The following is a 243793-nucleotide window of genomic DNA, read 5'->3' as shown; positions in this document are numbered from 1 at the left end:
CGCTCCCCCCCCCCCGCCCTCCCGGGATCCTGGAATGTCGATGGGGAGGCGGGCCAGCCCCCCAGCCCCGCCCCCTTCCCGCGAGTGACGTCCTCCCGCTCCAATCCGCGGGAGGCGGGGGCGGGCTCTCCGGACTTTCCTCCCGTCCTTTGGGCCGCTCCCTTGGCGGGGGCGGGGGCGGGAGGAGCCTGGGAAAGGGGGTGACGTGGGTCGCTCCCTGGATCACTTCTCCGGCTGGGATCCTGCGGGGCGCGAGGCGGAAGGAGCTTGGCGAGAAGGAGAGAGAGAGGGGGGGGGGGATGGTTTTGTAAAGTTGGAGAGAGGGGCGAGGCCTTTTCTTTGCTGGAAGTCCCGGTCCGCTTCCGACCCGGGTAAGTCCGTGGGTCTCCTCGTGTGCAGGAGGAGCTCGCCTGCTCTGCGGCTGCTTTTCCTGGCTTGCAAGCGCGGCCGCTCTCTGGGCATGCTGCTTTGGGGATGCGGCTTGATTTCCCCCTTTCTCTCTCTCTCTCTCAGCCTGGACCACTCTATCCCCCCCCCCTCCGGGTTCTGGCTTTTGAAGCACCCGGCTGCCAGGCGCCCCCGCCCCACTTGTTGGCCATCGGCAGGAAGCGCCGAGTTGGGTCCTTAATGGGGGCTGATCTTCTGAAGGCGGGGGAAGGAGCGAGTCCTTCGAAGGTGGAGAAATGTAAACTTGAAGACTGGGGTGGGATCGGTAAGGCGGGCGAGGGGGAATCCTTCCTGGGCTGCCTGGAAGGGGGGGCGGGGGGGGGAGCCAGTCTGCAGGTTAGAATCCAAACAGGTTGATCACACGCCAAAGAAATTGGAGTCTTTTCTCAAACCAGTGACGATTGGGCAATGAATGTAGTGTGTGTGTTTGTGGAAAATCATGTAGATGAAAGCATGGGGAAATATATTAAAAATGAATATGGATGAGATTTGGTAAAAGGGGGGGGGGAGATTTTAAGGAAGGTATATGCTCAAGACCTCCTCCTAAGGTCAGATGCAGCTTGGGAAGAACGGCCTACTTTTATGTTCACACTGGTGCTAAATGGAAAAGGTGATCTTGCAGTGGTGGGGATCTAGCAGGATATTGTGAAAACCTTGTCATGCTTGAGAGAATATTTTTGGCTGCTGGCTTAATGTCTCCCAGGCTAAGGTTCTATGTTTCACTAGACTAGAGGGAAGAGGTTTATTAGTCCGGTCTGTTGGTGCCAATAAAAATTTGCTTGAGGTTTAATTTAAGTTGGTAGCTTTTTAAAAACCAACATGCCTAATCAAACCCCATACTTGTAGTGCAGTTTCAAGGCTAGTGGAAGTGAACTTTCCAGATTCCTTCTGGATCAGCCTCATTGATTTTTGTTTTGGCTACAGCAGTGTGTGAATGGCTCGAGAACTGCAGTTTAATTGAATTAAAAAGTCATGGTTTTATTAATTTGGGATAAGGGTTATTTTGGGAGAGGTTGTTCTGTACAATAGGTACTTACATTGTGTTTTTAATAGTGTTATGTTTTCTGCTGCTTTTAAAGCCTGTCAGATTTCTGCTGTCTCTGCCCAGTGGGGAGCAAGGCTCCTGCGAACACAGAGTTCTTTATTTCTCTTCCTGCCTGTGAAACTGGAAGCTGCCATATATTCCAGCTAGACATCTGCCGTTTGCTTATTCACGGGAGCAAAACAAACCCACCTTCTTTTGACCAGTAAAATGTTGGGCGGCACCATCTGAGGAAAGTTGGGAGAGAGTAAAATAAAGACTGACTGAAGCTTCTCTTTGAAGCTTCTGCTTGTTGGGTTGTTGGTTCAGTTTGGTGTCTTTAACCTCTGCTCTGGGATGTATGCAGCATATGTCTTTGTGTGTGTAAACTGTGGTGAAATCCTATAACACTTGCACGCTTTTACACTTGTGCAAAATACAGTTTTGGGAAGCTGTTTATTCCCAGTGACTTGGATCCCAGCAGGGTGGATTTGATTTAAATCAAATCAATTTAAATCACGATTTGAATTACTAGTCAGTAAGACTTGATTTAAATCATTTTTTGACAGAAAGACTCTCCGTCACTGATAGGCTGCCCTTCTCCCTCCTCAGGGAAAAGCCCCCAAGAGCCGCACACACGCTCCACGCGGCTTGTGGGATGCTCACAGGCTCTGCTCAGCGTTCCCTTTAAAGAATATTATTTTCCTTGCATTCCCCCTCTAAAAACTAGGTGAGTCTTATGGTCAGGCGCGCGTCTTATGGAGCGAAAAATACGGTGATCCGTCTTCTGAATTGTACCCTCCCTCTCCCCAAACCAGGCCTGTATTAACCATCTGTTTCGTTGGGGGTTGTGTGTAGGTTGTTGCCCATAGAAGTGTTGATGCATATGAATTCTGTGGAGTTGGAAAATAGAGACTCCTGTCACTGTCCTCTCTTTCCTGGCAACAGGGTCTGCTTGTTTGCTCCAGATTGACCCAAAAGACAGGAACTGAGCAGTTCCTTCCGTTGTCGGCTGCATTTGGAGTGCCTCACCCCGGCTTCAAAGAGAGAAAGGACACTGGTCTTCAGTAGCAGCAGATCCCTTTTGCAGGCCCAACATTTGTCTGTCCCACCTACAAGTGACTTGCAACTTCCATTTGAGAATCTTGGCTCTAAGAAAGAGCAGGGAAGCCCAGAGAACTGAAAAATAAAGCTTTGTTGTGATGGATAGAGGCAATCCTGTGTAGCTGTAGTAGGGATACAGAGTGGTTTGCAGTGAAATAAGCACGGTGGTATCCTGTGCAAGGCAGATTCATCTTTCTGTTGAGACTCCAGGCTAACAAGTTTATTAATACAAATAATAGTTCATTCATTTACAGTGGTGCCTCGCAAGACGAAATTAATCCGTTCCGCGAGTCTCTTCGTCTTGCGGTTTTTTCGTCTTGCGAAGCACGGCTGTTAGCGCCTTAGCGGCTATTAACAGCTTAGCAGCTTTAAGAAAAAGGAAACAAACTTGCAAGACGTTTCGTCTTGCGAAGCAAGCCCATAGGGAAATTCGTCTTGCGGAACGACTCAAAAAACGGAAAACTCTTTCGTCTTGCGTGTTTTTCGTCTTGCGAGGTATTCATCTTGCGAGGTACGACTGTATTTAATAGACTTTGTTTCAGAATGCAGCATGTTCAGCATGCAACCTGATAAAATCAACCAGATAACATGTACAACGTTAAAATGGTAAAAGGCCTAATACAGTAACAACAAGCCAAAGCAATAAAATCACACTGTTCTGTTTCAGACAGTCACTCTACACAGGGCAACTAAGAATAGCATCCTTAGACACGGAGGACTCCCAAATGTGTGAATGCCCCTCGCATGTAGAGTGGTAGCTCATAAGGAGTAGTAATAGACCAGAGAGGTTGTTAAAGCTGGGCCCTGTCAAGTTCCTGATAACATGAAAGCCTGTTATGTACCAGCTTGAGAGGAGATGAGCTGCTGTGTGGATAAGCAGAGGAGGAGGTGGTCAGGCAGTATCTCGCCATGGAGTAGGAGGAGGGATTGGAAGAATTTAGAATGGCTTTGGGGTTGGCCTCCAGGGTGGTTTGATCAAATTCTTATTCTCATCATGGTTTGACTTGTGACTAATACGTTGCATATTAACGTAACACCTGCTGATGGCGTAGTGGCATTTTCACTGAGCACTACATCTGGGGCTGTTGTCTTGTGGCTAAAAGTGTGAGCTGTGGGGTTCCTATTTCAAGTTTCATCACGGCCATTAGGACATCATGACCCCTTCAATATAGAAGTACAGTGGTACCTCGGGTTAAGTACTTAATTCGTTCCGGAGGTCCGTTCTTAACCTGAAACTGTTCTTAACTTGAAGCACCACTTTAGCTAATGGGGCCTCCCGCTGCCGCCGCGCCGCTGAAGCACGATTTCTGTTCTCATCCTGAAGCAAAGTTCTTAACCCGAGGTAATATTTCTGGGTTAGTGGAGTCTGTAACCTGAAGCGTCTGTAACCCGAGGTACCACTGTAGCGGTAGCCTACCTCCTATTATAAAGATAATGGGGGTAATATATATAAAGTGTCTTGGTGTGTTTGAAAGTATAGCTCCATCAGTAAAGCAGGAGACTCTTAATCTCAGGGCTGTGGGCTTGAGCCCCTTGTTGGGAGAAAGATTCCTCCATTGCCGGGGGGCTGGACTAGATGGCCCTCATGGTCCCTTCCAACTGGCAGTGTTATGATTCTAAGGTTCTTCTCCTGTGTCTTGATGCTGAAGTTGACAAGAACTGGAAGTACTTTTAAGAAAAACAATCCATAAATACTAAGTATAAAGTAAGCCCGCAACTTAGGCAGATGCTATGTTCTGGGGATTGTACCTGCCCCCTTTTATTTTATTATTTTTTGCCAAGCACGTGAAGCTGAATGCGCACAAGTTAAATGCTTAGCGCAACCCATTCGTGGGTCCTGTCTTGCCAGCTGAAGAGTCACATCTTTCTTCCCTATTCTCTTGGTACTACAGTGGACTCTTGGATGGCATTTTAGGAGATTACCTGTTTTCAGTAATGTGTGCAGAAGAGATGGGGGCCAAAACAGGCTGGGAACCCCAAGCTGTTTTTGAAGAGCTGAATAAATGGCAGAATGCCTGTGTGGTGTACAGTGTTCTTCATAAGTAGCTTTTCTGATTCTAAAGGATAGCTTAAAGCAGTTTTCTAAACCATATTTATGGGGAGTGATTCAAATTTACCTCATGTTTTTAATCTGTAGATAATTTTTAAGGATTTATGGCACAGTCAGCATTGCTAGTTCTTTTTCCTTTAGCCTCGTTTAAGGTTTTGACAGTAAAATATGCAATGTGAACTGTTGGTTGTAGAACATGCAGAAGGGCATAAGTGATCAGCAAAATAAATATCTCTATTCCTGAAACTTCAGTGCAACAACAAAGGTGCTCATAAGTGCAGATATTCTGAACAGTCAAATATATCTGAAGTCAAAAAGCCTTGATGTACTGTAACATTCTCACACTTTTAAATATAGAGTGTATAGTTACTAACATTCTGTTACACTCTAGTGTGAGCAAGGATAGAGCTGTGCAAATAGAACTGCTTTTCAGAAACACACTGAACTGCCATGTGAATTGTGGTCTCCTTTTCTTTGCACATGTAAGTGAATGTTTCTCTCCATATATAGGGAAAAACTAAAGAATTTAGGGTGCTGTTACTGTGGGAGATAAACTGACCCTGGATGTGTAAAGATGGGCATTTGTCTGTGCGTGGTGCAAGTGTTTATTTGGACACAAATGAATGCTCCCCGCACCCCAGCGCCCCCCTTGCACTCTGCAAGCATTCCTTATACCCTGCGCCCAAAAGCACCAGGAAAAGTAGTGAGTGTTTGGGAGACCCTAGAGACTGTAGTCTAGCACTTCTCAGGCAGGGTGGTCAAGGTGGGACTGCTGATTCTGAAGCCCACAGGAAGTTTGGTGAGTAGGGCAGATGGTCAATGAAAGTGGGAAGTGCCAGGGAGGTGGAAAAGATGGGATTTTACTTCAGTAGCTCAAAACAGAACAGTTGGCTCAAGTCTGCTGACTGGCTGGTTAGTCTCTCACCTGGAGAGCTTGGGCTTTTTAAGAAGAAAGTTATTTAAGTAGGAAAATTATTTTGAGAGGTGTAGGCTCTCTTTGGGCGCCTTCTGCTTCTACTTCATCCATACTGGTTTCAGTATTGCTGTCAGCAGCTGTTCCATAGTCCATGACAATGGAACAAGCCCACACCTGGAGATGTGGGAAAACGGGGGGTGTGAAAGTGAAGATTTTATGAAATGTAGGCCCTGTTTAAAGAAGTGTGAAGTTGCCAAATTCCGTTAACAATTTAAACAAAAAAAGTGTGCCTATTTGTTTATAAAAACATTTCTAGACTGCCCCAAGGTGGTGAACCGCAAAAATTTCTCAGTTTGTACACTTCTTGCAAGCCAGGAGCAGTTTTCTTTGTTACTGGAGGCTTGGGAGTGAAATACTGGCAGCACCCCTCCTCCCCTTTATATTGGTAAACAAAAGCTGCAATTTTGGGTAAGATACATTTTGGTAAGATACATTTGAGGGAACAAAGGTGTCACCCCCCCCCCCTTCCCATGACGGGCGCCTGCTTGGATGGCTCGTTTCCTTCCCAGGGGAGTGGGAGTCACTTCTTCCAAAACCCCAACATTTTCTCACTCTTACTGGATGAGAAGGGGCACAGTAAGAGTCGTAAGTGACTGCCAGCTCTGGAAGAGGATTTTTATACTTGTGGAAGGTTTAGTTTTCGTATGTTTCAGGTTTCCTATGTTGCTTTTCAGGTTTTTTGTTTGGGAGATATGGTTGTAACACCCTCCTCAAACGACTGAGGGCAAATAAATTACTGGTGAAGGCTGAATGTCAACTTTGCACTTGGTCGCATATTTGAGAACTAGTTCTTACTAAGGCAGTCTTAAGACTTGCATCTTGGGGTTTGTATCCTAATACCCCAACTTTTCCACATGTCGGGCATGTTTTGCTTGGCAGAGCATCCCATTATGTGAATCCCCATCTGCAGTCTTCTTAAGTGATACAGTCCAGACCTTATTGAGTGATTGAATTTATATACTGCCCTATTCCTGGAGGTCTCAGGGTGGTTCACAGAATAAAATCAAAATATAAAACCATAAAATAACAACAACCCAATACCCCCCCCCCCACATTTACTGCCTTATTGACAACATGACATTGGTAAACATGGCAGCCAACTAGAATATTGGCTTCCTTGCATTACAGCTGGGTCCAAGTGTATATTGAGTTTTGCTTTAATACACAGTTTTGGGGTTCTGAAAAATTACAGAATTTATGTGACATTTAAAATTATTTTCTCATGTAGAAAATAACTGCTTTGGGCCAATAAGGAAATGGCACATGTTGAAATTAAGGTTTTCCTAATTTGTTTAACTGTACAGTCATACCTCGGGTTACAGACGCTTCAGGTTGCGTTTTTTCGGGTTTACGGACTGCCGAAACCCAGAAGTACCAGAACGGGTTACTTCCAAGTTTCGGAGGTTGCACATGCGCAGAAGCGCCGAATCTCAACCCGCAGACACACAGACGTGGGTTGCAAACGTGCATCCCGCACGGATCACGTTCGCAACCCGAGCGTCCACTGTAGTATGTTAGTTCCCAAGTTATTTCATAAGCGGCTGGGGTTATGCTGCTTGCTTTCCACCTTATTGTACAAGGACAACTATATTTTTTCTGTCTCTGTGACAAATACTGAAATATATTATACAGTCATTTAGTGCATGGTCTGATGCATATGTAGGAGATGGTGTTGGTGGCTTTGCTAAAGGTTATCCAGTTTGATTGTGGTAGAACTGATATTTGAACCAAATACTTCCCTCCTTACATAGTTCATGAGATTAACTTAATATGCTCCACCAGTATTTATCCTTCACTGAAATATGCCACACTTTCAGGTCAGTGTGTATGTGTTGCACATCCTTAGTATGGTTTTAGTGTCATTCTCCATTTCAGCGTCTAAGTCCTAGAACACATTCTGTTATGTATTTAACTCCTGTTAAACCTGAAGAAGGAGCCTAGAGGTTAGTCTATGGCATTTCCTTCCTCATTAAACATATTTGCAGTTCAAAGTTTTGCTTGATTTCTTCTACAGAAGCTAACTTTCAACACTGGTTGGTTGAAATGACTGATTCCTACATGTTGGCACATTTGAGAACTGATGCTCATCTATTTTGGTCTAATTGTTCCACAGCTATTAAGTATGCATTTAAAATCCTAGCAGTTTTCTATGTCTTACAGTCCTATAAACTATATGAAATAAGTCTGATTTCAGAGATTGTGTTGCATCTGCAGTTTTAGGTATACACATGGCCAAAATTGTCCCATATACCAGCTAAACAGAGGGAACAATCTAATTTCTGGTTTCAGAACTACACTTCATTGAAAAACTGCCAGTGAATTCTTAACCCTGAAAATTTGCTATCCCGTCATATCACTCTTCAGCAATTTCTGTTTTGTTCTTGGAATCTGCCGATGGAACTGCCCATTAAGCATCCAGGACTTACAACTTCAAAAGATTGTCACCTAAGCCGTCAACACAAATGCCACTGGATTTCACTCATAATGCTCTAAGTTCCTGATGAAACCAAAAGAGAGTGAGGCAGCTGCTGCCTTCAGAAATGTTATCTGAGACACTACAATTTTTTAGGTGCAGTGGTTCTCAAAACTTCTTTTAGGAAACCCTTGCCTACTGAGGAATCTCTACGGATTGGGCTTGCATGTTGCAATGGATCCAGGGACACGTACAGAGCACAATGCGAGTCGCTTCATGCCGGGCACCAGTTGTAGGCCTCACCGTTGCCCTATATCACCTGAGAGCGCATCCTTGAAGGTCCCAATGTACTCCTGGGGCGGACACTGCAGGAGAAAGCTGGCAGTGGGGGGCAAGTTGTCTGCCTGATCTTACTGAGGAAACCCTGAATGTATTTTCAAGGACCGGCCAGAAGTTGAACACAATTTGAAAACTTGTGTGTGTTCTCCCCATCTCTACCAGCCGGGAGGCACTGGTTATGCAGAAGGAGATGTTAAAGAAAATAGCCTAATGCATGTCTGGGCAGCACCTTGGGGGGAAAACCAGAGCCCTATGTGAAATGCTCACAATGTTCAGACTCGATCCGTAAAGCTCCCAGCTATGTACAGTCTCTGTGTTTATTTATAAATCGTTCAGGAATGAGGGCCACAGCATGAGGTTCTCATATGGATGGTATGCATGTCAAAAGAGGAGATGTCCCCTCAAGACTGCCTTTTCTTCCCCACCCCTCACCCCTTCCTGTGAGGTTGACCTCATTTTCAGACTTCAAAGTGAAATCCAAACTCGGCTGCCCCTTTAAGGCTACACAATTACTGGGTGACCTAGTTCTGTCCTACAGTTTTATGAAATTGGAATGTGATCATTCCCGCACCCCCTGTGGGAAAGCGAGGATTACTTTCAAGGTGTCAAAGGGATATCTCCTGGGGCCTCTTTGTTTATGAGGCAAATGAGGGATGCAAAACAAATGGCTTCTCACTAAGTTACTTGCGCTATGATTGGCCTTGAGTGAAATGTGAGCAGAGGGAAAGAGTATCATTTACTAGCATAACCATGGCAGCTGGAATGTATGTGGGGTGGGAGGGCCTGTATATCACAAGGATTTGCAGACAGCAGTGGTTCCCCTTCTGCTCTCTGCCCCTGATTCCGCTCTTTTTTAACTGCATTGTAGGTTACACATCGTAGTTTGAGACTTTCTGCATTTGAGCAGCTAGAATGTAATGGTATGCCCTCTATATATAGGGCCTACTTAAGGTTGACTTGCTTATTATCCAGTTGTTTGGGGTTTTTTGGTGTTCTTTGCCATCCCCTCCCCGAATCTTCTGGCTTGGCAGAGTTTTCACTGGAGTATGGCCAAAAAAGAGTCTCTCTCCTGCTACTTGAAAGTGCTCCTGCTGTTTCTTATCTTCACCAAATTACAACCCAGATGAGAGTTCCTGGGAAAGGGGGTCTCAGTGTTGCTGGGAGTGTCCAGAAGATCTTGGGTGTGTGTAATCCCCTGTAGCAATATTCTGGAAGCAGTGAATATTAAGAAGCCTTCTGAAAGGGAAACAGCCCTGACCAAAACTGCTGGTTTGAAAATGTTTATGGATCTTCAACACAAGAAGTTCTCATTATTTACTTTGGCTGGCCTGTGTACTTGGGCCCAGTGCAAAAGTTTGTTGAGCTTGTGGGGAAATGGAATTGGTGACTTTTGTGGGACCATGAGGCATGTAGTGGTGGAAGCTGTGTTTTGCGTTGCCGTGATGGTGCAGATTGCAGTACTAGTGTGCTTCCCCCACAAGTTGTACCAGTCGTGCCTCTGTATGGATCAGCCATAGGTGTATCGGAATGCGTCAATATATTCAATTTCTTTAAAAACGTCAAATATAAAAGATTATGTTCGATTTTGCGGGCTTTGCCTTTATGATGTGTACTTTAGCTTTACATGTAACTGCACAACAGTTTGTCAATCTTATTTTAAAGTATTCATTATGTTTTACCTTTTAGCTGACATTATGAATTTTTCTAACATGTTGAGGGGGTTTACAGGGTTGTGTTGGCCCTACTGTGAGCGTGAGAAGGAGCACCATGCATGTGTTGGAAGAACACATGTAAAATTCCATATGTGTGCGTGTGGCGATCCAGATTGGCCCAGGATTCTCTCCCCGCAATCCTGTTGGAGGCACTCCGTCCATACGCTCCCTTCTCATGGTTGGTGAGGCATTGTTGGTGGGCAAGTCAGTGTTGAGGGGGAGGCTAGCCCATACAGTCCCACAATTCCTCCATGTTGGGTTTAAATGTGTGAGGGCTTTTGTATGACCAATGGCTTGCCCAACGCCAAACCACAAAGAGGATAGCTGTGGATTTGAACTTGGGGTTCCTACATCAAACTACACTTAGTAGCAGATGGTGAGGTGGGGTGGCAGTGCTCTTCTTGCCTCCTGAGAGCTGACTCACTGCTGCTTCCCAAGAAGAAAGAGGGGAATGGGTGATGCAGCAGGGAGGTTAGTGTGGTGCAGGCACACCGACGGGAAACTCATTTGGCTTTGCCCATGTGTTTGCACCACACTGGCTTTCCCATCACTGCAGCCCTCTGCTTCCTAGCCAAGTACAGCCCTCCCGGCCTCTCTGTTTGGCTGTTGGGACTTTCTGGGGGCACACCTTTCTCCAGCCTTGCTTTCTACCCTCCTTGAGTGTTTTTGCCTGGTTACAATGTGATCTTGAACTCTGATAATCCCCTTTGCTTGCCTGGATGGAGGATAGAGAGGGAAGTGTTGGCGTTTGCAGACGCTAGCCTGCTGTACAATGGTAAAATTCACTGTGAACACTTTTACCTAGAATCATAATGAATAGAATGATCTGAAACTATTTGAATATATATAAGCAACTGGAAAAAAACACCACTTTGTGAACTAGAGGCCTCATTTGTCAACACTCATCTTCACAGTCCTTCATAAACAATACCTGCTTCCTAAGGTAATGAGCAGAATAAGTATTAACCCATATTAATGGGTGCTTAAACGGAGGATTACTGTCCAGCCAATTAGCCTTGTGAGAAGCCTGTGGCTAGATTAGAAGTGGAGCTGAAAGTGGAGTCCCCCCCCCCATTTTTATTAAGTTAATTGGACTTTATAAATTAGAGCCATGCATGTTTCCTTGGAAGTGCCAGTGTTATTGAGTGGGCATTTCTTCCACACAAGTGTAGGATTGCAGCCCTAAACACTTAATTGATATGGAAACAGTGCTTGAATGGTGCACCAGAATTCACATCATGTTTATGACATCCGCATGATGCATTCAGAGAGTGTTGGAGTTGAGCTAGGGTTCAAAATTCCTCCCCCCCCCCCGGACTGTCTTCCACCAGCCTCTCTTTCAGCCCGACCTGCCACACGGGTTTTGTGAGAATAAAATGAAAACAAACAAATATCCATTTATGTCGTTGAGAGTGAAAATCTACAGTAGTATGATGGCTTTTGTTTGTGTGTACCGTATTTTTCGCTCTATAAGACGCACCAGACCACAAGACGCACCTAATTTTTGGAGGAGGAAAACAAGAAAAAAAAATTCTGAATCTCAGAAGCCAGAACAGCAAGAGGGATCGCTGCGCAGTGAAAGCAGCAATCCCCCTTGCTGTTCTGGCTTCTGGGATAGCTGCACAGCCTGCATTCACTCCATAAGACGCACACACATTTCCCCTTACTTTTTAGGAGGGAAAAAGTGAGTCTTATAGAGCAAAAAATACGGTAATTAGAATTGTTTGAAATTACTGATTTCACCCAGTTGCCTTACCATGTTGAACTGTGTTCTCCAGCAGGTTACCTCTAATTTGAAGATTGGATGGTGGTGGACGTGTGTGTGTTTTCCCATCTACACTGCTGATAATGTTCACAGTCCTCTTGCTTCCGATACTTTTCCAGTGCAGGCCCATTTGACTAGTTTAATGACATACCCTGCAAAGGGAATGCAGCTGTGAAAACTCCTTGTGATGTTGTGAAGTTGCCTCTTCTCTCTTACCCAGATGAGCAAGCTGACTGGTATTTTTTGGTTTTGTCTCAGTCGAGGGAGGGTGGCTGTCTAAATTATATTTCTTTTTCCAAATTGTAAGGGAAAAAGTGATCATAGCTGCTGTCATGTTCTATTTTGTGTCTCTGTGTTGGAATTTTCCATAAATGAGTCTTGCCATCCAGATGAATTTTGTGGTTGTCTCCTTGTGCTATGCATTGTTCCTCTGTGGGCATATAGTCTTTTTCTCACACTTGTAGCTTCCCAGATGTTCCATTTGTTTCTTTGGCTGTTGATTGAAAAGAATGGATGCCAAAGTGCTTCAAATTGCAAGTAACATTTCTGATAATTGTCCAAGGGAAACAGGAGCTATGAGGTTAACTGTCCTGAAAAGACATGCTTCATGTAAAACAGATCACAGCTATATGCCTTATCTCTTCCCTCTTCATGCAAAAGGTTTGTCTGTATTTAATAAAATCCTGTAATACTTGGCAAATCATCCTGTGAAGTGGAATATGTGATCTGATTGCCCAGAAAGCCAGGGGCATGCTCCATGCTTTATGGAGCAGTTGTGTTAGTCAGGGCTACAACTGGTGTTAACAGTGTGCAAAGTCCAAATGTTATGGACATGTGCCACAAAGTTATGGCTCCTTGGCATCTGTCCTTGAGAATTTGGAAACGCAGCTCATGGTTTCATAATGTATATGTTAATACAGTGGTACCTCAGGTTAAGTACTTAATTCGTTCCGGAGGTCCCTACTTAACCTGAAACTGTTCTTAACCTGAAGCACCACTTTAGCTAATGGGGCCTCCAGCTGCCGCCACGCCGCCGGAACACGATTTCTGTTCTCATCCTGAAGCAACGTTCTTAACCTGAAGCACTATTTCTGTGTTAGCAGAGTCTGTAACCTGAAACATATGTAACCTGAAGCGTATGTAACCTGAAGCGTATGTAACCTAAGGTACCACTGTACTTTGTAAAGTGTTTAGGAGGGCTAGTGCTAGTTAAATACCACTGTGTTTTGGCCTCTTGATACTGGTTTACAGTACATAAGCTGAATGAGGTTAAATCTCTCACTGTTGTGATTCCCAGCTAAGTAGAACAGGGTACTGAACTGCAGCACTATGAAGATGTCTCAGATTTTTAACAGGAGAATGTTTATAAGGTTTTGTGTAGAAAGAAATTAAAGTTAAATATGTTGGTTTGAAGTGCAGATAGTTGTATGGTTCTGCCTCTACAATACTTACTTCAAGGAGGCCCCCCTTTCCTCCAAGGAAATCAGGCATCCCCAACCTTCAGCCCTCCAGATGTTTTGGACTACACTGGTCCTGTTAGCTAGGGATCATGGGAGTTGTAGACCAAAACATCTGAAGGGCTGCAGGTTGGGGATGCCTGGTGTACATGGTTCTTGCCTCTGCATTTTATCCTCGAAACAGCCTTGTGAAATATGATGAACTGAGACAGTGGCTGGCCCAAGGTCACCCAGTGAACTTGGCTCAGTGGGCATTTGACACACTGACCATTATACCACACTGGCGGTGGGGGAATGCTTAGCTTTTGTACACAGAAGGCCTGGGGATCTATCCCTGGCCTTTTTACAGTTGCAAAGATGTCTGATAGCATGACTGGGAAATATCTTTGCTTATGGTTGTGGAGAGCTGCTCCCAGTTATAGCTGACATTAATAGCTTGAATGAACTAATCTTCCAACTTGGTAAAAGGCAGCTTCAAATGTTAATATGGAGGGGACCACTTAGGATCAGCTGGTTTACAGGAACAGGTCAAAATGTACACCCAAGTGCTGTGATGTGAAAGACCAGCAGTGGAACACCTCAGTCATCATTGGCAGGATTCTTCCAGTCTTGTATATTCAGAGGTATATGCTGGGCCTGAAACATTCTGATGAGACTATTTGAGAAGGTGGCTTACAGTTGAATTACCGTATTTTTCGCTCTATAGCACGCACCCGACCATAACATGCACATAGTTTTTAGAGGAGGAAAATCCGTAGGCATGCCACCCGTAGGCATTCCTCCATAACACACACAGACATTTCCCCTTACTTTTTAGGAGGAAAAAACTGAGTGTTATGGTGCAAAAAATACGGTACTTTGCTGTTAGGCTCCACTGAAAACTAAAGGTGATTCAAGAAAATATCTTCAGGATGGGTATTCATAGGCATCCTTTGTTTTGTGATGCGGCCTGTCCTATTGTAATGCTGGGATGGGAGAATCTCCATGACTGTATTCATGACTGCATTGGAAGCTGTTGAAGAACAGGACCCATTTTTTGGAGCAGACAATGGCAGCCTAGCTCTGACCAACTCCAGTCAAGCCTTATGAGGAGAATAGGCATGAAAAGGTGTGCTGATGCTCACAACATTTCTTCTTCTCTTAATGTATTTCTGTCTACCTCTCACACATTTTCATGTGTGAATGCTTTGCATTAAAACAAACTACTAAATTTTTCTTTCTTTTTTTGGGTCCTGTAAGTACAAAGATGTTAAAAAGTGCTGCAATTTTTGCAGTTTAGATATTGCTGTAATAACAAATAGCAGGCATGTGTTCTCTGTCTCATTGCCAGTAGCATAAATGGATTTTGCCCTAGTTGTCTTGCAATGTGATTTTGCCCTGGGCTTATCCTCAAGATAAGAGATAATACAATTGGCTTCTATTTCCAAGAATGGTTTTGTAAACCCCTTACTTTAAGTAGCTTCATTCAACGGAGATAACTCAATTGCCTTTTGCTCTTCTGTGGGGATTGTTGTGACACGAATGCTTAAAAAATATTTTTATTCGGAAAAGCAAACCTGCCTCATGATTTTATTAAAGGGTCGAGAGGAACAACAGAAATGTGGTGCTGGGTCAGGAACAAACCTCTGCACTTTCAAGGGGCTTGGGTCCAGGGCCGGCCCTTCCATGAGGCAAGGTGAGGTGACTGCCTTGGGTGGCAGTATACAGAGGGGCAGCAAGTCCGGCCTCCAAGGCACGGTTCAAAATTAGTTGGCACCAGTTGCATTTTGTGATTTTGCATGATGAATATAGCAAGAGACATTTTGAACCCCAGAAAATGGATATGCAATAAATTAAGAATCTTGTCCTATGTACTTTAGCTCCATATTTTCAGCTCTGTTTATTTGTTATGCAGACCATAAATACTTGATGCAGCATAGTTCTCAAGATGACCACAGCAGAACGTAGTGGGTGGTATTCAACTAAGTTTTACTCAGAGGAGACTTATTGAAATTAATGGGCCTAGCTTAGTCATGTTGTTTAATTTCACTGGGGCTGCTCTGAGTAAAACTTAGTTGAATACCACCCAATATATATGGACATGTATTGTGTCTTTTAAAATAGTCTATAATTGTAGTTTAGAAATACAACCATATTTGAAACAGCTTCATTTGTACAGACTTACATATGATTTACTGTTTTTTCCCAGTTCTGAAAACATTCACTTTTGCAAACAATTTTATTTTTATTTTTCTGTAAGAAAAAGTGTGTTTGAATAGTCAAAGAATGACTGTTGGTCACTTACCCCGATAAACTGCTGTTCTGAGCAAAGCTGGACCTTCAAACTCTCCTTTGTGCCTTGGAGTGCGTATAGAATCCTGCCAGTTTTGCTTCGGGCTGATTGTATTATTCCTGTCCAAACAGTTCCCAGCATGCGAGTAGTGTTTAATTTGTACAACAGATCTAATTCTGAGTTATTCCTTTAAAGCTGAGATGGTTGAAATGAAAGGCAATTATGGTTAGCTTGAAACTGCTTGCCCGGTGTAGAAATAAGAAAGATTCTTGCAATTACTTTTATAGTGATGAGATCCCCTTGAGAGCAAACCACTCACGCCTGTGTCGCAAAACAACTCTGACTGAGTGCTGCTAATATAAAAAGCAGATTTAAACATTTCAGCTGTTGGGCATTACAACAGCTGTGAAATAGACCATAACTGGAGGAAAATCCACTTGAGCGACAGTTTGCCTTCATTTACTCACAGGAAATTCCAGTCCTTCGTTTGGGTAGCACAGTTCTACTTGAGGGCAGTATTTGTTCAGTTGTTTTTTGTTTTTTAAAAAAATGATTTAATGGGGGGGGAGGTTGTTAATGAACAGTGCAAATGCAATGCAATACTAAATGAAAGTTCAACAGCATGAATCAGTATCCCAAAGCATGGTATTTACAGTAGCTTTGCCTGCAAGTTCGCCAAAGCACCTATGCCTGATTTGCCAGTCTGCACACACACCTTTGTCTTTTGGACATGTTTACAGCTTGAAAAGCAGGGCAGAAGATTTTGCATCTTTATCATATAGCCTTGCAAATAGCCTGGGAAAAGCCCTAGCTAACCAAGTTACCATGTTACCTATGCTATTAAGAGTGAAGGGCAGAGAAAGAACCGCACTCTTACTATATATTGTAACTTCTTTGCCTAAGTCAGTGTTTCCCAAACTTGGGTCTCCAGCTGTTTTTGGAATACAGTCCCCATCATTCCTGACCACTGGTTCTGCTAGCTAGGGATGATGGGAGTTGTAGTTCAAAAACAGCTGGAGACCCAAGTTTGGGAAACACTGGCCTAAGTGGTTGGAAGCTATTCATCTTGGGTAATGTCAGTCTTGATTTACTGTAATAGGTAGTTGGAACCTGTGCTGAACTTAAGTTATGTAAAGAAATAAAGAGGTGTATATCTTGTTAATCTTTTAGTGGATTGACACTTTAGGTGGGATTGGGGAACCTGTGGCTCTCCAGATGTTGTTGGACTACAGCTACCATTCTCCCTGAGCACTGGCTAAACTAGCTTGGGCTAAGGGAGTCCAGCAACTTCTGGAGCACCACCATGGGTCCCTCATCCCTGCTTCAATGTGTTTCAGAAGTTTGAAACCTGTCCTTTTTACCCAGAGCGTTTTGTGCTCCATTGTCTTGGGTATCCTTGTGTTTAGGACCCATGGGCAAAAATTGCATGTGCAACTGAATGATTTCTAAATGCAGGTGCTGTCCTTTGCTTTTCGTAGCACATGCGTTTTCAAACATCTGACATTGTCCATCTGGCCACTAATAAATCTTTTTGTCTGCATCAAAGTCAGTTTGGTTTGGGATAATTGACTGAGGCAATGGAGCTACAATATCTGTGCTATTAATTGAATCTGCACCATTGTTGGTCATCAGTACCTTATTTCAGTTATCTTCACAACAACTCTGCAAGGTAGGTCAATGTTAATCCCCATAGTACAGATGTGAAGTTGAGAGAAGGGGGTTTCCTCCTAAGTGTGATCATTGTAGAGATGAGATCTGAAAGAGACTAGTCTCTTACGTACTGGATGAGTTTGCACATCACATTAAACCATAGCTAAAAGCAAACTTTGGTTTAACTCATTGCACAGACTGCTGCTGCAATGCTGTCTTGCTCAGCAGCTCCATCTGTCCTGCTGTTGCCAGGAAACAAGCCATATTCTGGTTGGTCATAATGTCTGAACCTGGGCTCGTGTCTCTCCAAACAAGCCATTAGCTGTAAGCCAAGAACAAACCTTAGTTACCACTCATGGTTTGTCATAAGCTTGGTTCTTGGAGTGGGGGAGGAGCAGAGAACATTTGAGCAGCTTGCACATTCACATTAAACTGTTGTTTGGCTTGCATTGACTTGTAAGAAAAGCCTGCAGATATATGCTATGAGCTGTGTGAATAAAAACATCAAGCAAGTTTCGTGTAGTAAGTTACAAGGGCACACAGAAATTGGAAAAAGCAAACCATCTATAATGATTCTGTCAAGGGGCATCAGCCTTAAGAGAGGATTTGACAGATCTTTCCCCCCTACCACTGGAAACTGGCTTGTAAATATAACTAGTGACACTGTTTAATTGACAGCGTGATGCTGGAGAAGTTTTGGGGGCCATCTGCTAGCAGCCAGGATCACGAGGCCAAGCTTATACAACAAGAAGCAGCCTAGAGACACTGGGATGCTTCACAGGAATCCTTCAGTTAATTTAGCCTTTTAGGCTTTAGGGAATTGCTCTGGCTGGTTGCTTGCAATTACTTCACAGTGCGTCAGCTATGCTTTTAAAGCTCACTGAGCAATAGTTCATAGAGATCAGTTGCTGAATAAAATTCTGTGGCTCTTGAGCCCTGACTTACCATGTTTGCTTGCAGTTTAACAGGAAAAGGGTGGGAAGAGAACCTGTGACCTTGTGGAGCTGAATCATGTGGTCTTGTCACTGAGCACATGATTTTTTAAAAACAAGGGCGCAGTGGAATTCTCACCACACATGTATCCATTAAATTTCTTTTCATCTAACCTATCTCCAAAAACCATTTTCAAAATAATGTCAAAACTCAAAGCAACCGCATTGTTAATGCTTGGCATAGCATTCCACGTGATGGGCGTACAAAACGGTATCTGTATTCACCCATAATAATCTTGGGCTAATATAACCACGCTCCTCTTCGTCCAGCTATCTGTTTCTTTGTGTGCAAATAGGATAGGAGCGAAATAGTCCTAAGTAAAGCCTGTCGCCTGCATAGATGTCTGTTTTTCTCACTGCAAACATTTCCTTTGTGTACTGTATGGTAGTAGTGAGAGCGGAGAGACAGCTCTGTTTGATGATCATAAACTTTCTGTTTGAATTAACATGAATCATGATAAAATGTGAAAGGATAATGTAGTCCAAACAAGATGTCTTTTATAGGGAATCCCTGATGGTGTAGACAGATGTTACTTGGCATGCGATGCAATGTTACACAGTGATTCCATTTTGTTCTTCTGGTAGTTAAACAATGTCAGCCGCTTTCGGCAACTCCATAGAAAACTAGCAGCTACTTTGTGGATGGACAGAGGTTGTGTCCTGAGCAACTTAGGTTTTGAATAGTTATTGCCCTTCATTCCTGTTTAAGGTATTTATTTTTAGTAAGTGTTTACCTTTTAGAACAAATAAAAATGGGCTTAACCCACATAGCTTGCCTCACAGTGTAGGGTAAATATTCCAAAATAACTGCAGTAGCGTTGTTTTCGGCTGCCATCCACTAACTGCTTTCTCCAAAGCAGTCTATTTGAAGTCTGTGGGATTATTGCAAGACGAGTGAGTAGGTTGTAGCCAGCAACCAAAGCAATGCAGGCTTTCTCTTCTTCTCTCATATATATTGAGAGAAACGGCCCTTGGGAACATTTCAGGTTTTGATTCTGGAGTTAAATTTGCATTGTTTCTCCTGTAATTTAAAATTCTGACTCCAATTATTTTCTCTTTTGCCCGTGTCCCCATTTTCACTGTTTAAATGGCCATTGGAGGGCCGTTTCACACATTACACAGCAGGAAATGCTGGCGCCCTTGACAGGGAACCACAGCCAATCCCACAAATGATTTGTTAAACGTCATTTGCACTTTTTATTTTTTATTTTGTGTGAGTGTGTGTGGGGGATATAAACACAAAACATTTTAAAGATATGCGTGAATTATAGTGTTTGAAGACTCCCTGTGAAATTTTGATTCTCATTTTAGATTTTCATATATGTAGGCTTTGTTTGTCTTGTTATGAGACCTGTTTAATTCATATGAATGTGAGTGTATATTAATCCTGATAAATGCATCAAGAACTTGATTCCTCTGTCCTTTCCATGTTAACTATTGTATGTATGTTGCTATGAGACCTTCTGGTATTCAACAAATACATACCACATTTCCTTAAAGCAAATTGATTTAATTTACTTGGTATAAATGTTTATGCAAAATATTTTTTGTTAATGTAATCTTTTTAAGAGGACTTCAGCTAAGTGGAGAAGTTAATGAAAAATGTAGCTTGTGACATTGAACTCATTATTTCTAGAATATGTTTTTCTTTTGTGTGTATGTGTGGAGATTAATGTATGCTTAGAGCGGCAATCTTGGCTATATTTATTTTTACTGCTTTTGAATTTCTTCTGTGCAGCTTATGAAAGCTTTCGTAGTGTTTTCTAGTGTGAGCAAAACTTGCTTAGTAAGCTTCTTGGCTATATGGTTTTTTGAACCTATTTCTTTCTGGTCCCAGTTCAACACTCTGCCCACTATATAAACCTACAGTTTGAAGACGAAAGAGGCTTGTACTTCTTTGTAGTGGTAGTACTGCTGCTCATGGGTGCAGCCAGGATTTTTGTTGGGGGGGGGGAAAGAACCTCAGTTAGCTATGTATTTTTATTGATGGGGGGCAGCTGCCCCTCCCTTCCCCACTTTGGCTATGCTCATGCTGCTGCTATTTGTTTCTCATTAAAAAAAGCAAAGAGAAGGAGAAAGGAGAAAAGGGTGACTGGATTTCAAAAGGGACAATATGGATGGGATGAGGACCAATAAACTGAATCCTGATAAGAAGGAGGCCTTCCGGGTAGATAGTATTTTCTGGATGGCATAGCATTTCCCCTAAAGAGGTCTCCTGGATTCCATACTGTCCATGTGGCTTCAGTGGCTAGGAGTGCCGAAAGCCTGCTTTTCCCTGGCTTGCCAATTACAGCTGGAAATGCGGATAATGTCTGCATCTGGAAGTGCATGTAAATATGCATGTGTGGCTCTGTGTGTGTATGGCTTACGACCCAAGTACTTGAAGGAAGAATGCCTTCCTCAGTACCAGGAAACCAGTGATTTAAGATCTACAGGACAAGGCCCTTTGTGTGTTACTGCCACACAGGATGGGGCCTCCTAAATGGTGGTGTCCTATTGGAACTTCCTCCTTATTAAGTGTGTCAATTATTTTTATTGATTTTCCAAGTTTCAACCTGGTTATGCAGAGTGGGATGGCGGTTTCACTTAGCAATACAGTGGTGCCTCGCAAGACGAAATTAATCCATTCCGCGAGTCTCTTCATCTTGCGGTTTTTTCGTCTTGTGAAGCACGGCTATTAACGGCTTAGCGGCTATTAACGGCTTAGCGGCTTTAAGAAAAAGGAAACAAACTCGCAAGAACTCGCAAGACGTTTCGTCTTGCGAAGCAAGCCCATAGGGAAATTCTTCTTGCGGAACAACTCAAAAAACGGAAAACTCTTTCGTCTAGCAAGTTTTTCGTCTTGCGGGGCACCACTGTAGATCGCTGGTGAAACCACCACTGCTTTTGAGTCCCTTTGCTAGCAGCACCTTTGGCCAATGTCATTCCTATTAACAAGAGGTTGAGATACAACTTAAGTTCAAGTCCATTGTCTCTTTTTTTTAAGGAGGGGGAGGAATAAGCTCTAGTCTCCAACGACATCCATCGAAACAGCCAGGCTCCCCACCCACACTCCTTTAAGTCTTCTTTTAAATATCAAAGTTACAAGTGAGGATGGTTTGGTTTACTATGTATCTCTTTAAATCTTGTATTTGGAGGGGGTTGCAAAATCATAAACTTAAGAACTTCCATAATATAAAACATAGCGGAGAGCCCCCCTCTCCTCCATCCACCACTACCAACACAGAATAAAATCTTCTCCTGATTTCAAACCTCACTTCAATGCAGCTGGATAGTCTATCTACGGTTCTAGTGTCCACATCTCCTTTACTTAATGTCGATTACCAGCCAATCATTAGAAGAACCTCTGCTTTTGATGGCAGTCAGGAGGGTTTGCATCATGGCGAAGCTGCTAGAGACTCAACACCGTCCACCCCCGTGCTGACCCATGTGGGAGCGAGTCATTGAGGTGACCACAGGTCAGCCTGCTCCCCTGTACCCTCAGAGGTTTCAGGGAACGATTTAACGTTCCCTTCCCCTTTGTCTGAGCCTCTCTCCGACGTGAGAGAGCCACCGCCATTGCACAGAACTGGAAACCGGAACTCCCTCCTTATTAAGATCAGTGTGTCCCCCCCCCCTTACGTGTCTTCAAACAGCAGCTGAAGACCTATTTGTCCCATCAGCTCTTCAGTATACCTGAAGGAGCATCTCCACCCCCATCATTCTACCCGGACCCTGAGGTCCAGCACCGAGGGCCTTCTGGCAGTTCCCTCACTGCGAGAAGTGAACCAAGCAGGGAACAAAGCAAGGGCCTTCTTGGTAGTGGTACCCACCCTGTGGAACGCCCTCCCACCAGATGTCAAAGAGAACAACAACTACCAGACCTTTAGAAGACATCTGAAGGCAACCCTGTTTAGGGAAGCTTTTAATGTTTGATGGACTACTGTTGGAAGCCGCCCAGAGTGGCTGGGGAAACCCAGCCAGATGGGTGGGGTATAAATAATAAATTATTATTATTATTATTATTATTATTATTGAAACATAATAAGAGTAACATAATATGTATTTGTATTTCTGATTGTATTTCATAGAAAATAATTTCATATTGACCTGTCAGCTTTGCTTTTCTGTTGGCCACCCTGTTCACTTGAAAGTTGAAGGGTTGGATATAAAATGTAGTTGTTGTTGTTGCCAGATTATTTAATTAAGAACAAAAGTAAATGTAGTGGTAAAATATCATAGAACGGTCAGGCAGCAATTTACAAAGCTTCTCAATGGTTTTAGATCTGGAGTATTGAAGCCGTCATTCTGAACTTCATGCCGTATTTTCTCCCGTTGTGTTTCTCTCATATTGATGACTTAGCCAGTGGTAGTAATCTGCTAAGTATGGATCCTACAGTTAAATTGTCAGTAGAAACATAGCAGGCATTTTTGGCAGGTAAGACGGCAAAGCCAGTGAAGGCCAGTGTGGCGGTCAGGGAGGTGAATTTGTCAGCTTGGGCCAGTCACAATCTTTCAGCCTAACCCATTGTATCTCACAAGGTTGTGGGGAGGATAAAGTGGGGAGGGGAGAGCCACATACACCCCTTTGAAGGAAAGGAGGCATATAAATGTAATAAAAAATGACGCGGGAATTTGTCTTGGCACTGCTGTACTGCCTGCGTTCAGAGTAGCTGCTGCCCACAGGCTTGAAAAATTCCCCCGCCCCCCTCACCACAGATGATGAAACATTCTGGTCTGCAAACACAGCAAGCTGTCACCTGCTTGCATTTTTGTCATAGTTTTTGGGTTGTTAATTGCACAGACTGTTTGCTGGGAGAGATGTATGGGCTTGCTACTTAACTGATATTTGTTCCTCTTTCAGTGCAGTTTGGACAAGAGTCAGTGGGTCTTCCTTGCTTTTGCCGTCAGCGTCAACACCTATCTACGGTAGAGGAACTATTTTTATGATGGGAGCACAGGAAGCTGCCAGAATTGTCTTATGTCAGGCAATGGCTCTCCAGAGTCTTAAGCCGGTCATATATAGAGATGAGCAAGGCTGAACCTGGAATTAGAAGCAGCATGGGCCTTGCTGCAGAGCTGCTGCCCTTTTGCTAAGAGGCTCCTGGGCTCTGCTTCATGGCAGAGGCTTCTTGGGCAGAGATTATTGTGTGCATGGTCAACGCACACAAAATGCTGGCTGGCTTATTAGTCTGCTTCATTTCCCTGTGTGAATGGAGTGGGCACCCTAGAAAACACGGAATCTTTTGGCTACATGTTGCAGAGCAAGACTGGTATTTGTGCAGCCCTCTCGGGAAATCCATTTAGGTGATCCCCCCCCCCCGAGGAACTCTCTTTGAGCATCTTTACGATTTATTGGAACTATCAAACTAGTCAAAAGTTCAAGCAGTAAGTCATTATAAATTGTCTAAAAGTAATGGGATTCATGTGGCTTTCCTTTAATATCCACATTGGACCACAGTAAATAGAAACTACAGTCCTTGATGTTTCCTTTATTACTTGAAAATATTTCCTTTATAACTTAGAATATAATCCTCCCTCCCAATATTCTGCTATTTGTAGTCTTCCTGTTTTTTGTTTGTTTTTCCTTGCCTTTGAGAGTACAGACTTGGTTAAGGGAACAATTTGCTTACTACGTTAAAAGCTTGTTACTTAAGAAGAAAAACATACCTTGAATTGAAATAGCCATCTTCTGCTGCAACCACAAAATAATGAATTAAATGTGGCTTGACCTCAGCTAGACTGGAAGATGAAGTGATGTGATCTAATGGCTATTCAAAGGAGCTAAAGAGACATACAGAGCTAATTTAGGCCCTTTTATCTGACAGCGCTGTTGCATCTCTCCTGACCTTTGGTGTTTAAAAATAATGCATCATGCCACTCCCATAGTTCCTGTCTGCAAAATATATTTGTGTGTTTGCTCATCCTCTTTCCATGTCCTGCTTTGCTATGTTCACACTTGGTGCCTAATGGCTGATATGGTGGGGTAGCTCCACAGTCCTAGATTTTTGTGGTCAGCTGGTGTCTCCTTGGCGATTCCCTTAAGAGCATAAGTGCTGCTGGCTCAGACCAAGGACGTCTTGTTCATTGTTGTGTTGGTCACCATAATTCCTCTTAAGAATGCAACAGATCCCCCTTGTTCTTTGCCACATATGGCCTCTAAATGCCAAGGACCCACTTAGCTACCATGGCTTGATTTTCCTGAATTCACACCAAGCATGTAACTGTGTTCATGTTGGGATATGATTCATGTTGAGATGTCTTTGGGATGTTCACCAAATACTTGCTTTATTCTTGGGCTTGCACGACATGTAAGAATCTGTGTTTGAAGCTCCTGTTTATTTCCAAAGGAGTTTAAGTACAAAGAGCTAGCCTTAATGATTCTTTGGCTCATAACCTTAGACTTCTTTCACACTGTACCCCAAGGATAGGCAAGCTGTAGCCATGGGGCCGCAGGAAGCTTCTTCAGAATTTCAAAGCCTTGTACAAGCAGTGAAACCTCATGGCAAGGAAAATGTTTAGTGCATTTATCTCCCACCTTTTTCTCCAAGGAGTGCACGGTTCATGTGACTTCTCAGTTAATCCCTACAACGACCCTGTGAGGGAGGTTAAGAGGCTGTGACTGACTCCAAGGTTCACCCAGTGAACTTCATGTTCTCCCAGGTCCTAGTCTGACACTCTAAGCACTACACCCCACTGGCTTCCTAGAGTACTTCTGCTATGGGGCAGTGTCAGGGAACTGCCATCGGAAGGAAGGGAAGTGAAAGGGCTCACACAGGTTGGGAGAGACTCAGCAGCTGAAGAGGGAACCAGTAGGGGGAGAGGAGCTGGGCTGAGGGAAAGGGAGCTGGAGGGATGGCTCAGAGACACTTCCAGCGAAAACAGTGGGGAGGTTTCAGGACCTCCTGTAGGGACACCCACTCCTCGCCGGAAACTGTCACGCAGAGAGTCCAGAAGACGTGTTTCCGTTAAGGAGCTTTTATGTTGGAAGCGATTCCGAAAGCAACCACTGTCGGAATCTGCCAGCGACTGACGGAGCCATGTTTAAGGGGCTCCGTTACAGACAGAGGTTTGCAAACTTGACCAAACTCTGAGGGACTAGGATTTTACACACAAGCAGCTCATCGTCCCATCACAGCATTCCGACAGTCTTCGTGAGCAGCTTGTGCAGGAGAAGGCATCATGAGCAACCCAGCCGGAACCGGAGAAGCAGGAGCTGGAGCGGGTCCAAGCCTGGAAGAAAGGTACCGGGTGTTGGAGGTCCAGCTAGCGCTGCAGACGGCGAGGCTTGAGGAGAGGAGGGCTCAGGATGCAGACAAAAAGGGGAAAGACACCCAGCTCGTCAGAAAGGTACCAGGATTGGTGCAGAAGTTTGGGGGGGAGCCCAAAGACTATCATGGCTTTCGGACAGAGATGCAATATGCCCTCAATCTGCAGTTTGATGAATTCCCTGACGAGGAATCACGAGTGGCTTTCGTGATTGGGCATCTTGAAAAGGGGGCGAGAGACTGGGTTAGACCCCTGATGGCAGCGAATAGTGACGTCCTAAAGGACACGATGAAGTTCTTTCGCGCCATGGATCTGATGTTTTCCAGCGATATTGAACAGGGAGTGGTCCGCAGACAGTTAATGGCTTGCAAACAGGGGAGCCGATCTGTCCGTGAGTACTGGACTGACTTCACCATGTTGATCCATAAATTGGGGTGGGATCTATCGGCGGAACCCATTCAAATGCTCTTTGAAGAAGGGCTTTCTTCGGCTGTGAAAGACGAACTTTCCCGGGCGCCCAGGGCGGAGTCTATGGACCAGCTGACCAAATCAGCGCTGACCATAGGAGCGCGCCAGGAGGCGAGAGCATTGGAGAGGCGGGAAGGGAAGGGGGAACGTTGGAAGGAGTTCCGCATTCCAGACATTCCAGAGCCAACTTTCCCGCCGGCAGAGCCGATGGAAATCGGAACAGCGCGCGCGCGCGCAGTTTCAAAGCCCAGTGAGGGGGGAAAGAAGGAGGGAAAAGGCGCCCGGAAATGCTATCTCTGCCAACAGCCAGGTCACTTTGCCAGAGTCTGCCCCCAGAGGAAGGAATGGCAAGGGATGGTAGGAGCTGTGGAGGGAAGAGAGGAAGAAATACCGAAGCAAGTAAAAGCCAACGCCTGGCTGCCACCGTCGGGGCACAGCAGCCAGGCCAAAGAGCAGTGAAAGTGCCCACGCCAGAACCTCCTAAACCCGCCCTAGTGATAGAAGTGGCGCTAGAGCTGCCAAACGGACACCCTCTAAAGATAAAGGCGCTGTTGGACTCAGGCAGCTCCTGCAATTTCATGAGCAAAGAGTTTGCAGCTGAACACCAGATACAGACGATCCCTTTAAGCAACCCCCTGCAGGTGACCACGATCGATGGCAGGGAGCTGTTGGGAGGAGAAGTCAGCTTGCAGACCGTCCCAATGATAATGAAGGTGGCAAGGCACACCGAACTGATAGCGTTTAATGTGGCCACCTTGGGAGGAGCTCCCATTATATTGGGGATGAGCTGGCTAGCGTTACATGATCCGCTGGTGGGCTGGCATCAGAGAGTGGTTTCTTTTGGTTCAGCACATTGCTTAGAACACTGCAAAGAGGGAAAGGGTTTGGCAGGGGCCCAAGCCACCCTAGCAGGGACTGAAGTAACGGAGAACGTGAAGGTACCACGACAATACGCAGATCTCCGCGACGTCTTCAGCGAAAGGGAAGCTGACCAATTACCCCCGCATAGACCCTTTGACCGTCAAATCAATTTACTCCCTGGGGCACAGCTCCCTGTAGGCAAGCTGTACGCCATGTCAGACAGAGAGATGCAGGAGCTAAGAGAGTTCATTGACAAGAACCTGAAGAGAGGGTTCATCAGAGAGTCCAGGGCGGTGGGGGGCAGCCCAGTGTTTTTTGTGGATAAAAAAAAACACGAACAAGCCGAGGCTTGTGTGTGACTTCAGGGCCTTAAATGCAGTGTCAGAACCAGTGGCTTTCCCTATGCCCAGGATTGACGACATTTTGACAAGGGTCAGGAAGGGAAAGATTTTTACTAAACTGGACCTAAGGGGGGCGTACAACCTGATACGAATAAGGAAGGGGGATGAATGGAAAACCACCATGTTCACCCCTTTGGGGGCATTTGAATATTTAGTTATGCCCTTCGGCCTACAAGGAGGCTCCGCGTGCTTTCAATCGTTTATGAACCACGTCCTGGGGCCTTTGCTTTACAAGAATTGTGTGGCCTTCTTAGACGACGTGTTGGTGTATTCTGAGAATGAGGAGCAGCATGTGAGAGACGTCAGAGAAGTGTTGAGCAGGCTGCAAGCCAACCAGCTGTGGGTGAAACTGGAGAAGTGTCAGTTTCATACCAAGGAGGTGGAATTCCTGGGGTATTGCCTGTCAGACAAGGGATTGGCCATGGATCCCGGCAAGGTCCAGGCGGTGCTGGAATGGAAAACACCCAAAACAAGGAAGGATGTGCAGAGGTTCCTAGGATTTGGGAACTTCTATCGTAAGTTCATCCGAAACTTTGCCCACCTGACGGCGCCCATTACGGACTGTCTCAGCAGTAAGAAGAAGTTCGTTTGGACTGAGGAGGCGGAGCGAGCATTTGAGGAACTAAAAAGGGCCTTCGCCTCGGAACAACAACTCCTGCATGTGGATTTACAAAAACCGATGAGAGTGGAAACTGACGCATCAGACAGAGCTATTGGGGCGGTGCTTCTGCAGCCAGGGAAGGAGGAGTCAGAGTGGAGACCGTGTGCCTTTTTTTCGCGAAAGCTGAACAAATCCGAGAGGAACTACACGGTGTATGACCGAGAACTACTAGCCATTCATGAGGCGTTCCGGAGATGGAGGCACCTGCTAATTGGCGCACAACATAAGGTGCAAGTGTGCACTGACCACAAGAACCTAGAGTATTGGAGGACGGCACGAGTGCTCAACCAACGGCAAGTGAGATGGGCCCAGGAGTTCTCCAAATTTAACTTTGAGATTTGTTACGTGCCAGGCCCAGAGAACATTAGGGCGGACGCTCTCTCACGCAAACCTGAATATTTGGAGGGGGAGGGAGCACCCGAAGAGAGACATGTCATTCCAGAGGACCGCTGGGTGTGTGGGGCGGCATTGGTGGGACAAAGAGAACTGGTAGAGGAAACAGAGAATGATGAATACGCCCAGAATAAGCTCAGAGGTCTTAGGGGTGAGGGAGAGGAACCAGGGGGTTTCGAGGAAAGAAATGGAGCTTTGTATTACAAAGGGGCACTGTATATCCCTGAAGGAGACTTAAGGGGGAGGGTACTCAAGCAGTTGCACGACAGCCCCACGGCGGGGCATTTTGGACAACACAAAACCATGTGGTTGGTCACCAGGGAATTTTGGTGGCCTAAGGTGAGGGAAGATGTACGGGAGTATGTAAGAGGGTGTGAGCAATGCCAGCGAGCCAAAGGGGAGAGGCGGGCACCGGCGGGGCTATTAGAACCCTTACCAACCCCAGAACGACCTTGGGAGGCAGTGTCGATAGATTTTATGACTGATCTGCCGAAGTCCAAGGGGAAAACAGCCATCATGGTGGTGGTAGACCTACTAACAAAGATGTGCCACTTTGTAGCCTGCTCGCATGCAGTCACGGCGGAAGAGACAGCGAAGTTATTTGTAGAACACATTTTTAGGTTGCACGGGGTGCCATTGAGGGTGGTCTCAGACCGAGGAAAACAATTTACTTCCAGGTTCTGGAGGAAGCTCATGAGCTTACTGCAGGTGGAGGTCAACTTTTCGACTGCCCGGCACCCTGAAACCAACGGGCAGGCGGAAAGAGCAAACGGGGTCCTCCAGCAATACCTGAGGTGTTATGTCAATGACAGAGAGAATGACTGGGTAGAAAAGTTGGCGCTGGCGGAATTTGCCTACAACAATGCCGAGAATGTGTCCACAGGGATGAGCCCCTTCTTGGCTAATTATGGGTGTCATCCCAGGGCTTTCCCAGGGGGAGAAGGGGAGAGATGGGGTGTCCCGGCAGCCGAGCATTTTGTAGAAGAAATGGAAGCAATCCATCGTCAGCTCCAACTCAACTTAGAAAGGGCGAAGGAAGAATACAAGAGGCAGGCAGACAAGAACCGAAGGGAAGGTGAAACCATAAGGGTGGGAGATAGGGTGTGGCTGTCAACCCAAGGGTTGCCGTTCAAAGGAGGTTGTAAGAAATTAAGACCCAGGAGATTGGGTCCCTTTGAGGTCATTCAACAGGTCAACCCAGTGGCTTTCAGGCTCCGGTTACCCAACCACATGAAACTGCACCCAGTATTTCACAGGTCGTTACTGTCACCGTATGAGGGGGGACGAGAAGGGATGGCCACTCGGGGACCGGTCATAGAAGAAAGGGAATGCAGCAGCCATGTGGCAGAAATCCTCGACGCCAGATGGAAGGGGGATCAGGTGGAGTATTTGGTAGCGTGGGAAGGAGAACCGGAGTCAGAAAACACTTGGGTAATGGCAGAAGATATCAATGACGAGGTATTGATAGAAACGTTCCATCAAAGGTTCCCAAGGAAACCTCAGCCTGTGGAGAGGTTCCGGAGGGAATACTTTGGGACCACCGATGAGGAGGAGGAGTTGGAAGGATTCTCGGAATCGGAAGGGGAAGGGGAGATGGACTCTGAGGAGGAGGAGTACTTCGAGACCAGGAACCGCAACAGGTGGAGAGAAGTGTTCGGGACATCGGAAGATGAAGGAAGTTCATTCCGGGGTTTTGCCTCCTCACCGCCCGTAGAGGAGGGGGCGAGAGGGGATGAAGGGGGCCCTGGAGGGGAGGTGGATGTCAGGGAACTGCCATCGGAAGGAAGGGAAGTGAAAGGGCTCACACAGGTTGGGAGAGACTCAGCAGCTGAAGAGGGAACCAGTAGGGGGAGAGGAGCTGGGCTGAGGGAAAGGGAGCTGGAGGGATGGCTCAGAGACACTTCCAGCGAAAACAGTGGGGAGGTTTCAGGACCTCCTGTAGGGACACCCACTCCTCGCCGGAAACTGTCACGCAGAGAGTCCAGAAGACGTGTTTCCGTTAAGGAGCTTTTATGTTGGAAGCGATTCCGAAAGCAACCACTGTCGGAATCTGCCAGCGACTGACGGAGCCATGTTTAAGGGGCTCCGTTACAGACAGAGGTTTGCAAACTTGACCAAACTCTGAGGGACTAGGATTTTACACACAAGCAGCTCATCGTCCCATCACAGGCAGCTATATAAATTAAGTAGGTAAATAAATATGGGAAAGCAAAATGTCACTTAGAGAAGTATTTGAAATATGTTTCTTAAAGCTTGAATTTATAATGTATTGTTTTATTTGATGATTTAATGTGTTGTAAACTACTTTGAAATTTTTTTCTTTAAAATATAATGTGGAATAGAAATGAAACGACCAACAACAACAACAACTTCCCTTGCGGGGTGGGGGGGATTGGTGCCTAGACATTCTGTTGTGGCGACTGCAATCCAGGTTTAAGGTGCTATTTGACAATTACAGTAGCTTATATATCTGCGTTTCTAACAATGCCCTGCTCTAACCTGAGTGTTCCATTGTATCATTGTTCCATTATGCTCACGAAAGCTTGTGAGAGGTTTTTCTCGTAGGCAGTGATGTGCCCAGTGTTTCCTGTTTGCTTCACAATGGAGCGAGAATTCTGAACCTCCATCTTTCCCATCCAAATCCCGTTGCATCTAGTCCTTGTTTCTCTAGACTCGGTGGATTGTGAGGTGAATGGGAATTGTAGGAACTAGGGTTGTAGCCTGCTTCTGTCATCTTTATGTGCCAAAACTCTGGCCTCCTACAGCTACCATTACTGGATAGAGCCTGCAAATCTAGGAATGTGCAAGCTTGACCTCATGCCTTTCTGAAGAGAATGATAGCAGCAGATTATTACCCATTTAAATGGATTCTGGAAAAAGGTTATATTCAGACAGTCTTTAAAAATGTATTTCTAGCCTTTTTCATGTGCATCCTTTTACAAGCAGCCACACACAACTGTGTGCTTGGAATAGCTTTATTTGAAGGGAAGGAAGGCAAATCTAACTTGAGTTGTCTGTCAGATACTCTCACCACTCAGATCCTTGTGCCAATGAGGACTGAAGCACAGCTTTGGCCACCCATATCTTTTAGCAGACATAGAGGGTTGTGTTCAGGCTAGCAGCACAATTCTATACATGCCTACTCAGAGGTAAGTCTATTGAGCTGGTTGTATTTTTATGTCATTGGAATGTCCTATAATTTAGATAATGAAGAATAGCACTTAAACAAAAATTTACCCCCCACCCCTTGTTTTTGTTTTAGCTTTTCAAGCAGCAGTGGAAGCCCTGGATTGCTCTGTTACTCACAGTTCCCCTTGATAAATACTCAGGATGTGAAAGCTCATGCTTTGACAATCCCACAGCAGCCACAGGTAAAGGCCCAGCTTGTGTGGAAACAGGAGATAGGTGCACACAAGTTTGTTATGACAATTCTTTGCGTCTATACAGCACTTCATGTATGTTCAGCATATACCCATTTATCTCTGTCATCTGTACAACTCTGTAATGTGGATCAACACCATCTGCATTGGGGCCCAGAGAACATTGGCTTGCCTTCCTAAGGCTCCCTAGTGATTGCAGTTCTGAAGCAGAGGTTTGATCTGGATCTTTCCCACTTCATACTCTTAGGCATTGCATGTATGTAGGCAGCCACAGGATACAACCACAGTCCTGCTGTTTGCTTATCAGAAAAAATGTAGTTGTTGATTTAGGTTCTAAAAGCTGGCGTATTTCTACCATGAGATTACTATGCATAGGAAGGGGTGGGAGTGTTTGTTTTTATTGTGGAAGAACCTTATCCAGCAACTGAGAATTTTCGAAGCCACTTTTCCTTAACCAACCGTTCCTTCATAACTTTGTTGTGCTTAAATTTAAAACATATTCCTTTTAACTTGGGTTCTGCAGAGATTTCAGTTTGGCTGTAAGTGGGAGTGATTCATGGCCTTTCTATACAGAAATGAGAAAATAAAGCTCCAGACCAGGGGTAGGCAACCCAAGGCCCGGGGGCCGGATGCGGCCCAATCGCCTTCTCAATCTGGCCCGCGGATGGTGCGGGAATCAGCTTGTTTTTACATGAGTAGAATGTGTATTTTTATTTAAAATGCATCTCTGGGCTATTTGTGGGGCATAGGAATTTGTTCATCCCCCCCTAATATAGTCCGGCCCACCACATGGTCTGAGGGACGGTGGACTGGCCCATGGCTGAAAAAGGTTGCTGACCCCTGCTCTAGACACTGGACAAAACCCCAAAGCCTTATTTCCAAATAATTCTGAACTGTGGCAAAAAGTCAGTAAGGTACTCCTAATTAGTAGGAAGGAAGTTTGGCATAGTTCCAGCATGCAGCTCTTACAAAATACTCTACAAAGCAGCATGCAACTATAAGCAGAATGCTGTGGTCTGATGCAACCCTACTGTTCATATGTCACTCTTGGATTAGTTACTTGTGTTTATCATTCTGAAAGGAGTGCCTCTGTGTCATGAAATAGTAACACGGGAAGCTTCCCTTAGGGCATACTCTAATGCAGGCACAGGCAAACTCGGCCCTCCAGATGTTTTGGGACTATAATTCCCACCACCCCTGACCACTGGTCCTGTTAGCTAGGGATGATGGGAGTTGTAGTTCCAAAACATCTGGAGGGCTGAGTTTGCCTATGCCTGCTCTTATGCTTGATGTGGGCCTGATGAAGCCATCTTTATAGGATGTTTTGGATTCATGGTCCAGTTTAATTTATGGTCCAATTGGATTCACTGCCAGCTTGGCTCAATCCACATCTATTAAGTAAGATGTGGTTTTGCTCACTCTGTATAAACAAGATTGGTCAGTTGCAACTGCTGCATCATGTCAACAGCTATTTTTATAAAGGTCATGAGAATGGTGCCTTGGTCATGTGTAGGGCTGGACAATGTTGGGTTTTCAACGTGTATCATCAGCCAAACATCGCCGTTTGGGGATATACTGCAATGTTGAAAAAAGTTGCATTGGCCCCAGCCGGCAAGATGCTGGCTGAAACTGCCACTGCTCTCATTGTGGGAGCTGAGGTGCTTTCACTCAGCACCTTGCGAGCTGCGGCCATTACAGCTGGCCCCAGCCTGCTGTTCAGCCGGGGGGCGGAAAGGCTCCTACCCCCAGCAGAGCCAGCCCTGAGTCCCCTGCCGCTCGCGTGGAGCAGCAAGGACCTTGGGGCTCCTTGGCCAAGCTCCCTTTGCCTTCACTGGCGTGGGGCGGGCGGGCAAGCAACCTTGCCCACTTGCCCCTCACTCCCCAAAGATGGACGAAGTGGCAGTAGCCAAGCGCATGGAACCTGTCAGGCTCCGTGAATTTGACTGCCTTTGCCTTTGCCTGTGTGGGTGCACTGTCTCTTTCCTCTGGTGGGGGGCTGTTCACCCCAGGAAGAATGACGCCGTCCACCCTTCTGGGTGAAGTTCGCAAGGTGCAGGGTGCAAACGCCTTGCGGAGAGGGGCTGCTGGCGAGCGCTGGGCCCGTCAGCACCATCAAATAGCCCCTACACCGCCTGGCTGCCTTCCACTGGGAGGGTGGGCTCCGTTTTTCTGGGAGGAAAGGCACAGCTCACCCTCCTGGAGAAGGCAGCCAGGTAGGGTCAGGGCTCTCTCAGCTGGGAAGGGCGCACTTTGCGCTCCCCAGCTGAGCAACCCCGATTCTGCTCCTACTCTCGTGTGCAAGCGGAGTTGGGAATCTCTCAGCTGGGAAGTGGAGGCTTTGTGCTCCCCAGCTGAGCAGCCCTGATCCTACTTGCGTGCAAGCAGGAGCAGAGGCAGGGCTCTCTCAGCTGGGGAGGGGGAGCCCTTTAACAGAGCCCCCATCCTGCCACTGGCTCGTGGAAGCAGGTGGCGGGTTTGGGGCTCCATAAAACTGCTTGGCTGAGGCGAGGGCAGCAGCAGGCTCCTCAGCCAAGCAGTTTAAAGAAGCGGAGGGAAGAACAAGCTCTTCGATTCAGCTTGATTCTCCCTCTGCTGGGGCAGAGTGCGATGGCCGTAACACTCAGCAGTATATTGCTGGTGAAACCACTGCCACTGGGTCCCTTTGCCTCCAGCTCCTGGCTAGTTGGTTTCTCCCTCAACGCACTGGGCACTAGAGGCAGAGGGACTCAAGAGTGCTGACAGTTTCACTAGAGATATACTACGAAGTGAAGCTGTCATGGCAGTCTGCCCAGACCGAGTCACATGTGAAGTTGGAACATAGAAGCTCCCTGGGATACTTCAAGTGAAATTCTTGCAAATTCAGTCAAAAAGTTACTATCTAAAAATTCAGTTGAATGCTAGACTAGGTACTCACTGATGCAGCAAGGAAAATATAAGTGTACTGTACTGCTTTAAAGAATTACAGCCCTGTTACTGAAGCCTTCTCTCTCAGTTTACCACCTGAATATAGATTTGCTTGCTCTGTTCCTGTTCATTCCTTTGAAACAACAACAGCAACAATTTTATTATCTATAATTTGACCGGGTTTCCCCAGCTATTTGAGTTCTTTCACTGGAAACAGACACTGAGATCCTTTGCCTTTTCTACCTTTTGCAGGTAATGCAGCTATAATACAAAGTTCGGTTCAAGTCGATATCCATTACAGTTCATTTCCTCTTGTTAAATTCACACCCTGAAACCACAAATTGAGTGCTGCTGTCTGTAGGATGATGGTACTCGATAGACTTATCCCTAAGGAATGACAAGATATGGTGGTTGCTTCAGCAGGTAGCACACTTCATTCTGACTCACAATTAATCAGCCTGTGTTGTTAACAAGGCTGGAGCGCTGGGCACTGCCTTTTTTTGCCTGCCTACCTGTGGCAAACGGCGTGGACCTTCTATACATGACTAGTTTAGGGTTGTGAATGAGAGCTAGGTTGCATTCAAACAACATTTTTCTGATATTTTCTTACCTGATAATTTCCATTGTTTATACTTTGCAAATCTAGAGGAAGTTTAGCACTCATTTCCATGTTAATTGGATTTTACTCCATTGTATTATTTCTTCTAGGATATGTACCATATTGGTCTGAATATAAGTGGCACCTGCAAATAAGCCGCACCTTTAAAATTCAAGGGGGGGAAAGAAAAATGACAATACCTGACTACAGGTACTATTCCCCCGCGCTCCCGGGGGGCAGAGAGCTGTGCTGCTTTGCCAGTGGCATCAGGTCGCAAATATAAGCTGCACTTTAACTTTTCACGGTCGGAATTTGGGGGGAAAAGTGGCTTATATTCGGGCCAATACGGTAACAATTCTTACTTTCGCTTCTAGCATGACCCTGTTTACTTTAAACAGTCTATGTAAGAAAATGTGCTTACTCTCATTCCCCTCCCCCTTTACAGATAAAGGAATAGTACTGTTTTTATGTGTGCATGCCTTATCATAGAAGGGGCATCTACTGTAGTGTGATTTTGCTGTTGGAATCAGTATTTCTTTTCCATGAGCAAATGTTGCTCCGGTAAAAGTTGGTATCATTCCCTATATTATTTGGGACCAGCAGAATTGGTTGGAAGCAACACCTTTCATGAGAAACATGTGCATTTGTTCCAGATGGCTAATGGCACAGCCAGAGCTTCCAGATTCATTAATTTCCATCCCATGCTATTTAAAACATTTTTCCTGCAAGTATGCTTCATGGCCCAATTACAGGCTGTTCTACTCCTCCTCAATCAGACACGAAAATTAAATGGTGCCGCATCTGAGTTTGTAGACTAAATCTTTGGCCATTTTACTCTCCACCCCCGGGTCAGAAACCTCTGTTGCTGCTATATAGTGCCTTCTTGTTCTTGCTGTAAGTTGGTGGGTGGCATTGATACTACTTTAATATCATGTCCTGCTTTGAGTGACCTCTTCAAATTCTAGGATATATACAATAATGCCATAATTCTGTCACGGCTAAAATGGCCGCTGTTTCTTTAATGCAAATAAAGTTGGGTCAGCATGACTCAGCGGCCTGCAGCAGGTTGTATATATAAGTGAGAAATGTTAGTTTGTGCTGAGGCTGGTTTTTGGGTTGGCTGGTTGGTGCTGGTGTGTATAGTTATTCAGTCGTGTTTTGCACAAAGACTTTTAAGAATAAAACTCTGCAAGGATATTCTCGTGGACTCTTTTATGCCGACAAGGGTCCGAGGACCAGGCTGAGGAGACAAAGGGAGGTCAGAACCCTTTCCTCCTTTTTGCTTTTTACAAACACTGACAAATTCACCTTTTGATGCTAGACTATTTCTAAGATCATGCCAAAGATACACAGTTTTAAGAGTCTGCTTGCTTTCCCTGAATGAGTTAAATATGCTTAAATCTCTCTTGCTAAAACCAGTAGGATTGTTGAAATATTTCCTCATGTTTAGATCATTTGTGCCCAGTCTATATGCCAGCATTCTGACAAAGGTCATCCAAAGGAGAGAACAACTTGGAGCACTATCCTGTTGCTACATAGCAAATAAGACTAAAGAGGTTTAAAAACAATAAATGTAGTGGTTGCTCATTTTTCACTCCTTGCTTTGGTCTGTTTGACTGCATTTGATCTTTGTATGGCTAGAAGGATAGAATTTGTAAACTTAAAGAAGGGGCATATTCCATTCCAGTCCATCAAGTTTCTGTTCTGCCCACTAGATCTTTGTGTTCCTGTTAAAACCAAGCTGACCAACTCTCACCGCTTTGCCTTGAATACCTTTAGCATTGGTATATTAACACTTAGAATAATAGAATTGTAGAGTTGGAAGGGACCACAAGGGTAATGCAAAGCAGAAATCTTCTGCGCAGTGTGAAATTAAGAGTCTTAGTGTCCCTGTCCGAATGTCTCTGGCGCTTGCCTTTATCTGAAGCCATTTGGCCCCTCTTACTGGCTATCATGTCTTACTGTACACTCATTGCATAGTTCTACCCTGTTCTCATTTGGATGAGCAGAAAACATTTTCACTTTTGTTTCCTAGGGATGGTTCATTCTGAACTGGATGCTGCCCAGCTCCTGTCGGCTTTCCCTGGGGGGTCCGTTTAAAAGCTGCTTGGCAACTTTTTGATTAGTATGAAAGACGCCAGCAGTCTGCTTCCATTTCTGTCCAAGTAAACCCTGCCCGCCACTTTTAAAAACATGTCTGGCATGTCCCAAAACATTCTCCAGTGCCTACCAAATCTAAACTGCAAGTTACCATTATCTTCTTATTTAGTCTAGTACAAAACAGGCAAATCCAGGAATGCAAGGTAGTATGAAGAAGGTCAAGGACTGGTTGCAAAGTATTTAATTTTTGCCTTGTGGTATAATTACTTTCTAAACCAAATAGTATGGTTGGCTGGTGCAGATGATTCATTCATAATTACTTACTGTCTTCTCTGTACATACTTGCATTTCATCTCTCTCTCTTATTCCTTCCCTCCGCCTACAAACAAAAACAACCAAAAAAGCGAGATAAATGAGCAGAGAAACGTTTCAGTAGGTCTTGCCCCTCTGAGGCAGTTGTGGAGACCGAAGGTCCCTGCATCCCCACACTGCCTAAGTCTCCTCTCCTCAGGGTCCCCCCCCCCCCAAGCAATCTGAGACTACGCCGGCACGCCTGACTTTGCTCTCTCTGCTTCATACCACTCCTAGTCCTGGGAGACCAGACGGGTGGGGAACTTGTCACAGGATTGGGGGGGGGGGGCACCCTGGCTTCTTCACCAGCCTGATTCCTCTCTTCCTCTTCTGCTTCCGGACATCTCTCTGCCACAGATTCTCTGTGCTCACTAAACCCTGTTACCTCTTCAGCTTCCAACACCTCCTCCTCCTCCTCCTCCAAGTCTTCTCTCTCTTCTCCCTGTGACCACTCATTGTTGTCCCACCACTTCTCTCTGGGCTCTGAGCCTTCTTCCTTTGGGCCTTCTGGTGCCTCCTGCCATTCTTCTGCGTCCAGCCAGTAAGCATTTAGAAATAGGAACCACGTGATGCAGATAAATAATGTGACTTCTTCAAAAAGCATGCTTCATATTGCCACACAATTTGCCAATCCACATTTTCATTGTGCGCAGATATTACTGGTGTGGCTTAGAACTTGAACACCTAGCAGTGGTCCCCACACTCCAGTGATAATATATGAATCAGCCCCAAATGGTTTCAACATTTCTGTCCTTCATGCTTCCTCCCACCACTGGGCATGGTATCAAACTATATATGTGGATCAGCTTGCCCTGAACAGCTGCATAGTTACAGTTCAGGTGAACATCAGCATTGTCTTGCCCTTCCACCTTGAGTAGTCTGTTCTATTATCTCCACCTCTCCTTTGTATTTCTCTGCTCATCATCAGCTGTGATGAATGGTCAGCATCCCTATTTCATTAAGCATAATCTCCTCAATAGGGTATTCTGTGTTCCCAGAGAGATGCTGCCCCTGAGCAAGAGTTGCAAATTGATACATGTTTCTGTTTTGTTTGCCTTTTTGTTTAATTGAGTAGCTCCCGCAGGGGGATGACTTCTGGTGGTAAATGAGCAAACAAGACACATAGCCCACTCCTCAGATTGATGTAGGACAAAAGAGCTTAATGTGCACATATTGTGCACGCTGGCCACGTGACCCGGAAGTGTCTGCGGACAGTGCTGGCTCCCGGCCTATAGAGTGAGATGAGCGCACAACCCTAGAGTCTGGCAAGACTGGCCCGTACGGGCAGGGGTACCTTTACTCTGCTATTATAGCACATAACTTTAAAAGCTCTGTACAGGCAACAGCCGTTTTGTGCAAGGGTTGTGTGTATTCCTGAGCCCCCGTGTGTGTAAACCATGACAGCCCCACCCCCTTTCCAGTTATTTCCAGGTTATGGTAATGCGTGTGTGCACAGTCGCACATTCTTTGAACGTGTGCAAACGGGAGTTGCCTGTATACGTATTCTCAGGCAATGGCTTACAAAACAGCACAATTTTAGACTGAATTAAAACAAATAACACTTTTCCCACCATGCACCCATCTATTCATGGTTTACACCAGTGGTGTAGCCCTTCAGATGTTGCCAAATTACAGCTCTAATTATCCCTGGCGGCTGGTCATGCTGGCTGGGGCAGTTGGGGGATTGTGCTTGGCAACATCTGGAGGCTGCATGCTGCCTGCCCTTCACTTTCACAGATGGATTATGCCTGAATGCAATCCCATCCACTAGTCAGCTAATCTTGATTGGCTGATGTAAAGTATGCCCTTGAAAGCTGAGATAAAGCAGGTGGCACCTCACTTCTGGAGTGTCCTTCCTAGAGAGGCTCACCTTGCAGCTACTTTAATGTTGTTTCAGTGTCAGACAATAATCTCTTGTCATTTTGGACTCACAGCTGTCCATGGAGGCGCAGGTTAATTCTGTGTCCAGGGCAGCTGTTTATCAGCTCCATCTGGTACACAGGCTGAAACCCTCCCTGCCCGCAGACTGTCTCACCAGAGTGGTGCATGCTCTAGTTATCTCCCGCTTGGACTACTGCAACACGCTCTACGTGGGGCTACCTTTGAAGGTGACCCGGAAATTGCAATTAATCCAGAATGTGGCAGCTAGACTGGTGACTGGGAGTGGCCGCCGGGACCACATAACACCGGTTCTGAGAGATCTGCATTGGCTCCCAGTACGTTTCTGAGCACAATTCAAAGTGTTGGTGCTACCCTTTAAAGCCCTAAACGGCCTCGGTCCTGTATACCTGAAGGAGCGTCTCCACCCCCATCGTTCAGCCCAGACACTGAGATCCAGCGCCGAGGGCCTTCTGGCGGTTCCCTCATGGCGAGAAGTAAGGTTATAGGGAACCAGACAGAGGGCCTTCTTGGTAGTGGCGCCCACCCTGTGGAACACCCTCCCTTCAGATGTGAAGGAAACAAGTAGCTATCCTATCTTTAAAAGACATCTGAAGGCAGCCCTGTTCAGGGAAGTTTTTAACATTTAACACTGTATTGTTTTTAATACTTGATTGGGAGCCGCCCAGAGTGGCTGGGGAACATGGGTTGATATTCAGCAGTGTTTTATTCAGAGTAGACCTATTGAAATTAATAGGCCTGTCTTAAACATGTTCTTTAATTTTCATCTGTCTACTCTGAGTAAACATTGGTTGAATACCACCCTTGTTTTCCTCTGAGAATTTGTAATGTGTGATGCAAGGAAGACATGTTCCTTTATATCTAGTGTGTGTGTGCTAAATTGTTGGTTGTAATATTTATGGTGGTATCTCTGCCTCACTTTATCTAGAGTATTGCATGCTAAGTGGCTTATTGTGTGGTGAAATGTCCCTGGTTTGTATCATTTCAGATTATAGGAAGGCAATTGCATGATTAGACACATCCCCGTCCTTTAAAAATAAAAATAAAACCTCTGCATATAGAAAAATAGGTAACAGTAAGGAGAGTTCTAGCGTAAGCTTCTCCCTTACATTCCAGTTTTATATATTTGTAGGGAGACCTTAACAGTGGAGAAGCCCAACTAGCCTCAGCCTCACTGGACTCAATAGGCAGTACTTCCATGCATGTGATGGCGCTCAGTGAGAGAGAGAGAGAGAGAGAGAGAGAGAGAGAGAAAGAAAGAAAGAAAGAAAGAAAGAATCAGAAGAAGTCAATCCATGGAACACCCGATTGTCATTTGCTCTGAGAGTGGTAGAGAGAAGGTTTTCCCAGGAGAATGTGGTAGGACAAGTGTGGATGAGCCCTTAGTCCCAGTAGGTGAGCACAGAGAGTCAATGCTAACCCAGTTTACATAATACTGACCTAGATGGGCAGATAGTTAGACAATATTGTATAAAGCAGTTTCATGTGCACAAACAAGAAGTTTATTGTGTGTCTTCTTGCATGTCCATTTTGGAAATAAAAGTGGTCATTGTAAGTCTTTGCTTATGAGTGATGAGGAGGGAGCACACACATGACTTTGTTTTTAACCCCCCACCCCCCAAAACCACACCATTAAGAGCCCTTCTAGATCAGGCTAAGGGTTTGTTTCATCTTGCATTTTGTGTGCCCAGCCGGCTACCTTTGGGAGGCTCACAGGTTTTATCCCCAGTTTCTGGTACTGCACATTTTTACTGCCTTTGGTCATGGAGGTTCAATTTACTAATAGCTATGTTGATGGAGCTGTCCTCTGTGCATTTCTTTTATCTTCTGAAAAATAATATCCATTTGTTTCATTCAGTAGCTGCTTCATTTACAGTGATGGAAGTCATGTCTCTTCATTGCTGTGTAAAACGACATGAGCGCCGCACCTCATAGTCGCCTTTGACTGGACTTAACTGTCCAGGGATCCTTTACCTTTTAACCTTTTTTTGTAAGATAGCAGTTTGTTCTCTGGCCGTGACAAATCCATTTCTGTGTGTTTACACAAGATTATGCTGGCAAGCAGAAACCCATGTGGGTAATGCGAGGATTTTTATTCCCTTGGATGCTTAATCCCATAAATTTCATATGGCCATGACCAGCACCATCTTCCTCAGCAAGGCAATTATTGTGTGCTCTGTTGCTAAATCTCCCACTTCTTTTTCTGCAGAAGAAGGGGAGGGGACATCTCTTGGTTTATGATTCCTCCCTTCCATGTGGGGGAGAGAAGGCATCTCATTTCACCATTGACTAATGGTATTTGCCAGCTGCCTGGCACACTGTATCTTTAAAATGCTCAGCCACCATTAAGTAATTAATCACTACAGCTAAATTGCATAGTAGTTTGTAAGTTCTCTGACTGAGCAGCAGTTGTTAACTGGCTTGTCTAGGAGGGATTCGTCAAAACAGGGTTAGACTATGGTGATAATTCATGACTGTGATTCCTGCTTTTGTAGCGCCATATCCTTTTCATTTGTAACCTTTCTCTGCTACTTTAATCTACATTTTGTATAATGGAAGTCAGGTTTAAATTCACAGTGGCCTGGTTCACATAGTGCTAAGGGCTGGTGCAACCAAGCACACATGATGGTGCACAGTTAGAAGATCGTGGCCGCTTTGCTTCTCCTCCCACTCTTGCTGCTGCCATCCTACTGGGAGCTAAGCCATGGTTTAGAACAGGCGTAGGCAAACTCGGCCCTGCAGATGTTTTTAGACTACAATTCCCATCATCCCTGACCACTGGTCCTGTTGGCTAGAGATGATGGGAGTTGTAGTCCCAAAACATCTGGAGGGCCGAGTTTGCCTATGCCTGGTTCAGAACCCCAGGCTCACGGGCTCCCAACAAACCAGGAGCTGTAGCTATGAGTTGGTTCAGTGTTAAGAGTCAGCAACAGTACAAAGAGGGAAAACCAAATACTCTCTCATGCCTTCCCATGGGGTTCTGGTTGGCTGCTGTGACAACAGAGTGCTGGATTAGCTGGGCCTTTGGCCTGATCCAGCAGGGTGCTTTTTGTGCACTTTCTTGCTTTAACAAGGCTAAGATTTTTTTAATGATTTGTTTTGATTGTGCTGCTGCTTTAGGGGTGTCATTGTGAATCCTAGAGAATAAAAGACAAACATGTTGAGAATTTGATCATCATGTTTCCTTGCAGAATGTAGATTCTTCTTTGCTTTTCCTGCAGGTCTGGATTGCATGAATATTTGCATTGAATTTGGAGGCAGGTTTCATTGTGAAGGCCAAATGACCCCTGTAATTTGTAAGGTTTCAAGAGCCAGTGTCCATAATGGGTCAGATTATTGTCAGCCCTCATTTCTACAGTGGATAGTTATTTGCAGCATTTACATGCTGCACTAGACAAGCTGAGTCTTATAACCTGTATGTGTCTTACAAATTCAGCACAGTTGTGTATTTTTTCTTCTTTGTAATTTGCTTTTTGCTGTTCTGACTGGTCTGTTGTTGAGAGGGGCAGTGTGCTATGCGGTGCACATGGTTCCATTCCCAGCTCCATTCATCCTTCTCTTTCGGTGCTGAGATTTCAGCGTGTCTTGGACATAAACTTCCCAGCTGGTCTTCAGCCACAAGGTTTAGAAAATGGTGTTTAAAAAAGCAAAATTGATATTCTTTGGAATCTGTGGTGCGTGTTGTGTATTCCCACAGAAATTCACATGGCTTGTTATGGATCCTCTGTGTAGTTTAATTGTGAGACTAGGCTTGAATATGAACCAGTTTAGGGTGCAGCTTTCACAGGCCCAGTTTCTGTTGGTAAGATATACCAGAGTGTTTCAGCTCTGGTGAATGCTCAGAGTGAATGCTTGAGTTTGAAGAAACAAGCAGCCCTGTAAAAATGCATGTCAAGGAAAATTAGCTCTTCACACATAACAAGTGTGCGTGCATACAATCTGTTTGTGCAAGGGGGATCCTGGATGATCTGGGATAACCCCTCACATGGAAGAACTCTGTATGTGCATGATGCTCCTCCCCATGGCTGTTGAAAGTGTGCAGGGTGGCAGTGGGGATGACTGCTCTGCAGTACAACCTCCCTTGTGTATTAGAAGTGCAGATAGGTGGTGGCGGCTGATAAAAAGTAGTACAAAGCTTCCCACGGGACGTTGGCCAGTCCTTACATGGGGCAACAGATTAAATGAGTTGTGGTGTCTGATGCTATGCAAGCAAGTCCTACTTTTGTTCAGGGGTCTTTCACTCCCATGTAAGTGTAGATAAGGACTGCAGCCTAAATACTTCAGCCCAGAACCTGAAAACGGGCTGTTACGGTTTACATTTCTAAACCATTCATCTATATGCAAACAATCCTCCCTCTCCACCACGCTTGGAACTGGGCATGCCCAGAAATAGCAAGTTAATCATACAACATATTTTGACAGAAATGTGACAGCTTGAGAAAGACATAATGAAGATGTGCTATTTGGAGAGCACTATGGGAAGGAGCCCAAACAGATTTTTAGAAGCAAGAAGCAGTTTCCACTCCTACACCCTCATTCCACATTTGCTAAACAGATTACGTTTCACAAAGGGAGTTTCATCACTCCAGCAGCAATTTCATTCTCAGATGGTAATCTTTACCCATTCTGAAACGATTCCTCTAGCAACACCCCCCACCCCTGCCCCCACAAAAGGACTAAACACAGCGGTGTTTTCTCTGTACATAGGCTTTCTACAAATTCAACTGTAATTGAATTTTGAAATAATAGTTAATTGCAATTGTGTTTATGTTTTAATAAATCAGTTTTTGCCTGCTATGAAGTAGACAGATGTTATTCACACTTTTAAAAGGGTGGGAGTACAATCAGCTACGGAAACTCGTTCTACATTATCTTAGGCATTTATCCAGTAATGGGAATTGGGATAGAACAGTAATAGTCCCTGTTTTGTTCTCCAAATACCCACATGTAGTGGGTGGAGATGGAGTGAGTAAGACTAGAGTATCTCAAAGTTAATGAATTACATAGTCAAATGTTACCAGAAAATATTTTGAAAGTTTATCATTTTATTAATATTTTGAAAGTGTTTATTTACTGCTTTTTGTCACGATTTACATAAGAAATAAGCCACAACAGTATAAATCACAGAATACTGTTAAAGTAATAGTAAAATATCAGCAACATAACTAATGAAACCACCAAGTCCTCAGAAACTAGTCTTGCCATAGCCACCAAGAGTTGGGGTTGGGGAGGGAGGGGCAAATTTCTATTAAACCAGAGCTTTCCAGGCTTTTCATGTTTAGACATGCATCATTTTGTGACATAGTAATTCAGTAATTTGCTAGTTTTACTAGCAAACCAGAGGTTTAACTAACCCCTTTCCAGCACCGTAAGGAGCACGGGGAGTGTTCACACAACATATCTACACACTGCACCTGACACACTAATGTTTGGAAAGTTCAGCATTAAACAGTGAACTCTGAACAGTCACATGGCCATCCATGCTTCCAGAAGGACTGTATCCAGAACTGGAGCATCACTACCATACATGTTTTGTAGTTTAAATAAGCAGCCCTTGTTTGCATAGAATCCTATCTATGCAAGCTACTTGCTATTTTAGATCACTGTTCCTTGCAACACAACTGTGTTCCTCTTGCATCTGTAGCCTCAAGAATTATGCTGATGGCTAATTGCTCCTATACCAAGATAAAAGTTTTTGATAAGCAAAGGCTCGTGGATCAGCTGGGCAATACGTTTTGGTGCCCCAAGCAGAAAATGCAAATAGTAAAAACCGAAATTATATTTCACAGCTTCAGATACAGCTCTGGAATTCATCAAGCTTTTCAAACATGTTTGCCTGGTCCTAAGCCTTCTGCCTACTGTAATCACAAAGGTAAAGGCCATTTGTTTTTGTTCAGTAGCGTAGCCAGCTCAACCCAGCGCCAGCCTCCAGCATTTGCTGAGCCGGCCTGCCTGGAACTCTTGGAAATCCCTTTTGCCCGCCCTTTTGCTTCTCACCAAGAGTCTTATCACATCCCCAGCTAGTTTGCACAGGCCGCATTATGGACTTCTTTTGTCTCTCCTCTGATCCCGTGACATTTTCTTGGATGACTTTATTGGCATCGTTCCCCTTTTCTCTTATTCACCACCTCTTCTGGGCCTTTTGGCAATTATTTTTTATTGCTTTTCAAAAATTTTAACAAATTATCATCAAATTAATTCAAATTTAATACAAATTTAAAAGCTGACTTCCCACTCTGCTTCCTTGATGTTTCTCTTCCCTCACTTACTTGCTACTCAGTGTGACGTTGTTGTTGTTTAGTCGTTTAGTTGTGTCCGACTCTTTGTGACCCCCTGGACCAGAGCAGGCCAGGCACTCCTGTCTTCCACTGCTTTCTGCAGTTGGGTCAAACTCATGCTGGTTGCTTCGAGAACACTGTCCACCCATCTCATCCTCTGTCGTCCCCTTCTCCTTGTGCCCTCCATCTTTCCCAACATCAGGGTCATTTCCAGGGAGTCTTCTCGCCTCATGAGGTGCCCAAAGTATTGGAGCCTTAGCTTCAGGATCTGTCCTTCCAGTGAGCACTCAGGGCTGATTTCCTTCAGAATGGATACATTTGATCTTCTTGCAGTCCATGGGACTCCTCAAGAGTCTCCTCCAGCACCATAATGTGACATATATTTCCTAATTCCATTTCAATACTTGGAATATTTTAGCATTTTATCACTATTATTATTATTTTTTTCCCCTTCTTCATTTGCCATCAGCTGTACATATTTTAATTCCTGCTTAGACATTTATTTACAGTAACTATAACATATTCCCAAATGTCAAACAGAATTACTCTTCACTTTGTCAGCCCACAAAAATCATTACAGTAGAACCTCGGAAGCCAAACGCCTTTGAACTCAAATGTTTCGGCTCCTGAACGATCAAAAACCAGAAGTGCAGCTTCCGCGGCTTCTGATTGGCTGCAGGAGCGTCTTGTTTTTTTAACTGTTCCGGGAGTTGAACGGACTCCTGAAATGGATTAAATTTGAAAACCAAGGTATGACTGTAGTAATAAATCAGTATTCCACAAATGCATCTTATTCCTCCTGCCATTTTACGTGCACAAAAGTCTGACGTGATGATGGTAAACGATACATCTTCAACCGCAGTATTGCATTCCTGCTCCCCACACACCAGCAACCCATAGGATCTCCAGATCCTCATTGTTACGCAGCAAAACAATCCTTGGTGATATCAGGTTCCCAGGCTTTGGTGTCTGGTTTGTGCTCTGTCCATGCTTACTCTATCCTTATACCAGGTGTGGGGAGTGAACATTATTCCCATGAGAATTGGAAGTGTGTTTTTTTTTTTGGCGATTTCCCTAAAAAATAGCTTAAAAACTTCATGGGGGGGACTTTTGTGTCTGGATTTATTTAAATAACCCTTTCCTCCCCGCTTAGCCAGGCAGATTTGCCCACCCAACACCCAACAATTCATTTGCCCACACTACAGGATCCATCAATTTTTAGCTAGCAAAGTTAACTTATATTTAAGTCCACTCTTCTTGAATTCTTACAGTTACGTTCCTTGGAGAAGGGTAGTTGCAGAGAACCCTTGCGAATAAAATGATATGTATAAACCGTCTATCCTCTCCCTCTTCCACAGCCCCATTGTAGCAGAAATTAACATCTTTCCAAGCCTGCAATTTACAGTCAAATAGTCTCCAGCAGCTTTTGACTACATCAAGTTGGCTGGGTTCCCTTTTCACTTGTCCAAATTGTCCGAAATCAAAGGAGATCTGTAGCAAACTCGGTTATTGACTGAGACATTCTCAAGAATGGAGTCATGGTGAAACTCAGCCCCCTGCCCCTCTTTTCTTCTAACTCCGTCTAAGACCAAAGCAGGCATTAACAGGTGTCTGCGGGTTCACTTTGGCCCCCGACTTAATTGGAGAGATTAAGTGGAATGCTCGCCCCACTGTCCCCAAATATCCCCAGCAGAGCCCCCCAGACTATGGAGAGCTCAAGGGAGCGACTTTCCATGCTCGTTACTGGAACCGGAAGTCCTCTTCCAAGTCTTTGGGGTTCACCAGAGCCCTCTCCTTGCTTCCACCTTGTTAATTTGTTCCACCTGGCTTGCTTTCCAGAGTGTTGAGCTTGTTGCCCATTTGGGCAGAAGTAGAACTGCAGATTTATGATCCCCCTTCTTTCCCCTCTGAGCATCAAACCCTTTGGAAAAACAAATGTTCCCTAGGGGCCAGTCTCCTTCTGGATATTTTTGGGTCAGATCAGGAAAGGGCAATATCTGTGAGTGTATAGATACTAGACAAGCCTTTGAGGATATATAGAGCAAGAAAAACACTTATTGAAGCAAACGTCGATTCAACGTAATCACAGAAAGACGAATAGGCTTCTTCTAGGTAGCATCTCTTTTAAAGTATTTCTATGTGATATTTCTAATGCTGGGACTTAAACCCCAAACTGACAGAAAACCAATGGAAGTGCCCTAGGCACAGCAGACATGTTGTCTGTATCCACAGCAACAGTGCTGAAGGTTTCTCATTCAAACCCAACTTCAGACTGATGTTTCTTGACTTGGTGAGATCTGAGAGACTCACAGCAAGGTGGAATGGCTTCAGGCCAGCAAACTTGTGTGTGACCTTTTATTTCACAGAACATTTACAGATTCCAAAGGACCATGTGTGAATGCACAGTGACAGTAGCAAGGCACATGCATGCAGAAACAGCAGGAGTTCCGGCAAAGGCTACAAGTGTGAAGTAACTAATATTATCTCTGCATTGTATGAACGAGTCTATCCTAATACATTATGGCAGTTAAATTCTACTTTTGGAATATTCTGGTTACTACCAGCAATAATTATACATTTAAACACATGACAGCTTTAACCCCCCCCCCGATCTGCAACATAGGATCCATATTAATGTTTCTTTAGACTCTGTCCCTGTCTTCCCATTTCTGTTTATATATATTGTCTTTCTCTCACTTCTTCTGTATCCAAACTGTGGCTTGTGGAGCCTGTCTCTGTCTTCTCCTCTTTAATATTTGGTGGTAACTGTGCTGAGCTCTTCAATGTGTGCATCATTGTGTTTGCTAACTAGCTCCTGTCTGCAATTTTGCAACTGGAGATAGAAGTGGGTTTGCAAACTGTTTTTACGTTTTGCTTGGATTGCAAAACATGGCACCTCTTATTTTGGTAAGCTCCAAAAAAAGAAAAGGGAGACAGCCTTTCAGGCTCTTGATGTCAGCCCCTTTTATTCAAAGCAACGGTTACCTGGCAAATGTCTGTGTCATTGTGTTTGTGGTAGGCATGAGTCTCTGTTGAGTTAAGGCCAGTCCACTCTTGACTACCGTATTTTTCGCCCTATAGGACGCACTTTTTCCCCTCCAAAAATGAAGGGGATATGTGTGTGCATCCTATGGGGTGAATGCAGGCTTTCGCTGAAGCCTGGAGAGCGAGAGGCGTCGGTGCGCACTGACCCCTCACTCTCCAGGCTTCAGGAAGCTATCCGCAAGCCTTGCGTGCCCGGCGGGAGGTCCCGCCGGGCGCGCAAGGCTTGCGGGCAGCAGCCTGCAGCCTGAAGCACGGGGCGCGCTACGTAGCACGCCCCGTGCATCGGACAGATGTGGGCAAGCCTCGTGCGCCCGGCGGGAGGTCCCGCCGGGCGCGCAAGGCTTGGGGCGGCAGCCTGCAGCCCAAAGCAGGGGGCGAGCTGCGGAGCCCGCCCCCTGCTTCGGGCAGATGTCCGCAAGCCTCGCGCGCCCGGCGGGAGGTCCTGCCGGGCGCGCAAGGCTTGGGGCGGCAGCCTGTTCTGGGGTCTGAGATCGGGGAAACTCAGGCTTCCCCCGCACCAGCCCCCGTGCCTGGGGGGTAAATAAATTTTTTTCCTTTATTCCCCCCCCCCAAAAAAAACTAGGTGCGTCCTATGGGGCGGTGCGTCCTACGGGGCGAAAAATACGGTAATTGTTAGGGGAGAAAAGTCAGTATTTCGGATGTAGTGTGCGACAATGTAGGTCATTTAATTTTATTTAAGCAGCTTTTTATTTAGCTGGCATCAAAAATGACATTTTAGAAGCTTTTGCATATCAGTATAAATGTCAGAATGCCATTGAATATCTGCTCAGCACTCCATTTCAGTAGAAACTGATCCTCTAGGTTTATAGGGAGGAGGCTAAACTGATTTTAGTTTGAATTATTTTTGTTAGCATTTTAATGAATGCCATCTTTAACATTCTGGTTTTACAAAAAGTGCCCCCCACCTTCCCACTGGGTGCCTTTACCCATCTTTGAGTCCACCCAATGGTCTTCAAAAAGTAAAGTTAAAGTAGGGAGGTAGGGCACAAAGACAAATGTGAAGAATGCTAAGCTATGTTCTTTCATCAAAAGCTGCTTAAGATTATCTCATTAGAGAAGGCTAATTTTGCCTTTAAGCCAAATAATGTAGTGATATTTCATTAAAATGCACCATGGAAACAGTGGGTGTGCTTGACTTTTGAAACCGTAGCAAGAAAGTTTGCTGATTAGGACCGCAGAAAAGGCATTATTAAAGAAACAGTTCTCCGTTTATGAATAAACTTTTCATAAGGTTCAGTAGACTGACACGTAACATTCCTTTTGGTTACAACAGTGGTTCTCAAAAGGTGTGGCATGCCATGCTGTGTGGCAGGAGAGGATGGCAAGCGTGGCTAGATGCAAGGACAATGAAAGAAACATTTAAACAGTTCAGAGTGTCTAGTATAGTATAGTATAGCATCAAAATATATTTTTTTTATTTGCAGAATATGGATAGAAATCTTTTCAAAAGAGAGGAAATAGCATCAAATGATACTGAGGACAATTCTAGTTGTCGTTTATAATTATATTTTGGGAATGTTCCATATTCATAGCTGCATTGTTTTATACTTTTTGGATGTCCCATGATCATATTATAAAGTAGTTGTGTTTTGTGTTATAAATCAATCACTGCTAGGAGTTGTTATTCCACCTCCACCCCCCATCCCAGTGTATTTCTTGTCACTGCCTTCACTAGTTCTGATTTAAAAGAGAGGTAGAGCTGGGTACCATCCGCATACTGATGAACACTCAGCCCAAACCCCCTGATGATCTCTCCCAGCGGCTTCATATAGATGTTAAAAAGCATGGGGCAGAGGACGGAACCCCGAGGCACCCCACAAGTGAGAGCCCAGGGGGCTGAACACTCATCCCCCCCCCCCCCACTTTCTGGACATGGCCCTTTAACTGCAAAAAAACTTTGCAAAATCATTGAAGGAGATCCTGGAGTCCTTACCAGGCTCCGATGATGGTGGTTTTGTTGTTAAATTGTGAACCACCTGAAAGAGTCTCCTGCTGCTGTTTTCTGCAGATGCAATAGAGGCGGTGAAGAAGGTCCTATTCGCCATCGCAACTTGGTAGGCTCGACATTGAGCTCTAACCTGTGTCTGGTCCAGTTCAGAATGAGTTTTCCGCCACCGGTGCTCTAGCAGTCTCTGCAATTGAGCAACTCACTGCAATAGATGACGACTAATGAGGCCCACATCCCTCTCGGTTCACCATGCAGACACTTACATTACCCGAGTTCTTTGGTGCCATGGTAGTGTGCAAATGTGATGACTGATGTTTTTGCACAGAAGTCTTTATGGTACGCAGGACGTGTTGAGTTTTTCAACTTCCATATTCCAAGAAATGAGGGGTGCTAATAAAAAGTTGTAATATGACTTGGGAATTCAAAATATATTTTGATTAAATGAATATTTAGATTGCTTGGTAAGTAAAATGTGTGTAAAATTGCACAGAAGTCATTAAAAGTGAGTGCCAAGTACTTGTAGTTGCTTTATATTGATATTTTATTATTACTATTATTATTATTATTAAGCATTAACTGACATTCTCAGAAGGTAATATTGAAATTCTTTGGTTTTCTGAAAGCAGTTTATGTGCTTCTTAATCACATATAGACTTACCCAGCTAAATGTTGTCCAGTCACAAAAATAATTGCAGATTTGAATTCTTCACAGCCAAAAACATATTTTTAAGACGCCTCACTGAAGAAATTTGTGAAAATTAAGTTTTACCCCCTGAAATGGCACGCTCTATAATGCGGCAGGTATCTGGAGCTGCTCCTCTTCCTCCCTGCTGTTCTGTCTCTCACAGCTTCTGTGTCCTGTGCATCCTGCAAATGAGGAACCTCAGGCCACAATCAATTCTTGCCCTCATTCCCAGTTCAGCTGCCACCACTGACACTTACCTTTTGCCCTACTCTTTCCAGGCACAGGTCCACACTTAAAGCTCTGTGTCCGAGTGCTGGTTTTTGTTTTTGTTTTGCCCTGGAGCTTTCTCCTTGAAAACCCTCGCTTTAGCCCTCAGGTGGAGCAAACATCAGGTCAGGTTGTCCGTGGATTGCCATTTGCTCCGATTGAGCTTTAAAGAGCGGGTTTTCGTGGGTTTTCCATTGCAAAATAGGCTGCTCGGACTTGGCGTTTTAAAGCACATACTGTGCCTGGAAAGAGCAAAGGAAATGGAAGTGTGAATAAGCTCTGAATGTATAGACCAGGGATAAGAGACCCAAGTGCCTCAAGCTCCCTCCATCCCTGAGAATTGGACATGCTGGTTGTGACTGAGGAGAGGTGTAATTCCAACAACATCTAGAGGCTATATTTAGTCATTACTAAATTTTGCTTCTGACTTCTGTCCCAGCTGACTTTCTTCCTCAGTTTTTTTTGGGGGGGGTTAGGGGTGTTGTTTGTTTGTTTGTTGCAAAATGAATAACATCAATTTTTATATTTTACAAACAGCAAGAATAAACTACAAAAGAAAATACCCCCCCACCTTTTCCCTCAGTAATTTATGTCTTTTATGTGTAGCTTTGAAAATGGCCTCTTTTCCTCCTTTCCTGACATGAGTTTTACAACTGGGGGTGTGTGTGGTGTGATCAACTGCTCACGTATGGCTGAGATGTGAATCACTTGCTCAATGAGGAACCCCCCCCCCCATGCTTGGCTAGGCCAGGGAAAATGTCGCTGTGGCGATCACACAGGGCCCCGGACGTTTCACGGTCTTTTGACCCTGTGCCACCACTGCGGTTGCTTTTTTCGCTGCCACCCCCCCGCTTCTCACGGGGACACACGGAGTCCAGACAGTTGTTAACGTAAACAAATAATCAAGTTTATTTTTAAGTGCAGGAATAAGCGTATGGTGTCGGTTTATTTTTCTCTTGCCAGTTTCTTAAATCTTAGTTCCTACAACTTCAGACTGAATTATTCCCAACTTTCTATCTAACTCCCTAACAATTCCTCTCCCTCTCTCACCATACAACTCAACCAACCCACTGCGTATTCCACCCTCTTCCTTCTCCAACACCCAAGCCTCAACTCCCAACTGACAAACCTCAACTGTCAACCCCCAGACCTCAACTGATTTTCAAAACCCCCCACTCGATCTTTTACTCCCCCCTCGCATTCTCACTGGCCAATCACACCACACCCATTTTAACCCTTTCATTGACACATCCTAGGGGCAAACGCCACAGTCGCCATGGAAAGAAATCTGTTATTCTCTGAAGGGAGAGGTGAGATATCTGGAAATACCCTATTATACTTTTGGCGTGTCAATACTCTTATGAGTAGCATTTTCACTTCATTCTGTAAACCTAAGAATAGAATAGTTAGAGGCTGCCTCCTGTCCCGTCCCCCCGCCTCTTCGTCACCAAGATGTCTGAGTAGGGGAGAGTTGAAAGCTCACATCAATGTTGTAATGTTATCCATGGAAACTAAGTACAGAGCATTTAAGAACTAAATATAAGCACCACTAAAAAACAATTCTATTTCTGAGTCTTAAATAATATTGACTCTAAAGATAGAATTCCAGTGTGAAATATTTGTGAAGCAGAAAAGGTATAAAGGAGAGAGAAAATTGCTATCCTGACTTTTGTGTGAGCTTCTCAGGAGTGTCTTGCAAGACTTCTGAACTGATCCATCAAGGCAATTCTCAAGCTCCTAAGTTCTTATGTACTGTGTAGATGAGTATTTTGTTATGAGTTCACCCGGCAGTGAGCCCAATGATTATGATGGTGTTATTCCAGTAACTTGGGAGACGTTCTGTTACGGTCGCATGACTTTTTGTCTCAAAAGAGAGGCAATCCTCATAAAATTATTTTAACTAAAAGACATGTGAATGTAGTGATCCAGTGTGTGACAGAAATGCAAATCTATGGTGACACCAGACTTGGAATACGGTGTAAAGTTCTGCTCGTTGCACCTCAAAGTTGCTTTTGTCTGCTCTGAAGCTTCCAACTGTCACCTTCATTGGGGGGCAGTGGGGGGGCAGGTTCCTATTTTACCTCAAGAGGCAAAACGGTATATGCCACCCCAGCACAATCTTAAACACCACTATCATATCCCCCTTGACCTTTTCCCTAAACCAGAAAGCCCAAGCTGGAGTAATCTTTCCTCATAAGGAAGTTATTCCAGCCCCTCAGTCGCTTAGGTTTCCCATTTCTGAATTTTCTCTCTACAGTATCCTTCTTTGAGGTGTAACGACCAGAACTTTACACCGTATTCCATGCTCACACATAGTTAACCTGTAAAATTTCCTTTCACATGATGTAATGATGATCACCAACTTGAGTGGCTTGAAAACAGAATGTTCAGATTCATAGAGGGTCAGGTTATCAGTGGCTACTAGCCATGGGGGCTGCTGGAGGCACTGTGCCTCTGAATACCAGTTACAGGTGGGTTCTGCTTGTGGACTTCCCAGGGGTATCTGGTTGGCCACTGAAATGATGTTTTCAGAGGATGCTGTGAAAACAGGCCTTGGCCTGATCCAGCATGGCTCTTAGGATAGGTGTGGCATAATACAAAGGAGCTGCCACACCTAAAAGAGCAGAGAAAGAGGGAGATCCATAAATAGCTTAGGCATCTCTTTCCTCCTTCCCGCCCAACCAGGTGCCTCCACTAATGTGAAAAAGTCACCTATACCAGTTGCCACTTTGCTTGCTCCCAGAGAGCACTTTTCCTGTGCTCAGAATAAAATGGAGGAGGATATCAGGACAGCCGCTCCTGATATCCAGCGAAATGTGGGAATGTTTACAATGTAGGAGAGGGTGAGCCAGTTCATATAGGAACTGAGCAGGAAGAGCAAACTGGATTTTTTATAAAGGGAATATTTATTGAGACTTTTCACGGGCAGCATAGGAGGTACTGGAGAGCATACTGGTGTAGTCCAGTTGAGGGTTTCTTCTGCTGAAGAGAAACAAAGCTGTTTCTGTTCAAAAGAAGTGAACCCATATCTCAGTTTGATGAGGAATTTCAGTTGCATTTGCAAATAAAGCTACTTCCTTGTTTTGGTCAGATAAAACAAATCACATCTTGTTTCACGCCTGTCATGGACTGTTGAACATACTCCTTTTTCTTTTCCTTTTTTACATTGTTGAGGTTCTTCTGGTATCTTAACTGTTTCTCCCGCCACATACTTAACCTTGTTACTTTGAAAAACATAGTTCTAGTTTTCAGCATAGTTGATGAAATAAATAGTGACCCAGATGCCATTGTTTGCACCAGGGTACAAATTCTTACTTGAGTAACTGCCTGCACGGTGTAGAATCAAATGTATATAGTTTCTGAAAATTAAGCAGTCTCTGTGTCTTAAATAGCTCGGTTGGTTAGAGTGTGGTGCTGAAAACTCCAAAGTTGCAGGTTTATTCCCTTATGGGATACCTGCAGGGTCCTTTCCAACTTCTATGATTCTAATGAGCATCTAATAAGAGATGTAGAAGCACCAGCTGCTAGAATAAATTTCAATCAGAAATTCTGCAGCCGCTGCTAATTTATAGAAAGAGTTGTATCGCCCTTCCCTGTGGAGCATAGTTTTGACATTCAGACTTAAACTGGAGATTTTAGTTTTTGTTGCATCTATGTGAAGCAGGTATTAACAGAGTGGTGATGATTCTCAGCTAGGTAGACTTGGGTTGAAATCTCTGCTTAGCTGTGAAGCATACTGGGTCACAGTCCCTTAGCGGGGAACTACAACTCCCATTATCCCATTGGTTGCACTGGGTAATGGGGATTGGAGTCCAACAACACCTAGAGGGCCACAGGTGCCGATCTCTGCTTTACCTGAAGAAACCTCATAGAATTGCTGTGAGGGCAAAATGGGGTAACTTTCACGCGAGACTGGCTTCATTATTATCAAATAATGGAGGTATTTAAATTGGACAGGAAAATTGGCTTCCAGGTGGAAAGATCCAAATTAGAAACAGAATTGTTAGAACCCAAGACTAAGAACTTGTCAAGAATGTATAACTTGCTGCTGAAATGGAATACTCAAGATGAAACGGTAAAATCGGCTATGATTAAATGGGCACAGGACGTTGGTCATAACATTATGTTTGCTGACTGGGAACAGTTATGGACCACAGGTATGAAATTTACGGCATGTAATGCCTTAAGAGAGAATATTACGAAAATGATATACAGGTGGTACATAACCCCAGTTAAGCTTGCGAAAATCTATCACTTGCCCGATAACAAATGTTGGAAATGTAAAGAAATTGAAGGTACTTTTTTTCACCTTTGGTGGACGTGCCCAAAGATTAAGGCGTTCTGGGAAATGATATATAATGAATTAAAAAAGGTATTTAAGTATACCTTCCCCAAGAAACCAGAGGCCTTTCTCCTGGGCATAGTGGGCCAAATGGTGCTAAAAAAGGATAGAACTTTCTTTATGTATGCAACAACAGCAGCAAGAATACTCATCGCAAAGTATTGGAAGACACAAGAACTTCCCACGCTGGAGGAATGGCAGATGAAACTTATGGACTATATGGAATTGGCGGAAATGACTGGTAGAATCCGTGACCAGGGAGAAGAGTCGATGGAGGAAGACTGGAAGAAATTCAAAGACTATCTTCAGAAACGCTGCAAAATTAAGGAATGTTAGAGTGATGTTGGACTGAAAACAAGTGGTTTCCAGCTGTACAGGTTAAAGTTAAGGATAGATTAAGATTAAAGATCAAGATTAAAGATGTTTAAAGAAATGGAAATTTGATAATAAAAGGGAAAAATTTAAAGCTATATGACATTAAGATCAAGGATTAGGTTTAAAAAAGTTGAAGTTATATATTTTAACGTTTTATTAAATTAAAGATTGGGATTAAAAAAGTGGAAAAGAAACTGCTGGACAAATAATGTGGATTGGAATACAAAAGAGGGAGGTATGAGGAAGTCCAGAAAATAAGTAATTTAAAATTGGAAATGGAAAAGAGAGTTTGTTTTTAATTGTTATGTTTTGTGTTTTTATTGTTAAGTTTTGTATTGTTTTTTGTGTGTGTTGTTTTTCTTTTTTGTTTGTTTAAAACCTTAATAAAAAATTATTTTAAAAAAAAAATGGGGTAACTTTCACATCTGGCTCCTTCAGCTCCTTGGAGAGACAGAACGAAGAGATAAAAATGTGTGTGAGAGGAGAAGCTGTGTATATTTCAGATGAAGGTGACAATCTGAAATCCTTGCCAGCGTTACGGCTTTGGGGCGTGATCCTTGGTGTGTGTATCTCTTGCAACAGTGGGCTTGCTCCATTTGACAGAAGCCCATTGGAATAAAGGGGCACTGGAGATTTGCAGCAGCATTCTGCTGGCACAAATCTCTGTGAAGCCCAGAAGATTGGGTGTAAATCTTCCCTCTGGTGCCAGAGGACAAGAAGATTGATTGCGGGTAGAGCTGGCAAAACAAGAAGATCTGCCTCTTACAAAAACTGAGGAGCAAGAAAAACTGCTCCAACACCATGTTTTGAAGTTGGCTGTAGGCAGCTTTGGGCACAAGTTGGTATTTTGGAAAAGCACCTAGGTCGTTGAGGTGCCAAACAAACAGTATATATATTTAAACAAAACAGAATTTCTCCTTGTCTAGTGAAAATGCCGCAAGCTGCTGTGTGTAATTTTTCTGTCAAGATGAGTGAAAAGTGGCAAATACCCTGTGCTTCCAGTGTTACAGGCCTGGCAGGTATATTTGGGAAGACTTTGCCTTGCTCCATGCGTTACTTCCGAGCAACAGGATGGGGAAGGTTGACAAACACCAAACAGACTTTTCAGTTTTCTTTCAAGCCACAGCTGTTAGCTTTTGTGTTTTCTAGTTGTTGTTCTAAAATTCTGTACAGTGTAATGGCGGGGTTTAATGGTCAGCTTCTGAGATTATTTTCTTCCTGCCTCGCCCTGCTTTCCTCCAGCAGTGAGGCAGCATTCTGTGCCCACTGAGCATGATCAGTTCACATTGCAGTGCTTTTTTTAGGGAAGGGGGGAAATCTCCCCTGGGTTCCCCCCCTCCCCAAAAATACTGCTGCAAGCCTTGTCTTCTCCTGAAGCCTCCCTCTTTTGTGTGAATGGTCCTGTATGGACTGTCCCTCAGATAATTGAGATCATTGTTAGTATATGCAACTGGGACCCTGCAAGAAAAGTTGGAGTGCTTTCCTTTAGGGCTCAACCCATTTTGTCTCATCCACAAACACAGTGTTTTCCTGTCCTGGCAGTCACCATTTTGTGCCTACTGTACATGCTCAGTCATCATTGGACTGTATTTGAGTTTGGCTTCTCTTTGTGTTTGTTTCTTTGTTTTTGCAGGGGTTCAACACACGTGTGCCTAGCTCTAGCCTAGGGCCACCCAGCATTTCATACCAAGGCGGGGAGGGGGGCACACACTGCCTTGTCACATGGCTGGGGAAATCCAGCCAGATGGGTGGGGTAATAATAATAATAATAATAATAGGGGTGGGAGGGGGGCCAAAATTTGACCCCACCCCCACCCCCTTGTGCCGCCTTTTCAAAGCTAGCAGAGCAAGGCATCAGGCTTTGGGAAGGGGGTACGCAGCTCTGGCAGGATCCTGGAGCCCCCTTGCCTCCTCCCCAAATCTGGGAAAGCGCTAACTAGGTTTTGGGAAGGAGTCTGGAGGACCCAAAGTTGAGCACCTCCTCACCCGGCTTTGGGAAGGCAGTGTGGGGGCTGCGAGGACGACGGCAACATCACATGTTGCTGAGGGCTGCGAAAAAAGGCATGTTGGACCGTGCTGATCCAGCTATACTTCATAGAATTGTGCCATCTCAAATGTACAGTTAATGAAGTAGAATCATAGAATTGGAAGGGAACATGAGGGTCATCTAGTCCACCCCCCCCATGGAGGAATCCTTTGCCCAGTGCGGGGCTCAAGCCCATGACTGTGAGATTAAGACTCTCATGCTCTACCAACTGAGCTATCAACCAGCGGTTAATTTCTTTATGTGTGTGGACAGCTCTCCTTTTTTAAATGAGATGGTTCTTTCTACATTTATCACCATTCATGGTTAACCCCAAGTCTGCTGGTACTTTTTTCTTTGGGGTGTGTGGCTGTGAAGCACAAGCCCAGAAAGACTTTAAAATTTAATGATGATATAAATCTGGTCACAGATACATTCCATCCCGAGTAAAGGTTAAAAAAAGAAAAGGTAAAGAACCCCTGGACAGTGAAGTCCAGCCAAAGGCGACTGTGGAGTGCGGTGCTCATCTTGCTTGTCCACAGACTGCTTTCTGGGTCACGTGGCCAGCATGACTAAACCACTTCTGGCACAACAGGACACCGTGACAAGTGCCAGAGTGCACAGAAATGCTGTTTACCTTCCCACCGGAGCGGTACCTATTTAGCTACTTGCACTGGTGTGCTTTTGAACTGCTACGTTGGCAAAAGCTGGGACAGAGCAACGGGAGCTCACCCCATTGCACAGATTTGAACCGCTGACCTTCCGATCAGCAAGCCCAAGGCTCAGTGGTTTAGATCACAGCGCCACCTGCGTCCCCAGTTACTTTCTATGGTTCTATGGTAGCCTTTGTCTTAAGTTTTGTCAAAGTGTATAGTAAAAGATGTTGGTGTTTTGCTAATACGTTGGAGAGGCAATTGATTCTTTTCCTTTTGGAAGAGCTCTCTGAAAGATGCTCACATAATCTGCTCATTTGTTTCATAGCCTCATGACTGTGTCAATACCATGCTAGGGGAATGTGCGGCATTTCCTTGCTTACATTAGCAGCTGGAGATCCATAAATGAATGGTTTGATTGTTTCCCCCTCCCTCTAGATCTGCTGATCCAAGTGGAATGTCTCAGAAAAATGGGTTTATTGATTTTCAATGCATAAATAATATAAGCAGTAGGAATGTTTTGCTGCATAATTAATAAAGTATATTTACCCAAAGGGTGAGGTTTGTGTGGAGGTGACCAGATTAAGTTCAAAAGAACTTAAATGAGTAAACACCAGGGTTTTTTTGTAGCTGTTGGAGAATCTTCATAGAGTTATCTTAAATCCGTTTGAGATATGCTATCTTTCAGATGATACTCATTTTTCTTTGGGAAAGGAGAAACAGTAAACTTAAAAGTTAAATAAAATAACATTCTCAACCAAACTTAAGTATTCCATTTCTAATTACAGCAGACGCAATTTATAGTTTTAACTGAGGGTAATTTTAACTTCTGTAAGTATTTTACCGGCTTGCTGACACCGTGGCCAAGAAGTGATAAAAGGTTATACTTTCCCTCCCTTTCCTTGTTCACTAAATACGGATCACAGAGAGATCAGTATGTAGGATCCAGCACAGTCCCTCTGGCTAGAAAGAGGGCTGCATCTCACCTACAGGTGGTACTTAACACCGCGGAAACTGGCACCGCTACGCCCAGAAACCTCACCAAGATATTGTAGAGGCTGCGCTTCCACACGCACATACCTCCACATGTGGTGGGAATGCCCTAAAATCCAACCGTTCTGGACAGCAGTCCTGCAAGAGATATGCAAAATAGCTAAACAGGTATTAGAATTCACCTAAGAATGTTAAGAATGTCTTGCTATATTTTCATGCGCGTGCGCTTTCTATAATATAAAATGTTCACTCTCTCCTTAAAAGATTGGTTGAATTGCTTGGCATCTGTGGTTTGGTTTTGCTGCAGGATTGAAAAAAGGGCACAAACTGCTTACAGTATCTTCCTTTCTTCTTTGACATTTGAAAGCTGGAATATCATTTTGATTAGTTGCTCAAAGACCCCAACAGTTTGCTTCCATCCGTATAGCCAAAATCAAGAGTGCTTCAGAACCAGGGCTGGCCTCACCATTAGGTGAAGTCAGGTGATTAATCTCAAGTGGCAGATGTTGGGGGGCAGCTGTGACAGCCCCCTGGCTATCCCTCCTAAGCCTCAGGACCTCTCCCCCCTGTCGGATGGCAGACCTGTGTACGTTACGCAGTCTGTCTTGGCGCCCCCCCCCCACTAGCTTGCTGCCTCAGGTGCAGTGGAGGACACTATCCTGTCACCAGTGTTGAGATAAGAGTCAGCAGTCAGGCCAGCAGCCAGGTTTCTGTATGTGACACTGGGGTGTGTATCTGTGCCACCCTTTCCTTTATCTTAGGCAGCAAAGTGTATTGGGGGAGCCTTGTCCAGAATTATCTCCTATCTGGCACAATTCTCCCTTCTTTCCACCCTTAACTAGAATGCAGGGGCTGTGTAGCAAAGAAGAACGAGTGGTGACTGCGTGGATGGCACAGATGTGGTGGGACAGGGCAGACTATTGTTGGCATCCATCTGTATTGAGAGACAGTGGAGTGTGCCTCTGGGGGTGAAGTCTAATCACTGTGTTAGCAGCAGTTCCTGGGGCACAAGTCTGGGCTGTGTGCCTGGAGGTCCTGGGCTGCCCAGATGACAAGACTCCCCTCTCAGCCTTGCTGATGTGGTCCAACGGAAAGCAGACTTTTGGCACCTGCTTGGCTGCAGGAGTTGCTGGAAGGAGGTGTACAAGGTTCCATCCAACAGTCTTTGGGATTGCACTCCAGATTTATGTCTAGAAACAGAGTTTTCCTTCTCCTGGATGGGCTCTTCTGCCCCACACTTCCCTCTACAGCACAGCAACAAACTATACAATTTGTTTAAACCTTTCTGATTGCGTTCTAAAGCCCATATTTGAGGTACGGCTCTTAGCAGACTGCTGTAATCTTTGTGTAGGGAAATATTTCCATCCTATGTGTGTAAAGCAAGGTTGTTTGTTGCAGGAATTTTTGTTCTTTTTCTTCATAAATATTTGTTTCAGAGTACATCCATACAGCTCATTTAGCCAAGAAGGGTTTTGATTTATCATGTAGAAATGAAGCTTCTCTAAGAAGTGGCCACATGTATAGGTACGCAACACAACTGGAATGTCAATAGCTGATAAAGTAGTTCTTGACTGATAATGGAAATTTACTTTGGCTTGAAATTGCCTTTTGCTGTCTAGCCTTGATGAATTGTTAAGCTGAACAAGGTGTTCAGTGGTGAGTGCAGGAATTGGCATGGATTATTTGTCTGTGTTGTTTTGGGAAAGTAAGAGTGAATGTCTGTTTGAAATGGTCCTTCAAAGCAATTTGAAAAATGCATATGAACTGTGGCAATTTGAAAAATGCATATGAACTGTGGCATATGAACTTATTGATGCTCTTTACTGATGTTGGGACATTTTTTGTGCTGAAGGATTTCTTTCATGTTTATGTGTGTACTTGTACCTATGTCTCCCCCCCTTTAAATCTTCTCTACTACTGATAAAAATAGCATAAGCCTACTAAAAATCTGACTCCCCACAACCTGCTCACTTTATTTGCCCTATTAGTACAATAACATGTCTGTTCACAGTGTGCGCATATTAAATGGATTTGAGGGATACTATCATTACATCATTTTCACTGAACTGGTTTCCACTTGTTAAAAAGCATCTGTTCTTGGTTCTTGCAAATGTGTTTCCCCCTTTTGAAACTGTTTTATAGCATCTTGTACCATAGGGTGCATTTGAGTCGCATGTGAACCCCGCCCCCCCATTAGTAGTCTGTTGTTTCTTATTGTGTTGTGTCAAAGCACTGACTAATGTGGGAGAAATGTTTTTCCCAGGACTCTGTACCTGGCTGTTCCAGCCCCTACTCTAATCTGCCTGTTTAAAAAATGCATTGAGGGTGTTGCATTCTTTCCCTGTTTGCTGTGCAGAGCATGGAACTCCTGGATGCAAGCTGGTACTAAAGCATACGCTAATTCTTTTCTTATACTCTGCTCATTCCAGATTGCTAGTGTTCTGTGATGAACAAATGAATTAAATGATGAAAGGCTCCCATGTCTGGCTGTTCTGCCTCTGCTTGATATACTGCTCTGGCTGTGCCTTTTCCCAGTTAGACTCAGTGTCTGAATTGTGCTTTTGGCTGAATCATCCAGTAGCTCCCAATACCAACATATTTATCCTCCTCACTCTGAGGAGGATGCCCCTTGCATCTCAGCATGAATCACAATTTGGACATATCTGGAACACGAACCATGCCAGAACAAAAGAAGAAGGCTTTTCTTAGCATCAGTAGTTCTTGTGCCAATGAGAGGTAAAGTTTTTTTGGGGCTGCTCATCTGAAATGGCCTGAAAATATTTTAATTGAAGAGCAGCATAAAGATTCTTTAAATTCTGAATAAAGTTTACAGAAAAACTGAAATAGATGACAGTAGATGGCTGCTTATACACCTCACTAGGAGGAAGGATTACGAACCAAACCATAATCATGGTATCCTTCTGGACCATCATGGGGGGTTGGGAGCTGGGGGCATTGTTATACAGTGGTTCTGCTCCTTCCTCCTGGGCCATGTCCAGAAAGTGGTGTTGGGGGATGAGTGTGCTCACTTGTGGGGTGCCTCAGGGCTCCATCCTCTCTCCCATGCTTTTTAACATCTATATGAAGCCACTGGGAGAGATCATCAGGGGGTTTGGGCTGGGTGTTCACCAGTATGCGGATGATACCCAGCTCTACCTCTCTTTTAAACCGGATCCAGTGAAGGTCCTGTGTGAGTGTCTGGAGGCGGTTGGAGGATGGGTGGTGGCTAACGGATTGAAGTTGAATTCGACAAGACAGAAGTATTGTTGCTGGGGGACAGGGAACGGGCAGGTGTGGGGGACTGAATAGGGTAACTGTGCCCCTGAAGGACCAGGTACGCAGCCTAGGAGTCTTTTTGGACTTTTTGGTATAAATAATAAATTATTATTTTTATCAGTTGAACTTCTTATTGGATGTGAGTCCTGTGGTCTGTGTTGAACTCCAATTAAATAAAGAAGGAAATTATTAGTGGTGGCCTATAAACCCTAAGTGTCTAAGACTTTTACTCCTTTGTTCCACCGCACCCTTTAATGTAGACTAGGAATAATTTCTTTCCCTGCAGATTAGCCAAAACTTGAGCCTGGTGGAGTGGTCTTTTGGAAGTGATAGAAGACATTTTAATTCAAGCTACTGGTGGCCAATAGTCCAGGAGAGACCAGAACCATTAGTATATTGTTACCTTTTCTGAAGTTTTGCAATGGGATGTGCTGCAACCCAATTAAATAATGGAAACCCCGCATAGTACATGTCTACTTTTATGTAAGCATCAGCAAGCAATTCCTGGTGTGTTTTGAACCTTACTGGTTCCTCTTGTAGGGATAGACAGATTTTGAAATCAAACTGTTAACAGCTGTATTGAATGAATGAGACTGTATCTAACATCTGTCTATTTTTGGTCCCTGAAATGATGGCTCTTTATTGTTCACATGGGATCAGAGAGCGAAGGGGTCTATTATGCCAGTTTCAGGGAGATTGCAAATGTGGCCTTCATGCCCCAAGAAGCTGCTGCTTGTGGAATTTTACAACTCTTTGATCTGGCTGCTCTTTTTTTAGCCTGTGCAGTTCATTCATGTAGATTACTGTTTGCTTTTCAAGATTTAGCTTCCCTAACTTCAGAAAGTAGGTTACTCAAAGAGGCGTATGTCATTGCTTTTAAGTGCAAGGAACTTTCTCCTCTGTCAATCAGAGGTTACTGTTCATGCTCAAGCCTGCTTTCCTTTAGACAGATTGATGGGGCATCTTTCAACGAACTAGTTTTTAAAGCTTGTGACTGCATACTCTCTGCACATGTAGCTGCCTAGCTGCCTGAAATAAAATAACAATAACCCATAATGTTAAGATTTTACCTGTGTATTCACAAATGCAAAGGACTTCAGTTTAGACCATCATTTTGCTTCCAAATGGCCAAGTTCTCTTGCTTTTTGGATCAGAAGTGAATCATGCAGAATTTGATACTAAATTCCCAGTACCACCTTCTACACAAGGAACACATTTCATTTGGAAATGCCTGGAGGGGACTTATCTGATGTGGGTTCTTTCCCAATTGCTGCTGAGAGGAGAGTTGGGGAGAGAGCAAGTGCGAGAAGGCTATGTTCCAAGGCCCATATTTCAGTTTCTCTCTAGAGATGAGCCTACCAGCAGGGCTCTCCAAACAGTACTTTGTAGAGCAGGTGTGGCTAAGCGGTCTCTGTCCAGATGTTGTTGGATGACCACTCCTGCTAGTCTTAGCCCAGCATGGCCATGCTCAGGGATGGAAGACGTTATAGTCCAACAACGTGGGGATGGGAACAAGACACACATGTCAGTCATCTCTGGTATACAGCATTGAACCAAAACATGGCAGATCCGAGTAAAATTTTTGGACTTTATTGGGCAGCTTAAGCTAAATTGATTTGTAGCTAAGAGTTCTGAGACACGAACCTGCCAGATTGTAACAGGAAAATGGGTGACTCTTAAGACACCAATGCTTTTTTATTTTTTTAAATTAAATTTTATTTAACATAATTATTACAAAATACAAGCAAAATACATACAGATACATACATACATACATACATACATACATACATACATACATTTTTCAGATAAGCACACATATATAAAAAAGAACAAAAAGAGAAAAGGGGGGGGGGGGAGACACCAATGTTGAAAATACCTTTTGGAAGCAACTATCTAGATGCCGTTTTCTCCATCCCCGAGAAGAAGCTCCCGTATGCTGTGATTCTTTCTTACGGAGCATCTGGTGATATGAATTTCTCTCACCTTGTATCTTTGGCAAACTACCTGGCCTCTCATAGATTTCTGTGTCTGTGATTTACCTGCAAAAGCCTCACTATCATCTATAGAACTAAAGCAGGGGTCAGCAACCTTTTTCAGCTGTGGGCCGATCCACTGTCCCTCAGACCATGTGGTGGGCCGGACTATATTTTGGAAAAAAATAATGAACGAATTCCTATGCCCCACAATTAATCCAGAGATACATTTTAAATAAAAGCACACATTCTACTCATGTAAAAACACCACGCAAGCCCCACAAATAACCCAGAGAGGCATTTTAAATAAAGGGCACATTCTACTCATGTAAAAACACGCTGATTCCCAGACCGTCCGCAGGCTGGATTGAGAAGGTGATTGGGCCACATCCGGCCCCAGGGTCTTAGGTTGCCTACCCCTGATCTAAAGCATATAAAGGTGTTGTGGAATATTTAAGATCACCAGGCAACTACACAATTTCTGGCATTTTTCTTGGAGGCTGTTCAAGTGGCTTGTGTGCTGCTGCCTCCGTGATACATCAAGTAGACCAAGATAATGACAGCTTCATTCAATGTTTTATCCGCTGCATTGGCCAAAGCTTCAATCTAAACTTCAGGATGAAGATTTATTGTCCATTAAGTCTCCTGTGCTATTTGTGTTTGGAGATACAGATGAGATGTGTGATAAACAACTGTTAAATTGCATTACAGACTAAATGCAAGTGCCCAAGAAAATCCCTTGGGTTGAAAAGGCAAACCACAGCATGGCAGCAAGAGGACAAAATGCAGAAGACATCTCATTGGAAATAAGCAGAGAAAAGATCAGGAAAAAAATGAATTGGACCAAGCTTCAGTGCTGTGAAAAGTCCCTTGATATTACTCTGCTTGTATGGTGTTCCCCCTTCTCCGTTAGAAGATTCCAGTTCAACCTTTCTAGAAGAAGCAGTGGATGTTGCCTACTCGTAGTGTTTATAGAAGCTCACCCGCACAAGCACTCTGTCATTTTTGAGGTTCCAGAGTACAGAAATATGACAGCCACAGGCACTCTCAGCCTCAGGGCTGCTACTGATTTATTCCAGTACAGTGGTACCTCAGGTTAAGTACTTAATTCGTTCTGGAGGTCCGTTCTTAACCTGAAACTGTTCTTAACCTGAAGCACCACTTTAGCTAATGGGGCCTCCCGCTGCTGCCGCGCAATTTCTGTTCTCATCCTGAAGCAAAGTTCTTAACCCAAGGTACTATTTCTGGGTTAGCGGAGTCTGTAACCTGAAGCGTCTGTAACCCGAGGTACCACTGTATTGGTAACAGAAGACATGCCAGTTCCCAGTCCATAAAAGTGAGAAACAGCCCTGGGAATAAGCTGCAGTATCTATCTATCTGCCTGGGTGCTGGAAGGAAGACCGCTCTCTGCTGCAAGGCCCATTTCCATCTGGCTTAGAGGCAGAGCGCAGACTCACCCTGAACAGCTAAAAGGCTCCTGGGAGGCTGGAGGGATATTGCTGGAACCACTCTTGACTTCGGGCAATGGGCTAAAATGTTTTTAACAGTTCTAATTTTGGTTGCTCTGTTTTGTTTTTGTCAGGTTGGTGTTGGTTAAATGTTTAGTTGGGGTTTATAGTTATACCCAAATTAAAATAACTGCTAACTGTTTATTGTTATTGTTACTATTGTTGTTGTTTGTTTCTATTGATTTATTGGTTTGTTTGTTTCTATTGATTTATTGGTTTGTTTGTTTCTTGTATAGGATATTTTGTTTTTTAATGTTTGATGTTTTGCTGTGTTTTTATATATGCTGTAAGCCACCCAGAGTGGCTGGGGAAACCCAGCTAGATGGGCGGGGTATAATTAAAAAAATATATTATTAAAATTGCTACCTCCTGTTGCCTGTCTGTAAAGCAGAAAAAAGGATGACCTTTCTTGCAGAGTTATGGTGAGGATAAATGTAAAGCACTTTGACAGGGAGAGGACACTGTTTTTGCCGATGCAACTGGAGTGGATCTATAGGCTCAGGCAACCTGGGCTGCAGATGACACATAACACTTTGATGGCTGGCTTCCGTTAGTTTTATGTGGTTGACCTTCATTAAGGAAGTGGAATCGAGGATGTGCCAGATATTTCTCCCAGCCTGAACCTTCTGCTTTAGCTTTATGCTGTATCTGTATTTACAGTAAATGTTCTGTCACCAAGGCTAATATGTGCCAGGCATAATCCTTAGTAATTTACGGTATCTCAGCTATATAAGTTTTCCAGTGGCCTGTACAGCAAAGTATAGAATTGTATCTCCTGTTCCATAAAAAAATGAAGCTACCAAAATTCTGTACCTGGAACATTTCACAGGGAGTGGAGAAGACACTTTTCTCTCTCTCCAACCCCCAGTATTTCAGACCCCAGATAACTAATCTTCAGACGCATCTATATCTTGCTGGCCCAGTATTCCATTCACTAAGTGTTACAAACGATGACAGTTGCAACCAAAATTAGACAAGCTCCATTGCAAATCAGGTTTATATTCAAAATTTACAGACTTTCAGCTGTTTGCAGTGAGAAAATCAAACAAAAGCAATTGAAATAGCCCAAAACAATATCATCAGTTAAATGATATTTTTAGGCTGGATAAAGGAACTGTTTTTGGTAAAGAACTTTCAAGATTGCAGAGAGAACTGCTGTAAAATAATGAAAAAATTCTGTCAAAAATATATAAATTGGTGCTGGAGTGGGAAACAAAAGATGAAGAAGTAAATCTGTAATAATTCATTGGGCAAAAGATGTGGGACATAACATACAAATTACCTCATGGGAAAAGTTAAGGAATAAAGATCAAAATTTACTGCTTGCTGTCCATTAAAAGAAAACATTATGAAAATGATGTATAGATGGTATCTGACTCCTACAAGACTTGCAAAAATGTATAAGAACAGAACAAACATATGTTGGAAGTGTAAAGTTAAGGAGGATACATTCTACCATATGTGGTGGACATGTAAAATAGCTGAGCCCTTCTGGGAAATGATTTACAACGAACTGACAAAAATGGTATAACTTTATTGAATACATTAAAGAATACTATGAGGGTTTAAAAACATTAGCAGGATTCACATAATGCTTGTAATTTAAATTAACAAAGGATAACAATAGAGTATAACAAAGTTAGGTAAAGTAATTAGAGGCAGTTAAAAGGGGAAGAATTCTGGAAGCCGGGAGGGGTGGGAGGAAGTCCTGGGTTTCAGGGAACCTCATAAAGGTATTGATATGAATATGGTTTTTCTAAAATAAGTGTATATGTCTGTGTATACAATGGTACCTCGGGTTACATACGCTTCAGGTTACAGACTCCGCTAACCCAGAAATAGTACCTCGGGTTAAGAACTTTGCTTCAGGATGAGAACAGAAATTGCGGCGCAGCAGCAGCAGGAGGCCCCATTAGCTAAAGTGGTGCTTCAGGTTAAGAACAGTTTCAGGTTAAGAATGGACCTCCAGAACTAATTAAGTTCTTAACCCGAGGTACCACTGTATGCGTGTGTGTTTTTAAAAAAGATTATTTTTTTTGACATTTTGAAAAGAATTAGAATAATAATAATGAAATAGCTCAACACAACAGGTGCTTCAAGTGGTTTCCCCAAATTCAGCTGAAACTGCAACTTATACTGGCTTGTCCAGTCTCACTATTATTCAGCCTCTCCATGGCAAACATCTTTAGTATTTAGTAGAGCAGCCTTTGGCTGCTATGAGGTGCTGTAAACGAGATCCATAGCCAGATAGTAGCTTCCAGCAGCATTCCTGAGGAATCTGAGCCCATTCCTCGCACCAGAGATTTTCTGTGGAGTTCAAGTCAGGTGACTGTGATGGCCACTGTAGAACCTTCCAGGACTATTTCTGCAACCAGACCTTGGTGGAATTTGAGGTATGCTTAGGATCATTATCCAGTGACACCGAAGCGTCAGCTTCTTCACAATCCTCCTAGGATTTCCTGATACTTCAATGAATCCAGCCTGCCTTCCACACGCTGCAAGTTTCCAGTGCCGGAGGATGCAAAGCAGCCCCAGAGCATCACCAAGCCACCACCATGCTTCACTGTAGGCAGAGTGTTCTCTTCAGAGAACGCAGCATTCTTCTTCCTGCAGACATAGCACTGATCCAAGGAGCCGAAAAGTTCCGATTTTGTTTCGTTGCTCCGCAGAACAGAATCCCAAAACTCTGCAGATTATTTATATGATTTTGAGTATATTGGAGTTGACTTTTCTTGTGCTTTTGGGTCACTACTGGTGTGCATCTTGGAGTTCTGGCATGGAAAGCATATGTGTTTTAGTCTGTGCTTTACTGTGTTCACTGAAACCTCAGTGCCCACTGCCACCATGTCTTGCTGCAGCTCTTTTGCAGTCACTTGAGGGTTTCCCCCCAGCCTGCCCTCTCAGAAATCTGGTTGCTGCCTCAGATAGCTTCTTTTTTCTGCCCCGTCCAGGTAGTGTAGCTTTGAACTTGCAAAGTATGCTTCCAACAGTGTGTCTAGGAACATTCAGTGCCTTTGCTATCTTTTTGTATCCTTCACCTTGTTTGTGAAGGGCGATAATCTCTTCTCTTACCTTCTTGGACCATTCTCTTGACCTACCTATATTTCTACCATGCAGCCAAATTTGACACTCAGCAAACCCCTAGTCAGTTCAGGTATTTCGTGTGTTGCAGCTGAAGCACACATGGTGCAACTAATTAAGCCCTTGATTGGTTACATCAGGTGTGTTTGAGAAAAAACCTGTTGTATTTGTGCTGTTGTTACAGATTCTATTCAGGGGGTTGAATAATAGTGAGACAGGAGAAGCCAGTATAAGTTGTATTTTCAGCTGAATTTGTGGAAATGAAGCATCTGTTGTGTTGAGCAATTTCAATTGCTTTTGTTTGATTTGCTCATTGCAAACAGCTGAAAGTCTGTAAATTTTGAATAATTTCGATTGTGACTGTCTACCATATGAATTTACAGCTGGCTAAACTCCCAAAATCAATCCTAAATTATTAAATCGATGCCCCATCAAGGCATCAATTTTGTTTAGAGGTGCCAGCTAACACAGTTTGTGAAATGGCATTGTCATTTGCACAGATGCTAGCTTGATCCCGCCCCTGTCTCCTTGGTAACTGAGATGTCCGCTTCTTGCTGCACTTCACAAGGTGTTAGAATAAATTCTAAAAAGTGAGAATGTAAACTGAGGGATTAAGCAACGTTCAGCAGCTGCAAATACAAGGGGGAGGGTTAATCCTCCATTTAAGCTTTATGAATGAAGCTGCAAGAGAGTTGAACTTTAGCATGGCACTTTCTGATTGCTGCCTCTGGTCTGTTAGGCTTCTGTGTGTTTGAGTGGCCTTGCAAGCAACGGTGGAGCTGCTGCTTAAATCTTCTTTTGTGTCTTTGTCTGTGCCAGCACTGATGTAGTCTATTGAACATGGTACCCATTCAGGACCAGATTTTCTGCCACTCAGAATACGTAGGTGCCTGGAGTCTGGCACATGGCAGATGAGAAGCGGGGAAGGATGAGGGTGTGAATGGAAGAGGCTGGATTGTGATGTGTTCTTGGGGACGTGGAAAATAAGGATGTGCAGGGGGCATATAGAATAGAAGAATGTTGAAGCGCCAAAATACATTACATGAAATTGCTTGTGCATCTGTTGTTGGATGCTAGTATTTCACTTAGGTGGGAGATTTGATTGATTTCTTATGTTATGGGGGTGCAATTTAAAGTAAACCTTCAAAGAAAAAAATGACGCCAACCCCCTCCGCCAAACCTGTGCTAGCCCTTTCCATAACATGCTAGTTTTGTTTGATTTGCAGGAGGACATTTCAATGTTTGATTCTCATTTGAAGTGGCCACAAGCAAAAAGCTGTACCACTTGCCTTTCTAATAATGTATGTTTCAGCTCATATATGGAGGCCAGCGACAAGACCCTGATTGGTCGGCAAACAGCAGGCTCCAAACTCTCTTGTTTTATTTATTAAATTTATATCTTTCTCTTCTTCTCAAAGGAGCCTCGAATGGCTAACAACAAGTAATAAAACAATAAAAGCATCTTTTTTTAAAAAAAAGTGTTTATCACATCATGTTGTGGTAGTTTGTGGCAACCTATGTATTTTTAAAGAAGAAAAATGGTTCTGCATGATTAGCAAAAGCCACTAACAGAAATAAACTGCTTACATTTTATAACCTGTCAGCTCCAAGCTTGTGGCTGGCAAATGTGTGGTATCTTGCATAAAACCCTAAAACATAATGAGAACAGCTCTTGGGGAGAGCACTGGGGGCCTCTGTTGTGTAGAGCCTGTGCAGCTGGTGACCAGCAGTCCACATGAAGCCACCCAGCCATTTTCTTTGGTTTACCAAGTATTTAACAGTTTCTCTGATTTTGCAGTCCCAGGGAGGCAGCACTTGGTGGCCCACCACATGCCCCTGGTGTGCTGCCTGAATCACAACTTGTGTGTGCTGGTTCAGTTTTACAACATTTTTCTTGCAATTTTTGCAGCTGGTTATGAGCTGAAGCTATAAACCTTGTTGTTCTCTTTATAAATCCCATTGTAGCTAGCAGGACACAACTGCAAAATATGTGGTTTTTGAGGGTTTGTTAAGACCTCAGTTCTCCTGTGAGCTAACTTTTCATCTGCCAGCTTTAGAAGGGAACAGATGTTCTCCAAACCAGACAGGCTATAACTGTGCATGCTGTTGGAACTAGGCATTCTGCAGGAATGCAATCTCTCTCCCCACACAAACGCTAGGTTCCCAAGCAACCCAGCCTTGCCTAAAGCAGGCCTGGGTGACGTGCACCTGTGGACATGGTTGGGAACAAAATCCTGTTCTGCAAATGCTGAAGTGAAGTAAGGAGTTGGACTAGATGACCCTTGGGGTCCCTTCCAACTCTGATTCTATGATCGTTTGCAGATTGCTTAATTTAGTTGTGGCTTCTGAAGGGTTGAAAAACATGTTTAACATTGTCGCTTCATTACTTCAGGTATTTGCAGAATCCAGAAAATGATGAGTGATGCAAGTGAGATGCTGGCTGCCGCTTTGGAACAGATGGATGGCATTATTGCAGGTAGAACATTAACCCAATGTTTTCTTTTGATCTGCTTGATTGCCCTTTTGCTCCTGGAGGGGATGTGTTCTGGAGTAGGAAGACACTGAGCATGGTGAATTTCTGTCTTCAAAAAATCAAACCGAAACTTCTCTTCACTAATTCATTCAAACCAAACCATTAACTTGCTTGAAGCTCTCTGCTTCGCCCTCACCATCTGCTTTTCAAAGCTGTCAGGTGATGTGGCTCCTACTGTTCATTTGAGGGAGGAATGTTTTTTCCAAATATAGGTTAAAGCGTTGTGCGTGTTGGAGGTTATCAAAAGGAGAAGGGCCACGAGGAGCAACCTGGATTATGTTAGCACAAAAAAGGGGATGAGGTGGTAAAATTGTGCCTGGACAATGGCAGAGATGGCAGGTGGGGGAATTACACTGTTGAACAGCTTTTTCATGGAGATAAACATTACCTACTCATAACAAATCAGCATATAAGAAGGGCAGGCCTGCATTACCTTTATGTACCAGGGTTTTGGGCATGTTCCCATCGATGGTCCACATTCCCCCCCCCCCATCTAAAGTAGCACAGCCCAATAACAGTTGGATCACATCATCAGCTATTTGTGAGAACTAGGTCTCAACTGCACTGTCTCTCTTACTCAGTTCTGAAATATATCCCCAGGGGAAGGGATCTTCCGGCCAGGCACACTAGCATTTTGGTTTGATTTCATGCCAAGCCAAGCTGTGCAAACAGCTGTTTAAACTACAAAAGTATTCTGAGTGGGTGCAGAAGACATGAAGGTGCTGAGTTTCCAGATTAGTGATGTTATTTCCCTTGCAAAATACTTTCTGAAATGGATAATAGCATATTATTTCCTCCCATCCATCTCACTTCAGTCATATAGATTTTCTAAGGATTTGCATCATAAATACATGTGTCCAACAGATGTGAATATAGCATATTTCTACTTACAATTGCATTTGCGTTTCCTTAAAGGTTATTGTCTCCAGACTGACCTTGATAAGGCAATCAAAGGAATACGAATAAAATATCCAAATTATCAACACTATGGTGTAGAAAAAGGACTACATTTTGTCAGTGAAGTACTTGAAAAATATTAACTTATATCAATACTCAAACTTATGTGGCTTTATTACTGTATTTTTCCATCTATAAGACGCACCCATGTATAAGACACCCCCTATTTTTGGGGACTCAGATTTAAGAAAATGGGGGAGATGGCCCAGAGTATAAGACACCTCCTAATTTTTGAGATTATTTTTTAAGGAAAAAAACATAGTCTTATACATGGGAAAATAATGGTGTGTTTTTTTTTTTTTTTTGGGAGGGAGGCTTAGCTCCTGTGAATTTGTCTAATCCTATCAGCCTTGATAGTAAAACAGAGCTTCTGTGTTCAGGAGCAGATTATTATTATTTACTATTATTACCCCTGAACTGCAGATGTGAGAGAGAACAGGGAAGGTATGTTGCTATCATGCGAGCTTCCAGAGGCCCCTGACTCTTGTTTTTCTGGACCCCGTTGGACCGAGGCCTGAACCAGCAAGGTGGATTCACCTTGCATAATATAGCACCTCATGAGATGTTGCAATAAATAAAATCCACAAAATGAGAAAGAATAACCTGTGCTCTTCCTCTAAATACCGTATTTTGCCATGTATAAGACAACCATTTTCCTTTATAAAAATTTAGTGATAAATTGGGGGTCATTTTATACACGGGTTAATATGGTGAGGAGCCAGAGCAGAGGATCGTCGAAAGACAGCTCAGTGAACTTAACAAAAGAAGTTCAACACCTCCTTTAGCTGGTCACCTGAATTATGCTAGTGCATATATGCTAGTGAAGTAGATGGCCTGAACTTGGACAGAAGAGACCTTGGTCCAGATTCCCACTCAGTCATGGAAGTCATTGTGTGACCTTGGATCTTCATTATATCTGTCAGGGGTTCAGGAGCAGAGGCAAGGGCAAGGGAGGAAACAGAGAGCGAGGGAGAGGAGGCAGAAGAAAAGATGAGTGATGACGACGACCCGAGATCTCCGAGTCTTTCCAGTGAATCAGAAGATTCACAGAAAGGAGCACCAGTGGCCAGGGCAAGGGGGGAGCCTAGGGGGACACCCCAGGAAGATAGAGCCAGAGGGGACTCAGAGGGGAGCAGTTGGAAATCAGGACCAGCGTCACCGCCAGAGAGCAGGGAAGAGGAAGGGCGCCAGGGATCAAGCGCTGGCAGCTCACAACAGGGGGGAGGGCACGAGTCAGGAGTGGCCACACCTCCATCGGGGAGCGAAGAAACGGTCAGACGGAAGGTGGAAGGTTGGGCGCGCGTGCCAAGTTCAAATGCACAGGAAGGTGGCGCAGTAGGCAGCCCGGAAAGGGAGCCAGGTCCTAAAGCCCGCCGAAAGGAGGGAGAAGAGTCAGGGGGGTCAGCGTCAGCGTCAGAGGAATCCCGGAAGGAAGAGACCCCGGGGGGCAGAGGGACCCAGAGAAGAACAGTCAGGCGGAAAAGGTGGAGCAAGGCTAGGATATTAAGTTGGTGTACAAGGGGCGGAGACTCAGATGGAGCTTCGCCGATCTAACCATGAGACGTAGAGTTGCACGCAGCAGCTTGAGAATGGAAACTGTAACTCAATAAAGACTTTTATTTAATGATCGCTGGCTAGCGTGATCCTCTGTGAGCTAGGATCTGGAAGCAGCTCTGACAGTAAGCTCCATCTCCCTTGATTGTGGGCATCTACGTCCTCGCGGAGAGGAGAGAAAGCGGGTGCCTACTAGCGAGCTCACGAACGGCAGACAACATGACGGCCGAACAGCAGATAGTGGAACTCAGAGAAGCAGTGACACGACTGAATGCCGAGGCTCTTGCATCCAGGAAGAGAGAGGAGGACGCAGCTGCCGCCTACAGGGATCTCCAGGTCAGGTTGGAAGTGCTTACGAAGCAAGGGCAACTGACACCCAAACCGGAGGGGATTGGGTTGGGGAGACGAACAGGCGGTCTGGTCTCTCACTTCGATGGGAATTTGCAACAGTACCCCAACTTTAGAGCAGATGTAATGTGTGCACTGCAACTGCTGAACAAAGACTTTAGAGATGAGCAAGAGAAGGTGGGATTCATCATGTCCCATTTGCATGGAGATGCTAAAGCATGGCTGCGCAATTTGTGGAGAGATAATGATCCGGCGCTCCAAAATGCGGATGCCTTTATTAAAGCGATGGATGGGTGCTTTTTATCAAGCATTGACGTGGATCTTGCTCGGCAGGAGATACATGGACTGAAGCAAGGGAGGGCCAGCGTAAGGCAGTACCATGCCCGCTTTTTCGCTTTGGTCAGTGCCCTGGAATGGGACAGAGATTCGGCTCCTGTAAGAGACCTGTTTTGGGAGGGATTGCACGGCTCGGTTAAAGATGAAATTGCGAGGGGGGAGAGACCCCGGACCACGCAGGAGATCGTTCAGAGGGCGCTGGCGGTGGGGGTGCGGCTGGAAGGACGTCCGTGGAGCAGGGACGAAGGGCGTGGAGGGCGCGAACCAGCCAGGGGCTCCTCCTTCCTTCCCAGAGAAGCAGCGCGTGCGCAATCCACGCCTCCGCCAGGAGGAGGAGCGGAACCTATGGAGGTTGGAGGTGCAAGGGCTCAGTCAGCAGCCAGAGCCCTAGCACCGGCAGCAGTGAAAGCGAAGCCTCCTAGAGGGAACAGGAAGTGTTACATCTGCGATGATCCACAGCATATGGCGAAAGAGTGTCCCCAGAGGCTCCACAAGCACACTGCAGCCTCAGCAATGGTAACTGCAGCAACGCAGCAAGGACAACCACAGCAGGGAAACGAAGGAGTCTGGTTGGAGGAAGAGGCACTGGGGCCCAACCAGACGTGTCAGTGAAGCAGTCCCCAGAGATTTTACAGCCCATGGACCCCCTCCCGCCCAAACCGGTAGTGAAGCTCACCGCGTCGCTCCAGCTGCCCAATGGAATCACCATGGACGTGCCAATCACCATTGACTCCGGAAGCAATGCGGACTTTATAGGGCAGGACTTTGTCGACCGGCACGCTATACAGTTGCTGCCTGCCACGCTGCCCCTGCAGGTTGTCACGGTGGATGGCAGGGAGCTGCTAGGGGGGCAAGTGGTGAAGCAGACGCCACCAATGGTGATGCGACTTGGGAATCACAGGGAAATCATCAGCTTCAATGTCACTCAACTATCGGACACGCCCATTGTATTGGGCATGAGTTGGCTGGACAAGCACAGCCCGACGCTGGCTTGGTACCAGAGGCAGCTGACCTTCGGCTCTTCCTTTTGCGCTGAACACTGCATCGTGCCCAGGCAGGAAGGAGGGGAAGAGGAGTCACAGCTGCAGCTAGGCACGCTGCAAGCGGTCCCCCACAAGTACGCAGAATTTTTGGAGGTTTTCTGCGAGAAAGAGGCAGACAGGCTACCCCCCCACAGACCATATGACTGCAAAATTGACCTGCTGCCGGGGGCGGCGCTACCCAAAGGGAAGCTGTATTCCATGTCTGAGGACGAACTGCAGGAACTCAAAGAGTTCATAGATCATAATTTGGAGCGCGGTTTCATCCGAGAGTCCAAGGCAGCGGGGGGCAGTCCGGTATTCTTTGTTAAGAAGCGGGACACGCCCCAAAAAAGACTTGTAGTGGACTTTCGCATCTTGAACAGTGTGACCAAGCCATCGGACTTCCCCATGCCCCGAATCGACGACCTCCTCGCAAAGGTACGGAAGGGCAGAGTGTTCACCAAGTTGGACCTGCGAGGGGCATACAACCTCATTCGCATGCGGGAGGGAGATGAGTGGAAGACAGCCATGTTCACGCCCCTGGGCACCTACGAATATAGAGTTATGCCTTTTGGATTGCAAAATGGCTCCCACGTTTTTCAAGCTTTCATGCATCACGTGTTGGCGGGGCTCCTCTACAAGACGTGCGTCTGTTTCTTGGATGACATCCTGATCTTTTCGGAATCGCAGCAGGAGCATGACAGACACGTCAAGGAAGTGCTGAGCAGGCTACAGCAACATAGGCTTTACGCCAAGCTGGAGAAGTGCCAATTCGACGTGACCGAGGTGGATTTCCTGGGCTACAAGTTGTCTGATAAAGGGCTCGCCATGGACAGCGCCAAGGTCCGAGCAGTGTTGGATTGGAAAAGCCCACGCAACCGGAAGGAGGTCCAACGGTTTGTCGGCTTCGCGAACTTCTATCGCAAGTTTATCAAAGGCTTTGCGATGCAGACAGCGGCCATCACGGACACGCTCAGCTCCAAGAAAAAGAAGTTCATCTGGACAGAGCAGGCGGAGCAGTCCTTTCAGGCACTCAAGCGTCTCTTCGCGTCGGAAGAGCAGCTGCTTCATGTCAACCCCAGCAGGCCGATGAGGGTGGAGACAGACGCTTCGGACAGAGCCGTGGGAGCAGTCCTGCTGCAGAAAGACCCGCAGGGGGTTTGGAGGCCGGGAGCGTTTTACTCAAGGAAGCTCAGCAAGTCCGAACAGAACTACACCATCTGGGACAGGGAGTTGCTGGCCATTCATGCAGCGTTCAAAGCGTGGAGGCACTTCCTGATCGGCGCCAAGCACACGGTGCAGGTCTGCACGGACCACAAGAATCTAGAGCACTGGCGCACGGCACAGTTCCTGAACCAGAGGCAGATACGTTGGGCTGAGTTCTTTGCGAATTTCGACTTCCGAATAGAGTATGTCCCGGGGGACACCAACATCATGGCGGATGCTCTCTCCCGTAAGCCACAGTATCTGGAGGAGGCAACGCCAGCGGCCGCCATGCACATCTTCGCACCGACAGTGTGGGCGTGCGCGGCGGCAACAGTTGACCTGGATGCGGTGCGACGAGCGTTGCAGGATGACTCCTTCGCGCAAGCAAAGATGGCAGAGGTGCACAGGGGCACGGCAGCGACCGACGAGTTCCAGCTGCGAGATGGTTTGCTCATCCGTAAAGGGGCCATCTACGTGCCGGGAGACGAACTTCGCGCCAAGGTACTGCAGCAGCTGCACGACGCGCCCACTGCCGGGCACTTTGGCAAGGAGAAGACGGTGGAATTAGTAGCCAGAGACTTCTGGTGGCCCGGAATGAGAGGGGAAGTCGCGGACTACGTGGCGAGGTGTGACACCTGCCAGAGGTCCAAACCAGTGCACAGACCGCCGGCCGGACTGCTGGAACCGCTGCAAACTCCGTTCGAGCCATGGGAGAGAGTGGCCCTGGACTTTGTCACGGATCTGCCCAGCTCGAGGGGCAAGACGGCTGTGCTGGTGGTGGTGGATTTGTTCTCCAAGATGGCACATTTCATTCCGTGTGCGAAGGTGGCCACGGCGGAACAAACCGCCAAACTGTTCATAGACCACGTGTTCAAGGTTCACGGTCTGCCGCGGTCTATTCTGTCCGACCGAGGGCGACAGTTCATCTCAAACTTCTGGCAGAGGCTGATGGGCTTCCTGAACGTCAAGATCAACCTGGCGTCGGCTAGACACCCGCAGACCAACGGGCAAGCGGAGCGGGTCAATGCCATCATGCAGCAGTACCTGAGATGTTACGCGAATCAACAGCCTGCGACGTGGGTGGATTACCTGCCTCTCGCCGAGTTCGCCTACAACAACACGAAGCACGTGTCCACGGGGGTCACGCCGTTCTTCGCCAACAACGGGAGGCACCCTAGAACCTTCCCGGGACTGGAAAGAATGGGGGAGGGGGAGCCGCAGACAGCAGATGCGTTCGCGTCGGAGTTGCAGGAGGTCCACGATCAGCTGCGGCGGCACCTGGAGCTGGCTAAACACGCATACAAGGTACAAGCGGACAAACACAGAAGGGTTGGCGAAGAGATCCATGTGGGAGACTGGGTCTGGTTAGCAGCCCACGCAGTGCCGGCCAGGTCGTTGGCGAAGAAGAAACTAGGGCATAAACAACTGGGGCCCTACCAAGTCGACGAACAGGTCAACCCGGTGGCTTTCAGGCTGGCTCTTCCGGAGGGTTCCAGAATGCATCCGGTGTTCCACAGATCGGTGCTCACTCCCTACAAGGCACCTCACAGGTTTCAGGAACCAGGAACGGCACCGGGTCCGCTCCGAGAGAGAACCGGGCAAGGGGGAGTGGCACAGGAGGAGCGCATCAACGAAGTCACGGAGATTTTGGACTCCAGATGGGGGGAAGAGGGGGTAGAATACCTTCTCGCCAAGGAGGGCACCCCGGCCAGTGCCAACAGCTGGGTGCCGGGCTACGCTTTAGACGAACCTCTGCTCAAAGAAGAGATTCATGCCCTCTTCCCACATAGGCCAATGCCAGCAGACTTTTTCGACGACTGGCTTTTCACGCCCACGCTTTCAGCCAGCACGTTCCGGGGGTTCGACTCGGACGAGGAACCGACACGAGACGCCCGTTCCCCAGAGGGGTCACCCTCGGGATCTGCTTCAGAACCCTCGTATTGGTGGGATGATCGACCAGAGGAGCAGTTCCGCAGAAGGTGGCTGGAGGGTCCAGGACGAGCAACGTCTCCAGAAGGCAACGAGGGAGAGACGGACATGGACGTTTTCGGGGACGACCCGGGTTTCGAGCACGGCGGCACAGAGATGGAAGCGGAGGTGACCGTCGTCAACGAGAGCAGGGAGGAAGAACCGGAAGACTTCGGATGGCGGCCCGCCACGGGAAGCGAACTGTATCCGACATTCGTCCCCCTGACACGGCAGCACCCAGATCCCGCACCGGAAGGAGGGGAGGGGGGAAGAGGGGGCTTCGAGGGGGGGATGGATGTCAGGGGTTCAGGAGCAGAGGCAAGGGCAAGGGAGGAAACAGAGAGCGAGGGAGAGGAGGCAGAAGAAAAGATGAGTGATGACGACGACCCGAGATCTCCGAGTCTTTCCAGTGAATCAGAAGATTCACAGAAAGGAGCACCAGTGGCCAGGGCAAGGGGGGAGCCTAGGGGGACACCCCAGGAAGATAGAGCCAGAGGGGACTCAGAGGGGAGCAGTTGGAAATCAGGACCAGCGTCACCGCCAGAGAGCAGGGAAGAGGAAGGGCGCCAGGGATCAAGCGCTGGCAGCTCACAACAGGGGGGAGGGCACGAGTCAGGAGTGGCCACACCTCCATCGGGGAGCGAAGAAACGGTCAGACGGAAGGTGGAAGGTTGGGCGCGCGTGCCAAGTTCAAATGCACAGGAAGGTGGCGCAGTAGGCAGCCCGGAAAGGGAGCCAGGTCCTAAAGCCCGCCGAAAGGAGGGAGAAGAGTCAGGGGGGTCAGCGTCAGCGTCAGAGGAATCCCGGAAGGAAGAGACCCCGGGGGGCAGAGGGACCCAGAGAAGAACAGTCAGGTGGAAAAGGTGGAGCAAGGCTAGGATATTAAGTTGGTGTACAAGGGGCGGAGACTCAGATGGAGCTTCGCCGATCTAACCATGAGACGTAGAGTTGCACGCAGCAGCTTGAGAATGGAAACTGTAACTCAATAAAGACTTTTATTTAATGATCGCTGGCTAGCGTGATCCTCTGTGAGCTAGGATCTGGAAGCAGCTCTGACAATATCTTTCAGCCTCACTTTCCGAACAGATGCCCCATGAGAGTTACTCAGGGCAGGATATAAAGATGATAGAAAGATAAATACTCTATTTGTAAGATTTATATCTTCCCTTTCATTGTAAGCAATTATGGATTAGGGCACATTCAAATGAAAAACTAGGCAAAACCAGTCAATTAAAGAGTAAATTCATTTCAAATTTGAAATGCTTAACCCGTTTTACTGTGTTAATCCTGGCTGGAGAGAAGAGATGGGTTTTCAACTGGCACCAAAAAATGAGTGCAGAAGCCTGTGCTTTTGGAGGTCTGTGGTCCACACAAACAGATTGCTGCAAAGAGGCCTGTGGCAATTTAAAGCTGGCCTTCATGAAGAAATGGTTCCATGTGTAGTCACCTGGGCTTGCTCTCTTCTCTTGCTTCCTGGGCATCAGACTTCGGAGCACAGATGCTCAAACTTCGCTCCCTGCAAAAGCTGTAGCCTTTGCTGCCTAAAGCACAGTTCACAGCTTTCCATTGTCTTCTCTCCCCTAGCACTAATAGTTAAAGGATTCCCTTGCATCCACGCAACATACTGTGATGCCTCAAAAATTCTGTTCTTCAGAATTGTTGAGGTCACAGCTGATGTCTTCTGTGTGACTGTAGTGTTAAAGCTCAGTTAATGGCTGCTATTGAGGCATTAATTAAACCATATATGTTGCAAAGGCTGCCCTCCAAGCAGCAAGACCAGAGGCCTGGATTGGATATATAGCATAAGAGCAATTTTCATAACACTTTACAAGGTGACTTCAGGTTTAGGCAGACCTGTCTACACCACTATGCAGTAAACTAACTGTCATAATTCATTTGTATACTGTAAATTAGTCACCCACATAATCTGGTTTGTAGAGTTTAATGTGCAATTATTTAAAACTGCAAGCTTGTATAAATCAACGGTAGTACACAGGACACAGAACTCATGTATTGCAGCAGAGATACCTGAAAAACCTGGGTTTGAATCCCGACAAAGCCTTGAAGTGCTCAAGGTAACTTTTGAGCGAGTTACATTCCCTCAACCCTGCTCATAAAGGGTGAAGAGGGGAAAAATGGGATAACCTATATTCTTCCTTAAGACCTTGGAAGAAACATAGTATACAAAGTTCAGAAATACATAAATAAACAGCTGAATATTTTCTTCATGTCACTACAACATTGGTCACACCTTTCATCAGGCAATATGCTCGCCAATTTGGGTTGATTTTTAACCTCCATTTTTGTAGCAGCTATTTCATTATTTTGACTCTGTTTCCCTCTCCTCTGCCCCACACATGCACATGTGCTGTAGTCAAGTGTTTAAATATTTGTGCTGTCTAGGTTCCAAGGCTCTGGAATATTCGAATGGCATATTTGACTGCCAGTCCCCGACTTCTCCATTCATGGGGAGCCTGCGAGCGCTGCATCTTGTGGAGGATTTGCGTGGCTTACTAGAGATGATGGAAGCGGATGAAAAAGAAGGATTGCGGTGTCAAATCCCAGATTCGACAGCAGAAATTTTGATGGAATGGTTGCAGAGCCAAATGGTAAGGCATTTGCATGGATTATTGGCAAATACAATGTATGTAGTCATACAGTGTGGGTATGTATGTGCACCGCTTCTGTGTTTGATCTTAATGTGCACTGCTTAATGATTGTCAAATACTGCAGTGCTGCTAAATGCATATCAAAGCCCCACATTGCCACGCTGCATTTTTGCTTGATTCCCTTAGGCTGTTTCGTCAGGTTGCTTCCTTTCTGTGTTCCTTTCACAATGATACAGAATACATTATATGTACTTTATTTTTGTCTTCATCCCTGTTTTGAAAAACAGTGCCGCATGCTTTTTCCCAATTTTTCTGATTTGAAGGTGTGAAGCTAGGGTTGCCTAATGTCCAGATTTTCCCAAACTTGTCCTCTTTTGCAAAGGTAAAATCACCATCCAGGCTGATTTTTAATATTTCGCAGAATGTCCGGCTTTTCATTTTCTCTACCCTTATTACCAGGGCTGCTCTAGGACTTGCAGTGGTGAGGCCTCATGCAGCCTTCCAGGGCTGCTCCAGGCTTTGTGGTGGTTCCAGTTGCTGCCAGGCCTGCCGTGGCCTTTTGGGGGCTGCGCTGGGCCTGGAGACACAGCGTCTCGAGAGCAGGAGGCCAAGTCTGTTGTAGAGAGGCATATATCTGTTAGAACATCCAGATTTCTTGACCAGGCTTTACAAATTCATGTAATAAAGGGGGTAGAAATAGAGTAGAAATGTAAACCACAATTATTAGCAGTATGATTGTTGTTGTTTTTATGTGTGTAATGGCTGCTCGCTAAACAAAGTAAAATGTAAGTTAAGAGAGGGGAGGCGCTGGCGGAGGAAGAGGAGTGTGGGGGGAGCGTCCCGCAGCGCAATCCCGGCAGGGTTCCATCGCGGCTGCCCCCCCACTCATGCTGGGTGCCCGCCCCCAGGACGTGTGCTACCCCCCCGCCTGCTCTCCGCCCCCCCCCGGTGCCAGAGCATGAAGCTTTGCCACTGAGGGCAGGGCAGGAGGGGGTGAGCGATGGAGATACGGGATGGGGAGGTGCCTTGAATTTCTCTCTCAAAATGCTAGAGGGTATGTCATTCTCATTTTAATTTTCAATATGTCATTTAAATATTTCAATACACCTGCACAGAAACTATTACTACTGTTTTTCTTCCTCCCCCCTCTTTCCTGGCCCACCTACAAATGTGTCCTCTTATTGCTCTTTGGAATATGGCAACCCTAGCAAAGCCCAGACTCCTGGTAAAACTGTTGGATATTTTTAAGAATTCATGCGCCAGTCTTGGTTCAATTGATTCAATCTGCCTTGTGGCTGTTCTTATTACTCTAAATTTTATATTGTACCTTAAGATCCCAGCTCACGTTGAGCATGACAGTGTTTTTACATAGCAGTGCTGTACTGAATCTTTGTGGGTTTTAATTTGTAAGAAACTTGACATTTTGGGTTGGGAGGATCTTCTTCTGGAAGAGGTTGGTCTTTGTGAAATATGGTGAATAACTCACAGCGTAAGTTACTCATGTGATAACTTGATGGGGGAACGGCATCTTTTCAGTGTAAAAAAAGAAGACTTTTTTCAGTGTATGGAAGAAGGGCAGGGGGATCGATGGAACCCTGTAGGTACCAGGGAAAGCCACAGGGTGCAAGTGTGCCTACGTGCAACACATTGGCAATCCATGCACAACATATTCTTCGGACAGGTCCAAAAATGGTAGAATACTGGAATGCAGTCTTGACAGAAATAATAAAAAAGTCATTGGATATAACAGTAATAACAAAATTGGGTGTTAACTACCAGAAGGTCCTTTAATTGCATTATTTGGCTATCTTAAAAGACTGGTATCCCAAGATCTAGAAATGGCAATGAATCTGCCAACAGATACTTGAATGGCCATTTGCCAAAAATGGAAAAAAGCTAGAACCTCCTACAATAGTAGCTTGTTTAAAAAGAATCTGGGAAATAGCTTATATTAAGTTAACTGAAGAAGAAGAGCAGCTGGAAAATAAATTTGTTGAGAAGAGGAGCCTGTTTGTTTCATAATGGAGCAACAGTGTGCAAGATACAATGAGACCATTCCTAGTACTAGTGACATAGTTAGTGTTAAATGAGGGCAAAGAAACAATGTGAATGTAATTCAACAACAAAAAAATACCGTATTTTTCCATGTATAAGAGGAGGGTTTTTTTGTTTGTTTGTTTTTTAAAAGGGTTTAAAATTGGGGCTCGTCTTATACATGGGTAGTGCTGAGGGGTGTTTTCTTAATTTGGAGTCCCCCAAAATAGGGGGCGTCTTATACATGGGGGCGTCTTATACACAGAAAAATACGGTATATATGATTAGGCAGTTCAAAGCATTTAGCACAATTATGAAAGGTAGTTAATTATTTGGTGCCTATTTGAACATAGTGGTGGTCATTTAATGATTGAGCAATAAACTGATGCAACTAGGATCAATAAAAACAGTGGGGTTTTTTTTTGTTTTGTTTTGTTGAAGGGCTGGTTTGATGTTCCAATATTTATGAGAAATAAGCTAGGTTAGAAGTTACGTTGCATCATTTAAAGTCAATAAAAGCCAAAAGTGAGTAGTGTGTGTTACCTAGTGAATAGAGATATTCCTCCCCAAGCCCTTGATGACAGAGTGTGGAAATTCTCTGAAACACTTAAAAAATGCACCGTCCATAAATGTTAGATACACCACATTCTAGTTTGAAAGGGAAGTCGCTATTGTTTCTCTGCCCCAGTATGCCTTGCTGGGACTGGAGATTGTTGCAGCAGGCATGGTCTAATCTGACTATATCTGCAAAACTCCTCCTCCCTCCTCCCTTCCACTTTAAGACTATCACAAACAACAGACTTGGACATTTGGGCAGGCCAAGTAAGGTATTTTACTCTTCCTTCCCTTTGCTTTTCAAGTTATTTAACATCCAGACTGAAGACAACTTCCAGAGATTGCAAAAAAGCTTGCTCCCTACTTTGTGACTCTTCTGTTTGGCCCTAATAAAGGGCATTTCCCCAGATGACCTTTTATTGAGCATTCATCCCGACTGGTTTGCAGCGTTATCCAAAACTTTCCGCCGCCATTTCCCCATCACTTTCCTCACGGCAAAATGCAGTCTTTGGGGGAAGTGAGTTTGTTGCGCATGACCCATCTCCTATAGCCCTGAATGTGCCAGCATGTGATTGAATCCCACTTGAAATTAACAAGAGTCTGGAAGCACCCAAATATAATGCGCTGCTGTTGCTGCTTGGATCCCGCCCCCCCCCCCCGGACTAAGACAGCTTGCTGCACGATTTGTGAGACCTGTAACTATTTTTACAGCTCATGCTCCTCTGAGGGCAAACCAAGTCCTTTGCAGAGCATGTCAGTCTCCTCTTCCCCTTGGTAAGGACAACTTGTTATTGAGAATCGTCTTCCTTTCCCAGCCTCGGCTTTAGCTCAGTTCCAAAATTATTGCAGGCACCAAAAACAGTAGAGCCAAGGTGCCTGCCTAATGCCAGTGGACAGGGAGTTCTGGGTTCTGCTACACTGAAATATGGATTCCTTGCAAATGTGGAACAAATCCTGAGTGGCAATAAACATGAAGGGTGCTTTTTCGAAGTGCAATCTTGCAAATACTTAATAGATTTGCTTTTCATTAGCCTTAAGATGCCATCTGCTGGAAGACAGGTGTCTGTGCAACCGCAGCTCAGAATCTCCTCAAACTTATAGGATGTGAAGCTTATAGGATGCAAACATGCATGCAATTATGTCGAGTGCATTGATATACCATGGTTGATACAGATAAACCATTTAAAAGGAAGGGCCCATGGGAGAGGGGAGATCACACACTGGTTATTTTTTTTCTTTCACAGGTTTCCTTTATTGTAAAAATGGGAGAAATAAAATTTGAGGAGTTTAGCAGGCTTGTAGGGGCCGTTCAGCCTGGACTTAAATTTGCTTTTAATCCAATTTAGCGTGAATTTAAGTGTGGTTTAGCAATAAAATACCTAGATTGAACTTCACACGTTTTCAACAAGAGATGTAGAGCATTGAGCTGCAGAGCAAAAAACACAGTATGATGATTATCAATTTAACAATATTTCCCCCTGTCATGCCTTCGGGCAGCCTTTGTTTGTTTGTATCAATTTGATTTGCTTCAGAAGTTTTTAAATTATTATTATTTTATTTTGTCTTGCTGCTCAGCTGCATTTCTTTGCCTTGCAGCCATTTTTGGAAATGCTGAATGTGCAAGAAATGAATTTGGGTCATAGGAGGCGAGTTTCTCACTTCTCATTTTCAAGATCCCCTCCAACCTTCTGGTGCTGAATTATATATTTATTGCTTCAGGCCTCCCCAGTCTCGCTCATTATATTTCAGCGTTTCATAGACTAGGAAATGACCTCACTTGCACTTAGATGTTGCTTCACGGTGAATAAAATTCCATTCCCGTTCAACAAAGAAAATGTATTATTTAACCACAAATGGTTACATTTCTTAAGATTCAGGCTGAAATTTCTAATTTTCAGAATCATATGTAGGATCCTGCTCTTGTGTGAGCAGACTATCTTCATAACACACTTCTCAGGCAAGGGTTCCAACTGATCCAAGCCTGTGCATAAGATGGGGATGTAACCTTTGCAGTACAGTATCTTTTATCGGTCTTCCATGAATCAAGACTCCCATCTCCTAGTAACTCATTACGAGCTGGACAGATTCAGGTACCAACCCAACTAATTGTGAATTTTGGCAATGTTTCTTCACCAGACTAGGGAGACCCAGTCTGGAACCTGCTCAACTACAAATCTCAATTCACACACTCTGGATAGATGGAAATAAAACTGGGGGGAGAATCGTGTATTCTTAGCTCAATGGAAGAATAAATTTGAATAGGTAACATACAAAAACTCTACTGTCTAGGGCTATTCTCACACTAATTATTTCTAGTTCGTTGGGAAGCATGTGATAGCATTGGCCTATGTTTTGTTTTTTGTTTTTTTAAAATGTGTCATCCAGCATTTAGCTTCCTCTTAGTTTTTGATTTAGGGGCATGACATAATCACCCTGTTCCTTTTTAGATCATTGAAATGTTTGTGGGTATGGCATTATCAGCCTTTGGATGCTCCTTTTCACATAGGATAATGCAGTGTGTGTGTGTGTGTGTGTGTGTGTGTAGCATTGGTGCTGCATCCTGAAGCATTTGTTGCACTCATCTGGAATTTTACTTAGTTCTATAATTTGAGTCATTCTGATGGAACAGTCTTAACAGCAGACCAGTGTGTCCCTTATTTTGTTTTCCAGACCAACGGACATATCTCCACAAATGGAGACGTGTATCAAGAGCGGCTTGCACGTTTGGAAAATGACAAGGAATCTCTTGTACTTCAAGTAAGTTCTTTTCCAAGTTTGTTCCTTCTTTGTTTCTATGACGAATAGAGCATTTGATGTCCATTTGATCACTCTTGACTGTGGGTTCACAGTCAAGTTTATATCCTCCCCTCCTTAAAATTGTATCAGATGTGCAGGGATCAAGGCATAGAGAAAATGTTCTTGAAAGGAAGAAGAAAGGGAATTTTCCTTGAGGAAAAAATCCCACATTTCTCAGCTGCCATCAGCTTTGGCTGGTGGCTCAGCTGCACCCTGGTTTGCCAAGGAAAGCTTCCCTTCTGTTGTTTATGCTTCGATAATCTCTAGGTTAGATCACTGCAACATGTTATACATAGGGCTGCCTCTGAAGATGGTTCAGAAACTTCAGCTGGTACATAAATTGGTGGCCAGGTTGCTCACAGGCAAGACGGCTTGAGCATATAACACTGATCCTGGCCCAACTGCGCTGGTTGCCAGTTAGTTTGCAGTCCCAGTTCAAAGTGATGGTTTTGAGCTAAAAAGCTTTAAACCACAATACCTAGAGGATCACCGCTCCTCATATCATCATCTGAGGGCCTTCATCGTGTGCCTCGTCCACGAGAGGTCAAGAGAGTGACAACACAGAAACAGGTCTTTTCTGTGGTGGCTCTTTGCTTGTGGAGCCACTCCAGGGAAGCTTGTCTGATGCCTTCATTACTTATCTTTAGGCACCTGTCAAAAACTTTCCTCTACAACCAGGCCTTTGGCCTCTAACTGTAGCCTTTTAAAAGTGGGTGTGATGTTTTTAATGTACAGTCATACCTTGGAAGTCAAATGGGATCCATTCCACTTCCAAAACGTTCGGAAACCAAAGCACGGCTTCTGATTGGCTGCAGGAAGCCCCGTCAGATGTTTGGCTTCCAAAAATAGTTCGCAAACTGGAACAGTCACTTCCGGTTTTGCAGTGTTTGGGAGCCAAAATGTTAGTGAACTAAGCTGTTAGAAAACCAAGGTACAACTGTATTTCTTTTCCCGCTTGTTTGAATGTATCTGTATAGGGCTTTTGTCTGCCTGTCTGTTTCTTTGTAAGCTGCTTTGGCTTTCTCTGGGCAAGATAAAGTGAAATAATGATGATGATGATGATGATGATGATGATGATGCAGTTCATCATGACACATTTTCCATGTGTCAGTATGACTGCGCATGCTGTTCCCATGTCCATTTAATGTTTACAAACTGTATTCTTAGTGGAGCCTCCAGTGGCAGGGTATATTTGTTTGTGAATTAAGTATTGTCTCCCCCTTAACCCTCATGGAGAAATTTGCTGGAAGGGTGAATATAATCGTTCTTAGTTATATGGTAAGAATTGCTGTGGTAACTTTTGTGCCCCTGTTCTGTCTTTAGTAAATGAAACCTGCTTTATTAGGGGAAAGTACTATTGGTGGAAAGGACTCTTCAAGTTAAAAATATTAACTACATAGAAGAAAAAGCCTTGCTGAGGAAGAATCAGCATAGCTTCTGCAAAAGGAAGTCCAAACGTTGGCCTGCTTGAACATTTCTGTCTCATTCAACTTTGATCTCTTTCAGTGATCTGGAGATTCTCTTTCGTGTGTGTGTGTGTGTGTGTGTGTGTGAGTGTGTGTGTGTCTATGTGCCACTGGGTGTGCACACATGGTCACACGTGTGTGTGTGTATTCACTAAAGTTGGCCTTCCTTTTGCAGAACTTCGAGAGTCTCAACAAGCATCTGAAAAGAGATAGTCCAGCAGATGTTGCATATTTGGGCTTCCACGTAGCCTTTGACAACATTCCTCGCCAAAACCTCCTAAATAAACTTTGCAGTAATGCAAACAAGGATAGGTTATTTTTGCAGATTAGCTACTGGCTAAACAACAGAAAGCACAGAACAAGAATAAATAGGTGGTTCTCATAGAGGAAAGTAAAAAGTTAAAAGAACTCCCATATTAGACTTAAGTTTATCAGAACAAGTTAACTCAAGTCTGTAGGAAAATTATGTCTCCTAAGGGAACTGGTTATGTATGTGGATGGAAAGTTTAGTCCTGATGTGCTCTGATTGTCCTTTGCCATTCCTATAGATTTGTCTTATCAATAGTGGTTTGTAGGTCTGCCCTGATCGTAGTTGGTAGTTGTTCGGATAATCAGAAATATAAAACATACCCATCATCTTTTTGTTTGTTTGTTAGTTATGTAACTCCAGATGGAAATGTCCTACCTAGAAATGAGGTGCATTGATAGATCTGTGTATCCTGTTTTTGTGCAGGTGAGTGTCCTTACTGACCAGGTGGATGCTCAAGGAGAAAAGATAAGAGATCTGGAGCTCTGCCTAGAAGAACACAGAGAGAAGCTGAATGCCACAGAAGAAATGCTGCAGCAGGTATTGATGGAAATAGGAATTTTTTAAACAGTTCATTTTTCTATCAGTCTTTGTTGCTTTTTTGCAGCTATTTTAGTATTAATTATTATGTTGCTTTTGTTAATGGGTCTATTTAAAATGTAAAAGGAAGTGAAAATGGGGCTTTCCTGCCCTAAAACTATTCAAATTGTGAACCGGTTTGAATAAAATGGCAAGTGTACTGATGGTATAAAATATACCAGTGGTCCACATTAGAAGAAGAAGAGAAGAGGAGGAGTTTGGATTTGATATCCTGCTTTATCACTACCCTAAGGAGTCTCAAAGCGGCTAACAATCTCCTTTCCCTTCCTCCCCCACAACAAACACTCTGTGAGGTGAGTGAGGCTGAGAGACTTCAGAGAAGTGTGACTGGCCCAAGGTCACCCAGCAGCTGGAGGTGGAGGAGCGGGGAAGCGAACCTGGTTCACCAGATTACGAGTCCACCACTCTTAACCTCTACACCACACTGGCTCTGCATTCACTCACACATTAGACCTGCATTGTGACTAGATGCAAACTGGGATGTTGGGTCTTTAGAAGTTCTGAAGAAGGATTTTTACCAGAGCACTTTTTATTCCTACAGGCTATGATTTTATTTATTTGTCTATTTAAAACACTACTGCCCTTCAAAATTCTAAATATTATCAATAAAATAAATGTGTTAAAATGCAAGAAATCCATCAACACCCACAGTTAACCAGTTGCACCTGCTGAAATCCCCATAGGATTAGCATAGGAGCAATGTCCCATTTGCTTACTGGCCAGTAAACTATAAACTCCTAATCTCATCGTAGGAATAGTTGTCACTGACTAAATTTCCTTTCAGGAAGCTATTTTGGTTTGCTTGGTCTGCAGTCCTAATGCCACACAACTGACAGTAAGCCCATTAAATTCAGTAGGGCTGACTTCTGAGTAGATATACTTAGGAGTGTGCTGTTGCCATAGGTTTTTTCTTGTTTTGAACTTGGAGGTCTACGTTTATGGTGATATGAAAATCCAACGAATAGCTCTCAAATGAATCAACTCTTCTTATCAGGAGCTCTTAAGCAGAACATCCCTTGAAACTCAAAAGCTGGACCTTATGGCAGAAGTTTCCAACTTGAAGCTCAAGCTGACAGCTGTGGAAAAGGATCGACTTGATTATGAAGACAGATACAGAGACACAGAGGTAAGGTAGATTACTCATGGCTGAAACTTTTGTATCTTGTAATTCCTCAAACAAAAGTTTGTTTTGATATTTGTGGTGGAGGAGTGATATTTTTATATCCCTTTTACTGTTACAAATGAAATTAGTCATTTAGGATTTGCCTAGACCAGAGGTTTTCAACCTTTTTGAGTCCATGGCTCCCTTAACCAACTACATTTTCTCTTGTGTCACCCCTGTGGGACTCAGGAGCCCAGTTAGGTCACCCCTTGCCTGCCTGGGAGCCTCTCACCCTTTTCCAAACACCCTCCCTTGTGGAGTGTTTCCTCAGCCTCCTTGCCCCTCCCCTCTCCTTGGGAGTCCTCCAGGCAGATGCTGCTGCTGTCCCTGGTGTCTGAGCTGCCCTCCTCCCAAAGAGAGGTGCCTTCTAGAGGCACCCTTCGCCTGCGGAGCTTATAGCCAGGGCTGCTGCAATAAACAGCTATGTAAACCTTTGGGAGGCAGAGATGTGAGGGGGCATCAGAGGAGGGAGGGAGGAAAGAGAGACAGAAGCCGGTGTTGCCAATGGTACCCCTGACCAACATTCAGGGCACCCCAGCGTGGCATGGCACACTGGTTGAAGACCACTGGCGTTGGCCACCACAAAAATACATGCACAACTTGTGACCTGCCAGAGCAACTGTTGTCCACCAGTTCCGCCCAGTTCCGCATTGTGAGCTGCTGGTCCCATGCAAATCACAAAAAACGGAGGTTCAGTTGAAGCATTTGGGGCCAGGATTCAGCCTGATCAGTCATTTCAGTTAAAGTACTGGAATTTTTCATGCAGTCCCTCTTATGTTGGATGCGGTCCAGAATAACAGAGTGTAATAAATAAGTATCAAGAAAAGAAATTGGAATAATCAGAAATAGTAAAAGGTACAACAGCAGTTTGCTTGGAAGCTTCTACAAAGGAATTCATGTATCTTGTAATAGACAAGATTGTTCAGATTCTCTTACAAAAGTACTTTTATCCATTACAAGATGGAGGATTTTTTCATGCCCTTCTCTGCTCTCTAGAAGTATCTGGTTGCTCACTATGGGAAACAGAAAGCTGCAAGTGCGCGAATCCTAGGTCTGCTCTAGCAAGCCTGCTTTTTACAGCGGCTAACCAGATGCTTCTAGGGAGGGCATGAAGAATGTTTCTCCCTCTTCCTGGAAATTGGTACCCAGAGGGATCCTGCCTCTGAACAGTTAGTCATCATAGCCAATAGCAGCCATAGACCTCTCCTGACCGAATTTGTCTTTTAGATTCAAAGTTATATAAAGTTATGGCCGTTGGCACATCAGGTGTCCATGAACTTCATAGATTAAGTACTTCTGTGAATAATTTCTGTCTGCCAGGAGTTCCCACACTCCCACACCCACAGGTCTCTGAAATAATGAGGTTTAGGTTCATAGATTCATAGAAGTGTAAAGTTGGAAGGGTCATTTAGTTAAACCCCCTGCAATGCAGCAATATTTTGCCCAATGTGGGGCTCAAACCCAAGATTAAGAGTCTCATGACTGAGCTATCCCAGGCAAGCAAATGCTCCGGAAGAGGTTTAGTCATGCTGGCCACATGAACCAGAAAACTGTCTGTGGACAAACGCCGGCTCCCTTGGCCTGAAGCGAGATGAGTGCCGCACCCCATAGTCACCTTTGACTAGACTTAACCACTCCAGGGTCCTGTACCTTTATTTTTTTTTTACCTAGTAACTTACTACATTTGGAAAACAAGGCTCTCGAGTAGGCTGAGGGGTGTGTGTGTGTGTGTGTGTGTGTGTGTGTGTGTGTATTCACTAAAGTTGGCCTGCTTGAACATTTCCGTCTCATTCAACTTTGATCTCTTTCAGTGCCAGTAAGAACAGTTAGAAAGAGGATTCCAACTGCTTTGCTTTACTCTCCCATGAATTTTCAGTTTAAAATAACAATTACTTTTCCTGCCTTATACTTTTTAAATAGGGCTTGATGCAAGAAATTAATGAATTGCGGCTAAAAGCAGGAGAAATGGACAGCGAGAGACTTCAGTATGAGAAAAAGCTTAAATCTACCAAAGTAAGTAATGTGAGCTGTGTGTGAGAGGTTGAAAGGCTGTTTTGAAAACCCGAACCTATAAAAAGAGGGTTGTCTGCTCTTGAAAGAAGAATCACGGGGGCACCAGTACCGCTTGACATCATACTTTATTATACTTTGATATTTGTAGGCATTTTGTAAAGGGGTGGTTCACTGATGTGGCAGTCCACAAACTGTAGCCTTAGAGGTGTGCAGGGTCGTAAATCCAGGCAGAATCTGCTTGTCAGGCAGGGCGGAGTCGCTGTGGCGTCGTCCTGGAAGAGGGACTGCTGTTTCTTGCTGGCAGGGAGAGCAGCCAAGGTCGGATGAGATGAGGTGAGGTGGCAGGAAGGCTGGAGTAGTGCAGATGAACCAGCAGAGCCAACTCAGGCGCTCCTGAATTGCATTTTCGCCATGTGGACCTTCCTGCTACTTTGCTCCTCCTGGATAGCAACAACAGCCCACTGCCAGGAAGTTACTTCTGCATCTGGGATCACATACAGGTGATGTTCATATGAGCATCCAGATAGGAAGTAGCATCATGGCAGCCCCAACATGCATGATTGTAGTGTATTTTTGAGCCACGCCAGCAGTCCCAAAGGTGATCCCGCTGTATTTATGGGCCAGCTCATAGAGAACCCATTGCACAGAACGTTGCACAGCTTATGTAAGAATCCTTTCACAAACTGGAAGAAAGTTTCATGAAATCTACTCTGGTTTATTTGGACTTAAATGGCAGGGGGATCATTTTTAGCCTTGTTTCTTTTCTGTCTTTACTTCTCTTTCACTCCTCTGTCTCTATTACCAGTCTTTAATGGCAAAACTTTCTAGCATGAAAATCAAAGTGGGCCAGATGCAGTATGAAAAGCAGCGGATGGAACAAAAATGCCAAATGTTAAAGGTGTGGTAGATTGGTTGGGCCTGGTTTTCAAATCATTTCTTGACCACAGCGTTTTGTGACCCCGTGTTCCATTTTGTGTTTCCGCCTTGTTGTTGGAGTTTGTGTGTGCTCTTCAAAATATAACTGTTTTTCCTGCACATTTGCTTTTTAAAAAACAGTTTTCATTTGGGTCTGTAATGAGGGCAGTGCCCAGGGTGAATTTTTAACCACGGCTTCAATAACATGAATGTGTTGACTAAAGACTTAAAGAGGTTTAGCACTTTTGTCTTCTCAGAAAACCCTTGGAATTGCTTTTACTCCCCTGCTCCCAGAGTGTTTTGGGGAAGCAGTACTGGGTGAAAGTGGTATAATACTAATATAAGACAGTATTGTAGATATGGATATGAATACACACACCCATAGCCATATACACACGCACACATGTGGAGTTTCCTGTTCAGCACTTGGTGGGAAGGAGAATGGTCTTAGCTCAGTGGTAAAGTATATGCTTTGTTCGTAGGAGGCCCACAGTTCCATCTCTGGTGCCTCCAAGTAGGGCTTCAAAAGTCTTTGGCTTGAAGCCCCAGAGAGCAGCTGCCAGCCAGTGTCAGCAGAACTGGTCTGACCCAATATAAGACTGCTTCCTATGTTACAATTGCCAGTTGTGTGTGTGTGGATAAAACTGTTTATGGCCTGAGCAATACATGGAGTTTGTTCTTACAAGAAATCTCCATATCTTTCCATAGTACATCGCAGTTTCATATGTATTCTTCCCTCTTCCATCTACCCAAAATATCATACATACATTATTTCACTGCACTGTTAAATTAGATTTTATGCTATGAGCATGCCTTGAGTTGTTTTTTGGTTTACCGCATTAAGGCTGAAATCCAGTGCACACTTACCTGGGAGTAAGTGGCTCTCATTTCAGAGGTATACATGCTTAGGACTGCTTAATGCAACACTTGGCGAAAGTGTTTCATGCATGTCTAAAAGGTGAATAAAATCCTTTTAGTGTCACTTTTCAAATTCAAATGAAGACATTATTAAACATTTAAATTGGAGATGGGATTGCTATGATTGGGAGGCAGGCAGCCCATGCATTTTGTGATGCAGGGAGAAATTGTTTGTTGTAAAGACTGTAAAAGGTTTGATGAGGGCCCTGTGGAATGCCCTCCCACCAGATGTCAAGGAAATAAACAACTATCTGACTTTTAGAAGACATCTGAAGGCAGCCCTGTTTAGGGAAGTTTTAAATGTTTGAAGTTTTATCACTTTTTATTATTATTATTATTAATAATCTGTTGGAAGCTACCCAGAGTGGAAGGGGAAACCCAGCCAGATGGGAGGGGTATAAAAATTATTATTATTATTATTATTATTATTATTATTATTGATTTCTAAAATGAATTTTAATCTGAAGACCATCTCTAACTTAAATGATTAACTTCAGTTTAGGACCGCCTTTTAAAACACAAAGCTAGTTTTTAAACAGTTGTGTTGATTTTCTGTTTGCGCAGGAAGAACTGTCATCATTAAAAGATAAATTAGAACAGAAGGAAACTGAGATAAAACAGTTGCAAGAGAGACTGGCTCACCAGGTGAAAGGAGATGGGGTGGACATAAATGACAGAGGTAAGGAAACCGGCATTGAGGCTACCTAAAGCCATGGTGTATCTACTGTGGTCTGTGGTTTATGACTTGTCTGTTCTAGAAAAAGGCTCAGTTAAACCTACAGACATAGGCCAGTGTATTAGGGTCACTGTATTTCAAAAGTGAAAAACACAAAAGTTGTTGATTGAACTTTTTTTGGGAAATCGAACACACACTTCCTTGTTCTGTTGGCAAAAACCCAGACATTTTGCTGATTTTTTTGAAATTACCCTTGGACGTATGGCAACCCTAGATGTATGCATCTTGAGACCATTTTCTGCTGTTTTAGTTGCAGGAAGAATTAGAATTGTCGTGTTGGAAGGGACCAGGGGTTGGTCATCTAGTCCAGCCGCCTGCAATGCAGGAATCTTTTGCCCAACGTGGGGCTCAGACCCACAACCCTGAGATTGAGAGTCTCATGCTCTACCAACTGAGCTATCCCAGAAGCTGCCACTTCTCAAATCTCAACCCATAGGCGTTTTAAAAGACACCCTTCATAGAAAAAGTAATACCATCTTCATTTGCACATGGCATCTCCCTGGCACCTGATTTTTTCCCATGGATGGGTCAGGTTCTCAGGGAATACTAGTCTCCAATAAACATGGTAAACTATAGGTGGCCTGATCATTGCTTTCTGTTTGTAGTAAAGGGGAGAGGTTATGTAGAATCATAGAATCATAGAGTTGGAAGAGACCACAAGGGCCATCGAGTCCAACCCCCTGCCAAGCAGGAAACACCATCAGAGCACTCCTGACATATGGTTGTCAAGCCTCTGCTTAAAGACCTCCAAAGAAGGAGACTCCACCACACTCCTTGGCAGCAAATTCCACTGTCGAACAGCTCTTACTGTCAGGAAGTTCTTCCTAATGTTTAGGTGGAATCTTCTTTCTTGTAGTTTGGATCCATTGCTCCGTGTCCGCTTCTCTGGAGCAGCAGAAAACAACCTTTCTCCCTCCTCTATGTGACATCCTTTTATATATTTGAACATGGCTATCATATCACCCCTTAACCTCCTCTTCTCCAGGCTAAACATGCCCAGCTCCCTTAGCCGTTTCTTAAAAGGCATCGTTTCCAGGCCTTTGAGGTGCATAAGACTCAAACTAGGTTAAAATTTATTTCTGGAAAGTAATGAGTGTACAAACCTGGAGAATGTTGACTTCTGCATGGCTAAGATAGTAGCATATTTAAGATTTAAATTGGCTGAATGCTGACAATGTATAACTGCTTCTCTTTGTAGGATGACGCTGCTATCCTGTTGCTTAGCAACATAACAAAGCATAACAAAGCAACAATTAACATATATTTAAATTCATTTCTCCATGGTCTGCGTTTTATTTCCACATAGGACTGCTTTATTTGTCATGAGTGGTTATGTTTAAATGATCATAGATCTGCAAAATTACTCTAGGAAATTACTATCCTCTAGGATGTATTACTAGTAATAAAAGATATGTTCACATGTTCAGATTGGGATGAATTCCTTGATAGAGTAAAATACAATCAAGAGAGAAAATAGAGCTTATTTATTTATTTTAAATACTGATGACTGTCCTATAATCATTGCTCTCAAAGTGATTTAAAGCAAAATAAAATACAGAATAACATATATCATAGACAGAACAGCAGAGTTTTAAGAACGAGGGGATAAAAATTAACATTCCTAAAATGCTCGCTGAAATAAAAATGTCTCAAAGGGACACTGAAATCCATACAGCTTTGCCATCTGAGGATAAGTTATTACGTAAACAAATCCCAAGTTGAGCAGTTTTGAGAGATCCTGGGTATTATCGTGTGTCAGTGACAGATTCTAAAACAATATATTTCAAAAATTAATTAATGGTGAGGCTATGGCAGCATGGATCTCATAAGTACGTGGATGGGAGACCACTTGAATATAAGCATTCGAAAGGAAAGATGATTTGCAAATATCAAAAATAAATAAATAAAAAGATTACCATAGTAATTATTATAAATAGTTGTATCTTGGCAAGTTCAAAATAGGGATGGGGATGTATGTAAAAATGTGCTGAATTCTTCCCTCTGTGAAGAGATTTGTGCAATAAGATACAGAACCTAGAGTCACTTTTATGAAAATTGTAAGGGGATGCAGCTCAAACACTACTTTATTATATGAATCATGAATAAGAACTGTACTGTGTATGACTTTATTTTCATTACTGTTGAAATTGCTTTAATGCTTATAAACTCCATCTAACTTCAAATTCAATGGGTTTTCCTGCACAGATGAAAATTGTAAAAAGAAGCTCAAAGACAAAAGTAAGGTTTTTTGGTGTCTTTCCACAAGAACTTACATTTGACACACTTTTCCAGTACAGCTTTCTGCATGTGTCATATAAAACAATTTTAACAAAATGCTGTTAGACTGCTTCATCTTCCATCCTCATTTTCAATGGAAATCCAAATGGAAAGAGTAAAATGAAATCTTGCATTTTAAATCTTCCATTTTTTTGTTTCGAATTAGAAAGCATTTGATCCATTGATTTCTTGCCTAAGAAATAAACTAAATATTTAATAAACAACCTTCTATTTTAATCTATTTGCCAGGATTAATCTCAGCATAGGCTATATCTATATATTCTATTCTCACAAGAACAATCTACTTTATTTCTGGTTTATTTTATATCTTTCTATTTTTGGTACCCTCTAAGAGGAAAAGCAATTGGGCCATAAGGCCACTCAGAATGAAGGATGCTTTCAAGAGACACTGGTTTCATCAGGCTAACTTTGTGGGTTAGTTTCACACCTAATCCAGAACCATGATCTGGCATTGCATGAATGAACCCTGTGCTTGCGTGTTCCAGTGCTTTCTCTCACTACTTATTTAATGAAAAAACATCCAAACAGGGCAAACTATTCTTTGTGCAAACCATAGTTTGAATGTCATTTGTGCACAAACTATAGCTTTTCTACTTTGCATGTAACTACAACCTAGAGTTGGAAAGTACACCTCTTACACATGAGGTGGGAGGGAGAAGGAAGCACAGAACTTCTTCATGTAATACCAGACCATGGTTTGGTGTTGTGCCTGAGCCAAGTTGCAGTTGGATTGTGACCATGGAATACAATGATATTCAGCTTTGCTCCACTGATACGTGAGTGTTTTTGGAGAGAACATAGGAAATTCTGAATGAATTGCAACTGACATAAGGGAAATAAGTTTTAACCCAGCTGATATTTAGTAGGAAATTAAAAGATTGTAAGGTTTTAATCAGGGAGTGATATGTAATACATTTTTCTAATTTATAACTCTGAATGGTATGAATGTTCATTAATGAGGATAAAGGATGAAGCAGAGTTTATAATGAACTCAAGTTTTAACCTCTTTTTATATTTGTGCTGCAACTATACATTTTAGCATGACTTTTCATCACAGCAGATATATATATATATACCATCCCATCATGATTCTCTCATTTTTACAACCATTCTTAGTTACGGCTAAGCATCACTATGCCATCAGTTTCTTTTATCATTACCATCAATGGCCTAATTCCATTGCTCTTGTTGAACTTGTTGGTATCTCAAAGGAATGCTTGGCTGCTGGCACAATGAAATATTGTTGCATTTCATGTTATTAAAATTGGTTTAATCTCTAAGAACTTGTTTATAACATTTAATAATTTAAGAGAGAGATCTAGGGCAAGTGTTGCATTGCATTTTTATAGAATTTTAGCATTGTAGTGCCTAAGAATAAGAAAGTATTTAGTCAGATCAGCCATGGTCATGTTGGGTGGCAGGCTAGTGTCTGTCACCTGAGGTGCTTGAATATGGAGGGGGAAATGATTCGCTTTTCAAGGTTATGTTGCAAAGAGTGCGGAAACAATGTTTGTGTGCTTTAGACACTCATAAAACATCGTAGGTGTGTGAGATATGATGTTTACTGATCTTTGTGAAAAGTTATGAAGGTAAGTCACTTATAACTTGCTCCATAAGAACTGTGTTTGATTTGCTTTCTTCTTTTTGAAATGTTCAGATTGTTCTAAAATGAAAAGGAAGTGATTGTTTCTGACACATTATAAACTTTAGAGTTTGCTTTTTAAAAATGGTTCTTTTTAGCTTTCTGCTTGCACTTCAGTTGACTTTTGGTTGTTTCTGTGTTTTAGATATTGAGGTGCAGAAAATGAAGAAAGCTGTAGAATCTCTAATGGCAGCAAATGAAGAAAAGGTACCGGAATGTTCTTTAGATTCATATTTGTTTATGCAGTTGAACTTGTGGCTTCTGCAGAGAATCAATAAGATGGGAGCACAAATTATGGCCCTTATTAAGGGGTAAGAATCAATATCAATTCCCCAAAATGAAAATGGCAAAGTTTAAGAGTGTAATACAAGAAGTGGGACTTTGCTTGATTAGTGCGAGTGATTCTGAAGTATTCTTTGTCTAACACCTTGGATTTCTTAACTCACAATTCTCCATTGTTTGCCACCACCATTTTTATTTTTTGAAATTGTGTTATCCAGTGTTCCCTAGAAGTGCAGGGAAGCAAAAGACCAGTCTTAATTACAACAGATAAGAGTCTCTCTTTCTCCAGGATCGGAAGATTGAGGAGCTTCGACAGTCTCTCAATCGATATAAGAAAGTGCAGGACATGGTGATACTGGCTCAGGTCAAAAAAGGTACCTCAAGAGTTTTAACATGGGTCGTTTTACAATGTTTTACCATATGTTTGTTCTCCTTAACTGAGTAACACCATTCTGTTTTCAATGAAATGGCCAAGTTACCTCTCAAGTTTAGCTTCTGTTTACATGCAGAAGACATAAATCATTCCTAAAAAGAACCGGTAGATCTGGATACTCAAGGATTCTTCAGTTGCCTGTTAGCATCTCAGGATAGTCATTCATTTGGGGCTAATGTTTTAATCTGAAAACACTAATGGCACATTTCATTGAAAATTAATTGGTCAAGTTCTGTTAATTGTAATGGGAAGACTAAGAACAGTGCTTAATTGCCTCTCCCATTTAAATACAATGACACTTTAACATGCTTAACTTTTGTGTATGGTGCCTAAAGTGTTCTGTGGGTCTGGATGCCCTTCCCAGTCACAGCCACTTGTACTCAAAGCAATCACCTACTGTTTATTACAGCTGGAGCAATCCACAACCTTTCAGTTTTGTAATCTGTATGACAAATGCTGATTGGCAGAGTGGGGTTTACAAACTTCAATTTGGAAGTGAAGCAGCAGGGATGAGATGCAGTTGGTTTTTGTGGGATTGAATGAGTTAGTTGAATGTCTTTTTTTCTTATTCAACTTCTTCAGTAATTGATTGCCATTCTCCATTTCCAATTAATTATTGCCCTCGTCCATTTTCTGCAATGGGGATAGCTCAAATAGAGAAAGATGATGAGACCATGGTGTCTGACAGATGATTCAGCTGAAATGTTCAAACAAGGTTTTGAATTTGTGCTTTGACAAACGAACCCTCAACTTTTTAGGGAATCTCGTTAGGTAAAAGCAACTTAGGATATTACCAAAATGCAAAAATGTACATATAAAAGTTTTCAAATGTAAAATGTAAAACTTTACATGATGAAACCATGGCCATTCCCCAAAGAATCATCACTTTCACTGTTTGCAGGCATTTTGTAGGGGATCATTAAGGCTGAACTGTAGATAAATTTATCCTTTGAGGTCTGAAATGGTTTGCAGCATTCCATACAGCCTTTTTCTGTCTGCTGCTTGCTTCATCATATCTTGGTCTCTGCTGTAGAATAGCAATCTCCTGCCTTTATTTCTTCCCTTGTCGTACGTGTTTCTTCCCCTAGTTCTTTCTGTTTGATATGGAATTAACTTGGTTGTGCTTTACAGTAGAAGCTTCTAGCAATCCCTTCCCATAGGCTTCTAGACCAGGGTCCATTATCACTTGCATGTGGTCTGGCACATTCTTGGAAATGGCAAATACATTCACATATGAAAGGCCTTCCAGGCTGAAATAATGTCATCTATATCAAAACAGGGAGTCTGTTGTTGATTTCTTCCCTTGAGCTAGTCTACCCAAGTGCAGTTAGGAAGACCACTGGCATGACCGTTTCCCCTGATTGCCTCTATTTTTATCACACTTAGGCTGCACTCCTGTACCTGCTCACCTGGAAGGTGAGCCCCATTCAACTCAAGCTGGAATTAGTTTTGAGTAGATATGTTTGCAATTGCCTGTTAGGATCACAGCCTTTGTGTGTCAGCAGCTGCACAATTGTATTGTGTGCGCGGGTGCCCAAAGGAAGAAATCAATATATCATGCATCCTTTGGAACTGGATTTAGCTTTTAAGCACCGATGTATGTTCAGCAGTTGTTTTAGTTACAAAACCATAATCCCTAGACTAGAATGTCAGCCTGAGTATTGCTATGCCTGTGTTCAGAGTGAGAATATTCATATAGAATTTCTCTTCTGTGGTGTTAGGAAAGGATGATGAATGTGAGGAGTCTACAAACTCAGGATCTCTTTCAATGACTTTGTCAGATGAACAGATTCTAAACGAATCTGAGAAAAGTCCATCCCCTACACCAGGAGAAGGCTCTCCAAACTACGAAGAGTTTGGAACACAAACTCCTGAAAAGGTATTTCTTTAATATTTCTCTCCCTGCTTCTAGATTTGCTTTCTTGTAAACTTAATTGGTATCCCAGCTGTTGTTAGAAATTAAACTTTGTACTTGTAAAAGACTTAAATGTAAGGCTTAACTTAGTACAGTTTTCCTTGTTACATAGATATATTTCCTTTCTGGGTCTTGTGATTTTGAGGTGAAATAGCTACATGATGATTTGTGGATTAAATTATTTTTATTGCTACGTTTAGTGACAGTGTAAGGTAAAGGGACCCCTGACCGTTAGGTCCAGTTGTGACTGACTCTGGGGTTGCTGCGCTCATCCAGCTTTACTGGCCGAGGGAGCCAGCGTACAGCTTCCGGGTCATGTGGCCAGCATGACTAAGCCGCTTCTGGCAAAACCAGAGCAGCACATGGAAACACCGTTTACCTTCCCACTGGAGTGGTACCTATTTATCTACTTGCACTTTGACGTGCTTTCGAACTGCTAGGTTGGCAGGAGCAGGGACCAAGCAACGGGAGCTCACCCCGTCGCGGGGATTCGAACCGCCAACCTTCTGATCGGCAAGTCCTAGGCTCTGTGGTTTAACCCACAGCGCCACCCGCATCCCGAACAAAGAGTAAACTGTGGATCAAATGTTCAGATTCCCCATCCCCCGCCATCTCCATTAACCACAATGAGGAAACTTGGGAAGGAAACTGGAGTGTGAGTGGGGATGGGGAAAGAGAGCCAATGATTCCACAGCCCTCTCCTGGTTTAGGAAGCCATGATTTATATTACAAAAGTGTCACATGACTTAAGGCTGCAATTCTCTGTGCACTTGACTAGGAGTAAGCGCCTTTGAACACAGTAGTGCAAAAATTGCATAGGATTGAATCTCATGAACCAATTTAGAGGAGGACTGCAATATTAAGTTGATGAATAACATTGATTAAAAAAGGTACCTGGTTTATCACAAGGCAGATCTTTTTTAAGTGGTTGGTTAATTTTTAATACAAGTAGTTATTAAAATGGAAGTATCTGGGGCTGTCATAGTCATTCCTCCATCGCAGAAAAGGATACCATTGCTAAGACAGAGGCTGCTGCAACATATGCATTCATCACCTAAAAACAAAAAAAGTGTATCAGTGGATTTTAAAAATTCATGTGCCAATTGATTTTTAAGAGGCTGCCTGCCTTACCTTAGCTATATTTGTTGTTGCTCATAAATAAAAGTTCATGTGTCACTTTTTGGGTCTAGAAGCACCTCCTCCCCACCACACCCCACTGCTGTGGCTCACATTAAAAAGAAAAGAGAAGGGACTTCGGACTTTGGTTTCTTAAATAGTAGCATTCTGTGTCTCAGGGCAAGCGCTCTTAAAAAGGTTTTCCCCCCTCAAAAGCAGTTTGTAGCATAACTTGGGGAAATTTCTTTAAATGGAGGATTTAAAATCTACCTTTTTGCTTTGTCTAATAGGACATGGCAAATGTTACAATAGAGTTAAGGAGGATTTGATCCTACCAAGTTTAAAGCATTTGCCTTGTAGACTGATGGGTGTTATGTTAGAATTATGTGCAAAGTGAAAAGGGGAGTGAGTTACCAGAAGGCCCTTTGTTAAGATGAGTGCTCAGGTGATCTCAGAGTGCGTTCTGGATGATGCAAAAGTGTTGTATGCCTTGTTTGTGCAATAGGTAACATTTCATGTTGGAGGTCTTGCTCCAGTTGTGTTTTCCAAAGGATCTACGACTGTATAGATAAATTGGATATGAGGATCTATGACTATCAAGTGTAGGCTGTATGATGAACCGGAATGATAAAATGTGAAGGCTTCAAGCTGTTGAGCCTTGAGGGTATTGTGTGCCTGTTGTCAGTTAATTAATGTGTATCTCTGCTGTCTTCTCACGGAAGTGCTGATGTGCTTTTCCCCCTTGTAGAATTCACCACAGATCCATACTAGTGTCTTGCAAGTTCCCATTCCTTCTTTTTCACCAGCATCCAGACGTTCAACAGAATCAACTGATAAAGTTATTGCAAGTGATGCCAGGTATGGATACTTTACCCGAAAAAGAAAGAAAGAAAGCCACTTGTGGTGATAAAAATGTGCTGAATAATGACATGTCTGTTTGATAAAGCAGATTAAGGTCTACAGCTTCAGCAACAGTGTGGTGGTGGTGGTACGTTTTCCAAAAATGCAAGGTTGTTAAGACAATGAAATGGCAAAATGGAGTAAATTACGAACACATCTTACATGGGGATTTTGGTTCCAAGTGTTCTGCGTATACATGAAAATCACATATACACAAACCCTTGGAGCTGTTCTGCAGCTAGCAGCGGGGGGGTGGGGGTGGGGGAGGGAGAGAGAATCCCCAGCACTCCCAGAGCCTGCGCTCTGCACCAGCAAGCAAGAGGGGGAGCTTGAAAGCTATTTTTGTGCCCAGTAACCCAAGCAGACCCTTATTAGAGGGCATATTTTTATTAGATGCCTTAAATTCACCATGTTCTAACTTGTTGCTTTTTACAGTGAAAAACACACACCGATGGCGTCTATGGAAACACAGCTAGGCGACACAAAATTGTAAGTATTTTGTAATTGTGATATTGCACAGGGATATTTTAAAAGCTGAGAACAATATAATGTGATGCCTTGTTTATATTGTTTCTTGCTTCCTTCCCTCACCCTGATGCTTGCTGTTTTAATCTACTTCAGTTTTCCATTTCTATTGCAGTATGAAGCGCCTTCAAACAAGCTATATAGCACCAGGAATTTACAGAATTTTGTAATATATTCCTAAAGTATATGTGGTTGCCTTTTGCACTAAGACAGAGGAGAGATTGGCTGGCATAGTGGACTGCTAGTATGCCCAAATTCTTAATCATTATCACCCATGCGTAATTTAATGACTTAGTTAAATGCTTTGCTGAATTGGAGTGTACTTTTTTATAACAGAATTTCTAACACAAAAGTTCTGCACTGACTACTTCAGTATAATATTCTTACTAGACTCTCTTAGTAAAGAATCGGAGCAGAAATGGACAGTATGAGAAGAATATTGTACTGAACAATGTGTGCCTTTTGGCAGTTTGCGGTTAGTAAGTGGTACTTCAGTGGCATTTGGTGGACTTTTATTTCCTTCAGAATGCATTTGACAGAGGCTGAAATCATAATAACTTGCTCTGGAGGGAAGTCTTAATGGTTACTAAATGCAGCACTAGGGAGATGCGAAAGAGAGGGCTATGTTACTTGAAGGCCCCATCCCATGGAGGAGCATGAGGCCTTCTTGCTGTACCTGCACATTCAAGGAGGAATGGTGTGTCTACATTGTGGCCTGTGCAATTAGGCCTGAATTCTGCCACCAATTCCTCTGATATGGAAATCAGCTGTGGAATTGGGTCTGCTTGTTCCCACACAAACAAGCACATTCATTCACCCCCTTTGTGTGATGAGCCAAATATAAGACTCTCTAACTACCATTTGAACCAGCCCTGGGTAATACAACATTCCATTAACTGAAAGCAAACAGTGGTGAAAGGAGATTTTACTACAGCTTTAGTGTGATATCTGAATTGACAAATTGTAGTTACATCTCTGGAGGTCACTACCCCTACAGGCTGGAGTGCAGAACAGATGGAAACTAAAACCAGATGAGCAGTTCTGATTTTGAGCTGGCCGATATATTTGGAGACCTGGTTATCACAAATCATGTTTGAATTGAGCTGGTGCTCTTGCAGAAAAGTTAAAATGGCCCACATCAACATTAATCCAATTCTGCTGCTACATAATTAAGAGTGCACAATTACTCGGAAGTAAGTTGCACTATGTTCAGCAGGACTTGCTCCTAAATAGGTATGTGTAGGATTGTAGGTCTAAGTTACTTGGAAAGTGCACAAATGTCATAGCAGTGGCGAGAAGAGAGGCTGAATAAAGCAATTACATTAGCTAAGTACACAATTTTCTGGGTTTCAAGCATGTGTATTATACTTAGGTTGCAATTCTGAATACATTTCTTCAGCCTCTGTAATCAGTGAAATGGTGGTTTACTTTTTGAATGACGCTATGGCTTCTAAAGTACATGAAATGCAGAACAGAAAAGCATGCTCATTGACCGCATGTCTGAAACATTGAACAGCTACAGTTTTGGATGCATTCATACCCTCAATCTGAAAAATAGCATGCAATTTGATGTTTTGGGTGTATAAATTATCAGCATGTAGCTTGAAAAATGGGAAATTTGTGTTGAATGCTGTGTGTGTGTGCATATCACTGCAAGTTAGTGTTGGGAAAGAAATTTGGTTCAGTGTGCATTTTAATGTATACCTGCCTACAAGAAAGAAGATTCCACCTAAACATCAGGAAGAACTTCCTGACAGTAAGAGCTGTTCGACAGTGGAATTTGCTGCCAAGGAGTGTGGTGGAGTCTCCTTCTTTGGAGGTCTTTAAGCAGAGGCTTGACAACCATATGTCAGGAGTGCTCTGATGGTGTTTCCTGCTTGGCAGGGGGTTGGAATCGATGGCCCTTGTGGTCTCTTCCAACTCTATGATTCTATGATTCTACCTAATTCACCCCACAGTCTTCAACAATATGTGAATCAAAACCCAGCAATCCTTTGGAATTCACACTTCCCTGAATTTTGCAACGCAGTTCTCAAACTGAAAATATTTTTACAAAAATGCATATATTAAGGGGGAATGTGTATATTAGTCAGAATTGCTTGCCAAAATGTGCACTGTATATTGGGCACAATTACATACAAAGTTATTAGGAAAGATGTTGATGAATTTTCATGTGAATTTCTTTATTGTGAACTGGAACTGAGGGTTTCTTAACCCTTCCCATGCCTATTATCACCTTCAAAGGCTGTTCCCAGCCAGGTTTATTTCAGTTTTGGGGGAAATGATTAAAATTGTCTTGGAGGGGTGCAGCGTGCATCTTCAATAAATAATACGTTGGAGTAGAAAACCACATGTTTTCCTTTTCATGTATAGTTCAGCCCTTAATATCCTCATTTTTGCAAATGGATGGTAAGAAAGATAATAGGTCTATAGCTATCTACTCAGTTCGTGCAAAAAATAAGATTTGAACCATGGTGTTTCTTGGTCTAGAAGTCATTTTCTGGTCATTTTCTGGTGTAATCTACTGGTAGTGGTCAATGAAATGGTATTACAGTCATTCCTTAGATCCCGAACATTCTGGAACTCTGACGTTTTGGATCCTGGACGCTGCAAACCCGGAAGTGAGTGTTTCGGTTTTTGAACATTCTTTTGGAACCCAAACATCCAATGGAGCTTCCACAGCTTCTGATTGGCTGCAGGAGCTTTCTGCAGCCAATCAGAAGCCGCAATTTGGTTTTTGAACATTTTGGAAGTCCAATGGACTTCCAGAACGGATTCCATTCGACTTCCAAGGTACGACTGTACAACCATTCAGATTCATATAGGTGTCACTATAGTTGAGAGGGAGACAAAATTTGCTTTAACTTGCCCTTTCTTCCCCCTTTCCTCTGTTTAAATAAAGTTGCATCTTGCTTTAACCTTTATTGTTATTAAAAGATTGTGTTCAGGATGCAAGATCAGTTACTTATTTTTCTTTTCTTCTTTTTCTGTGATTCTAGAACTTCAGCTCTGCAAAAATCCAGCAGTCTTGGAAACTTGAAGAAAGAAGTCTCTGATGTGCGTAGGCCTATGTCATTGTTTAAATTAACCGTTAGCTGTTTCTTAAAAATGCTGACCCAACTTGTAGGTTGTATTCAGCATAGCAGTAAGCAAAATGTTCCATCAGTTCAAGAGTTTCTTTTTGTGCAGCTAATACTTCCCCCTTTTCCCACATATACTTCCCCCTATATCTGTTCTGACTCCACCCCCCAACCTTTGGAGCAGATTTGGCCATGAGGTGGGGCACACAGGAAGGAGAAAGGGAAAACCTAATTGCACTGGTGCTAATCCTTGGACTAGCACAACTATTGAGTTGAATATCATTTGTCTTTCCCTCTCCTTCAGTTCTTTCCTCTGAGGTGTAGCTCACACATGATGATTGCAGTATATCAACTGATGACTTGCATATGTAAAATAAGCTCTTTTTGTCTGATCTCAAATCATGGGGAAAGAAACGGGGCTGTATGTTCCTTTGGATGTATATATCCATTTGTTCAATAAATCCTTATGACTTAGACTCTGTTCAAAGCTCTCTCAAAGAAAATATTATCTTACCCTTTTCTAATAATTGCAGTTCAGTTTTGTTCAAATAAGGAGTTTCTGAAACCGCTAAAATGCTTTTTATAGGCTGCCCTGTATGCAGCCAAATTAATACACTCTGGTAAATGTTGTAAGTAGACTAACATGTTTTAGTTGAAATTAATTGGATGTATTGAATCGAAGTTTATTTAAAGTGTTTAATGCTTCAAACTTTTCCCTAGCAGGACAAAGAGTCTGTGCAGAAGCAGGAAGAGGTAATGTTTCTCTGTGCTGTGTGTTAAAGAAGAAATTGCAGGTGCAATCCAGAGAAAATTGCACTCACCTAAGTCCCGATGAAGCAGATGGAATTAGATGCTCCTTAGATTATATCCTTGCTCATTTTCTTGGCTTGTTCATCAATATTAAGCCAGAGTTTCCCAGTTCTGGTGCAGTGGTCAATTTTGGCCTAATGTGAACCAGGATCTTCACACCAAAACTGTTGTTCTTTCACTGTTTCATATAGTTTATGAAGCCTTGGGTGATGGAAAACAGTCATTGACTCCAAATTACTGTAGCATCCTAGTAGCACCTCCTCCCCTTTACCACAGTACCAGCATGCTGGTAAAAAGCACATGCTGAACCACCAGAGTATACAGCGCCTTCTTTCTTCGAGTTGTGTGTTTGTGCCTTCTGAACATACATAGAGCGAGGGTGGGGGAGTGGAGATCTTAAGCCTAGTAGACCTATCTCTTACTCCTGTTTACTAATTTTTTTAAAAGCAGGGACAGCTAACCTGTGGCCCTCGGATATTGCTAAACTACAGCTCCCATCACCCCTGAGCGTTGACCATTTTAGCTGGGGCTGATGGAAGTTGGAATCCAACAACAACTGCGGATTAGCAACCCTCTTCTAAAGACTTACATTTTTATGAATCAATTTGCCTTTTAAAATTATTCAAAATAGTTTTTAACAGAATATATCACTCCGTAATTTGCAAGTACAACCTATTCCAGGGCTGTAGCTCAGTGGTACAGCATCTGCTTTGCATGTAGAAAGTTGCATGTTTAATCCCAGGCATCTCCAGGTAGGGAGAAGCCGCTGCCTGAAATCCTGGAGAGCTGCTGACAATCAGGGTAGACAATATTGAACTAGATGGACCAATGGTCTGATTCAGTATAAGGCTACTTCGCATGCTACCCAGCTGCAAACACTAATTTATCACATGTGTTGCTGAACGCTTGAGTACAATGGCAGATTTTTAACTTTTCTTTTCCTGAACAAACAGAGCAAAGCATCGATGGAGAGTAGCAAATATGGAACCCTCCCTCCCAAATCCCCAGGTGAAGAAGATGCCTTTGGGACTCGGAAAGGCCGGTCTTCTTTTGGGCGAGGCTTTTTCAAGATCAAAAGTAGCAAAAGGACAGCAAGTGCACCTAACTTGGGTAGGTTCAGTAAAGGCGGAGTTTTTTCACTATGTATATTTCAGCTAGGGGAAGATATTCTCCGCTGGCATATTTCGTGGGGAGATGCAGACGTATGAACAAGAACCACTTTCATCAGTAGATGAAACAAAATTTTAAATGCTATGGATTCCAGTTCTTTCGCAGAACAATGGGCAAGTAAAGCATGTATTCTCCTGCACTCTTGTAAATTCTCTGTGGTAATTTGGCGCCAAACCTATTGTACATGTTTCAAATTGGGTATGTTGTGTGGTAACAACAACAACAATTTGTTTGTACCATGCCAATCTGACTGGGTTGTCCCAGCCACTCTGGGCTGCTTCCAGCATATATAAAAATATAATAAAGTATTAAACATTAAAAACCTCTCTATACAGGGTTGCTTTCAGATGTCTTCTAAAGGTTGTACTTATCTCCTTGATGTCTGATGAGAGGGTGCCCCACAGGGTGGGTGCCACTACCGATAAGGCCCTCTTCCTGGTTCCCTGTTGCTTTACTTTTTGCAGTGAGGAAACCGCCAATGGATCTCAGTGTCCAAGCTGAAGGAGATGCTCCTTCAGGTATACTGGGCCGAGGCCATTTAGGGCTTTAATGGTCAGCATCAACACATTGAATTGTGCTCAGAAACATACTGGGAGCCAATGTAGGTCTTTTAAGGCCAGCATTATACGTCCTGATGCCTCTCTCAGTTATCAGTCTAGCTGTCACCTTCAAAGGTAGCCCCGTGTAGAGCACATTGCAGTAGTTCAAGCAGGAGATAACCAGAGCATGTACCACCCTAGCGAGACAGTGTGCAGGCAGGTAGGGTCTCAGCCTGCGTACCAGGTGGAGCTTGTAGACAGCCACCCTGGATATAGAATTAACCTGTCCCTCTTTGAACAGCTGTGAATCCAAAATGTCTCCCAGGCTGCGCACCTGGTCCTTCAGGAGCACAGTTACTCCATTCAGGACCTGGGTGCCATTCCTCTGTCCCCCAGAAACAGTACTTTTGTCTTGTCAGGATTCAGCCTCAATCCATTGACTGCCTTCCATCCTCCAAATGCCTCCAGACACTCACACAGGACATTCACCTCTCTCACTGGTTCTGATTTAAAAGAGAGGAAGAGCTGGGTATCATCCACATACTGGTGAACACCCAGCCCAAGCCCCCTGATGATCTCTCCCAGCGGCTTCATATGGATGTTAAAAAGCATGGGGGAGAGGATGGAGCCCTGGGCACCCCCCAAGTGAGAGCCTAGGGGTCTGAACACTCATTCCACCCCCCCCCCCCACTTTCTGAACACGGCCCATGAGGAAGGAGCGGAACCACTGTATAACAGTGCCCCCAGCTCCCAGCCCCTCTAGACGGTCCAGAAGGATGTCATGGTTGATGGTATTAAAAGCCGCTGAGAGATCCAGCAGAACCAGGAAACAGCTCTCACCTTTGTTCCTAGCCTGCCAGAGGCAAATGCCAGTATGTGCTAGTCATGCAGCCTTTCCACTGCAAATAGCGGCAAACAAATCATATTGGAAAGAGATATTTAAGAACCCTGCAAGGAAATATTTAAATGTGAAGTAGTGGGAAAGTAATTGTTGCACATTGTTCTGTTTTTGTAGATCTCAAAACTCTTCCTGAATTGTTTGGTTTGAGCAATGGAATAAGTGCTAATTCTCATTTGGCCTATTTGTGTGTTAGCTCTCTGTGTTATGCATGCATCGTTTTGGGGGGGAATTCTTCTTCCCTTGTCTTGCCATTGTCATGTTTTGATTTGTCTTATCTTGTTGCCCCGGGTGTGTTCCTCCCCCTTGTGCTGCGTGTGGTTATGTGCGTTATTTGGATGTCTGAAGATCGCAGTCGAAGTGCAAGTGCACCCACCTTAGGTATAGTAGACCTGCATGCATGATTGGCGCCATGTTCTGAGAGCTGCTATTGCTCAGCCACGGCCATGCAGACCTCTGTACTGGAACATTCATCCATGTCTTTGCCGCTCATGCACACTACTAAAATCTGGCTGCATTGTTTAGTTGTAATGGCCTATACTAACAAGAACTGCCATAGAAAAGTGCTTGAGAAAATCTAAACCAAGTGAATTGCAGCATCTTTCTGACATAAGAGGCACTAAATGTGTTTTTGCCTAGAGGCAACCTTGGCATGAAGGAGATGAGATGCTTCAGGCACCATGCCCCAAGAAGAGCAAGTCCAAGTATTCCTTGAGACCAGTTTATTTGTTCCTTTCTTCCCACGGGGATGGTTGCAGACTCTTGTGCAGCTTACCCCAGCTGATGCCCTCCAGATGTTGTCAGATTCCAGTTCTCATCAACCCTCACTGTTGGCCGTGTTGGGTGGGGCTGTGGGGAGTTTCAGCCCACAGCATCTGGAGGACACCATGTTGCTGTAGTATAACAAATGAGAAGGCAACATGGGGCAAAGAAATCAATGGAACTTGCTTCCTACCAGTATATTTAGGACCCACTGTAAGAATTCCAGGTTTTAAAGAATCAAAACAGTGAAGTATATTCACAATGTAACATGGCCTCCATTCACATAATCCAAGCAGCCTGCTTGACCTATCTGTATAGCTTATCTCGGGTATCAATGACTTTTTCTTTCAAACAATCACACTGTTTCCATAGCTTCTCTGGCTAACTTGCAAATAAATGCATTATAATTCATTTTTGGCCATTACTGTTTACTACTTTGAATAATTTTATATGGTAGCGTTCTTGTCATTGCTTTTGAGCATTCTTTTTAAGCTTCTTGTAGAGAGAGTTCACACATATATGTTTAGCTATGCAGCTAATAGTCCCATGTAAAATGGTAAACTATGAGCTTGAGGTGAGGACAAATGTGTTTGCAAACACACATATCATACATGTGTGGTCATTTGGGAGTTAGTGCTGGGCTCTCTGTTGAGTGCCCTTCTACTCGCAAACCCGGGTTTGCTATTGTGTAATGTGAAAAGAGGCACTTGGCATTTTGTTGGTTTGTTGTTTTCTATCCCTACTTGTATGGCATTTGCTGGCACATCTCTGCTGAAGCATTGCATTGCTGATATATCCTTAGCTTTTTTAAAAAAATAAACAAATGTATGTAAATAAGCTGTTCGCCCAATCCTAAATGTTATTATCTTTTGTAAATTATTTGCTCAGTAGTAGGGGGGTTGTCAGCAACTTCCGAAATAGTTCCAGTCCTGGAGGACTTTATTGGCTTCGCTGATGCTAGAGCAACATAAATGTCAATGAGGAGTTATTAGAGTTAATGTTTTTAAACCCTTTTTCTGTTCATAGAGCATCCAGAGTGGCTTAAAGCAAAGAAACAAAAATGTAATCACTACAGTTAAAAATGATCAAGATCAATGCAGAATACAAGTTAGAACTATGTAGTCTTAAAGCAGCAGACACATTTTATAAAATCAAAATAGCAACAGAAATTAGACATTTCAAAGCCTATAAAAACAAAAATGTTTCCAGCTTCTTCCTAAAGTGGGTTTTCACCTAAGGTAGGTGTGGGGAAGTTTTCATCCTCCAGATGCTGCTGAAGTACAACTCCCGTGAGCCCCAGCAAGGATGGTCCATGGCCAGGGATGACAGCGAGTTGTTCAGCAACATCTGGAGGGCCATGAATTCCCCACATCAGGTCTAAAAGGCGGTATGCTTTTTTGTTTTGTTTTTTACAAGTGCACTGTATCAATCTCTTGCACATCTAGTGTTACATTATTAATTGCTGATGATCACCTAACCGTATTCACTATATCTCCTTATTCCTGGACTTTTATCAGATACATGAAGGGCTGTCAGCACAGTTGCTGAAAGCCTTTGCCTTCCAGACAGTCACAGAAAGCTATACACATTTTTACCATGTGTTTGCCTTAGGGCTATAGTTGGTGTATTGTATACTTTTGTAATAAAGGGCGATGGGATAAAGATCAGTCATAGCAGAGATAATAATCAGTATTAGTTTATTAAGGAGATCTTTAACTGAATGATACTTTAAATGCCAAGTAAAGGAGCACACAATTAAATTACCTTTCTTTCCATTCATGTGACTTTTTAGCCAAGGTTGTTTCACAAATTAGAAATGGAAACTTAAAGTAATCCAGTTGAAGAACTACAGACTGACATACTATTAATTGAGATTTGCTTTTATTTAATAGCTGAGACAGAAAAAGGATTTGCAGACCACCTCGATTTGGCTGGCTTGCCGCCTCGACCAAAAGGTACAGCAGATGGGCCTCTGACTCCACCATCTCCTGACTCCAAAAAGAAAGCAAGAGGAATCAAGAAGTTGTTTGGAAGGTAACTGGGATATGACTCAATTCATTATGCTGTTAAGTAGAGCATGCTAGTCCAGAGTTCCTCTCTGAGGCTGAGGTGAATATGATGTTGGGGCTTTTCTTAACTATGCTTAGGGATGGATTGCCTGCCCCCTTCCATGCGCTCTGGCTTCCGTCACAGTGTTCCATTGCGTCAGAAGTGGTTTAGTCATGACCCGGAAAGCTGTCTGTGGACAAGCTCTTTTGGCTTGAAGCAAGATGAGCACCACAACCCCATAGTTTCCTTTGACTGGACTTAACCGTCCAGGGGTCCTTTACCTTTTACCTTTACAGTGCTTTAAGTGCTGCAGGTGAGCTTTTCACCCTCTCTGGTTGGTGTCTGTGGCAGACAGGAAGCTGCCCTAGATGGCTCTTCTTACACTCTTCATACTGCAAATTGTATACTTCTTTTAATGGCTTTCCCTTATCTTGGCCTTTGCTTAGACTCAGGAGAAGCCAGTCTACCACGTTTAATCCAGATGACATGACAGAGACTGAGTTCAAAAGAGGAGGAATAAGAGCAACAGCTGGACCAAGATTAGGCTGGTCGAGAGATCTTGGACAAACCAATAAGTAAGACACAAATACTTTTAAATTTTTAGATTATGTTTATGCATGCACTTGGAGTAAAATGCTTTAAATGTGTCAATTCTCTAACATGTCAATTCTCAACTTAATTTTAGTGAATTGGACATGCCATTTGCGAAATGGACAAAGGAGCAAGTTTGCAACTGGCTTCATGAACAGGGCTTGGGTTCTTACATAGGTCATGGCAAACACTGGATACTTTCTGGTCAGACTCTGTTGCAAGCTTCTCAGACTGATTTAGAAAAGGTAAGGATCTGGTATGTTTCTTGCATATGCATTTTGAGTGACAATTACAACATTGTGTCAAATCACCCAATTGTGTATGTTAAATGGTGGCTAAAGTATTTGTTTAACAGAAGGAAACTACCCTGGATAGGTATACTGGTGTACTATCAGCCAGTGACAGCAGCCTGGGCTATGAGAAAATACAGTGCAATGGATGTGGGCTGCTTTTTCCAAGCTGCATTTTGTTGAAAAACAAAAAATGGATCCATCACTTTTCTATAGAAATGCTCAAGGTTTTGTACAAGAGTGATTGGAATGCAATTTTAAAAAACCATTAAAATGTAAGAATAGCAGCAATATGCAGATTGTTCCAATGCACCCTCCTCACCCTTTTAAAATGCCTGGAACAAACAATTACCACTAGCCATACGAAACTGAGCAGTAGCACGGCCACCTGCAAGCTTCCTTGAAGAGAGTTTTCTGTCATTGCAACACTGCTACTGAAAAACCCTAGCCTGAGTATTGCAGCCCCAGTCCATTTGGGTTCTGTGGAAAGGCACTGTGAAATTGGTGACAAATTGGTTGCAAAGCACGTATGCCTCTCACTTTTTGTCCCCACCATGAGTGTGTGCTTTCCCCCCAGCTTCACTTGGTTTCACTGGACCAGACCTTATGGAGGAGCCATTCCTGGTCTCCCTGCTCCATTTGCTTTTCAATAAATCTTTTTGGTCCATGCTTGCATCTTTAAAAGAACCAATATGACCAATTGCTCCAATCAAATGTGAGTGGGAGGTACTCAGTGTTCAGAATTCCCCAGGCATCAGGCACATTTTGCGCTGGGCTGTTAGCCACTTGCGACCAAGTGAAGATTCCTGGGTACCAGGATGGCGCCTCACATCACCTCCACCTGGAGCTGCATGCCTGTGGATCCTTGGCTCTGGACTGTGTTCACACACTAAGACCACATCCTGTAGAATTCTATCCATTATATTTTACCTGCACAATCAGAAAGAATTTCAGGAACTAAAATGCTGCTTCTGTGCAGCCTGAGCAGGAACAGTGGAAAATGTTATAGCTAATTGTTATCACTTGTCTTCACTTACCCCATCCCACTACTCTGCTCACAGTTGTGAAGAATATTCCTACGTTATGAGTGGTCCGTGTCCCCATTAAGAAAAAGAGGTCGGAATAGGCCAATATATATGTGGACTGTCCCTGGATCAAGGGACTTTGCTTCTTCAAGTTCAAGGTGGTCATCTCAACCAGCCAGATGTTTAACTGAGAATTAATCACAATCAGTCCGTCATTTGAAAAATAAGACTTGAGAGCCGTCTTGCCCCCAAATGGCAACTGACATTCTGGTTTGGTGACGGCCACCTTGGTTTAAGAAGCCACTTGGCGCCTCCCTTATGTAGCCGAGTTTCTAACACTGGAGCTACAAGGCGTTCAGGCTCCTTTTCAGTGGAAACAAAATACATTTTTATTATAGAAAAAAAATAGTCAAACAAGACTGGGTAGAGAAATTAGCAGGGCAGTCCTGTGGTGTTGGAGAGGAAGATTCCTTGGCTGTAGTGGTTGCCCCACTAAGGGCCATTTGCTGTGGCCAGGATGGGAGGTGGCAGTTAACCCCCACTTTGGGGTGAGGGAAGTTTTCTTTTCCCTCCATTGTGGTCTGCAGGAAGGATAGAAGTAAATGGGCAACTGTCACGTAAAGTTCATTTTTATAGAGATACTCAACAAGGTTTCCCATTATCTCCACTGAGGTTTTAGCAGCAAATACAAGTATCTTTTAAACGCAAGCTGGTTTTTGTCCCACATGTAGGAACTTGGAATAAAGCATCCATTGCACCGGAAAAAACTTCAGCTCGCTCTTCAGGCATTAGGATCAGAAGAAGAGAACAACCATGGAAAACTGGATTACAACTGGGTTACAAGTAATGTCTTCTTATTTCTTTTGCCATTTCACCCTCATGCAGTGAGGAGTTTGCCTGGGTACGTCCCCCAGCCACTTGCAAGGAAGCCTTGTGTGCACTTTGCAGCTCACAGGGTAGCATTGTGCATGCTTTGTTTTAAGTTTCCTTCTAGGCAGGTTTGTGGGTAGTTTCTGTTACAAACAAAAGGTAGATTGTACTTGTGCACCCAAGTAACACACATTCTGTCTGAGAAAAAGCTGAAATACTTAGTTAAGCAAATTTGCAATTTACAAGTGGAAAATCAATTATTAAATTCTTGCATGTTTAAAATACACCATAAAACAATTGCATTGAGCAAGTGTGTCTTCAAGAGCCGCTGGGATGCCAGTACAGATGGGGGTCTCTCATATTCCAATAGGGAGGGCATTCCGCAGCACTGGGGCCACCACTGAAAAAGCCTGCCTTCAGATTGCCACAAATCATTGCATAGTGACTGTATCTTTTTATTTTCAGGGTGGTTGGATGATATTGGTCTGCCCCAGTATAAGACCCAGTTCGATGAAGGAAAGGTTGATGGCCGAATGCTTCATTATATGACTATCGTAAGCAAGTGTCCTTTTCTTCCTGCCATTTTTATCATTCACAGTACCATAATTTTGACTTCCTTCTCCATTGAAACACGTGTATCCTAATCCTCCGCTCCATATGCCTCCCCAAAACATTTACTCTTCCAACTCCACTCCTTCAGGAATCAAAAGTTCTCCTGTTCTCATAAAGTAATTCCACACATTCTTCCATGTTTCCTGTCATTTGTGGAAATGTGCCCTGTTGGTACCTGTTCTATCCATCCCCTCTCTTCAAAGCCCACCTTTTCCATAAGTCCCTTGCCGAATCCTGCAATCATCATTCTCACCTGCAGTGACCTCCAAGCACAAGTAGCTGCATTTGCTCACATTCATCTCTCATAACTCTTATTTCTTCCCTCCCTCCATTCTCTCTCCACTGTCAAAGTTTGAATTATATGCTGCATGGACAGGTATCTGTCCAAATTTTTTTCTGCATATATAGTTCCACGAATATCATTGTCTTTGTATAAATAGTCATAATCAGTACTGGGAGTGTACAGTATCATCTTTTAATTGTAGTGGTAACACCGTCTTTTAATGACACAGCTCAACTGCTGTATATAATCTACTGTTGGAATAAACTGACTGCAAGCAGCATGTTATGCCTCTGTCCATACACGCATGGCAGAGCACCAGTCTGAACAGCGGGCTCCATGCACAAGAACAGAAGTGACCGGCATTAGGTGTGTTTTCAATAGGAGTTTTTCAGGGGTTGTTCACAAATGTTTTCAAAACGAGAGCATACAACACTGGCTTTTCACCAGGGTATGCTCTGAAGGTACAAAAGCCCCACCACATGAGCGAGGCTAGAGCAAGCCTGGGTCCTGGTCATTTCTGGATGGGCAGTCAATGGTACCACATGCATGCCACCTTTGGTTTCATATGGAAGAAAGGCAAGATGTACATATTAGAAAATGAAATAAGTAAAAAATAAATATGACCATATCCTAGGATTTTTTTCTTAACTGGACTGTCTATAGTGAAAGAATTCCTACTCTTTGAACAGAAGAGGTGCACAAGGAAGGTTTATATGGGGGGAATTTGCTTAATCCATACATGTTTCCTGGTTCTGCTGGATCTCTCAGTGGCTTTTGATACCACTGGCCATGGTATCCTCCTGAATCATCTAGGTAGGTTGGGAGCTGGGGGCATTGTTAGGCAGTGGTTCCGCTCCTTCCTCAAGTGCCGTGTCCAAAAAGAGGTATTGGGGGAAGAGTGTGCTCACTTGTGGGGTGCCCCAGGGCTCCATCCTCTCTCCCATGCTTTTTAACATATATATGAAGCTGGTGGGAAAGATAATCAGGGGGCTTGGGCTGGGTGTTCATCAGTATGCGGATGATACCCAGCTCTACCTCTCTCTTAAATTGAAACCAGTGAAGGTGGTGAATGTCCTGTGTGAGTGTCTGGAGGCAGTTGGAGGATGGAAGGCAGTCAACGGATTGAGGTTGAATCTTGACAAGACAGAAGTATTGTTTCTGGGGGACAGGGTGGACGGTTTGAGGGACATCCTGGTCCTGAATGGGGTAACTGTGCCCCTGAAGGTCTAGGTGCGCAGCCTGGGAGTCATTTTGGACTCACCGCTGTCTATGGAGGTGCAGGTCAATTCTGAGTCCAGGGCAGCTGTCTACCAGCTCCATCAGTTATGCAGGCTGAGACCCTAACTGCCTGCAAACTGTCTCACCAGAGTGGTGCATGCCCTACTTATCTTCTGCTTGGACTACTGCAGTGCGCTGTATGTGGGGCTACTACAACTAATCCAGAGTGCAGCAGCTAGACTGGTGACTGGGAGCAGCTGCTGAGACCACATAACACTGGTCTTGAAAGACCTACATTGGCTCAGTACGTTTCTGAGCACAATTTAAAGTGTTGATGCTGACCTTTAAAGCCCTAAATGGCCTCGGCCCTGTATACCTGAAAGAGCATCTCCACCCTGTCATTCAGCTCAGACACTGAGGTCCAGCTCCAAAGGCCTTCTGGTGGTTTCCTCACTGTGAACCAGGCAGAGGGCCTTCCCAGTAGTGGCGCCCACTCTGTGGAATGCCCTCCCATCAGATGTTAAAGAGACCAGTAATTATACAACCTTTAGAAGACATCTGAACACAGCCCTCTATATTATGCTTTTATATTTGTGGGAAGCTGCCAATTGGCTGGGGCAGCCCAGTCCGATGGACGAGGTACAGATTATTATTATTATTAGTAGTAGTAGTAGTAGTATAGTGTAATCTTACTTGTTTGAGTTTTTAAAAAGGCCAGTAAGAGGATGACATGATTAGGCATCATGTGGAGAAAATGGATAGTGAGCCGTTTCCCCTCCTAACCCAGTGCCAGGCATTGAAGCTGAATATTGCCTCTGCAGTTGCAGGCACCAATTCCAGGTGGTGGGATATCAAGTGAGAAAAGTTCTGTTGCTTTCAGTCCTGCTTGCAGGCTTCTGCTGGGCTTCTGGTAGGCCACTGTGAGAACAGGATGCTGGTCTAAAGAGGCCCTTTGCCTAAACAACAGAAGTGTTTTAATGTTCTTATACAGGGGGTTCCTAAGCACAGCATTCATGTTGGTATCTGACTCTTCCAGTCTTCTTCATCTCATTTATTGATCTTGATCTCGTTTATGTGTCCTGTCCCGTTCCCAGGATGACTTACTGTCTTTGAAAGTTGTGAGTGTCCTCCACCACCTTAGCATCAAACGTGCCATTCAAGTTCTAAGAATAAATAACTTTGAGCCCAACTGTCTGCGCAGGAGACCATCGGATGAGGTGATCACTTCTACTTACTTACTTACTTACTTACTTACCTACTTACACATCTCATTGATTCATTGCAATGTTTGTTCTGACAGTCAGTGCTTGTGTGTTTCCTTCGTTTTCTTGCCTAGAATACTTTGTCCTACTTTGACTCTTGATCCCTTCCTTTGTTTAGCAGGCCATACGTTGATCACTGACTGTCAGCTTCATTGTATGGATTAATATCCTTATTCCTTATTATGTTTTAAACCTCTAGAACTGAGATCAACATTTAGTTTGCCTCCTTTGGTGTTTCTTTCTGCAAAGTATTTGCTCACTAGTATTTCTTTGAAAATATGAATGTGATATTAGCGCTTTGGTTGCTGCTGCTGCTGCTGTTAATATCCCATGATAAGCCCTCTATGGACTGCCAGGCGTGAAAGTGAAGGTGGGGAACTAGACCACTGCATGAGGAATTCCTGGTTTCTCCATGTTGTTCTAATTGTCTTTGTGCCTGGAGATTTGTTTTCTTTACAGTTTATTTAGTGCAGGAGAGTCCATTTGAAAGATGTGGAAAGTGGGTGAATTTTAAAAGCCCCAAGCCCTTATTTTCCATACACACACACACACACACACACACACACACACACGCGTGTGTGTGTGTGTGTGTGTGTGTGTGTAGTCATATGATCAGGGCTTTTTTAGCTGGAACTCACTGGAACTCAGTTCCAGCATCTCTTTGATGGGTGCCATTGTCATTATAAGAAAACAAGGGAGGCGTTCATGGTGAGTTCCAGCAAAAAAAATAGTGCTGCATATGATCAACATGAGTCATAAATACAGGATTGTTCAAAATTTTAAAAAGAATGAGAAATGTTTATTATATATTTACAAAAGTATTGCAAACATCTTAAATACCTTGGCAGGAATTTAAAAACACTTGTAGTTTTAGAGATGGTACAAGAAAATTGATGTTAAAATAGAAATTTGGAATAGAAATGATATGTAGTTTAAAAAGAATTTTAAGGAACCAGGGGAGAAGGGAAGTCATGGGATTCAGATAATCCCATTTTATGGATTTTATTGTTTTGATGCAAACTTTTTTCTTCTCCCCCCCCCCTTTATTTTTAGTTTGTTGTTGTAGTATTTGTTAGTGTTTGCTTTCTTGTTTTGTTGTGATTTTGTTACCTTTGCAGAAAACCCAATAAAAATATTATTAAAAAATAAAATTAAATAAATAAATACAAGATTGTTCGGTTTGGAGGCGGAAGAATGGCTCAGCGCAGATATGAATTGCAGTTTCACATTAATCCCATCTCTTATATGAAGGTGTTCCATAGTAACTTTATTAGGTACATCATTTATGTCAGTCCAGCACAACATATGTAACGCTACATCGGCATCTTTCAGGCCACCAGGGGCTTTTAAAAACCTATTTCTGTACCCTAGGACTGCAGAAACAGGGTTGTTACACCATATCGCCGCGCACAGAGGCTTGGGTGAATAGGTCCTCAATTGGCACCAGAAGATGAACAACGTAGACACCAGTCGTACCCCAGGAGGGAGGGAGCTGGCAGCTCAAGCACCACCTCTACTAAGGCCCTGTTCTCGGCCACTGCTGACTGAATCAACAGGATTCCCACAAGGAGGGCTTCTCCTCCTGATCTTAATAGACAGGCTGGGGGTGCTCCTTCAGGAATCTGGGTCCCAAATTATTTAAGGCATAGTATGTTAGTCAACACCTTGACTTGGGGTTTGTAGCCTATAAGCAGCCAGTACAACACCTTTAACTCATAACCTGGGGTGGGGGACACATTTTGCAGATCATCTGATCTTGATCTAGCTTGGCTCTGAGCATTTTGGGGCAGAAAGGTCAATTGAAATAAAAAAAATGGAGGCTGGATTAACTGCAGAACTAAAAGAAAAAGAACTAAAAGCAGTGCATTGTTTCTAAATTAAATGTTGTTCTTATTGGTAGAATAACATCACACCATCAGAGGTTTCACAGTGGACCAATCATCGGGTGATGGAGTGGTTGCGGTCAGTTGACCTTGCAGAATATGCTCCTAATTTGAGAGGGAGTGGCGTTCATGGAGGGCTAATGGTAAGAGTGTGTGGCATTTTATATTTCGTTTTGAGACACAGGCAGTAAATAAATAATCTAATCGTGCTATAAGAGAAATGTCATGCCTGGTTTTGTTTCCAGTTTTGTTTGTTTGTTCCTAGGTAGGGTTTTCTAAAAGTCATGGCAATTGTGTCATAGGTATTTTGTAAATATTTAGGCCTTGTCATCGTCGTTCCCCCAACCCCCCTCCCAAAAAAACACCCACCAGCTCATGCCTTTCATACCTTTCTTAGTGGTTCAGATCTTTAGATCTGGGGAAATTGCTTAATCAAAATGTAATATAAATCTTGGTTCTGAAATGCTGGTTTTGCTCTGCAGGTTTTGGAACCTCGTTTCAATGTAGAGACCATGGCTCAGCTGCTGAACATCCCACCCAACAAGACTCTCCTGAGGCGGCACTTGGCAACCCATTTTAATTTGCTGATTGGTCAAGAGGCCCAGCAGCAAAAGCGTGAAGCCATGGAATCTCCAGATTATGTCCTTTTAACAGCTACAGCCAAAGTGAAGGTACGGCCAGAGCCTTGGAAGTACTACTATCACATGGAACAGACTTCCATGTTAATCAAGAGTGTTGCTTCCTATTGTTGTGGTTTTTAAGGGGCTAATAGAAAATGAGTTGAGTGATAAAGAACTTGGCTTGGCTTGATTTAATCTCTGAACAGAGGGTAGCTCAACTGGTAGAGAATAAGACTCTCAATCTCAGGGGGTTGGACTAGGTGACCCTTGTGGTCCCTTCCAGTGCTACAGTTTTATGACTCTATGATGGTAGTTTTCCTGGTTTCGTAGAGAGGTGCTGCATGGTAAAGCATAGATAGTAATTCTTATATATGTCATTGCCACATACCCTCTCTACAAAACTATGTTAACAGTTATTTTATTTTTTATACTTTTCTTTCTTTCTTTCTTTCTTTCTTTCTTTCTTTCTTTCTTTCTTTCTTTCTATAGCAGGTTATTCATTCCACTTAAGAGTGTGTTTTATAGGCCTTTGATAACAGCTTACATTAGTCGCTATAAAAATTGCTGATATGAATTATGTCGGCCTCTTGCAATGCATTTTTTAAAAAATGTCTCAATGGTGCTTGCAAGGTTTGTCAGGTAGTTCAAATTTCACTGAAAACTGAAAGATAAAAACAAGTTTACAGAAGTAAGTAACCTATTTAACAAAATCTTTAGTAGCCCATCTGCTGCGTTAGTCATTGTCCATGAAAGAAAAACAGCAACCACCTCTTTAAGTAGCTTCTCCTGGGGGGCCAGAGGCAGATATGACCCCATGCAGAAAACTGTCAGTAGGCATTTTACAAGCCTCATTTTACAAATACAGATTTTTAAATTAGTTTTCATCAAATGTTTTTTGTAACCTCCTTTGGGGAAAAAAACTCTTTTTTTGAAGTCTCATAAGCTCAGATATTTGAGCTTAAGTACAAATAAAACTAAACATACAAACCGTGAATTACACACACACACACACACACACACACACAACCAAAATTGTCAAATATGGATCTTCTTAATTAACATGATAGATTAATTTTTTTATCCTATATTCTGTTTTATGCGGAAATTTTGCTCCAATTTTTCCAACCAGCTTTCTGTGAGAATATATGTTTGAGGAATTCTTGATTGTTTTGCTGCCTTTATTATAGATTTTTAAAGATTTTAGATATGTCATCAGGAAAATAAATTATCTGGTTGTTGACTTCATAGCAGTTTTTTTGGTCTGTATTTTTCAGCCAAAGAAACTTGCTTTTAGTAATTTTGCAAATTTAAGGAAGAAGAAGCAGGAAGATGGGGAAGAGTATGTTTGTTCGATGGATTTGGGACAGGCATCTGGACTGGGATCAAAGAAAGGGATGAAGCCAGCTTTAGATATCAGAGTGTATGATGAGGACGATCTGGACAGACTGGAGCAGGTAATGGTTGTTGCAGTAAGTTGAAACAATTGTTTTTTTCCGTATGCATGTGCTCCCCCCCCCCCCTGATATTTTCATATTCTGCAGTTTGTAATGTACTAGTACTTAAAAACTGTTATCTAACCCTTGATAAATCTGTTCAGGGCTTCTTTAGGGGCATCTAGATTTTAGCTATCAACCAACAAGAGAAACCTGAATTTCAGTTTTCTCCACAGTCAGATTTTTTGGCGTAATTGAGAGTTCTTTCTTTACATTAATGGTCTCTCTTTTTGCTAAGGACCACAGGGGTGTGTGCATTTTTTGTGGGGGAAGTGTTCCATTTTACCCTCATGACAGCTGTGACAGAGACTGAGTGGTTTGAGGCTACCCAGAGAACTTTATGACTGAGCAGCAATTTGAAGCCAGGTCTTTCCAGTCCTAGTCCTATATTCTGTCCACATCACCATACTTCCTCTCATGTCGGCTCATCCTCTAGTTGAACTTGCATGCCCTTTTCCCCCTATGCAGTTCCTCAAGCTCCACCTTCAACCTTTGTGGCATTTTCCTGCTCACCTCTTGCTCATGACATTCTGACACTTAGCCTTCCTCCCCTTGCAGCAGTCATCTCTTTTCTTCAGCTCCCCGTCTCTCCCTCAAAGCTTATAAAAGGTACTGTGGTGCAGATGGTTTCTTTTCCCTTATCAGTGCTTGCTTCTGCATAAGTTTTTTTGTGGGGTGCCCTTAATGTGAAATTATTAAACAACTAGGTACAGTATTTTCTTGGTCTCTGTCTTCCTTGTTGGCCTGCACTGCTGCTGCTGCTGCTGCTGCATCTGTTGAGTTCTTTGTTTGTTTAACATCTGAGCGGTCAAAGGCAAGGCCATAAACTTGTGTTCAACTATCTGGTTTCTCCAATAGGAGCAGAGACTGTGGAGTTGGCTGATGCAGCTGAGCTACCAACTAGGCTGATGCTAGTACTCTGCACACGCTCCCAGAGTCTTCTCTTAGCCTCACCTCCTTATCCAAACATTGCCTGGCATTACAATAAAGTGTTCAACTGACTAGTTCTTTTCTAGGGTGCTGCTATAGCCTAATGTTATATTTGTATGTGTTAATACACTTGTATGAAAAGGGAAGAATTTACATGAATTATTACATTAACTATTTCTTTCTTGTAGATGGAAGATTCAGAAGGTACCGTGAGGCAAATAGGGGCATTTTCTGAAGGCATCAACAATTTGACTGTAAGCCCTTATTAATATAATGGACACACCCTAAAATGTTACTAGTCTTACTTTAGAACCAATACAGAGATTCTCAGTAGTAGGGTACACGGCAAAGGTGTTCAGTTGGTGGCTTGGAGATTGCATCTTAATGATAGACTGATTTTTTAACAATCTCCTTTGAACAATCCATTTAGCATAGAGTCTAATGGTGCCCAGCAAAGTTGGAAAAACTGCATCTAAGTCAGGAGTACACACCAGAATGCTTTGCAATGATGCATGCTGGAGTATGCTGTCAGATGGACATGTAGACGCACAGTCCATCCACAGTAAAGAGACTTTCCTGAGTTTGGTTCCAGAATATGAGAAATAAGGAGTGTATAAGCAGACAACTTCAAAGCCGCCTTCATTCGTGTCATTATTAATGTATCTATTACAAAAGCATATGCCCAGTGAAAATGATTTATTTCCATTTTATGTATCTGTCCCACCCGGACCCCAAAGCTCAGTGCATGCTAACACACACACACACACACACACACACACACACACACACATTTCAAAAATAGATTGTAAACTGGTTACTGCATAACACTAGGATAAACAACTGCCTAGTGCAAACGCATGAAGACTCCTGGGGAGGAGATCACTGCTGCTTTGCTCTTCCTCTGGTTCTGCAGCTGCTGTGGCACTGCTGCAAGCCAAGTCATAGTTTGGCTTAGCTTGTTGTCCAGACCTGTGTTTGTAGTTTGCCCCTCTCTAGACAAACCATGACCTGTAACCAAGGTTTGTTCTTGGATTTACAGCGCATGGTTTGTCTGGAATGGAATGGAACAGACATTGAGCCTGAGTTTAGGCTCAAGGAGCAGTGCAATGGCCACCACTTCTCTGGAAATCCACATGTTTGTGCTATGAGTTTCTCTCAGACCAGTTCATAATCTAAAATATTTAAGAATAAAATGCACCAAGATGATAATCCCCAAATGAAGCCCCATGAGTACCAGCTTAGTGCTGGCTAATAACCATACTTACTCAGATATATCGCAGACATCCTTTACCCTTAAGGTGCTGATTATCCATTTCTGTATCTTAAGTCATTCCACTAGTTCTTTGAGGTACAGAAGTGTCCTTTTTAGGAAAGGGAGAGCCAAGGCTGTTGGAGAACTCATATACTTCTCAGTGTTCTCTTCTTTGTGCTTCTGTGTAGCATCTGTACTTGTCATCAAAAACCACATCCTGCCAAGTTCCATCACTGAATCCACACACACACACACACACACACACACACACACACTATATAATGCACTGGTGAGGCAAATATTCACTGCAAATTTAAACTGGTGTGAGTCATAGCTTTCCCCAGTGAAACCTTCAGAATGGTTATTCTTTGAGGCTGCTTAAGCTTTGTGACACACTTCTCAGCACCTTCATGATTTTGTCTTCTATACAAATATTTGATCCATTTACAGTGGTACCTCAGGTTACAAATGCTTCGGGCTACAAACTCCGCTAAACCGGAAGTTTGGGGTTGCGAACTTTGCCCCAGGATGAGAACGGAAATTGCATGCCAGCGGCACAGCAGCAGCAGGAGGCCCCATTAGCGAAAGAGCACCTCAGGCTAAGAACAGTTTGGGGTTAAGAACAGACCTCCAGAATGAATTAAGTTCGTAACCTGAGGTACCACTGTAGTCCACAATTGTCCACTATACTTTGTCTGGCAGTGGCTATTCCAATACTTCAGGCATCTTTCCCATCTTTCAGTTGGAATTGCTGTGGATTGAACCTTCTGCCTGAAAAACCTGTGCTCTGCCACTGAGATATGGTTGAAGAAATGAAGCTATCTTAAACTGCACCAAACCATTGTTATCTCTTCAATCCTAAAAAAGCTTAACAACATCAATCCTAAAAAAAGAAAAGAAAGGAAAAAAAGCTTTGGTTGGCCCTTTGGTCGGCCCTCGTGGCCCTCCACGTCATCAAATCTGGCCCTCTTTGAAAAAAGTTTGGACACCACTGATCTAGGTTGTTTGTCTCTTTGGCAGCACCCCTTTTGTCTGGGCCCTTCTCCCTGCTGTTGCCTGAGACTGTCCACGCAGAGCATGTGCTTTCAGTGTGTCATGTAACCCAGGTCTCCCTCATTGCCCTAAGAGAACGGTGCCCTCTTGTCTGCCTGCTGCTAGATGTGCAGTTCATTGATGTTTTTTGGCTCTTGAGTTTCAGTCAGTGTTCCCCAATTCTTGCTTTTCTTCTCTTTCCAGTACATGTTAAAAGAAGATGAAATGTTCAAAGACTTTGCTACTTGCTCCCCTAGTGCCAGCATAACTGATGAGGATTCAAATGTGTGACAGTGTCGGCGCTGGATGCTTCTGCTTTCTGATAGTCCTCAGAGTGCCACTGTTAGATGCAATGGAGACACCACATCATGTAACTGAAGGTCGCTTTTGCTTCTGTTTGTTAGAAGTGATATTTTCCTGGGAGACAATAAGAAGAGTTGCCAATTCTAAAGTTGCCATAAGATCCACACCAGTGGGGGAAATATGTATATTTTCCTCCTGTGTATATTTTTTCTCTTGTGTTGAAACTTGTGACATGTTTCAAGTATCATATTTAATACGACTCTGCTGCTGTAATGTTCCTTCACAGAGCTGTGCCATATCATATATCTGTATTTCTCTTACTCAGTGTTTTTTTAAAAAAAGAAATATAGGTGCCGGTACGTCCCATGCCCCCTCTCCCCCGCCACTTGCCCCCCCCCTCTCTCCCTTCCTCCTCGGCCAAGGCCTCTTCCCAAGGCTGGAGCCAGAGTGCCTTCTAGGAAGGTGCTTCCCAATTGTAAAAAGGTTGTGCCAAAGCACCTCTACTCTGGGGCGACCTTTTTATGTTCGTCAGGCACCTTCCTGGAAGGCACTTTGGCGGTTGTAAGCATTGTGCCAAAGCACCTCTAGGAGCCCATGCCGGCCGCCTCTGGAGGAGGTGGTGGAGAAGGAAGCGGCAAAGGTGTGTGTGTGGGAGCAAGCGGATGGGGGGGCAAGCGGCGATGGCGAGGTGGTGGCAGGGGGAAAGAGGAGGCTGTGCAGCAGATGGGCACGTGCCGCCTTAAAGAAAGCTCTGTTCATACTTTTCTTCAAGTAGTACAAGAAGAAAAGAAAACCATTCAACTAGAGACCTCTGGAATTGGCATCCATTGTATATATTTCAGCAGGGCAAAAAACTAATCCTGGAAATCCTGGTTTCCCGTTTGAACAAATTGCTCAAAAGTAAATAACTAGAGTATTCACTGGTGGCTAAACCAATGCTCATATAATCCACAAAATCAGAATCATCTTGTCTTATTTTTATACAATTTTTATTAAAAGAAAAAAAAATGTATTGAGTACATACAAATCAGAATTTTATATTGTAGTGTAAGTTGATTACTTTTTTTTTTAAAGAGAGGAATTCCAGTTTGAAAACCAGCTGGTTACTGGAGAAGTCAGACTGATCTTATAAATGACTTGTGCCTCCCCACCCCCCAAGTGATGCCTGCATTCTTACATTAGGAATGAGTTATAAAAATTGAGATTTTTTTCATCATTAAGAAAAATCTCTGAGCTGTCCCTTTTCCAGCATTAAAATAGGATTTTAATAACATTTTAAAATTTTGAGACTGAGGAACAGCCTTTGGAAAGATCCATTTTCTCTCTCTCACTTGATGCAATGGAAGTGTTCTTTAAATTTATACCAAAAGGAGCATTAGCGAATTCACTTTATTTTACAGTATTGAATTCAGATATGGAATCTTGCCTTTTAAGTATATTTGACCATAATATAACATATTGACAGATATTTATATAGTACTTGGTTTTTTGTAAAGCACAACTTGTATTGACTTTTTAAAAACTTGTAAAATTCAGATTAGCCAGTCAAAAAATGGTTGCTGATGCTTTCAGCAGAATACACCTGACTCTTGTGTTGTGTGTGTGAGTGTCTCTCTCTTTCCAGTTCACCATCACCCTGAAATACCAGTTACGACTAATTTAGTAACTGCATAAAATGATGATGTGGCAAACATTCGGAGATGTTGTCTGACATCTACAATGTAAGCAATTCTTTTCAAATTTAGTACTTCAAAAGTTTGCAGGAGTTTTAAAGTTGGGTGTTTGGTGTGTGCTCAGCTATTATGAGCTGTTGTTGAAAACTGTACAACTATATATAGCTGAATGTGCAGATTGGCCTTGCCTGCTTCCTGACATGCTAGCTTTCTGCTTGCAAGGAATCTTTTAAAAAACAACCACCATGGGGGGCATTCAAGCAAGTGATTGTATCATAAAATAGAACCCTCTATCATGTAATTTATTTGCATGTATAGACTGGCCCTCAGTTTGATTTCATAAACCAGTGCTGATCCTTGGAAGTATGCACTTTTTCACACACATTTATTTACAGTTGTCAAAAATTTTATCAGATTGTAGTATCTGTTTAATCCAAAGAGATTTGCCAATACAGTATATACAGGTGTGGACTGCTTGTCCTTAATAACATGGACTCCACAAATTAGTTCATGGCCACCTTGGTGTCTGGGCTCTTTTGAATAAATGCAGATAGCATGCCTGGTAGAACAATTACTTTGTCATTAATTGTGAATAAATGTATTTATGAATTAAGGAGATCACCTGCCAGCAGCCTCACATTTGTATAAAAAACACTGCAAACCTTGTATAATGGCACACACTGGTTGCAATAAAATACAAGGGGTAAAATTGTGACTAGAGAATCAAAGAAGGGCGAGTGCAAATGCACAAACATTAAGTGAATTAAACACTAACTTGCACATATGAGCAACATCAACTTCTCATTTCTTAATGCTGATGTAAATGGAAGTTGGATGAACATCATCATCATCATCATTTTGCTGGTTAGAAGAATATTCTTTTATTATTTCTATGGGATTGAGGGAGGGAAGAATAATATAAAACACTCATGATTCAGCCAAGCAGTTAGCATAAATGGGTGCTATAAATGATATTTTATTTGGATGTGTGTGTACAAAGTAGTCAGCATAAACATATGTATTGCCATGCTAGATAAATAAATACCTGTTGAGAGAAGTAAAAAAGATTCTGGAATATAATCTTTTCTTTGCAAAAGTTATATACAAGGTTTTCAATAATCCCTTTTTGCCCTTAACTGTAAAGATCAGCCTTTTGACGTTTTTATGCCGCACAAAGCTTCCTCAAGCTTTCTCTTGTCGAGACCACCAAGAAGTTATGTGCAACTGACCCTTTCTGATAATTTCATTGACGGTGCAAATCAGCAAACATTCAGTGGAATGCTCACATTGAACACTAACTAGAGAAATATTTGCTAACAGAGACCTCTGTGCCTGTGAAAGTTGTGTAGATCTGGGCCAGGAAATCAATATGTGGGGTGCAGAAGCCCTCTTTGAAATCTTATATATTGCTTAGACAGGAGCCTCAATTTAAAAAAGCTTAGGTTGTGGAAGAGCAATGGCAAATCACTTGTGGATGGTCCAGTGCTATCTTAACCCATTCATTCAGTGTATTTGTCCACTGGTTATCATTGGCTGGTGTTTATAACATGCTCTAGCAAGCTGCTTTAACTAGCTGGTGATGTCTCAGTTGCTTCCTTTTAAGCTTCCTCATTTCCATTTTATTTCAATGGGTTTGTTTGAATAAAAAAAGTCCAGTTTTCCATAGCATGGGTTGTTTGGCCCACGCGGCAGGAGGGGTGCATTTCCACGATTATGTAAACAAGGCCTGTGTAGCCATGGTGTGTTGTGAGTTACACCACAGGAAAGGACACTTACTGTGGGGAAATGACTAGAACATGGATGGGTGACAAGTGCACTAGTCCTGCATCATGCATCACATAGCTATTGTGCTGTTGTTGGTTTGTTACTAACAGGAATAGGTATAGTGAAGCTAAGTAATGAATTTATCTGATGCAAGTACCTCTTTAGATAATGGCTTTTGTTCATCCTGCCCCTGTACATGCCACCAGATCAGTTCTGAGGGTCCCCCCCCCCCAACCCTCTGGACCAGATCATGGGGGAGGGGAGAGTAGAGGGAGGGGAAATTCCTGTTGCACAAGTGGAAGTCTTCGCCTGTACAGGGCAAATTTGTTGGATACAACACTTAAATAGTCATTAACACTTTTTACACCCTTAGGCTTCTTCTTGTTGTTAGGCTAAATATGTTTGTTCATTTTGTATCTTCCTTTTCGTAAAAGTTTTTAAAAATAGATGTGCACACACAGAAACATGTAATAAGTTGTTGTGGTAAGGGAGCAGTGGGGATTCAGCTGCATATTTTGTGTCATCTGTTTTTGCTAGCATAAAATAAGCAACATCACAGGTGTGGATAGTTCAGCCATATTGGATTTATTGTGTATACTGTGTGTTGCATAGCCGGGACATTAGTTTCTGATTCATCTTATGGTAGCCCAATCATTCTCAGAATTGCTATGGACTGAAGCAAAGGTCATGGAATTGTTTGTCTGAAACAGTAGAAATTGGCAGATGTCAGTGTAGTAGTTTTTAACTCAGATGTTTCTTGCCACCCTAGTTTTGAAATCTTCCAAAAGGAAGTCCAACTGATTTCTCGTGGTTTACACCCAAGTAACTGTGTAAAATTGCAAGCAATAAACCTTTAAATAACTTATGGTGATCTTAAGCGTTCTGGTTTGAATAAAGCATTGTGTGTCTGACGGGCCAGCCCAATGAAATGGAACTACCCTCACAACAGAAAAGTGGGTGGCTGCTTTGAAACATTCATATTCTTCCACCCTCCCTAGTTTGGACTTTTAAACACTAGGGTATGGTAAATTTGCCACTGCCAATGTTAGCAGCAAAGGGAATGGAAAATGCATAAAGCACAAAGGAAGTATTGGCACTTCAGAAATGAAAATGACCCAGCCCATTCAACTGCTTTCTGTTAGCTGAGGTGGAACAGGGGACACCCAGTTTTGTGCTGGCACTCAGGAAGTTGTGACTAATTTGCATGGCAAGGTTTTGTGTCTAGTGAATTTTCTGCTGTAAAACAATGGGGAAATACCACTTATATGTTAGCCTGGAAAAATATACTACTTTGAGGGCATCTTGAATGAAAGTTCCACCCTTGACAAGAAGATGGGCCAAAAAGTATCACAGGAAAGAAACCAAGAGAATAAGGCTGATGTCCTGGTTATATGAGATGTTTTTAGCCAAGAAGGGGTCTATGCGTCTCAAAAGCTAAAAGAGTATCTTGGCTTTGAAGATCCACAAAGCAAATCCCACCTAGCCACAGATACCCTAAATGAAATTTTTCTGGTAAACTTGTGTGTGCACTCTACTAACATCTTTCAGTGATAATTAACAGAGCCTGCTTGTTAAGATGGAACAGAGTAGCCATGGTGTATGTCTTAAGTGAAGGGAGGGGCCTTGGTGTGGAGCTGGTGTTGTTAAAAACTGTTGTTGTTTAGTTGTGTCCGACTCTTTGTGACCCCCTGGACCAGAGCACGCCAGGCACTCCTGTTTTCCACTGCCTCCCGCAGTTTAGACAAACTCATGCTGGTAGCTTCGAGAACACTGTCCAGCCATCTCATCCTCTGTCGTCCCCTTCTCCTTGTGCCCTCAATCTTTCCCAACATCAGGGTCTTTTCCAGGGAGTCTTCTCTTCTCATGAGGTGGCCAAAGTATTGGAGCCTCAGCTTCAGGATCTGTCCTTCCAGTGAGCACTCAGGGCTGATTTCCTTCAGAATGGATAGGTTTGATCATCTTGTGGGATCCCTAATTCCCCTTTTGCTCTGCGATGCCTCTTCCCCAGTTCAGCTCCAGATGTAAAGGAGAGGTATCCATTTAATGATATGTCATCCCTGGTCCAGGTTTCCTGTATCAGTAAGATATGATACTGTGATAGAAAATCAGTGGAACAGGTGTTCCTGGTAAATGCAGCCCATCTGGCTACAGTCCAGGTTAGGGGGTAACTTTATGGTGGCCTGTTGGATGTCCACCCCTTTCGCTCATGAGGTGGTTGGGGGGCTGTTAATTCCACCAAGGCCACAGGACAGTTCTTGGATATTCTTTGCATATGGCAAACCTCTGATAGCCTCTTTTTAAATACTCCAGGTGTCTGATTTACCATGGGCATGCAGGACTAATGAAATGGTTTAATCCCCTCATTCGTTTTCTTCGTTGTCTTCATGGTTGACACTTGTGAAGCATGAGGGTTTAAAAAAGCACACCTCAAAACTACTTTTGTTTATGTTCCTTTTTTACATAACAAACCTTGTGTGATGTGTGTTTTATAACTGCTCTGTGGCTTCTTATATGCTTTTTTATTTGTATACAAGGAACTGGGACTGAGAAAATGATGATCTGCTACCTGCAAATTTTGATTTTGATTTCATCATCCTATTGCACGTAAGGCATGCTGCAACAGGCAAGAGTTTCAATCCTGTTGTCAGATTTCTTCTCTGGTTAAGCCAAATCATGGTGCAAGTCAGCAGCTGCACACAGTAATAGGCCAAATTAATATATAAATGGCAGCTGTTAAGCTGTACTGCTTACCTAGAAATGTCAGATGACCAGGAAGAGCCATTTTTAGTTAGCCTGGTGCACACTGGCAAAACATTTCCTCTGCTCTAAAGGCTATAAAAAGGGGGAGGTGGGAGTAGGAAATGGCTCTTGCTTGACTCAGCTGATCCTGCCATTATCCCTGCAGGCAGACGGAGGAGTGAATGTAGGAGCTGTTAATATTGTTGCGAATGGAATTTGTGTCCCCTTGTTGGGAACTTCTTAGTCATGTACACGTGGTCTAAAGGGTATTGTAGCTATTTGCAAGATGGGGCAAGGACCACAGGCAAGAGGCTGCCAGACCAGACATTTTCCAATTTATAAATACACCCAGTCCCCATTGCGTGGAAGAGCATGTTTTTTAAGGTAGGATTTTTGGTACCTCAACTCCCATTCATCATATATCTATCAAAGGGAGGGTGTGTGAATCAGAACCCCCTGGAACAGAAATAATGTGTGCAGATGGACTGACTGCTTATAGTTGGACAGACTGGACAGACTTCAGTAACTTGTTCTCACACCCCCCCCCCAAATGATCTAGCTAGTAGTAATACAGAGGTAATCACATTGGCGTACTTTGGAGTAGTTAAGGATTATTAAGAAAATGTGCTTGAAAGAGCTTTAAATAATTGAAATAGAATAATTGCCTTCTGAGTAGCTCCATTTGGTCTCCAATGCCTGCTGTTAATTATACTGCAGAAAGGTTCATCTGACTTGCTGTTTATTAGGTCAACCAAGGTCTGTGCTAGCTTTGAATTCTCTAGAGCTTTTCAATAGTGTGGTTCACGTGCAAGCAACCTTGGTCTCTCCTGCTGTTGCTGAATTAATCTCCCATCATTACAGTATTAATATGTTTGACTTCTTGACTTAGCTTGGTTGGTAGAGCATGGGACTCTTAAATCTCAGGGACATGAACTCGATGCCTTGCCAGGGATTGGACTAGATGACCCCCATGGTCCCTTCCAACTCTTCTATTATTTTATCTTGCTGGATACAGTGCCATTTCAACGGTTTCCCCAGAAATAGGAAACCCAGGAGGAAACCCAGCCAGATGGGCGGGGTAGAAATAATAAATTATTATTATTGTTTTGTGTTCTCTTTTGTGAGCCATGTCAGAGAACATTTATTTCACCTTTGGTGTTTTTTTTTTTTTTAAAAACATTTAGTCCAACATTAAGGTAAGACGACATCCATGAAATAAGTAAATGTTAAGCAAAAAAAGTTTTATTTCTACCATGTCGCAGTTGGAAAATTTAATAGCTGAACAGGTAGGATGTGTCCTACAGAACAGTTTGTGTGAGGCGAGCCAGAGCTGTTCAACACCTCAAATAATACATTTATTAAAAAGTTAAGGTTCCTTTTGCCCACAGTGATATACAAAAATATTAAGCAAAAAGATAGTTACATGGACTTTGCTTATTTTTTGCCGCAAGAGTTGTTTCAGTCAAGGAATTTAGCACACACAGAAGTAAAACCATTCTAGTGTTTTGTTCTATCTTCTTCAGCCTCTTGCTCTTCCACTAGCAGGTCCTAAGTTGTGCACACCTGACTAGCATTCCATCAGGCTGCAACCCCTCCCACTCCCTTCTCAAAAGACTTCAGCAAATATATGTAGTGGCTTACTTTTGTTCCTCAAAACACTCCCAATAAGGGCAAGTATGGTACTGCCTCGCAGGAGTCCTGGAATTGATCAACTGAACCCACAGGATGCTTCAGGGCATGATATAGAAGAGCCTTAGAATCAGCATACAGGACAGGAGAGAAGCATGCTCAGACTCCGGAGCCTGCTCTCTCTAGGTGGAAGGAGAAACCACTCATTACACAGGCACAGGGAGGGGTGCTAGGCTGCAGTTCTATTTTTAATGAGTCTGCCAAAAGAGTTTTCCCTTCATTTCAATGTGGCTTTTTATCCCAATGTCCCAGTGGGATAGTACCCCATGCAGATCAAAAAAAGGAAGTCTGGAAGAGACTAGAACTTACTCATTCGGGAATGCAAGACCTCATCACACACACATGTTCATACACAGTGGAATTAATTTTGGGGGGAATCTGGCCACAGAATTTTAATTTATTTAACAACGCTATTTAGCAACTTATAAAAAGATCTATATAAAAAGATTAGTTAAAATGCACACGATACCTCTGCAGTTAATAGGTATTACCCACATCTCTCAGGAATTTGTAGAAGTCTTCTTCTGGCAGTTGTAAAGCTTACAGTTTAAGAAGATATATACGACACACACTTAGAGCTTTAAGTAATTGTTCGATGTCCCACAGCATTCCAAAGGTGACCGACATCCCAAAAACAATTACAACTGAAATACCATTTAAAAAAAAAATCAGTGGGACTTATTTCCACGGAAATGTGTTTAGCCCTGGGCTGTTTTACACACTTCACTACTAAAGAAGGTTGGAAGCATTTTAAGGAACACTTGTGTACAAAGCTTTACTTGGGAATGATTAGCAAGAGAAACTTAAGGAAGACGTTGCTCTGTAGTGAGACAATAAATCAGTTGTGTGTTCTCAATATACAGAGGTTTCTAATGTATTTTCATTAACTAAGCAACACTCCCCCCACCCGCCCCCAAACTGGCTAAACCACCAATCTTCAAATAAAGGCAATAATGAAATTTCAATTATTGATCAGTGTGTATTTAATACAGCTATGCTTAAACTGCTCATTGTATAGCTTCGTGACAAGAAAACTCTTCCTTCACATAATAAGCGTGCTTGACAGTTGCATATCACGCACGCATGCTGTATCAGTAAGAAACTCTTTGGTGATGCAAGAGGCCGGCTACATTTTGCCTATCTATTGTGAAAGAGTTAATCCAGTGGCCTTACAACAGATTTGTTAAGCATAGCGAAGCTAAAGATACCATATACAACACAGATATCCATTACAGAATTTTCAGCGTGTCACTAATAAGAAGACACCAAACTTGTATAGAGAGTTTGGCAGTCTCTCTGAACGCAGCTTCACACCTCTAGGCCCCAGGCACTTTTTCTGCCTTGTTCCCTGCTGTTCCCTGCACTTCCATCCATTGTTTCCCCCACTTACACATTCTGATTTTATCGTGCCTCCATTCCCCTTTAGTACGCAAATCTCATCTCTTTGGAATATCCCAATTTATCCAGATTGGGAATGCAAGCATACTGAATCATTGGAGGGGGACCACACATCAGGATGAGAACGTCGTCTTGCGGCGGGGGCATGTGGTCCCTGATCATGTCTTCGTTCACAAATCCTTGGCTGTAATCCCAACCTAATTAGGAAAGACCACAATCCAAGTTATCTGTTAAAAATGAGACACTGTAGTATCTACAGACACCAAAGAAAATAAATGCATATATACATTTTGTATTCATGGATTTTTATTCTGCTGTCAAAAAAAGAAGAATCTTCAAGGTGATTAAAAATCAAATACACTAAAACAACAAGAATTAGACGGTAAGAACAAATACAATGCTTAAATGCCATTAAAAGCCTAAAAGGGCAAACTTTGTCTAGTCCCTAAAATAACGAATAAGGAATCAGGTGAGCACACAGACGGAGGAAATCCTGTGCCCCAGTGAAGAGGCCCTTTCTGTTGTTACTACCAACCTAATCTACCAAGGGAGGGCACACCAGAGAAGGGCTTCTGATGAAGATTTTAATTCCCAGACAAAGTCAATGCGGAGAAAATCCTATGCTGGTGCTGAAGAACAGAATGGCTGATTCACACACGACACTGAGTTAAGCCAAGGTTTAACTGTTGTCTGAACCAGGAGTCATGAGTAAGCTCTCTCCTCACTAGTCAATATTTGTTCTTGTCTCAGTAGGAGCAAAGTAGTGAGCCATAGTTTGGGCTCACTGTATTTTGTGAACCAGTTGATAGTGAGCAAGTGTGAATGAGTCCAACACTGCAGACAGAAATTTCATTTTACCCAAAACCCATTTCTAATGAGCCTCTTCACATATTCAGGAGTCATTGTGCTAATGCATGAAGTTATTGTCAACTAACTTTAAAAAGGTCGTTAGTCACAAACATTGACTCATCTCTATTACATCATGAATTTCCAATCGTCTTCAAGTGGTGCAATGGATCAGTGCAATGGGTCTGTTAACCAGAAGGTTGGTGGTTCAAGTCCACCCAGGGACAGCTGTGGGCAGGATTCCTGCATTGCAGAGGCTTGGACTAGATGACCCTCTGGGTCCCTGCCAGCTTACAATTCTGTGATTACAGTTGGAAGACATTTTCCACAAAAGTCTCTTTCCCCCCCGGCATTTGTTGCAGCAAACTGGAGTTTTCTTGCATGCACTCAACACGGAGCCACCACCAATCCTGGCTCACTTAACAGGTGTACTGCAAACATAAATTTGCAAAGATACAAACATATTTTTAGATGGACAACTAAGATGATAATAACCATAATGGAATAAGGGACTTACTTTCAGGTGCTCTGTCCAACGTGTACCACAGTTTAAAACGGTTTGAATGTTGAGCCTGCACTTCCTCAAGTTCTGGGCGTAGCAGGATGTCATTCTCAGTCTGTCCAAGAAAAAAAAGGAGCAACGGGTGTGTTTTTTTGTAGCTCTGTGCTGTCCACTGTACAAACTTTTTTAAAAGACTAGGTAAAAGCCACTCCCAAACCAGTAAATGAAGAGGGAAGTACAGTAACAGGCGTAAATTAGAAAGCTGTCATCTCACCGCACTTTTCCATGAGGCTATGGTTTGAGGTCTGACTGGACTCTTGGTAGCAAGGGATAACAAAACAGGTCTAGCTGTGATGCATGCCATCAACTTTGATATCATGGTTTGATAATGCCAGAAGTCGGAAGAAATTATATAGTGATGTTCCACCCTGCCCATAACCCTCTACTTTCTCAAAGCACCATAAGGGACACTTCTTCAGGTTTCATCTGTTAAGACTCTTGACACACCAGACACAACGCAGCTCCAGGCAGGCCTTGGCTTCTGCCTGGTGGGCTCCCTTCAGCTTGGGGCGTTGTGACTTGGACAGGCCTCATCTAGCCAGCCAGAAGGAATTCAGGGAAGGCTAATGATGACAAGTCATTCTGAGGGGACAGGAACTCCTTACAGAAAAGAAGCATAAATATCACATGGCTTCTTCCCATCCCAGCATCAGTATCTTTTGCAGCTAGGCAACACTGAAGAAACCACATCAGCTGCTTATCAATATTATATAGATGTGCACATCTGTATACAGTACGTGTGTATTTTGTAGAGCTGGAAAAAGAGCAACCCAAATGATCAAGTGACTAGAGCAACTGCCTTATGAAAGGGAGCAATATTACCCATCTAAAGGAATTTGGCACAAAACAAAAGGCTATATTTAGGGTTGCAAGGAAAGATTCATCTGCACCTGTTGTTGCTGGGAGAAGACACCTATTTCTGGATGGGATTATCTCAAGGCAGATGCCACAATGGAGGGTAAATAATGCAGAAGGAATCTTGGAGGTACAGAAGCATGTTACTAAAAATCAATGAAGGTTACGTTACAGGATTAAAATTGGTAAATCACCCTGTGGAGAAAACTAAATTCAGATAAATTTATTGGGGGTAGGTTGCAATTTAAGGGCACACTTACTTAGTGTTGGGGCTACTTTTATTTTGGTGTAAAAAAGATTTAAGATGGACTAACAACACATGTAGCTTGATATATCATCCCAATACAGACATCAAGCACAACTGAGTATGAAAACACCACAAATCACAACTAGATTCAGTCTCTTCACATCAGCAAGGATACAAAAGATTCCAGGATCTAAGGCAGGGGTAGAAAATCATTTTCAGTCCAAGGGCAACATTGTCTTGTGGGCAGCCTTCTGTGGGCAAAAGCACTAAAAGCACTAAAGACGTGAAATGGTGCCACTAGCAAATGATGTGGCCTATGGAGAGAATGCAGCCTGGGCACAGTCCCAGGGCCAACAGAGAGGCCTGGAGGGGCACGCTTAGCACCTGGGCTTGAGGTTCTCCACCCTGGTCTAGAGCAGGCTTCCCCAACTTTGTGTTCCCAGATGTTGCTGCACTTCAACTACCATCATCTCATCTACTGGCCAAGAGTTGTAAGGCCAACAACGTCTGGAAACTCAATGTTGATCTAAGACCTTTGGACCTCCAGATATTACTGAAGTACCGCTCCCGTTGTCACTGGTTGTGCTTACAGTTTGGCAATATCCTGAGGGCCAAAGATTCCCACTCCTAGCCCATGGCATGGTCTGAAGGAACATGACCTAGTTCTACTGCTGAAGCCATGGAGGAGTCCAGAAACCTTCTGAGATGGAACACTGTGGGAACCCAATGCAAGCTGCTCTGAGCAGTACAAAAAGGGGGAATATAAGGCTGCAAGTTTATGCATACTTATGTGGGAGTAAAGTCCTTTGTAAATTATAGAATATATTCTCAAGTAAACGTGTAGGATTGCACTGAACATCAATGAATATGTCCCTTTAAAAAAACACCACCACTTTGCTTTTCTTAGCCCTGCCAAAATCCTGCCTTTCCTTCAGATTAACATCCACAAAAAATAAAAATAGGGACGTCTATTTACCTGGTTAGCAAAGAGTAAATGGCAAATGGTGGGATCCTCTTCATCCTTCATGATAGCCCGAATGAGCTGCAACATGGGGGTAATTCCTTTAGAGAAGGGGGGAGGGGAGGAAAACCAGCCAGAGCAGAGTCAAACAAAGAAAGCCACCTCTTAGAGAACACAAACTCAATACACAAAAGACAGCAAACAATCTATTTTGTACCTGTTCCACCTGCTATCATCCCCACATATTTGACATGTTTAAGAACCGGTTCAGATTTCTTTTCAGGACGAATAGCAAATACGCCTGTGGAAACATCAAGAAAGGACATAAACAGTGGTTTTATGGCTAGAAATAGAAGTTGATAAGAGCCACAATTTCCCCACCCTTAACTAGGAGACTGGAGGAAGAAAACCTTGTCCTAGAGATGTGCAACCTGTGCCCCCCCAATGCTGTTACACAGAAACTCCCATCAGCACCAGTGAGCACGGTCAATGGCCAGGGATAATGAGAGCGGGAGTCTAACAACATCTAGAGACCCCGTTGCCTCAGCAGAATAGGGAGAGACCCTCTGCTACCCTCTATGAGAAAATAAACATAAGCTAGGGAAAATACTAATCTTGAGAGCTGCCAACCGATTCATTAGCTAAGCCCCATCCAGTGCAAGAAAAGGCAGAGTGATAGGAAGAGTGAAGGCAGCTGCGAGAATTCCCATTAGAATCCACAATTCTTGTGGTGGTTTACTTACTACTGAAATCCCTGCACCTTTCTACTAGAGAGGCTGCATGAAGGCACAGCACTACCAGGGTTTAGCACTGAGAGAACGTGCTGTAGCAGGAACTGGTCCCATGTGCTCTCTCCCCCTCCATGTGCAAGAATATGAAAGATGCCTCCTTGTGCGCCTCCTTCTGGCCACTCCTGTTGACACGTTGGTGCCAAACATATTGCTGCTTTCCTTTGGACCACATCAGCAAGGCCAAGAGGGAGGCAGCCCAGGACCCCCAGACACAATGCCCAGGCTTGGTCCCCGAAGAGGTCACTTCAGGGCTGCTAATGGAACAGTTTGACTTTGCCCACGGAGGCGCACTCCATTGTCTCCCGAGACAGAGAGATGCCAACAACATCATGGCTTGTAATAATACCAGCCTTACTTCTGAACCAGGAAACTGATTACATAGCTTCTGCTACGGCTGACAAGTTCTTTCCTTGCAAGCAAGCAAGGGGAGGAGACACATTTGAGCTCAAGACACCACAGCACATGAGCACTAAATTGTGCTTCAGTTATCTGAAAGCGACCAGAGTTTCTGTGGTATCTCTTGCTTTGATTTAGGAAGTATATGTTCTTAATCCCTGCTCAGAATGACTAAAGTAATGGCTGAAGTATTGCTGTGTGCCATTATATGCACATTGGCCCCATTCGGAGTATCAAATGGGCTCCAGTGCGCACAAGGAACTCCCTGCAGGGGAGTTAGAAGTCTGTAACAAACGGCACCTGCAGCACACACCCCACACGACCCTATTCTGCATGTCTTCCATCGTGTAGGAAACCCTCTAACTTTCTTTCCATCTGACCAAATTATCCAGTTTACTCTGCTGCTAGTACAAAGTGTTTGGTTTTTCCTTTTCTTTTAAAAGCATGTTTATTGTTTTGCCGGCTTTCCTTAAGAAAGCAACTGGTGTCTTACTCCACTTAAGAGAAAGCTAGGAACAGGATAGAGCCGGGCCAGCCAGCAAGATACTGCATGACTCTTAGCTTTCATCCGTCTCAGCCAGCTTTGTCAATGGTCAGGGATAATGGGAGTTGGAGTTCCAACAACATCTGAAGTGCAACATGTGGGTAACCCATGGAATATAAGGAACGAGATGTTTCCTATGAGCCCATGCTATTTATAAAAACCAGTCTTGCCTTTCCCCTTGTAGACAAGCAATCCACTGGGTCCACGAAACTCAATCGTGTCATTTATTTTTAGGTTTTCCAAGTACTGAGACATCTTCCCTCCATCAGGGAATTTTGGGTGAACTCCTTTGAAATATATCTATTTAAAAGAGAGAGAATAGAAAAATGATAGCTTTAAAACAAAAAACAATAGTAGTGTATATATCAGATTAGTTTCAGATTTTCTATGTGGGCAATGCAAGGATAAGAAACATGTCTCACTTCACACCCTTTCCAAATCTAGACTAATTATCAACAGAGTTTCACCACCACACTGCAAGCATATGGCTGTACAGGGGCCCAACGTGAGGGTTTCAAATGAGACTGAATACTTCACGGAGTGTCACAAGATACTTCAAATTTTGTTGCTTTATTGCCCTGAAGCGATCATTCTCAACAGCCATTACCTTCACAACAAGATCCACATAACCTTTGTCATCATCGCTGGTGACTGGTGTGTAGGGCCTGATCACCAGATTCCCATCGATTCTTGCAGAGAGGTAGATGTGCTGCCCTAGAGGTAAATTAGTAAGTTTAAAAAATACATCATATTTTGAAGAGACTGAAGAACATGCTTACATTTTCCTTGATATTGGCATCCCTTTAGCATACTTGGTACCACTCTAGGCTCTCCCAAAATACTATGTTAAGTTATGGCCGTTCTAGATCAAATCAGCAAATGCATATGAGAGCTTCATTTTTCTTAAAAAATGATCCAAAACTAAAGATTTCCCAACTCACCCTCTCCACATTTGCAATTTAACATTTACAGTATAAAGCCAGCTCAATAATTTATTGTACTTCTTTCCTACACATAGAATTCAGGAACTCCGGCTGCAATCCTACACTTGCTTACCTGGGAGTTAAGTCCCACTGAATGCAATGGGTCTTACTTCTCAGTAGACATGTATAGGTTTGTGCTACCAGAGTGGCCCACATCTGCACTGAGCCCCAAGGGGGTCTCCTACCCAGGTGTGCACAAGGCACAAGAACTAAACTATGTACCTTGAGACTATTCTCTGGCTCTTCTAACACTTTCCCAAGGTTATCAGGAGTATCAACTAAACAGAATGTGACCTGTGGACCAACAGTTGACTCTTCTTGTTTTATGGTATTCAGAATGGATAACTTTCCCCATGGTCATACTACACATCAATAACACAAAGTACTATCTATATGGTCATACCTATTCTCATGGTTGATATTAACAAGTTAGACTAACGAGTGGCTTTGTTGTGATACTTATGCTTTCTGCAAGCTCAGATGTTAGAGCTTGCTCCCAGGTGGTAAGAGAGGTGGACGAACAGTACAACTGTTCTCCTGGACAAATCATCCGAACACCAGAGAAGGAAAAGAAATTGTGTTGCAACTAGAGACAGAGGGGCTATAGTAAACCAACTCATCAAGTCCTTAAACCAGCTGTGTGAAGACAATGGACACCACAGTACCATTCTGCCTTTGCCACCACTTGTGTCCCAAGAGCAAGGTGGGGGCATCTTTCCAATTAGCTAAATGTATAAAAGACTCAATTTCTCCAGGAGAAAAACACTGATCCGTGAAGAATCAGGAATGTTGAAAGCTACTTTTCTTGCACTTGTTGGCATTGCCTTCTGACTTTTTCTCCTTCCACTAAAGCCATGAGCTCCAGGAGATGTTCCATTCATGTATTGACCAGATCCAGATCTAGCTCAGTGGTGCAGCAGTATTTCTGGGTGCTGTGACAATTTTAAAAGATCATAAATACTTTCCCCCTGAGCTTTACTCCTTCTGCCAATGGAGAAACATAGCCACAGGCTTAGTACAGGAGTGGTTGGGTGGGCTGCTCATAAGGCTCTTTCCTTTCAAAGCCCCACAATTCAACCAAATGTCTTGGGTTCCCATTCTATTCCTCCGCCACACACAAAACCCCCAGACAGATGGATAGATAGATGCAGCTGCACTGCAAAAAATGTTCATTTTCTTCAAATAAAAACATACCAACAGGAAGGCCTAGAATGTGTTCTGGGGACGGCAAGGCAAAACGGAATTTTCTTGTGTCATGACTAATCTCCTGAAAAAGGAACAGCAGGCAAGTCAGTGCTTTGAAGGGAGGTGCAAATGCTTGAGTATTATACATTCTTCTACCGCATATATTTATAACCAAGATAGAGGTAAAAGTAAAGGAAAAGGATCCCTGGATGGTTAAGTCCAGTCAAACTTGTCAATGGGGTGTGGCGCTCATCTTGCTTCAGGCCAAGGGATTTGGTTTGTCAATAGAAGCTTTCTGGGTCATGTGGCCAGCAGGACTAAACTGCTTCTGGCGCAACGGGACACCGTGATGGAAGCCAGAGTGCATGGAAACGCCATTTACCTTCTCACTACAGCAGTACCTATTTATCTACTTGCACTGATGTGCTTTTGAACTGCTAGGTTGGCAGGAGCTGGGACAGAGCAACGGGAGCTCACACCGTCGCACAGATTCAAACTGCTGACCTTCTGATCAGCAAGCCCAAGTTGCTCGGTGGTTTAGATGACAGCGCCAAGCCATGTTTCAGAACTGCCTGTTTGCTTAGAAAATAAACACGCATGCTTATAAGGAGAGTGGGATACACACACTTCAGTTTTCCATGGATTCTTTGGGAATCCTGGTACATTTTGTTCTCTATCTTAACTTGGCAGGGGGAGAAGAGGAAAAATTGAGCTATGGTGACTATTACCTCTTTGTCAATCAGTCGCAGAGCATATTTCACATCTGGATTCTCCAGGGTAATGGGAGGCAGAGGCTTAGAGAAAATTCTCATGATCAAGCTGATCACGAAGTATACTGGAGAGAGTGCAACTCTTCCCAACTGCAACACGAAAAGGGAAAGGACAGTATCACTACCATGACTCTAAATATGAACAGCCCACATCAGTAAACATTTATGAGCAAAATAAAAAATAAAATAGCAAGTAACATCACATTAGTAGCATAATATCACAAAGCAATACATAAGATATTAAATACATTATAATTTTCCTTTTAAAACAACAGTTCAACTAATCTTTATTTTCCTGAGGGATGAAGTAAAATATAGTACCCCTGTACTGTAAAGGTAAGTGGCTTTTAGAGTCCTGTGCTTCACATCCACTACTCCACAAACCCTTGCAATAACCCCATGAGTTGTGCCAATATTTGGAACATGAAAAATGGAGGGATATATAAAGCCACGTAGTGAACTTGTGGCCAAGGGGATTTCCCAGCTCACACTCAAACATTCTGGTAAATATTACGATGCTAACAACACACACAAATGTAATTTGTTCTGCAAGTTTCCTACTTCTAACAGGTGCCTGGGTTTAGCTGGCCAAGAGCACATAGGAGATTTATGGCATTTTAAAATATTTGCTTTATTTACAAATACCTATCTCCCTACGTACCTACCTATATACATTGAGAGGGAGAGGGAACGAGAATGAAAATGCTAGGAGAAATGGAAGCAAACAGGAGATCCACCACTGCACACCAAATCCCAAGGTACATACTGCTAATTCATAGCTGTTTGATTCTTCCCAACTACCAGCCCTTGTTTTTCACATACATCCACACCTGATCCCTCCCTGTGGCGCAATGTGTGTGCATGCTGCATATCTTCCCAACTGATATTTCACACACATAGATAGATTTCCTAACTATTAGGCTATTTATGGGCTATGAACCAGCAGTTTGCCTTAAAAAACAAATGGTGGATGTAATTATGCAGCCATGATGTAAATATGTCAAACACAGGTCTTGTTTGTGTTAACTAGGACTTTTGCTTTTCTGTGCCAGAATCAGAGCCAAGGGTCTAGAAATGATCAAAACTTCTTAAGCACAAACAAACATTATGGACTTGCACAATACAAAAGGATGCAATTAAAAATAACTTGGATGGATTTAATAAATAATAATAATAATAATAATAATAATAATAATAATAATAATAGAATACAGCTCATACAGGATGAGAAGTGAAGCTGCATGTGACTCGATCACCGTATCTAACTTACAGCAATGCACACAAGGAGGGCATCTGTGAGTATATGCTAAGTTGAATGAATATCAAGTGTTAGATATCTGTGCATCATGTAACAAGCTGCTCATTATTATCCATAATTCAGTAACCAGTTTTATAAGAAGGCCACTCTGAGGGAAAGATGCACAGTGGTCAAGACTGTATCTCCATCTGCTCAGGTGGACTGACACCATGTCCTGCCACAATTGCTCATGGCTGGCCCAAGACATTTCAGCACCTGAGATGAACCACAGAATGATTCCCACCTCCCCACCAGGGAAGAAGTGTGAGCGAAGATCTACATCAGGCACAAAGGGGAATAAAGATCCACATCAGGATCTGCTGTCCCTATGGATTCTGCCACTTGAGATGGCTACCTCACCTTGCCTCATGGGTGGGCTGACCCTGCCATTGCTCTCCTCTGAAGAAGTAATTTGAGGGCTAGCAGGCATTTCTCAGAGGATGAGATCTGGACTTGGAGCCTAGAGCGGCTGGGCTGCTCCAACTGCTTTCCACTCTTCATTCCAAGGGAAGCTCTTTATCAGATTTGGCTGAGTGACTCTTGAACATTATACATGATGGCAACTTATCTAACTGCATGGTTGACCTTAGTGGTTTATAATTCCTTATAAGATACTGCTGAGGGGCAGGAGAGATAATCTGTCATCATGAAAGGAGAGAAAGGAAAGGAACTAGAGAATATCTCCACATACAACAGACAAAATTCTTGGAATGATTTGTTTAAAGGTGCTGCAGATTTAGTATTCCTAAAAAAAAACCCAAAACATTTCTAAACAATGACCCTGAAGTTCAGTATCTTGCAATATTTCATTCTCCCAGTTCATCTAATAGAAGATAATTTTCTTCTCTTCTATATCTGCCCTGGTGTGGGACCAATACGGTTTCAAGTGGCCCAATTTATTTTATATAAGATTATTTTAACTGTGGGTGCAGCGTTGAAGACAGGACCTTGGAATCACCACATTCAAAGCCCTGTTCTCGTCAGAGGTCTTCACACACCTTTATCTAGTTGTACAGTTATCTTTGACATATACATCCACAAATGCAATGCTGAACTATATCCCGGTATTATGGAACCTCACTGAGGGACATTGAAATTGTGGCAAAGTGACAGACAATTCAATACTGGAAAGAGCATCTTGCACCACTATTGTACAGTGGTTGGAGGGCCTATAAAGACTGGTCCATATGCATAGGCAGCAGGGCGAGTCCTGATATTTGGACTGCATACACAGACATTCCTGCATAAACTGGTCTTGAGCAATGTGCTTGAGCTTCACTGTCTAAGGTGATTTGTCAGATCTGGCAGCTAGAGAAATAACCCTCAGCTTCCCTCCTTTTCCCTCTTACTGTTTGTGTCCATATGGAGCTGCCTTTCTCAACATTAAATCCAGCGTCAAAAATTCCTGAGGCACCAGGCACATTTTGTACCGGGCCATCAGCCAAGTGACTGCAACCAAGCGAAGATGCCTGGGCACCAGGATGGCGCCTGACATCTTCACCATCTGGAGCTGCCTGCCTGTGGATCCTTGGATCTGGACTGTGTTCACACACTAATACCCCACCCAGTTATATTTCACCTGCACAATTGGAATGAATTTCAGGAACCAAAATGCTTTTTCTGTGCAGCCTGAGCAGGAGCAGTGAACGACGTTATAGTTAACTGCTGTCTCCTCACCTACCCCACCCCACTGCCCTGCTCACAATTGTTATGGTCCATGTTGCCATTAAGGAAAAAAAGGTAGGAATAGGCCAATATATATGTGGATCAAGGGACTTTTCTTCTTTAAGTTCTCAAAGCTCTTAACCTGGCTCAAGGTGGTCATCTGAACCAGCCAGATGTTTAAATGAGAATCAATCACAGTCAGTACATCATTTGAAAATAGGACATTTGGCACCCAGCTTCTGAGTTTCTAACACTGGTTTCTAACACCCAGCTTTTGTTGGACTACAGCTACCATCATCCCTGACCACTGGTCCTGCTAGCTAAGGATGATGAGAGTTGTAATCCAATAACAGCTGAGTACCTAACACTGAGAAAGGCTGGTATGGAGCATATGAATGACTGTCTTTTGGTTATGATACAGTGGCTCTCTTTCTTTCTAACATGTAAGTGTTGTTCAATACTGAATTAATAATAATAATAATGGAACAGAGCCAACATACCCGTCCTACAGAGTTAGTCCAAAATGATACCGGGGTCAGTGGTATCAAAAATTACTGACAGCAGAAGCTGCACTCCCTCATCCTCCTTTCTATAAAAGGTCATCCATCACGAAAACCAATGCTGATTTGGTTTCAAGCCCAGAGAACCCACAATGGAATGCAGCCAGATCCTATCCAGACATGCTTGAAGTTATTCTCCCATGACCACCTCAATCACTTTCCCCCAAAAGGAGGTATCTGCAACTGGGTGATAGATGTTATAATCTACTAGGTCCAGAGTCGTTCCCCCTGCCCCTGAGTGGCTACCTTTATGGAGGCAGCAACTACCCCTTATGCAATGAAGCGCTCACCACCCCCTGGACTGCTCAACCCTCCTCTTTTTGCAAGGCTAGATTTCACTAACTCTGCTGGGCACGGATGTAGAGAGGATGTAGTCAGACACCTAGCCTGCAAGTACTGTACTGCAGAGGGTTGGACTGGATGACCCTTGGGGTCCCTTCCAACTCTACAATTCTATTATTCTACCCTGTACACATCAGGACACATAAGCTGAAATTAATTCCACCAAGTCAGACATATATTTTATCCAGAGCATCATTTGATGGTGCTGAAGCAATAAAAAAAATCAATTTCCTCTAGCCGCAATATCAGATATTCCCAGGGCTAGCACTAATGTTAATTAATCACTAATGCAGGAGGTTCTTAAGGAGAACATAAAAACACTCTTATTCCGAATGCCCCATTGAAAAAGACAAGTTGAGAGCTCTTCTGTCAATATTCTGACTACAGTCTTGTTGACATGGTGCATTTGCGCATAATACTAGTGAACCACCCTATGTTTGTGACCCATTATACTAGATCCTGTCTCTCCCAGAAAACCAGATACAATTTAAATTTTATTACTTTTGTTCTAATCCTTTCCTGCAGGGTGTTTAGGCAACAGACATGGCATCAAATTTTGGGGCTCTAATCCAATACTCCCTGGTCAAAGTAACTTTCTACCCACAATGCTATACTGCCAGAAACTATTAGTCTCAGAGGCTGGGTCAACCATTTCTCAGGCTAGGGGAGTTGGCACTGCTTTTCTATGCTCTTCCAATCTTACCTTCTCCAGGCTGCCCAACTAGAGCCAACGATACAGCGTCTTCAGCTGTCTTTACCATCTAATTTTAAGCCAGGGGAGCCATTTTGTTTTGTCAACTTTGAATGGCCAATGACTTTTTTATCCATTCTTGCTGGTTTATCCTCTTGTTGAGAGGCTCTCAAACATAAGACATAAGACAGGGAAAGCAGCCAGTGCCACTGGATTAGCACTGCAGCCTGCATGACAACCAAGGCATGGTTAACATCTTAAGATCCTACTGGAACATCTAAGAGTACAACAAACTGTTGCATGAGCTGCATGGCTGCTACAAATGGCAGCAATTCTAAATAAGTTTCTCCCCAAGCCCCTTCATTGTGTCTAGCCAGTAAAATGTGTGATATGGTATCACGGCACTTCCAAGTTTCCCTATCTCATTTCATTGGCAGCTGCTTCCAAGGGTGGGAAATCTGAAGCATGTTTTCACGTTACCTTTTAGTTTTTTGTGGGGTCGGGAGGGAGAGAGAAAAAAAAGACAGGAACCATAAATTTCCTGAAAGGACGAGCTGTGCCCTGAAGGAATTTAAGGCCACTATTATTTATTGAACATTAATTAATAGCCACTGTTATTCATGGTTTATAGCAATTATTATTAATTTCATATAGGTTGATTTGCTAGTTTTCTTCATTGTTAATTGTGATTTTTAATGCTATTATTTGCCACACATAAAACAAGATAACTTACAACAATCAATTGCTTAAAAACCACCCTGGGCTTCTTGAGTGGATGCTGGATGACAAATACTTCAAACAAACATAAATAAAATACAATTGTGTGAATTTCAAGCACTGCTACTATATTATCTATTTTATGAATGAAGAGGGCATGTGTGTTTTGCTACATGGAATCAGTTTGTTTAAGAGCCTCATGAGATTCAGTTAAAAGAACAGGCAACACATTCCCACCAGCTGAAGTTTCCAGATTAGTAGTTCTTCCTGACCAAGAACCAGTGAAGGAAGCCAAAACACACACGCAATATTTGCATCAGTTTCCTGGAAGACATTCAACATCTCAAACATCAGAATATTATTGTCAAGGAAGAAAAAGCAATATGGCTTCTCTGCCTTCCCTGGGAATTTAGTCTTCTTAAGAAACAAACGCAGAGCAGCTAGCATTCTCTTCTTAAAGCTTTCAACCAGGACCTTGGTCAGCTAAGGATTACTGGCTCCAGCTTTAGGGTGTGGCCCAGCAGCATGTAGCACATTCAGATTTAGCCCTCTGAGGAATTCAGTCAGACTTGCCAGAGGGAATGGTGGGAAGAAGATGCCAACAATGCCTGCTACGAAAACAGCAAGTTCATCCTGTCAAGCCAACTGCAATAGACCATGTCTTGCAAATGTCTCAAACTGATGCAACCCTCCCAAGTCACTTCTGCAATGGAACCCTTTCTCCTAAAAACATGTGGCTAATATCTAGCATGCATAACTGATATATTCTATATATTTTTCTTTCCTTCTATACATCCAGCTGATTACAAAAAGGACACACTTATTTTCAGTGTAATGTAGTCCTCATACAGAGCCATCAATACACAAGGGGACATCAAAGGTGAACAGGGAGCTCAGGCGGATTTGAGGAAGCAAAGGTTACCGACAGGGATACATAAAGATATGAGAGAAAGTCAAAGCAGTCACCAAGAAACAAGAGGAATGTCTCAGGAAAACCCCAAGGTTTGCAGAAGTGCAAGCAAAATGCTAACTAAAGATCAAAACTAATGGGGCAAAAAAGAAAAAGAAAAATAATAATAATAATTTATTATTTACACCCCGCACATCCAGCTGGGTTTCCCAACACATAGCAATGGAGGCTAAGCATGCTCAGCTGCCCCGGAGCACAGTCCTTTGGAAAACGCTGGGGCGAGGGGGTAAGGAACTGGCTGGCTGGAAGTGGCCAGAGAACAGTGGGAAATAGTCACAAAACCAGGAGGCTTTAAAATGCTGCTGTTCAGCTGCTGGACATGCCAGAGAGGCTAGCCAAGGTCGACCACAGTGCGAGTTAAGAAAAGAGACTGGAAGGAGCAGTGATCTCCACTCTCTTGTCCTGTTCTCTTTCACTTTCTTCCACTACTGACTACTTAATGAACAGAGAAAAGGGAAGTAGAAAAATGGAGTGAAACAGGACAGAGGAAGACACACACAACTACAAGGAAGGCAGAAACAACCATCTCGCTGCCTTGAATAAGTCACTTCCTGAATCATGCTGAAATGCTATTTTAAACGTAGCTAGGAACGAAAGTGAGAGCTGCTGGTAAGAATCAACAGAAAAATCCAAGAGTAGTTGCGACTGAACTTGGAAGGGAGAGGAAGCATAAAGTTACAAGGAGAGGAGGAGGAGAAATCTGGAAGCCAGGAGTAGGGGAAAAAAGGAAAGGAAAGATGAACAACAGAGGTGATAGGAAGGGAAGGGGACCAGGTGGGGGTCTGTAGTTTTCTTGAGGAACCCAGAACCGTAGCCCATCAAGAAGACACACTTCCCTTTCATGAAGGTGCCACTCCTCCAACACATATATATTGCAACTTCTTGTTTTGGTGTCTCACTCATTTTATACAATTGTGTGACCTTGTTTAGCTTTTTAAAACAAACTGAATAGGAATTTATCTGTATCAGCTGTGAAGTTCAGCAAGCTTCTCTGAACCACTCAAGTGCCCAGAGAGTTAGAATCTAAGCTCTAGGCTGGTGTCCTTCAGGGTAGCATAAGGAGCAAGGCAGGCAAAAAGAATTGCCATCCATCCAGCTACGGGCCCCTTCCTGCTCACCTGCCAAGTTCGGTGGGCCCTTTGGGGGCTGCCTGAAGCCTAAGCCCCCAACATGCGGGATGGAAAACTTCGAACCGCAAACATGGGAAGCTACAGTGCTCCCTCTGAACTCTGTATTACAGGCTTCCTCAACCTCGGCCCTCCAAATGTTTTGAGACTACAATTCCCATCATCCCTGACCACTGGTCCTGCTACCTAGGGATCAAACGAGTTGTAGGCCCAAAACATCTGAAGGGCCAAGGTTGAGGAAGCCTGCTATATTATATCCACTGCAAGTAGGCTACACAAGGATTTATAATTCTCATGAAAACGCTGTTGTCTCACAATATATATTGGAAAGTTAAACAATACAGAAGTATCCAATTAAATTTCTCCAGACACCACCCATCTCTTCAACCAAGTTTTAAGTGGTGATGTTAAGTTCTGTTTTGTAGAACTTCAAAAGACACAGAAAATGTTTATGAGAGATGTAAATAATGATAACTCAGTTTCTAGCATAGAGAGACCCAGGCAGAATCAAAACAAAGAGAATTACTGTACTTATATATAAGTGCCCATTTGTTCTATGGAACGTTCAGTCTTAATTTTAATAATTGAGGACAAATATTAACTGGTGATGGCTGAGGAGCTATTTCTCAGAAAATAATTTGCTTGTGGTGTGTTACTGTACAGGCAAAGCAATGTGGCAGCCTTTGGGTGTTGCTGGACCTGACACCTGACCATTGGCCAAGCTGGCTGGAACTGATGGGTGCTGAGTCCACAACATCTGGAGGGCGCCACGTTGATCACCTATCAAGTACCTATACTGAAGATCTGGTAAATGTTTAATTTCAATTAATTAAAGGAACACATAAGTAATCCTATGCTCCCTGGGAGGGTGGGCTGAGAGTCTGTAGGATGCCGTGGATCTCCCATTCTATAGGCTGTGGCCTCCCCATTATGCCAGCAGAAACCTTCATGACCAGCACTGTGTTGATGCTCCCCAAAACAGGGTGCTCCAGAACAACCCCGTCAAAAGTCACCAAAAAATATCTGCCCTGGAGCTGATGCACAAACAACCCCTGAGATCAGTTATTAAACTCCATTACTGTGAACTGTGATGGTAACTTTTCCTTCTCTGAATTGTGAAGATTAATACTCTGCCTTCTGACTGAATAATCCTCAATATGATTTATAAGTTGCAATAATACAAAACTGTATGGGAGCATGCAATTCTCTGGGCGATGGATGGAGCCTGGCACCTCTTGATAAACCTCTTGGTGAGCAGGAACCTCAGAGATCTGCAGGTGGATGAAGGGAGTGTGGCTGGGCTTCCTTCCCAAAGCCACCATTTGTGCCATTCCTGTATATTGCTTCTTCAGGAGGTAAGAGATAAAATACCTCTGATCTTGGTCCAACTTGCTCCATAGCCTGACTCTTGGTAAATCTCTGCATTTCATCAAGGTCTGTCCTAATCCTGCTGCCCAAGGCCTCCCAGGGGTTGCACCTGCAAAACATGTGCTCCACCACTTTTCTCCAAGGACTGCAGTGCTTTTGTAAGCAAGATAGTTAGCCTTCTGTTATGCTCTCTTTCCAAAGGCACCAATTATGCGTAAAAAAAATCCACTGAATGTAAATAAGATAATGGCTAAAGTAAGAGCTATTAAAAACCAGCAAGATGTGCAGCCCTACATTATGCATATTTACTTAAGAGTAAGTGCTACTACATCACTACTGACTCAATGTAGATTTACTTGGGAGTAAAACACAACTTGCCAAGAGTTACTAAACATGTACTGAATCGGGCTATTGATCTTAAACTATTTTTTCTTTAGATCAGGCTGCTGGGGGTACATAATGTTCTCTTAACTGCCTCTCACCAAAATGTAATAATGCAAAATATACTGTCAGCATTATGATGTGTATATATACACATCAAAGTACATTAGGCACACCCCCTTTTTTAAAAAAAATTCAAAGCTCTATAAATAACTTTTAAAACCATCCATTGCTGATGGATGGCTAGCAACAGAGAGAAGGCAAAAAGCCTTTTCTATTCCAGTGTGGTGATCGCCAGGAAAGTCTGGAGTGTTTTTCCTATGAGTTGTCAAAGCACGATGAGTCACAAACCCCGCCCTGCAAGCTTCGGAGCAGCTGATAGCATAGGCCTCTCTCTGCATACCGGCCTGCTCTCGATCTCCCCCCCACCCCAACTATTTTTTCTCTTTCTTAATGCACTCACGAGGTGCGCGCGCGGGGGGTCTCTCCCTCCTTCCGCCCCCCTTGCAAACGCGCAGCAACCTCCAAGCAGCGCCTTCTGACCATCTTAGAAACGTGCAGGAAAGGAAGATGCTGCCCTCCGACTTGTTCTGCGTGCAAGGCGCCCAGGCGAGCCCCTTGCAAAACGCGCTGCGCGTCCGCAAAGGGGAACCTGCAGCGCTGGGCGCCCGCGGCGGGGCAGGAAGAGGCGCGCGCCCCGGGCTGCCATTTGCAGAGGCCGCTGCGCCCGCGCCCCGCCTCGGCCGGTCCCGGGGAGCAGCGCTGTGCAAGGCGCTGGAGAAAGGGAGGCGGCCGGGTACTTACGGTGCTCAGATAGGCCCCCATGGCTTCCTCCGGGTCCCGCCGCCTCAGCCGCCAGACGCAACGCAGCGGGGCAAAGAGCGCAGCCCAGAAACCTCTCGCCCGCCCCCGCGCGCGCACCGCCTCCTTGCGCGCGCTCATTGGCCTCGGAGGCCCGTCCATCACAAGGATGTCACAGCCTGACTCGCTGGGAAGAAGCGGTGGGCGGGGTTTGGATACCGACTGCGCCTTGATTTGTGGAGGAGTCAGAGGGAGCTCTTTACGCATGGAAAGAAGGGAGGGAGGGAGGGCCCGCTGAGCAGGGGCTGCTGGGAATTGGAGTCCGCTACCTGAATTAGGGGGCGCTGTGGCTAAACCACTGAGCCTAGGACTTGCTGATCAGAAGGTTGGCAGTTCGAATCCCATGACGGGGTGAGCTCCCGTTGATCGGTCTCAGCTCCTGCCCACCTAGCAGTTCGAAAGCATGTCAAAGTGCAAGTAGATAAATAGGTACCGCTCCGGCGGGAAGGTAAACGGCATTTCCATGCGCAGCTCTGGTTTGCCAGAAGCGGCTTAGTCATGCTGGCCACATGACCGGAAAGCTGTACACCGGCTCCCTCGGCCAGTAAAGAGAGATGAGCGCCGCAACACCAGAGTCGGTCACGACTGGACCTAATGGTCAGGGGTCCCTTTACTTTTTTACCTGAATCAGAGATGTCAGTGCGCGCCTCAATTTTATGCAATGTTTCATTCAGAAATAAGTGCCACTCTCTGAAGAAAGTTGTCACAACTAACTTCATTATGTTATGTTATATGTATATTCATAAGAAGGGTGGTGCACAACATAAATGTACAAAATGAGAACACAAAGTACATAAAACAAGAACAAAAACAAACCAATAACCCCACCTCCCCCACAACACATATAAAATGCGGTAGAATGTTAATCAGCCAAAGGCCTGGCTAAAGAGGGACGCTTTTATCTGGCATCTAAAGGTGCCAGGCAAACCTCCCTGGGGAGAGCATTCCACAAGTGGGGGGCCACCACAGAAAAGGCCTGTTCTCCTGTTGCCACCCTCCAGACCTCATGTGGAGGAGGCACACAAAGGAGCGTCTCAGAGGATGCTCACAGGGTCCAGGCAGGTGCATATGGAAAGAGGTGGTCCTTGAGGTATTCGGTTCTGAGCCATTTAGGGCTTTATAAGCCAAAATCAGCACTTTGGACTGGGCCCGGAAACTAATTGGTTGCAGGTGCAGATGGACCAGGATTGGTGTCATATGCTCAAACCATCTTGCCCCAGAGAGCAACCTGGCCGCTGAATTCTGCACCAGCAGAAGTTTCGAACCATATTCAGAGGCAGCTCCACATATAATGCGTTTCAGCAGTCTGACCTAGAGGTTACCAGAGCAGAGGCAACAGAAGTTGGGCTGTCCCTGTGCAGATAGAGATGCAGCTGGGCCAGCCGCTGAAGCTAATGGAAGGCACTCTGGGCCACTGAGGCAACCTGAGCCTCAGGCGACGAGGATGTATACATATATGATATTACTTATTTCCCTGACAGGCTCCAAGCAGCTTACAGATATAAAAATAAGAACTGCCAAAAACATTCACATTAAAAAAATATCTATGCATGACGTAGCTAAAGAAAAGGTTTTCTTCCTGTCGCGTAACACTAAAACTCATGGACATTTCAACAAAGCTGAATGCTGGAAGATTTGGGACAGATAAAAGAAAGCGTTTCTTCATGATAGCCGGGAGTTCAAGGTGAACCATAGGGCTTTCCCATGGTCCTTTGTAAACATCCTCATGTGGAAAAGTTAACAGTGGGCTTTCACATGCCCCCGCCCTTGCATTTTTCCAAGCTTTCTGAAAATGGCCTCATGGGCCCAATGGAGGCCATATTTGTTCTGTTGGTCTGAGGTTCCCCACTCCTGACTTACAAGTTGCTTATAGGGCAAGCTTCTGTCACTTACAGGTCAGGGAAAGGATTCCTCCCTCCTCTTGCAGTGATAGTCTGCTGTTCTGACTCATGAACTAGCTCACCTGCAGCCCTCCTGTTAAAGTCAGTATTGCCGGGCACCAAAATTCCTGCTACTTCTGTTCAAGCCAACCCCTGGAGACATCTGCCTTTGATATGCCTCCTCCTTATTGTCACCTGCCTTCTCTTAATGGGCAAGCAATGGCCAGGCTTAGGAGAAGGAGGGGGGCTGTCTGTGGTTCTCTCCACACTTGACCAGTGAATGGGCAGAGGAGGTGGACTGACCCACCTGTTGAGTATGGCTATTGTGAAGACACTAGTCAAAGTGCCTTCTTAAAACATTTTCAGTCATATGAATCACCACTAGATGTCACTTATTTCCCAATAATACAAAAATAGTTTTCAATGGAACCACATAACAGACCTACAATTTAAAACTTTGTAAGTGATGCTGATCAGCTTTTTGAATGTAAAAAGATGTTAAACAATTACTCCTTACCAATAAACTTTCAATATAAAAAATGAAATAAAGCTCTAAACCAAAATAATCTTAACCCTACATATGTAAATAATATACAGTAAGCCTGCAATTTACACGGGGGTTACGTGTTTATGGAAGACAATCTTACTCGGCTACGAGTGATCACCAAAGAAGAAGACATTTAGGAGATCGTGCCTAAAATCAAAATTGCATATAATCAAAACATACTGAGCTCAATAGTGCAATTATGAAAGTTCCCCCCCAATGCCTGCCCCTCGCCCCCCCTTTTCAATCCCCGCCCCCCCATCTGTCTCTCTTTTTGCCAAGCACATAAAGCTGAATGTGCACACATTAAATGCATGTAAATTGTGGGCTTACTATAGCTTAATCATCATAATAGTATTTAAGATTCATTTCAATATGATTGCTATTATTATGCTATGTATATATACAGTGGTATCTCAGGTTAAGTACTTAATTCGTTCCGGAGGTCCGTTCTTAACCTGAAACTGTTCTTAACCTGAAGCAAAGTTCTTAACCTGAAGCACTATTTCTGGGTTAGCAGAGTCTGTAACCTGAAGCGTATGTAACCTGAAGTGTATGTAACCCGAGGTACCACTGTAATATGTAATAACTAGAAATTTTGATGCCAGAGGAAGTAAAATAAGCCAGTGGACTCTAACCCATACGATTTCTGTCTAACCAAGTAGTAACCTATATCTAGAAATGGTTTTATCATAGCAAGTATAAAAACTGTAGATTGGCTACTAATACAGTGGTACCTCGGGTTAAGTGCTTAATTCGTTCCGGAGGTTCGTTCTTAACCTGAAACTGTTCTTAACCTGAAGCACCACTTTAGCTAATGGGGCCTCCTGCTGCCGCCGTACCACCGGAGCAAAATTACTGTTCTTATCCTGAAGCAAAGTTCTTAACCTGAAGCACTATTTCTGGGTTAGCGGAGTCTGTAACCTGAAGCGTATGTAACCTGAGGTACCACTGTACATAATCCAGTTTGCAAACTAGCCTTAAATTTTTGTTGTAAATGTTTCAGAACAAAGGATTTATAGATGTCCACCCTAATTATAGACCAATTAAGTGAGAGCACTGATTATTCATTAAACAATATGTGATTGGACAAGCAATGTGCCACCAGGAAGGATGTCATTTCACTTCTCATCTGACTCACATTGTTTAAACTTCCTCAAGGTTTGTCCAATTAATTAACAATTCAGAGCAAGAACCGTAACACTTCTTTTTCCCAGTTGGCTATGTGGTATTGCAAAACTAGAACGGCACATTCTAGGCTTATGTCTGTATTAGGAGTCTGGCCACTTCTTTTCCTAGAGCAGTCTTGGGAGGGAGGGATTTGCTATAGGCGTGGGGAGAAGGGCTGCTGCTTAACCAGCATTTTCAGGCCCTCCACGTGTCCCTATTGTCAAGGGGCAGCTCCAGATTTACAGAAGCCATCCCAGTTTCTGATTTGATCACGGAATGTCCTACTTTTCCTTAGGATGTTCCTATTTTCATCAGAGAAATGTTGGGGGGTATGGAGTTAGGCAATCACCAACCCAAGGAGTTAGGTAACTATACAACCTTTAGAAGACATTTGAAGGCAGCCCTGTATAGGGAAGTTTTTATAATGCTTAATTTTTAAATGTTTTTTTATATGTTGGAAGCCACCTAGAGTAATAAAAAGTATTATTATTATTATTATTATTGAATAGAATGTCCCTATTTTCATCGGAGAAATGTTGGATGGTATGCATTTTGAATACTATGGTGTGGAGAGGGAGGCATTCAAACTGGAGTAGAGATTTGGAGCAGATAGATGACAAGTTGAGGAAAGCATTTGGCACCACCACACCCAAAGCATCTCAAGAGCATTCTGCCCCCCCTTCAAATGTCTCTTAAAAAGTGGCTGTTGGACTTTGGAATTTCTGGAGTCAAGGGAGCTGGATAAAGCTAAGGTTGCAATGCTATGCATAGTTATGTGGGAGCAAGCTCCGGGGGGGGGGGGGGCTTTCTTCCAAGGAAACCTACATAGGATTCCTCAGCATGAGGACAGAGAAAAAGGTCTGAAAATTGAAATGAAGTGCACAACCCATTCGAACTGCTCAGCCATGTTGAATAAGCCAAATGGATGAACTTTGCTTGGATTACTGTATAGCACAGACTGTTTGCTCATTTGTAATAAGTATATTTCAAAAGCATTGCTGGTTGGAAACTTCCAGAGAGGAAAAAACTGTTTTTCTCTCAACACATAGAATCTTCACTTTCTTCAAGTACAAACTGCACCACACACCTCAGAAGAGGAAAGGAAAATACTGCCAATGGGTACAGTTCAAAGGCCCATCAAAAGAAAAGTTGTTTTCACAGATACCTTTTTTTTGTCAGCTATAACTACTGAGGCTGCAGTTCTGTACACATTTTCCAAGGGCTTACTTCTGAGTAGACATGTAAAGGGGTGCATGGTAAACCAGCAAAGTGAGTCAACAGAGTAAGAGAATAATTAACCAAGTGAGTACACATGCAAAGCAGGGAAGAGGGACCTGCAGATGTTGGTGGACTACAATTCCCATCATCCCTGACTATTGGCTGTACTGGCTGGGGCTGTAAGTACTGGTTTCTAGGCATAGCTGTCAACTGTCCCTTATTTGGCGGGAAACTCCCTTATCCCAGCGCCATTTCCCGCTGCTGTCCCAGATTGATGAAGTCCCTTAAATTTCCCGGGTTTCAAAGGAAGCAGCTCCTTGGCCCCCGGGAGCCCCTCCACGCCGGGATGGGCGGGAGCCTCGGGCCCTTCCGCCGCCATCCTCCTCACGGCCGCCGAACTGAGTGTCTCTGCCTGGGGCCTCCCCTCTGCCCGTCACCGCCACTCCCGCTAGGCCGTACTGCGGCTGTGCTGCCGAAGGACCCGAATGAGATGGGCAGCCTGGTTGGTCTATGAATTGCTGAGGAGCCTTGAGAGGAGAGCGAGGGCAACCATAGAGAAAGCAGTTCAGAGAGAGGAGGAGGAGGCAGGTGTTCCAAGGGCTAACCATAGCGGGGGAAAGCGGAGGAAGGACCACAAGCGCTTCTCCCATAGATTTGTAGTGGTAGACTAGCATAGATGGTCTGATCTGCAGGTTTACTTTGGGCGCTATTTCACCCCCCTCCTCCCGCCCCACCTGATGGAACTGAGAGCTGCAGATGGAGCACGAGAGAAAAGATACAGAACTGCAGCAGCATCTTCGTAGCTTGGACTTTGTTTTGCGCGAAAAGTGGTTGCTGCTTGTAGTTATTTAATTGCAGTGTTTCATCAGCTGGTGTCTTGAGCAGCAACCTCTGGAAACGAAGGGCTAAAAACCGGCGCTGCTCTCCCAAATTATCTGGTCCCTTTTAACTTCGTATTTCAGCTGGTTGACTAAAATCCCTTATTTTGGCTGCTGATCCCTTATTTTCGAGGCTGCTGGCCCCTTATTTTCAAATCTGTAAGTTGACAGCTATGTTTCTAGGAGAAGCTTGTTTAAATAGCTATTGATTGTTTTTGATGGTTGGTGGTAACCACAGTTGTAGTGGTCCAGGGTCATAGCGGGGTGAAGAATGTCACCCTGCGTTTTCAAAGCTGAGGGCAATTTTTGATATCATGGGAGCTCCCCATCTGTGCCACATCAGGGACTCCAATACCTCTGTTTGGTTTTTCTGGTGCAGATCTTTGCCTTACTTTGATCTTAAGGGTTATCCATCCCTTTTTCTATAGCTATGACCATTCCCAGTGGTTGCATGCAGCTGAGAACAAGGAAATATGCTCTTTCTATCACACTAGCTTTTTCAAGCAGACTTAAAAATGTTTGGTAAAGGCTGTAGGCAAAGAAAATTTATAGAATTTAATCCCATTGACCTTCTGCTGCTTCACTTTACAATGAACATTTAAATAAAATAGTGATATGACTCCTTAGTCTTCTATTTTCATAATCCTAAAATAATATATTGTTTTAATAAAGTTTGTATATGCAGCTGGCAGTGCCTGTTACAGTGACTCCCCCCAAAAATTGTTTACAGAGTTGTCTGCATTCTCTAGAATACATTAAACTATTTCATTTTGTATTCACCCATTAAATTTTTATAGAAATGGCTTGCACAAGAAAGATATTAAATCAGTGTGAACTATTGTCTAGCTTATTTTATGTCATTGTTAAATATACACTGAAGAAATGGAGTGACTCACATTTGGATATGTAAGGGCACAGTCAGAGCCGTACTGTTTGATTGGAACAGGGTTATTATTCTTAGGAGTTGAGCCAATTACCCCTTTGTTAATGCAACCCTTAACACATGAACATATGCTGGCATGTATCTGTCTTGAGAGACAATGGAGCACGCTTCCAGGGTGAAGTCAAACTGCTGTGTTAGCAGCACCCAAGTGACCTCCCAGGGTGCAAGCCTGGGCAGTGTGTATGGGGCTCCTAGGCTGCCCAGACGAGCAATACAGTTGGCACCAGCTTGGCTGCAGCAGTTGCTGGAAGGAGGCACGCAAGGCACCATCCAACCATTGTAGGATCTCCCCTCCAGATTTGTGTAGGGTTTACTCAGCCATTTTTTCTCCCAAAGATCTCCTGAAGGCAGCAGAGGTTTAGGAGGAGAGTTTTTCTTCTCCTGGATGGGCTACCTTCCCAGGTTGAAGAGCCCCACCTGCCCCACACCTCCCTCTACAGCAGAAACTGCCTTCTGGGCCCACAATCTGCCAGAGTCTGTCTTTGCATGCAGGGGAAGTCCTGGGTATCTGGCACTTACATTGCACATATCAGCAGTATTTGATTGCTAAAGATCCTGCTTCTACATATGAGGAAGGAAATAAGCAGCTATTTTCTTTTTAAAAGACATCTGAAGGCAGCCCTGTTTTTAATATTTAATGCTGTATTGTTTTTAACACTTGATTGGAAGCCGACCAGAGTGGCTGGGGAAACTCAGCCAGATGGGCGGGGCATAAATAAATAATAATAATAACAACAACAACAACAACAACAACAACAACAATAATATTTATTATTATTATTATTATTATTATTATTATTATTAACAATGAAGTAATTGATTCGGCTACTATACTTATCAGGCCTATTATACCTATTATTTCATTATTTTAAAAGTATAAGGAGCTCTTTTACAAAGTTAAATCACTAAGCGGAGAGCAAGACTTATTTGGGGGTATCATGCTTCATTTTGTATTGCTCAAAAAACACCTCATTGATTAAAATCACATTTGTTTCATTATTCATTAATTGTATTCACATTAGTTTTGTTTCACTTGTTTTCTTTTCTTCTTTTTGCTGTGGCAGATATCTCTTGGCAGTCATCATTTTCGTCTTCCAGAGCTCAGATGGAACAGCATGAGAGTCTTAATCTCAAGGGCGTGGGTTTGAACCTCACGTTAGGCGAAATATCCCTGCACTGCGGGGGTTGCACTAGATGCTCCTCATTGTCCCTTCCAACTCTACAATTCTATGATTCTATCAGGGATGGGACATGTGTGGTCCTCCAGACATTATTGGACTCCAGCTCCCCTCATCATAGCCAGTTGCCAGGGATTATGAGGGCTGCAATCTATCAGTATCTACTGTACATAATTCCAGGGCATTCTGGTCAGCCTACTAATAGACCTGATTCAGTGGTCAGTGCCTGAGTATATAGTTTACATCAGTGGTCAGTGCCTGAGCATATAGTTTACATCACACAGAGATGAGCCTTCAGCAAGGTACAATAATGCGTCAGGTGGGGAGAGCAGTGATCCTTGGTGTGAGAAAAGGGTTGTTTTTTAAAAGCATGCATGTGAATTTCTGGTTTTATCTGTGAAATGTTGAAGCAGATTTCATTTAATCTACTATGCTGTTCATTACAGTGCAAGCTCTTAATTTCCACATTATAAAATCTCCTCTTTATCAAGCCTAGCTTGTTGCTTTGATCCGAGAACCAAATCTACAAGTCAAATATGTTTTTGTGTCTACAAAAAAGTTGGTATTTATGACTGTTTTTCTAGACACTGCTCGTCAGAAGTATATAGTACAGGTAAGTCACATTGAGACCAGAGATAACTGATCCAAACAACAGGATCCTATTCCATGTAATAACATTTTTCCTCAACTCAGTTGCCTGCTTGGGCTACAGGACAGCCTGTTTTCCCATTTTCAGTGCTTCCTCGGATCGATATTTGGATGCATCTCAAAGAACACCACAGCTGCTACCATCTCTCACAGGCTACAGCCAACTAACCACCTAATCTGGAGGCTAGTGATATCGATGTTTTGCTGGAAAACTGGCCTGGAATTTTAGCCACGAATAGTTCCAAGAGGAGATGCATTGTGAGAGCTTTCTCATAGTCCAATGAACCTATGAAGATGGCACATGAAAGTTAATAACCACGAGTGCCGTTAACTAACCATTATCAAACGACTGCTGGCAACAGAGTATCACAGCCATGACATCTTTATGGCATCTCTGTTGCTACGTTCTATTTTCTCCCAACAACAATATTAAACCCTCCGTTGGGGAAAGCTCATAGAATTCAATCTGTGAATGGTCATATCATTGTCCTTTTCTCTTCCAGCAAACAGATTATCTGTAATTGGCAATAGGATAATGGGCAATAGGTTAATGAATAACTCCATATTACATGGAGAACCACTGCCAGTCAGTTTCACCAATACTGTGCTAGATGGACCAATGGCAGCTTAGCACAAGCATAAGGCAACTTTCAATTTTCCAATGCTTAAAGGCCATGTAGGGGACGCGGGTGGCGCTGTGGGTTAAACCACAGAGCCTAGGACTTGCCGATCAGAAGGTTGGCAGTTTGAATCCCTGCGACGGGGTTAGCTCCCGTTGCTCGGTCCCTGCTCGAGCCCGAACTTCTTCCGACCCCTGCCCCCAGAACAGGCTGCTATCCGCAAGCCTTGGGAGCCCGGCGGGAACTCCCGCTGGGCTCCCCAGGCTTGTGGAGATCTGCCCAAAGCCCAGGGCGCGCTACTCAGTGCGCCCCAGGCTTCAGGATGCAGGCTGCTATCCGCAAGCCTAGGAAGCACGGCAGGAACTCCCACCGGGCTCCCAGGGCTTGCGGATAGCTTCCTGAAGCCTGGAGAGCGAGAGGGTCGGTGCGCACCGACCCCTCTTGCTCTCAAGTCTTCAGCGAAAGCCTGCATTCACCCCATAGGACGCACACACATTTCCCCTTCATTTTTGGAGGGGAAAAAGTGTGTCCTATAGGGCGAAAAATACGGTACATCTAGTCTAATCACAAGCAGGCAGTGATGCTCACTGCATGCCAAGATTCCATGAGCCCGTTGCTCCTGAAGCAATGAATAACCAGACAGGATGACAACATATAAATTGGTATTAAATAGGCTACAACTTTATTGATTACAGATGTGAATGGTTTGGCTTAGGCACAGGATACAGCAGTTTCCCATTCCACCCTACCTGCTGGGAGTGCATCTAAGGGTAAACCACATCCCCTGAGAGCAGACGCATGCAACACCTATGGCCGGTTGGGTCTACCCTCCAAGCATGTCTTGCACCTGTGCCTGCCTACAATTGGTCAATCTGCAGGCAGGCTGCAATCCCCATGGCTGTGGCTTGGGCTAGGCTCAATGTTGCCTGTCTAAGGTAAGTGGACTTGTCAATCACTGTGGTTTGTCCTAAGCATCAGGGATATCATTCCTGTTGCACGTTAGTCTATCATTAAAAATACAAAAAACAACAACAGCAATGTTATGCTAAAAACCTGTTTGTGATAGCCATTGACAACTTTCCTTGATGTTTCTAGTTCCCACAATACAAGCAGCAAAACACATTTATTATTTTGCTGTTTCACATTAGCTAGAAAAACAAACCTTGAAAAGTGTTTGTGCTGGATGGAGACAAGATGGTTTCAGAATATTATAATGCTCACTTAACAGTATTTGCAGAATAACTGCCAGAAGGTTCAGGGTTATTCTGATTTAAGAGACTTTGGGGAATGTCTTTTTATGAAAAGTAAACCTGAGCTGCAAAGTTAAGAACTAACTTTGCAGATCGGAATCAGTAGAGAACGCTTTTGGTGTGTATTTGCATTGTAATTGGAAACTGTTGCCTTTCTGTATTGATGATAATTAATTCCTAAAATATGAATATGCTCAGTAATATATTTATTCCTGTGTAATTTTTCTTAGATGATGAAAAATAACTGCCAAAGACATCTCTTGAGATCAGTAACTTTCTTCCCTAGAAAATTGACAACAGCAGGCTTAATTATCTTTGTGTTTTCCAGCGGGACTGAGTAGTTTTACTTGATATTTTATCAACATTTGTTGACTATTTTTTTAAAAAACAACAACTTTGGATTTGATTTTAATCCTGTAATTATAAAGTTTTAGAATGGAAGCACTAGATCAGGCCTGCAGAACTTTCAGTTTGCCAAAAGCCTAGATTACTTGACTAGCTAGGTCCTGCTGCCTACCCGAGACTCTCCTGTTTTGCTCAGGACTCCAAAAAGGGCTGTCAAACACCTGGTCTGCCATACAATAATGGCCTATATACCACGCAACATCCCCCCGATTACAGCAGGCATTCACACTCAGCTATGCCCAAATAAATTACCTTGTCCTATCTAGGTTTACATCCTGATCAGGGTACCAGAGCACAGCAGCAGATTTAAGTGTATATTCCTAGCTAGATAGAGATCTGTAGCTGCAGCAGTGGTGTCAGGCAGACCCCTTTGAGGAAGGCATTCCTTAACCAAGATGCCTTGGCTGATATAGCCTCCCGCTTGCAGATTGTCTTTATACTTTTGATGGAAAAGGCACACAGAGAAACACCTGGGCAGATGGCCTTACAGAATGGATAAGTTGATAAGGGAATAAGTGTGCACACTTTCTTCTGTTTTTGCATATTTTTATTTATTTTCAGGAATAATATCTAAGTGCAGAATAATAAAAATGTCTTCAACAGTACATGTTTGTCATTTTTGAGTCAGTAACAGTTATTGAAAAGTTTGATGAATTAAATACATCAAACAACAACAGAAGAAATAACTATTTATCCCGCCCCCACTAGACCACTATTACAAGTAGGAGAATAGAATTGTAGAGTTGGAAGGGACCTCAAGGGTCATCTAGTCCAACTTCCTGCAGTGTAGGACTCTTTCAAGCTCACAAGCCTGAAATTACAAATCTCATGCTTCTCCCACTATGCCACTGCTTCTACTTCCTAATCACTTAACCATAACTGACCACCAAGAGGATTTTTGTGAGATATATGCAAGGTAGTCAAACCAATAATGCATGTTTGCTAGATAGACACATGATAGGAGCTGAAGCTCACAGAGCTAGAGAGAACCCTGTGAGCCACTCCCTTCAGATGAAGGGTGGTACAGTGGTACCTTGGTTTTCGATCATCTCGGAAGTTGAAAACCTGGAAGGAACTGCTTCGATTTTCGAACACTTTTTGGAAGCTGAACATGCCACATTGTTACCGTATTGAGTTTTCCAGACATGGACTTCCTGTTTCCTGCCGAGGGAAATGGCTGCCTCCCATGAGATCGGAACCCGCAGTCGTGCCAGAAATTCAGGGCTAATATGAGGGTAATTAGTCCAGCCAACCCCTCCAGGGTAGAAGGGGGCTGTTTCACCCACAGACCGTCCGTTATCTGTCACCCACAACAAGATGTGGGGGCAGAGGACACTGGGTGCCGAGCCTGGCATGGAAGACAGGGAACTCTCCGGAGTCAATCTCTCGAGCAGGGACACCTGTTTTCTAAAAATAAACAAGATTTGGACTAAAAAAAGGCATGTTCTGGACTGAAGGAAGGCATCTGCTGAACTGCACAGTCACTGGAGCCCAAGCTTTGGACTTCAATGGATTCTCATCGTGGTGTTTTGATTTACGGAGGTGATCGGTATGTTCCTCTCTTATATCTACATTTGCTTTTATATGCTGAACCTCACTAAGAAAGAACTAATTTTTTTAATGGAGTACAGGTGGACCTCTATCAACAATTAGTTACTTAGCTGAGCAGCCCCTGTTTGATGTTTTAATTGGACTTGACAAAGGTGAAGGAGTGGACAAAATGGCGTTTGTTAGTTGTGCCGCAGAAAGGGAAAAAAGCGAATCCCTCCCTTCTTTAAGGGAGTGGGAAACATTTGTTGGACTGCAAACTGTCAGACTATAATATGGCAAATACTTCACAATATACAGTGCATTTGTTTGCATGTTTTTCTTTATTATGAAAGGCGAAAGAGAAGGTGAAGCTGGTGTCTAGCAGCCCCCCCCCCCCAGGGCCCAGAGGGAGGGGATATGCGTGGATCCTGAAAAACCTGATTAATCGCCAAATGGTTTCTGACTGTGAATTATATTCTATAACTTTCATTGCTACATAAACTTTTGAACAGATTGGAACTTTTGGAGATTGGGTGGTGTGCAACAGGACTATTATACTACAGTACTACCACACTTATTTCTTTGCTATTGTTATTTTGGGTATGTCAAGAAGTAAGGCCCCATTTGGTGATCTCAATGGACATCAGTGTTCATAGGTTATGAAGCCTCCTCTTCTTCATGTTTGGGTTTAGAGTCCAGGCTTCAAAAACAGACTTTGAGGCTGACCCGTGGCTTAAATTTACCCCTTGATTGCATGACATTAAATAAGTGACATTTTTTATTATTAAAAAAAACAAAACCTTTTGCACTTGCTTTGATCAGTACTCCTGGCACCGGGAGTTAATGGGACAGAACAAGATGGATCTCACCGTTTGCCTCTAGTGTAGTAGTTTACAGACCATTAATATATTGTCACAGTACACTGTCAATGTAACTTTTGTCTGCAAACACATCCTTCTGAAAGTAATGAGTTTTTTATGAAAGGAACTGTAATTTTCCACAGGAGGTTGGTAAGCATAAATCAGTAGACCTGCATATTAAGCATCAATTCTTCCCACTTGCTTAGTCACCATATGGTGCTGTAAACTGTGCTGAAAGATAATCTCTTTATTCTTGACAGTGTTTTTTTTTTTTTTTTAAATCAAGTGCACCTTAGGCTGCTTTGTTAAACATTATCTGCATCAAAGGTTGCCTGCTAGGAATGCTGGTATTTGATGGTTTTCCCCTTTAGGTGAGGAGAGGAAAAACAGACCACAGTCCACTTATGACATAAGTAGCCTACTGTGCAAAGGCGAACTTGACATTCATTGCTCTGGCCACTTTTGCCTCTGGCCCCACCCACCACGACTTCAGCATCAAATCCAAGCAACTGTTAAAACAGTCACTAAAATGCAATAGACACCTGAACAATTGCCAGCAACATAATCATGCATTTCTCATCATGACTTTCAGTTCTCCCTTTTATCTCATCTCTCTGCTCTTAGGCCTGTGGTCTAAGCATGTCCAGTTTCACCTTCCTCAGCAGTCTGAAGGTTCTCTGCTCCCTTAAACATCTCTCCCCTCCCCTTTCTCCATTTCTGCTCCTTATACTTCACAGGTTGCCACCATCTCTTTTACTTCCTTCAAATTCCTCCCCACAATTCACTTTTTCTAGGAAGCTTTTGGAACCACTCCATCTTCACAGACCTGGTGGCCTCCATTTAAGGGGAGAAAGCAGGGTGGAGCGCTGGCTGGAGCTGATGGGAGTTGTAGCACCAAACACCTGGGGATATGGGGAAAGGGGCATTGCATGGGGAGGGCCAGAGGGGCGGTGGCCCAGGGAGCATTGGGGGGGGGGTGCATTTTGCTCCTTGCCACCCTGTCAGCCCTGCACTGCTGTGCCCCTGTCCACCTGTGGCCCTTGGCGGACATAACAAAAATACACCCAAGGGACACACTCAAGCTGTCCGGCTTGCCCCATGCCACTTTATGATGCTGCAGGGCTGCGTGAGTGTCATGAACTGGTAGGACTTTGGGGACAAGGAAGAGGAGGAAGAGGATTCTGGTGAGGGGTGCAGCTGGGAGTGGGTCACACGGGAGCAAGCTGGGGATGGGAAAGGAGAGGTTGATGTAGGCAGTACTCACTGGGTGACAAGATGGCTGGGGCACTCCAGGAAGCAGAGGCAGGCCAGGGCCTGCAGCCTAGTTCACTAGCTGGCGAGGTGACGAAGGAGGCAAGCTGAGAGCAGGTGAGGGTCACAGGCCTCATCAAGCCCAGATGCTGCAATCAACAGGCACAATGTCAGACGGCAGCAGAGCTGAGGTGCTGTGTCTGCTCAACTGCCCATATTGAGGGACCTTGCCTGGGATTCTCCTTGGACCTTCATGGGTTTCTACTTTGGGATTGTTTACGGACTATATCCTGACTGCTGTACTTCTACCTTGGCTAACTTGGACTGACTCTGGACTGCGTTTCCTGATCTTTGGAGTTTGCTTGGAACTTCATCTTGCCACACTGTCTGCCTGCCTGGTGGGCCAGGGGATCAGGACAGTGAGGAGGGTGCAACAGGATCGTGTTCTGAAGAGGAAAGGCCTGTGCCTCTTGCATCCTCTTCATACAGCCGTGCAGTATCGCAAAGCAGCGCGGGGCTGGCAGGGCAGTTTGTGTGTGTGATCTTTGCACCCGCCAATGGCTGCGAGTGAGCAGGGGCACAATTCAGCCCCACTAGGCTCTGGTGGGCAGGGTGTCCATGGCAAGGGCTGAGCGCAGGCTCTGTTAACCCCCTGCCCCTGGGGGCATGCGCCCGCCCCAGGCACCAGCAGCACACGCTACACCTCTGCATAGGCCTATTGCAGATAAGTATGTGCAGTTGAAACTCATCCCCTGATGACCTTGCCTCTATTTCCTTCCTCTTCTTGGAATTGTCAGACCTTTCTTTGGAAATTGCCATGTACACAAGTATCACTATATCAATACATGCACCAAATAATGGCCATTTCAGATTTGCACCCCGCTTCCCCCACAAAAAACCCACCACAGGCTGCTGAAAACATATAAGAGCAAGCCAGATGTGCCTCTCTCAGGGAGTTCCCTGGCACCTCCACCCATGAGGTCTTCTTCCTCATAGCCATGAGCTTTGGTACCCAGATTAAAGTCTACATATTCAAGCAGAAATATGCCCTCCACACAAACAGACTCCTTTGATTTCAGTGATTTTTTTTGGACGAGGCCTACTGAGCATATTGGGAGATTTCTGTGGCATTTGAGGAGACTGAGGAGGTGCAGGCCAAAAATATTCCTCCGGCTTTTGGCATGCTAAATCCAGCCCTCCAACGCTTTGCTTCATGCAGTCTAGAGCAGAAGGCCTGGTGTTTCGTTCCCCATGTTATGTGTGGCTGTGAAGCTGATGACTGTGGTGCTTGTTTTTCGCCAGCCACTGATGCATTACACACTTTAATTAAAAAGATAAGAGCGGTGTCATTTTCTCATGCAAATTGCTGTTTCTGAGGGAACCCAGTGAACAAAGCCGCATAAAAGCAAGTCTCTAGCTCCCTGAGGTAGATTTTCAAAGAATGGGCACCCCTTCAGAGGAACACTGCTAGGCTCCCAACCCTTTCACCATGCATCTTCTAAAAGATGCTCCCAAGAAAACAATCACTTTCCATTATCCATAAGTTAACAGGCTGACAGCAGTAGTTTGCCTACAGTTTTATTCTCCTTAAAACCAACATATCAAATGCATAAATCTCCATTTTTGTTCTCGAGACAAAGGAACACTAAGTGTCCAAGCAGTAGTGTAGGAAGGGGGCAGGTGGGGGGGCCCTGGCAGCACTTACCTTTGGGGACACCACACTGGAGCCCAGGGTGGTGCGCAAGCCCAGGCGCCCCCGAGTTCAGCGCACTGCTCCCAAAAGCAGCACGTCCGAATCACCATATCTCTCCCAGGCGCCCTTCAGGTGGAGGGCGTCTGGGATTGGCACAGCGGCTTGGGCACCCTCCCTGCAGCCCCCGTGCTGCTTTTTTGGCCAGTGTAGGGCCTCTGCCCGCCACCTCCCTCTCAGCTGCCCTCCAGCAAGAGGGAGCTTGGGAGTGAGGCAGCCTGCTTTTGTGGGCAGCATGGGGCCAGCACACGCACACCACGCCACCCTCCAGGTGGAGGGCTCTGGGGAGAGACGCAACCCTGGTGGCATGCCCTGCCCCCAGATGCCCCACTCCATGGGGCACCACAAGCTGACAAGCACACACACGCCCCTGGTACCGTCAGGGCTTACTCTGCCACTGTGCCCAAGGCATAAAGAAGGAACAACTTCATGCATGCAGCCTCAAGGTGCTAGTATTGTGTTTTCTTTAGACCAAGGGTCCACACGCTTTCCCCTTCATCCCAGAAGCTGCATCTACAGGCTCAAAAAGGACCACTCCCATTTTGCATCCTTCCCTTGAAGGGAATTTCTGTAGTTTCTGTAAATCTGCTACTACATATTTAACACCACTACTCTTCTGACATTTGAACTATTAAATTACTAACAAAGGGCTCGTCACTATGACGAGCATTAATTGTAAACAAACTTTACTCTTCCTGGCCCTGCACTTTTCTTAAGTCCCTCCCCTTTCTGTCTTATTTGCTTATTCTGCTTCTCTCAGTCACAAACTGGCTGATTTGTTCTGACATTACTGTTGGCTTCAAGAGAAATAATGGCCCCTGAGGCTGCTATTGAATACACTGCTCTGAGGGAGGCTACCGACACTTTCCCCAACCATCTTAATGCTTACTATGTATGTAGAGATTATTGAGGGCTTTATGCTCTAATTTTGAAGTCCAATATGAAACAAATTCCTATCAGCTATGACAGTACACCATATTCTACTTCATGCTGTCAAGGTACTTTGATTACTAAAGCACCTTCTCTTTAACATGAATGTCAAAAACTCATTGCATGGGTTTAACTGGAATTTAAGTGCTTACCAATAGGATTTAGGCATGCTTAACTTCATATGGATTGCATGCACTATAGTAGATGTCTGATATCTGTTGAGGACACCTGAGCACAACATCATCACCATTTCATTGCCAGCAGCCCCTGTACCAAAGGAAAGAAAGTTATTTCCACTTATTGCCACAGGCCCAAGGCATACATATATGCATTGAGGGAGATACTATCTCAAGGTCTTTCTCCACAGTAAATGTAGAGGATTGCCTAGGAGATGGCAATTATGATATATATTGTGTTATAGATTGGGGGGACCCCCTAAACCCTATAAATTAATAAATGGTGTGATTTTGATGATTTGGGTTGTGAAGGGAGAAATACAAGCTGCAGAGGGCTAGCCTATGCAAAATGACCTGGACCATTGGCAATGCAAGAGAACTGCCCTCCCCACTACCCTGTGGTGCGAACAGAGATAGGGGTTTGGGAGGTTGCCAGGGTAACTGGGTGTGAGTTGACGGGAAAGGAGAGTTTTGAGCAAGGACTGCTGTGAAGAAGAAGCAGGAAGAGAGCCTGGAATCTTGGGCAGGCTGCCTGTAGGACTCCAGGGCTGCACTGCTGTGGGGAAGTTTTTTAATGCTTGAAGTTTTATTCTGTTTTTTACGTTCTGTTTAACATAAAAGGTTTCCTCAGAGTGGCTGGGGAAACCTAGCCAGATGCGTGGGGTAGAAATTAATAATAATAATAATAATAATAATAATTACAAGCCCCTCTTGAAATGACCATCCTGTAAGATCTGGACTCCATGCAGACTGAATGTATGAATAAACCATATTTCTTAAAGCTACAACAGTCTCTGCCGTGTCTCTATTCTCCAAAGGAACACAGGCCCTGGGTGAGTGCCTGGAACCCCATAGGCTTTTGCCACTGCTCTGCAGAGAAGAGAAAGGGGGAAGCACCCAACTTTTAAACACTGGTGTCAGAAGTGGGATCTGTGTTTCCTGGAGAGAAGGACTAGGAGCAACGTGTGCCTGAAGTTGAAAATGGAGGGTGAAACAGCAACAACGTTTGAGCAGTCCATGTTGATGCTGGAGCAGCACCAGAAGCAGGCAGGGGAGGAGTACAGGCAGTGAAGTAACCAAAGGCCGGAGCAGCTTCTGCAATTGTACAAACGGCTGAGACAGCTTTTCAACAGAACTGATGAACCACAACCAAAGTGGGTGATCAGAGCAAGAGATTTCCTTGGGGAGCAAAGTGTGACTCCAAGACTGGAGCCAGCAGTGGAAGAAAATGGAGGTGTCAGGCACCCTGCCAGAGGAACCAGTGCCTGTGGAGGTACCAGAAAGAGGGGAGAAGACGAGTCCTTCTGATTTGGAAACTGTTCCTTCAGTTGGAGGAGAAGCCAGCATCTACAGAAAAGGCAGCAGGTTCCTGTGTCCCCAAGGAGAAGACAGTGGTTTCCTGTGTGCCAGGGGAAATGGTGCCTTCTTCAATGGAGGAAAACACCAACATCACCGGGGAATAGCTGGCTCCTGTGGGATTTCCCCTAGTGGAAAAGGGTGCCCAGGAGCAGCGTGAGGATTAGTGTGTCTGCAGAAGTGGGCGAGGCACCCAACTTTTGTAACAATATTTATATCAGGCATTTAAAAAATTATATACATACTCCAGAGGTTTTGCACAATACCCCTTTATCACTCTTACACTCACCCTTCTGCAAGACTCAGTATTAGAAAGATAGATGATAGATAGATAGATAGATATAGATAGTGTTATGTACTGAAGTTCTCACCCTGGGCCAGCAGGGGGATACTGTAGATAGTTATGCAAATAAGGGATTGAAAGTGACGTTCAGTGATTGGATAGTTTTAGAAAGTTGTTACAATTATGTGTACTGGAGCTCTATATAAGAAGGCTGACTGAACCCTTCAGCTCAGTTCTGTTCTGGCCTCTGAATAAACACAAGAGCTGTTTGAAGAATCGCTGTGTCATCTGATATGTTCACCCACAACTTAACAGATAGGAGGTTAATATTAAAAGCTTACTAAAAGCCTAAGCCTCCATATTGCCTGTTGTGGTACATGGTACCTGGCTGGATGAGGCTGGAAACACTTACTCTTCCTGGGATTCTTTTTATTATTAGTTTTTAATAGGCAGGTTCTGTGTGCACAGACACCTGTATGCAGGTTTAGGAGGGCACAGGCAGAGAGGAGGGACAAAAGACACGCAGAGCCCAGATATATTTCATGAAACTCCAGCATCTGATGTAGACGGCAAACATAATATTAGTGAATATTAGGAATGAACAAAACAGGAATATGTGGAAGCTCGCATGCCAAATGCATGTAACAGAAAACTCAGACCCTGTCTGGGACCATTCCAAGGAAGAATTAGACCTAGTTCAGAGGCTTGGGTGAATAAATGTTATATCACCTTGCCTGTTTTGTCCTCTTTCTACAGTAATCATAGTGAAATTATATATAGGGAGTAAAATGTTGTTCTTCCTAAGTAAAGGCTTCTGTCTGCAATCAAGACTTTGTGCTTTTTCTCATCTTGAATAACACCTACAACATTTAAAGCACAATATGTTTTAAATATTGATTTGTGGGATTCATCCCATCTGACCTAGATTACTGCTAGCAGGTTTTTAAAGTGGGAATCAGAGATTTCCATCTGGAATCTAATTTAAACACTGCTGGAGGCAAATTAGACAATTCTCATCCCTCTGTCTCTAAGTGTTAACTGCATGATATAAGTCAGTGACACTCTCAACCCGCTTTTTTCGACATACCCCAGGGGTCTAAGAAAGATACGCAAATAATGGAGCTCTATAAATGTAAAGAGGAATTAAAAGTGCATCTGTACAGCATCTATAAATCTTTAGAGTCCAACAAAATGAGCAGCTGTTTTATATATTCTGGAGAGATTTGCATTCAAGAGGGAATCACCAACTAGCCTCCTGCCGGCTGGGACCTGGCCCATCAAACACAGACTCACTCATAAGGAAATAGAAACTAATTTCATGTTAGAATTGTATTTGAGCTTGCATACAATGCCCTGGCCTTGCCATGCTAATGTATTCATCCCATGATTATAATGCCATGATAATTATGCCAAAATATTTCAGTGTCATTACTATGATGCCCCTACAAATGGGCACCATACCTTTACCTTTTACCTTTACTAATGGGCACAAACTTTCCCCCCAAACCAAAGCTTAGCACCTCTAACAGGATCAGGACACTTGTCACAGAGAGTCCTTGGGAATACAGAAGTTGTTTGTCTTTGGTATAAACTTTTAAAATAAGGTTATATTGATTCTGGGGAGTGCTTTTTTTTAGGGTGTTCTCAAGGCACTACCAGCACCTCTTCTTTGTAGTTGTCAAAAGTGTGACACTTACTGTAACAACTTCATGGTGAGTACCAGCACCTAATTTTCTAGAAAAAAAGCCTGATTCTGGGTTAATATACCGTATTTTTCCAGTTGTAGTGTTACCCATTATTTATATTTTCATTGGGTAGTATGATGTATTCAACATTGCCATTTCACTTGCTCAAGAGACTTCCGTTTGCTGAACAGAACTTCCTTCTCTTTTTCCATGCAGCCCCCCCCCCACCCTCAAAATCTACTCCAGAGCATGAGGGGAGCCTCTGGAACAGATATGGGGGTGGCATGAGGAGAGGAGAAATGTCTCATTGTGTGAAGGGAATGTTGCTCACCCAGCGTTAGCTACAGCCCACTGTTATTTGGAAGAGTGTTTTAATGTTATTGTTTTCCAGCACAATCCTGTCCCCTTTATAATGGGGGTGGGGTGGGTGTGTTGAACTGTGCACAGTTTGCTTTCCTTCTCACCTCTATAAGCAGATCACCCATGTGCAATCAGACGCACTATGAAAAGTGAAGCATCTTCACCACCAACAAAATCTGAGTCTGTACTTCCAGCAGACCAATTTTATCATTTCTGACCTCTAATGTAAAAACTGACCATTCCTGTTTCTGAAATGAAGAAATATTCATTAGTGCGGAGAATATGAAATAGTTTGCACCTGGGCTTTTTTCCAGCCAGAACTCACCGGAACTCAGTTCCGTCCCCTCTCAGGTGGGCACTTTTGCCATTATAAGCAATAAGAGAGATGTTCATGGTGAGTTCCGGCACCTTTTCTAGAAAAATAGCACTGTGACATTTTAATGAGCTTTAACCTTTTGCTATGATGCTTCCCTTAAACTTTAGTGTAATTACTTTATAGTCAGGAGCTGCTACTTTCCCCTTATTCCCACTTGGCTAAATTGCTTGATTTAGAATTGCAGCCACATTTCTGCAGTTTTGAGTCATTGCTTCTTTCTCGAATAATGAACCTTCAAATATCATCTCAGAATTTAATATGGCTAACTTTATAGAAAGAGCTAAAAAAAACCTTATTAATTGAGGAGAATGGATTTGTTTAAATGCTGGCAGATGATCAGCTGCTACTTAACTTGTTTGTAATATCTTCTTTAATTAATCATTTTCATTACAAACTTAAATCTGCTGAGTGGAACACTCCTATGATCCTGAAATACCAGCCACACTCCCAACCCCAGTGTAACTTAGTTCTGAGACTATGTCTGGTAGCAACCTGTTATTTCAATCTGTGCCCTTAGGACAGTATTTTTTATAAAGTGGCCTCTTTTCATAGTTCCTGTCACCAGAGTTCTCCTAGGTGTGCTCAACGAGGCCAGAGATCTAGCCCACTGAGTACCTTACACAGAAAGGCTGCTGGGCATCAACATCACCAATTTGTCTCTCTGGCCCAACATGAGAGGTAAACCATCCAAATGTACCCCAAGATCAAGATGTTTTCTGGTAAGTGAGATGGTACTTCTGTGGACAATGCCAGCACCCTCCTGCTCGACCCTCCAGTGCTGTAGCCAGTACCAAGATAGGCAGGAGCGAGTAATATGACCACCCAAATCAGTCATACAAGTCTCAGTAATACATGTCAGGTCAGCCCCTTGTGGATGAACATTGTCTCATTGTAGACTGGCCTGGCATTATATCACACCACCACCATACCAGGGAGCCCAGTGGATGAACGACCGGAAACGTCCGGAGGAGCAGAGGGGTTGAGAAGCGAGACGGAGACCAAACATCTAGACCTCCAAGATGGTAGTCATCCCCTCCACTGAAACTATACCTCACTCTCCCTACAACCAGCAAAACTGAGGCAAGATCATTGGAGCTCCCTGAAACACAGACGCCCAAACACAGATTAACACCATCATTCAATGGCGCAGTGGCGCAGTGTAGGTGTCTACCACCCAGGGTGCACCCCCAAGAGGGGCAGGGCGTGGAGTCCAGCAGAGGAGAGGGGTGACAGCGCTGCCCCCTACTCTCCTCCACACCTGACCTGGGAGCAGAGGCGGAGCTAGCTGTGCACCTGGGGGCGGGGCTAGTGTCCCAGGGGTTGGGGCTCTTGTTGAAACTACACTGAAAAGGATATATCAAGAACTCTGGCCAAAAGTTTCAATATAAGGAATAATTCCTACTCAAGAGTTGAAATGAAAAACGTGTGTATTCTGCTAAGAATAACAGTTTGAAGCTAGTAGTAGATTTAAACACAACGTATAAGTATGATAGTTTTAAAGTAATGGTAAGTTTGGATACAACGTTTAAGTGCAGAAATAATGTCGTTTCAAATATACAATGATATAGTACAAAGGTACATGAAATACCAGTGCACAACAATTGTTTTATACAAGTCTCAATAGCAGTCAAAACGAGTCCACATTATATAAAATTAGAATAAAGAATAAAGAATGAAGGATCAAATGGGGCCAAAAAGGAGTATCCGGAGTGTGAATCAGATGTACGGTTCAGTGGTGGTAACCAGGACAGGGCCCTGTTTCGGAGTACACGCCTTCTTCAGCTGGTAATATCAAAAAATATGTCAAGATAGATCAAGGTGCTTCAATCCATAGATAATAAATATAATAAATTATATACATTCTAAAGTATGTTAACACATATTATGATATTTGGTTCCATACCTCGGTTTTTTGACGACTATAAATCTGTTGGAAGTCTGTATCATTTAGTTCTTTTATGTTTCTATTTCGACATGCGTCTAGAAATAAGGATTTCCAAGAGTTATTATTTCCAGTCAAATTATTTGTGAAAAACGGACATCAGTTCAGTGTTTTCTCACCTTAGATAATTGCATCCAAGTTTTCTTGCGTTTCTCTGTGCGTTTTCTATTAGGGAGTGAAATCATTGTCTTATATGTGTGTCTGTGGGAGAGGGAGGATAGGCTCTCCCTTCTTAAAGGTGTAAACAGAGAAGGGATTTAAAGTCCAAGGCCATCTATGGTGGTTTATTAGAGAAAAGAACTGTATTCTTGATGTTCATTCAAGCCCTTGGGGGACATCGTTTCAAACAAATGAATATATCGTGCTTCCTGTTGTAACAATAGTCTATCAATATTTCTCCTGGTATATAGATCTACTTTTGGTTTCCAAATAATAAAGAAGACAAAATCCTCTTCCGTGTGTTTTTGTTGTATATAATGTTCCACCATTGGGGCTTCTCGTATTCTGTTACGGATCCGTGATCGATGTTCATTTATGCGTAGTTTAATTGGTCTGGTGCTTTTGCCTATATATATCTTTTGGCATGGGCATATCCATGCATACACGCTATTCTTCGTGTTACAGTTACTAACATGTTCAATCTGAAACTTGAAGCCAGTCTGTATGTTGGTGAACTCCTTTACTTGTAGTGCGTATTTGCATACATTGCAGCTACCACATTTGTAATGGCCTTTAGTTGATGCTTCCGGGTATGTAAGTTGGTCCGATTTCACCAAATAATTCCTCAGTGATTTGGTTTTTTTTAGGCCAATTATAGGTGGTTTTTGACATCCTGGGATGTTGGATAACAAATGCCAATGTTTATATATGAGTTTCTTAATGCTAGAAGTATGTGGTGTAAATTGCAGTGATGTGCAAATACGATCCTCTCTAGGTTTATCCGAGGTTTTTATAACAAGAAGATCTTTCCTGTTTTTCATTTCCGCTCTATCTTGAGCCGCAGCAAGAGTCCGTGATGTGTATCCTCGTTGTAATAAGGACTGTGTTAGTTGGTAGGCCGCTATTTTGTAGTCATGTTGGGACGATGCATTTCTTTTTAGTCTTAAGTACTGTCCATACGGTAGATTATTCAATAAATGTGGAGCGTGGAAGGATGAAGCGTGTAATAATGAATTTCGATCAGTCGGTTTATGGTATGGGCGGATCTTAAGTTGTTGGGAATGATCTTTAAAGACTGTAACATCCAGAAAATTAACTGATGTATCATGAATGGTACCAGACAATCGTATATTTGGATCTTGGTCGTTGATCCATTGGAGGAATTGTGTTGCTGTGTCTTGATCCTGTATAACGAAGAACAAATCATCTATAAACCGATAATATTTGATTATTTTGGATCTAAAAGGATTGTTGTCATGAAGGATGAAAGTTTTTTCAAAGTGTATCATGTAAATATTCGCAATAGAAGGGGCACAGGCAGAGCCCATCGCTACGCCTTTGATTTGCAGATAGAACTGTTTTAAATAACGAAAAAAGTTATAATCCAAAATGATGTCCAGAATATCGAGCAAAAAATGTGTTGGAGGTTCTCTCGTGAGTCTGGAATCCAAAAGAGTTTCTATAATCGACCTGACTTCAGGTAATGGGACATTTGTATACAGCGACTCGACATCCAGGGTGACAAGGGAGGCCTCCTTTGGTATGGTAGTGTTCTCAACGTGTCCAATAAATGTTTTCGTATCCAGAATATAAGACGGAGTGTCGATGGCGAATGGATGCAAATAATGTTCCATATACTGACAAAGGGGTTCCAAAAGAGAGTCATTACCTGAGACAATCGGTCTGCCTGGTGGAGCATCAAGTGATTTGTGAATTTTTGGAAGTATATAAAATACTGGGGTACGTGGATATTTATTGACTAAAAATTCAGTTGTTTTCTTATCGAGGTATCCAAACGATATGCCTTCCGATAAGGTGGTCCTGATTATTCTGGAAACGTCGTCAGTAGGGTCTTTGGGCAATGGTTTATAAAAATTGCTATTTTGCAGTTGTCTATTTACTTCTGCGGTATAATCCTGAGTATTCATAATGACTATGGCTCCGCCCTTATCTGCTGGTTTTATCACAATATTCTCATCCGATTGAAGGCTAGCAATGATTTCTCTATCCTTTGCGGTAAAATTCCTTTTGTGTGGAGGTGGTCTTCTCTTTTCTATTTTATTAATGTCTTCTAGTAAAACCTGATAGAATGCATTCAGGCGGGCATTATCTACATGCGGGTTAAATGATGAATGAACGCGGAATGGCGATGGTGTAATCTGAAAATTGCCAAAGTGGCACCTTAATTTAACAAGACGTACAAGTTTGAAGATGTCCACCCTTGTCTGGAACGCATTATATTTAGGTGTGGGAACAAATCCCAGTCCGAGATTTAAAATTCTCTCTTCTTCATGGGTTAGTGTGCGTTTGGATAAATTTACAACTAAAGACGTCGTTGTTGATTGCGGCGCTTGGGAAAACCCTGTTGTTTGGAATAATCAATGGTGTGTGGACGTAAATCGTATTGTCTTAATTGTCTGGGTTGTCTTATCTGTCGATGTGGAATTTGTTCCTGTGAGTCGCTCTGTTCGGAAGATTCAGCACTGCTGGATGAAAATTCAGTTGTTGATCTAGGTTGAATACTAGTGTTCATGGATTTCTGCATCCATGGGAACACGTGATCTGATTCGTAATCCCTACGATCGCGTTCAAACTTCCTTAGTTTCTCAATTTTTATATTATCCGAATAATTCTTAAGTTCTACTTGTGATTGTTTAAATTTAGATTCAAACGTCTCCAAATCAAATTGTTTATGTAATTCCTCAGTGATTCCAACAGCTTCTTTGTCCAAACGTTCAGTCTCTTTAATTGCAAATTCTGTGATTAAAGTCATCAGGTCAAAAGAACATCTATTTAGAATGGACATCCATTTAATTTTAAATTCTTCATTGTTGGAAAATAAAGTTGGAGCTTTTTGAATGCGTAATCCTCTGGGTATCCTCTGAACTTTAGTGTAATCGGCCATAAACCTAGAGAGGATCGTATTTGCACATCACTGCAATTTACACCACATACTTCTAGCATTAAGAAACTCATATATAAACATTGGCATTTGTTATCCAACATCCCAGGATGTCAAAAACCACCTATAATTGGCCTAAAAAAAACCAAATCACTGAGGAATTATTTGGTGAAATCGGACCAACTTACATACCCGGAAGCATCAACTAAAGGCCATTACAAATGTGGTAGCTGCAATGTATGCAAATACGCACTACAAGTAAAGGAGTTCACCAACATACAGACTGGCTTCAAGTTTCAGATTGAACATGTTAGTAACTGTAACACGAAGAATAGCGTGTATGCATGGATATGCCCATGCCAAAAGATATATATAGGCAAAAGCACCAGACCAATTAAACTACGCATAAATGAACATCGATCACGGATCCGTAACAGAATACGAGAAGCCCCAATGGTGGAACATTATATACAACAAAAACACACGGAAGAGGATTTTGTCTTCTTTATTATTTGGAAACCAAAAGTAGATCTATATACCAGGAGAAATATTGATAGACTATTGTTACAACAGGAAGCACGATATATTCATTTGTTTGAAACGATGTCCCCCAAGGGCTTGAATGAACATCAAGAATACAGTTCTTTTCTCTAATAAACCACCATAGATGGCCTTGGACTTTAAATCCCTTCTCTGTTTACACCTTTAAGAAGGGAGAGCCTATCCTCCCTCTCCCACAGACACACATATAAGACAATGATTTCACTCCCTAATAGAAAACGCACAGAGAAACGCAAGAAAACTTGGATGCAATTATCTAAGGTGAGAAAACACTGAACTGATGTCCGTTTTTCACAAATAATTTGACTGGAAATAATAACTCTTGGAAATCCTTATTTCTAGACGCATGTCGAAATAGAAACATAAAAGAACTAAATGATACAGACTTCCAACAGATTTATAGTCGTCAAAAAACCGAGGTATGGAACCAAATATCATAATATGTGTTAACATACTTTAGAATGTATATAATTTATTATATTTATTATCTATGGATTGAAGCACCTTGATCTATCTTGACATATTTTTTGATATTACCAGCTGAAGAAGGCGTGTACTCCGAAACAGGGCCCTGTCCTGGTTACCACCACTGAACCGTACATCTGATTCACACTCCGGATACTCCTTTTTGGCCCCATTTGATCCTTCATTCTTTATTCTTTATTCTAATTTTATATAATGTGGACTCGTTTTGACTGCTATTGAGACTTGTATAAAACAATTGTTGTGCACTGGTATTTCATGTACCTTTGTACTATATCATTGTATATTTGAAACGACATTATTTCTGCACTTAAACGTTGTATCCAAACTTACCATTACTTTAAAACTATCATACTTATACGTTGTGTTTAAATCTACTACTAGCTTCAAACTGTTATTCTTAGCAGAATACACACGTTTTTCATTTCAACTCTTGAGTAGGAATTATTCCTTATATTGAAACTTTTGGCCAGAGTTCTTGATATATCCTTTCCAGGGGTTGGGGCGGCAATGTCACCCCCTTCAGGGATGACACCTGGGGTGGACCGCACCCACAGCACCCCCCTTCCTCCACCAGTGCCTGGGAGCACCAAGGGGCAGGGAAGCTGCTGCCGGCCCCTCCACTCCGCCCCCAGGTCAGACCTAACCTGGGAGCAGAGCTGCGGCTGGGTGTGAGGAAGCTGCCTTGGCAGCACCCTCACATGCCAGAGCCAGGCTCTGGTAGGAGTCTGTTTTGGGGGCACCTAGCCGCCCCCTCCAAAAAATGTGCCCCGGGCAACTGCCCCCTCACCCCCCATGCCTCTGTATACAGCACAAGGTTAAGGCTCTCACCATAGAAACACCATCTCCTAGGGGCTCAGCCCCCTTCACCCCCCGAATAAACTATTTGAGGGGGCAGAGGCCCCCCAAGTTAATGCATACCCTGCAAGCTGAGTGCCTCTCGTTACTCTCTGCTTGGAGCAGCCAAGAGGTTCCTGCTGCTTGGCTCTGCAAGGGTTAACAGCAGCACTAGAGCTGTGAATTTCTAGAGAGAAAAGGAAGGCTAGGAGAGAGGAGTTTCTGTTTCCCTGCTTCCTAGCTCCGCTTCTGTTACTGGAGAAGAGTAGAACTTCACCAGGAGGAGGATGGGGGCGAATCTTGGCTCTGGCGCCACCTGCCGTTGGACTCCTTGCCTTCCACCCTACCAGTTCTAATGGCTGCCAGTCACTGCTGCCCTCCTCCCATTCTTGGGTCAGGCATTCCAGGAAGCCAATGTTCCATTCTTTTCCCAAGCATGTGGATTGGCTCTAAATAACACAAAAATCAGTAGGGGTCCCCCACCCCACCTCCCGGTAAATGTGTTTAGAGCTGACATGTCAGTATCATTTGTAACAATAAAGTCTCTGACTTCTTGTTAGGAATGGCTGACTCTCTTGTGATTGCCTTGTTGGCTCTCTGGTGAGTGGGGATTTAGTTTTTCTATTTTTCAGGGTAATTGGGGAAAATACCGGTATATGGCTGATTTCAGCATGAGATTGATTAGCTGGTCACAGCAACTGTCGCAAACAGATTTTTGGCTGCTGCTGGCAGCACTTTTGATGCTATTATCCCAGTTCCATCCCTCAAGAATACCAGACTGCTAGATGAAATGTGAGAATAATGTGAATACGGCAGAACATCTTGCAACTTGAGATCCTCACAATCAGTGAAGCCTAAAATATTTCTCATTTGATGGGGAAAGAGAGAACAGTTACTTAACCAGCTTACAAAGTTGGCAGAAGTCTCTAGAACTGCATAAGATTAATATATATGATAATTTTTATAATCCTTCATGGTATGGTTCCTTCTTTGTTTTACATTACTGAATCCTGAACATCTTTCAGTTTCAAACAAAAAGTGTGCATCAGTAATAAGCCCTCAAGGATATAAAGTGATACACCCGCATCAGGAATTCATTGAATATTCTTGATTTCCCTTGATTCCTTTGCATTTTGTTCAGTTTTTAATCACATCTGGCCAAATTTGCTCCCTGTGTAAATTAGACCAGAATCAAGCAAAGTTAAACCCTTGATGCATTTGGCCCTCACAAAGCACTGCTCAGAAGAAGCTGTCAACATTCTCCGCAAAAAAGCACAAAACACCAAACTCACAACACTGCAGTGTTCTGAGCATTTTAAGGGAGCTGTTCTCATAGATCTCTGAAATGGGTCACTGTATATCAGGGATAAAGAAAAATGCTATACAATAAAAATGCCCAAGCAATCATTCATGGTAGCAGACGGGAAGCTTTTACTTTTACTTTTTAATTATCTGTGTAAGTTTCTGATCTCCTTCTCATGGCCTTGCCAGAGGATAACACATAATGCTAAGCGATCAGTAGCTGGAAACCACAGTATGGGAGAGTGCTCTTGCGCTCAGGCCCTAACTGCAGGCTTCCCATAAGCATCCGGTTTGCCATGGTGAGAATAGGATGCTGGATTTGATAGGCCATTGTCCTGATCAGCAGGCTCTTCTGATTTTCTTATTGTTAATGAGCTTGTGGGTCCTAGACTCCCCCTAAATTCCTAGAACCATTATGTGCCAGAGTTTAATGAAGGCTTGTGTGTTAAAACTGTGTATCTGACTCCCTTGTGTTAGAATCTAATCAAGACCCATGTGTATTTGAGCTGTGTGTTAGATGTTTTTAATTCTCTGGAATTAACATGTGTCTAAAGCTAATTAAGCCAAGACATTTCTAGAAGTGTCTAGGCACACCCTGTTCTGTGAACCACCCTGAGACCTCTGGGTATAGGGCAGTATTTAAATTCAATAAATAATAATAATAATAATAATAATAATAATACAGTGGTACCTTGGTTTACAAACTTAATCCATTCTGGAAGTCCGTTCTTAAACCAAAACCTTTCTTAAACCGAGGTGCGCTTTCCCTAAAGAGGCCTCCCGCTGGTGGTGCCCTTCCACCATTCGGATTCCATTCTTAGGCTGAGGTAGTTTTCAAACCAGGACACTATTTCCGGTTTTGCGGAGTTTGTAAACTGAATCGTTCTTAAACTGGACTGTTCTTAAACTGAGGTACCACTGTAATAACAGATCCCAGGAAATCAACATGTGTTTACTAGGGTTGCCATATGTCCTCTTTTCCCAGGACATGTCCTCTTTTTCATGGGTAGAGTTGTCATAGGGATCCATAGTTAAAAGTAAATGTAAAGGTAAAGGGACCCCTGACCATTAGGTCCAGTCGTGACCGTCTCTGGGGTTGCGGTGCTCATCTCGCTTTATTGGCCGAGGGAGCCGGCGTACAGCTTCTGGGTCATGTGGCCAGCATGACTAAGCCACTTCTGGCGAACCAGAGCAGCGCACGGAAATGCCGTTTACCTTCCCACCGGAGCGGTACCTATTTATCTATTTGGACTCGATGGCCCTTGTGGTCTCTTCCAACTCTATGATTCTATGATCTACTTGCACTTTGACGTGCTTTTGAACTGCTAGGTTGGCAGGAGCAGGTACCGAGCAACGGGAGCTCACCCCGTCGCGGGGATTCGAACCGCCAACCTTCTGATCGGCAAGTCCTAGGCTCTGTGGTTTAACCCACAGCGCCACCCACGTCCCTATAGTTAAAAGTAAAAGGTAAAGGTAAAGGTATCCCTGCCCGTACGGGCCAGTCGTGTCCGACTCTAGGGTTGTGCGCCCATCTCACTTAAGAGGCCGGGGGCCAGCGCTGTCCAGAGACACTTCCGGGTCACGTGGCAAGCGTGACGAAGCTGCTCTGGTGGTAGAAGTCTGCAAATATGTCCTCTTTTTTTGTTCTTCAAAATATGGCAGCCCTAAGTCAGATTAATTTCCTTGGAGGTGATGGGTGTGTGATCTGTCAGCACAACGAAGGATCAAACGAATGGAGCTTCTCAATGTTAGAAAAGGCCAGAGCTTAGGTTAGTGAGGGAGAGTAAGGTTTTATGCAACAGACATAGTATGGAGTGGGCTGGAGAGAGAGTCAGAGTGAAACATTTGAGAGCAATGGTTGGGGTGAAATATACTCGGAGTCCTGCAGTGATTTTATGCTCTTTATTTCAGCTTGTAAAACAGTTATTAAATTTCCCCCCAAACCTCAGGCTTTTATATATACATTCTTTACACAATGAGTCCTGTCTGATTGGCTGATTCTGCTTCCCTCCTGGAGCCTGATTGGGCTGCTGCTGCAAGCCAATCAGTTGTTGCATTCTAGGATCCTACTTGCCTATTGTTCTAGGATCCAAGCTTAGTACAAAACATGGGATCTGCTTAAATCCAAGGCAGCTGTGTCTATGGAGGAAACCGGACCTTTTGACGTATAGTGCTCCATCATAGGCTCAGATCGTATGCGCTGTGTCTCGTTTTCCAAAAGGAAGCACAGACTCTGGGTAAAGCATGCCTGGAACCCCTGGAACCTCACAACCCTTGGAGACTGGGAGTGGTATGTAACGTGACATTGAACTAGTTTCATGTTATGTTCAAATGAGGCCTTCATGTCTATGGATATTAAACAGAAGTCTGAGAAAGCCTTCCAGATCAAAGGGATAGATCAACAGAAACGTACATAGCCTGGCACCATGAATTGAGAATGTTTTGATACTGTCATCCCTAGAGAGATAGTCAACAGACTAGGATGCTTTTGAGATACCCTCATCTACTTGGGGTAGATTAGTCATTGCTGAAGCCTGTGGAAGAAAGTTGCATATGCTGTTCAAATATGGAGTTCAAAATGGAACCCACGAGGCTTATGCTTGGTGGCCGGATGGCAGGTCAGCAGTAACAGTCCTTTGGGGCACTTACTGTGCTAGGAAGGCAGTCTTTTTGTCTGATTTTCAAAAAAGAATGTGATTTTATGTGTAAAGCTTTTGCCTGCCTTTTCTTCAAGGTAAGCACCACCTAGCTTTTTTATGATCTCAAGTAAAATGCCCACATATTGCAGCCTTTCCATATGCGTGCCATTTTTCCAGCAGAGAAATTGTATCATTCTATACCAGGCACATTTTATGAAAATCTCAGAGAGCTATAGACTGAGGTGCGTTTTTGCCTTAGTATAACTTACATTTATTAGATTTCTTATTGCTATGGCGATTTGGGTGTATTGCGCTCATAAAACTGTCGTGCTAAGTACATAAAGAGCTGCTTTGCTTTGTTAACTGCCTTCTTGTTTGTTCTTTGTTTTATGGCTTTATCATATCTTCATAAAAATGATTCAGTGCAATAATAGTGTCACTGCTGTTTCCCACATTCTGTTTTAAACCACATCTTAGATTTCTGGAGAATTTATGGTGGGGGGTTTTTGTAATTAAAGGGGCTGGATAGTTTTTTTCCTCCCCCCGAACAATTTAAGCATGACATATTCTACTTAATGTTAACAACACTGTTGGCTGTTTTCCATCACTGAGAAATTGCAGATGGCTAAACATTATTTTGAGAGATTTGATTTTACCTATTTTGCACTCCCCTCTCTGCTGGGAAGTCAGATGCTCCCTAGGCAGCCTTTTGCTTGAGTGGAGAAAGAACTGACTCTTATGGTACTTTTATAATAGATTGCTAGTCAAGCTGTGTGTTGGGGGCAATTTCCTCCTCACCGGCATTGGATTCTCTGATGGGAGTGAATGTTGCGCTGATGAAGAAACTCTCCACTGAGTGGGTAAAGTCGATAAGATCTAGGATCCATGTTGCTAACAAATGTTGCCTGAGCAAAAACATTAAGGCAAATTTGGAGGCTCCTGTTGTAGGGGAATTTAGAGAACAGCAAAATGTACTTCTGCATAACTAGAGAAAGGTCATAAATATCCCAGTCCAGGGCTGGATAAATATTTCAAATGATTAAGAGTCAACATAAAATATTTGGAAACGTAGGTTATCTTGTTGATAAAATTTAGAGAAGCCTAAATGGGCTTTAATGGATGCGGGTGGTGCTGTGGGTTAAACCACAGAGCCTAGGACTTGCCGATCAGAAGGTTGGCGGTTTGAATCCCTGCAATGGGGTGAGCTCCCGTTGTTCGGTCCCTGCTCCTGCCCACCTAGCAGTTTGAAAGCACATCAAAGTGCAAGTAGATAAATAGGTACTGCTCCGCCGGGAAGGTAAACAGCGTTTCTGTGCGCAGCTCTGGTTCGCCAGAAGTGGCTTAGTCCTGCTGGCCACACGACCCGGAAGCTGTACGCTGGCTCCCTCGGCCAATAAAGCAAGATGAGCAACCCCAGAGTCGGTCACGACTGGACCTAATGGTCAGGGGTCCCTTTACCTTTAAATGGGCTTTGCCTAGCCCTGTACCAGTCTAATCTGTACTATATACTGTAAAAAAAAAAGGTAAAGGACCCTTGGCAGTTAAGTCCAGTCGCAGATGACTCTGGGGTTGCGGCGCTCATCTTGCTTTACAGGCCGAGGGAGCTGACGTTTGTCCGCAGACAGTTTTTTCGGGTCATGTGGCCAGCATGACTAAGCCGCTTCTGGCGAAACCAGAGCAGTGCACGGAAACACCATTTACCTTCCCGCTGGAGCAGTACCTATTTATCTACTTGCACTTTTTGACATGCTTTTGAACTGCTAGGTTGGCAGGAGCTGGGACAGAGCAACAGGAGCTCACCCCGTCGCAGGGATTCAAACCGCTGACCTTCCGATCAGCAAGCCCAAGAGGCTCAGTGGTTTAGACCACAGCGCCACCAACGTCCCTGCACTATATACTGGATGTACTATGTATATAGTACTATATACTGGATTTCAAGGGGGGCAATTCTACCCACAACTGAACCTTCACTTGTTTTCACCCTCTAGAAAGACAGGGCCATATTTGCATGTAGCACTAAGTCATGGTTAACCTAATCCAAGGCTTATAAGCCAACAACTCATGGCTGACAAGTGTGGTTCAGTTGTGGTTAACAAACCATGATTGAGCCACTGGCCTGGGTTTTGACAATGAAATAAATCATTGTGTACTAAACCATGGTTTAGCATTTTGTGCAAACCAGCCAGGGAATAGACCTACATCATGCTTTTCCAACAAGTTTCAGCATGAGAAAAAATGTGGACTTGGGTCACAGAGTAAAAGAAAAGAACACATTTCCTTAGACTTACAGTGTTTAAAGTTTCATTTTCTAGATATTTAGCATTCAGAGGTGGGGGGGGGGGGAGTGCTGAGCCGAGTTCTTTTGTGTGTGACCTGAGAGGGAGAGCCTGGAGAGAAGGGACATTTGTCATACTTTAAAGAGCAGCTCCTAAAGTACTCTAAGCAAGTTTCTTCTGCATCTATTGATCTGCTTTAAATTAATGGCATTAGAAATGTATAGACTGTGTGAAATGTGAAATTTAATTACCCCTGGCATGGCCAATATATTTCTGGTGTAAAGGCTGCTTCTCTCATGGATTACGCAACACCCTAGGCCTGATTTATGAGCAAGGGCCCCCTCAGAACATGCAGGCTGCTTTAAGTTCCTTAAGTAAGTCTCCCACTGCCAAATCTTTCTTTGCAAGCCCAATGGTTTTTTATTTTACTGTAGCAAAATGCTTAAGTAGGTGTCAAAGTATGTGGGGTGCACATATTGGTGAAAATGTCATACAAAAATGCATTATCTTAGGAGAAATTGATTCACAGAAATGTGTATATTAGGCAAAATTGCAGTTTAAATATATATTGAGCAAAATTCACATTAAAATGCTGGTGAATTTTCATGATGACTTTTAAAAAAAATATTGCACACTGATGTGGAAATCTGGAGAATTAAAACTGAATAGGAAAGACAGAGTTGGGCCAGCCATTAGGCAGGGTGAGGCCACTGCCTCGGGTGGCAGAAACCCCTCAGGCAGCACACCCATTGTCTGCCTCATCACCTCTGCCAGCGGCAGAAACACGCTGCTAATTTGGGGCAAGACTGTATCTGTTTTGTTCAAGCTCTCACCTAAAAGCAGTGTGATCTTGCCCAAAATTGGTGCTGATGATGGCACTTCTTCTCTGCCGTCAGCGGATATTGTGGGGGGGGGGGGTGTAGCGGAGGCAGAATGGGCCGTGGTGGCAGGAGCAGGCAGGGAGTGGAGGGAGCGGCAACAAAACAAGGCATGGCGGCACTTCCTGTTTCACCTCAAGTGGCAAAGCAGAATGGACCACCTCTGCTGAAGGTGCTGCCATTTTCTGTGAGGGAAGCAAATGGAAGCAGAAGGAGGGGGTGGTTTCAGATCAGAAACAGGTCAGAGGCACGCCCAGCAGTCTTTCTGGCAAAATAAAAATGGCTTATTTAAACATGCTTTTAAAAAAGCATGAATGACATCAACAGGCTCTTAGTTAATAAGGTTAATAGACAAGATACATTGAGGCCAAGGGTGGAAGAAGCCATTTTGTCTATAGCACAGTTCATTTCCACGTTTCCCCCAGAGTTTGATTATTCCTGCTCAGAAGACCTTTCCTGTCCTGGTGCCTCTCCAAACATGTGTAATTCAAATTACAGACTAAACCATTGTCTATTAATGGCTACGGTGACAACTGTTATGGGGACATCTGCCTAATCGGAGGAAGCCTGAGGCCGCTCTCTCTTTCCCCACAGGCCTTGAACAGCTGCTGGGCAGGAACCTTATTTGCTTATTATGGAACTGTCTAAACACAAAGCAGCTGAGAAAGAGGCAGCCTTGACGTCACAGCTTAAGCTCGCCTGCTGCTCAGCTTTCCTTTTGTCTGGAAGAGGTTACTTGCCACTGACTGTAAAATAAGCACGTTGATTCCTATGTTCCCCGAACGGCACAGTTCTTGCCTTTAACAGGCAAACAGCTGTGGTCAGCTTTTTAAATAACGTTGGAAAATTTGACTTTATAAATTAGCGCATTTTCCAAATTCGTCTGAGGAATCTGGTTTCTTTGTCCAGAGTGTGTGTCTCAGTCAAGGTAGTTTGCGGGACCCTTGAATTTTTATATTTATTATTATTACTGATCACATTATTATCCAGCATAACCTCCAAAACTCAATGTGGCATACTTAGTTCACCCCACCACTTATCCTTACAACAACCCTTTGAGGTAGGTTAGACTAACACATGAGATAAAGTGACTGGCCAAGAGGTCACATGACTCAGTGGGTATTTGATGCTGGGTTTCCCCAGTGCTAGTCCAATATCCACCTTCACCCATCTAGTACCCCCAGGCAGTGCTTGCAGAAGGCTTCTATAACCACCATGACACACTGGCTATTTGAGACTCACAACACCTTGCCCATCGCTTATAGCAGAACTGGACAAGATGGGTAATTAGCTTGCTTCAATGGAAGGCCATATTCATTGTGACAAGTGGCTCATTGATGCAACATAGCAACCGTCTGTTGTTTGATATACACTGTGTGATCAATATAGCACAAGGTAATGCAACTAGGCAACATGACACTTCAGGCAAGGCAAAGTCCTTTATTCCTGCCAAACTCCTGATGTATTGGTAACGTCAGGCTGTCATGTCATTGAACCATTTCTTGTACAGAATCATTTCCAGCAAGTGTTTCTATTACTTCTGGCCAAATGCTATTCAGTGCTTTGCCACGAACATATTTTATGTTTTCTGTTGTTGTTGTTTAACTTGCAGACCAGCTCGCACCAAGTCTTGGGTAGCCAAGGTGCAAATCAGACCCTCCAAGTGTCCCTATTTTCCAGGGTCAGGCCCAGATTTACAGAAGCCTTCGCAGTTTCTGATTTGACCCCGGAATGTCCCACTTTTCCTTAGGACACCCCTATTTTCATTGGATAAATGTTGGAGGGTATGGAGTTATGTGACCCTGAGCAAGGAGATAAGTAACTATATAACCTTTAGAAGACATCTGAACCCTTATAGGGAAGTTTTTAAAGGTTTGATGTTTTACTATGTTTTTATATATGTTGGAAGCCATCCAGAGTCGCTGGGTCAACCCAGTCAGATGGGTGGGGTATAAATAATAATAAGATGATGATGATGATGGAATAGGACCGTCCCTATTTTCATCAAAGAAATATTGGAGAGTATGGGAAATGAGAATGCAAAACAGAACAAAGATGTTCATCCATTAAGAGGGAAGCCAGGAAGCATTGTCCTCGCTCTGGTTTGGCTTTGCAATGTCATCGTGTAGCCAAATCTGATGATATTTGGTGTCAGTAGAAAACCTGTTCAGAGTGAGGGAAGTGCTTTCTGCCCTCACTCAGATGTACTTTGTGCCAATGCCAAATCTCTCATCATATGATGATGTGACATAAATATGCTGCCTATGTAACAGGGGAGCCAACTTGGGCCCCAAGCTATGGGGGTCCAGTGCGTGTGACATCATGACGTCACATGCACTCCCTGGCCTTCTGGTGGCATCAGAAGTCAGGTTCTGAGGTCTCGCGAGACCTTGGGAAGCATCTCCAAGGCCTTGCGAGACCTTGGAAGTTGTGTTAGGGGCCCTGCAGTGTGGGTGCTGAGCACCCACAACAATTTTTTTGTGGGTGCTAAGGCACCCAGAGCCCCCTATAGTTGGCCATGTGATCACCTCAGCTAAAAGCTCCTCTTACAAAAACTGGTACAAGAAGCAGCAGAACAAGAAAAGATGAGCAAGGTGTATGCAAGAGCGGGGGGGGGGGGCTCATCCCCACTTTCATTTGTCCTGTGATTTCGAGGCACAGGTCTGAGGGGTCTTTTTTTGTCCTCCTGCTTTCCCTGGGAAAACCTGCTGTTTACTGCTGAATCAGAACAAACATCAATTGGGTTTTCAGCAGATATTGGTTGTGATTCAGCAGTAAACGGTGGGTTTTGCTGGGGAGAGCAGCAGGACAAAAGAAAAACCTCTGGGACCTTACCTGGAAACCATGGGACAGAAATGTGAATAAGCTGGTGGGGGGGAGAGACCTTCCACCCCCAAAGGATTCCTGAACAAAAGTTCTGCCATAGCCATAATTAGAATTCAGCTGCTGTCCTTCAGCGCAAAGCAAGAGTTTCATTCCACTTGCTTAATACTTTTCTTGGTGAGAAGCTGTTCTGTTTTCTTGCGCAGTAGGAATATGACCTATACAGTTTCTTGACACTCATTTTGGTTGGATTGTGAGGCTGGAGTTCTTCTTTAAGGACTTCAGTCTAAAATTATTATGCCAACTTGCAGTCTTAGTATGACAGTTGTGTCACAGATGGCACCTCATGCCTGTAACACTGCCTGGAAAAGTCTCGTTATTCACCTATAATCCAGTAACCACTTTTTATAAGATGACGTTGCAGCAGGTTCTGAAGTCAATAGGTTTTATTTTTTTGATGGAAAAGAAAAAAAGAAGAAGAGGTGAGGCAGATGACAGGCTGACAGATAGATGAGCTCTAAGGCTTATTTAATCAGACCTCCACAGATTCCTATTTACAGATATCACAAAAGCAAAATGAAAGACCCTGGCCTTTCCTTGAATAAATATGTGGTTCATTTGAAATGCTTGTTTGGGAACGGTAATAAAAATATCCCTGGTAACTTAGCTTCAGCAGTGTTATGCAGTATATAAACCTTGACATAAAGCATTTCACCCATTGAATGCACCCTGGGTATATTTATCATACCTATAAAAGCAATTTTCTGGGGTCCACCATTTTGACAAACTGTACTGGGGGGGGGGACCAGGGAGGAAAAGGCACAGTTCCCAGAGAGCCATTTTGGGCTGTGTGGGTTAAGGTAAATGGGGGGGGGGCAACCTGATGGCTCTGTTCTACCTCCACTGTGGGAGGCAGTATGCATCTGAATAACAGTTGCTGAATAATACCGAATAATAATAATAATATAATAATAATAACAACACAAATTGTCAACACAGGAGCCCTGATCTGGATGCTTTACTTACAGATGCTTTACTTACATATTCAAGGTCTCAGTCATGCATTGTTCCATGCAGCAGTTAAGGATGATACCAGCAAAGTACTCTTGGGTAGAAAATACAGAATATAGTTCCAAACACTTGCTGTAAGCTCAGGAACAAGCTTACACACATCCTCCTTCATTGGTTACATGATGTGGGGGGGGGGGTTCACTTTGAGGAATGTGACTTGGCTGAGTCTATCTTGCAATACAACTCTGTGGTCCTTTACTCCTTTGTGCACTAACTAGCAGTCATGCATAGTTATGTTTGACTGCAGTCTCTCACACAAGGAAGCTGCCATGACATGAACCATGCATGGAGCATTAGGTTAACATATACACAGACTTTTTAAAAGGGATGGGACATGGACGTAGCCAGGATTTACGTTAGCGGGGGCAGGACCCCCACCTGTCGCCATCCTCTGTCTGGCTCTCTATAGCAAATTGAGAATGAAATGTCTCAACAACGGTTATTTCAAATTACTTTCTTTTGAACCCAAGTGCTCAGAAATATCTGTCAAAATCTTTCTAAAATTTCTACTTTTAGTTAAATATTTTTATTTATTTACTTGGTTGAGGGGCAGCTGCCCCCTGCCCTTCCTGGCTACTGCCATGGATGGGGAGAGAGCTGAAGTCCAACCAATCAGCAGTTGGGTGGGGAAGGGGAAGGGGGACTTAATCTATTCCCTGATTCTGCTCCTAAACAGGGTTGTGCATATGCAGCCACAGCAGTTGGACTGGGCTGGAAAATCATTCACATCATGGTACAGGTGATTCCCTATCCACCTACAAATATACACAAATACATAGTAATGAGCTGGATTGAGTAGCAATTGGATAGAGGGCATGTACAGTCTCAAAAAGTTTAAAGCAGATATCTTTGCTACAGTGACACAAATATTCAGGCAGTTTCAGGCTGAGAGAAATAAGATTACACAAGGAAAGAATGCCACCTCTTAGGGCTGTCCGTAGCAGAAAATTTTGTGAATACTCCTAAATGCTGAGTCTGAATGGAAAACTAAACTGAATTCAAGGTGAAAATCTAGACACAAGGTTAGCCATTTGGAATATGCTTTACAGTGTTTCTGTGATGTCCTTTGGAGCAGAGAGGACCTGAGCACACAATGGCTCTGTCACTGCAATGCTTTTGCGTGATGAGCAATATCCCTCCATTTAAAAATGACACAAAGGAAGGGGGAAGAAAGTCTACTCTGTGGCTTAATCGTTTTCTCTCGCTTTTTTTAAAGCAAGTGCTGCAGCAGAATGGGAAATGTCAAGGTTTGTATCTCATTTGTGGTTCCATTATGGAGTGTTTTCACCTTCATCTAGTTCCTAATAGAGGCATAAACATGCACAATGAGGACATGCAGTCACACACGGAAGAGAAAGATCCTTGGCCCTGCTAATCCTGGCTCTCCATTAGCCATGCAAAATAACAGGTTTAAGGCAGGGTGAAGGTGACTGATGAGCAACAGGTACTCCAGAACAAATAAAAAAAGAGGAGCTCATTGTCACTTTGCTGTCATGTTAATATCTGAGCTCATTATTGTTTTTCACGGTTACACTGAGTTCCTTTTCCTGTATCTGTGTAATCCTTATTTCAAAGTATCTTACTGGAGTGTCTTTCAATGGGATCCAGTATTGTTTATCTATTTTTTTCCCCTTTTGCAATATTATCCATATTAAAGTTCCTCCATTCTCACTTTGGGAGATTAATTTTGTATCCTGATAATGCACATAATCCTCTAATGAAATTTATGAAATTCCCAAAGTTCTTACAGGTTTGTAGATCCATAAATAAGTTGGTTTTAATCTTTTTTTAAAAAAAAAAATATTTATTGGGGGAAAATATTTTTTTAAGTTACAAAAGAAAACAAAGTAGAAAAAGAGAAAAACGAACCACTTCCAACAATACAAATACAAATTAAAGAACAAAAAAATAAAAACAAAAAAATAATAAAAAACAAAAATACACCACAAACATTTAAAAACATTTAAAACAAATCCATTATTCTCAAATCCTCAACTGTCATTACCTTCTTTCTTTGACCTCCTCCTCCTCCCTTTTTTTGTATCCTAGTTGTTAATTGTCACAGCAAATCCTTTCCATATTTCATAATATTCTGTCATTACCTTACCTTAAACTAATTTTAATCTTATCTTACTATAAAAAAACCTTGAAACTTATAACTTAAATCTTATCTTTACCAACTTCTCATAACCATAATATTCTTTCATAATTCTTTAAACATTTTTACTAAAGCCGAGTAATTTCATTCCAACATTTTTCTAACATTCATCAATTTTATAAAACAGTCCTAGTAGTAAAAAAAGAAATAAAAACAAATCCAATCTTCATCCAGCATCCCTTCCTCCTGGTTTTGTCAGTCCTTATTATTCCATCGATCTAGCACATTAACCTAGTAACCTTATGTCCGAGGCCCTTAAGTCTCTTCCATGTCCCTTCCGCAGCTCTTCTTCATATTTGTAACTGTATTTTCCCTTGTCTCCTGCTCGTGGGAACTCCAGCTTAGCAATATTTTTGACCCATCTCGACAGATCAGCCCCTTTTCCATAATCAACACTAAATTCCATGTGGTATTTAAAAGCATGTTTCAAAAACCCTCCTAAATTAAGAGCCCCCACAAACCCAAACATCTCACGGCCCATTGCCAGACTTGAAAAGTCCAAACATCCCTGCATGGGGGGGGGGGGTCAATCCAGCCCCCCATTTCCAAGCCAAACCAAACTTTTTCTTTCCAAATCTGGCTTTTTCCAAGTTCATTTGTCAAATCCGAAAGCTCATATTCCTGTTGGGCCTGTTCTGTCAGGGCACATTCCTGATTTAATTCCTGGGTGGGCTCCACATACTTTCCCACTGTCTGTTCAAAGTTTCCCACTGCCTGTTCAAAATTTCTAATCGAATTCGCCATCAAATTCGTCTTCTCATGTAACTGTTCCAGTAGGGCATTTGTTTTATAGAAAGCACACAACAGAGCTTCTGAATACATTGTCCTGCAAGGTCAGATGTCTATTCCCACGATTGTAATCTGTAACAGCTGCCAGCTCCCTGGAATTCGTTACAGTTTCCCAGTCTCCCTCTAGGGGGAAAACTTCTATTTGTTCTTGCAACAAAGTTTTCCTTTTTGAGATATTTTGTCAATATTTGTTCCTTTAAACTGCGAAAGGAAACAGTGGAATCACTATGTTTCTCTTCTTTTAGCTATCTGTCAAAAACGTTTGTCTCTGGTCAATGAACTTCAAACGTCAGTCCTGACACCCCGCTCCAGGATCAGGATGGTGGAAAGTTACTTTACTTTAAACTCACTTCTGCAGGTTTAAACCGTCAGAAAAAGATCCCCCTTCTTCTCCTGCTACCGAAGGGGGGTTCCACAATTTTAAATGATGAAAGCCAATCCTTTAGAGGCGATTTTCTGAGCTCTAGTTTACGTTGTCTTTGCTTTATTCTGTCTACAAAGAAACGGAAGGCTGACTTCCTGTTTAGACCTTCCCGTTTCAGTACCAAATTGAAATAATTTTTTAAGTCCAATTCCTTTCTGCTCGCAAGTCCTTATTTAGAGTCCGGTTGTTCAAAGTTTAAGTACTCACGGGTGCTTATTTTAGAATTCAAATTGTCCCAGGAAAAAGGCAGCGCTCTCCGGCAACGGCTATGCGGCTTCGCTCCACGGAAATAACAGTTGACTCACAGCACCGCGCCACTTCCCCCTCTTCACTTCGGAGCCCGTTAGTGGGTTCCTTTGCGGGTTGGGGGGGCGCTAAGGGTGCCCGCTGAGTCCCATGGTCACAGGCTTCATCCGCCTGTGATTTTTAAAAGGGTCCCCACTTCGCCGTAGTGGAAAAGACCCGTTTCGCGCGGAGCTAGTCCCTCCAGTTCAGAGGGAGTCCGCCATTGCCGATGGTGCCACCCCGGAAGTCTAAGTTGGTTTTAATCTTAAAGGCTGTGATTTTAGCATGTAAAAGAACGGGGTGGAAAGAAGGGGAAATTGCCACTACTGCCATCCTCTCCCCCATTCCCAAACCAGCAGACTCCAATTTGGGGTTTATGCCCAAGCTGGATGTATGAAAAAGCTCCAGTTCTCCAATTAGGCAAATGCATGAGTTCAGCAGGTTTCACATTAGCCCTATAAATTACATTTGGAGGCAGTAATGTTTCTGAATATCAGTTCCTGGGAACCACAGGAGGGGAGAGTGGTCCTGTGCAAAGGTCTGCGTGTGGACTTCCCATGGGCATCAGGTTGGCCCTTGTGAGTACAAGAGGCTATACTAGATGGGCCATTAGCTTGATCCAGCAGGCTCGTCTCGTGTTAATATGCTTGCAGAGTGGGGCTTTCCCTCCTGAACCCAGAACAGATTTAGGGGCGCTTAGTGTGTGGGGAAAGTCCCATTGTGGAAGTAGAAATCCTTGCAATGATGGGACAGGAACTTAGTGCTGCATTGGTATTTAACTGTGGAGACTCAGTTACAGTAGAGATGGTGCATGTGTCTATTTTAACCTAGGGTTGAACAAAATACATTTTTTTGCAACATTCGAAAGGCTTCTGTGTGCATTACAGCACATGCTAAACATCTAGGAGCCTCAGCCAACCTGGAGAACCTGGAGAGGAAACCAAAGTCTAATTATGACAGGGCATATTTTAAAAACTACACTGTGTTTCTGAAGATTTTGCCCCTCATTATTAATTTGGTAGGTCTTGTCAATTCTCTCCTATGGGCTTTGCATGCTTATTTATTCATTCATGGGTAACCTAAATGATGGATAGTTAAAATCTAGAGGAATTTCCTTGTTCAGTTATGATAATTTTATTAAGAAATATATCTGCAGTCCTGGGATCCAGTGAACATTACATTATAATTCAAGTGAGTTAGATGAGGGAGATGGGAAATAAGCTATTAAGCTGAGAGCAAAATGAGAGATGTTTTCAGTAATATACACAATTAAGAGTGTAGAGGAGAGATCTTGCTGATTTATGAGTTGCATATGCAATGATAATGCATTCATAAAATGTTTTCCACCAAGCACTCCAATAAATTTGTTTATCTGTGTGCTTGGATTAAGAAAGTAACGTTGCCAAACAACCAACTGACTGCAGACATTAGAGATTCCAGATTAATTACCATCTGCATGGGACAGATGTTAAAATCCTTGGTTTCCCAGCACAGCATCTATTGCTTATTTCCCAGGGAGTGTTCCTTTCTCTGATCAATAAATGTATCAGACAGGCTGTTCATCTTGCCAGAGAGGTCAGAGCAATGACAGAAGTACATCTGTTTTTGTGTCACATAAAGGCTAAGGAAATGAATCTTATCTAGGCAGATCCGCTGCAATAGCCTTTCACTCTTTTGCTAGTCTACTGATGATGAAGTTTTAAGCACTGAGGGGGTGCATCCAACTAAATCTACTTGGAGTTGATCCACTGAAATTAATGTGCAGTTGGAGGTGGTATGTTTTTAGATACCAGTTGTTGGAAACTGCAAGTGGGGAGAATGCTGTCATGTTCATGGTGTGCTTGTGGACTTCCCTTTGAGGCATCAGGTGTTGCAAAAATTAAATATTGTGCAGTTTGAAGCGACTAGAAGCAAAAGAATGGACTCCTTTGCCAATGAAACATTGTCCAGGCCCAGAGAAATATTATTTAAACCTTTACTGGCATAACTTTCTTTAAAACAATTAAAGCATCAAAAAAATTCATACAATAGCTTGTGCTTTCCAGCACAGGCTCAGCATCTTACAAAATGTAAAATAACCCAAACAGATTTATAAGTAAACCTCCCTCTCTCTCTCTTTCTCTCTCTCTCTCTCCCCCTCCCTCCCTCTCCCTTTTGGAGAGCCATTTACTTGCATTGTTCTCACTGTGACATTTAGAGATGTGGCTCCATTTGCATCTTCACTCCATTATGTTTGGGAGGCAAAAACTCAAAGGCAACTCCTTTCAAAATGGAGATTGCGATCCAATACCTTCTCACAGGGACGCGGGTGGCGCTGTGGGTAAAACCTCAGCACCTAGGGCTTGCCAATCGCATCGTCAGCGGTTCGAATCCCCGCGGCGGGGTGAGCTCCCATCTTTCGGTCCCAGCTCCTGCCCACCTAGCAGTTCAAAAGCACCCCTAAGTGCAAGTAGATAAATAGGTACCGCTTTATAGTGGGAAGGTAAACGGCGTTTCTGTGTGCTGCGCTGGTGCAGGCTCGCCAGAGCAGCTTCGTCAAGCTGGCCACGTGACCCGGAAGTGTCTCCAGACAGCGCTGGCCCCCGGCCTCTTAAGTGAGATGGGCGCACAACCCTAGAGTCGGACACAACTGACCCATATGGGCAGGGGTACCTTTACCTTTACCTTCTCACACAATCCAGCTTACAACCCTCACATGTTACAGTAGCTACTAGAGAGCAAGAGCTCGAAGTCCTTTGGAAAAACTCTTGTTTTTCCAAAGGACTTTGGAAACCCATGTTAGCAACACACATTTAGCCATTTCCATTTCCACACATACATTTTTCATTTCTGTGGTCATAACCAATGTTGATGACCTGGTTAGTGGGGTAGAAGTGGAAGGATCATTAGGCGCGAGTGATCATGCTCTTCTGAAGTTTACTATACAGCGGAAAGGAGCAGCCAAGCATACTAGGACTCAATTTCTTGACTTTAAGAAAGCCGACTTCATAAAACTTAGGGAAGTGCTGGGTGAGATCCCATGGACAGTAATACTAAAAGGAAAGGGAGTTCATGATGGCTGGGAGTTTGTTAAGAGGGAGATACTAAAAGCACAACGTCAGGCAATACCAATGAGACAGAAACATGGAAGGTGCCTAAAGAAGCCAGGGTAGCTATCTAAAGAACTTTTAACTGAGTTAAGATTAAAAAAGGATGTGTACAAAAAATGGAAAAGGGGGGAAACCACCAAAGAGGAATTCAAACAAATAGCCAGCACGTGTAGACACAAAGTCAGAAAAGCTAAAGCACAGAATGAACTCAGGCTTGCTAGAGAGGTTAAAAGCAACAAAAAAGGCTTTTATGGGTATGTCCGTAGCAAAAGGAAGAACAAAGAAACAGTGGGGTCACTCAGAGGAGAAGATGGTGAAATGCAAACAGGGGACACAGAAAGAGCTGAACCCCTCAATGCCTTCTTTGCCTCAGTCTTCTCCGATAAAGAAAACAATGCCCGACCTGAAGAATTTGGAGCAAATGATTCAGCAAAGGAAACACAGCCCAGAATAACTAAGGAGATAGTACAAGAATACTTGGCTAGTTTAGATGTATTCAAGTCTCCAGGGCCAGATGAACTGCATCCAAGAGTATTAAAAGAACTGGCAGATGTGATCTCAGAACCACTGGCAGTCATCTTTGAGAATTCCTGGAGAACAGGCGAAGTCCCGGCAGACTGGAGGAGGGCAAATGTTGTCCCTATTTTCAAAAAGGGGAAAAGAGAGGACCCAAATAATTACCGCCCAGTCAGTCTGACATCAATACCAGGGAAGATTCTGGAGCAGATCATTAAGCAAACAGTCTGTGAGCACCTAGAAAGGAATGCTGTGATCACCAATAGTCAGCATGGATTTCTGAAAAATAAGTCATGTCAGACTAACCTGATCTTGTTTTTTGACAGAATTACAAGCCTGGTAGATGAAGGGAACGCAGTGGATGTAGCCTACCTTGATTTCAGCAAGGCATTTGACAAGGTGCCCCATGATATTCTTGTAAAGAAGCTGGTAAAATGCGGTCTTGACTATGCTCAGTGGATTTGTAACTGGCTGACTGACCGAACCCAAAGGGTGCTCATCAATGGTTCCTCTTCATCCTGGAGAAGAGTGACTAGTGGGGTGCCACAGGGTTCTGTCTTGGGCCCGGTCTTATTCAACATCTTTATCAACGACTTGGATGATGGACTCAAGGGCATCCTGATCAAATTTGCAGATGACACCAAATTGGGAGGGGTGGCTAACACCCCAGAGGACAGGATCACACTTCAAAACGACCTTGACAGATTAGAGAACTGGGCCAAAACAAACAAGATGAATTTTAACAGGGAGAAATGTAAAGTATTGCACTTGGGCAAAAAAAATGAGAGGCACAAATACAAGATGGGGGACACCTGGCTTGAGAGCAGTACATGTGAAAAGGATCTAGGAGTCTTGGTTGACCACAAACTTGACATGAGCCAACAGTGTGACGCAGCAGCTAAAAAAGCCAATGCAATTCTGGGCTGCATCAATAGGAGTATAGCATTTAGATCAAGGGAAGTAATAGTGCCACTGTATTCTGCTCTGGTCAGACCTCACCTGGAGTACTGTGTCCAGTTCTGGGCACCACAGTTCAAGAAGGACACTGACAAACTGGAACGTGTCCAGATGAGGGCAACCAAAATGGTCAAAGGCCTGGAAACGATGCCTTATGAGGAACGGCTAAGAGAGCTGGGCATGTTTAGCCTGGAGAAGAGGAGGTTAAGGGGTGATATGATAGCCATGTTCAAATATATAAAAGGATGTCACATAGAGGAGGGAGAAAGGTTGTTTTCTGCTGCTCCAGAGAAGCGGACACGGAGCAATGGATCCAAACTACAAGAAAGAAGATTCCACCTAAACATTAGGAAGAACTTCCTGACAGTAAGAGCTGTTTGACAGTGGAATTTGCTGCCAAGGAGTGTGGTGGAGTCTCCTTCTTTGGAGGTCTTTAAGCAGAGGCTTGACAACCATATGTCAGGAGTGCTCTGATGGTGTTTCCTGCTTGGCAGGGGGTTGGACTCGATGGCCCTTGTGGTCTCTTCCAACTCTATGATTCTATGATTCTATGATTCTATGAAACCATTTTACTTGGTCAAGGAGCGGCTCACTTTCCCCAGTTCTCCCTCCAAGCTACTAATCCTTCACACACAGGCACCTAATGGGTTACCAGGCTTATTGGCTTCTTCTCTGGCACCAGCTACAGAGCATCAAAGAGCAAGTCTAATATATGGCATGTTCTGTCTCTCTCTCCTGGCAGGTTAACTCAAATATTTATAGGGGCTGGGGAATGCTGGCAACCAGCCAGCCCCATCACTTTGGGGACTAATTGTTACCACCTTCCTGAGGGGCCCCACCTAAGTGATACTTGCTCACAGGATCATTGCTTCATGACATACTTAACATCTGGTTGGCCACTGTATAAACAGGATGCTGGATGCAATGTTTCATGGGCCTGGTCCAGCAGGCTTTTCCGATGTTCTTAATGGACCTCAGTTAGTCATGTCTGATAATTTAAATGGGTCTACTTTGAGCAGGAATAACATTGGCTACAACCCTGAGAAATTTGCAGCACTGTTTTTTGTTTTGCTTTTAACCAATTTCTCTAAGCAGCCTTGAGTCTGAACTTTTTGGATGTTGGTGTAAGAAAGACAGCAAACTCTGCTTTGAAGTAGAGAACATCAACAGGGTCCTCATTTAAATTTCAATGCATCATCACTTAAAGAACAATTTTTGCCTAATACATGCATAATTTTTGCCTAATATTTTGCAAGCAATTTCCATAGCAGAGTGAATTTTTGAACTTTCCACTAATTTACACATTATTGTGTGCATATTTTTTTGGCTGGAGAAAAGCACTGCAAAATTTGCACAAAAATAATAATTAAAAAAATAAATCAAAGATTAGCCACTGTCAGGGAACTGACATCGGAGCTAGAGGCGGAGGGAAGGCTCTCTAATGATGCTGGAGAAGGGCCCAGCAGGGAGAGAGGCAGCTCAGCAGACGGGGAAGCAAATCAGCGCAACACCAGGGATAAAGGGGGGCGGATGGGGGAATCGGCGAGAGGGCTCCAGGACTCTTCACTGGACACCAGCGAGGAGAGCACGGGTCCTCCGCTACCCACGCCCTCCCTGCGCAGAAGGCTTCCGCGCAGGGAGAGTAGGAGGAGACTTGGCGTCAAACAACTTTTATGTTGGAAAAGGTTTAAGAAACGCCCACTGACGGATTCTGCTAGCGACTGAGGCAGCCACAAAGTGAAGGGCTGTCCAGACAGAAAGGTTTAACAAGGCAACATAGCCAGGAGAGGCGGCAACTTACGCACGAGCAACCCATACTCATTACAGCAATCCGTCAGTCCCTGACGTCACTCGTGCACGGTGACAGGCAGGCAGCATCATGAGCAAAACCGGAGAAGCTGGCGCCACAGAGGGAGCAGCTGGAGGGCAAAATCTGGTGGAGAGGAACCGAGATTTGGAACAGCATGTGGCTCTGCTGACAGCGCGGCTGGACGAAAGGCGGGCTCAGGATGCTCAGGTCAGACCCACCCCCGTAGCAAGGAAGGTACCGGGACTGGTACACAAATTTGGAGGGAAACCCCAGGACTACAGTGCGTTCCGAATGGAAATAGAGTACGCGTTGGAACTGCAACAGAATGATTTTGCAGACGATGGGGAGAGGGTTGCCTATATTGTCGGACATCTGCAGGATGGGGCCAGAGAATGGATCAGGCCCCTAATGGCAACGCAGAATGCCGCCTTGAAAGACCTGAGGAAATTCTTCCAGGCAATGGATGCGATGTATTCCAGTGATGTACAGCAAAGTGTGACTCGGCGGGAACTGATGGGCTGCAAACAGGGGAACCAGTCAGTTAGAGACTACTGGTCACACTTTGCCATGTTAGTCCACCGGCTCGGGTGGGAATTGGACTCTGAACCCATTCAAATGCTGTTCGAGGAGGGGTTGTCCCCAACGGTGAAGGACGAACTTTCCCGCACAACCCGCCCGCAGTCGATGGATCAGCTGACCAAGGCTGTGCTTGCGATTGGTGTAAGGCAGGAAGCGCGGGCCCAGGAGAAGCGGGAAGGGAGAGAGCAACGTTACCATGACTACCGCATTCCTGAAATACCAAGGCAGCCTTCCCCGCCGGCGGAGCCAATGGAAATAGATGGGGCGCGCGCGCGGGAGGTTTTAAACTCCAGTGAAGGTCGCAAGAGGGAGGGAAAGGATGGGAAAACCACCAAGAAGTGTTTTCTCTGCCAGCGGCCAGGACATTTTGCCGGGGTCTGCCCACAAAGAAAGGCCTGGCAAGGGATGGTGGGAGCTGCAGGGAGTGAGGAGGAGATGGTAAAGGGGCAGGAGCAGGGAAATGCCAACGCTTGGCTGCCACTCAGCGGGCACAGCAGCCAGGCCAGCAACCAATAGAAGTGCCCCAACCAGACCCCCCCCCAGGGCGGCTATAGCCATAGAAGTGGTGCTAGAACTCCCGAATGGGCACCCAGTCAAGGTGAAAGGGCTGTTGGATTCAGGCAGTTCCTGCAATTTCTTCAGCAAGGACTTTGCACTAGAGCACCAGCTCCACCTGCTGCCCCTGGATTTCCCCTTGCAAGTAACCACCATTGATGGCAGGGAGCTTCTGGGAGGGGAAGTGACGCACCAGACCCCACCAATGAGAATGAGGGTTTCCAGGCACACGGAGACCATCGCCTTTCACGTAGCCTCACTGGCAGGGCCCCCAATAATATTAGGGATGAGCTGGCTAGCACAACATGATCCAGTGGTGGCATGGCATCAGAGAACGGTCACCTTTGGGTCCGCTTACTGCTTGGAACACTGTCTAGGGGGGAAAACCCCAAGAATGACCGTGGCCAGGGTGGCTGGGATAGCTGTGGAGCCGAAAGGGGAGGTGCCACCACAATATGCTGACCTGCAGGAGGTCTTCAGCGAGAAGGAGGCAGATAGACTACCCCCCCCATAGGCCCTTTGACTGCCAAATCAACTTGCTCCCTGGGGCGCAGCTACCGGTGGGTAAACTGTATGCCATGTCGGACAGGGAGATGAAGGAGTTGTGGGAATTTATTGACAAGAACCTGAAAAGAGGCTTCATAAGAGAATCAAAAGCGGTAGGGGGCAGTCCGGTGTTCTTTGTGGACAAAAAGGACACTAATCAACCCAGGCTCGTTGTGGACTATAGGGCCGTCAATTTGGTATCGGAACCAGTGACCTTCCCAATGCCCAGGATTGACGACATTTTAACACTGGTGAGGCAGGGGAAAAGTTTTACCAAGCTTGATCTCAGGGGAGCATACAACTTGATTAGGATGAGGGAGGGGGACGAATGGAAGACCACAATGTTCACCCCCCTGGGGGCCTTTGAGTACTTAGTTATGCCATTTGGATTACAGTCAGGCTCCGCCTGTTTTCAAGCTTTCATGCACCACGTGTTGGGGTCCCTGCTGTACAAGAACTGCGTAGCCTTCTTGGACGACGTCTTAATCTATTCGGACAATGAGGAGCAACATGTCAGAGACGTCAGGGAAGTGCTAAAATGACTGCAGAAGCACCAGTTGTGGGTCAAGCTGGAAAAATGTCAGTTTCACGCCAGAGAAGTCGAGTTTCTGGGGTACAAGTTGTCAGACAAAGGCTTAGCGATGGACCCAAGCAAGGTGCAGGCAGTGCTGGAGTGGAAGGCTCCCAAAACCCGGAAGGACGTGCAGAGGTTCCTAGGGTTCAGCAACTTCTACAGGAAGTTTATCAAGAACTTCGCCCACTTGACAGCACCCATCACAGATTGCCTCAGTAGCAAAAGGAAGATCGTCTGGACAGAGGAGGCCCAGCAATCCTTTGAAAAACTGAAGAAGGCGTTCGCATCGGAAGAGCAGCTCCTGCACGTGGATCTGGAGAAACCCATGAGGCTAGAGACCGACGTGTCCGACAGAGCCATTGGGCGTGTCTTTTGCAGCCAGGGAGGAGCAAGCAGGAATGGAAACCGTGTGCCTTTTTCTCGAGAAAGCTGAACAAGTCGGAGCAAAACTATACTGTGTATGACCGTGAACTGCTTGCGATCTATGCAGCGTTTCGTCGATGGCGACATCTACTAATAGGGGCGCAGCACAAGATCCAGGTTTGTACAGATCACAAGAACTTGGAATACTGGAGGACCGCACGAGTGCTCAACCAGAGACAGATTCGATGGGCACAGGAGTTCTCCAAGTTTTCCTTCGAAATCCGATACGTGCCAGGAGAGGAAAACGTGAGAGCAGACGCTCTCTCCCGGAAGCCGGAGTATATGGAAGGAGAGGGACCGCCGGAGATACGACACGTGATCCCCGAGGACTGATGGGTGTGTGGGGGAACCTTGGTGGGGAAACGAGAACTGGCCGGACTTACTAGAAACGACGTGTTCGCACAAACTAAAATCCGTGAACTCCGAGACGGAAGAGAAACCCAAGGAGGATTTGAGGAGAAGGAAGGGGTGCTGTACTATAAGGGGGCGCTGTATGTACCGGGGGAGACCCTACGGGGGAAGGTACTCAAACAACTCCACGACAACCCCACAGCTGGACACTTTGGACCACACAAAACCATGATGCTCGTCACCAGGCAGTTCTGGTGGCCCAGGGTGAGGGAGGATGTATGGGAATATGTACGGGGGTGCGACCGCTGCCAAAGGGCAAAGGGGGAGCGGGCTGCCCCCGCAGGATTACTGGAACCCTTACCCACGCCGGGGAAACCTTGGGAGGTGGTGTCCATTGATTTTATGACTGATTTGCCCAAGTCCCGGGGGAAGACAGCGGTCATGGTAGTGGTCGATCTACTAACAAAAATGTGCCATTTTATAGCTTGCTCACATGCGGTCACGGCAGAGGAAACAGCTAGGTTGTTTGTAGATCACATCTTCAGGTTGCATGGGGCTCCTTCGAGGGTTATCTCCGGCCGCGGGAAACAATTTACTTCCCGTTTCTGGAGGAAGCTCATGAGCTTGCTGCAGGTCGAAGTGAGCTTCTCAACGGCGAGACATCCGGAAACCAACGGGCAAGCAGAAAGAGTGAACAGTATACTCCAGCAATACCTACGCTGCTACGTCAGCGAGAGGCAGAACAATTGGGTAGAGAAACTAGCGCTGGCTGAATTTGCGTACAATAACGCTGAACATGTGTCCACGGGAATGAGCCCGTTCATGGCCAATTATGGGTGTCACCCCAGGGCCTTCCCGGGGAGTGGGGAGGAAGGTTGGAGCGTACCGGCAGCAGAGCAGTTTGTGGAAGAAATGGAAGCCCTGCACCAGCAACTTAAGATGAACTTGGAGCGGGCCAAGGAAATTTACAAGAGGCAGGCAGACAAGCGCCGTAGGGAAGGGGAGACCATACGGGTGGGAGATCGGGTGTGGTTGTCAACCCAAGGGTTACCTTTTAAGGGGGGGTGCAAGAAGTTGCAGCCCAGGCGGCTGGGACCGTTTGAGGTAACACAGCAGGTAAACCCCGTGGCATTCAAGCTCAAATTGCCTGACAGCATGAAGATACACCCGGTGTTCCATAGGTCCCTACTCTCACCGTACAGGGAAGGACGGGGATTCCCGGGGCGAGAGAGAGAAGTCACCACACACCCACAGGTAGAGGAGAGGGAGCACCACAACTTGGCCACGGAAATACTTGATTCAAGGTGGCGAGGACGCCAGGTGGAGTACTTGGTGGCTTGGGAGGGAGAACCCGGGTCGGAAAACACGTGGGTTCCCGCGGAAGCAATCACTGATGGGTATCTGGTGGAGGAATTCCACCGCCTGTTCCCGGACAAACCCAAACCACTAGCGAGATTCTGGGAGGAGCAATTTGGAACCACAGACGATAAAGAGGATTTTGTGGGTTTTTCTACCTCCGAAGGGGAGGGAGAAGAGGCTTCGGAGGAAGAATCAGACTGGGAGGCCCACCCCGAGGGAAGGGATCAGAGCGGGTGGGAAGCGGGTTTTGAATCCTCAGAGGATGGTGACAGCTCCTTCCGGGGGTTCCCCGCATCGTCGGCCGAAGAAAGGGACGAAGTTGGGTCAACAGGTTGGGCCGGGGGTGGAGGGGGTCCTGGGGGGGAGGTGGATTTCAGGGAACTGACATCGGAGCTAGAAGCGGAAGGAGGGCTCTCAAATGATGCTGGAGAAGGGCCCAGCAGGGAGAGAGGCAGCTCCGCAGATGGGGAAGCAAATCAGCACAACACCAGGGATAAAGGGGGGCAGATGGGGGAATCGGCGAGGGGGCTCCAGGACTCCTCGCCAGAGATCAGCGAGGAGAGCACGGGTCCTCCGCTACCCACGCCCTCCCTGCGCAGAAGGCTTCCGCGCAGGGAGAGTAGGAGGAGACTTGGCATCAAACAACTTTTATGTTGGAAAAGGTTTAAGAAACACCCACTGACGGATTCTGCTAGCGACTGAGGCAGCCACGAAGTGAAGGGCTGTCCAGACAGAAAGGTTTAACAAGGCAACATAGCCAGGAGAGGCGGCAACTTACGCACGAGCAACCCATACTCATTACAGCCACATTCAGAATCCTGTATTGGTTTGGGAAGTGCCAATTAGGCGGATTTCTATTTACCTGTAAATGCAATCTGTAAGCCTCACTGTGTTCAATGAATTTCTTCTTAAGCAAGAGTCCATAGGGTGGCAGCCTTAAAGTGTAACCCAATGTATGTCCACTCAGAAGTAAGCCCCACTGAGTTCAATAGGATTTACTTCCAGGTAAGTGTGACGCAGGTGGGCTGTGGGTTAAACCACAGAGCCTAGGGCTTGCTGATCAGAAGGTCAGAGGTTCGAATCCCCACAACGGGGTGAGCTCCCATGCCAACCTAGCTGCTGCCCACCTAGCAGTTCGAAAGCACATCAAAGTGCATGTAGATAAATAGGTACTGCTCCGCCGGGAAGGTAAACGGCGTTTCTGTGTGCTGCTCTGGTTCGCCAGAAGTGGCTTAGTCATGCTGGGCCACATGACCCAGAAGCTGGACGCTGGCTCGCTCAGCCAATAAAGCGAGATGAGCGCCGCAACCCCAGAGTCATGTGCGACTGGACCTAATAGTCAGGGGTCCCTTTGCCTAAGTGTGTACAGGATTCCAGACTATGTCACTGGGTACTATGGAGCTGTTGACACAATGAACCAAATTGCCTGGCACAATTTTTCCTGACCAATCTTCCTTCAGACGTGACTGGTTCCCTTTCATAAAGAACCACAAACACAATCTTGATATACACATAAAATAGCATTAGAAAGATTCAAAAAGTATGAGGATCTATTTTATTACAGGAAAAAGCTTCTGCACTACGAATTGTTCACAGTGCTTATAAGAGTATCCTTAAGTATTTATGAAAATATATAATGAAAATGCCTTCTAAAAACCATCTGAAGCACAGCAGTTAACAAACAATTAAAGGAATTCTTTATAAATTAAAATAATTTCTTTTTAAAATAGGTATATTCAGACCCCAACCCTCAACCATGACTGTTTTCCTACAGAAGTGCTTCCATTTACTCCAGTGGCTTTTATAAGCAGAAACACACATCCGGGGCACCATCTTCTTGAATGCCATCTTCCCAATCTTTTTTGCAAGAGCACTGTGGCCATTTGGGGAGTTGTGATCTTGTGTGATTTCACACCACAATTATACACTGAAAAAAGGACTTTTTCAGGAATGGCGCCCAACAATGGCGCACAAGATCTTTTTTTTTTTTTTAAAAGAAATTTATTGGGTTTTACAATAGAAATAAACATAATAAACAATGTAACATATATCTTAACATAATTTCACATTTTCTTTGGACTTCCTCACATCTCCCGCTCCCACTTTCATCGTTATAACATTTTGTCAGCAATTTATTATCTTATTTGCATTCTTATATCCCTTCTATGTTTCATAATCTTCTAGTTCTCAAAAAGAGTTATATTTTCACAATCTTACTTATTTTCTTAAAATCATCTAAATTAGTGGTGCTCAGTTATTTTGATCTAGCATCCTGTTTAGCATTCACTCAAGTTGCAATATTTTTGTAGATAATTCTTAAATTTCTTCCAATCCTCCTCAGTCCTCTCTTCTCCCAGGTCACGAATTCTGCCGGTCATCTCCGCCAGTTCCATATAGTCTATCAGTTGCATCTGCCATTCTTCCAGTGTGGGTAGATCTTGAGCTTTCCAATGCTTTGCGAGTAGTATCCTTGCTGCTGTTGTTGCATACATAAAAAATGTCTGGTCCTTCTTTACCACCCCTTGGCCGACAATACCCAAAAGAAAAGCCTCTGGTTTCTTAGTGAAGGTATATTTAAATACCTTTTTCAGTTCATTATAAATCATTTCCCAGAACGCCTTCACTTTAGGGCAAGTCCACCAGAGGTGGAAGAATGTTCCCTCACACTCTTTACATTTCCAACACTTATTGTCAGTCAGGTGGTAAATTTTTGCAAGTTTGACTGGGGTCATATACCATCTATATATCATTTTCATTACATTTTCTTTCAAAGCGTTACATGCAGTAAATTTCAATCCAGTACTCCACAACCTTTCCCAGTCCTCAAACATGATATTATACCCAATGTCCTGTGCCCACCTTATCATAGCCGATTTAACCGTTTCATCTTGTGTATTCCATTTTAACAGACAATGGCGCACAAGATCATGGCCCTGAAATAAGTGCTTTCTTCGGAGGGAAATCACGGCATGAAATCATGCAAGATCACTGCGCCCAATATGGGCGCTGTTCTCTGATGAGAAAAAACAAGGTGTTCTGGTTTTGCTGGGACACTTACTGTTTATGATGCTCTAGCCCCTTTTGTGGTTTCCAGATCCCCGCTCTAATGGACTATCTCTGCTACCAACAATTTCTGAAGAGTCTTCATGACATTTATGGAATTTTAGCTCATATAATCTAACCATGAAGATGCAGCAGCAGACTATTGTCACAATGCTGCTCCCTCTCTGATGGGGATGTTCAAATGCAGCCAAGTAATTTAGTCTAAGCAGAGGTCTTGTAGCACCTCACCTCGAACCCCTCAACAGCCTGTTTATCTCCAGACCCTTTGGGTGCACAGCAAGGGTTTGCAAGAAAAAATTTTCTTGTTTGCTAGTCAATTTGTTATTTTAAAATTCTCATTATTCATTAATTTAGTTAACATGTATGTTACTTTTTTCTTTTGTCACCTGTAGGAACAGTTAATTTTTATGGGTGCCTTCTGGAGGCAGCCCTTTCACTTTCCAAGTATGGCCAATTTTTCCAATACTGGACATTCTGAGGGAAATGGTGGTCGCCAGTGAAAACTGCAATCCCCTCTGCCACCCCCCACCCCTCTGAAATGTTCTGGAATGACATACCATCTAGGGCAGGCATGTCCAACCAGTAGATCACAATCTACTGGTAGATCCCAGGCTGATCATGGTAGATCGCGGGACCCTTATCAATCGTGGGATAAAAGCTGAAGAACTCTGGGCAATCCACCCCCCCCCACGCACGCTCCTCCTCCCTCCAGTGACAAGGGGTAGATCACTGCCAGTCTTTTTATACTAGGAGTAGTTCGCAGTCTCTTGGGAGTTGGACGTGCCTGATCTAGGGCATTCTGAGATAATAAAGTAGTAGCTACCAAGAAGTGGATACCAAAATTAATTCCTGCCATGGGGGAAAGGTACTGACAAATGGATGATGGACAACAACCCATTAGTTACTCATTTGTTACTTATGGCATTAATTTAGTAACAAACGAAAGTTGAACCATTTGATTCATATTTTTTTCCATTCAGTTCTATTTTTCATTCACCAGGAAGCAAATGTATCCTCCGTGTGCAAAGTATTCTAAGCAGAAGGTGGACTGCAATCTGAGAAGGCGTGAGGTGTGGGAGGATTTCAAATAAATTGCAAGGCTGCCTTGGTGCTTGCCCACTGTGGTGGTGACACAGGCTAATGTGCCAGTAATTCCTGGTAATACTGAGTAAAAAGCCAGTGTGAGTTCAACATGTGTATTGTGGCAAATATGCCCAGGTGTAAGCAAAACCAATACATTTTCATGAGCACAAAAGAACTGTTGCTGCTCTGAGACAATCTTGTCTCCTTTATATTTTGTTATGGAGACAGCAGTAGAAGGAACAATCTTTTTGGGAACCTTCTATGCCAAGAGCAAAATTGAATTTATTGCACCTAGTCACCAAGCAGAAGCTGCTTGCATTTTAAATGCCCGAATATTAGCTATATAAGCCTATGTATAAAATGTTAGCATAAGTACTGCAAAACTGTATGAAACAGTAACATAAATACCACAAAACTACAGTACTCTATAAAGTAATTCTTATCAAGTCCAATAAAGGAAATTCTGTCCACTCTTCTGCATACTGTTCCATAAACAGAAATTCTTCAAGGAAACCTAAATAAACCTATTTTTAATTCTTTCCTAGAGTGCACAGATTTTGTGCTCTGACTGTTGCCTGATTCTTTGTGTAAGTGAACTGTCTCTTTCCATTTAGCCCCTTTATTCTGAATCTGCGTCTCCTTTTCCAGGTTTTCCAGTTTTAAACCATGCTAGTTTTAAACCATGCTAGTAAAATCCCATTGTTATAACCATACCTTATCTCAGAAGTGGGTGAGTCATAATTTTAAATTTGCCCAGTTTTGTACTATGAGACTTGAATACTAGGCTGACAGTTTGTACCACAGCTGTGAAGCAGCAAAAGTATCAAACCGCTGAACATATAAATTGATAATTACACATTTCCCTCCTGAGTGTATAAACAGGAGACAGATACTAATAATCAGAGCTAATGAAACGTTCTGGCTACGTCTGCTGCGGGCTGCGGCATGTAACTATGTGAACTTCCACAAGGGGGTACTTCAGAGCCGCGCTGGAAAACCTTCCTTCTACTCTTTGCCAGGCTGGCCTGCGCTGGTCTTGTTTTATTCTTAACAGTCAGTAAAACTCTAGAAGCTTTCAGACAACTTCTCCCACTTGACAAGATACCAATTAGGCTCACCAAACTGAATCTGGCCTATTTAGATTCCCCCGAATTGATGCAATTCCAATCTAAAATAAATTCAATTAGTTCCATTTATCACAATCTCAGCTTAAGTGACAAGGATGAGAGTTAAATAACTCACACTTCATCTTCTTTAGAGGACAAGGCTATGTCTTACAAAAAGCTGAAGCCGATCACCCAGGAAACAACCTCTGAGGTCAAGGATAGAATAAAGGGGGTGGAGATGGGAGGAGGAGAACTATCATACAGTGTTCATTTATTGCCTTGAAAAAACAAAACACTGAAAATCCCCACATATCTACCATAAGGCTGGATCCTGTCCATTGAACAAACTCATAAATGACTAGGATTCCACAGTCCAAGGCAGCCTCATCAGGTTTTGTTTTCAGTTCTGTATCACAGGTCAGGAGCTCAGTCAGGAAGATATGGACATAAGAAAGCCCTTCTGGATCAGGCCAGTGGCCCATCTAGGCCAGCATCCTGTTCTCACAATGGCCGTTTCTCTTTTTCTTCAGGCCCTTTTCCTTACAACCCCTCACAGATTGAATTCTCCCCACCATGCCTAAATATCCCATCTTCATCTTTCTATCTTTCCACAGCTTGCTTTAAGAAATCTAAAGTTTTAGGGCAAAAGATGCATAGCTTGCAAGTAACAGAGTGATGTAAATGCTTCACTAGTGATATAGTTGAGGGATGCAAATTTTGCACCTTACATTTTGCAGCCAGTTAGTATTGACCTACTGTGCGGTGAGTCGGAAACGTGGTATGCACATTAATGTTATAATAAAAATAATAATATTTAGGGAGCAATCCTATGCTTCCTGGGGGAGGGAGGGGCTGAGAGGCTAAGAGATGCTTCAGAGCTCCCCCTCTGCAGGTGGAGAGGGAGGTCCACAGGCAGAGGCTTGCCACAGTGCGGGGCCGGAAAGCTCTGCCCCCATTCCTGTGCTGTCAGTGGAGGTCTGAGGAAAAGAGGGCAAGAAATGGTGCATTCAGAGGCTGGGGTCAGTGCTGGACTGGGGGAAGGCACTGGATTTGCCAGATCCAAAGGCCTGCCCATTCCCCACCAGAGCAAAAATTTCAAATGGGTGAACAAGTTGGCCAGAAGGAAATCCACCCCCTCCACGTTTTGACCAGAATTAATGGTTTCTCCACCACAGAATCCTCACCCCTAGGGTTACTCTGCCCACCAATTCTATTTTTTAATAATTATTTTCATTTTCATGTATTAACAAAAAAGCAGTGATAACAACAGAAAAAAAGAGAAAGAGGAGATATCAAAGCAAGAAGAGAAAGGAAGGCTATGAGGGGAAAGGCATGAGTAGTATTTCAAAAACAGCATTATAATTCCAGACAATTGTCCTTCATAAGCAAGACTGTTTTTCCAAAGGTTTCCATGAGACAAGATGGTTGCTAATCATGTTCCTTTATACTTTAATGTATTCAGTAAAGAAAGGTTGTCCTTCATATTTGGATTGCATATGAACTTGTGTAAGGTAAAGGTAAAGGGACCCCTGACCATTAGGTCGTCGTGACCGACTCTGGGGTTGCGGCGCTCATCTCGCTTTATTGGCCAAGGCGTACAGCTTCTGGGTCATGTGGCCAGCATGACTAAGCCACTTCTGGCGAACCAGAGCAGTGCACGGAAACGCCATTTACCTTCCCACCAGAGCGGTACCTATTTATCTACTTGCACTTGGACGTGCTTTCGAACTGCTAGCTTGGCAGGAGCAGGGACCAAGCAACGGGAGCTCACCTGTCGCGGGGATTCGAACCGCCGACCTTCTGATTGGCAAGACCTAGACTCTGTGGTTTAGCCCACAGCGCCACCCGCGTCCCTATGGCTTGTGTATATTTGTTAATTATTCTATTAAAGCAATGATCCTGATCTGGAGGCGCCAGTTTGTCTTGCAAGTCTCTTTCAGCTGACTTCCAGTGTTGGCCACTGTGAGCATGAATCAAAGTAGTTCTCTATTGGACACCTCTGTTTTCCATACCATCAAATAAGGATAATAGGGCCCTCATACAGAACACCAGGCCCCACATGTAATAGAAAGCCAGGCATTCTTAATTCTACCATTCTTTCACAAATCTAGCCTTGGGAGAATTTGTTGCAGCAACCAGCAGCATTTATTTGTGTAGAATTAGCCAGGAAAGTATTGTGGTTACCTAATGCAACCATAATTGACTAGTGTAGAACTGCAGTCGTGTACCAGCATATGGGAGTAAGCTCCATTGAATTCAATGGGACTTCTTTCTGTGAAGATATACAAATACACTGCACAGGTTAGACGCTTATGAGTGTCACCGTTCACATACGGATGTTGACTATCCTAGCTGTGCGTGAGGGTGAAGTGATCTGCTTTAGGCACCACCGTGAGTCAAGATTAGATGATTGTTGTCTGAATTGAACCACAAGTCTCTCTTTAAAAAAAGTTCCACAAGTCTTTTTCTGTTAATACTTTATTTAAATGCAGAATGAAGCATAGAACAAAATCACCACAGAAAACAGGTGCAAAATACTGAAGCAGAGACAAACAAGGGGCTAGAGACATCAGTAATACATTCTAGACTTTGGCTATAATATAAATGACAATAAGTCTTTAAAAATAAAACCACTGATATGGATAGCCCTTTTTTTTTCAGTGGGATGAGCTGCAGTTCCAGTGAACTTTCGTTTGCGAAGCTATGCATGTATTCCTACATTATTGTATTCTCCATAGCCATTTATAGGCTGGGCTGGAGAAAGAGATTGGTTATGTTCTGCATAATTAACATAAACAATTAAATCAAACCAAACAGAAATACTTTTTTGACTTCTGGAGGTTCTTGGTTTATGTGTCAATTTGTCTGGTAGGGCTCATTCCTGTATCTTTGTGTACCAGTAAGAAATACCTGCAAGACTTTTTAAAGTGTTGCTTCATGAAGGTGTCGGGTGGAGAGGCAGCCAGCCAGATGTCTTGGGCTGTCACTGTATCCCAGACCATTTTTTCCAAGTCACAAAATGTTGGCAACATCTAAATGTGATTCTCAGAATTCATTGGTAGATGTCCAAAAAGGGGTGGAGAATTTGGATTCACAAAATTCCTCTGGGTTTGTCAGCATTCCTATGTGATTGTCAGTTTTCACAGCAATTTTGCACACTCATTTTAACATGTGTTAGCAAAAACGACTTGTGTATTGCAAGCATATACATTCGTGACTGTTACTGGATATTTTTCTCCCTGGTCTAAAGGCTGTTAATATTTGAAAAAGGGAACCTCACTTATATAGTCCATGAAAATAAAAAAGGGGGAAAGGGAGTTGGTGATATGATGATATATAATGCTTTAAAACATTTAGGTGCATTTTCTAGCAAATGTGATCCCCCCCTACTTCTCCATCCCTTTTTCTTTTAGATTGGAAGCCTGAGGGCAGGAACTGGTTGGGGGGGGGGTGTTAATTTTGTAAGGCTGCTCAGGGGGCCTTTTTGGCTATAGAGCGGGGCAGTAGCAACCCATATGATGGGTTGTCCCCAGTGTCACCGCAGTTTACATGTCCTGATTTCAGACAAATATTCCATACGTCTTGTGAACGTTCCCCATCTGAAACCAAAGGCTGATTCCAATGTGTGACAAAGCCACTATACCTTCTGAATTCTGTCACACGTTTAACTGGATTTGTTCTCTGCTGGAGTGTTGACTGCTATTATGAGGTAAATTTTTCAGTGTGCATTTTAACTCTTAGACATAAAAATATCCAATTTCTGAGTCCCTCTGAAACATTCCCTAGGAATGAAATGGCCCCCTGGTTGATTATAGCTGCAGTATGGTATTTTGAATGATATATTTTCAATGCATTCATCTTTAAAAGTGCATTTGTCTATCTGACTGAACACAGTCTATCATCCCCCTGTGGAAAGTACACATAAAAGGGCTGAAGGAAAATGGTTAAAATAATGTTCGAGAGAAGTTTTATTTGAAAAATGCAATGTTTTTCTTTGACGTTGATGGGTTGCCTTCTTCCCCCCGTCCCTCTGGGCTCCTTCATGCCCTGCAAGATACACTTGCTTGGTTACTGCCTCCGACATCTGTGTCCCTGCTCAGGTCTTTAAATTCTGTTACTAGTGCCTGACAGGGAAAATGGTTCCAGAAAAGTGTCTGTTAGTGAACTTTATTGCATTTTTGATCATTTAACAAACAGGAAACTAAAGAAGAGGGAACAAAAAACACATAATATTAATAGGAGCATGCTGCAGCAGTTGTTGTGTGCATTCTTAATTGGTCCAGTTATGCAATACAAGGAGGTTTCATCTTCATGTTACATATTTCTTACATTTTTAAAATAAACCAGGAAGTATTTCTAAAGTGAGGAATGGGCAAAAAATTTAAAGTAAAAAACCCAAAGCCACTCGCAACACTACTGTTGTCCCCATGACCCCTTCAAAACTGGCACTGGACCTGTTTTTAACACGCCCAATTAATAACCTAGCTATTGTTGTTGTTATTTACACACGTTTGTTGCTTACTACATAAAAAGTTCTCAAAGCAACTTAACACATGCAAATACTGTACTGAAGTTTAAAACAGCATCAAAAAACAAAGTAACATCATTTACTAAAACCCCCTATCTGCCTGCTTGACCCCTGTGACCTGAGGAGCTAGCACACACCACGTCCATTCCTCACATGTAAGGAACTGATATTTAGAGGAGCAGCACCTGCCCCCCATTGACATTAGCCAGGCACCTTCGCTTTCCTGTTTTCAGCACCTCCAAAAAACCTTTTTGTTTAGACAAGCCTTCCCAGACATGTAAAATTGGCATGTATTTCAATGTGTAATTTTATTATACAATGTGTATTTTTAATGGCTGGTTTTGGTCACATTTTGAATCTTTTTTATGCTTCTGAATTCTATTGATAATTTTAACCTATATTTTAAATTGAATGTCAACAATTGGAGGCTGAGGAGCCAACTTCTTTCGGCCCCCCAAATACAATATTTCAGGGAGCCGCCCCCCACATTGATGGGTATTGCCATTCAACTAGTGTGTGTGCACCGCATCATGTCATTGATTATGCAAGGCAGGGCTTACCTGCCTACCCCCATATTTTATTCAAGATTGGAGGTTTCTTACGATGAAGTAGCACACAATTTTTGTTAAATAAATAAAAGCATTCATCCTGCAATATGATTAAAAATACAAATACTACCCCACCCTACTAAAATATGAACACCACAACAGGCGTAGGCTATTTCTAGGCTTGCATATTATGATTTATGGGCTGACTTCAAGGGAAATTCCATGCAACCGCACTGAAACAATACATTTTGCTATCAGGCTGAAAGAGTAGCAGTGCACATGGTCTTACTTCACAGCACCACAATATCTCAACTTTCGCTTGGAGATAGTATCTCTAAGGGTAAAAAGGGCATTTGATCCTGTCCATTCTGCTTTGGATCTTTGTTCTGAAGCTGCCAATAGGGATACCAATTAGTGCCAGTCATGCTGGTAATTATTTTATGTATAACCTTTGCTTTTAACCTCACCCTTAAGGAGTGGGCAGCATTTGATTTTGACCCTTGCATTCTTAAGCCAATGTCTAGCCATGTGGCCAGCTGCTTATTTGAATGTTTAAGCACAGAGTAAAATCTGAGTTGCGTGTCGAGGTCCCCAGGGCCACCCCAATAACTCACACATCACACAGAATTTTTTGTTTAAGATTTTTGGCATAATTTTGGCCACAACTTTATTGAAATACAAATTTGTGAGTGGTTGCTTAGGCATTGGTTGCGACTATCTGCCCCCACCATGGGGGACAGACTGACATTCCGCACAATGCGAAAGTCAGAATAGGGGAATACACTTGGGGGTTACGCGGAGCAGGGAACCTGCCCTCACCCCAAATGCAACCAGGAGCTCATTGCTATGGCCCGAGCCCCCTTGACAGAGTGGACAAGCAATAGTTAGCCCCCAATTCCTTTAACGGAATCCCTTGCAGCAGCAGCATTAGAGGGGCAGGCACTCAACCTACCAAGGGCAGGCACTCAACCACTTCCCCTCAACCAACCAAACCATAAACCAATGCCTAATCGCCACCGAGCACTCAAGCTCGCCGCCAACCACTCACAACTGCAGCCCCACCTTCAAACCCACACAACAGAATTTAACCATGTGTCATTTCCCAACGGGGAAAGATGCACACCATCGTCCCTGAAAAGGACGGCCGCCTTGAAGGTGATATCAGGGTGCGCAATCACAGAGCCACCATGAGCAATGACTGCTTTCATTGCCACCTTATTAACATGCTTTCTGGCTCCATCAGTGGCGGCTGGACAGCGACTGCCACGCCAGGTGCGTCTCTGCAGCAACTGGGACCAAAAAACTTTCACACCCGGCAAAAACTCTGCCAATTCAGCCAGGTCCTTTTGAACTGTAAAACGTAAAGAACAACAGTCCGTGGCAAGCAGATCATTTCCCCCTAACTGCAGCACGATAGCTGTAGGGGTTGGATAGCTGTCCAACCTCACATGCTTCCGAACAAGGGGAAGCAATTCGGCCCACAGCATTCCATGCCTGGACAGCCAAGACACTTGCGCGTGTTGAGGAAAGCCAAGACTGAGTCCAAGTCCAGACTCCCTTGCTCTGATACCGGCCCAGTAGACAATGCTGTGGCCCACAATGTGAACAGCAGCCACACCTAAGAGAAGACAAGCAAATATAAGTATGGGTTATTAATTATGTCTATGCACATATCCACAAAATGCATTGGACTTCCAACGGCCCATGTTCTTAATTCTTTCTACAGACAGTCCCCAATGAGCTGCTGTAGTGGCAGCACCATTGCGGAAGAATGAGGGGCGTAACCTGCTGCTTTCAAACCACAAGCTGCAATCGCTTACCGCATCACCTTAGCAAATTGATGCCTAGCCAACGGGGCACCATCCTCATGAATAAGGAATGGACCCTCCCCCCGTGATCCAAATACCTGGAGGTATCCTTAACTGGCGAAGGACCCTTATTTCCAGTGGCAGGCACCCTAAGAGTGACACCCCTGCCTAACTGGTCTGTCTTCGAATTCCGGATAAACAGGACCACCTCCGAAGGGAATAGAGTTAAGTCCTGCAAAAGCAGTCCCCTTGACTCTCTGCCGCGGGTGAACTCCAATACCACCTCAACTACCCTCGGGGCGCCAAAGGATAAAGAAAAGGCGGCTGAAAAATGCCGTGCTTCATATTTGAACCAGCAAATGCTTTTTTTTTTTTTAATGATATTTATTGAGAATCTTAAAATTACAAAAAAAAAAGAAAAAGAAAAAGAAGGAAAAAACAAGGAAAAAACAAATAGCAATTAAACAATACAAATCGATAAAAGTCAAAGTCAAAAAACAAAAACAAAACACATAACACATCAAAGTCAAAAAGCAAAAATAAGCCAAAAAAAAAATTAAAAAACAGATCCAGTATTCCCAAATCCTTAACTGTCATTACCTTATTTCATCGACCTCCTCACACCTCCCTTTTTTGTATTCTAGTTGTTGATTATCACAGCAAATCCTTTCCATTTTTCATAATATTCTGTCATTAAATTACCTTAATCTATTTTAACCTTATCTTACCATAAAAAACCCTAAAACTTAAAACTTGAATCTTATTTATACCAATTTCTCATAACCGTAGCATATTCTTACATAATTCTTTTTAACATTTCTGCTAAAGCCAAATAATTCCATTCCAATATTTTTCTAATACTCATTAATTTTACAAAACATTCCTAAGTAAAATTTTAAAAACTTTCTTCCAATCTTCATCCAACGTCTCTTCTTCCTGGTCTCGGGTTTTGTCAGTCCTTTCTATCCCATCCATCTAGTTCATTAACCTGGTAACCTTATGTCCAAGGCCCTTAAGTCTCTTCCATGTCCCTTCCACAGATCTTCTTCATATTTATACCTGTACTTTACTTTGTCTTCTGCTCCTTTCACTCGTGGAGTCTCCAGCTTGACAATATTTTTGTCCCTTCTCGACAGATCAGCCCCTTTTCCATAGTCAACACTAAACTCCATGTGGTATTTAAAAGCATGTTTCAAAGTCCCTCCAAAGTTGAGGACCCCCACAACTCCAAACTCCTCCCGGCCCAAAGCCAGACTTGAAATGTCAAAACATCCCTGCATAGGGGGGTCTATCCAGCCCCCCATCTCCAAGCCAAGCAAGACTCTATCTCTCCAAATCTGGCTTTTTCCAGGTTCATTCGTCAGATCCAACAACTCATGTTCCTGCTGGGCCACAGTTCCCTCCATCTCTGCCTCCCGAGGTACAGCCACAACCTCCTCCCTCATCTGATCTGTCAGAGCACACTCCTGGATTAATTCCTGAGTGGGTTCTATATAGATACCCACTACCTGTCCAAAATTTCCGATCGCAACAGTCATCAAATCCGTCTTCTCATGTAACTGTTCCAATAAAGCACTTGTCTTGCAGAAAGCACACACCAGAGCCTCCGAGTACATTCTTGTGCAAGGTCAAAGTCTGATCCCACGATCTTAATCTATTGCAGCTCCCCAGTTCAGATTTAATAACAGTTTCACAAGCTCCCTCTAGGGGAAAAGCTTCTATTTGTATCCATCTCTTTTTTTTTTATAGCAGATCTAACAACAAAGTTTCCTTTTTCAGATATTTTGTCAATATTTTGTTCCTTTTAGATGCGAAGGGGAACAATGGAGTCACTATGTTTCTCTTCTTTTAACTGTCTGTCAAAAACGTTTGTCTATAGTCAATGAACTTCCCGAGGACGTCTGTCCTGACACCCCGCTCCCAGGTTCAAGACGGTGGAAAATTACTTTTCTTTACACTCTCTTCTGCAGGTTTAAACAGTCCTGAAAAAATCCCCCCTCTTCTCCTGCTTCCAAGGGGGGTTCAGTAATTTTAGATGATGAAAATTGATCCTTTACAGACGATTTTCTTAACTCTAGCTTGCCGTGTCTTTGCTTTAATCTATCTACAAAAAGCGGAAGGCTGACTTCCTGTTTAGACCTTCCTGCTTCAGTGCCAAATTAGAAGAAATTTCTTAATCCAATTTTCCATTCTACTCACGGGTCGTTGTTTAGAGTCCAATTGTCCACAGGAAAAAGTCAGCGCTCTCCGGCAACAGCCATGCGGCTTCACTCCATGAAAGAAGCAGTCAATTCAAGGCACCGCGCCGCTCACCCGACGTCGCTCCGGATCCCCGAAACCGGGTCTCCCCGCGAGTAGGGGGGGCGCAAAAGGTGCCAGCCGAATCCCACGTCCACAGGCTTCTCCCGCCTGTGGTTTTTGATGGGTCTCCGCCTCGCCGTGGCGGTTCAGACCCTTTTTTCCACGTAGCGGATTCCTCCCGATAGGAGGAAATCCGCCATTGCCAGAGGCGCCAACCCGGAAGTCCCAGCAAATGCTCCTCAACTTTGAGTGCATGCTGGTCAGCAAATCAAAAGTTATAGGCTTCCTTACCACAGGGGATAGAGTGCCCAGCCTACCACAGCCTTGCGCACCACAAATTTGGCGCAAGGGTCTTTATTAAAAAAGGCTTTGCAGAAAAAGGAAATGGCCGTCTGTTGGATCCTGAGCGTCCTGGCCACTCGGCCCAATTGGAAGAGGTGCGCCATCCTATAAAGTTGGAGCTCATTCCAACCGTCCAAGGCCCTGTGCACGACAAACTTTTTTCAAGGGTCTCTGAAAAATTAAGCTTCACTATAACAGACATTGCAGCGGACTGAATTCTGATAGTTTTTACAGCACATCCAATCTGCAGCAAGTGGGCCAAATCCTGCAGGATCTGCTCAGCGGATGGGGGCAAGTTCCTCTGAATGGCCAAGGGCTGTCAACTAAACCCTAAGAAATCAGTCCAGGCCTTCTCATAAGAGCTAAAAGCAGAAGGGGAATGGAAGCTGCTACTCCCTGTAATTACTAATTGTTGTCAAAGTGCAACAGGTGGTCCAGAAAAGTCCGGCAATAGCTGAGAGTCTGGAGCCCAGGATCTGAAGCACTCCATCTGAAAATGGGATAGAGTGTCAGCAATATCATTAGAGGATCCTGTTATCAGGTGAGCAGCAAGCACAATATTAAACCTTAATCAGTGGAGCTCAAAAGTGTGAGTGGAGGGGCGGAGACTCCGCTGGAGCATGTGGACTGTTCTGCCAAGATGCTCACCACTGCCTGGTTATCAGACCAAAAGCAGATCCGACGGTCACTGAACTCCTCGGTCCAGATGTGAACTGCTACTACAATGGGGGAAACTCAAGAAAAGTTAGGTCACATGACTGCTTCACCACACCGGGCTTGAGGCCATGGCTTTGCACACCAGCAGCCCCTGAAATAAAAAACCAAAGGCCAAAGATCCAGCAGCATCAGCATGAACCTGAAAATCGCTGTGCAGGTTCAAGGTATCCTGCCATGGTGAACTACTATTGCATCCATTTAGGAACTGCAACCACCGCATGAGATCTGCCTTCACCTCACTTGGTAAGCGTACATGAAGGTAAGGGGACCTCAGGCCACAGGCAGCCTGGCCAAGCGGGAACGGAAGGGGTGGCCTGGGGCAAGCAATCTGCATGCAAGATTAATTTAACTGACCTAGCAAATGATAGGATTTGACAAAGCAACATTTGCTTCAGAAGAAGTATAACAAGAATAACTTCCTTGAAGGCAAACAGCTTCCCCACAGGCAAGCAGATGTTTGAGCAACGGTATCCAGCTAACCCCCAAATATTAAGAGGGGGTCCCATCCACTGCCTATGAAACACCCAGCTCCTCAGAGGGAATAAAGGGTGTCTAGCAAGCCTACACAGAGGCTGGTGTCACATAAACCAGCCAGTAAAATAATCCAAAAAATGGTACCCCCAGTTAAATGAGTATAGACTCGCACTGTTCAATCCAGAAAGGCGCTAAAGGACTGGAGTGCTGCACAGTCTATTGCGCAACCCATCGGTATTGCCTTATCAATATAAGGAGCCCCATTCCAAATTAAAGCCCAACCACTTAAAATCTTGCTGGTGAACCAGCAGCAGCCTAACAGCCGATTGAATATAGCATATTGCCAACAAGGCACCTCTTCCAATTTTGTGGTAAGCTCAACCGCCTGCTCCAAAGACGTGAACTTTGCGGAACAATTCCTTAAGGATAGCGTCATTCACTGAGGTGCCTTAGGGACGCGATAAATAACGCTAAGATGGAATTATATGGGGCTTTCTTAGGGGTCCCACCATACTTCCCAATGCAAGCTGCTACCTGACCTTCTTTCTGGCTACCTCAGGTGGCTCTCTAACTGACTTTTGATTTGCTGTATTCCGAGCCACTGGCTGAAAAGCCAGAGGAATCCTAAACCTTGAGAAAACCCTTCCCACAAGCACAAAGTCGCTGACTCCTCTAGATAACCTTTTAGCCAGGCTTTCAAGGGAGATAATTTTATGGGAATATGGGCCAGAGATAAGGAGCTATTGCTTGCCAGCTCCCAGCCCCCGCTTGGGCAGGGGGCGTCTAAGATGTGTGAATTTACAGGGCTGACGCTGTCCAGAACCCCTAAACAACAAAGCTGCCGCCGGGCCAGCTTCCTGCACACCAGTTTCAGGTTCTACTGCTCAGGGAATTTCCATTTGAAATGTGGAGCTGCGCAAGTGGTCCACACAGCCCCGTCCCTGCGATCCCAGCAAGCTGTGGGGATGATGGCAGCCCTGCGTCTAACATTCCCATCATAGTGAATTGCTACTTATAGAAACGTAGAGTTGGAAGGGACACCAACAATCTTCTAGTCCACTCCCTGTGAGGAAGTGTAAGCATCATCTCTGCTCTTCTTTGCCCTCCCTTCCTGGATCGCCGCTCTGAAGACGCTTTCTTCCAGAAGAAGGCACCTGGGGCATCAGCAAGTCATCCTCTGCAGGAGAGGCACGCTCTGAAGGCATCTGCAAAGCCCCTGCCATAGTCTGCAAAAAACTAAATAATGTGAGGAACAGGTGAAACCAATGCTTCGTGCACCACATGGGGACGCTATTCAGGCCGGAAATCGCTGCCAGAGGCCATCGAATTCTCAAGCAAAGCCCTAGGATCACCTGCTAGGCCAGACATAAATGTTTCCAATGAGATAACAGACTTGAGGCAGCCCACCGCCTGTCCAGGTACCCAAGCTTGCCCTTTTAGAGGGAAGCATCCCCTCAAGAAACCCAAAATTATTTTGATTTGTTTTGTTATAACAATGGCTAAGTGAGGGATATGAACCCTGTCTCCCAGGACCCAGTCCTGCACTCTAGCCACTAAGCCACAATGGCTCGTCTCTAAAATATTTTCTTTACAATTAAATTACACAGGCCTCAATGCTCAGAGCGGCCACCAGCAATTGTCAGCCTAAAATAATGCAATAAAAACAAGCGCTGCAGTACCTCAGAACGGCCACTAGAGGGCCTACGAGAGCAAACTAGGCCTCAAAAATGGCGCTCCCACCAAAAAGAAGCAGGGAAGGTGGCGCAATTAGGCCGCGCCTGCCTCCCTGCAGCCCTGGCAGACACCAGGCCTCCCTGCCAGGCTAACAAGGCCGAAACCGGCCCTTTAAAGAATAGGGCGGGGGGGGGGAGCTCACGGCAAGGCCTCCCAAGGGCCTGGCAAGGCCAGAGGCACTCCCCGCCGCGGCACCAGGCGCCGCCGAAAAGGTCCTGAAAACGGCCGCCCTCAGCCAGGCCCACCCTTCACCCGGGACTGGCAGAAAAGGGGCAGCTGGGGCAATGAATTAAAGAAAACCGTCCTTGGAGACCCAACGTTAAGGTAAGCTAAAGGGGGGGAGGGGGGAGTAGGGGGAATTAAAGACCAAAGGGGGGTGGGAAAGCAGAGTAAAATTAAAAGAAAATATTACACAGGAAAAGGAAATTTAATAGGACTAAAATATCACTTAAATATAAATGTAACACAATTAAAGCAGGCCAAAGACACAAGGTAATTTGTAGAAAAATACAACCGTCTCCTTTCGCTGTGATCAATCCGATGCGCGGGCAAAAAGAGGAAGCCCTAGCCTCGTGCAAGGAGTTTTAGCATTTCTGGCTGTCCATCAACAAATGGCAACATTAACTTCTTCCCAACAACAAGGGAAGCCCCAATCGCATCAGTGGCCAACAAACAATTAGCCCGCCCCCAACTTTGGAGTGTCCTGGAGGCCCCCACCGCAACACGTGCTCTCCATGAAGGAGATCACGCTTTAACAATATGATTTGAAGGCACACTTACTGACAAGCCTGGTTGGTTGAAATGACTGAGAATTATTTCTCCCTAAAGATACACAGGACGAGGTTGCAAGCCTCCTGGTGCATGAATATTTAAAATTAAAAAAAATATATAAAAATAAATAAAAATAATGATTAAAACAAGCTGCCATTTGTCAGTTGAAATATTCAAAATGATTTAATGATTGCAGAAGAATATACAGCAATTCAATGAAAAAAGCCCCCAAATTATCAAGGGCCTTCTGTGTGGTGACACCACATATTTGGAGCAACCTTCCTCCTAAGGTGGTTCTGGCACAGACTTTGCATGACTTCCAATGCCGGCTGTGGGTGCACCTTTTTACTCAAAAGTTGTTTTACACACACAATAACTTAGTTTGATTAAGCCCTTGATTAATTGAAAGTCATTGGTTTATAAAATCCACATAAACTCTGTTATGTACTGAGTTGAATAGGATCCAAACTGCAGCAGCCTGATTGGTCCTAGAACAATAGGATCCAAAATGCAGCAGTCTGATTGGTCCTAGAACAATAGGATTCAGAATGCAGCAGTCTGATTGGTCCTAGAACAATGCAGCAGTATGATTGGTTGGCAGGAACCACCCAATCCTGCTCCAGATAGAAGTGAATCCACAACCTGATTGGCTTACAGTAGAATTCCAGAATTAGCCAATCATGTGCAGCCCATTGTGTAAATAATGTATATAAAGCAGATACTGTGAGGGGACTTTCATTCATTCCTCCTCACCACTATGAGCTGAATAAAGAGCCTGAAATCACTTTGCAACTCTGAGTATATTTCACTGGCGAAGAGGATGGGATCCTGCTGAGCTGACTGCCACACACAGCACCGCAGCACCGCCAACTGCCGCACCGCTGCCTCGCACCGTGTATCCAGGCTTCAGCTCCGGGACACAAGGAACTCAGAATGGCAGCCAACAGCAGCTTCTCGCCATTCAACCCAGCACCTGGAGACTGGGAAGCGTACGCCTCCCGTTTCACCTTCCTCCTAGAAGCCAAAGGGGTCACCGACGAAGAAGACGCCAAGAAGAGGGCGATATTCTTCAGCGTCTGCGGAGAGGAGATGTTTGAAATCGCCCGGGCTCTCCTTGCGCCTGAAGACGTCGCTACTATTCCATACAAAACAATAATGGAACAGCTGAAGGAGCACTTTTCGCCGCAGCCCTCAGTGGTGGCTCGTCGAAATGCCTTCTACGCAAAGCGGCAAGCCCCTGGGGAAACCATAACTGGGTTTGTGACCTCTCTCCGCCAAGCCGCCCGGTTCTGCAACTTCTCAGAGCTGGAGAACATGCTTCGTGACCGCCTCGTCGGTGGCCTGAAGGATGAGAAGCTGCAACGACGCCTCTACGCTAAGAAGGACCTAACGTTCCAGGTCGCTCTGGAGGAGGCCCTGGCAACGGAAACTGCCGAGAGGTCGATGCAAGAGGCATGGCCGAGCTTGCCATCCCAACCGAGGGTCCACCACGAAGACCTCACCGACGACTCAGGATCCGACAGGGAGGAGGTGCACCGAGTACAGCAGCGCACTCAAGCAGCGCACAGACCACAGCTGCCTCGACGAGAAGGAGGGAACTGCGCAAGCTGCGGGGAGAGTCACGAGAGGAGGACCTGCCGTTTCCGCAACGCAGAGTGCAGGCAGTGCAGAAAATCGGGACACATCGCCCGGGTGTGTCGGGCTCGGCCCACCCGACACCAGGCATCAGATGACCAATCCAAGAGCCCCAGGTCCCGGGGCCCAACGCACCAAGGCAACTCGACGGAGCTCACGGACTGCCAGGTATACCAGTTGCCCCACCCCAACGTAGAGAAAATTTATGTAGAGGTACAGATAGAGGGGGCCCCATGCCGCATGGAGCTTGACACGGGTTCAACTCTATCCATAATCTCGGCAAGGACCTTAAGGAAACTGTGTCCTACTGGGGGTCCCAAACTCAGGCCGGCCCCATTCACCCTCCAGGACTTCCAGAAACGTCAGGTCCCCACAATGGGGGTGGGGACCTTCAGGGTGCAATACCGAGGGCGGACGCAGCAACTGGACTTGCTTGTGGTCAAGGGCCCCTACATTAGCTTACTGGGATTGGCATGGTTTGGACCACTGGGGCTAGCTGTCACCGGGGTGAACCACACTAGCTTACAAGTGGATGTGGATGCCATATGCAAGGAATTTCCAGGGGTTTTCGATGGGAAATTGGGACAGTATACGGGCCCCCCCATTGCGCTACAGCTTGACCCCGCAGTATGACCGGTCAGGCTCAAGGCCCGCCAGGTCCCGTTCACTATGAAACCCCGTATAGACGAGGAATTGGACCGACTCGTGGAGCAAGGAGTGCTGGAGCCGGTGCCTAATGCCCCCTGGGAAACCCCAATCGTCACACCCGTCAAGCCTAATGGTTCGGTCCGCATCTATGCAGACTACAAATGTACCATAAACAAGGCCCTCACGGCCCACGCATACCCAGTGCCAGTGGTCAGCCATGTCCTTGCCACCCTGGCTGGGTCGAAATTTTTTGGCAAGCTGGACTTGGCCCAAGCATATCAACAGCTGCCAGTAGATGAGGCCACAGCAAAGGCACAGACGATTGTGAAGCACAGAGGAGCGTTCAGGGTAAAGCGGCTGCAATTCGGTGTCAGTGTGGCACCAGGCATATTCCAGAATCTAATGGACTCGCTCCTTAAAGGGATTCCTGGCGTCACCCCCTTCTTCGATGATGTGTTGATTGCCGGGCCCACACCAGAGGAGTTTGAGGACCGCCTCCGCACCGTTCTGCACCGTTTCCAGACGGCGGGTCTCAAGGTGAAGCGGGAAAAATGTCTACTAGGAGTGCCTCAGGTGGACTTTCTGGGATTTATGGTGGACGCAGAAGGGGTCCACCCGACTGGGGACAAGGTACGGGCCATTTGTGATGCCCCAGCGCCCAAGAGCAAGACTGAACCTCAGGCCTTCTTGGGACTATTGAACTTTTACCATTCCTTACTTCCCCACAAGGCGGCGGGAGCGGAGCCCCTACACAGACTCCTGGACAAACGGGCCCCTTGGGTGTGGGGCCAGTGCCAGGAGGCCGCATTCCAGGCAGTCAAGGACTTGCTTGTCTCAAACTCGGTCTTGGCACACTTCGACGAGAGGCTGCCGGTGGTGCTAGCATGCGACGCCTCGCCCTATGGCATTGGCGCTGTCCTGGGGCACCAACTCCCGGATGGAAGAGAGGTACCGGTGGCGTACTTTTCCCAGACACTCAACGCAACCGAGCGGAACTACTCGCAAATCGACAAGGAGGGTCTGGCAATCGTGAAGGGAGTAAAAAAATTCCATGATTTCTTGTACGGGCAGCCCTTCACCGTGGTGACTGACCACAAGCCGTTGCTTGGCTTGTTTCCCCCCGAAAAGCAGACCCCCCAAGTGCTGTCTCCTCGCGTCCTCAGGTGGTCAATTTTCCTTGCCAGCTACCAGTATGCACTGATTCACCGACCTGGGAAGGCGATGGGCCATGCGGACGCCCTCAGCAGGCTACCACTACCGGAAACAGGCCCCGACCCAGCACCTGCACAAGAGGTTATGAGCCTGGAGCTGCTTCCCGACCGCCCCATTCAGGCACAAGAAGTTGCACACCATTCCAAGAAAGATAGGGTCATCTCCCGGGTCCTGGACTGGGTGTGGAGGGGATGGCCCAGCAGCAGCCCCGAGCCAGAATTCACCGGCTACACAACCCGCAAACATGAACTGTCGGCCCACAAGGGGTGCCTGTTATGGGGATGCAGGGTCGTTGTTCCCCAGCCCCTCCGCAAAAGGGTCCTCACAGCCCTACACGAGACACACCCAGGGGTAGTAAGAATGAAGGCCCTTGCCAGGAGTTATGTGTGGTGGCTGGGGATTGACGGAGAGATAGAGGCCTGGGTCAAACACTGCCAGGCCTGCCAAGAATCCCGCCCAGATCCCCCAAGGGCCCCAGTCCAGTCCTGGGAGTCCGCCTGAGCACCATGGTCACGCCTGCATGTGGATTTCGCTGGCCCCTTTCAGGGGAAACCGTTCTTCATAGTGGTGGACTCCTACACCAAATGGCTGGAAGTCGCACTGGTACCGTCCACTTCCACGTCCGCAGCCATCCGGGTACTTCGCAGGCTGTTTGCAACCCACGGGCTCCCTGACACTCTCGTCTCAGACAACGGGACTGCATTTACGTCAGGAGAATTCCAAACCTTCACAGCGCAGAACGCCATCCGCCACATCCATTCAGCGCCGTTCCACCCTGCCACCAATGGCCAAGCAGAACGCATGGTGCGGACCACCAAGGACACCCTTCGCCTCATGACGCAAGGGGACTGGGAGTACCGCCATGCCACATTCCTTCTAGCACAGCACAGCACCCCCAGCTCAACGACTGGCCGGAGCCCCGCTGAACTACTAATGGGTCGGCGCCTTGCAATCAGATTGGACCGCCTTCACCCCGATAGAGCTCAGGATGAGGTAGTGGTGGGGGAAGGCAGGAACCCCCGGACCTTCGAGGCCCAGGACCCAGTATACGCAAAGAATTTTGGGGCAGGCCCAGCATGGGTACCCGCCACAGTCACCAGGGTCACTGGCCCCGTGTCGTACGAGGTGCTAACGGATGGGGGGCTATGCTGGCGCCACCACTGCGACCAGATACGGCGACGATTCCCGGGAGAAAACCAGGAGGAGGACAGGTCAGAGGAGTCCCAAGCGAACAGTGGGGCAGTGAGGCCCATAGAGCAGGAGGGGCCAGCAGGAGAGGCAGAATCAGTAAATACAGAGAGGACCCGTGAGGCCGAAAGGACACCGGAACCAGAACCACGACTGAGCGAGCCGGTTGCACCAGACCAAACAGCCCCATCACAGCCAGCATCCTTGGAACACGAGCCAGAACCTGGAGCCCGGACCAGGGAACACCCCAGGCCGCAACGCACACGTAGGCCGCCGGCATACCTCGAGGACCATGAATGCGACCTCCCGGGCAGGACTGGAACTTAGAGGGGAGGGGTGTTATGTACTGAGTTGAATAGGATCCAAACTGCAGCAGTCTGATTGGTCCTAGAACAATGCAGCAGTATGATTGGTTGGCAGGAACCACCCAATCCTGCTCCAGATAGAAGTGAATCCACAACCTGATTGGCTTACAGTAGAATTCCAGAATTAGCCAATCATGTGCAGCCCATTGTGTAAATAATGTATATAAAGCAGATACTGTGAGGGGACTTCCATTCATTCCTCCTCACCACTATGAGCTGAATAAAGAGCCTGAAATCACTTTGCGACTCTGAGTATATTTCAAACTCGCTTTTCACAATGTTGTATTGGATTGTGCTCTGATGCTGTGTAAAGTGAGCTTTATTTGGTTTTGGGCTGTTTTTTTAACCACTGATTTATTTGTTGCATTCAGAACTACACAACTTTGGAGACTGTGCAATTTTCTATATGCAGTAACTGATGATGGGGGCCATTATTAAAAGATCTTGCTGTTTCTTCTCAGGGAGATTCAGAATTGTAAGTCTATTTTGCTCTTACATTCAGGTTTTACAGATTTTTATTCAGGTTTGCATAGATTTATTATACTTTTATTTTACTTGAACATCTGTTCAAACAGGAACAAAATTCCTAAAGGGGAGTGCTGTGATCAGTCAGCAAAATTCAGAATTGTAAGTTTCTTCATAGTTTTATTTGGGGCGCTGTGGGTAAGATCCTCAGTGCCTAGGACTTGCCGATCGTATGGTCGGTGGTTCGAATCCCCGCGGCGGGGTGAGCTCCAATCGTTCGGTCCCAGCTCCTGCCCACCTAGCAGTTCAAAAGCACCCTTAAGTGCAAGTAGATAAATAGGTACCGCTTTATAGCAGGAAGGTAAACGGCGTTTCTGTGTGCTGCGCTGGTGCTGGCTCGCCAGAGCAGCTTCGTCACGCTGGCCACGTGACCCAGAAGTGTCTCCGGACAGCGCTGGCCCCCGGCCTCTTAAGTGAGATGGGCGCACAACCCTAGAGTCGGACACGACTGGCCCGTACGGGCAGGGGTACCTTTACCTTTACCTTTACAATTTCTGTTGACTTGTGCTATTTTATACAAAATAAAAAAACTTCCAGTAGCATCTTAGAGACCAACTAAGTTAGTTATTGATATGAGCTTTCAGGTGCTTGCACACTTCTTCACAGAGATGCAGGACTAGATCCGAATAAGAGGATCTGAATTGTGCTCTTGGTGTTTTATTTTTGTAAATCACTTTGAGACTTGAGGAAAGTGAGTAATAAATATAATAAAATAAAACCCCTCCTGACTGAAAATGTATTTACACGACAGTGAAAGGAACACAGTGAAGACACCACTCACGCCTCCCCAGAGAGCTATTAGCAGGAGTTAAGTGTAAGGGCTCTGTTCAGAGTTTGCTTTACTCTAACAGATTTTTCATTTTTGTGAGACAAACTGGGTCTCATTTTTTATATATATTTCCTACAAGATAATATTAAGCTGGTGGCAAGAGAATCCTTGCAGAGTAACATGCTTTTCTTAGGATGATTCATTGCAGCCATTTGATGGCACATTATCTAGTGCTTGTTGGAGAGGCGTTAGACTTCACTTTAGGCACCATGTCTAGCAGATATGTTTTTTAAAAAATCTATTGTGAAAGGAGTGGAGTTTCAACAAAGCATTTTAATGCATAATTTGTTCTCCAAAGCTGGGAAATCTCAAATGAATTCTGAATGAATGTGTGGTACTGGCACTTGCTGAGGGCTGCCCATCCTGAGACTGGGTAGGCAGCCATTTTGTAAGCAATATATTACTAAATCTCCTGCCAACCTAGCAGTTCGAAAGCATGTCAAGTGCAAGTAGATAAATAGGTACCGCTCTGGCAGGAAGGTAAACGGCGTTTCCATGCGCTGCTCTGGTTCTCCAGAAGCGGCTTAGTCATGCTGGCCACATGACCCAGAAGCTGTCTGTGGACAAATGCCGGCTCCCTCGGCCAATAAAGCGAGATGAGCGCTGCAACCCCAGAGTCATCTGTGACTGGACCTATCGGTCAGGGGTCCTTTTACCTTTATATTACTAAATACTGTAATTTGAAAATATAATTTTAATTACAATTGAATTTTTATTGGTGATCGTCCAGCCAACAGAGTCCCTGGACGTATATCATATCTGACTATTTGCATATCTGACCAAAATGATGTATGACTATAAAAAAATTAATAAACAATGACTCATTATTTAAAATGTGGTGAATGGATACAGATAATTCATAAGAGTATAAAATCATCATGTTCATTTTAGGCATGAATTTGTTTTACCAAATTCTTGGATGCAGTGATATCAATTGGACAATTGGTCACGGCAAGAGAATTGCTCTGCTGAGTAAGAAATCCTGACCCAAAAACAGGTTGTCTACAAATGATTTAGCTGCATCAGGACACCCAAAAGCATGTGGAGAGAAGTGTAAGAAACCTCCCTATAATTCCAAAAGATATTTCTGTCTTGATGAAAAGGAATGCGACATGTTTAAGACATATGCTTGCCGAAGCAGAGATCCAATTTTTGTAAAAATGAGGTGTTTCAGCTTCTTTTGTCTGTTATTTTGCACATTAATTTATCACCTGATATTACTGTGCACACTTTAAGGTCAATAAAGGTCACATGCTTCCCAAACGACAGGCAGGGAGACCTGTCTTTGCTTTCAAATTTGAACTGATTCAGTAGCCTTAGATTATTTTTCCTTTCACTAGCATGCTATTTTAGAGAGTGCCAGTTTATTGTTCATCACAGTTCTCCATGCACAGGGCTGACCAACTTCCTCTGCTCACGTCATTTTGCATACAGTGCATGCATTCAACTTTACTCAGAAGTAAGTCCCACTGAATTCAGTGGGGTTTCCTTTCAGGTGACAGCCTTAATGATCCACAGAAGCAGATACTGCCACTCCTTCTATCACGGTGTATTTGCAAGAATTATTTGAAAACTTATTTGCAGCTGCAAATGCGATTTTTATATTGGATTTTTTAAATAAAAAAAGTATAATGCATTGCTAATAGTAATGCATTTCTAGAATGAATGAGCATTTGATGAGAGAAAAACAACTGTGTGGAAAAAATGCCCTTACTCATGTAGCTATGCAACACACAGCATGTTTACCATTTAAAAAGACAGTGCTGTTGTGTGTCATGTAAAATGCAAGTGGAGCCTTGAATGCATTTGCTTTGCAATGAGAAGAAGCAGGCATGGCAGCCTGTTTTCAACTCCTGCTACATTCATAAGCCATCGATCCCTTATTTTTACTGCAAGATGCTGCCCATGAAAGTCAATGAAGCACCATTCTGCTTCATTAACCTATTAAGTGAAACATAGTGTGGGTGGCTTCTTAATGAATCCCTGTCAAATTTCTGTCCAGGTCAAGCAAATTGTCAGCTAGGCAAATGTGCTAAGGATGTGGACAGATACACACTAACAAGAAATCACCTTGGGGATGGGGTCTCTTGGGGGGTTGCTTAGCAACTGAATAGAGGTGCTGGTTCTGGGCAGCTACAGCTCACAGGCTGCACATTGGAAGAAAAGATGCAGAGAAATGGGCATAAGATGTGCAGGGGGGTGAACAGAAGTTGGAAAACTGCAGAATTATTTGCTTGTAGTGAATTTCTGTGGCTTCATCAGGTAACGTTACATGGAAGACTGGAATTGTAGCAATTTACATCAAAGCCTAAAAAAATAAAACCGTGTTCACACTCAACAGGATGTGGAAAAGCTGCTAGCCCTCACCACTCCACAGGACTAGTGAGAAGTGGAAGATATGTCTGCTTCGGCTGCCTCCAGTCTCTGTATTGAGTGTGGAGAGAAGTAATGGTCACAAATGGCTTTATTCCCTGTTCCACTGATAGAAGGCATACTCTCAGTTAAGTGACACCATGCAATGACCACAACTTAACGTCCACAAGTAACTAAGTTCAATTGAGTTTCTCAGTTTACGAGGAGTGAGTAGGAGTACTTGGGGAAATATTTACAAAAATATAACCCAAAATATAAATTTCAAGTAGGGGGAACTTTGTGACCAACAGTTGACAATATTAAAGATATGAAGGTGTGGGAAATAAGGTGAATGAATTAATGTATATGCAGCCAATCAAGATGTAATAAGACATGTCATGGAATGCTGGGTGGAAAGTTAAATAGTCTTACTGTATAAGAATGGAAAAAAGGTGTAATTGTATAACTGGAAAACTTAAAAATAAAAACATAAAAGATGGAGTTTCTCTGTTGTTTAATGAACTTTTTTGAAATACATAACTTTTAATTTTAGTAAACTTTTCCCTTCACACATTTAGAGGCAGAAAACTAACTATCCGGGTGTTTCTCTAGAGCATGAACAGCCACATTAGCTTCAAAATTCTGCTTTGAGGGGCAGCTCTTACCTGAAGCCATGAGCCCTGCATGCATCTTTCTAGATGACTGTCAAAGATGGTGGTGATCCCAGGTCATCCTACCCTTAGGCAGGGCACTAAAGGACAGTTGGTCCTTTATGATGCTGAATATAAGTATATTTACCATTAGCTTTAGAAGTCTAATCTCTTAGGTGACTCAAGTATGGCAAGGGAGATGAGCTGCCTTATTTAATGTCTTTTAAAAGTGTAGTTGGCATTTAACTAAATTGGGTTCTTCTAGTTTTAGTCCCTTGAGATATCTATTACCATCTTATTATCCCTGTGACATTTTCACTGTTATTAGTGAAGAACAAACCTCAGGAACCAGCATGCCATTGTCACTCGAGAGTCGTAAAAAGCCAAGCTGTTCTCCCTTAACACTTGAACATCCTGCTTCAAGAGACCCCAGTGGGGCTGGGAGGAACTGATCTGATGACCCAGGGAGAAAGCAGGAAGCATAAGAACTGACTCCTTTTGGAATAAATAATTGTCCAGACCCGTAAAAATATTATTCAAACTTTTACTCACATAACTCTTTAAAATAAAACAGAACATATCAAATGATACATCCAAAATATTTGTACGTCTTGTGCTGTCCAGCACAGGCCTATAAGCAAAGATAGCTCCCTCTCCACAGCCTGCATTCCAGCCTCCAGTCTGCTTACTCTCCCTTCATTCTACATCTTCATTCCACTTAGTTTGGGAGAAAAGACTCAAAGGCAACTACCTTCAAAATTGAGATTTGCAACCCAATACATCTCACATGATCTAATGCTACAACACTCTCCTTGCTTTCAAGAAGCCCAATGGAAAACCCCAATGAATTGCTCAATTGTTGAATTAAAATGTTGAAATAAATAATATTTTATCACAAAACGGCTTGCTGTATTTTTTTAAAAATACAAAAAATCAATAAAAATAACAAGAATAAAACCTAAGCCAACAGCCAAATTAGAAACAGAGAGTTGTAATTGGAAAACTAAGATCAAATAATAAATGTACTCTGAATTTCTAAAAGCAGTATTCATCAAGCAACTACCAAAAACTGAGATACAGCACCTGGCAGATCTTCCTGGAGAGCGTACTCCTTAACTGTGATGCCACCACTGATAAGGCTTTGTCTTAAATACCTTCTGTAAGCATGGGACTGAGGGCAAAGCTGCTCATACTGAAATTAAGTGGTTGACATACTCATGTGGGAGTAGATAATCCCAGAGACTAAAGACCTAGACAGATTAGGTCAAGATAAGGCTAAAACCAAAATTTTAAACTGAGCTTCAAAACGAATAGGCAAGCAAAACAGACCTTGCAAAACTGGGTAGATTTGTTCCAGGGTTTTGGGGGTGGTTGCTTCATATAATAATTTGGCTGCTACATTTTGGACCAACAGGAGTTTCTGATCTGTCATTAAATGCTTCACCACATACAAAGCATCACAGTAATCTGCCTTGGTGTAATTTGGGCACAGATAATATCAGTGTTCTCCAGAAAAATGTGACAGCTGGTGAGCTAGCTAAAGCTGGTAAAAGGCATATTATATGAAGAGAATGGGTTGGGGCCAAAGTGAATCTGGAATCAGATCATTCTGGTAATGCAAGAATAAACCCTAATTCATCAGTAATGACAAGTCCATCCAGTGATGCCAATGCGGTCCTTTCCCAACCAAAACAGAAATTAAGATAAACTAAGTCACACATACTAACCTGACAATGTGACGTTGATTGGCTAAATAGACAGAAACTCTTAAATTTGACAGACCAACCAATGACATTATTTTAGTCCAGGGATGAGAAAGCTGTGATCTTCCAGATATTGTAGGACTTTATCTCCCTTCTGCCCCGGCCAGCATCGTCAAGGGTCAGGGATGATGGGAGTTTGACAACATTTGAAGGGCACAGGTTCCCCAGCTCTAATATGTCCAAAGATTTTGAGTTGAAGAATGTGAAGACTTACATTGTGTGCAATATTTCTGACCATCCTCGGAAGACATACAAGTAAATGATCCCAAAGATATGAAGTATACAGTATTTGCTTTTTAGCTGTTCTGCTGTTGTAGGTTTCGTTCTGTATAAATCCTCAGATATTGTCCTGATATTACATAAAGCAAGTGCAATAAGCAGATGGGATGATGATAAGGCCTGCTGTCAGACTGCTGAATCCCTTTCTCCCTCCTACTCACTCTGTTTTGGTGGGTGACCTATACATGACAACCTTCATTCATCTGTCTGCCAGGGCAACTGATGCCCCTCCATGGCCAGCTGGCTGAGTAGTCCCTGCGCTAATGGAAGCCAACACACTCCTTGGGGAGGCAGTGAATGAGGCAGCTGGCACCTGCGGCTCTGGTGTCTGTTTAAGAAGTTCAGCAGCCTGGTATTTAAATAGACTGATGAGATCGACTCAGAGTTTTAAATGTTCTTGTTTATTGGCTTAGCAGAGCAGCTGAAAGTGAAAGAAGTTCTTCCAGGAAAAGACTGCAGTGGCGCCAGAGACTTCACTGTTTTATTCACCAGAAGCAAGGCTTGTCTTTTAAGTCTACTGCTCATGAGACTTTTGATATATTCAAGTCACTACAAAATGAGGTAGAACTACTAGATATAGAATATTGTCGATGTATGTATAGTGTTATGACTCCTTTAGAGGATCACGGGACAGAATTAGGAGACCAGTACAGAGTTCAGGCTGTGAATGCCATCGTTCATGTAGCCAAAACAGCACCACCCATGTATCAGTAGGATTGAGGGAACCCTGAAGTTTGCAGAAGCACACATTTTTTAGGACAAAACATAGGGGGGGGGGGAATATATTCCCTCAAATAAGCGGAGTATTGTCCTCCACCCAAGGAAGCACAAGCCTAGGTTTAGGAATCTTACCTGTCCATCACCACATGTAGAAAGTAATGAAAGTTCCAGACTTTCAGGCATTCTGCCTGCTTTACAACACAATCAGGTGCATATCTACTTGGGAGAGGAGCCCATTGAGTTCAGTGTGACCCACTCAGTCTCACATAAGTGCACAGGATTTCATGCCATTTTGCACACAGATATATATGTCTATCTAGGTCACACATTACTACACAGTGATGGACTTACAACTTCCTTTCCACATGTAGGAAACTCTCCCAATTCTCAGCATCTATAAAAGCCCCAAATAAACAAATAGAAATAAAGTGCTTTTAAGTATGTAAAGTGCTTTAAAGATTATAAACTTTATCCTTCCTAATCTGAACTTCCTTTCTTCGGCAGGATCACTGGGTGGGGGCCCTGAATTATTGAATTCCAAAACTTTGGTGCAATCTGGAACAAGGTTGGCTATTGCAAATTCCACTTCTTTTCCAAGTTCTCATGTGCTTGTTCATCCTTTTAAAGGCAATGTACATGTGTGAACATAGAAGAGAATTCTGTGTTCATGAGTGAAGCATCTGAAACATTTTACTGAACTGAACTCCCCTTGGAAATTTGGTTTTCCATTTTACAGCATTTTATTGAACCTCTTCTGCAAGAAGAACAAACGTATCCATTCTTAAGGAAATCAGCCCTGAGTGCTCACTGGAAGGACAGATCCTGAAGCTGAGGCTCCAATACTTTGGCCACCTCATGAGAAGAGAAGACTCCCTGGAAAAGACCCTGATGTTGGGAAAGATTGAGGGCACAAGGAGAAGGGGACGACAGAGGACGAGATGGTGGGACAGTGTACTCGAAGCAACAAACATGAGTCTGACCAAACTGCGGGAGGCAGTGGAAGACAGGAGTGCCTGGTGTGCTCTGGTCCATGGGGTCACGAAGAGTCAGACACGACTAAACAACAACAAAAAACATTGAACCTCTTGTGGTCTTTGGTTTGAAATTAAAATTTTCAGTTTATACCTGTAGTTACCTCTTCTTCCTGAAGAAGATTCTTAGTCACATGTACACAGACATCAGAGAACTGCATGCTCTCAAATGATACATATTAGTTTCTTTGTGATTTAATGAATACATTGCAGCATTTCTGGTATTTGCTATCATATATATGTATTTTGGTGTGTGGGTGTGGGTGTGGGTGTGGGTGTGTACACACACCAATAACTTTAATTGCACAGTGGCAGATGGAGCATTTCCCACAAATGCTAGGAATCAAAAGAATTCTTATTTACCTGGTTCCTGTCATTTATCTCGGCCACTTGTGATTTGCTTTGGCTCAGGAGCAGAAGCCTGTTCTTCTAAAATGCTGATTTAGTACATAAGAATTTATGAACTTCCAGCACTTCCAGAAGTTTTGTATTAAAACCAGATCTGAAGACCCATACAACAATGTATTCAGTATTCAGACCTTGGCGCAGTACAAAGTATGATGAACAAGGGAATAATTTTTATTCTGCAAGCATGCATATTCTAGGAAGAAGGCTCTCTTGCATTCTGCCTCTTTTATTTCACTGAAGATAAGTTTTTGCTTAAAACACATATTTTGTACTATTTTGCTCTTTTTTTAATCCTTATTTTGGTATTTGTCCTGTATATTTGGTTTGGATTGGAAAGAGATACTTCCAAACTTTCTGCTCCCAATCCTTAATTCATAGACTCCCATGATCATTGAAACATATTTTCATACTATTTTTAAATTGCATTCCCCTATTTTTGGCATTCTGAAGCTAAATTTTCCCATCATTCCATATTCTTATAGCTGTGCTTACTTCCATGTTCCTCTCGTTTAGACTAGGATAAGCATCCTTCCACAAAATCTTACATATTGTTGCACACTGCCCCAGTCTCTGAGCAGTGAGAGATTCCAGGGGTTCCAGGCATGGAAGTCTGGCTTCCATGGAATGAAGGACAGCAGAGACTGGTGTCTTTATGACATATGGTTTATTTACAAATATATACAACCTGAGACTATGATGGTGAAGTTCACAGCATTAACACCCCAGAAGATCTTGCTTCTCCCATAGTCGCAGCCTTGGGTTCCAGCAGAAATCAAGCGTGGTGCTCATTCCTCTGGCTTCTGCCTGCTTCTAGCCCAGCCCACACACCTCTGGCTTTTGTCTTTCTCCCTACCAGCCAGGTGAGGGAGGGCACAAAGCCACTTCCTTTGTCAGACTAAAGGCCATCCTTAGCCTTAGGCCCATTACTAAGAAGCTGACCTGGCTACTTTAACAAATGAATCCTCCATTAGATTTTAACCCTTCCTGGATACAGGACTTCAGGGATTAGACGGGACTCAGGTGTCATGCTGCCTCCCCCCCCCCAACTCACAACAATATCTTTCTCATTTAAATTATGGAATTTGCTACCACAATGTGGGACCAACTTAGGGGGCTTTGAAAGGCGATTAGACAAATTCATGGAGGGTGAGGCTTCTATCAATGTCTACTAGGCATCATGGCTATATACCACAACCAAGAAAGGAGGTAGCATGTACCTGAATCTTACCTGAGAGTCCCAAACATTTCCACCTGAAACATTACCTGCAGCTACAAAAGTTACTGCTACTGCTGGTCCAGGGACCAGAAACCATCTTGCTGCTAGTCCAGACTGGGGGGCGGGGAGGCAGGATGTTGTTTAGGAGTTCTTGTTGGGGGTCAAGGTTTTATTCTGGAGATGTATTATGATTTTGTATTTTTATTTCTAGATATTCAGATGAATTATGTGGGGATTGTTTAATTTGTATTGTGTATTTATTGAGTAAACCCCAAAGAAAAATCCATATCCTCTGCCTTGTGGGACATTTTCAGGAGAAACAAGGGCTAAGGATTAAACCCTACACAAATCTGGAGTGGAGTCCCTAAGATGGTTGGATGGTGCCTTGTAGGCCTCCTGCTGGCGACTCCTGCAGCCAAGCTGGTGCCAAATGTGGTACTTTGGACCACATCAGTGAGGGAGGTCTTATCGTCTGGGCAGCCCAAATCTCCATGCACACTGCCCGGGCTCAGGCCCCAGAGAGGTCACTTTGCTGCTGCCAACACAGCAAAAACAACGCTGGAAGCAGCAGTTACAAGTTACCAATCTCTGCAGCCACAGCAGGCACTGTAATTCTGTTAAGATGGCCAACAACCATTTATTGAGATATTTTCATTAGTTTATCATTTATTAATATTTAAATGTTGTTAGAGTGAATAATGCATTTTTTTAATGTTGTAAGCTGCTGACAGGGACAGGCAGGAGCCTGAGGCGTGGGGGGGATGTGTGGGCAGGGGAGGCAGTGGGGCAGGAGGCTGATCCGGGGGGGACACCAGCAATTTGTGGGGTTCTGCGCAACCTGTGAGGCAGGTGTCAGGGGCGGTGGTACAGGGGAGTCACTGGGCAGCCAGAGATGGGGGGGAGGCAGGAGAAGAGGTGCAGGGAGTCTCTGGGGGCAGAGAGGCTGCCTCAGTCCCAGGGAGAGTCGTGCCTTTGGAGTCTCCCCCATCCTCCCCACTGCTTTCTCTATGCACAAGGAGCGGCTTAAAGCGATGGGAGCAACTGAAGCTGCCGCCCAGGGGGAGTCGTAGGGTGCTTACACATACTGCATCAGACAAGAGGGCTTACGTAAGCTGAAAGGGACATGGTCACTGTTGCTCCAACTGCCCAGGTCAGAGCACAGGCCTGTAGAACTATTGCCTAGGCAGCTAGTTAGCAAGCAAGGGTGGTGTGTACAGCCCTTGCACTTTAGGAGCTAAATGCTCTGCCAGTAAAGAAACAAACTTTCAAATGATTGCCCTCCTTGGGACAGCTGCCTTGAGCAGGTTTCACTGTGGAAAAGCCGCATACAAGTAGATGGCCGTGGTGAATACCAGCTGCTGGGGAGAAGCAGAGGGAGAGGAGCTGTTGGCTTTGAGTCCTGCTTGGGAGCATACGGCTGTCCACTGTGGAAAACAAGGTTGTGAACTAGGCAGGGATCCAGTGGGATCCCCCCCCCCCACTTCT

The 243793-nt window shown here is 44.0% G+C and overlaps 2 protein-coding genes and 1 long non-coding RNA gene across 23 annotated transcripts; 1 reads left to right on the top strand and 2 right to left on the bottom strand.

Moving 5' to 3' along the window:
* The first annotated feature begins 214 nt into the window (after window positions 1-214).
* Window positions 215-132353, top strand: PPFIBP1 (PPFIA binding protein 1). Of its 21 annotated transcripts, none has more exons than XM_081023505.1 (31): window positions 215-371; window positions 72326-72409; window positions 82261-82466; window positions 87726-87812; window positions 90051-90164; window positions 91219-91350; window positions 93307-93399; window positions 94205-94297; window positions 95797-95911; window positions 98174-98206; window positions 100054-100115; window positions 100480-100564; window positions 102345-102502; window positions 104403-104512; window positions 104990-105043; window positions 105195-105245; window positions 108079-108136; window positions 108880-108912; window positions 109923-110079; window positions 111925-111957; window positions 114231-114372; window positions 114834-114962; window positions 115073-115223; window positions 117025-117136; window positions 117629-117717; window positions 120371-120493; window positions 122439-122564; window positions 122904-123092; window positions 124316-124510; window positions 125653-125718; window positions 127953-132353. In XM_081023505.1, the coding sequence occupies exons 2-31, from the start codon at window positions 72346-72348 to the stop codon at window positions 128037-128039; spliced, it is 3147 nt and encodes a 1048-aa protein (XP_080879631.1). In that variant the 5' UTR covers window positions 215-371; window positions 72326-72345; the 3' UTR covers window positions 128040-132353. The 21 variants fall into 21 exon arrangements, with proteins under 21 accessions (XP_080879631.1, XP_080879637.1, XP_080879630.1 ...); XM_081023511.1 differs by lacking the exons at window positions 215-371; window positions 125653-125718 and adding exons at window positions 52900-53016; window positions 125093-125143 and having other exon boundaries at window positions 124316-124495; XM_081023504.1 differs by lacking the exon at window positions 215-371 and adding an exon at window positions 52900-53016.
* LOC308486751 lies at window positions 96435-98161 on the bottom strand. The gene is made up of 2 exons (XR_013991268.1): window positions 97072-98161; window positions 96435-96563 (listed from the first exon to the last, which is right to left on the bottom strand). It is a non-coding gene; the product is annotated as an uncharacterized lncRNA (long non-coding RNA).
* Window positions 132354-135447: 3094 nt separating the features above from the next.
* On the bottom strand, window positions 135448-155488 carry LOC308486686 (NADH-cytochrome b5 reductase 3-like). The gene is made up of 9 exons (XM_081023843.1): window positions 155377-155488; window positions 145413-145544; window positions 144694-144766; window positions 143124-143230; window positions 142687-142816; window positions 141003-141086; window positions 140801-140886; window positions 138678-138777; window positions 135448-137511 (listed from the first exon to the last, which is right to left on the bottom strand). Exons 1-9 carry the CDS (start codon window positions 155395-155397, stop codon window positions 137339-137341), a joined length of 906 nt encoding a protein of 301 aa, XP_080879969.1. The 5' UTR covers window positions 155398-155488; the 3' UTR covers window positions 135448-137338.
* Window positions 155489-243793: the final 88305 nt, after the last annotated feature.

Source organism: Podarcis pityusensis, assembly GCF_964106645.2.
Source record: "Podarcis pityusensis genome assembly, chromosome: 10".
Lineage (NCBI taxonomy): Eukaryota > Metazoa > Chordata > Lepidosauria > Squamata > Lacertidae > Podarcis > Podarcis pityusensis.
Note: the sequence above shows the minus strand (reverse complement) of the source record. Positions and strands in the feature narration are given on the sequence as shown.

Excerpts from the sequence above, each read along its gene's own strand:
- PPFIBP1 (XM_081023504.1), top strand. The coding sequence starts at position 52,983 with ATGGAAAGAAATCTGTTATTCTCTGAAGGGAGAG. Across the intron at positions 100,565-102,344 it reads ACTGGCTCAGGTCAAAAAAG|GAAAGGATGATGAATGTGAG; the intron begins GTACCTCAAGAG and ends CTGTGGTGTTAG. Across the intron at positions 117,137-117,628 it reads GGATTACAACTGGGTTACAA|GGTGGTTGGATGATATTGGT; the intron begins GTAATGTCTTCT and ends TTTTATTTTCAG.
- LOC308486686 (XM_081023843.1), bottom strand. The coding sequence starts at position 155,397 with ATGGGGGCCTATCTGAGCACC. Across the intron at positions 144,767-145,412 it reads TGCGACTGATTGACAAAGAG|GAGATTAGTCATGACACAAG; the intron begins GTAATAGTCACC and ends TTCCTTTTTCAG. Across the intron at positions 137,512-138,677 it reads GTTGGACAGAGCACCTGAAA|GTTGGGATTACAGCCAAGGA; the intron begins GTAAGTCCCTTA and ends TTTCCTAATTAG.